This window comes from Carassius gibelio, chromosome A14 (assembly GCF_023724105.1).
Source record: "Carassius gibelio isolate Cgi1373 ecotype wild population from Czech Republic chromosome A14, carGib1.2-hapl.c, whole genome shotgun sequence".
Taxonomy (NCBI): Eukaryota; Metazoa; Chordata; class Actinopteri; order Cypriniformes; family Cyprinidae; genus Carassius; species Carassius gibelio.
This window is the reverse complement of record NC_068384.1, coordinates 6,267,084-6,512,243: the sequence shown is the minus strand read 5'-3', so window position 1 is coordinate 6,512,243 and position 245,160 is coordinate 6,267,084. Positions and strand designations below refer to the sequence as shown.

Below are 245,160 nucleotides of genomic sequence, written 5' to 3'. Positions count from 1 at the left end.
AAGAGAAAAGAAAACTAAAAGTAAAAAAAAAAAAAAAAAAAAAAATACAGACATAAAGTTGGCTTGAGGTTGGACGTTGGACCAGTATCAAATTTAGGGACCGTCTCTAAAGTTACATGCGATATTGGTATAAACTTTTCTAACGTCAGTAGCATTTGAGGAGAATGACTTATAGTCATAAAAACAACTGTAATTGTTCATGTAGACGTCAGCTATAATGCACAATTGAATTAAATGTTTGATATTTATTAAAATAATCTGTAAATCATATGTAAATTATGCTACTCTTTCACATTCATCTATAATTTCATGGCACATTTCATTTAGTTTTTTATTTGATTAAAGTTCTTTTTTCACCCCTATAGTAGGTGTTTTTTTTCATCATCATATTTGCTTATGGGCACCCTTAAGGTGTTGTTATACACGTCTCTGGGAGTATGTGCTCTACTACACACACACACACACACACACACACTGAAGCACGCGTGGTGTTTTCAGCTCTTCACTATATTGATGCATGATGTAGTCTACACATGTGCACTCCAGCGCGCTATTTCACCATTTCATTTAATAAAACTATCCTCATTTATTCGTTTCGTATACACAGACAGAAACGGCAACGTCTATACGACAACCTGTCAAAATAAAATTTTGGTATAAATTTGAAGAAATTCAAAAAGAAATATATACTATTGCACAGTAGAGTATGCTATACTTCAAGTAGGCCTATTAGCTAATAATAATAGTTAATTAAAAAACACAGAAACTCTGGTTACAACCCACCAAAATAAAAGTTTGGTCTAACTCAAAGAAATTATGTAAGAAATTGCTTAGTAAAATATACTTAAAAGAAATACTAAAACATTATTTTAAAGGAATATCACACAAGGTTTCATAGAAGTTTTAATTTAAGCTTGCCAAAACAATAACACCATATTTTTCAAAAACAATTTCTAAAAGTACATTTGTATTTGTACCTATAATGCTTATTTATTTATTATTATTGTCAGCTAATAAAACCTATGCTTCAGGAACCATATTCATATAACATCTAAGGCTAAATGTAGCTCTTGACTGGTTGAGTTAGATGATGATTAACACTAAACTGTAGAAAATCAGTTGAGTCTCCCCATCTGGAAATGTCATTGGCTGTTAAAATCTTGTGTTTCTTTTGATAAATTGAGATATTGATAACACTGAACCTTTTATAATGCTCTTAATTACATGTCGATGCACACTGTATGCATTAGTGAGTGTGGTGGTGCTTATGATGTGTGATCACTTATTCCTTATATGAACTGTTTCAAATGCAAGACATTGATTACATGAGATTAAGTTTGTAAATGGCAGCCTGTGTCCTTTTGTAGTGTGCACATATATTTATCATCAAACTGTGATAACTGTGACTAAATTCAGTATATACAGTATACGTCTGCCATATGTTGCCACCCCTCAAAAATTCCTGCTCCCTTCTCGCCACCCCATCAATATTTTTCTAGATCCGCCCCTGCATGTATCATTTATTGTCTTTATCCTTTAAATATTAATCAAATATAATTTAAGAAAATTAAATGTATTTCTTTTGTTTACATAATTTTTAAATTAAAATAGTTATTAGTTGTTTTATTAACTTCAAGTTTTATTAATTTGTAGTTTCAAGTAATTTGTAGTTTTATTCAAGCTGTAGTGTGTGGGATCCTTTTTCTTATTTTTTCTACTAAATTAAAATAGTTATAAATTAAATAATGCATAAGTGGGTTTTCATATCATTTTAAAATTATGAAAACACACACACACACACACACACATATACATATAGATACATATATATCGTGAAAATATCTGCATGTTGTGACCTCAGTATCTGTGTTTTCCAGACAAATATATACATACACATACACACATATACACATTAATGTCTGGAAAACAAAGAAACTGATATTTTAACGAGCTGTAAGCTGTAAATAGAATATGGGTCACTCTGACATTTAGTTTTAAAGCCATTATAAGACAACAAAAGAGTAACGTGACTAAAGTGCTAAATAGTTAAAATGTCATGTAAATGGATATCTAACACATTCTGAAGATCACCTATGTAAGGTATACAACCCAAAGAGAATGTGCTGCCATCCAAATAAATTGCTTTTGGCTGTGCACCAATTCATTTCTATGAGGTATCGACGTGTACGGTAAATATTTAAAATCTTCCACTCGTCTCGGTCCTCCCTCAAGAAGTTTCTGAGAACACAGTGCTCTGTTCAGAAAGACAATAATATTTATTGGTTTTCCAATGTGTCTCAATGTGTTTAATCTGTTCTGTAGATGAGCACTCCATAGTCATAGTCATAGGACAGAAAAAGAAAAAAATCTCCAAGTATGAGGACCCAGAGCAGAGCATTTTGCTCGGGCAGAAGAAGCAGGCACCTTCCTTTAAGCTCAGGGCTCAACCTTGGCTGGAAGTTGAACTGGTAATAGACAGCCAACCCAGCATCTTAGCAACTGCCATTGACCTGCTGCGGAAACTATTTGTGAATGAGGCACAAGTCCTGAGACAGGTTTGCACCCTGGGTATAGGGCCATTTTTTCATGGGCCATAATAGTGGCTTTGTGAACACATTATCTGGAGGCTTGGAGGACCCTACTTGGGATGAGAAGCACGAGAGACAAAGCAGATGCCCGCTGGTGTAATTGGCATACCGTAGTGCACCAGAACTGTTGTGTAATGGAGGAAGAGAGCCATATTCCTCTGCATAAAAACAAAGCAAAACAAAAGGACAGTTTAAAAGTTAACCCTACTTTGCACTGGTTATGAATGGCACCCATCATAGACATCTAACTGACAAACTGACCCTCTCCTTGGTGCGATTATGAGTGAAAAGTTGATAAAAGCAAGACAATGGTCTTATTGTTGTGTTGGGGAAGGAGGCGGAGGCATACTGTGAGTCACAATAAATCCTCATTATTACGTACAGTGGCGCATGACATGCTTACAATATGAATAATAATAATAACACATTTGAAAAGTGACGTTGGAGACTCAAACTCCTGAAAGAGCTCACTGTGGCTTCAAAACCAAGCATTTATTATTTATTTTTCAACAAATCATGAGTTCTGCTAAATACAGCATGCTCCAAAAGCTGTCAAATAAGCAGCTAATTATTGAAACCTAAAAAAAATCATCTTAGTGATTTCATCAGGACCCGTGTGCTGAGAATTATGGGAAATGTGCAGAGGTTGTTATGCTTTGGATCAAGAATGACAAATAAGCAAATAGGACTCAACACAGCTGGGAGACTGAAATGCAAAACTGTGAGGGGGAGAGATCACAGACAAGCCGCACAATAGATAGACTGTAGAGATTTCTTCTGGTTTGGAAGATCTGGTGCTAATCTCTATGTCTCCAGGGAGAACAATGTGAAACAGAGATATTTCATGAGTCACTTTAAACTTTATTGTTCTACAGAGAAATGCGTCATCGCCGGAAACATTTAACCACGCCAACCCACATATTTTATATATACTGATTGCAATTTGAATGCAAAAATATCCTTTATTCTGTCATGAGTCACTGAAAGTCTACTGATTTCGGTTTCAAGTAAAGTAGTTAAGAAAAAGTCCAAAGAAAGAGCATAAATTAGGCAAAAGTGAAAAATGCTACTCAATGTGCACTTGTAGTGAACATTAAACCTTAAAAGTGTATGTAAAAATTGTATGTGCATATATTAATAAACTATAAAAAGACTTCCATTAATGTTAATGCACATAAGTCCACTTTAAAAGCATATTTTAAATCATGTTTTAAATCAAATCCTGTTTTAAAGCATTTATGATGCTTTAAAGAATTACTCCTATTTTGATGCGTTGACTATCAAATTAAAACACATGTAAAGTACTTGATTAACTCTAGCAATTGACATTTTAAATGTACTAAATTTCACAAATATATTTAAATACACGACTCAAATTTCAACAGAAATGCTGTTTCTGAACACTGGAGTATGTTTTAGTTTTAATCATATTTCAAAGACAGCAAACATTCAACTAACTGCATTTTTAAAACTATTGTAAATTTTAGTTCAGTTGCAATTACTATGCAATTAAGTGTCCGAAAACATTGCATTCAGTTCACACTTATGTGTATTCTTGTAAATCATAATATATTGTTTTTACATGAGTACTCTCTTTGAAAGTTTGCTAAAGTGTGCATTCATACTAAAAATGCTAAAACCCCACCACACCTGTAATGCACAGGAAAGGCTCATTCAAAGCCACACAAATCATGCTTTCTTTCCAAAACAAGCCACGTTTCCACACACCATCAAAATGCAAACAGAGCAGACCACATCTCTCCCTCATGGAGAATATATTACAGTAGCAGGGAAGGGCATTGTTCCCTGTTTCTTTGGCATATAACGCCAACATTTCCATCAGCAGGTACGAAAAGAACAGGTGGAAGAGTCACAGATGACAAGGCAAGTTTTTAAACGCTAAAAGCTTCCCCATCCCTCTGCCAGAGAGAGGCCTTGTGCATCGGTGTCCTTTTACTGATGAATCATACATGATAATGCTCAAAAGAGACTCCCAGAACAATAAGTGTCGTCAGGAATCCTCTGGAATGTTATGTAACCGAGCCCTTTGGATTAGCAACGCTATTACACGCTGGAACAATGTAACGCTTTTGCCTCTCGAAACAGGATGTTTTGTTTCCTCTTCAATGGAATTACTACTGTAAATGCAGAGTAATGTGGTCCCATGGTGCAGTTTATTTATCTGACCACGTGTGTCGGGTGAGGGTGTCTATACCCTCTCGCACACAGCAGGAGGGTCCCGCTTAAATCTGCCAAACTCAGCAGGAAGCTAATTACTGTCTCTTTGCCCTGCGTGGCAGGGGGTGTGAAAACATGGGGCGAGACTCCAAAGACGCTGTGCAAAGTTAAGCGGCAGTGACGGAGCAGCTGCCCTCTCATGCACGGGGACATACATGGGTCTCGCTTCAATCTGGAGGTCCTGTGGAGGTCTGTTGTTCACAACCACACACAGCCTCCTACACCTCTTCATATCACTCCTCTCACTGCACCCTTGTGCAACATCTCAGCTGGTGGTAGGGGGAGATGATGATTCTTATAAGCTTTTCCTCTGTATTCTGGATGCGGTCTGCTAGCCTGGAATTTTAAAAGCAAGTATGATACGTCAAATCAATGCAATAATCACTTGGGTCTTCTGACATTCTTCTAAACCTTTTTTTCCCACCAGTGTTGACATTTTTTTTTTACCATGCACCGCCAGCATTTTTGATTGTAATTATATTTTCTTGGCTCCCATTATATTTTGTTGTATGAATATTTAAACATGCAATATGTCAAAAGAAAGAACAGAGTCTCTGCTTTTAAAGAAACAAACAAAAACCTCTTTACTCTTTTTTTTTCTTAACACTTGAATGTGGCTAAGTTTCAAAGAAGCAAAAAATTATTAATAATAATTATAATAATAATAATATATACATGACTATATATATTATTACTATTAAGTCTATGTTCGGATGGAAATTAGATCAAAATCCATCAAAATCCCCAAAGCTTCATGGTCCTAAACTACTTCGTAACTTAATCTCTTATTAGTCAGTTTTGATTTATTTGTTGTTTAATTTTTGATGATCACATTATAGTACATGCACAATCACTTGTTTCTGCTTCTTCCTCGCCATTTTTTGGATTCAGGAGTTCAGTACTCTTTTGTTCAGTACTATCCCATCCTCGTCGCTCCTTGTTGTTAGCTGTGGTTGTTAATCTTCTCTGCTCATTTTGGTGCACTTTCCTGGGGCAGCTGTGGCCTAATGGTTAGAGGCTTGGACTAGTTACCCGAAAGTCGCCGGTTCGAGTCTTGGTGCTGGAGGGAGGGAGTGAATGAACAGCACTCTCTTCCACCCTCAATGCCCATTTTTGAGGTGCCCTTGAGCAAGGCACTGAACCCCCAGTTGCTCCCCGGGTGCTGGATATATACTGTAGCTGCCCACTGCTCCGGGTGTGTGTTCACTTCTCACTGCTGTGTGTGTGTGTGTGTGCACTTGGATGGGTTAAATGCAAAGTACCAATTCTGAGTATGCGTTACTATACTTGGCAAATGTCATGACTTTCACTTTCTACCATTTAACAGTGAAAACACAGAAAGACAGAAATCTCTGTCAATGGTAGTAGAAGAGCTAAAGTGAGCATCTCTTCTTTTGTACAGTAGGTGAACATGAACGGGTGAGTAAATCTGTATACAGTCAGGTTTTCATAACACACCTGAAATATGATTCATAGTAAGTTGCAGCGCACATAGGGTTTTCTTGATGGTTGTTACATCATTGCTTGCTATGTGGTTGCTAGGTAGATGCTTTTCTAGCCAATATACATGTGAAAAAAAAACTTTTTTGTCTTCAGTTAAGGACAGTTCTCTCCAAAATCCAGTCAAAGTTTTCCCAATGCAAATTCCACAAAGTGTTCAAGTTGAACAGTTGAATTCATCGTGCTGGCCAACAGAAAGCCGTTCGGTTCTGTAAGAGCCGTGCTTCCTCGCTACACTATAATACACTATATATGAACTATAATACACAATAAATCATTTTGACCATCAAATTTGTGACCGCACCATAAAGATTCATTAAGCGATTTCTGAGACATGCTGCTGATATCTGAAATCATCAAAACAAACATGCCCTTAACCAAAAGGATCACACCACTATCTTGATATCCCAGCCCCCAAATGAACATGCTATGCAACACAGGCCACTCCCCCTATCATGTGTGGACACGCCCCTTACTGGTGATTGGCTACAAGTGTGTTTTGTTGTTCGGTTCAATCCACTTTCAACATTCTCTCTCAGAACTCTCTGCACCTTTAATGGATAAACATTTATGCAAATGAGTTTACCATAGTGTTTACTTTCAAGATTAAAGTACTAACTTTCTATAAGTGCATGAAAAATACCTGAATATGAGACCTATGTCTCAATGTTTGGCTATTTACTGTAAGTCAGGTGAAGTCCAATCACTTAGAAAACGAACACAGCCCACTCTCTTCAGCATCATTCATGTCTGTATCTCATAGGTCGAGCCACATATAACAAAAAGTTGGTGTCACTGCTGTTGCCATGTGATTTGAAAGTGTTTTGCAGCGAAACTGACCTTGCACAATATATCTTGCAAAAGAGACTGAGTCAGAATGGTGTTCCAGAGAGTGTTTGCGCCAGCTGTCAATGAGAACGGTGTTCTGGGAATGGTGTTTTTAATGCTGTATGATAAAAACTGGTTAGGGCTGTTGTGTACCCTGAGACAACGCCCCCACCAACTGTAGCTCATCAACACAGCATCCAGCGAGTCACTCCACGTCTGCTTTCAGCGGCTGTAAATGCAGGTATTCGTTAACAGGAGACAATATTTAGCAACCACTATAACTATTGCTCAGGGTTAGCAATCTGAACAAACCTCTAATCCTAGGTTTAAACTTAGAAACTCGTCCCACACCATTTGCTCTGTAGACATAAATGATAGCTCAACCCATGCAGCTCATTCAGGAGAGGCGTGCTATTACTGTTGCTATAAGCATTTAGACTAATGACGTTTAAATGGCAAATGAGCTAAAAAAAAAAAAATTGCACTCAAAACAGGACCTTACTCATATCTAGGGACCAGATTTTGGATTGGGCTCAGTGTCACTTACAGTCAGGTAACCACATAGCAATTTCCTAACAACTGCCCAAAACATGTAAGCAACTGCATAACAACACTGTAATACAGTGTCAGCAGCTTCTGACTGGAAGCAATAACAAATAACGTTTTGAAAATGTACTAAAATAGAAAATAGTTACTTACAAGGATAAAAATATTTCAAAATGTTATTGTTGCATTTTTAATCAAATAAATGCAGCCTTGGTGAGCATAAATAGCAATTCACACAGCACATTCTTTCATTCCAATGCTCTTATTTTCCATTGGTTTTCTATATAAATATGCACTAGATGGACATGAGCGTGGTTAGTTTAAGTTGTTGTGTCAAGTTAAAAAAATTACATCTTTTACATGCAGTGAGTGGACCAATCAGAAGATCCCGGAGGCGGGGCAAACTATGTGAGCTTTTGTTTACAGTAGCAAGTTGACGGAGTGCTGGGCCCCTAAAAGAAACTTGTTTGAATATAAATAAAAACATATCACATCTTGATCACTTTAAAGGTAAATAGTGATAAATTTCAATAATATGATAGGTCAACTATATGTGGTGGGTGGAGTTAGAGAAAAAGAAATTGCCAGGAAGGTTGGTTATTTTCCAATTATTGTCAAAAGACGCTGCCCTGATTTTCTCTTTATAAAATGCAAATCTGCCTTTTCTTCCTTTTGGTGCAGAATTGGGAAATGACATAATATGTGTTTGAACCTAAATGATCTGCATGAGCATCACTGCACAGCATGTTAGAGCATGTGCACTAACCAACAGGTCACGTCTCCAACATGTCAACCATTCCATCTAAATGTGTCATTTAACTCCATTTCTCTCTTAATTAAACCCTTGATATGTTATTGTTTACTGTAGGAGTTTAGCGAAGCCTCACATTCGAGAGGAAATCCTAAATAGAACAAATGCAATGGTGTAGGTTAAAATAATACCTCAGGATTATAAAACCGCTTGAGTGTGACTGGATAATTACTGCTTTGCTCTCATAACCTCTGCTTGCGTCTCTCGGGTGGGTGTAATGAGAAAACGGTTAGCATGTCTGCCCTACCCATGAACTGAGATTTGTTCCGCATTATTAGCGTCGGAGGCCAGTCTCTCACAGGAAAGAGTGACATTTACTGCAGCACCTTGTCATGGCTGCAATACTCCCTCAACATACAGTACATGTGGGTTAGGGATTGTCCATTTAAATGGATCAAGGACAAGGTTTCAAGCATCCATACAAACCGGTTTCATTGAAAAGTGTAGGCAAGCATGAGAGTGCTATCTGATGAAAGCTTGGATGGGAGTGGAACGTTCCGCAGGTGATCTACTGACTGAAAAAGAAGCAGATAAACTGTTTCCATAATGACCAACACAATCACAGCCAAAATGGGTTAGGACTTGCTTTTTGGGCGTTAAATAAACACACAAATACCAGAGACGAGCATGAGTGAATCAGGTTGTGCCACTGATGATTTATTTAAATACTCTCCTCACATAAATAAAGCATTTTAGAAGGGGAACCCCTACAAATGCATATGCAATAAAGCCAGCCACAAAAATAATTGTGTCCATGCCTTTTCATGCATGCTTTACACTCTTAAAAATAGGTTGTTCATTGGTTCAATGAAGAACCTTTAAGATCCATGGAACCTTTCAATTGCACAAAAGCAGGTAGTGCAGTGGAAAAAGTTCTTCTGATTTTTTAAATGAATGTTCTTCACATATAAAAAAAGGTATTGGTTAATTTAAGAACTGTTCACTGAAAGGTTTTTCTTTTCTGAGGGAAACCCCCAACCACCCCCCCAAAAAAAGCATTGGCTTCGCTGCAAAAAACCCGTTTTGGAAGATTAAATTTAAGACTTTAGAATAACCATTTTTGCAAAAGAGACTTTGATGATGTAAGCTGTTAGTAAACTAGATTTTAACGGAAGTAGCAACAGATCTTTTCATCCGTATTGTGATGTTCATCTGAAGGTATCAGATTATTGAAAATTGAATCAAAATGTTGGGTGGACTTGGTTCTTTGTCACTCTTCCTGGAGGAAGACCAGCAGCACACATTTCGGATATCTCCCTTATCTGACCCATCCATTTTAGGCCTTGGAGTTTCTACTAACAAGCTGATGAGTGAAATCAGGTGTGTTTGATTGGGAAACATTAGATAAATATGCAGTGCTGGTGTGCCTCAAGGAACAGGGTTGGGAAACATGCATCAGCTGCTGATTTGATTTTGAGATGTGGGTGTTTTCCTCAGAAGTGGAGACTGATGTACTTGAGATTGCAGAGGCGGGTTTAAGAGGACCAAACAAGTGGACAAATCCAGAGAAGTCCGAATTTACACCAGAAGGTCGTGTTATGACATTATGATTAAAGATTAAAGAAAACAAAAAAACAAGCATGGATGAACTGTTCGCAATAAGATGCATTTACAGAACAGACAGGGTGAACTTGTGAGAAACATCTCTGCATGCAAGCATCGGTCATTCTTCAGGTTTCTGGTGTACTATCAAATCTTTCTCACTTGAAAACATGCAGTGCCTTATTTTAGCAATGTAAAACATTGATACTGAAGCGCATAGGAGAGCATGAATGTGGCAGTGCGTTCCAAGACAAACATGTCAGCCATTAAAGAGTTATCATGTCTTATTTTATCTGGAATATCCAGTATCAAAGACCACCCAGAAGCAAACACAGCCCAATGTTGGCTACATTTCCCAGGAATGTTTTGATCCCGTCTCCCGTCTCCTCTCCTTCATTCGTTCTCCTCAGACTGCACACGGCTGTCACTGCAGATTCACCCGGGACTATGATCCGCATCCGCTTCTCCTCGAGGCTGTTGTGGAGAAATGCTTTGGTGCTGTATGCTAATGAAATTAGCAGTAGTCTGTCACACCACCTGACTATTTTCAGTGCTTTAGCATCAAATGTCTGGCAGGTTCGCTGGACAAGGATTATACAAAATAACATGATTTGTAGTCTTAAAAAATAAATAATAAAAGATCTGGGGGAATGTAGGGCAAACGAGGAGATCAGAGAGTTATGCAATCTGACTCTGTGATGATAAAAGCATGGAAAATATCCAAACCAGCTGTTATACTCGCCCAAAGTGTCCTCAAGCCCAGCAGCACAAACATAACTGACAGCTTCATGGTGTCACATCCACACAAGGAGAGGAGAAGACGGGTAAGTATTTTCGTGAAGCTTTATTAACATAGGACTTTAACAGAGCAGATAAGTGAGGTCACAGACGGTGAATCTTCAAGCACTGATCAACTGGTGAGTTCAAGCACAAAGCTAGGCCAGACAACAAAGAGTCACTTCCCTTAATCGCTGTGTCTGAATCTCCACAGAGTCACAATTACGGTCCACAAGGAGCAGGCAGAAGATCCACAAAGAGTGTCCACGCAATCTTGATTCCAGCCGGTGAGTGAGTGAGTGAGGTGAGTATTTAAAGGTGTGGTGATTGCTGGTGCAGGTGCAGGTAATTAGTATTCAGGTGATGGTTCACGTGGGCGGTGCATGGGAGATTGAGTGGATGGTAACTGGCAATGGTGACTGGGGCTGAGGGAACGAGCTGAGGGTGTGACACTACCCCCCCCCCCACGGGTGACTCCAGGCACCCTAGAGCGGTGACGGGGACGACCACGACCTCTGGGAGCCGGGCGGTCCGGGTGTTGTCGGTGGAACTCTTCGAGGAGAGCCGGATCCAGGATGTCATTGCGTGGTACCCACGACCTCTCTTCGGGACCGAACCCCTCCCAATCTATGAGGTATTCCAGGTGGCCGTTCCGCCGCCGGGAGTCGAGGATCTCTTGGACCTGGTAGATGTTGTCTCCGAGGATCTCGGGTTGGTTTGGAGGGGGAGGCGGTTCTGGTTCTGTGGAGGAAGGAGAAACTGGATCAGTGTGACGTTTTAGCAGTGAGACGTGAAATGTGGGTGAAATCCGGTAGCGTGGTGGTAGGTCCAGGCGGTAGGTGACGGGATTTATCTGGGAGTGGATGGTGAACGGCCCTATGTAGCGGGGACTCAGTTTTTTGCAGGGCAGTCGGAGGCGGATATCCCGAGTGGAGAGCCAAACCTTGTCTCCAGGCAGATAGACGGGATTAGGCGATCTGCGTTGGTTAGCGGTCTCTGTATGCCTCCGAACTGCCCGTTGGAGATGGATGTGAGCTGAGTCCCACACCCTCTCGCTCTCCTGGAACCAGTGATCTACCGCGGGCACCTCAGAGACTTCTCCTGACCAGGGAAACAGCGGTGGTTGATAGCCTAAAACACATTGAAAAGGGGTTAAGCCTGTAGTGGTTTGGCGAAGGGAGTTTTGGGCATACTCAGCCCACGGCAGATACTGGCTCCAGGTATCCTGGTGTTGGGAGCAGTAAGTACGGAGGTACCGTGAGATTTCTTGAATCTTCCGCTCGGTCTGGCCGTTGGTCTGAGGATGATATCCAGAAGACAAACTGACGGATGTTCCGAGGAGTTGGAAAAACGCTCGCCAGACCCTGGAGATAAACTGAGGACCTCTGTCCGATACAATGTCCTCTGGAGTGCCATAATTCCGGAACACGTTGGTGAAGAGGGCTTCGGCGGTCTCGAACGCTGTGGGAAGACCTTTTAAAGGGATTAGTTTGCAGAATTTAGAAAAACGATCTACAACAACCAGAATGGTAGTGTACCCCCGTGAGGGGGGAAGGTCAGTGGCGAAATCCACCCCTAGATGGGTCCAGGGTCGGCGAGGAATGGGCAGTGGTTGTAATTTACCCACGGGAAGTTGACGAGGTGTGGTGGTAACGGCGCAGACCGAGCATCCGAGGATGTACCGGGTGACGTCACGAACCATGTTTGGCCACCAGTACTTCTGCTGGATGAGCGAGAGGGTTCGCCTGCTGCCAGGGTGTCCTGAGCCAGGTGACGTGTGTGCACTTTCCAGTAGAGGGAGTCGCTGGTTTGTGGGCACGTACATAAGACCCGTGGGAACCTCCGGAGGTGCAGGCTCCTCGAGGGTGGCGGCTCGAATTTCCTCGTCGATCTGCCAGAGGATGGGCGCGAGGAAAACGGAGGGTGGTAGAATCGAATCAGGCTTGTTGGTGTCTGGTTCTGGTGAGTACATACGGGACAGGGCATCTGCTTTAGTGTTCTTGTGACCGGGCTGATACGTGATCTGGAAATTAAAGCGAGCAAAGAAGAGTGACCAACGAGCCTGACGAGCATTGAGTCTTTTGGCGTTCTGTAGATATTGGAGATTTTTGTGGTCGGTGACAACAGTGAATGGAAACTGGGCTCCCTCTAGCCAGTGCCGCCACTCCTCAAGGGCGAGTTTAATGGCCAACAACTCACGGTCTCCGATTCCATAATTGCATTCGGCAGGAGAGAGTTTCCTAGAGAAGTACGCACACGGATGGAGTGAGCAAGGTTCACCAGACCTTTGGGATAACACGGCTCCAATGCCGTGATTGGCCGCATCAACCTCTACGACGAAAGGCTTGGACGGGTCAGGATGTCGAAGAATGGGTGCTGAGGTGAAGAGGTGTTTAAGATGGCTGAAGGCCTCTCGAGCTTGGGGTGTCCAGCGCAGCTGGCGCTGACCTCCTTTTAGGAGGGATGTTAGAGGAGCCGAGTGCAGGCTGTAGTTCTTGATAAAGCGCCGGTAGAAATTGGCAAAGCCAAGGAAACGCTGGAGTTCTTTCACCGTTGTGGGCTCCGCCCAGTTGGCCACAGCATCTACCTTGGCAGACTCCATCTGAACTCCCTCCGCAGAGATCACGTATCCGAGGAAGGAGACGGTAGTGCAGTGAAACTCGCACTTCTCAGCTTTTAGGTAGAGGTGATGGTCTCGGAGTCGTTGTAAAACGTGGCAGACATGGGTTTGGTGTTCTTCTATGTTCCGGGAGTAGATCAGGATATCGTCTATGTAGACAATGACGAATTGGTGGAGATAATCACGGAATATTTCGTTCATGAAACTCTGGAAGATGGATGGACTGTTAGCAAGCCCATAGGGCATAACCTGATATTCGTAGTGCCCGGCAGGGGTGATGAAGGCAGTCTTCCACTCGTCTCCCTCTCGGATACGGATCAGGTTGTAGGCACTGCGGAGGTCGAGTTTGGTGAACACCTTGGCTTCGCGCAGTTCCTCCAGAGCCGCCGGAACGAGTGGTAACGGGTAGGCGAACTTGACGGTGGCGTCATTTAGCACCCGATAGTCGATGCATGGTCGAAGTCCTCCATCCTTTTTGGGGACGAAGAAGAAACTGGATGCAGCTGGAGATGTGGATGGTCTGATGAACCCCTGATCGAGAGCCTCCTGGATGTATTCCTCCATCGCCACCTGCTCAGGACGGGAGAGTGGATATATTTTCCCATGTGGTAGCTTGGCACCTGGCAGCAGGTCGATACAACAGTCCCAGGGCCGATGTGGCGGTAAACGGGTGGCTTGTTCCTTGCTGAACACATCGGAGTAGGAGGAGTAAAGGGCAGGTCTTCCTATGGAGGTGGAGTGCAATTGAAGGTGCGGTGGCGCAGGCTGTGAACTCTGGACTGGTGAACGGTGAATGTGACTCTGGCATTCCGGGTCCCATGCCTGGATTTCCCCTGTGCTCCAGTTGATTTGTGGGTTATGTTGGGCCAGCCACGGCCTACCCAGGACGACGTCAACGGTAGCGCGAGGAAGTACGAGGAGGGCCAGTTGTTCCCGGTGTCCGTGGGGCAGGACGAGTTGTAGCTCGTGTGTCCTTCTAGTTATTTTGCCACCGCCTAATGGTGATCCCTGGATGGTAGTGATACGCTAAGTGGTCTCATTCTGGATGATGGGAATACGGTGCTTGGTTACGAAGTGAGATGAGATGAAGTTGCTTGCGGCTCCGGAATCCACCAGGACATGGATGGAAAGATTACGTGAGTTAATTGTTATCTGGGCTTTGATATGAGGTATGTGAGATACAGATGGGGTAATTGAGACTGTACTCACCATTGGGCGAGGCGGACGGACCGGGCAGGCGTGGATCAGGTGAGTGGCCTCGCCACAGTATAAACACAGCCGCTCCTGGATGCGGCGTCTCTGTTCAGAGGCATCTAGGCGGTAGGAGTCGGTGATCATGGGTTCCTCCTGGTTTCGTTGGGGCGAGGGCGTTCTGGCCGATGGAGAGATGGCATATGAAGCCGGGGAGGCACAAGCCGAGAGGTGCTGAGCAACATTTATAGTCTTTCTAATGAATGTCTCTAGACTGACATTATCGTCGTAAATGACCATTTGCTTTCTGATCTGGGGTTTTAAACCTTTACTGTATGCAGCTAGTAGGCCAGTTTGGTTCCAACCACTGGTGGCGGCTAATGTCCGGAAACGGAGAGTGTAGTCGTGTATTTCAGCGGCTCCCTGCCGGAGATTTAAGAGTTCATCATGGGTTGAGAGAGGAGTTAGAGCCACCCCGAACACTTCCTGGAGGTGGGTGACGAAGGCGTCGAATGAGGATAGAACTGGACTTTGGGAGCTCCAAAGAGCCTCTGCCCATTGTAGCGCTCGTCCGGTGAGAAGAGAGATCACAAAGGCGACTTTGGTGGCCTCATTGGGGAATTTACAGGTATTTGCGTTGACGAACAGTGAGCACTGCAGAATAAACCCACTGCAGCCACTCGGTTCACCCGTATAGCACGTGGGACGTGCAAGGGGCGTGCTGTTGGTGGCGGAAGCACCAGTTTCGGTGGGTGGTGAAACTGACTGTAGTACTTGGCGGAGGGCAGTCACCATTTCGGTGAACGGGTCCGGAGCCGCTCCCTGAGCTGCAGCGTTAACATCCATGGGAGATATGAAGTTCTGTTTTTAGGGGCTGGAATCCTGTCACATCCACACAAGGAGAGGAGAAGACGGGTAAGTATTTTCGTGAAGCTTTATTAACATAGGACTTTAACAGAGCAGATAAGTGAGGTCACAGACGGTGAATCTTCAAGCACTGATCAACTGGTGAGTTCAAGCACAAAGCTAGGCCAGACAACAAAGAGTCACTTCCCTTAATCGCTGTGTCTGAATCTCCACAGAGTCACAATTACGGTCCACAAGGAGCAGGCAGAAGATCCACAAAGAGTATCCATGCAATCTTGATTCCAGCTGGTGAGTGAGTGAGTGAGGTGAGTATTTAAAGGTGTGGTGATTGCTGGTGCAGGTGCAGGTAATTAGTATTCAGGTGACGGTTCACGTGGGCGGTGCATGGGAGATTGAGTGGATGGTAACTGGCAATGGTTACTGGGGCTGAGGGAACGAGCTGAGGGTGTGACACATGGTGATAAAAATGACCAGGGAATCTGAACCACGATCATTTGCAAGTAAATTAGTACTTGTGTAAGGTCACAATTCACATTCAATATACAATAAAAATACTGCCTAGAGCATACGGAGCAGAGAAATGCTTTTAAGCAGTTCACATTCTTGTGCTGGGCTTTTGTTGGCTGCATTAACTTCACCTTTCACTCTTATTTATTTAACTCATTTACTTCAAAATAATGCAGTGTTTTTCTAAAGAATTTCATGATGACAATTTATAGTCCTTTCAGACATTTAAGCATTAGCATTCAGTTCAAATTTAAATAGAAATTCATGCAAAATTCCCACAGTACAAAGTATTACAGTTTCTAAGAGATGTATCAAAAGTTCGTTTTTTTTTTTTTCTTAAAACAAGAAATAAATGTCCGAAAATGGAGGAAAAATTTACAGCATCATATTATCTTTTGGATATTTTGCTTCTCAAACACAGGCATGTATTGCTGGAAAACAACACAATGGTGATTTATTTCTCCAATGTAAATGGAATGCACTTTACATTTTCTGTCGAGCTAGACGTTGCTCAGATGTTGAAGTTACATGAAACCCAGCTTCTTTTATTTCCTGAATTTGTCATTTGTTGCATGCATGTCATTTTGATTTCATGTTGCTCACAGGTTATTTTTGCCTTCTTTGAATCAGTTTAGATTTCAAAGAGTAAGTATGGACAGCTGATGTTAATCTTAAAAAGCCACTTTTATCAGCGATCCCTCATAAAATGAATCTCCAAACCACACCATAACTTTCCAGAGGATAGAAAGAGACCACAAGAGCCACGGTGTCAATAAAGATACAAGTGACCCTTGTTGGAAAAAAAATGGGAATGTGCACAGAATAATTTTGAGTTTATAGGCGAAAATGATTTTAGTCGATTTTGAGGTTTTCACAAGGATTAGTTCATTTAGCCCTCGTCTAGTGATCCCAATAATCCAAATAATAATTTTAGATATTTTATGACCTTTATTTGTACATTTTCTGAGAGGAGTACCTTTTCTCAGTTTGCTTCTCATGCTGACTGTCATCCGAAGATCCCGATAAATATTAAGTATTTATGGATTCACTCAAACATAATCTGGAAATCACTTGCTGCTCTTGATTGAACTGCTTTTGTAGTTTTAATAAGCAATTTATTTTATAAAGACTAAAGGGATTTTTACATTTGATTATTTGTTTTTCTTACATGAATGCTTTTGTATAAGGGTAAAATTAATAAGGTTATGCACTATTTGTTCTGTTGTTTTTTTTTCCTCTAACATCTGTTCTTATTTATAATGACAAAGATAAAATAAAAAATTGCTATATTGTGATGAATAATTTAGTAATTATTATTAAGAAATGCAATGTTGCAGGTGATTTTGCTTCGCAACCTTCAGAAAACTTTAACTCGATTTTTCTCAAAACTGACTTTGCTGACTCAATCAAACGTAATTTTTTCTTCAGATTTCAACAAATCATACATCATTCTGAGGTATTTTATTGGAACATGTGAGTGTAGAAATAACATTTGCACATTGTGAACTCATTTTGCCAGCACAGGTCACATGAAATAATGTGTCGCAAGACCAAAGCATGGCTCTCTTTTGTAAGGATAAGGCAACTCATCAATGCCTGAAGCGAAGGACATGGAAAACTCATTAATACATTTACCCCCTAAATAAATGCCATCTGCTGGGAGAGAAAGAGGTCAGGGTGAAGAACGGATGGAGGGAAAAAGATAGTTTTGTACTCCTTGAGTTTCAATGGAGTAAACAAGGATGATTCTGATGGAAATCCATGCAGATATGACAATAAAGAAGAAGACAGATGGCATCTATCACAGACAGCACTCAGAATACGTCTGGACCTGTATGCTGATGTAAAAACGTATATACATCAAAACTAACAAACCCCTGCCTGCTATAGCCTCCACATGCTCTGCCTTCCTCCATTGCAGCAGCATTGTCTCTACCACCAATGGAAGTTCATTCACATTCATCTGCTCTCGTTTAGAGTTCTTGCTTGGCTAATTATCCCACAGTATAGGGTTTATTAGGTGCTTTGTGCTTCCCTGGTTTCAGTGGCAGGGCCAGATGGCTGTGCCTAGAAGGCAATGTGGGATCACGGTGCCCCTCTAAATCCAGCAAACACATGCACATAACCTCGTTCCTTTCAACACCTGTTGTGAAACCAGGACTCTCTTTCTTTCAAGCCTATCATTGTGAGGATTTTAATGAATGCTTGGAACGCTGCTGCAGATTTATTGGCATGTGATACGCGTGAGAGCATCGGAGGATATTGAGCATGTCTGGAAATGTTTCATATCAAAACAGATGCAAAAAGAGTGGAAAAAGACCCGAAAAATGGACCGGTGGTCTGTAAAAACAACACTTTTATACATCCATATTCAAAATATGAATACAATATAAATAATACAAATATATTTACAATTAAAGATGCACTGTCCGATAATGATAATGAAACAGAAAGTGAATGGTCGGCGTGTATTTATATGTTACTCTGTTCAGGTGTGAACTTGGTGCCAAGTTAAATACATGCTTTTACATCTTATAATTAACATTTGTGGTTGCTTAGTTGTTATTAGACCAAATCTACTTGGCATAAATAATTAAATTCCTTGAACCAACAATGATACTCCACCCAAACGCCTACTAACATCAAGAAAATTATTCATGAGGAAAAACACTCAGGTGTGAAAAGAGGTCATAAACAACTTGGAACCAGAAATCCAGTGAACATAACGAGAAATTAAAGGAGAGTTCACTCAGACATAAATACATCATTTACTGTACTCCCTATCATGTTACACGTTGTTTGACTCTCGCTGTATGGATATAAATAATTAAAGAAATTCTTCAAAATATGTTCTACAGAAGAAAGAAAGTCATACCGGTTTGGAGTAAATGATGACTGATTATGCATTTTTGTTTGAACTATCCCTTTAAAGGACTTTAAAGGTGGGGCAGTAAATCACATTTCATGTTTGCATCATGTAAAGGTTACATAAATCAGGGTGGGATTTTCCATTGACACCTCCAAAAGAAACAATCTCGGAAAGCTGGTTTGATGCAGGGATCCTGAGGGCAGAACGACAAGCCTTGTTTTGTCAGTTATATATGTCAGATCTGCTTTAGAAGTCTTTTGAGGTTTTGAGGTTAACATGTTTCATATATAACTTTTCCACACAAGTGCATGACATTTAAAACTGTATTGTAGCTCTGACTGGAAACCAGGCAACCATCCTGTTAGATATGACAGCTTAGTCCTTATAATGTGAGGTTATATGTCATTTAGGAGACACTATTCACTATGACTTATACTGTAATCCAACGGCCGTGTGTCAGGGCCATTAGAAGTAAATGCATGTAAAACAATATCACTTGTATGTTCACCTGCTCGAATCTGAACAGGTACAGAGTGCAAATTATGTTCCTGTTAATCTATTCTTTATACTTCATAATTTTAATGGAGTTTTAAAACAGGTATCCTCACTGTGCCAAGTCCCTGGGAGAAAAAGTCATTCATAACTAGCACGAAATGCACAGTGAAGAACATGACTGTACATGTAGCAGTGTTTGAATAATATCCTCTACATTTATCCATTTGCAAATAAACAATATTATCATTGAAATAGTTATTTTTAATTCTTAATTTAATCTTTATTGAATATTTGGGGTGTACTAGAATAGTTTTTCATGCTTGATAGATCCAAAAGCTCATTATTTTTCACATATGTTACATTATTGCAGCACCTCTCTTCCCAGTCTGTTTGTTTCCTAAAAGCATCGTTAGCTAACTAAGGTCATTAATTCCACTGGACTCTATTGTTAATGGTGGAAACGCACGTCTGATTTGTTGTGCTCTGATTGGTTAGCTTTCCCAGTGCATTGTGATTGGCTAACTGCTTAGAGCATGTTCCGGAAATGACACGCCCCTTAACGCCAGTTTCATCTGCTCGTATTAATGATGGCGTCAATTTTGCCATACCAAATTTAGCCTGATTATGACCCTGAAAATATTTAAGAACAACAGCATCGTGCTGTTGCGAGCACAGATTTTATAGTTTCAGAGTGGAGAAGAAGTGTTTATTTCCCAACAATGAGCCGTGAAAGCCTCTTTCCTCGCCCTGTGAGAGCAGCTGGACGGAAGGCAGACGGCCAGCTGAAGGATTAGAGGATCAATCATCGAGATGAACAGGTGATCAGTGAAGGGCATGTACCTAGAGGTCATGCACAAGGAGAGGGCATTGTGTCCTTGAGGAAGGGTCGTACCTGTTGCCCGACTCTCACACAATGCATCTGACAGCTAGCACCCCTCAGCTCAGTTGAGATGAATATGTCAGTAAAAGGTCACAAAGGGTTGAAGAACTTTCCTTAGAGGAAACGAGACAAAAAAAGGGTTCTCACAATGTTCTGCACAGCATGTCCAAGACTAAAGACCGAGGCGAAATCCTTTAGACGAGCCAGTTGGAAAAAACAATGCGTGATGAATGAAAAGAGACAGAGAAGAGGGTGATGACAGAGAGAGGTATGACGGGGAGGGACCGTGGGAGAAATATTAGAACTTCAATTAAAGTCAAAATGCTCTAGAATCGCCTGCTGATGCCCATGAGTGGTGAACTGTGGAGTTATTGATGGGAATGGGACGGATCTCCACCGTGCAGTTGTCATTAAGACATATAATCGAGAACCTGAACTCCTGTAATTACGCCTGCACGCTTTATGTCATAAGTCATGTGACACCACGTCACCACGTCTCCATGGCAGAGATGCTCACAAGTCTCTGAGCTAGAGTCCAAGTCAAGTCTCAAGTCTCTGAGCTCGAGTCCAAGTCAAGTCTCAAGTCTCTGAGCTAGAGTCCAAGTCAAGTCTCAAGTCTCTGAGCTAGAGTCCAAGTCAAGTCTCAAGTCTCTTTATTATATTAAGTCTCTGGTTATAATAAATGTTGCATCACGTACAGCGACCCATCCAAGCTGCTTAGAACACTGAATAGCTATATATAAGGAATTCAAAGCATGTAATATGTTATTATGACAACTCTATCTATTAGCATACAATATCAACTTTGATTTTGGTATATAATCAGTGTAAACAGGCTATTGCAACATGACAAAAACACCAAGAATGCTTTACTTTTAAGTTAATATCTGTATTTTGCATGTATGGATTCAGTAATGGCCTTCTGTCTGTCCTGGCTGTATAGCTGCACACCTCTTGTCTGGCTTAAGAATGAACAAAGCTACGCTGACTTATGTTATTCATACAATACCTACTCACAAATAAACATCAAAAACAAAGCTGGCTGCAATGAATTTCTGTGCAAAACAGCTTTTACTACAAACACTTCCACACAAGAACATTGGGTAACACTTTAGAATAAGGTTCCATTAGTTAATGTTAGTTAACTACTTTCGTTAACATGAACTAAGCAAGAACAATCCTTCTACAGCATTTATAAGTCTTAGTTCATGTTAATTTCAACATTTACTAAATGCATTATTTAACTCAAAAGTTGTTCTTGTTAACATTAGTTAATGCACTGTGAATTACCATGAACTAACAATGAATAACTGTATTTTCATTAACTAACATTAACGAAGATGAATAAATACAGTAATAAATGTATTATTCATTGTTTGTTCATGTTAATTAATACATTAACTAACATTAACTAATGGTACCTTATTCTAAAGTGTTACCGAACATTGTTATCACACAAGAACATTTTGATAGAGAACCAAAAATATTTAAAGTAGATAAAATTAGAATAAATAAAATGGAAATGTCTACATACTATTACTACTGTAAACTTTGCAAATAGGACATCAGCCCCTTCAAGTCAATGAACAATAACAAAGTGGGCTGCAATGAATATCTGTGCAAAACGTCATGGCTCGGCTCCTACCCAATGACAGAGGCACGCAGGTTTTTTTCCACTGGAGTACTCACGTGAAGGATGCGTGCACAACTAATAACTAATATCATCACGCTATAAAGGGTTGGCCTGCGCTGGGTGCGCCCCTCCCCCTATAACTGTTCTATCTCGCGGAGGAGCTCATTTGTGTGCATCTGTGTGAAACACGCGCTCTGAAACACGCATATGAAAAAAGAGCGACAGAAAGAACGGCTCCCCTCCAGCCGTGACTCGGCTCCCATCGTTCATGTTTATGAGCCGTTCAAAAGAATCGGTTCGTTCGCGAACGTCACAACTCTAACAGCGAGCTCATCTGACGTTTACTAAATATAAACATTGTTCACGAGTCCCGGAGCTCGAGTCCGAGTCGAGTCTGAAGTCTTTCGAGGACGAGTCTCAAGTCGAGTCTGAAGTCACTGTTTGTGCGACTTAAGTCGCACTCGAGTCCGAGTCTCAAACTCGAGTCCCCATCTCTGCTCCATGGTGTTAAAATCATCACCTGTGTGGCATATAAAGAATATTAATATTTACAATTAAAGGTGCAGTATATGATATTGACCGCTAGTGGCTGAAATGGGTACTGCAGTCCAAATTCAAAATATTGGAAAGAGTTGTTTCTCCCGCCCCTTCTCCTCCAGACTCACACGGGTTGCCAGATTAAGGACAGAATGAGCGCAATTAAAAGGAAAGCGATGAAGCTGATGACATGGTTTACTGGTATTTTAATATTCAGCAGGTCATACAGCTTTTTATATGGATTCGGTAGAAGAACTGAACTGTGGCATTGTTTTTCAGAGAAACAAATATTAGCTTCCTAAATATCTGCAAACCTATGGTTTGGTACAGTCAAAAAAGTACAGCCCTTTTAAGCATGTAATTTCTGCCTGTCTTTTTACTCAGAACTAGACAATTAATAGATCTAATGAAAGACAAGGGAGACGTTTTTCTATCCGCAAGGTGTAGTATGAGGATCTGATGTTGATAGATGGGTTTGCTTGGCATTGTTTGAATGAGTTTCTACATTTGGACATAGATTTTAAAGTCTCACAGGTACACGCTGCCTTTAAATATGTCTGTTTTGAGTTGTGCTGTGACCACACAGAAAAGTATGTAGGTCAAGCGACAAACAAATTAGAAAAAGGAGTACAAGGTGGCAGCTCTTGCTTTGGAAAGTAGTCTCTAACTCTAAGCTTAACCCTATAGCACCACATTATTTAATAATTTCATGTTACGTCTGGTAGTCAATAAATAGCTGATTAATTAATTAATCATATTTTGTATAAATAAATTCAATATAAAACATTAGAAACTAAAATCAGACATTTTAAATGCTACACTGTGAGATTAAGGCAAAACATTATAATGTACAGTATTAATATTCAAATTAAAAGATTACAATATTGTTATTAAAGTATCAATGTTTTAAATAAGGTCATTTAAATATAAAATGTAAAAAAATATTTATTCGTGCACAATAAAATATCATTAAATATTGGCATTTTATCGTGCATCAATGTAAATTTGGAAATGCATTTGATTTGATTTCAGTTTGACTAAATAATGTAACAGTCGAATCTCATAAAATGTCATTAAGTTTATGTGTCCCTTGAGTAAAAAACACATAAAATAAAATTCACAAAAATATTAATAACTCATGACATTTCTGTTTCAAGGCATGCTTTGGGCTAATTTATTAGATTAAGTATGTTTCAGAAGTGATTTTTTTAAGGGCTTTGTATATGCAAAAACTTCTAGCAGCTAGAAAAGCATTGCACAAACAGAGTCAGTTTTCTTAGGCTTAGTTTTTTGTAAAACTAAAGGATCACTAGGATTTTACCTCATAACAGTTTATCTACTGAGCTTTAGAATAGAAATACATAGGCAAGTGATAAAGACTGTTATTTGTTAGAACTGCATTATGCACTAAACAGGTTTAAATCTAAACAGTGACTAATTTCATCATCCCAGTAATTATATAATCAGTTACTTAAATCATGAGCAACACACATTGTTAACAATTGAATACGTTTCCTGAGAATAATGCATCCATCTGTGAATTATCAAGCTCTTTGGACAAATATATAAACAACAACAACAACAACAACGAAATTGCCCAGACAGTTCATTACAGGTTGTGAGAAGGATTGGCTGTTAGCAGTAGCATAAAAAAAGACCCCATAGACCACATGCTCAAATTATATCACTGTGGGATTTCCTCCTTTAACAAAGCATTCTCCCCATGACCTCTCAGGGCCTTTGAACACCAACTCAAGTGTTTCATCTCTGACAGGGAGCTGTGAATGAATGATGAATTGAACTAGTGACAAAGTGCTGTCGTCCAACACAATCAGACTGTTGAAAGTACTTCCTGCCGACATGTTTACTTTACAGTCAAGGACGTCGCCTCTTCCCAGACCCAAATCTGCAGATAAATGAAGCTTGCATGGCACGAGATGCCCAGGCGTTGTGTGCTGGACTGTGAGATTGACGGGCAGCGGGTGGGTGGGTGACTGAAGAGCAGAAATGGGCAGATGGTGGTCTGCTGGGACGTGATTAGGTGGCTTCACAGCAAACTGTCTGCAGGCAGGTGAGGTTAACCCCGCTGGGAAGACTCAGTCTCACTCGGCTGTTACAATTAGAAAACTTTGAGGCCACTTTATATCCATGTTCATCAGAGCCACTCCGTCACTTCAGTGCAAAACTCCTAAAGCCGTTTTAAGGTTGTCTATAACAGAGGTCTTCAAACTTTTTTGAGGCAAAGGACCCCCTTGATGGATAGAAAGAGCAATAAATAAAAAATTATATATATGTATATATGTATATATATATATATATATATATATATATATATATATATATATATATATATATATATACATATATATATATATATATATATATATACACACACACACACACACACACACACACACACACACATATGTACATACAAACATATCGACTTTATAATGTGAGTAATATAGTTAAGCCATTAAGTGCATATATGTTCTTCCAGCATTTTTGATTATTTTCAGAAAGCATTTAATGCTTCAAGAATATTTTATTGCATGAATATCTAAACATGCAATGTCTCAAAAGAAAGAGCCTCTGCTTAAAAAATATATTTGTTATAGCTTCATGCATTCTTTTTTTTTTAATAAACACTTATGTAAGTAAGCTTCACAACCCCCCCCCCCCCCCCAACACACACACATTTGAACAAAAAGCTGAGAAAATCAAGTTTTTGTCAAAGTCTACATCTGTATCAGTTTCAAAACGATGATCAAAACAAAGATGGAATAGATCGAGTCCAAACCCCAAAGCTTCACAGTCCCAAACTACTTCCTGATTCAACATTTCGTTCAATAACTTTATGCAGTTTTGATCTGATTTGAGTACACTGTTTTACAATGCTTCTGCTTATCTGCGATCACTCTTTTGTTCTTCTTCTTGGCCTGTGTTTGATCTGGACATTCAGTTCTCTTGCAGAAGATGTATAATAGCGCCTCCTACCATGAAAACATAGGAAGTCGGAAAATTCCTTCAATTTTAGGGAAGCGTTGTCTCATAAATAATTGACTCGTTTTTCTCTGTGATAGTCCAACTAAACTTGCAGACAGCATGTTTTAGATGCTGATGGGGAAAGAGGGTAGCTTGGCCCACATTAGCCACTCAAATACCTACCAAACATCTCAGATGACCACTGAAAAACCAGATGTGTCTGATCCAAAGAGTCTTCTGTCCTGGTTTTGTTGTTCTGCATTAACCAGTTCAGCATTTTCCAACATCCTCAAAATATTTTCCATTTAATTTTTCAGGTCAAAAAGACCCAGGAAAGTGTGTTTATCAAAACAGACTACACTTGTTCTGAGGCTTTGCGGCTTGCTTTATAGTTTGCTCATTAACCCAGTAATGTCCTTAGCGGTGGTCTTAAATAAAACCACAAACAACCTGAAAAAATGCAAGTCATGCAGTCAAGCCGTTGCAGGACCTTGAGGTGTGGACATTTTTTCCACAACAACATTCTTCTTAGAAACAGACATTCGTAAACACTACATTTGCTGTTCAATTGATTAAACTGATTTTAAATGAGGTCTTCAACAACATGTTTTACCAAAAGAAACAAATAGTAAAATAGAAACCAGACTTAGACTTTTTCTAAAGAAATAATATGAGTGCGTACCTGGAAAACTCTGGATCTGGGCTGCATTTCCCAAAAGCATCGTAAGCCTCGAGACCGTAGCGAGTCAAAACATCCTCCTTAACAAAAATCCCCGACCCTAAATTTGTGCAATAGTAGTAACACAATTCTGTGTCAACTAAACCAAATTTCAGAAACTTCAAATTTCATAAATGTTCTATATTTTTTTGTAAAGAAACATAAACATGTGTATTGTTGAAAGGCAAAATATTAGTGGCCAAGGCCAAAAATAAAATGCAATAAATAACAATTCCTTGTATATTATTAGAAATAGAAAGGCAAAAATTATAATATATTCTCGTTTACCATCAGCATTCAAAACATACGCATTTATACCATTTAAACTAAATTTTGAACGTCCAATAAACATTTAATTTCACTTACTCAGTCGAATTCAGCTGTGAGATTCTGTGAAGAGTGCATTTGTATCCTGCATTATCACGTGTACTCTGTGTGACGGTTACAGTCTTAACTTCCTTTTGATTTATTTTTTTATCTTTATTTGTGAAAAGTACTGTAACAGGATTACATAATCAAGTTATCATCTAAAGTATAAGCATACGGCTATTTTACACATTTATTTTCTTATTCATTTTCAAATTATTTCACATTTCTTTAATATTATAAAACATATATATATATATATATATATATTCATGCATTTTACTAACAGACTGACCAATCCTTGCGCAAAAATAACAATGATTCTGCATCTTTCTGAAGTCATTTTCCCTCCCTGAAATTTTCCTCTGAATCTCAGGTGAAAATTGTCATTTTGATCCCCCTCTACAAAATAGTGGATTATTCAGTATATACAGTACATCAATGACATTTAATATTTGGCTTTCTTCTTAATTTAGGTATTTTCTTTCACTAGAAGAAGCTATTATAACAAAATATAAATTTTGAGCCAGGGACCTCTGCTTGAGTTGACACGGAAGGATCCAATATTGCTGGACAAGAATGACATATTCAAGATGCACAAAGTTCCTGTCAAAATAAAGCAATAGAAACAAAACTAATTGTGTCCCAAATATGTTCTTTTTGACATGTTACACAAGGTTCTGGTGAGTGCCATCTGTTTGCTATCTCAGTCTGATTATAACCAGCTGTGTGGTGGGAACTTTCTCTCATACCAGTGTCACGCTTTCCGTTCAAATCACATCCAATACTGTCAAGATACCATCTCCTTATGAATCATAATCCTCATGAATGACATCTCGGAAAACTGCTGGAGACGTCATTGATTTGAAATGTATCTCAAATATCCAACTTGTGAATGGAGTACATAAAATAAAAAAATATAAATAACAAAAACTCTCACTCTCATGCCACTGTAAACCTTTATGGCCCACTTTATCCAGTGGAAAATACAAAAGGAGAAAGTAATGAATATACCGATCACTCTTAAGATTTTAAAAGGTCAAAAAAACATATCACTGCAAAAAAAAAAAAAAAAAAAAAAAAAAAAAAAAAAAATTGTATTGTTTTCTAGTACAAATATCTAAACATTCCCAAATCAAGATACATTTACTTTAGTGGAAAAAATATTGTACTTAAGTTTTTTAAAAAAAACAAGAGATATATAAAAAATGCTTAGTTTTTGTTTAAAAAAAAAGAAGAATATTTGCCGATGTATCAAGAAAAATTATCTTAATTCAAAGGGAAAAAATGAAGATATTTTTGTATTTTAAGAAAAGAAATACCCTCTTACTTTTGACATATTATTTCCTCTTCATTCATTCATTTTTCTTCTCAAGTAAATATGTCTTGATTTAAGACTGTTTAGATGTTTATAATGCAAAACAAGTCAAAAATACTGAGTAAGAAAAACATTTTTTTTTTTTTTTTTGCAGTGCAGAAGTATCAGAAATGTAGTCCATTTGATTGTGCACTATATTTCAAGGCTATACAACAGTTTTATGTGAAACACAAACCCAAATGTAATAATTTTTTGACATCATTCCTAGCTATATTATGCAAGGTCATAGAGTTAAACAATAAACTGCTATCTGATTCATGAGTGACTCATTCATGCAAGTGGGATCTTTTCAATGAACGTATACCACAGAAAAGAGAAAGTCATACAGGTTTGAAAAGATATGAGAGTGAATAAATGATGACAGGATTGTCATTTTTGGCTGAACTATTCCTTTAACTATTTCAATTAATTTCCAGCATCTGTTTTTGAACTGTGGTAATTTCCTCCCATCTTCTTCCTTTCTCTCATGACGATGTGTGGCTAATACTGAGGAATCGCAAGTATTACTGCCTCAGTAACTTGACATGCCCCAGCAGTTTTACCTCTCCATCTTCTCTTGTAAGAGGAAGAGACACATGTTAGGGAACCGTGGTTAAGAGGCAAGCTACTGAACATCAGTGGTGGACAGTAACGGAGTAGTTTTACTTTGTTACTGTACTTAAGTACATTTTTCAAGTATCTGTACTTTACTGAAGTAGTTTTATTTTGAGTAACTTTTACTTTTACTTCACTACATTCCAAAGCATAAGATCGTACTTTTAACTTCACTACACTACAGAAGCGGTGTCTGATTCATGAACGAACTGTGAACGCAATGATCCGATTGCAGCTGTTCTGGAGTCGACCACTCACTGATTCAAATGAACCGTTTAGTTTGAGTCTACAGAAGTAAGAACCATGAGATCTTATGAGTGCGTGCGTCTGATGTTGCTAAAAGTAAGTTATTAATGTCGGAATTTAGGATTAATTATTGTACTAACTGAAAATCATATTTTTATTATTTATTTTATATATTTTATTTTGATAATTTAGAATTATTACTGAAATACAACCTTTTTTGTTTCAAACAGTTCATTGAACAATAATAAATGAAGTACCTGAAGCTGACAATCAAGTAAATGTATAATAATTAGCAAAGATGAATCATTTTAGCTCTGTAAACGGGCGTGTGAGGGGCGGAGACGCGCCGCGAAGCATCAGACGCGCCTGAGGACCAAACACAGCAGAGCGGTAGGAAACTTCACTCCTCTTATTATTTCTCTTTTACTATAGCGATTTATTTTTTAGATACCTGATCTGAGTCTTTCATAGAGTTGTAGAGTTAGAGTTATTAGAGAAATATAATTATTTTTTATATTCTTTGGTCGAAGTTTTCAGATCGGCAATTCGGAGCCTGTTCGCGACTCGGTTGATTCAGATCGGGACTTCGGAGCCTGTTCGCGACTCGGTTGATTCAGATCGGGACTTTGGAGCCTGTTCGCGACTCGGTTGATTCAGATCGTCACTTCGGAGCATGTTCGCGACTCGGTTGATTCAGATCGGGACTTTGGAGCCTGTTCGCGACTCGGTTGACTCAGATCGGGACTTCGGAGCCTGTTCGCGACTCGGTTGATTCAGATCGGGACTTCGGAGCCTGTTCGCGACTCGGTTGATTCAGATCGGGACTTCGGAGCCTGTTCGCGACTCGGTTGATTCAGATCGGCACTTCGGAGCCTGTTCGCGACTCGGTTGACTCAGATCGGGACTTCGGAGCCTGTTCGCGACTCGGTTGATTCAGATCGGCACTTCGGTGCCTGTTCGCGACTCGGTTGATTCAGATCGGGACTTCGGAGCCTGTTCGCGACTCGGTTGATTCAGATCGGCACTTCGGTGCCTGTTCGCGACTCGGTTGATTCAGATCGGGACTTCGGAGCCTGTTCGCGACTCGGTTGACTCAGATCGGGACTTCGGAGCCTGTTCGCGACTCGGTTGATTAAGATTGGGACTACGGAGCATGTTTGAGATTTTTTTTAAATTCAGATCTCGAAGCAGGAAGTGTTTGTCAAACAGTTAATTGGTGATAAATGAATATTTGGACTTGAGGCTTTTTTTTTTTTTTAGATGAGTAACGTTAGACAGACATGAATGTTTATTCAGAATGGCACTGAAAATAAGTAAATATTGTAGCTGATGCTAAACTTGAGGTAATTTTTATAAATAATGTCCAAATATTTTTATTCAACCACCTATATATATATATATATATATATATATATATATATATATATATATATATATATATAGATTACATATATAGATTATATATATATATATATATATATATAGATTACATATATAGATTACATCTGGGGAGAAAAGAAAGGATGTGATGTTCAGAACATGGTAACTACAGTAATTATCAAAGAATTATCGTTTGGCCAGGGGTGTTTTTACACCACAGACAAGGTTTGAGAAGGAAAAAAATCATTAAGAAAATATAATTATATTTTCCTTAAGATGTTCTTCCTAACTTCAGGCCTTATTATCATGTCATATATAACTGTGGTGTTCTGTAAAACCACAAACTTTAAAACACTTTGTTCTTACTGGTGAAGATCAGATGGTCATCTCTGTTTTCTCTCAGGTACATCACAGTGTAAGCTTCACAGTTAATTACTCTCATCAGCGTAGTCCATATCAACAACAAAAATATATCTTTACTCCATATAGTGGTTATTTTGGAAAAAATCCCAGGTATTTTGAGCAGTATGATTATAAAAAAATGTGTTAATATAAAATTAAATTAGCCTATATAAAATTGCAAACATCTATGTTTCAGTACTTTTTTACTTAAGTACATACAAAATTTAGTACTTTTGTACTTTCACTTGAGTAAAATTGAAAAAGGAGTACTTTTACTTTTACTGGAGTAATATTTTATTATTCGTATCTGTACTTTTACTCAAGTACTTGATTTGTGTACTTCGTCCACCACTGCTGAACATAATGACTGAGCACTTGAGAGGATTTGAATGGGATGAAAGAGGCACAGATCCGTCCTTTTGTAAACAGATTCTCACGGGGACTAGACTTATGGAGAGATTAGCCCCTTCAATAAACAAGTGGATGTATCACGCTGCAAACCCGGTGCAGCTGGGCATTACTGCACCATTGTCCCGAGTAATCTGGGATGCTTGCCATTTAATCTGAATGCTATTAAAATCTCTCTTTTCCTTTGGATTACTAAAAGAGATAAGAGAGTTAGCAGGTCGTCCTGACCTTCACATTAACTGTGAATCCCCCAGCGCTGCACCAAAGGCGTTTCTCAATGTCAAGGATACTTCCTTGGCCGGACTGATCCTTCCAAGTCACTTCCTTCAGAGGCTAGGCGAGACTCCTCTTTCGCATTTGGAGAACACGTAAATGGAACAGGCTAGCAAGTGCACGTAATTGCGTCATTACGTCAGTGAAAAGGTCCGTTTGAATAACGCTGTGAATTGTATCGTTAAATTACTTTGGACAACTTAACTAGTTATTTATAAAATAAATGCAGATGATGCAACCAAGTTAACAATTGTAAAATGACAGGTCCGGTTCAGTTAACCATTCGTATTTGTATAATTTACAATATCACGTAGTAGTAATATGTACTGGAATTTAAACGTTAGACTTTACTTATATTTACTACAGTTATAACAAATGTTTGTCAACATATATCAGAGATGCTCACAAGTCTCTGAGCTAGAGTCCAAGTCAAGTCTCAAGTCTCTGAGCTAGAGTCCAAGTCAAGTCTCAAGTCTCTGAGCTAGAGTCCAAGTCAAGTCTCAAGTCTCTGAGCTAGAGTCCAAGTCAAGTCTCAAGTCTCTGAGCTAGAGTCCAAGTCAAGTCTCAAGTCTCTGAGCTAGAGTCCAAGTCAAGTCTCAAGTCTCTTTATTATATTAAGTCTCTGGTTATAATAAATGTTGCATCACGTACAGCGACCCATCCAAGCTGCTTAGAACACTGCTATATATAAGGAATTCAAAGCATGTAATATGTTATTATGACAACTCTATTTATTAGCATACAATATCAACTTTGATTTTGGTATATAATCAGTGTAAACAGGCTATTGCAACATGACAAAAACACCAAGAATGCTTTACTTTTAAGTTAATATCTGTATTTTGCATTTATGGATTCAGTAATGGCCTTCTGTCTGTCCTGGCTGTATAGCTGCACACCTCTTGTCTGGCTTAAGAATGAACAAAGCTACGCTGACTTATGTTATTCATACAATACCTACTCACAAATAAACATCAAAAACAAAGCCGGCTGCAATGAATCATTTTGATACATTTTGATAGAGAACCAAAAATATTTAAAGTAGATAAAATTAGAATAAATAAAATGGAAATGTCTACATACTATTACTACTGTAAACTTTGCAAATAGGACATCAGCCCCTTCAAGTCAATGAACAATAACAAAGTGGGCTGCAATGAATATCTGTGCAAAACGTCATGGCTCCGCTCCTACCCAATGACAGAGGCATGCAGGTTTTTTTCCACTGGAGTACTCATGTGAAGGATGCGTGCACAACTAATTACTAATATCATCACGCTATAAAGGGTTGGCCTGCGCTGGGTGCGCCCCTCCCCCTATAACTGTTCTGTCTCGCGGAGGAGCTCATTTGTGTGCATCTGTGTGAAACACGCGCTCTGAAACACGCATAGGAAAAAAGAGCGACAGAAAGAACGGCTCCCCTCCAGCCGTGACTCGGCTCCCATCGTTCATGTTTATGAGCCGTTCAAAAGAATCGGTTCGTTCGCGAACGTCACAACTCTAACAGCGAGCTCATCTGACGTTTACTAAAAATTAACATTGTTCACGAGTCCCGGAGCTCGAGTCCGAGTCGAGTCTGAAGTCTTTCGAGGACGAGTCTGAAGTCGAGTCTGAAGTCACTGTTTGTGCGACTTAAGTCGCACTCGAGTCCGAGTCTCAAACTCGAGTCCCCATCTCTGACATATATACATAAAAAATCGTTAACGCTCCGACTCTCCGACTGAATTTTTGAACAAGATAGCAAAGCTGCGCGCATAGCATTGTGGGTAATTTGAGAGCGCGAAGAGCGCGAAGGATACATGCATTCTTTCCTGTGTATGGCATATTTTTTCCGAACGAAGGATTAAGTCCTTGGTTGAAATTCCGAGGATCCTCAACATTGGAACAATCTTTTGACGGATGTCGATGACGTAGCATCCTCGAAATACTGGCTTTCGAGGATCCTTCCTTGACATTGAGAAACACCTCGAGTGTCTTCAAGTCTTCACACTTTCAGAAGTCTGCGCAAGTCCGGAAAGCGGAAAGCGGAAGTGATCTCTCGCGCGTGTACATCACTCATTGTTTACTCTGTGTGGTTTTATTAACAAAGTTCGGGAGGAGCACGATCAGATAATCATCCAATTTGGCACAGGTGCATCTCATTTAGCTAATCATCTTAACTAGCACACAAGCGTATATATATCCAGTCTTCCTACCTCCTCTCCCACGGGGGTGTTTTTCGGCATCCCTCCTAATCTATTCTAATCTATTTATCCCAAACTAGGGATAGGGGGAGTTATTTGGGTTCGGGCTATGCTCCGGGCCCGGACCCATCCCCCAGGACAGCACGCCAAAATATGCCTACTATTCACCTTCAGATTAGATGTAAGGGTGAACTTGTGAATTACCACACGATACACCACCAATCTGCACTGTCTGAAATATAATGCAGTAATTGTAATTAATTCATTGATTTATAATGCACCCTATAATCATTGCAATAATAATAAAAATACAACACATTACTCACTCTATTGACAGCGTGCCATTGGGTCCCTCTGGCATTGGACGTCGCTTCCAGTTTATACGTGGCAAACTAAACACAACGGGCAAAGCGCTGCGGCTCAGCAGCGGAGAAAACTCAGGATCTTGAGTCAGGCAGGTGTGCGATGCGATACTGTCAATGTCCTCATCGTCGTCTTGTAGTTGTGGCATTGCTATGTTCCATTCGTGACAACACATGCTTTCCCCTTCTGTTGGCATCTCACAACACTTGCTACTAAAACACCACCAATTTTGAAGAGATCTCCATCAGCGGATGCTTCGTCCATCGCTCTGAATACTTGATCTGTGTATTCTGTGTATTTAAAATAAATATGTTTAGATCTCCACAGTGAAAGGTAACACTTCCGAAATCTGTGTAAACAATGAGTGACGTACACGTGCGAGAGATCACTTCTGGCGCTTGCGCAGATTAAGCCAGAGCGCGCGCACACGTCACACACCAGGAAGCACACGCGCGCCCTCAGATCAGTTGGATGTGGTTGTGTACAAGAGGTAAAAACTATATAAATACTGTTTGTTTTCTGACACAAACCGCTCGTTTCGTATCTTAGGTCATCAATGTGTACTTACGATTGGGAATTGTTTCAGTTGGACTTCTCTGTGCATGCTCTTTGAGGTGCTGACCATGGACCTGCATTATATGAGTCACAGACAAGAACGTTTTTACCTAAAAATATCAAAATTGAAACTACTGTGGAAAAAAAAAGACACATACATCTTTAATGCCCTTGAGGTAAGCTAAAACATACTAAAATTTAATTTCAAAGTGAACTATCTCTTTAATTGCAGAAATAATAGTATTATGGCTGATTCAAGAAATGGTAGGCTACTAACTCTTGCATAATAATGTAGTATGGGATCTGAAACTTAATGTATCCATATAATCATTATAATATAAAGTGCAAGACTACTGGGGGAAAGAAGAGTTTGCAAAAACAAACAAACAAACAAAAAAAAACCCACTGAGTGCACCCTTGAGGCAAAAGGGATCAGCATCAAGTTATTCAAAGACAACAGGTCACACGGGTTTTGTGATCAACACACTATAGGAAAAACATATCAAAAAAAATAAATCAGAGTTCACTACGGAACAAGATGCCTATTGTGGGTGAAGAACAAGGCTGTAGTAAGAGTTTTCATCAGTGTCCTAATTAGGGAAGGAGAAATCAACCAAAATGATCAACTCTATCCAGACACTGGCTCTCTCGATGCCAGACATTCAGACTGGTGTTTACCTCCATCTAGTGGACAAAACCACCTTAATACACCTCTTCACACTGGATATAGGAACAAATATACAGTATACACATAATTATTGTTCATAATTAGTGATCTGAAATATATAATTGAATGACATATTTTGAAAGAGCCACAGCATTACATTACATTATAATGCGATACATTACATACATTATAAATAAGCATTACGTCTGATACAGAACAGGAAAAAAAGTCATTTTAACAGAAAAAAGTTCGAGTTGCATATTATATGTTTGGCAAATTTACAAAAACCAAATGGCCTTATAAAATAAGCTTACACACACACACACACACACACACACATAAACACACACACACAAAAGAATCACACAAAAATCCAACTGTTTTTCATTACAAGTTTAATTCACCATTCACTGTAAGTTAATCATCACTCTCTAATTCATATTTAACAAAACATTAGAAAATGCACCGTATAACAGCCAGTCTTCTGAATAAAGGTGCACACATGACACTTCCTGCACATGCTCAGTTACATCGCTCACTGACGATTCCTACATCTGCAACAGTCTGTGATGAACAGGGGAGAGACAGAACCAGGAGGAATGTTCATTAACACTGATTAGCTTTTCCTTGGGGATATCTATAGTCCTCGTGATTTCTTTGAGTAAGACACTGTGTGTTACAGCTGAAAAAAGGAAACAATAAGGGTACACATGAAACAATACAGTAGTAATGGGTGTAATATATTTGCATTTAATATTTTAGTAAAGGACGGTTATGACGGAATACTACGTCAGTATGAAGTGCTTTGCTCCTGTATCACCTGCGACGATTGCATTTGGATTTCAACAGCACAAGGTAAAACAGGTAGAGAGCATTTAACTATCATAGTTACTACAACAGCTTTACCTCCTGACCACAGCATGTTACAAGTTCACATTAACTCTTCCATGCAGTCATGCAAAAAATTCACTCCGATGAGTTGCAGCTTGTAAACCAGAGCCTCTCTGAAAAAAAAACAACTACATCCAGAGTACAAAACACCAGCCCATCCCTCTCGAAGCTCTGCAGGTGAGCTCTCTGAGGTCCGTTAGGAAGCAGTTCACCAGAGCACAGGAAGTTGGCTCACCACTTCCTGTGTTAGAGAGTCTAGAGAGTCCTTGCCTGATCGGCTTCACTGGCACATTTCAGCTCCTCCGTTAAAATGTCTCTCCGCTCTCACTCTTCACAACAGCCATGCAATGCACAGACCAAATAAATTCGTATGTTAGGTTGCACACTTATATAGATTTAAACATAATTCATATATTTTTAGGAATGTTAATCTGCGTGTGTGTTTTTGTTCGACGATACAAAATTACTTTTCGTATGACACATATAAGCAACATCATAAAAACAGTCTCTTTCTTTAAAAAACAACAACAACAACAACAACATCCCTTAATAAAAATAAGTTCTATTTGTGTTTTGTTTATTTTACAATATATTTTCTTTTCCGCTCCATCATCTTTCTCCAGGTTTGGGACGAGGGGGGAAGGTTGGCTAATATTACAAAGGGCACTTTGTGCAGCCGCACTCCACGGCGGTCTCCATCTCCTCGGAAAAGGAGGATCCGTCGGAGCACTTGAAGCTGAGCTTCCGTCTCCGGCTCTTGGTGGCGGCGCAGCACAGACCCGAGCGGCAGGCGCTTGGACACCGAGCGATTTTACTGGTGGAGGTGCAGTTTTTATGACCCATATTACGCTTGAGCAGCTCACGGACCATCTCTCCTTGGCACGTCAGCTCTGTGTGGAGGAAGAGACCGAGGACAGATAATCAGATATAGCACTTATATAACAGAGTAATAAATAGATATGTACGGCAAGTTATAGACTACATGAAGCAGCATATGTAATGCATTTAACTGCTGTAATGCAACATATTTTTGAGTGGAACCAGAAAATGCTGTATGAGGAGATTTTATTCAATCATCAAATAACGTTAAGCAGTCCCGTTCGTTTTCGACATGAAGAAATTGATTTTTATTAACAGATCTGCTATGAGATCTGAGGTTATTAAGCAAAGGTATACTACTGACAAAATTATGTTTTACAAAGAAGTCTCTTATGCTTACAGAGATTGAATTTATTTGATCAGAATACAGTAAATATTCATAATATAGTGATAATGTTTTTTTTAAATAACTGTTTTGTTTGAATATATTTTAAAATGTAATTTATTCCTGTGATCAAAGCTGTATTTTCAGCATCATTATTCTGTCTTCAGTGTCACATGATCCTTCAGAAATCATTTTTATATTCTAATATGCAATATATTTTCTGCTCTAGAAACTTTTCTTCTTGTTGTCATTAACTGTGTTTTTTATTGTGAAACTTTTAAGGATTGTTTAATGAATATAACTTTTTTAAGAATAAAAATGCATGCTAATGCATTCTTGCTGAATAAAAGTATTAATTTATTTTTTACAAATAAATACATTATGAATAGTATTGTACATGCAATGCATATTTATTTATTTTGGAATAAAATACACGACAGTGTTAGTATTTTTTGAAATCTTAGATTTTATGGTGAAAATTAAAGACAGTTGAAAAAGTGATTGGGAATAATTGTTGCACACTTTTGAAACAAGATATTATTATTAGTATCAAAATATTATGGCGATACTATTAAAATATTGTTTTTCCCCACCCACTAAAGTCTGGTTACATAAGCAGAAGAAAAAAGTCATTTAAAAAGCAAATTAATTACATTTTGATTAAAGATTATTAAACAATAATAAAATATTTGAATGCGGATCATCCTTTAATTCAGCAAGGGGTAAAAGCAACCTCGCTAGCAAATATCAGTTTTTTTTTAATATGTGTTTAATTACATATAGAACATAAAAACCAGATCTATGTTATGCTATATGTAATGAAACACCATGAATAATGCATGTCTTCTGCAGGGCTGTGTCGCACCTGTTTCACAGGACGGCCCGCTGTATCCAGACACGCAGTGACAAAACGGCTCTCCGCTCTCCGTCACCCTGCAGTCTCCGTGCATGCAGTGCAGCCGCTTGCAGACGGAGGACTCTTCCCGTCTGTCACAGAACGGTCCAGAGTATCCTTCTGCACACGAGCAGCTGTACGAGGAGCCCTTCGGCACACACACACCATGCACACACCTGCACAGGAAGAGAGGGAGGAGATTACCACCGGATACCAGCTCAACTGTGAGTGTCTGAGTACGTGCAGGTTTATGTACCTGTTGTTCTGACAGGGGTTCTGGGAGGTGGTCTCTTCACACAGTGGGCCGCTGTGGCCGGTGGGACACTCGCAGGTCACGCCTGCTTCTCCTCTCTGTCTGCAGGACCCGTGCGCACAAACACCGCAGGAGTGACAGCCCGGTAGGATGCCTTCGACCCCTGACACTCCACCGCCGAGGTCCTGGAGCTCCCCGTTGAGCCGTACGTCATGGATGCAGCCGTTAAAGGACTGGAATGGACGGTCGGGACCCGGTCGCAGGCCTGCTGTGTCAATCAGAGAGGGCACACCTGAAATACGAACAACAAATATTAGCACACGTCGACTGCTAAGGCTAAGGCTAAGGCACTTTGAAAGCATGTCAAAACCAGCCATATTTAATACTTTGAAACCTTTGAAATATGGTTGTGGTGAACAATTAGGTGTTTTTGACTCTTACCGCCAACGTAGAGCTGTGTGTTGTGGTCCACAGCAGGAGGACGGGGGAGTTTTCCCAGGCTTTTCGGTGCACCCTTATCTACGACCAAACTTAGGGTCTGATTCTGGATCAGGACCTCCACCGTGTGGAAAAGACCATCATTCACGGACTCCACACTGAAAGAAAGCAGAAGAAGATAGCTAAATATATACATTTGCTTTTTAAAAAAAAATATTATTATCTGAACTGAGTTTGAAATAAATCATTTCAGTATGTATTATGTGAAATTTATTTATTTATTTATTTTCCCCCATGGAGGCTGTGTCAGTCAAGAGCACACTTGAGATTAAATATGAGACGAATGAATGAATGAAAGAATGAATAAATAAAATAAAAAAGACAAATCAAGCTTGGGGGGAGAAGTGCCTTTAATGAAAAAAGTCTCTTGTGCTCATTTATCTGATCTAAATACAGTATATTTACTTAAATATTATTACAATTTAAAATAAGTGAAGTGACATTCAACCAAGTATGGTGACCCATACTCAGAATTTGTGCTCTGCATTTAACCCATCCGAAATGCACACACACAGAGCAGTGAACACACACACACACACACACACACACACTGTGAACACACACCCGGAGCAGTGGGCAGCCATTTATGCTGCGGCACCCGGGGAGCAGTTGGGAGTTCGATGCCTTGCTCAAGGGCACCTAAGTCGTGGTATTGAAGGTGGAGAGAGAGCTGTTCATGCACTCCCCCCACCCACAATTCCGTCCGGCCCGAGACTAGAACTCACAACCCTTTGATTGGGAGTCCAACCCTCTAACCATTAGGCCACAACTTCCCCCAGTTTTCTGTTTGAATAGATTTTAAAGTGTAATTTATTCCTGTGAAACAAAGCTGAATTTTCAGTGTCACGAAAAACCCTTTAACAAACATTTCTTATAATGTTTCTTACAATAACTTACTGACTCTAAACTTTGAATGGTAGTGTAAATATGACTTGTGAACTAAATGCTCTTTTTTTTTTTGTCATTTCCAATCAAGCTTTTATTTAGTCAAATTTCGCAGTGTGAAAATATTATTTAAATGTGTGTATTTTGGAGACACAAAATGCTTGCTATGAAATGGCCTAAACTGTTTTAGGTTTAATGACAGTAATATCATGACCACTGAATGATCAATCACCACTGAAGTAATTTAACTTTGAAAGTAACATTTTAAGTCCAGATGAAAAGCCTGAATGTGCAATTCAGAATATCTCCCCACTGTCTGAAAATGCCATGATTTCCTCGTTAGGCTCCGTCAGGTGTATTTCCAGTGAATTTGGCACTGACACGGCCAGAGCTTATGTTGTGGGAAAAGGAGAGCTTGTGTTGGCCATGAGTTCACTCTTTCTTTGAGTTAGCACGCTCGAATCACATCCTGCTGAGTTTGGCACTGTGACTGCGTGAACTCCTGAGAGTGATTTTGTTTCACACGGTCATTTTTTAACCATTGAAGAGTGCCGTTTGTTCCCCGGTTCCACTAAACCTCCATGAATCTTCACATAGACTATGAGAGCGTGCTCTGACCAGCACAGCTGGATTCTCACCTGTTTCCTCCTTAGTTTCTTACAATGCAGTGCATGTAGCAAGCTGTTTGGCCCAGATTCTGCTGACTTCTAGGACTGTATAATTTGTTTAAAGGTGAGATTTAGGGTTATTAACTTATCAGTAGCCTCTGAACCATGAGAAAACAGTCTGCTCAGGCTACAGAAACCTAAGTTTTGCATTGTAGTAGTTATTGCTGGATGGAGCACAAGCAGTTACAGACAGCTAGAGACAGTGGTTTGGCAAAGAAGCCCAGAGACCAACAGAGAGAGGAGAAGGGGTGCGAGAAATGATCAGTTAAAAACAAGGTTTTCCTATTTTTGTGTGTTTGGCAAAAAAAAATTATATATATATATATATATATATATATATATATATATATATATATATATATATATATATATATATATATATATATATATATATAAATTTTTTTTTAAATACATATATATAAAAAAAATTAATCACATGTACTGTAAAATAAAAACAACAACAACAAAAGAGCATTATCAGCAAATACATGTTGTTGCAAACAAACAGGCTCGCACCGCAATGAACTCGTTTTTGCGGGCGGGCTGCTAGTATTTGTGCTGGCTCGCAATGCTATTTTCCATTGCTGAAATGCTGAGGCCATAGGTGTGGATAGAGATCAGTGTCCCCAGATATAGGGGGGGTACGGTTCATGGAGGTCTTGGCTGAACAAAGACCCAACACAGGCGCACGTGTGGTTTGCATTACAGGCCCATAATTCAATTCCTGTTTCAAAATAGGCTTTTGCAACAAACATAACAGTCCGCGGGCTGAGACCCCCCAAACATCTCAAGCCCTTCCATTTGATACATCAGTACCACCATAGATTAACTTTATTATAACATAAGGACATTTTCTTCCACTGTCTCTGGTTTTGACAGCCGTCTTTCATTAAGTCGGTCTGAGGGCCTACATGCCGGCTGGGAAGGAAATGGGAAGAGTATTTAGTGGAAAAGGTGGTGAGAGTGGGAATGTGATGGAACAAAGAGGAAGATTCTATTATGAGAACGAAAACATACTTAATCAGAACATAAATCTCACCATGGGGGACAGAAAACATCATTTGGGACTGACAATTATGTTCTTGATCGTATGCAGAGAAGGTCTACCACCACTAGGGGGCACCAGAGATCAACTCCTCAAGATGTAGCCTAGCGCTTGCAACTATTGGCCTTTTGTTCATATTCTGACAGACAGAAAATATCCTGAGGCTGTAATATTTTTAGAACGGGGGGTTGAGAAGGTGGAGTGTCTTTGATGTGCGGCTAGCCTGCATATTAGCTTCAAGCAGCCCATTATGAAGCTCAATAAAAACAAACAGAAACCCGTGGAAGATTTCAGCAACCTCATGTCACCCCTCGCGCACGAGGGGAAGTCAATTTCCTGTCAGCTGAAAATAAAATACTCTGTTTTTCTTCAAGCGAAACCGCATTATAAATGACACATACACAAAGTTAGGAACTATTACCGGCGCCTTCATCTTGGAGAGTTATCTAGATCAGCAAACCTGTAGACATATTTACATTTTCCAGATTCAATTACGCGGCACTATCATTTCCTTGCACTGGCTAAGAGTAACGGACCGCAGCTGTGAAGTCAATTATGCCCTTCTGGAACATGAATTGCTAAAGAGGTTCGAGATATCATGGTGTGTAACCAAGTAGCTGTGCTCCACAGATGGACTAGAGTTAAGAGCTAGCATCAAAACACTTGTAAGTAGCAAAGGACAAGGTCTCATCCTTGGGATGTGAATATGTTGCCTTCCTGAAGCACAAACATTAAAGCACAGTCGTAGCAAAGTTAAGGTTATGGGTTTGATTCTTGAGGAAAGCAAGTACATGATTTGGGTAAAAGTGTAAATGTCAAATGTGTAAATGTAAATAATGGTGTATGCTAATGCTATAGCTAACAGGTAAATATAAGAAGAACACAAAATCTTTGTTAGTGGACAGTTAGCATTAGCACCCCTTAGCCCTGACCATTCTTTCTGCTGTTGTAGCATTAGCGCCGTCCCACTTATCCAAGCCGTTCTTAGAACACCACAACCATTCGGTCGTCTCCAACCCAAGGAACTTCAGGTCCAGTCACGGTTCAGGCTGAATTACCACTACTTTCCCCCATTCAGATATTTTGCTTACTCTGGAACTTAGTGCTAATCTCGGGCGAAATGAAAACAGGCCGTAAAAACCTGACCCTTCCTTGTTCACCCCAGCGCTGCTCAGTGTTAAACCCAGTTGACATGCCAAACATTAGCTGCATTTGGAGAGCTGTGGTTAGGCGTGGTGCAGGATGGCGAGCCCACGCTGAGCAGCTGGGGGCAGGGAACACTGTAATTCTAACATTCTCATTCAATTTCCTGCAATGGTTTCCACAAACCGCCGCTTCTGCTGACGAACTGGCCACACCGCTGCTTAAACTAATACTCAGATTAGCGTGACATTTAATAAAGGGCAGCGCATTAGCACGCTGCATGGGCCCAAGCATTCATCTCATGGTAATGAGGCATAGTTAACAGCCTTCGTCGCTCTCGTCCCCAGTGCATATATCAGTCTCTCTATCCCTCGCCCACACCTTCTGTCAAGGCAGGATCACATTACAGAGATAAGTGTCCTTCACTCTTCGTCGGCTTCATCTCTCTGGGGTCCGATCTGTCTTCTTTCCCAGCCTCCCATTTCCTCTCACCATTTAAATTTTCTTCATCATCATTCCTTGTTTTTTCCTGTCAGGGATCTCGTCTCTTGCTGAAGTTCAGCAGGGACGAGGTGTAAGAAGAGCTGAGTGGAATCTGTAGATGGTGTGGGAATCTTGCAAGTATCCTCCTCTGATCTTCGCCCCACAGAGTCTTTATGACCCAGTTCCACATTTGAAGTCAAGCACCCGCAGAGAGCCACTGAACCAGACTCGGCTCAGGAATGCTCCAACCACAGCCTCAAACCTCTTGCTTCCATGGTGGGAAAACCAAAGCAAGGGAGCTGCCCGAACGCTGCACCCATGTCCAAGCATTGCGGCGTAGGATGGGTTGGAAATTGAGCAGCTGGATCTCTTGGCTCTGGTTACACATTGTTAGGACTATGACATGAAGAACTTGAGAGCACGTTCGCCAGACAGGGGTGTGTTCCATGCAGTACCATGTCAAAAATAAGCTAAATTGAGACGGAAGGACCTTGCAGTTCCTCTCTTCACATGTGACTCTCATTCTTTACCTCATGACAATGGGCTGCAGATATGCCAAAGCCAAACGGCACATTGTCGATTGGGAAAAAACAAGATAATTAGAGCCTGAGCATGGATCTATGATTAATTGTGGGAGCCATGATGCATCTTGGACTTGGCAGTAGGGACCTGCCAACAAATTTACTTCAACACCACTGCATATTAATTTAACTGTTCAAGTACACAACCAATTCCTCTCTCTCTCTCTCTCTCTCTCTCTCTCTCTATATATATATATATATATATATATATATGCATGTATTGCATCACAGTAAGCTCTTAGCAGGGTTTAGCTAAATTAATGATACCATTGGAGATTTTAGTCTTTCCCCATTTATGTAGATAGAAGCAGTACTTATATCTCTTTCCCTACTTAAAAAGACCCTGCCTGGGATATTTTAAGGCCCTGTCCACACGGAGACGGAGCTTACCCCAATCCGATCTTTTTTTTCTCGTCTCAAGAAATATCCGCGTCTACACGAAACCGCAAAATGATGTAGTATACATGCCAGACCAGTATGTGGCGCTGTAATTCTGCCACAGACATACACTAAAAACGGAGAAGAAGACTTGGACTATGCGCATAAACCTTGCGCGTGGTACACAAACGAACATGGAACAATACATTTTTTTAATCAGTGTTAATGTTAGTTAATAAAAAGACAATTGTTCAGTGTTTGTTCATGTTTTTGTTACTGTTACGGGACGTAGAGGTGTCTGACTAAGGGGGAGACGTGGGCTGATGACTTCATTGTTTCAGAAAATATACGGATTAGCCGTCCAGACGAAAACGCAAAGACAGCGTTTTCAAATTTATCCACTCTGGGACCCGGTTTAAAAAAATTGCGGTTTCACCTTGTGAAAACGCCGGATCCGTGTGGACGAAACGCCTATCGGATAAAAAATTTGTGCATATTCACAGAAACGCGTCTCCGTGTGGACGGGGCCTAAGATGACTGCCAAGTAAACCATCTTTCCTTGAAACAACAGTCTATTCCTTCTCTTATCTTCTCCTTGCACGCTCTTAATGCATGTTTGCAACTAATACTAGAAGCACCTGAATTAAGTGCATGTATTCTCTGACCGCAAAGACAAGGGATCTGGTTGAAATGTTATTTTTCATGCTGAGGCTCAATCGATTCAGCCCTTGCTGTGGGCGGAAGGGAAGAGTAGCCCTCTGCAGCAACAAAGGGAGGCACTGGATCAATACAAAGTCATCAAGCAGGCAGGCAAGGCCTGAGCACCCAGATCACTACGGTTCACGTCTACTGCCTGCTAAAACAGCTGCCGGTCACAAACGTTCATGCCCTACTCCTGCAGACGTAGATGAAAAAGATTCCAGCGACACTGATTGACGCCGCATACCCATTCTTAACAGACACAGCCAGACAAGGACACAGATTTCTATCTCGAAATGCTTTGAAACTATACGCTTGTCATTAGGTTTGTGTGCAGACTGGATTTAAAAGCTTGAATCTTGGCTCTTGGAACGCAATACAGAGCCTGTGCTAGCTTAATGACATCCACAATGACCCACCAGACCGGAGTCAGGCACCATCTGCGCCAGACTCAACAAGTCTGTTGTCTGCTGAAAGGGCAGGAGGTGAGGGCTGAGAGCTCTGTGTTTACGGGGGTTCAAGTGAGCATAGAAACCATGGCGCTGTAGCACAGAAGCTTTCACATGGGAACCGAGCGAGAGGAGCAAGCTCTCGCCTGAGGCAGATTCAAACAGGTCATGTAAATCCGGGCTCCTATATGGTTTTATGATGTGCCACAAGCTTATAGGGATTGAACCTCCCTGAGAACGGAGAGAATTCGTACCCGCAAACATGCCTTTTTCACCCCAAACTATTCTGGATGAGAGCAGGGGGCCTCCTTTGAAACACAGTCCCTTTTTTATGGAAGATGATGAATGAGTGTTTTAAATAATTTAGGGCGGTATATGTCTATTTATATTATGGTGCAGCAGAAACGTCTGGCTGTATGGGTTTGTTTACTGTGTAGAACAGAAGTGTGATTGTGTTTGTGGGTCTGCTACAAAACCTAGTGAGCTGAAGAGGCAGCTGGCTTCTAAGAGCATCATGACTAAAATTGAACCTCTTAAGTGACTAATTTGTAGGGTTCTACATAAGCAGCAACAAATAACATTCCTCATGTGAGATGCACTGGAGACCTGTGGCTGATTCTGGTGTTAACATGTTACTAAGATAACAATGCAATCCTCTATTAAACATAAATATCCATAGCATGCACAAATAAAAGTGAAATGCCAATTTTAAAAGTATGCTAAACTATTTTTATCCATACATTTCAGCATTTTTACTGTTTTGGTATATGTAAATTAACAATGTGTACTCTTAATCCATGTTATCTGCATTGAGATATACTGTTTACATTTATTTGTAAACAAAAAGCAACTGGCTGGCGTTAAATATGAAATCTGACAGCTCCAGAGTTTCTGTGAAAACAGATTCAACAGCTTCATTTTTTAATTCTCACTAATGGACAGTCAGATCGAGCACGTCCTGATTTTGCCAAGTCCGATGTGTTCCTAGGTCAACATATTTTGTTGACCCTGGAACAACATTTTACTCCAAAAATATATTCTTAACCATATCCCTACACCTAAACCTAACCTTAACCATGAGTAATCCCTAAAATCAGAGGAAATGATAGATGAATGACACTGATGTACAAGCACCAAACACTGATTTTAAGCATAAACTTCAAAAAATCTATAAACTGGTTCTTCAAATCTGATTGGTTAATCACAATGTTGTCCCAGGGTCAACAACGATGTTGTCCCAGGAACATGTCTCACTTGGTAAAATCAGGTTAGGCTCAGATCGAGCCCAGTGCATTATGGGCATTTTCCTACCTTTTTGGCAAAAGGGAACACCACAGCCCCTTTTCTCTGTTTGCTCATGTGGCATCGATTTAAATAAAAATGACTTTCTACTGGTAGACAGCCAAGTTTTATTAAAAGCCCATCTTTTAATTACCATATACAACAACTTGTCACTGGGGCAGTGACCTTAAAGGGACAACTCTCGACTACCCCTAAAAGGTGCATATTACCTAAATCACTACTATGAACCTTTTAGGGGTACGTAAGGCACAAAGTAGGGTTGTGCAATATTTATCATCTGTGACAATATCGTAACTGTTGTTTAAAAAGCTGACATTATAGAGTATGTATGAGTACATGCAAAAAAAGCCAAAAAGCATTCACTGTGTGTATTAAAATTGCAGTTATAATGCCTCTATAATTCATGTTATGAATGCAAAAAATATCCCAGTATGGGTTTTTTTTCCCTTAAAATACAACATGCAGAGTATGTGTGTGTATGCGGTCTATCCTCACCTGTACACTGTGGTCGGGGGGTACTTGGCAACATCGTAGATCAAACGTATGTGTCCCTGGTACAGCTCTAGGGCGAGTGGGTCATGGTCCTCCTTATACAACAGGATGCCATTGTCTTTATCTGTGGCTACCTACAAAGATAGAGAGGGGGGTAATGGGAAAGAGACAGAAAAAGATCAGTGAAGGAGGATGAAATACAACATGCACACCGAGACCATAGGACTGACGCTTAACTCCATGTTTAGTCGAGGGCATCAAACTGAACGCCTGCGAGCAAGCTGTGATGGAAAACAGCTCACGTTTATATATAAGCACTAGGACGAGAGAAAAGAAACTGCTTACATTCATATCCTGGAGGCATGTGAGCCGTTAATGTGTCCCTGTATTCAGTTTATGTCAGTGGATGTGTCACAGGAGGACCAAGTCATTAACGCTGTTTAGCACAGTTTTACTAACACTGGAAATAAAAAAAGCAACCTATTTTAATTGCTTTTCTATATTTGCAGTTCCCAAGCGTGTTGCCTTTTAGGGCCTGTTAACACCAACAGCAAAAAAAGTGAAATATTCAGAAATATTAGTGCAAGGATGAAATGTCATTCTCTAATATTTGACTTAATGTTAAAAGTAAATATCTAAAATATTTAACAATTACATTTTACTGGACAAAAACGGATATCTGTACTAATTTAACATTTTTACAATTATTTTTAATGCTAAAAAGAGTAGACTTTTTTGGATTTTGGTATTTGGATTCCTTCACACATTTTGCATCCTTAATGTAAATGTATTTATTTATTCATTTTTAAACATTCCTGAAATTTAACATCACTTATCTTAAAGGCCTGTGGATTTTAGACATCTAATGAATGAAAAAAAAAAAAAAAAAATCCAGTTTTTGAATAAACAAACATGCAACATTGCAGTTTTAAACTTCACTGATCATGCACGGTTTAAAAACCTAAATGTCCATGTTTTCTTCTTGCCAAAATTTCTGACTTGGATTAGTAAGCACCATTACTTAACTCACAAAGCCCTCTCGATCTGCAGATCTAACAGAACCTGAAACGTAGAGATGCTGACGTCTGCAAGGAGATAAACTGCTACGGAGCTCTTTTTCATTTCTCCTACTTTAATTAACATCAGTGTGCCCTCTCAACGGTGAGAAGATAGGATCATTTGTAGCAGATCTAGCAAGGTCCCTGATTGCAACGGATAACAGCCGGCTCAACCTCTATTACCATAATATATGTCCTCAGGAGAAGAATTATTCACGCAGGTGGACAAGAGGTGACATTATCATAATGTCAGAGAGGCTAAAACTGGCTTAGACCATGCACTACAGATGAAAAACACCTAGACAGAGAGACAGATGGCTTCTCATGGCTGCAGATGTGAGTTCAGCTGATACGCAGACTGTCCTGAGGCCAGTGATATGTGAAGTCTATATTACAGAAACTGTTCTGGGACTCTCTGTTAAGCATTACAGGAAGTGGTTAGAGGCATACCTGGAGGGATATGTGCATGGGTGGTCGGATCTTGGCGCCTGAGAGCTCCAGATAGGTATCTTTGCCGAGGAAGTGCACTGTGACCAGCTTATGACACTTGGAGCCAGGTGGACACCGGCACACAGGCTCTCCCTCCACGATCAGACACTGCGCTCCATTCTGACAGTAAGATTGATCACATGGACTCGTCTTCTGGAGTAATATCATTGGTGGAGGAGTCTCACAGAACAGCCCACTAAGGAAAGAGAGTATAAGGCATTTACTCTACTGGTCAAAAGTTTGGAAGAATTAGGATTTTATTTTTTTTATGTTTTGAAAGATGTATTTTATGCACACTCTGGCTGCATTTATTTGATCAATAACACTGTAAAATAATATTATGAAATATTAAAATTGTCTATTTGAATACATTTTTAAATGTAATTTATTCCTGTGATCAAAGCTGAATTTTCAGCATCATTACTCCAGTCTTCAGTGTCACATGATCCTTCAGAAATCATTCTTGAATATTAAGCATTTTATAGACATGTACAGGTATACAGTAATATGATATATCACAATAATTAACATGCATGATATTATTATCGTGGGAACTTGAAACACTGTAAATAATCATTAATTATTCCGATTTTTTGAATGCATTTTAAGAATACTAAGAATGTTTTCTTATTATTAATGCTAGTCAATGCATTAGACCATATAGTAAACCTATTGCACTTTATAATTCTTTTGCACTTTGAAATATTTGTTTACTTTGAAAATGTCTATACAATAAATCAATGCACAACAATTAAAACTTATTTTTATTAAAATAAAAAAAAGTTATTATACCTGTAATAGTATTTTTGCAACTTATTTCAATACCGTGATAATATACCACGATAAAAGCTTCAGCAATTATCACAACATGCACATTTTAAACCATCACATGCGTAGTATATTATTTCAAGCGCTTTTAACTTTCTTTCTTAAATCTAATTCACACAAGAGATGAAGACAGTGTTTGAATATTGATAGAGTGTCAGGATGGGTGGTAAGCCAGATTAATGCAGGGCTCAAGACACCATCAGGTTCTTAATTAGCAGCCGTAGTGGAGTGAGGGATGCTGAGGAGAGAGCTATTGTTCTTCTGTACAATGCCACACACGCACACACACACCCTAATGTTATAATTAGCCATATGGATATTCATCGTCTGTGCATGTCAGATTGAACTAGACACTATCATATAACAAAGGTGTGTAAGCGTGTATATGTTTGCATCATAATCATACTGAACACAGGTGTGCAATTATCCCAGTTTTAAGAAAAGTATGTGCATGCTTTTTGAGTGGTTTCTAACCTCTCTTTACTCTTGCAGACATAATCGTGGAGGTAAAAGTCTCACCTGAACCCCTCCTTGCACACACACGTGTATCCGTTGATGGCGTCATTACACTCTGCTCCGTGCTGGCATTTGTTCTCCAGACAGTCGTTGTAATCCTGCTCACAGTGCTGGCCAACATAACCCGGCAAACATTCACACCTGAAAACACAACGCTTAAGATGCTAAAAAATGACTAGCAAAATGGGATCTTTACAAATTCTGCTATTAAACAATTCATTTAAAAGTAAGTTGAATTAATGAAAACAGTTGGGTTGAAGTAAATCATACATCATCAGAGCTCACATCAGATCTGTCTTGACTGTTTTATCAGCTTTTGTTAAAAATCACTTTACTTATTGAGAAAATGAATGTTTTTAGTTTTTACTTCTGGAAGGCTATAACAGGCAGGTCACGCAGTCTTTCCTGTGAAGTTCTGGGCTGAGATGCTCACACACTCACCTGTAGCCCTTACTGAGGGGAACACACTTAGAGTCGTGTTGGCAGAGGTCAAACCCGGGCAGACATGGGTCAATCACCTCCTCACACAGATCACCTAAGAGACACACAAAGAAAAGGAACAGATGACTCTAACAGTTGCCCTCTCCCAGCGTCCAGAGGTTCATCACATGCTGAAACACTCAGGACCTCAGCTGTCTACGGGTGAAGCTCACAGTTATGTGGCTAAAGGAACTCTTTGACTGAACATACGGCATGTGTGTCTCGACCCTCCTCGAGGTGTTTTCACCCCTCACACCATCTGCCAGCATTTAGACTATGTGAGGCCTTTCTCCTCCAGGCTCAACTGAAAACATCTTTGTGTGATGGCAAAGTCTTTCTAGAGCACACAGCTCAGTAGGGTCCACTCGGAGGCACTAAATCACTGCCAAACAGGACCTTCAATACATTCTCTGTTCCCGTCCACCTGCTGTAGGATGTCCGGCCCTGCAACAGGCCATAGTGGGTCTAATCCGACCTCCACATCCCTGCACTCATTCACCCAGATTCCTAGCACTTCCTGTCCAGCACACTTGCGCTGGTGTTGCTAGTTGCATGGCACAGCAGCAGGCCCTTGAGACGGGTTTAGGTGGTCTGCTGCCAGGCCAATTTCCTCTAGACCCTTTCTGCAGCAACTGTGTGTGTTCTTGAGGGAATCAGTGCAGTCGGTGTCTACAGATGATGTTTCCTGCATGCACCTCACAGGCTGGAGTAGGCTCAGAGAGATCAAGATGGGGGTTTTAAATCAAATCTGGATGTTGGTGGTAAGATTTGTACTGACTGATGTTAATACAGAACAATCCTCAGTTGTTAAAATACAAACTGAGATACAGAAATATAATGACAATGGAGAAGGAATGAATCTTATTAAGAGTTGACCTTTGGCAAAGTGTTATTCACGAGGATTCAACGTGAAACAAGGAGTGAAACACATTGCCTTCCTTGTTTGGGGCATAATGGCATTCTGGAACATCTCTATCGATATGCTAACTAGCACTACCAAGTTTGGGGTTTTATATAATTTTTTTAATGCTTTCAAATGAAGACTGCATGTATTTGTAAATATGTAAATAATGCAGTAAAACGGCAAAATATGGATATTTGGATGTATATTAAAATGTCATTTATTTCTGTGATGGCAAAGCTGAAATTTTCAGCAGCCATGTCTTCAGTTTTCAGTGTCAAATGATCCTTCAGAAATCTTTCTAATATGCTGAAAAGGAACAGTATTTATTGGAAACATAAATGTTTTGTAACATAAAAAATTTCCTCAGTCACTTTTTATCAATTTCCTGCGGAATGAAAGTATCAATTTCTATTACAAAAAAAAAAAAAAAAAAAAAATATATATATATATATATATATATATATATATACTGTATATATAAAATAAAAAAATAACAAATAATAAACTTTTGAATGGTAGTGTATTAATTTATTTCAAAAAGAAAAAGAAAAAAGAAGGAAAAACTTATCAACCCCAAATTTTTGAATGGTAGTACAAGTCCCACTGTAAATGTAAAATATAAAAAGTCCCACAGTGACCATGGGCACAATGTTAAAACAGGAGAGAAAACATCATCAGTATATTACATCTTCAACCATCCTTCTCTCCCCTTTCATTTCACCCGCATAATTACATACTTTTATTTGAACTAATGAAAAAATATATTCTCTGTAGAGAGTCTGATCTTTAGCCAGTCTGGTACAGATGACAGTGAAATGGAGAGAATAAGATCCTGTATGCAAGACAAATCACAAACAAGATATTTGTGAAATATCAGAGCAAACAGAGACTCTATCTTTGAAAGACTTCAGTCAGAAAGCATCTCCCCTAACTCCTATTCCTATTTTAATTCCTCGTTTAGGGGAAACCCCTGAGCCAAAGTTGATACTTTCATGAAACCTAATAGAGAAATCTATTAACCTCTCAGCAACAACATTTCTCTCTTGCTTGGTTTAAAACTCAGTTTTTAAGACTGCGCTCTTTAACCTGGCAGCTGTGTGAGCCCTACGAGCTTAAGGATGTGGCCAGGCTTATACCGCAGCATGTACACACTCTCTGCACCAGCTGCACCCGCTCCAAGGGAGGTGGCAAAGAGGAACGCCGTTATAATGACAGGGCCCGCTAGAAGCAGCTGCACTTCCTATTTTGAGAAGAAGAAGAGAGAACAAGGGCATTGGTGCCACTGGACGGCATTTGGCAGATCTGAAGTGGAAATGAACAGACACCACTTGAACTTTTAAATCTGCTTAGTCAGGACTTCTGTCAAAAGCTGGTTTGTTTAGTAAAAGTGCCCACTACCAGTCTTAACATGTATATTATTTTGGTTTCTTCATGTTTTCTTAGCCACCTCAGTTATGGCTGGAGGATATAAATGCGATTGGCACTGTCTTGCGAGTGAAATGGCCTCATTGTGGTAAGACTGAGACAGACAAATAGGACAATATGACTAAGACAATGGCAACAGAGAGTCTGAAATGGCTGGTTTAATGAGGTTTAACTGGTACCTCTGTAGTTCGGAGGGCAGACACAGGTGTAGTTGTTGATGCCGTCCACACAGGTGGAGTTATTCTCACAGTCGTTGTCTTCACAGTCATCAGGATTCAGCTCACACTGCTGGCCCTCGTACCCAGGCGGACACACACAGCTAGAGGAATGGGAAGGTAAAGGACAATGATCGATACTACAAATGTTACAACAAAAGGAAATGCATGGGTTTCAGTGATTTAGCTCTGTTGGGTGACACCCTGATACTGCCAGACTGATCTGTTTCAGGTCTGGAGCCAGAACTGTGTCGTTTGTTGCCATTCATGTCTCATTGTTTGGTCTTTAAATGTCAACCCAGCATCCTTCATTAGTGCACTGCTCACAGCCAACAGGAACACTGACTTCAGGATTTAACATGTACTCAACACATTACAGGGATAGTTCAGCCACAAATGATAATGGTGGAATGACACAAAACAAGATATTTATTTATAACATTATAAGTCCTTGATTATTAAGAATATAAAGATCTTGGAAGATCTTCAATGAGTAAATGAACTCACTTTTCCACTTTTCCAAATTTACTTTCTTTTTGAGGAAAATAACTGACTGAACATTATGTTAAACATCTAATTTTGCTCCACCAAAAACAAGCAATATGATTGTGAGTAGATGATGAGAGTCAAAAAATTCCCAATGAGTCAATGACTGTCTTGGTTCTTTAGTCAAAGCCCATATTGTCAAGGTCTTGGTCCCCGAGTATGAGTCTAAGATCATATCTTGATAGTCCAAAAAAAAATATTTAATTAGCATTGGTCCTCGAGTCTGAGTTCAAAACCATATTTTCACTGCAATGGTCTTCTCTTTTCGGGAGCATGAAGACTCTGTCTTGACTCAGATGCAACCCTTTTCTGGTCTCGATCTTAAATTTTCTCAACCCTCTTCTGGTCTCTGTTTTGATTCAGACTCGACTCTCTTCTTATCTCAGGTCTTACTTGAACTTTTGTTCTTGACTCAGACTCTGTTTACTTCTCGTCTCTCTCTTGACTCAGACTTGACTCTTTTCTGGTCGCTGAATTAAATAAGACTCTTCTAAGTCTTACCTTGAACTTCTAGTCTCAGTCTTGACTCAGACTCTATGTCTTCTGGTCTTGGTCTTGACTCAGACTTGTCTTTCTTCCTATCTCAGTCTTGACTTGAACCTCTTCTGGTCTCGGACTTGACTCAGACTCAACCGACTTTGGATCTCAGTCTTAACTCAAACTTGAACCTCTTCTGGTCTCAGTCTTGACTCAGACTTGGCCGTCTTCTGGTTTTACTCTCTGGCTCAGACTCAACCCTTTTTTATCTCTATTTTGATTCAGACTCAACCCTGTTCTGGTCTCATTATTAACTCAGACTCGACTCTTTTCTGGTCGCTGAATTAAATCAGACTCTTTTAAGTCTTAACTTGAACTTCTAGTCTCAGTCTTGACTCAGACTCTATATCTTCTGGTCTTGACTCAGACTTGTCTTTTTTCCTATCTCAGTCTTGACTTGAACCTCTTCTGGTCTCGAACTTGACTCAGACTCAACCCTCTTTTGATCTCAGTCTTGACTCAAACTTGAACCTCTTCTGGTCTCGGACTTGACTCAGACTCAACTCTCTTTAGATCTCAGTCTTTTGAACCTCTTCTGGTCTCAGTCTTGACTCAAACTTGGCCGTCTTCTGGTTTTGCTCTCTGGCTCAGACTCGACCCTCTTTTGATCTCAGTCTTGACCCAGACTTGGCCCTCTTCTTGTTTCGCTCTCTGACTCAGACTCAACTCTCTTTTGATCTCAGTCTTTTGAACCTCTTCTGGTCTCAGTCTTGACTCAAACTTGGCCGTCTTCTTGTTTCGCTCTCTGACTCAGACTCAACCCTCTTTTGACCTATGTCTTGCCCCTTTTCTGGTCTTGGTTTTAAATCAGACTCGAACCTTTTTTCTGATCTCAGTCTTGACTCAAACTCAATGTCTTCTGGTCTTGGTCTTGATTTAGACTCAATCTCTTCTGGTTTCTCTCTTGACCCAAACTCGACTCTGTTCTGGTCTCAGTCTTCACTGGGACTCAAATAAGCATGTCTCAATTGTATCACTGCAAATTACCTTCTGAAATTCCAAGCAGACCCCAATATCTGTGGGTTTTTTTCTGTTGTTTTGCCTTTCTGGCTTTTCTGTTGCTATCTGTAAGACTTAAAGGTCAGATCCATCAGTGGCTGAGGCTCAGTGTTTAATAAACCTCCATGTCCATGGTGACTTGTTGAGCAATAGCAGTAAAACTTATCTGACTGTTTAGCAGAGCCCACACCCATCTGTACCCTTCCACCCAGTCCCTGCCCTCTGGCTGCCAACTCTCAGGAGCTATGCAAGCAACCAATATATTCCACCCTCAGACACATAAAAACACACACATCTCTGGGCTCATTTGCTGGTTTTTGTAAAGTCATTGTGCAACTCTGTTCCTGCTGGATGTGAAGCGGCTGCCCTGCAAAAATTGAATAGAGGCCTAACGTGACATTACCAAAGTTGTTGGGAGATTTATACGACAAAGGAGATTTATTGTGCCATTACAACAATCTGCCTGTCTTATGTTAGTTTTAAATGTCCAGGGGTGTTACAAGCTTTACATATTTAATACACAGATTTTGTCCAGATGTGCATTGTAACACAGGACTTTCAAATTAATGTTATTTATTGATATCCTTTGTGACACGTTTATTGATAGCGATAGTGGAAACACGGTGCAGGCTACATTCAGATTTATGTTGCTAGCATTAGTGCAAAACAAATTAATAAAAATAAATTCCACATTTCAAGACATAGGTGCAACAATTTCACAGCTATTTGATGGCTGACAGAATATCATTTGTACAGGTCTAGATGTACCTGTAGTACCCGTCCAGTCCAGGTGTGAGGTGGCATGTGCCTCCATTAACACACGGCAGGCTGATGCAGGCGTTAATGGGGATCTCGCAGTTATGACCCTGAGGAAAGAAAAAGCCTGTGAGCATGGATGAAGAAAGAGCGAGCTCAGGTTTTAACATGTCTGACCCTACATCCTGGGACAAAGGTCACAATCAGATGGACACTTTTAAAGGTGAAGAGGTTAAAGGAATAAAAAGCCATCATCTACAGTATTACATAATGAGTTCTGAGTAAAATGTCAAGTTAAATGTTAACCACAATTTACCTTTCAAACTGGGTTAAGGAGTGGACATTAAAGCCAATGATTAGCGGTGCTTTCTATGGTTATTATTGTTGCTCATACTTATAATTAGGAATCTGTTTTAATCCCTTAACTTTTAACTACCATCCAGAACATTGTAGCAACCACATAGCAACATAATAAAAACACAAAGAAAACATACCATCCTGCAGAATTGTGTTGGCTAGTTTTGGCACAGACAAGCACCACTTACATGTTCTTCAGCAAAGATTCATAAAAATCTTGTTTGTTTGTTTACTACTTCTATATCCAGGCCCAAAGCCGAGTTTAGTTTAATATCATGGTTTATGGATGATGTATGTCTTGTCCTGATCCTTTTACTCCGGGGCTGTAACTCCATGACTAACACTCTCCGTTTCAATTTCAGACAAAGCTCTCCTCAAAGGGCCCATATGCCTGCTTTCTTTCTCTCCGTCTCTCTGTTTTTTCTCTTTCTCTCTTTCCATGTTTGACTTAATTCAGTACTCTAGAACATTCTAATTAATCTTCACTTATTTCGATGATGGGAGAGCACCTGCAACTGACCTTGAGAGCTGTGGTTTTAATTAAAAGACAGCTCGCTGGTTCTGTCTTGTAGAGGGCGAAGGGTTAAGCTCTTATCTGTTCTTCAACAGAGCAACACTGACAGGAATCCCATAACCAGACAAAAGGGTAATGATTGCACGCTGCATCCAGGACATGCACACACATTCACAAACCACTCTTTGCGTGAAACCAAGTCTGTTTGATGTCAAACTTTGTTTTTGTTTTTCAAGTGTTTTTCAATGTGCATCAGCAATCTGCAACCCAGTCTGCATGGAATGATGGTCTAACGTTTGGTTTATGTTTATAAAAGCAATCTGTTCGAACTCACTGAAGTGAATTTACATTTTTTTACGGTCCCACCCGGTCACACTTTTCATTTCTCATAGCTGCTTGTCTTTGAATAAATTGCCTTTGAAGAGCAGCTCACATTCTTCACATCCCTTGCAATACATTTGCCATCAGCCCAAGACCTCACTGCCAAGGTCGCACCACTGAGTATGTATCCACTACACAAACAACGCCTGCCTGAGTACAATAGGAAATAATCAAGAAACTTCAGATCCAGCGAGTTCAGCTCGGGAAGACGGATGATGAGGTTCTCGTGCATGTAATGATGCACATAACTCATTGGAGTATTCTGTGCAGACTACACGTGTGCAGGAGGACAGGGAAGATGTATGAGGGGCGGTGGATGTTCACTCACCTTGTAGCCAGAAGGGCAGGTGCAGCGGTAGGAGCCTGTGACATCACTCACACATGTGCCGTTGTTCTGACAGGGACTCGCCAGACACGGGGCACACTTGGACATCAGACTCAAATCTACTGGACCTGAAAGACACACACAATGATGAGCTAAAATGTTGACTTTAAGGTCGAACCTTAAACAAACCTGACCATATTTACTTGCAAAATTTTATCTGTGCATGTTATTACTAGAAAAATAAATAAATACATAGAATATAGAAAAAGCAGAAATACCTTTACTTGTCTCCAGCTGTGAAAGAGTGTTATTTTTTTGTATCATTTATGTTCTATTAAGTGTGTATTTATTATTTAGCATTAGCTTTTATTTTCCAGCTCTCAAGTTATTTTTAGTTTAAGTTGTTATGTGCTTCGGTCATTTTATTAGATTTTCTTAAATATTTCTATTTAGCTTTATATTTATTTCAGTTTTAGGTATTTAGTACGTTTTTAAGATAGTTGAGAAGGCAGCATTTCATCTGATATTTATATGTTATTTAATTCAGCTTTATTTCAGTTACTGAAAACTATTTTTTAAAATTTTTAGTTAACATTTTTCAACCCTTATCCATCAACTGGACTCCATTCTGTTATGTAATGTCCACTTTTTATGACCCAATAAATTCTGATCAAATCAAATAAAATACCCTACAGTTTTTTTTTTCTCTCCTCAAATATCTTATATCATTCTGAAACAATGCCACTGTAAACTCAAACATTCTCATAAAAAAGCTAGAAAACTGGGGTGGTATCCTTTCAAAAGGTACAAATACATGCATTTTATGTACTAGTATGTACCATTTATTGGCAAAGAAGGTACAACGATGTACCTTATTAGCTTTGGTACCTTAGGCTACACCCCCCCCCCCCCTCACCCCCCCTTTTAAGAGTAATTTCTCTCATGATTAGATTTTGGAAGTTTCCTTATGGAGACTTATTACTGAGAGAAACAACAGAAGTATGACAGGTATAATAAGTGTGACATTATTTAGGGAGCGAAATAGAGAAGATATTGAATCAGGACATGGCGCATACCAGATTTAAATCTGCATTTGCCATACGAGCACCATGGCTCAATGTGTCTGAAGCAGATGTGTTAATTATGAAGAGAGAAGACAGAAAATAGCCTCACCCTTGCACTGGAATTGACTGAGAGGGGTGGTCAGCAGCAGGCGGTCTGCCATGTCGGGTGGTCCTGAGCAGCGGGCGATGCCAGGCTCTTTAAACCCAGCCTTCACCCACTGAGACAACCAGCGCAGCTCGCAGTCACAGTACAGGGGGTTCGCACCCAGAGCCCTGGATCACAGGAAACAGGTGTTAAACTTAGTTTGAAACGATAAATGCATTATAATATCGGTATGATCCATTTTCCTTGTGAACACAACTCTTCCTTACAAAGCAAACTTCTTTGGTTACTACAAACATCCCAATTGCACTTCCATCAGATCAACAGGCCCTTAATTCCTCAATGGGGATTTTTCTCTGATAGTTCTTTTCAATGAGGAAACAAGGAGCTACAGTAACCCCGCTCCAAACCGGCATAGGAACTACAGCCGGAGAGGAAAACAACAACTCCACCATAAGCCTCCATAAAAGATGCCTTTTAGCTGTAATAAAATGTAGAAAGATTTCCTGTGGGGCTCGGTCTACGAGCGTGGAGCACAAGGCTGCTCTCTCTCTTTAGGTTGCACCAGGTAATGAGGTAAAACTAACACTGAGTCTAAAGACCTGAGCTGGTCTCTAAGCTTGAGACTGGGAGTCCATCATTAATAGAGGCAGAGAGAGCACGCTTTTACACACACACACACACACACACACACACACTTACAGATGAGACAGAGATGTCAAGTGGCTGAAGGCTCCCTCCGGAATAGTTGAAAGGTCATTTCCGTGGAGGGTTCTGAAAGAGAAGAATAGAAAGGAAATGAAAAAAGCATGGAGCTCTGGGAGTTGGTTCCATTGTTTTCCACACTATAAACGGAGATAGAGAAAGAAAGGGTCGGACATTCAAAGCATTTAGTGTGGATTATAGAAAACCTCTGCGTTCTGTGAGACACCGTTGGGTTTGCATTGAGAGGCCGGAATAAGGTGGGCGTCCTTTGGTCTGTTTAAGGAATCTGTGCACACTGGGTGATGATAACCTATGCTTAACGCAGACAGACATCTAAGGGTGTCTCTTCAACTACAGTCACACATTTCAAACTTCATTTTTATTAAACAAACAAACATTGTTATTAAATTGGGCAAATCTGACAAAAGACATCTGTTTCAAATAGTAATAAATGCTGTTCTTTTTTTTAATTCTCTGTTCTTAGAAACACACTTTCCAAAAACAAACAAACTTTTGAACGGTACTGAACGGTAATAATAAATAGTCACATGATTTATGTATATTTTACACTTTGTTTTAGAGTATCATGCTTTTAAATTTTCATAGCAAAATGTATATTTTAATGGATTTTCATAAAATGAAAAAATAGGTGTAGGAACAATTACAAAGAAAAAGCAAATAATGAATTAAAATTTTGAAGCAGGAAAACTGAAATAGCACTTTTCCAATAATTTCCAACAGTTACAATAATCTTGGTTATAATTTAAAACTTCAAAAAATATTTTTTGCAGCTTTGAGACTGAGTATATGGAAGCAGATATACACCACTGAATAAAAAAAATAGTTTTATCTCACAATTCGGACTACTTTTCACAGAATGTGTGAGGTTTAAAGTCTATGAAAAAGCCACAATTTCTGAAAAAAAAAAAGGGTTTATTTTTTAATTCAGTGGCGGAAACGGGCTTCCATATGAGTCTGTAAGTAGTCTGGCAAGAAAAATAAATGATGAAGGCCTGGTCAAAAGTTTCCAAGACCATTTGAATGTGACTTTCATATAACCAAAAGAAAAAGTCCACCCACAGGACTTTAAGTGCTCTTAAAATCTATTGCTTTGTTTCTTCAGAACCTGCTTATGCTGTGAATGTGCTGTTCTAAAGCAGCTTTGTTCAGGCACTAATCTCCTGAAGTTAAGTTCATGAGGCAGGTGTTGTGGTGCAAGGGGAGTCTGTGTGTGTGTGTGTGTGTGTGTGTGTGTGTGAGAGAGAGAGAGAGAGAGATTGATGTGATTATGCACCAGATCGCTGGTTCATCAGGTAAAAAACAAAAGGGAGTCTTACAGCAGGCGGAGAGAACGCAAGCCATCAAACGCATGAACCGGGACACAGCGGATTTGATTATAGCTCAGGATACTGCAGAGAAAGAATATGAGTGAGACACAGAGACAACGACAACGATGTCATTTAATGTCAACATTTCTGCCCAAAGTTTTGACAGAAGTGATCAAGTTCACAACACACATTGACACAGAAACTGTGTCTGATCGTTAGATGATGGCGTTAACTTACAGGGTGGCGAGCTGCGTCATGTTGCTGAAGGTAAGAGGGGCAAGAAGACTGATGCTGTTATTACTGAGGTCTCTGCAGAGGAAACACACGGCAGATTCAATTACACACCCTCAGAAGAATATTTACCACGTGCCTTCACAATCCACAGCCAGGTTTACACTTAGAAAAGAGATTTCATTGCAGTTACTTTCATACTGGTTAAATAAAGGTTATTAACTAATGACTTCAAACATGGATAAACACTTACACAGCAACACCGTACACAGCAAAAAAAATAAAAAAAATAAGCAGTTGTGGTTGCCAGAAACTCACTCAGTTATAATGTTTGAGGGATTATGGGATTGCATGTTGGCATATTTTACAATTTATCATATATAGCACCGAAATCTGCTTTGTATAACTTAAAAAATGTGCTGATAATTAACATCTAAGTACACATGTCAATACAAAGTCACAAGATGAGTTCATTATAAGTGGCCTGTCACGCAAATATAGCTGATTTTCATATATTAATGGTACATATGATCTCTCTCTCTCTCTCTCTCTCTCTCACACACACACACACACACACACACACACAAACACAGCATAAGGGTAATGCACATGAAAGTGAATAAGACTAAGAAAACACTGAACAAAACACTCATAGGTACATTATGGATAACAAAAATGAGAAGAAATCAAATTATTCAATAAAACACAACTGGTATGTGATGCGTCACACCGAGACTTCTGGGAATGTTATTTTTCATTTTTTCACCGTAAATTATACAATAATTCACTCCTTCTACAGTAATTTGACTGCTTCATTTTATAGTATTTCAGTTGTTTTAAGTTAAACTGAACAATATTTTTACAGTAAAATTCCATAACATGCTATTTTAAACCATTTACTATTCTACACAGTATATTCTTCACAGTATATGCTAATGTACCTTACAGTTAAACAGTTTACAGGTTTTTACTGTTTACTGTTTAATTTCAAACTTATTATTATTATTTATTTTTACAATGTGAGATTTGTGTTGAATAGAGGTACAGTACCACATATTTCCTGCAGCTTTGGAAATATAAATAATTCAAGGCATTAAATGCATAGTAGGTCTTTTTGGATAATAGTGTGTGACAAGTGAATAAATTACATACAGCAGTGTCAGGTGTTTCAGATTAGCAAGCTCTTTGGTCACGGAGGTGAGGAGGTTTCCTTCCAGGTATCTGAAACGGTGAGAAAAATCCTGTTAACAGTCAAGTTTACAATCCTCACACAAGCTACAAAGTAAAACCAGATTCATTTAACATTTTATTTCATGCTTAAAAATCCATTTTACATTGGAAGATACAGACTTATTTCCACAAAGCCACAAAAAAAGCCAAAGACTGGTCCTGAAGCGTAGCTGCTGCGATCGTTTATCTACAAAATCTACTCTTGGGTGAGTTTCATCCTAGTTTTGCCATTTTGTGACTTGCTAAAAGCCCTCTCTCCTGGACACTGCGAGATGACTGGACACAGATAGATGGGGCTCTGACGGGGAACTGACGGTCTGCTATCAAAGCGATTTGATAATGGGGATGGTCACCGAGCAAGAGTATTGCCTTCAAAACTACGACACAGGAGAAGAGATCAATCCTGCTGGAGTTTCCCTGTACAACCCAAAAACAATTACTGAAAAACCCACAGTGTCAAGACAGGATATTTCTGTTCACCTCACTCGCTAATAAACCCGCTTGTTACCTCAGTCTCTCCCTGTGATATATTTTCTTCTCTTAGTCACTGACGTCTTGTTCTATTGCTTCTCTGTTCTCTCCTTCTATCCCTTTTCTCTAAGTATGAATATGAGCCGGTCTTATAGTTTAAATGTCTTGTGTGTGGCACTGTGCTCACTCTTCATCTGATTGGTCCAGAAGATAATAACTGACACCTTAACTGTGCAACAACTCACTGACCCTCACACAATCAGAGTGACCCGTCTAAGAACCAATACAGAAAAAAGGTATAAAGCCCCACTAGGGCAGTACCCTAAGACACAAGAGCTAAAAGGTACATCTTTGTACCTTATTTACCCCTATATGGTGCATATTAGTATCTTAAAGATACATACAGTATTAGTAACTTTTAAAAGGGTACTGCCCCAGGAGGAGTTTTGTACCATTTTTAGTGTGTAATGAGGATCATTGTCATCATGTGACATAGGCATTGTTATTCTCTGAATATTTCAGAAACTGTATTTCTTATGGCATGCTGGTTTACATTATAACTCTTGAGTGATGAATATCAATCCCTGAGCCTGTCCTCCAACAAAAAACAACCATATAGGTTATTTGTGCAAGCAACGATTTACGACCTATGTTTACGTTTTAAAGTAAAGCGCCCTCTAGCGGGCGTAAAAATAATGACAGTATGGCATTGCGTCTTTCGTCATGAAATGACGTATAACGTCATTACCAATCAAAACGCACGTTTATTTAAATGCAATGTGTGGGCTTTTTACACCGATCTCACAGTATTTCCTACATATTTTAATAGGTTGGTCTATTCGTTCGAATGACCACACCTAACCCCACCCCTAAACCTAACCATTACAGAAATCATGCTAAATTATGATTTATTGAGTATATACATTCCCAATCAATCAATCAGTCTGTCCGACACTGGATCAAATCTACATCTGCATCCTGAAGGTCACGTGGATCTTTTAAATAAACTAAACTGACCAAGTAAAGAAAACTGGACGTACCATTGCACAAACCGTGGCAGAAACAAAATCAAAATTTTTGGTGAAAATAAACGATCTGTCCTAAACTGAAAAATATGACAGGAAGGAGACGGAAGAAGAAACTCACAGTTCAGTTGTATCTTTAGGGATACCCTTAGGAAGGGAACGCAGCCCGCGGTTACTACAGCGCACCACTGTGTCCGAGCATGAACAGGAATCGGGACAGCGAGGAACCGACGGCAGACAGATGTTCTCTTCCATACCTGAGAGAGAAAGACATGCATATTTAATGCCCCTTTACATCATGCAAGAGAAAAATGCTAACAGATCCAATATAGAAACTCATCAATTCTTTAAAAGGAAGTAATGGAGGATGGAGAAAATAGCCCTTCCTCCAGTATGTGGGTCTCCAAACATGAGTATCATTATTACAGCGCACACTTGCTCATAATAAGTGATACAGTACACAGGAGTTTAAAATCAGCAGCTAAATATTGCTTTTGGCCTCGCTTGCTCCACATTTCCTGCAAGCGATACTTGTAGCCTCCTCCCGAGCTGCTTTCATCCGAGCTCTGTAAGATGCTATCTGTAAAAGGCTGAATTGCCCTGCAGATTAAAAAGAAACAGCGAATTAAGCCATTGATGGGAGGTAATGGAGACTCCAACAATAACACGCAGACCGAGCAACACAGAAGAGCCAAAGCGGCTGTGGGCTAGCTTTACAATGACTGGACTCCTTCAAACAACCAAAAATATCTTCCCGTAAATCAATTTAGCTGGACTTTGTTACTCTAACTGTGATTGCAGAGCACTGAAACAGCTGGATGTTGTGGTAGGGTGAGTTTTTTTGGAGCTGAATTGATGGCGCCCCGCTCAAAGAGGAAGAAACGAACGGAATAACAACACATGAGCCCTGACAGACAGCTTCTTCTAACTAATGGACCTCGAGCCAAGGCGATTTCTCTCACTTTGAACCTCTTTGTTTCAAAGTGCTACGCCCGTCTACAGTCGAGCAGGCTCTCTTAACACGATATTCCCCCGAAGCAGCAAAATAACAGTTTCTACCCTAGCTTTCACAGGGAGGCCTTCTGAAACACAGGACCCCGGGCCAGACAGAAGCCAAACCGCAGTATCTTTTTCTCTGTTAAACTTCATGTCAGTCTCGAGAGGTTCTGCTTTCCCCCTCTTTATGGACACAAGTTCTTCTCTATAAAAACCAGAGTTGGAGAAGATCATGTTTAGGCCTCCACGCTCAGTGTTTAATTTGTCCTCATGCTGCCCTCTCGGTACGGCCTTGTGGGGAGCTGGACGGGTGTGTGATTTACCCTGACGCTGGGAAGCAGGGAGAGGGGGATGAAGGTGTGGGAAATCTCGAAAAGAGAGCCTCGGTCTGGAAGGAGGCGATGCAGCGGCCTGATCTAAGCAGAGTTATTTCATGGGAACTGGAGATGGATGTGGTGTGGATGTTACAGAGCAAATACTAGCAGAAGTCTGCAAACCCTTGTTCAGCGTCCTGACAGTGCGCCTCTGGTTCATGAGGAGCTGCTTAAAAGGATGTATATCAACAGGCCAGTGTGCACATAAAGGAGTAGAAGAGTATGAAAGAGAATCAACATTGTATAAATAGAGACATGGAGTATAGATTGCATGAACCACATTCAAAGCTGTTTCCGAAACAGGTGATGAACCTGTTTATACTGTTTGTAAAATATAACAGTTACATGGTAACTAACTCCATATATGCATATTGGTCTTGCATAAAAAATACTTTTTATTATTATTTATAGATATAAATCATTTTTCTAAAAATACATTAATATTTTTTATTTTTTATTTTATATAATTAATAAATAAAATATCTTATTTATATAATTTAATTAATTTTTATTGATATTGTTATTTTACATGAATATACAGTTGAATGCACAGTAAGCAATATTCATGATAATTATACCATAAAACATAAAATTGTATTATATATAAATCATATTATTGTAATAAGAGTATATAATATAAACTATGAATGATAATAAATCTTTCGCAATAGGCAGTTCATTTTGGACCCTAGTTACAGTGATTGCACCAAAGTTAATGAGCTCAGGCTATGCTTGTTACATTACTCAGGTAAAATCAATGTGATGCACGGCTTTTAATGCTCAATATATATTCTTTGAAGATACTTATCCATCAACAGGACATGCAACAGAGGAAGTGGCCCAAAATAGAGGTATACCATCGCAGGAGAAATCAGGCATGGCTACGTCCTGAATGGGGATCTCCTTCAGGAAGGCAGGTTTCTGGCAGCGTGGGTTGCCACTAACCACCCTGGTCTTCTTTAGCCACAGTCCCAGCCAGGCTAAGTGACAGTCACACACGTAGGGATTCGACAGCAGGTTACTGTAAAGAAAACACAAACCCCATTACTATATAATCACAACAGAAAGCAATCAGCAGGGTTAAATTACCACATAACCGATTAAACTCCAGCCCATTTAACCCAGCAGGAGAACTGAATTTGCATTTAAATGGCGATGCAATTACATATCATGACTGTGGTGTTGTCTGCAATGCTGCAACTTTTGCTATGTTATTACATTGTTATAAAACTGTTATAACAGCTACTTCAAGTAAACTACTTTTAGCACTAATACGAGGGCTTGTGAATAAGACACAGACACATTTTCATCAAGTTTGGGTACAGAACGATCCATCAACCAATGGCTACAGGGACCACTGGACTACAGGCTTCAGAATCAACTTATTGGCCCATTTTTCATGCGTCCTCACTGAGTTCTGAAAGTTCAGGTGGTGGCACAAAGATCTAAATCATAAAATTGTAGCCTTGAGTTGAAAGCGTCACTAGCAATGACTCTAGAAGGCCCACCAGGGAGCCGGCTGACGGCCCACTCAGACGCCCGTCTAACTGATGCATTGCCGAAATACACGGGCAGGCGCTAGTACAGGCACAGAGGAACTCTTTCATACAGTGGGAACTAAAGAAGCTGTTATACACTACAGCCTGCGGGATAAATTAATCGAGTGTGCTGACCTTCCGCTGCTTTGCCAATAGATGCTTCGCAGCTTAAGGGGATGGGCTCATGTTAACACATCCTATATATTTGTTTGCCTTTAATCATTTTTACATCACTTTCTGTACTCGCTTCAAAGGAACACAAGACAGCTGAGAGAGAACAAGTGAGGCAGACGTTTGCTTTGGGAATGATATCGCAAACTAGACATGAGAGAATATTTATGCAGCTAAATTTAATTAATGGAACACAGCCGACAAAAAAAAAGAAAAACATGGTTATTTTTACTGTGATAATCACAAGTGTGAGCACTCATAAGTAACCTCTGTCCTGACTGCTCACTCCAAACCTTCCTACCGGAAACACACTCCCGCTCTGCTCTAATTTCGGCCGAGGTGGAGGGATGAATGATGGAGTGAGAGAGAAACAGGAGGGAAGTGTGCCCAAAACGCCTGCTACATTACTGTGGGAAGAGAATAGCTAAGGAGGCCTTGCACTCTCTCTCTCTCTCTCTCTCTCTCTCTCTCTCTGGATATTTTTAGCTGCCCTGTGCTGAAATGGACATGGCTGTGTCAGCCGCTGGGTAATTAGAGAGCTGGCAAAAAAAGAAAAGAAAAAGAAAAAGCACAACAGATTGATTGGAAAAGTTGGCTTATGGCATAAGGAAGAAAGATTCAACATTTTTTGCAGTTTCTATGCATAATACATGTAATACATGTGTAATAATGTTCATTTAGTTGAAAAGAAGTATACGCTGCATTCTACATGGAGGTCTCTTTCTCAAAAAAAAAAAAAAAAATCGTTCAATCCATGACTCAGTGGCAAGCTAAATAAATAGCTTTTATTTATGCACAAATTAAATATAATATTTAGAATAAAAATAATATAATATTTAAAAATAATTACATATTTGTTAATAAAAATTGAATTAATTATTTGTATTAATTAAATCATATAATATAGAAGATAATATTTAAGAACATTATATTCTATTTTAAAATACAATATTAAAAAAACATAAAACATAAAAAAAGCTCAGCAAAGCAAAGCAAAATATAAAACAAAACAAAGTAAAAACAACAACAAAAAACATGACAACATAAAAAAACAAAAAAAACAAAAGCAAAGCAAAATATAAAACAAAACAAAAAACAACACAAAACAAAACATAAACCATGCTAAAGTGCTAAGCTAGAAAAAGGTTGTCGAGGAAGTTTACGCCGTGTTTAAGCTTTGATAAAAAGAATATGTTACTGATTAGATGACTTCATTGTGTAAATTCTTCCCGTTGTTTATGTACACTAAACTTGATTAAATGGTCAGAAAGGATTGAACGACACATCTGATCTGCTTACACATTTGGGTTAGTAGAGAGGGTTCACAATGAAAAAGAGAAGCATGTGTATTGCTGCACATTGTGATGTGTGCCAGGAATACAGCCTGAAATGATAATTCAAATGGTTACGGATGCTCTCTGTGTTGGCAGTCATCATTTCCATTTTTTTTTTCTAAATTATGATTCCACCAGAAGTTATTTTGAATGCTTAGCAGCATCTGTTTATCGACGAACATCTGTGAGATCTCTTTCAGCTTTCTCTGTTGATCTTTCTCTTTCTTGTCTTTCCCTCAGGGCTGTGACACACTAGAGTTCATTTTTTTTTATTTACCTCCCCCACAGAAAAGCTACGCAGATATTAATCTGTATTAAAAAAATGCACCACTCTCCTTTCTCTCCAGCTGTTCCCAATTTCTTTACATCATACAATCAAAAACAAAAATGAAATGGCTTAAAAAGAATGTATTCAGTACATTTGCCTTTGTATGGACATCATCATCATCATCGCACAAAACTTTTTGTCCATTTTTAGACAGCAGAGCATTTTTCCTTTTTCGCCATTTTTGAATAATTCACCCTGCCCCACAGGGCAAGCAAAAATGTTCTCATCTGAGCTTCAAAAACAACCGAGACAAGAAAACATAACCTCATAATTTTGAAAACCATCTGCAAACAATAAGAATTCTTTGCTCGAACCACATCCTCATGCGCTTTGCATATGAAGATATAATAGGCGCTTGATTGGTGGTGGTGCGTGACCTGATAGACTGTGTTTGACTTCCTGCATCTTTGTGAATTTTTGGAACCCAATGGCACAGAGGGGGATGTGTGTGTGTGTGTGTGTGTTTGTGTGTGTGTTTGTGTGTGTGTGTGAGGGTGGAGCACTCACATGGTGGAGAGGGAATGCAGGGTGTTGAAAGCTCCCGGGGCGATAGTGGAGATCCTGTTATCGTAGAGGGAAAGCAGGCGAACGGAGCTCAGGCCGGTGAAAGTGGTGTTATCCACGCAGCTGATCTGATTGCTCCTCAGCATCCTGACGGGAACACAGAGGCAGAAGGATCACATTGAGTCTGACAGACAGCACACAGCTCAAGGGGATGGAGGAACGGAGAGCTGCTGTAATGTGTTCTGCTAACACATCACTTCAGAAACATTATTTTGTGAAAATGTGGCATGCACGCAGTGAATGGGTACACACACACACACAGGTATAAGGGAGGAAAGTAGGTGCATATGAGACAGAAGTCTAGTACAAGTCTGCATGATGGACTGCATGATGGAAATTACAGGAAAGAAATCTGACGGGGTTTCAGCAGACGGCACGAACTGTGCATAACATCATTCAAATGAATCACTGCTAAACTGGCAGTGTTATTAACCCTAATTTGAACTATAAACAAGACAGTTTAATTTATATTTCGTTTTGCATAGTGTGTGTTTGGGTCAAGTGTTGTCTACACTGTCTAGAAAAGAACAGGAAATAGTGCCCCACTAATGTAGCTCCATTCACTATAACAACATATGTAATGGATCAATAATTAATTTTTTCAATGCAGACTCAATAAATGCTGAGTGAAAATGAGCTATCAATCTATAGCCCTCTTCAGAAACCTTTTTGAAAAGCATCACATATATTGTAAGCAATTTTATTTTATGTATCATATTTTTCGGACTATAAGTCGCACCTGAGTATAAGTCGCACCAGTCCAAAAATACGTCATGATGAGGAAAAAAAAACACATATAAGTCACATTTATTTAGAACAAAGAACCAAGAGAAAACATTACCGTCTAAAGCCGCGAAAGGGCGCTCTATGTTTTCAGTGTAGACCACAGGAGCATGAAGCAGCATAGAGCACCCTCTGGCGGCTGTAGACGGTAATGTTTTCTCTTGGTTCATGTCAAATTAATTTTTATAAATAAGTCGCACTTGACTATAAGTCGCAGGACCAGCCAAATTATGAACAAAATTTTTTTACTTATAGTCCGGAAAATACGGTATATATATATATATATATATATATATATATATATATATATATATATATAACCTTATTTATTTATTTATTCTGAAAATTTGAATAATTTTTTGTTTTTGGTGTCGAGTTTGGCTTATTGCGTGCTAATTATAACAAGCTTTATTTAAACAACAGCAGTCTCTGTTTCAGTCTCTGGCTTGTTGGTCTTTGAGATTGGCAGGTAAATCTCGATGATCTTGGATCGCGGCCTGTTCTGTAACCATGTGCGTATGCTCTCTGAGATCCTGTCTGTGCAGCAGACGCGGGCCGCTTGACACGGGACAAGATGGGTTTGTGTGCCTGTGGTTGGGGAGGGCTGAGCTGCCCAAAACAATCAGGTTCTCCTAAAGGCCCTCAGCAGCACAAACGGGCTAAATGCAAACCAGAGTCTGCCGTGATGAAAACCTGAAAGCAGCAAATTCGGCATTAAACTCTGACAAACAGGGATCTGAGACGAGCAAACTCAATTTGGACAAATACTCCTGGGATTTGAAAGCCACTAAATTCAATATCGCAGGACCATGATTCCATTCATTTGCTCCTATGCACTCCTCTCTCTCTCCAATTAAGCCAATTAGAGTGACAGCAGACCTTAGGAAGGCTTTTTGTAACCACCAGGCTTCATATGCATTGTATTAGCATCTCTGTTTCCGACAGCACTCCGTCATAGAGGACGTCTAACTTTCTTAGAACAGCTTCTTGCGGTCAACATCTTAATTTCTCACAGTCTGCTGAGAACGGCCTGTAAAGACATCCTATATGAGCAGTCTGCCGTAACTCTAGTGTTTGAGCATTTGTATTCAGAACCGTGTGAATATATGAATGTTAACGTGGCTCAGAGGCATGTCTTCAGTGTAACGAGCAGGATCACCGTAGAATACTGAACAATGAGCTTAAACGTGAAACTGGCAATACTTACAGCGTTTTGAGGCCGCTCAAACCCTTGAACATCCGTCCGCTGACTGACTGCAGCTTGTTTCCGGTCAACAGCAGCTCCAAAACACCTCCGGCCCCATCAAACGCCCCCTCACGGATGTCCCGGAGTTTATTATTACTTAAGTTTCTGCAAACAGGATTGAGGAAAACATTAACTCCCGTTGCGCTCTGATGCAAGCTTTTCTTTTAATGTGTCTCAGTGGTGCTATTTATTACTCTGACAAACGGCAGAAAGCACAGGTTGTCATGGTACACTGCAAAAGTCTTTGTTTCATCATACAAATAGGTTGTGGTTTAAGAAGATTCACAGCTTAATTTTAAAGCGTGCTTCAGTTCGGGCTTTTAGATCTGCCCAATTTATAACTGTGCTAGATAGTAAGCAATTTCATGCATGATAAATAAATCACCAGTCCTCTTTCTGAGCGAACACCGCTCTTTCTAATTTTGGAGTTGCTTGCAAATATTGCCTGACAGTACACCACTGCATGCGTTTTCACATTAGGTTAGAATATTCCAGAAGCTTTTCTTGCCCTGTTGTCTATAGCATTGATGGCATACAAAAATTAATTATCCAGATATGACAAAGTCGTTCGAACCCTTCAAACGCAAAGGAGAATTAAACCAGTTCGTACATCTTGCGCAGGTTTGGCAGCTTCTGGAAAGCCCCTGTCGCCTCTAGGACCGAGATTTCATTGTCGTTCAGCCGTCTGGTGGAGAGAAACAGAGGTTTACAGTTTAACAGTAAGTAGAGTACTCACAAGCTATATTAATAAGATAAAGTCTTACACCAAAAAGCACTAGGAAACCTCACTGGAGCATGAGTAAGATGGAGATGAGAGCTAAGGGTAATGGGAAGTGATTATCATTCAGGCACTGTCTCTGTTTCAGTCTTCAAGTCTCTTATGTGGTACACGCTGTATGTATAATCAGGACTGTGATGTCATTGTAATGAAAAATCAGTATAAATAAATAAATATATTACACTATGCACAAGTTTATAAAATAAAATAAAATAAACGTTCATTCTGCTTTTGCACTGGTTGAAAATCCTGAGATTTATCACAAATTGAAAAAAAAAAATTCATTCAGTCATTTCAGTAAAAAGTTACGCAATTTTGCATGAAGGTGAAAGTGCTTCATATTTTGTTACACTACCGAAAAAACACTTTCAAAGACAATGAATTTACTGATATGACTGCATCTCAAAGGAAAAAAATATAATGTAATATTTTGCACATATGTAAAATATGTGGTAGTCTGTTATCACATTTTTGTATTTTTGAATAAAAAATGTCTTCAATCTGCTATGCTAAAAAATCTGACAAATTTACAAAGAAAACAGCAAATATAGCATTGTTACATTAATTACATGTTAAATTTTTAAGTTGAAATAACATAATAGTAATTTTGTATAATAGTTTGTATAATAGTGATTTTTTCTTCTTCTATTAAATATCCTCCAGTAACCTGTTTTATTTAAAACTTTATTTTTCACTTCGAATCTTGCCCCAATCATATTGATCCGAACGCACCTGAAATCATTAATTACGACTTACAAACTTGCAAAAATACAAAATTCCCAGGAGGACTTGAATGCATCAAAAATGTGTCAATTATAACCAGGTAATAACAAGAAACTATAACCAGGAAATGATATGTACACACTGCACAGCAGTTAGCAGTACGCTAGCATTCCACTGAAAACACAAAGTGAGCCAGGCTGGTGCAGAGAAGGTCTAGACAAGGTTCAGAGAGACTTTCCAAACATTAGTAAAAGTAGAGTCTAGTAAATAAACCATGGCTGTCTTTCTGCTTCCTCCAGGAGCTGCTTTCCCCAGCGGGGCCTGCCATGGGAAAGCACATCAGACATAAAGTGCTGGTTCCTGGTTGCTAGCATTCCCGCAAGAGCGCTATAAATAAGCAGCTGTGCTAGCGGGTGCAAGCTGTAGTCACTGAGCCGCAGAAAGACAGAGAAAGAGAAAGAGAAAGAGGGAGTGACAGATGACTGGACTGCAGAGGGAAAACCCTGATGTGTCCTCTACACATCAACACAAGGGCAAACGCATTGTCACCCTGTCTAGCACTGGCCAGGGAAAACACGGCTGAGTGGCTAATGGACATTCATTCACCACAACTCAGCTGGGGACGAGACCCCGTGAACAGAGGACGGGAGAGAGGAACGAGGCCTCGGAGGCAGAGGGAAACTGAAAGAATTAGTGAGGTGAGATTGTAAATGATGGTGTGAATGACTGCTCAAATGTGTGGCTCTTACAGGTCGGTGGTGTGCTCCGGCAGGTGAGGGGGGATTTTGGTGAGTTTGAGGTTGGAGCAGTCCACCACTGTCCCCTCACACCGACAGCGCTCAGGACAAACCAGGTCCTGGAAACATTCGCCGCTGAGACGACTTCGGTAGTCCTCCGCACCTAACACACACAACAGACACAAACAGAGAGAGACAGACATTCAACTCAGCATGTGCATGGTTAAACCTCACAAAATCTGGCAAGCATACTGTATGTCCAGGTCATACAATAAAGAAAGAGATATATTTAATGTATCATAATAGCCTATACTATATAAATGCATGTATTAATATATTATAAGAAATATATTTGCATTAAAATTAAGCTTATTATTATTTTTAGGACAGTTCTGGACCATCTGGACCGGCTGCTCCACTGAATCACAACCTGTAAGTATGATAAATAATAGATGTTTATATATTCCTATAGAGTGTTCAAAATACATAACTATGGCAATAGGCATATCATTTCTGACACGCGCTGTACATGGTCGACCAATCAGAACAGACTGAGCCATCTGACCAATCAGAGCAGAGTAGGCTCAGGGAAGGAGGGGCTTAGAGAGACTGAACCTCATGAATGAATCTTGTGAGAATCGTTGGAAAATGAGGAGACATTAAATGCATATTTAGAGAAAACGAAAGCATGTTTTGACCTTACATGCATACAGTATAAACCTATTGTAGGAGAACCCTAAAAATCGCATAATAGGGGCTCTTTCATGACTTTATAATCATTATAAAAATATGTAAAATCTACTTATTTTTCTATATAAAATGTAAATTTGTACTTGTCATGCAAATGTTGTAATATTTACTGTATATAAAAAATAATTAAAATAATTTAAAATAATGGGAAGGAAATTAATCTCAAAGTAAAATGCCTAAAATGTATCACAGTAATGAGAAATTGAGGGAAGTCTTAATGGCTTTGCAATGTTTATTTTAAAAAACACTATGTTAAATATATGAACACAACTTTACTTATTGTTCTATATAAGATCTGTAAATTTTTACATATCATGCAAATTTTTACATAAAAAAAAAAAAATTCTTATTTTTCTTTTGATTGTAGGGGAAAACATGACCTGGACATATTTTTCAGATTCATCCACATAATACATTTTTTTTAAACAGTTTATTTTACACCTTTGTTCTTTATACCAACAAACACGTCCACGAACAGACACAGGCACTTGTTTTGCGCACACAACCTCATCGTCTGCATTCTTTTTTAAAGATAGCAGCGTCACTGAGCGAGGGGTCATGTATCGGAGGTCTGGCACTATGAAGTGTTTTGACAGGAAAACACAGGCAGTTTCTGTGTAACACAAGGCTCTGGCCGCCTGCGATAAGTCTGCTTCCCATCAGCCATCACTCGCCTGCCACTGTTTATCTTATTCCCACCATCTCCGTTCGGCTGCCCTGATGCTTCCAGCCAAACGGCCTGATGTCTACGAGAGCGACCTTAAAAAAAACACGCCCTTTGAAATGCAGACGGAGGACACAGCTAGAGCTCCTCACAAGCGATCCGCTCTTCCCAGGTTAAAGAACGGCACCTTCACTCCTCACGGTGGCAAAGACAGCTGCCACTGCACATATCCCAGAATGCCATGCGGTGTGCGAGTGTGTCCAGCGGTCCCTGGTGCTTGACGGAACCATGTGAGGCTTGTGTAGACGGCGGCACATGGTTAGATCAAGCACAAGAGACAGCTGCACCAGAGGCCAGAGTGGAGGAGCGCAGCGGGACGGAGAGGCGGGGAGGAGGAGGAGGAGGAGGAGGAGGAGGAAGGACACAGCAGCCAGGAAGCCGCCCAGAACTGGGCCACCATGCACACAGCCGGGCCGGCCGCTTTCCCTCATCTCAGCATGGACATTACAAGGCCCGAAAGGACAGACAGACAGACAGACAGGGACTAGAAAGACACACACATAAAGACATCACAGAGGAGAAAGGAGCGGAGCAAAGCCCTCTGCCACCACACATACACACAGACATAAAACACAGATTTTCATGTGCAAACACTGTGGAAACACACGCTAGGGGCCAGTAGTGGGTTTGTGTGCTCTGGCGTTGCACTTGTTGTCGTGCTAATATACTGACAGAAGTTTAATGAGAAAAACCTGTGGCTTAATATCAAAGCAAACAGTGGCTGCACTTCTCCTACCAAATCAGTTCCCTCAGGGGCCCGTGCTTTTGGCTGCGGGTGGGGGACCATTTCCGACTCGTGAAAACATCCTCTAAAAATGCATCGTCATTCTGCTTCAGAACAGCCAGCATTGTCCTATTAGCGCTCTGAAACCTGGCAGTGTGTGAGAAGAACTGCTCCAGGCCAGAGTATGCCACACACACAAACACACACACACACACACACACTCATAGGAAAAGGAGAGGGACGTTACTGAATGTGAGCAGCCTCAGTGTGAAGAAACATGTGAGCAGCAATTGCTGGGCCAGAACTTCAATCCATCCACTGTGCAAGACACTGTGCACATCCTATAGAGGACTCATTGTGGGTGGGACAGGTGGAACCATGTAAACTATAATAAAAAGTAGCCCTGGGTCTTTCATAAGGTGTAAATCCCTTTGTTAAGTTGGACCAAAAATCCATAATTTAGTTGTACACTACCATTTTCCATTTAAAGAGGATTTTTTTGGCTACTGGTTTGCTCGTATTATACTATTTTCATTCAGCAAGGATTGCATTCAATTAAATTGCATGCATTAAATTGATCAAAAGTGACAGTAAAGGCTTTTACAATGTAAAAAAAAAAAAAAAAAAAAAAGCTTTTCTGTATAGCTGTCAACTCTTCAAAGAATCCTAAAAAAGTACAATGGTTTTCATAAAAATATTAAGCAGCACAAATGTTTTCACATGTTTCTTGAGCATCAAATCGGCATATCAGAATGATTTCTGAAGGATCATGCCACGCTGAAGAGTAATGATGCTGAAATATTCAACTTAAAATTGAAACTATATTAAAATAGAAAACTATTTATTTAAAATTATAATAATATTTCACATTATTACTGTTGTTAATGTATTTTTGATCAAATAGTTGCAGCCTTGGAGCTCATAAGAGACTTTTTTCAATACTAATGCTTTGATGCATTTTGATAGTCCACTTCAGACATTGTAATAACCGTAAGTAACTTTGTAAATATGTCAACTAGCAGTCATTAGAGTATTAGTAGACTGTCTGCTTAACGTCTAATAACACTTTATTTTGATGGTCCATCCACAGATATTCAAAGTAACTTTGCAAGTGCATGCCAACTTACTCTACTGACCCTAACTCAACAGTCTACTAATGCTTTAATGAGAGTTGTTTCATGCAGTTGCAAATTAATGAGAGATAGCCAACATCTATGTAGTTTCTTATAGTAAAAAAAAAAAATGCAACCCTTTTAAAAACAAACACATAAAATATCTTAAGAACCCCAAACGTTTAAATGGTAGTGTATTTTGACAACTTTTTCACGAAGCTGCTGAATACTCAATGTGAAGTGAGCGATCATGTTACAATGTCATAACATTTTGATTTCTAAATGACCCATTTCACTCAAAGTTAGGGTGACCACCCATCCCGCGTAGCGCGTGTGTGCACAGAGTTTGAAGCCCAATTCATGCGTCCCACAAATTGAGACTGTGTCACGCATAATTCAATGCTTGCTCAAAAAAAGTTGGTCGCCCATCTATATCGCGGTCGACAAGTCGATCTTGGAAGCATTTTAAGTCGATCGCGAAGATTTTTCAAAATCTGAGAAAAAAAGGTGCGAGCCGCCGGTGCGAGTTGGGAGGTGCGAGCCTCCGCTGACTGCGCGCGCACCTCCCGAAACAGACGAGACATTTATACTTAACGCAACTGTTTTAGACTGAAAACCAGACCATACAACTGATTTAGACGCGGGTGCCGGTGTGATGAGATGTACTAATATCCGTCTGCTCGGGCATGATTCTTTTAGGCTGTAATTGATTGATTATTGAGGTAATAGGGATGGCACGGTTCGCTGAAAAAAAAACCCAAACCGTTTCTGTTGATGCATGCGCATTCTGGCTTCCCAAACATTACGAAAACATGAGAAAAAAAAAAAAAAAACCTGGACAAATCATTCACTCTTGTTCAACGCGAATGCTGTATATGAGCAGTAATTTATTCTTAAAGTGAATAAATTGTAATGAAAAATAAATAAAATTAAATAGCTAAAGTAAATCGTAAGTGGAAGTGCATTTGTCGATTCTGCCATAAGCATACAGTACATCAGCAATTACAGATGTTTAGGCGAATAGGGCATTATTAATATCCCATGTAAGGTGGTATATGCTAGAAATGGGTTAACCACTATCAGTGAGTCTGCCCATGGGGTGTCCCACATTGTCCCTCAGAAACATACCCCTTGTCCCCCCTTGGGCTTATTAGCAGGTGGTCACCCTACTCAAAGTACTGAGTAATGACCTGTTTTACATAAAACACAGGTGTGCATGTGTGTAGCTCTACCTGTGCAGCGGAACTTCTTGCCCTTGACCTGACTGATGCGTTTGTTTGCGAGACGACGCGGATGACTGCATCGAGCTCCGCTGGTCTCAATTGGATTGTCGAACAGGTAGTCGGCCAGCCACTTCAGATGACAGTCACACATGAAGGGATTCTGAGCGAGGTGTCTACGGAGGGCAGGCATAATGATAAATCAAAACACTTGATTAGAGTCAAGGGAGTTTGTATAATCAAACAGTAATATCCTGTGATAACAAAATGGTTCACTCACTGCTTTTATTTGTTTAGTCCACATTTATCTCACTGCTGTTAATGTTGTTGTTTTGCTGTCTACTTGGAGCTAATTAATTGCGAGGTGAAGGCAGTCCCGCTCAACAGTTGCTTAGAGACTGGAGTCTCCTGGACTGAGTGTGGGTGTGAAGGATAGGGTGTGTGTGTGTGTGTGTGTGTGTGTAACTCACAGTGTTTTGATGGCGCGCAGAGGGGTGAACAGGCCTTTGCTGATGGTCTGAAGCTTGTTGTCATAGAGGGACAGCAGGTTGAGGTTCTGCAGGTCTTTGAAAGTGTTCACTCGGAGACAGTTGATCTTGTTGGCGTTCAACAGTCTGAAAGAGGAAACAAGGTTCATTTGATGCTTTTTTTCTCATCAGTGCAAATACATAATAAAAAAGCCAAAAAAAAAAAATGCTTTAAGCTCTGCTATAATATTTGTGTTTAATTTAAACTTATAATAATTGCTTTCTTACCAGTTTAATTGTGATACAGAGCACATAACATAAGTTGCATACCCCCCCCAAAAAAAAAACTGTGAAATGAATACAGAAATTTTCGAAATTATGTATTCCCAAAAAAAAAAAAAAAAAAAAGATAAAAAAAAACAACAAAAAACAAATCAAAGCCAATAAGAAAACAAATAAAAAGCTAAAAAAAAAAAAAAAACTAACAAGCAAAACAAAGTGAACTGAAACAAAACAAGCAAATAAAAAAAAAATTAAAAAAAATAAACTGGCAAATGGATGCAAAGCAAAAAAAAAAAAAAAAAAAAAAACGAGCACAGTAAAGTAAAGCAAAGCAAACCAAAAAGCAAAGTACATAAAAGCAAAACAAATCAAGCAAAGTTAACCAAAACAAAGCAAGCAAACCAAACCAAAGCGAGAAAAAAACTAATAGAGAAATGTGAACTAAACCAAACAAACCAAAAAGCAAAACCAAATGTAAATAGTTTAATAGCTGTAATTTTTGCCATAGTGTCATATATGCTGTTCTTGATGACTGATGATTATTTACTGTTCAACAGCAGGCTATAATGTATAATAGTCTCCCTATAAAAGCCTCTTTCAGTGCAGTCCCTGAGGAGCTGCCCATTGTCCAAGTGCCTGGTTCCCAAGGGTACTTTGTAGAAGACTTAAGAGACAATAAGGCCTTTTATTTTCAATTTGCCTGACTGAGCGGAAAGTGCTGCTCTCTCTGAATGATTTTATGTTTTGCTTTAAAACCTCTAGTGGAGAACATGATGGTTGCAGTAAATTTGGAAATCCGCCCTGTATCAGTAAGGATGAGCAGTGTGCAGATTTCAATGGTGATGAACTTCACAGTGTGGAATCCACAAGGTGCTCAAAGCTGTACGACTTGATGTAAGTATCAGAAACATATTCAGATGTAATTTACTCGGTTCACACATCACAAATTTAAATAAACCCGGAGTGAATGTGTTGTCGATGAACTGCTGGAGTTGCACCCATCCCTCCTGTCATGACACACACTCCTCCCTGACTCCTTCACGTCTCTCCCGTTAAGACGGCCTGACAATTGACTAACGCAGTCATGTGCTTAATTACTGAAAGCCATTGTAATGAGGTTTTGTCTTGCAGAAAATGCATGCATCGTTAGTCTACTCACAGGGTGAACTAATTAGGTTCGAGTATCTCAAAAAAATAATAAAAACAAAAGTGAAGAAAAGCATACACTAAAGAAAGAAATACAAAAACACTAAACTAGCTTTGCAAAATTGGTGGAATGCCCTGAGGTGTACCTTTGAAAGGGTCTTATTAAGAAAATCCATTAAGGATGAAGAACTTAATTGCTGAAAACACAGATAATTGAGTCATTATGGCAGTTCACAGTGAAAACATGGGCCGGGCCGCTCCAGTAAATCTTGATGCATAATAACAGGTGATGTGAGCTTATTTTTGTGCCTGAGGCAGCAGTGTGTGTGTGTTAAGAAAAGCGGAAGCCATCAGAATTTCCTCAAATCATTAGAATAAGCTGAAGCAGGCCGATTAGAGCCGACAGATTCACCTTAATTTGGACCATTACATGCAGAAATGATGTCTGAGCAACGTTTCCATGTCTACACAAACATAAGTGGGTGTGAGGGACATGTTTAGCAATAAAGTCCAATTTGCATGCTAATGATGTCGAGAGTGTTCCCCCAGAGGAAACGAGAATAAAACCTGATGCTCCTTTCAGTCTAAACACTACATGCTCTCCTCAGTTCTTTAAGGGCTTTTCTTCCTTACATGAGGGAAAAGGGAGAGATGTTTTACCTCCAATAATCCAACAAAAGTCTTTTTTTTTCACTAAACACATTTTTTCTCGTTGTGAACTGTGAAGCTATACATATAAACACTGGGGTTCTGTTACAAATAAAATAAAATAAAATAAAATAAAATGTTTTCAGGTAACAAAATAAAAAAAAAATTCTAGGTCACTAATCAAAAAAATTCTGTAAATCATGCACAATCAGGCTTTGCAAAAAAATTTTGTGATCAAGTGCTACATATATTAAAGCAAATTATTAATTTAATTATTAATTAAATATCAAGTAAATAAATAGAGGAATTCAGAACATTTCATTTTTTTTAATTGTTAAGATACTAAGATAAAATATTATAAAATAATCTTACATTTATTATAATGTTTTTCTTTTTCTCTCATGCTGACCAAGGCTGCATTTATATGATCAATAATACAATAAAAACAGTAATGTTATGACATTATTACAATTTCAATTAATGCATTTTCTATTTTAATTTAATTTAATTTTAAAATTTAATTTCTGTGTCACATGATCCTTAAGATATCATTCTAATATGCTGATTTGATGCTCAAGAAACATTTCAAATTAGTTTTGAAAACGCAAATATATGCAATTATATTTTTGCAATATAAATCCTTTGTAACATTATAAATGTCTTTACTGTCACTTTTGATCGATTAAATGCATCCTTGCTAATTTCATTAAGTGGAAGTGTAAAAAAAATTAAAATGAAAACAATCACTAATGGTGAAAGTTGGACCCCACTGCATATTCCCACACACAGCAGTCATTATCTTCTTGACATTGAAGGTTATTGAGTCATAAATGCAGCACTCACAGCAGCTGCAGGGAGACCAGGCCATCAAACAGTCCCTTTGGGATCTCAGCGATTTTATTTCCATACAGGACCCTGGAGATACACACAGATACAGTGTAAATTAAGAACAATGTCTCAGTCTAACCCATGTGCAACACATCAAGCGAGTATGCATCTTTCTTAAAAGGGCTTACATGTTTATAAAAAGGCAGCCAAAATCATGACAGTGGCACATAAAACTAATCCTCTGAAGTCATATGATACGATCTAGCTGTTGATGATCATGTTAGGTGTGTTAAATGCAGGGTAGGCGATTTAGGGCAGAGTTTCCAGTGAATAATGATTTATGTTTCAGTCACAAAGCTATCATATGGCTTCAGAACAATGCATGACTATTTTTATGAAAATGTTTTGTGTCCTTTCTGAAGTTCTCCATTCATAGCAATTGTGTTCTGTGTCCACGGAAGAAAGAATGAGTTCATACTGAGCTCTAAACAATGCTCACTTCTGGCTGAACTATTCCTGCGACACACAAACGTGTGGTTGTGTGTTTGTCATCTTGCGCATCCTCTCGGCTTTATTCCTATTCCCTGAGAGACGGCAGCCCATCTTCCACCCCTCAGCGTCTCTTTAATCACACGGCGTGTGTAAATGAGCTCTGTCTCGTGTACAGCTGTGTGGGCCGGACGCAGAGAGAGAGAGATCTGACCAAATTAATATGAGTCTTCTGGCTCGCTCTGACTTGTTGAGGTGATTTAAATGAAAGTTCTCCCTTGTGTTCACGCTGCTGCAGATGTCAGCAAACAAACACACACACACACACACACACACTCAGCTCCATTCTCTCAGCCTCCTGTCAGCTGATTTATCCGACACCTGTCCTTTCACCTGACTGCTGAATGAATATTCATATGTTTGTGTCATTCACATAATGTTTGCATGTGTATGAGAAAAACACTTACAGTGAAGTGAGCGAGCGCAGGCCACTAAACGCATCTTCTGCTATCTCAGATATCTGATTCTTGCTCAGGTCTCTGTAATGACATAAACAGAGATAATACAGCCGACTGTTAGACCAACAGAGGGATGCTTTGCACATTTGTCTGAAAGGACATTGATACTCCATAAATACCCAACAAAGTCGATACTGAGGAGAAAGAACATAAGAAACTGCCTTGTGATCATCATCAGCATAATCTTTAAAGAGGAAGTTCACCTAAAACTGAAAAGGATTTACTTTTTCTCACATCATACGTCTTCGATTACAGCGAATTGGACCAGTTTTAATATTGCACTTTCATGAGAGAGAATAAAGAATGACTAGTTCCTTAAAAGTCTTCCGTCATGTAAATAGATGTTCTCCGTTTTGGGTTGGAAATAAATTCTAAAACGATTTCGTGAGAAGTGTTTATGAAAAATGAACACATATTCATTTTTTTTTTTTCTTAGATTGTCTGTTTGAGCATATTGTTCAAAATACAGAGCTCTTCACGTCAAGGCATCACAGCCAAAGCAGAGGTGAGAAGATCTGAATTTGTGTCTAAAATATCGATTTTCTTGTGCAAGGTGAATCTGCTGTGCGTGTTATGAACCCTTCTACTATTTTTTTTCAATGTGGTTGACAGGAGATCACTTGCAGCAAGTACAGAGTTCATACATATGCTGAAAAAGTATAAAAAGAAAGTGTGTATATTTCTAGATGTGTCAAAACAGAGGAGTGTTTTTTGGATGTACTCTATTGTTCAAAAGTTTAAGGTCAGAAAGACTTTTGAAAGAAGTCTCTTATGCTCACCCAAGGCTGCACTTATAAAAAAAAAACATTAATATTATTAAATATTATTGCAATTTAAAATAACTTATCTATTTAAATGTATTGTATTTATTCCTGTGATCAAAGCTGAATTTTGAGCAACATTCCTCCAGTCCTCAGTGTCACATGATCCTTCAGAAATCATTCTTATACGCTGATTTGCAGTTTTAGAAATTTCTTATTGATTCATATTTTTGCATAAACTTTGCATGATTTTTTGATAGGGAAAAAAATCAAATCGGATTAGTCTAAATGGTAAAATCATCCGTTTGTGTTGTTGTGTGAGGAGCTTCTTACATTCTCTTCAGTTTCTTGTATGTGGAGAATGCTTCTGCTGGGATGCTCTTGATCATGTTCTGCTCCAGACGGCTATATGGGAACAGATGGATATGTTTTGTTACACAACGCTGACTTTTCCATTACACTAGTAATTGCATATAATAAAATTACGAAACAAATATGGCACAGCAGAGAAAAGAAAACGATGTAATATTCCTGTAGGTGTTTCGCAAATGCACACGCACCATATCACATTTATTCCCCTCACAACACAGATCGGCTGCTGATTTCATTTCTCGGCGTCTGAAAGCACGCAGAGGTGTGCTTTACAGGCCCACTCTTAAAAAATAAATGTTTCGATTAAAACCGAAAGGCCAGATTTTCAATTCCAATTTTTAGCTCTTTATGTAACCATCTACACTATATACCTGTGCTTAAAAAAAGAAAAAAAACATTATTCAGATCTGAATAATGTAAATCCACTTTTTAAAAAATGCATTTAGAATTATTATTATTATTATTATTTTTTACTATTTTTTTAATTTATTATCGGAAACAGAACTATAGAGCAAGAGTGAATAAAATGTTCTTTGCTTTCTCAAATCTAAAGAGCTCAAAATGCGCTTTCGTTGAAGAACGTTTTGTTTTTGAGAGTCTGGCTGGTATTTAAGGCTCCTTCAGGAGGTCTACAGAGAAAGCCATCTAATGCTTCACCGCAGCCTGTACATTGAGTGTTCAATTTGTGTTTTGGCTCACTGGGATAGGAGGGCACAGAAAACAAGCATCTGAGAAACAAGCACAGCTCTCTGCATGCTCCAGGTTATACATCATTTCATTAGCCCAATTTGTTTTTGGCTATGGGCTCGTTTGAGCTAATGTGTCCAAGCCTGCATATCCATTCATTATGCAAAGGTCATACACTATTGACATAACAACAACGGCGAGGGACAGCACATATCAGGGCAATTACCTACCTGTCCTTTAGTGCAAACAAGGATCTCTGAATCAATAGGGATACCAAATACCCTGACCAAGATGAAATGGGCGTTCTCCAAAGCACGAGAACATTCAATCAGCCTGAGGCAAGACGGCCAAAACACATTGGAGAACTCAAGTGTTTTCTTTGTAACAGTACTCTGCTCTGCTTTATGATCATTAAACACGATGCACACAATGGAAACGTTGGCCTTGCAAATTTCCTATGTGCAACCCGAAACGTCCTTGTTTATTGGAGGATATCCTGCAAAACCTCTTTTTGGACGTTATCTTGTATTTGAAGGACACCGAATACAGAAGTGGCTGGAACAACAACAAGGTCATATGTTTTAAACGGCGATGCTGTATGAATTACAATAATTTGATTGCTTTTTAATAGGGATCTGCTAACATTAGCATTACGCAAGCTAACATACCCAGCACAATGAAGCAAAGGTCATATAAAAACGTTAATAGGCAGAAACATTGACAATAACATTAATCTAACAGTTGCATTAAAAAAATGAGGCTTTCTCATAAAAAAATATCGACAACTAAGAGATCAGAGGATAGGTTTTAGTGGATATCCTCCAAAATGAGTTTAAAATGGACTTTTACAAATGTAACGTTTCCACGTTCGGGATTTCAAAAGTTTTGGTACTAAAATAAAATAAACGGAAATGATAACTTGTCTTCTACTACTGAGAACAGGCTCAGTTCAGGGTCTTGGTTAAATATGCGTCTTTGTGAAGCGTTAATATAAATGTAATGTAAGACAGTGGGTTATTTCTGAAGTCAATGAGTATTACAGGGTGCTGTCAATCGACAAATTAATCAAACATTAGAAAAAACATAAAGGTGGTACATTTTAGATATGTGTAAATGGCATCTTTTTACTAAGTAGTCTATTATTAATGAAGGCCAGTATCACATAGCTTGCTGCTACCGATGTCTCTATTAAAGGGGTCATATGATGCTGTAAAAAATAACTTTATTTGGTGTATTTGGTGTAATGCAATGTGTTTATGCAGTTTAAGGTTAAAAAACACATTACTTTCCATGTTACCAAATACATCCGTATTTTTGTATTTGGTAACATACTTACAAAAAAAAAATCTTTGTATGGAATATTTGTATGAGAACACTCTGGTTCACCCAAAAAGGGACGATACTCCACATAATGAGACTTGCGATGATTAGACTATATCCAGAGACAAACAGTCTTCAGTGACTGCAACCGTAACACTGTGGTTGAATGTGATCGAAAATCTCGGGTTTCATGGACATTAGATTGGGTTTAGTATAACCCAGCTCAATTTGATCCTTGACTGCACTGTAAAAAGTAATTCAGTGGCTTAGTAAATTTCACAAAAATAAAGAGCTATATTTACTTAATAAAATCTTTTGAAATCATTTAAGTGATATTTTGAGTGGGTCAGGTTAAAAATAATAATTAAAAATCCAACAAATAATTTCTCTAAAATTTACATATATTATTTAAGTTTATGTAATGAAAATAAATAAGTATTTAACTAACTAATTATATTTTTAATATACCCTCAATATTTCTGGTGAATTCTAATATAAATATTTGATAATTATTTACTTGTACTGATCTGTTTTAGAAACTAAAATTATTAAGTATTTCCTACCAATTTTCCTAAATAAAGCTCCAGCTTAATAAATGACGGTTTAAATAAATTGAGTAAATTTCGCGGCTAAAGTGATCACGTGTGCAGCTCCGCAGGAAAAAAAAAAATCTGCTTTCCTCAGCAGAGACGTCGACTAGCCATACTCCTCACAACTCCTGGTAAGTAACGTTAGTCAGCTAATCCTACTTACGTTTGTAACACTTTATTATAAAGTTAATAATTATTAAGCATTTCCTAACAATTGTCTTTGTATTTTACGTCATCTTCAACAAGTTTCGTAGCTTAATCGAAGTCACCTGAAGGACGGCTTTCCTGAATTTCCTCAGCAACGGCAAGACCCGCACTCCTCTCATATCTTGGTACGTTATGTAATTTAGCCAGCTAAAACTAAATATGTTTGTGATGTTTAATTCAGAAGTTAATTATTAAGGATTTCCTAACAATTGTGTTTGTATTTTGCGTCATCTTAAGAAGTTTAACGAGTTTCGCGGCTCAAGCAAGAGGCACCTGTCACTGAAGGACTGCTTTTCTCAGCAACGACGTGAACAGCATCACTCGAATTTCCTGTAAGTAACTTAGTCATTTTATAACGATGTATATTTGCGATACTTTATTCAAAAGTTGATTAAACATTGACCGTGTGTACGTGTACATAACAGTGTAGTTTTCTAAGTTAGTTAGTGGGGCAGCTATATGTATGTTAGGGTTTTTTTTCCTTTTTTTTTTGGAGTGGATTAACTTTCGTACTATTTGGATCACCGTTAATTTCAACCGCCATTTGAAAGTCTAACGATAAGTGAGTGTACCGTGGTCCAGCAACTATAACTATACATGCCCAATGGAAAACAATTTTGTACAGGTTCCCCTTTGGGGTCAGTGGCTTGTCAAAAGGGAACAGATCATTTATGAACTTTCAAATTACATTCTGTCTTGTAAAAAGCTGTCACGTTGTTGTAAAACATCATAATTACTACATGAACTCAATTATGAGCTCTTAAATAACCACTACAAATACGCCATGCAAAAGTATTTAAAATGGTGTGGACATAACATAGACTGGTGCGTTTTAATCAGCTCCCACTATAGGGAGTCAGCCAGTTTAAGGCATGCTCCGTTGTAAAATCATTCTAGTGCACTGAAACCTAGTTCACATACAATATCGGTCAAAAGTTTGAAAACAGTAAGCTTTTTAATGTTTCTAAAATAAGTTTCTTAAGCTCATTAAGCTTGCATTTATTTAAAAAATAAAAAAAAAAAATGCAGAAAAAACAACCTTCTATCCCCCCCTACCCTCTATCGCTATTTGGCTGGTAATTTTTTTAGGGTTACTCGCCAGACTGATATAATATTTATATACACACACACACACACACACACACACACACACACATATATATATATATATATATATATATATATATATATATATATATATATATATATATATAAATATATTAAAGCCGAATTTTCATTCCATTACTCCAGTCACCGCAGCTGTTTCACAACAAATCCAGACCTGGTGGGTATTGAAGGACAGCGGAGGCTGGGGGAGGGGTACATTGCATTTCAAGGTACACATTTACAATCTTATAATATTCAGAAATTTTATTAAGTTCATAAAGTTAAATATTATTGTAATATTTACTAAGCCACAGAATTATTTAGAGGGTTAAGGGTTGAGTGTGAGGGTTAATGCAATGCATATTTTTTTTCAAGTAGTGCAATTAAACAAGCTTTTTTGTTTCAAAACCGTTAGTCATTTTACTTAAATATTACACATGTTTATAAAGAAATTGGTTTAAACAATGCGGACCTCAATAAAAGCCTATAGCATTGATTTAAAGCATGGAAGCTCGCAGTTGGTCTCTTTTCATTTTTCTTTTAGGTTTATTGTTAAAAATAAATGTCCCTATGTAAAAAATTAACCTGTCCTCTTGTTAAGAAGAATGCTGTTAATTTTTGCAACTCCTCCCTCTAGTAAACTTTGTTTGAGATTTTACCTATAATATGGTCCAACAGAATGTTTGCTTCTTCAGGTGCTATTTGTTTTGTGTATTTGTAGCTTTCTTGTAACATTCAGTTTTGAATGTTAGCTCTAACCAGTTATCTTTAAAATTTGCCTGTAGGGTTCAGCTGATCTACCGGTCTTCGTACAAGCAGAGTTGGCAGAGGAGGTCATAAAAATCTACATCCTTCGGGACAATGATGGGGCAGTCAGCGATGTAGGAGTTGTGATTGAGGGCATCACTGTCCTCCGCAGTCTTGGGAATCTCAGCAGAGTCTGCTGCTATCTTTTGGGAGTCACGTATGCATTGGATTTGAGATATTCCAAGACCCACAAATACAGGTCCTCCTCAAAAAATTAGCTTATTGTGATAAAGTTCATTATTTTCCATAATGTAATGATAAAAATTTAACTTTCATATTTTAGATTCATTGCACACCAACTGAAATATTTCAGGTCTTTTATTGTTTTAATACTGATGATTTTGGCATACAGCTCATGAAAACCCCAAATTCTCAAAAAATTAGCATATTTCATCCGACCAATAAAAGAAAAGTGTTTTTAATACAAAAAAGCTCATCCAGAGTGTTGGGTCTTGCGTCTCTCAACTTTCTCTTCACAATATCCCACAGATTCTCCATGGGGTTCAGGTCAGGAGAGTTGGCAGGCCAATTGAGCACAGTAATACCATGGTCAGTAAACCATTTACTAGTGGTTTTGGCACTGTGGGCAGGTGCCAGGTCATGCTGAAAAACAAAATCTTCATCTCCATAAAGCTTTTCAGCAGATTGAAGCATGAAGTGCTCCAAAATCTCCTGATAGCTAGCTGCATTGACCCTGCCCTTGATAAAACCAGTGGACCAACACCAGCAGCTGACATGGCACCCCAGACCATCACTGACTGTGGGTACTTGACACTGGACTTCAGGCATTTTGGCATTTCCTTCTCCCCAGTCTTCCTCCAGACTCTGGCACCTTGATTTCCGAATGACATCCAAAATTTGCTTCCATCCGAAAAAAGTACTTTGGACCACTGAGCAACAGTCCAGTGCTGCTTCTCTGTAGCCCATTTCCTGCACACGCCTGTGCACGGTGGCTCTGGATGTTTCTACTCCAGACTCAGTCCACTGCTTCCGCAGGTCCCCCAAGGTCTGGAATCGGTCCTTCTCCACAATCTTCCTCAGGGTCCGGTCACCTCTTCTCGTTGTGCAGCGTTTTTTGCCACACTTTTTCCTTCCCACAGACTTCCCTCTGAGGTGCCTTGATACAGCACTCTGGGAACAGCCCAGAATTTCTTTCTGTGTCTTACCCTCTCGCTTGAGGGTGTCAATGATGGCCTTCTCAGGTTGGCAGTCTTACCCATGATTGGGATTTTGAGTAATGAACCAGGCTGGGAGTTTTTAAAAGCCTCAGGAATCTTTTGCAGGTGTTTAGAGTTAATTAGTTGATTCAGATGATTAGGTTAATAGCTCGTTTAGATAACCTTTTCATGATATGCTAATTTTTTGAGATAGGAATTTTGGGTTTTAATGAGCTATATGCCAAAATAATCACTATTAAAACAATAAAAGACCTGAAATATTTCAGTTGTTGTGTAATGAATCAAAAATATATGAAAGTTTAATTTATCAATACATTATGGAAAATAATGAACTTTTATCATAATATACAAATTTTTTGAGAAAGACCTGTACTCACTTGAGTTGTTCCAAAAACTGTTTCTTGAGCTGGATCCTCCAAAACTCTCTGTTAATGTTCAGAGGTTAAAAAAGTATCTTCTTGTATAGTAGTGGTTCATGATCATCCCACAGAATGGGTATTCCTGATGGAAGTGTTTCTGTTATCGGATTAATTCTGTTGAAGGGATAGTTCACTCAAAAAGATGATGTTGTCATAATTTACTCTCCCTCAATTTGTCCCAAACCTGTACGAGTTTCTTTCTTCTGTTGAACACAAAATATATTTTAAGTGAAGTGACGTGACATTCAGCCAAGTATCAAAGAGTGTTGGTTAACGCATTTAAAGGTTGCCATTGACTTTGCATAGTAGCCTTTTTTTTTTTTTTTTTCCTACCATGGAAGTCAATGGCAACTTTCAACTGTCTGTTAACCAACATTCATTAAAATATCTTTTGTGTTCAACAGAAGAAAGAAACTCGTACAGGTTTGGGACAACTTGAGGGCGAGTACATTATGACAACATCATCTTTTTGGGTGAACTATCCCTTTAATATTTTTTGATGTAAGTGTTGCTTTTTTTATGGTTTAATGAGTGGTAATGAGTGTGACTGCAAATGGCTGGTATGCACCAGGAACAAAGTAAGATGTCATTTCTCTTACGGCTATCATATTTTACATGTAATCTACTTGAATACTAAGATGGATGAAATGTTTCATAAGGTTTAATCATTTCCCTTATGGCTGCTTTACACTTTTTAATTTTTGCAATCTACTGGAATATTAAAATGGATAAAATGTTTCAAAGGTTGATTTTAGACTTTGTCTGATGTTTAATTGATAAATAAATGTTTAATAAAAAATGTGTTTCTTTCTTTATTTGGTTTTATTATATTAATTGTAAAGGGTAAATAGTGTAAAAAAAAGTGAATGCAACATTTTGATCATTTATAGTCCAATATTAAGTTAAATTCACTTTTACATGTAGTAAATATAGCACATTTGTTTGGTTAAATTTCATCCAATATTTCAATTATATCTACTCAATATTTTTTGTTTATTTTACATAGAATTTCAGTTGTGGTATTTTATAATTTTGATTATATCTAATTAATTTTATTTCTCATATAAAGTTATTCAGTTATTCAGATTTACTTAATTTTTTTACTTACAATTACTCAATTTAAACAGTATATTTCATTGATTTCACAGCTTTAAAATTTACTCAATTTTTTTGAGTGTAAAAATGTTTCACCAAAAAAATTGAGTAAATAATAGTTAAACTTTTTACAGTGTGGCGGTCTTATAACCTAAACCATGCAGAGGGGATGGTAGACCTCTGGTAGCACTGAGCAACATCTATTGTGCTACGACGTTAACGCACTCGCTAATGAGGCTGCTACACACCACTGCTAATGGCCTCTGGTACATGACAAGCTGAAGAAGGCAGATCACCGGATGAGACAATATCAGTGGAAATTAATTATCATACATGCACCAAAAGTGAAGGGAATGATCTTGAGGAGAGAAATCCATACATTTCTACAATTCCTTCAGGCAAGTTATCAGGAATCTCAGTCAGGCCTTTTTTACGGCAGTCTACGATGTTGCTGTTGCAGGTGCAGGCGGCAGGGCAGATGGACACCTGGGGAACACATGACTTTGGCTCCGTCTGAGCCGGACCTGGAGAGGAGGAAAAGATGGAGAAATAACAGATCAGGAGGAAAACTGACTAAAGACAACATAGTTTAATGACACGAGAGCAAATGGAGAACACAGGAAACATTAAAACCATTCTGAGTCAAATATGAATAGAATTACATTCTGATAGTAAGTATAACTGTCATAGCTTCTGTTCAGGAGTGTGAAAATTAATATTAGTTCCAATAACAGCACAAATGAAGACGGGTGAAAATAGCTTTTAATACAGCACATAATCAGCATAAATAGACTCCCTGTTGTTTTATTGTCTAGCTTTGCAGCTTAATTAAGAAACACTGTTCTTGCAGTGTGTTTTGTGTTGGAGTATATTCATCAGTTGATTAATCAGAGGGGGAGGAAAAGGGGGCTTAATTAACGAGAGCTGAACGTGAACTTTTTCACCAATGAAACCCTAAGGTCCAGTAGGAAATAGGATGAATGAAGTGGCTCTATAAAACAACACAATTAAAAAGCTCTCAGTGCTTACTTGTGATAGCCAACATTTGCTTATTAATTAATTACAATTTTGAGAAAAGACAGGCAGGGCATAGATGGGTAAAGAAAAGAAGAATATATATAAACAAACATTTTTTATAAAGAAAATGATGTACAGACATGATGTAAGATTTTTCAACTGTGAAATTGTTCTAATTTCAAATATATTTAAACACTCCTCCTATTATTTTCAATACCATAAAGTGAATGAATGAATGAATGCATGGATGAATGAAAAAATGTTTAGTTATTAACATGAGTGTAAACAAATAAATAAGGTTCTAAAAGCAAGCTTAATTTTCTTGCAAAATATGCTAAACGTACTTTTTAATAAATTTTTTAGTTAATAGGCAGAAGGACATTCTGACGGAGAAAGTAAGCACTGTCATACCTGCACAGACAAATTCTCTCTTTTGAACATCAGGAACATTGAGACCTCTCATATGGGCGGGGGCCATGCACTGTGTGAAAGGGGCCAGCCCTCTCCTCTGCCGCAGCCAATCAGAGAGCCAGGACAGGTGGCAGTCGCAGTGCAGGTTGTTGGAGTGCAGGCGACTGGAGAGAGAGAGAGAGAGAGAGAGAGAGAATAATGAGGGACAGATAGTGAGACAGTATCGTATAAAGGTCAGAGGAGGTTTGTATGTCTAGCATGAATGCTGGCGTGGAAACAGAGCTCTCTGAAGACAGAATCAGGAGAGCAATGCTAACCACATACTCAATGTCATATTCCATCTGTGATATGGCATTTAAATGCAAAGGAGGAAGGAAATTGCAGCCAAGATCAAGTAAATATTCATAGGGAGAATCTCTATAAAGCTTCAGTAATACAGATTTGGAATAACACATCTGAATTAGTGACAACACGGGTGTGACTGGGTCATTCTTTTGTACGGATGATAGTAACATCTCCTCCGAGACCACAGTAAACCGCTCGCAAATCCCCGGAGCATGCACACTCATTTCATCAAGGTCTTCAACAAACGACACAATTCCCAATAACACCTTTCACATATTAACATAAATCTCTCAAGGGCCATTACACGAAGGGTACGAGAGACACCGTTCAAAGAAAAAGTGATGTCAGCGAATCAAAAGACGCACCGCTGTCTGTAAATGAAAAAAAAAACAAAAAAACAAGCCAAATCCAGTAAGGTGGACAAAAACCCACCACTGATAATTTCAGCAGGGGTGGCGGTTTTAATAGAGCTTTTCCCATTACAAATCCAGTATCTGGCCCCCTGTGTTTGCGGATTAATTACAGATGAGTGGGATTACAGAGATGGATGACATGGGGAGAAGAAGGTGAGCATGGGATGAGCCGAGGACGCGCACAATGGGGCAGCTCCACGTGCACACACACCCTATCGACCGTAGTACATGGAAAATGACTACTTGTCTATTGGTGGGAGTGCTTTTCATTTGTCTGAGTTATTGAATGGCAAGCATCATGGGGAGATATCATTTGATCTAATTGAATGCACAAAGATAGTACGTCTGTAGAAGGGCAGGGGAGGCTGGGGAAAGGTGAGGTGAACTGGACTATTTCATCAGAAACCTGGAGCCAAACCACTATCCTACTAAATGGATTACCAGCATCTCTAAACATCTGATTTAATACGTTTTTTTTATGAGCAACAAATTCAATACAGACATATCAGGGATATTAGAGACAGAAAATTCAATCCAAAGGAACTGGGTAGCAACCAAAGCCTCGCTGTTGATAATTCAATACTGCCCAGGGAGCAACGCGCACGGCCATCCGAGCATCAGCAAATTCAATCCCGCATGAGGGGGCTGGCCTGTCTGATGGGCTGACTGATGAGAGGATGGCCAGACCGCTCGGCTGTGGAGATCGAGCTATGTATGTCTCTAAGCACAGGCTCTAGGGAGAACGCCATGATGGAAAGAGGAGGAGAGATAGATGGAAAAAGAAATGACGGATTGAAGGAGGAAGCTCTGAACATGTGCACAATAACCCTTAAGCCTCGCGTTTCATACAGAGATTCAAATTCCCAGAAGCCTCAAAATCAAACTAGCGTTTGCTCCTGACATATTTCTTTATTTAAACCTCTATTAGAGCCAAAGCTCTGAGAAGAACGACCGCACTTGAATAATAACAAAATCATCTCTGAGTCCTGTTAATATCGCAGGTCAGCCGCAGACTGGAACGATTCGGGCGAGGTTTGGGTACTGTGCTATTATTTATATCAATTGTGGTTTGGGTCTGACGGTGCAAACGCAGAGGAGCGACACAGGCATCTGTGTAAGAAAACCATCTCAACATCTTCGGCTAAGACAATGTCTGCTGCACAAACAGACCACAGCTCTGAAAACTGGCACGGCGTCACCACAGAGCCTCAAATCCTCTCAAAAAGAGTGAATTTAGCATTAACGTCTCTAAATGTACAATAGATATATGAATGTCTGACAAGAAGCAAGAAGCTCATCGGTACTTACAGTGTCCGCAGCTTGGGCATGTGGTTGAAGCTTGACAGCGGGATGAGGGTGATGTTGTTGTTGTTGAGAGTGCTAGAAGGAAAAGAAGAGAGATCAAATATTAGAAAAAGGCATTTACTTAGTTAACAGACTCCAGATAACATTTGACAATAGAGACCAGACCATGCACAACAGTGTTTTGCTGAATTCATTGAACCATACATGTATGCATGCCTGTTTCCTTAGAGTAAAAAAATAAAAACGTAATTGTTAGATAAGTTTTTAAATAAGAAAAAGTCACTGGGAGTGGTGTGTGTTCACCTAAGCGTATAATGGTCTGAATGATGTCATCGATGATGTGCACACTTATAATTATGGATGGCGGAGCCCTCTGCTTCCTGTCATACCAGCCACAGTTCTGATTAGTGCTACTTAGCTGACCTAATCTTGTAATCAATCCATCCAACCACATAGCTCCCTAACCTATCGCACACATGCAGAACACACAGCCTCCTGTACCTCCACCTCTTGGAAAAAAGGTCTGGAATTTCTCAATTTAGGATTTTAATGGTTCCTGCTTGGTGAGGAAAAACTGCTGAATCTCTCAGCCTATGCCAATTCAGTTTACAGCTTTGGTTTGGGGTCTGAGTGTTCCTTCTAATTAATTCTCCAATAGACCCTCTAGTGTACAGCACATCCATGATTTACATTTACATGCATGCATTCGGAAGAAGCATTTAATCCAAAGTGAACTAGATTGCTTTCAAGTTATACTTTTTAAAAAATATCATTCTTCGGGAACTGAACCCATAACCTTGCTCTACTGTTTGAGCTACAGGAAGACAAAAAGTCTTATAGATTTTGGAATTAATATCTGAGCCTACGTATTGATCAGGCCAGCTGCTTGTCTTGCTTTTTATTTAAGGCTGGTTAGTAGAGTCTAAACACAAACAAGCTATTTACACTATTTACCACTGGAGTGATAAGATTTACAATTATGACCAATTTCCCAGCCCAAGTCCATTTCTTGATACTATAAAATTACACAAATCAGAGGAAAACTAATCTCTCTAAAATATAACATTCTTGTGGAACTTTAAATGATATCTGAATATTGATTTTGGCTCGGATTTGTGGTGGAACACTTTAATATGAGTGAGGGAAAAAAGACAACTAACTAAATGGAATGGAAAATTATTGTTATTCTACACATAGACACAGACAATTCCACACAGGGTGAAAGAATCACCCTTGCTCGAGTTGACCAAATCCGCACCAGAAAGTGATCCTCTTGTCAAGGCCGCTGTGGCTCAGAGGTTTCATTGCTGTTCTCTGCTGCTCTATAGAGATGTAAATAGAAGAAGCTTTTGGCAAGCCGAAGGGAGGAACGCCCTGGTAAAAGCCTTTAATACCAAACCAACACCGAGGGAAAATGCAGTTTGAAAGTACTGTAAAGGACTAAACCTTGGGAGCATCCTCCAAAGTTAGGTGATGTAAGCAAAGAACATAGAGAACAGAAATGAATACAAGTCTGGGAACTGAAGAAGGAGTGTTAAAGAGAGAACCGGATCAGAGAGAGCGGCGAACAGCTTGTGCTTGCTGTGGTTGTGCTCTCTCGCTCAGTCATATTTCAGCCATCCGGTTTCCAGGATTAGAAGCTCTGAGTAAAAATAAATCTCATATAGATTTCTTTTATGCAATCATAATTGGAAAAAGCTGGAGCTGGACGGGGCATCACAGTTAAGTCGGCTTAAACCTGACATGCTCATGTCAAGAGCGATGACCTTTGGTGTCTCAGCAGATCGACTGCACCTGTTATTACAGACTTCTCTGGCGTGAGTTAAAGGGTTAGTTCACCCAATAATCAAAATTATGTCATTAATGACTCACCCTCATGTTGTTCCAAACCCGTGAGACTTCCATTTATCTTCGGAACACAGTTTAAGATATTTTAGATTTAGTCCGAGAGCTCTCAGTCCCTCCGTTGAAGCTGTGTGTACGGTCTACTGTCCATATCCAGAAAGGTAAGAAAAACATCATCAAAGTAGTCCATGTGACATCAGAGGGTCAGTTAGAATTTTTTTGAAGAATTTAAAATATATTTTGGTCCAAAGATAGCAAAAACTATGACTTTATTCATTATTGTCTTCTCTTCCATGTCTGTTGTGAGAGAGAGTTCAAAACACAACAGTTTAGTGATATCCGGTCGCGAACGATTCATTCGATGTAACCGGATCTTCTTGAACCAGTTCACCAAATCGAACCGAATCGAACTTACTCCAGGATATTGGTTTGTTTGAACTCAGAGGGAGTGTCAGCCACTTTAAAAAAGTTAACAGCTCAAGTCATTTGTGGATTAATGCTTATTGGAGACATGAACCGTTTTAAATGATTCAGTTTGATTTGGTGAACTGGTTCAAGAAGATCCGGTTACACAGAATGATTCGTTCGCAAACCGGATATCAGAAACTGCTTTGTTTTGAACTCTCTCACAACAGACACGGAAGAGAAGACAATGCTGAATAAAGTCATAGTTTTTGCTATCTTTGGACCAAAATGTATTTTCGATGCTTCAACAAATTCTAACTGACCCTCTGATGTCACATGGACTACTTTGATGATGTTTTTCTTACCTTTCTGGACATGGACAGTAGACCGTTCACACAGCTTCAATGGAGGGACTGAGAGCTCTCGGACTAAATCTAAAATATCTTAAACTGTGTTCCGAAGATAAACAGAGGTCTCACAGGTTTGGAACGACATGAGGGTGAGTTATTAATGACATAATTTTGATTATTGGGTGAACTAACCCTTTAAGCTTTAAGAATTTAGGGGAATTATTGGCCTAATGGTAAGAGAGTTTGACTCCTAACCCTAAGGTTGTGGGTTTGAGTCTCGGGTCAACAATACCACTGCTGAGGTGCCCTTGAGCAAGACACCGAACCCCCAACTGCTCCCTGACCTGCAGCATAAATGGCTGCACACTGCTCCGAGTGTGTGTTCACTGCTGTGTGTGTGCACTATGGATGGGTTAAATGCAGAGCACAAATTCTGATTATGGGTAACCAAACTTGGTTGTATGTCACTTCACTTTCACTTTGCTACAAGAAACACTGACCACTGGACCAGGGGTCTTACAGAAGATCCCACCGGAGAGATGCTGTCTTCTGCAAGACTGTCAGTCTTCCCTTTATCCAGCCCTCCGCACTGCAGAGGGCCACCCACTGCTGCAGCGTGGGATCTGAGCAAATAAAATCGCAGCATGAGCAGCTCTTGCTAAAGCTACTTGTGATAATTGAAGATCACCTTGAGTCTTAAAATTCCTTTCTCTTAATCACCGGAAATATTAAGTCATTCCACCTGTGTCGTCTTGTAGTTGACCATAAATCAAAAATGTGTTAAGCAAAATCAACTGCTGCAGGGGGAAGGTCCGCATCCACAGTGTCTTCTGAGAAAGTGCATCCAAGCTGAAACGATGAAATCAATGCTGGATCCTGACAAATACTGCACCGTACAGCTTTACTGTGTAACTTTATGATTTAATTTAAAGCTCTATTGATGCAGGCATCAATAAAACCGAGCATCTATTAATTGCTCACAATGCTTAGTCTTCAGACCATCTCATAGGGGCACGTTTTCTTGTTACTTCCCTTTTCATTTTTTGGCTGTGTCAAAAAAGCTTTCCCACAGTTGCAAAAAGCTCGACAGTGGGGTCTTGAGTGCTGTGAGGCTTTCTTCAGGCCCTCATTAGAGAGCGTCTCTGGATACTTCACTGGCGTTTTCAGAGCCAGGACGTTTCGAAATAAGAGTGAGGTGGATGCAGGGTGCTGAAAAGAAACAACTGAAGTGCTCCCGGCATCTGACTTAGTGCCATTCACTTGCACAACTGAGAAATCAGAAGGCAAAGACAAGTGTTATTTGACATGGCAGACCTGAGGAAAATCAATACTCTTTCTGTGAGTGTGTAACTGGCCATTTTTATAAATCAATCTGGTTAGAAATCTTGCATTAGTATACATAAATGTAAAGGATGATGGTATTCAGCTCAACTTTTTGTCTCCTTCATTTGGTGTACAGTCGAGTAGGCAAAGTTTATAGAGTAGGGAATATGGACAACCTTCACTTACTCTCTTGGAAACTTGAGTGAGCCAAAATGTCTGTGATGTTGTCATGGCTCTATCGGAAACTATTATCGCTACTACAGCACAATAGTGAGTTTGCAATACAAGCTTCGATCCGAGCAACCATTTACATGCCATCCCTATGTTGGGCCCTCGAGTCAAAACAAATGAATAAAGTGCCTCCAGATGGAAAGCAATTTCATACTTAGCGCTCAAACTCCACTTGTTGCAGTGTGATGGAATTCATGTGAGCAGGATGGATATCTTTGCCATTATTTTGCTTAGCATCACAAGTTCAGCTACAGCACAAAGCCGCAATCAGATGTTATTCCGCTAATTCAAATAAACCGAGTGAGGATAAACACAGAAATAACATGATCTGCCATGCATAATAATCCCATCCATGTGGTTTGCGTCCAAGTGTAGGCTTATTAAAAAAAAAGAAACACTAGTGATTAGCATTTGTAACTTAAAAATTGGAAGCTTTTTGGCTGCATAAACCTACCCTTTGCCTCCTCTGAAAAGAGAAAAAGAGCTCTCTATCCCTCGATGGTGCAGAGGATGGGAGGAGAGGTGAAAAGAACATGTACTACACCGAAAAGAGACATGCTTCCACCGCCATTGACGAGGCCATTATTGCGCAAATGAGAAAAGATTGAATCTAGGCTCTTCCGTTGGCCTGCCTCTTTTCTCTGGCCATCCGTGAGCGAATGATTAATTGAGCACAAGGGTCCGACTGCTGAAACACACGATTTCCCCATCTCCCAGAGCTTTGGCGTGGACCGCACGAAGATAACGCAATGGGGCCATGTCTGGTGGCAAGGCAATTTCCTGAGGTTGAAAGTGCTGTTTGTGAGCTAATGACAGCTCTCTACCCCTCCACTCCCCTAATCCATCCTCTCATTTAGCCATCAGCTTGCCCTTTCTCCCTCCGCCTGCCTGTTGTCTGTCACATAAAAACTCATTTATTGACTAAAGATTTGTCCAGTGGGAGGCCAAGCCCATGTTAGAAATTAAAGATGCATGGAATATCTGATTCAAGGGAATCTGTGCTCTTGAGTTCCCAAAGCGCGACCGCCAACACCTAGCAATCAGTCTAGAGGACAATTGTTAAATCTAAAAAGAGCTAATGTTTTTAAGGGAGCTCAGGGTATAGAAATGATTAGGATAAGAGGCAACAGGGGCCGAGAAGGAGCCAAGCTCGGTGGTATCATTGCCAAGAGGAACATTCAAAAGGTTTTGCTTTGAGGAAATGACATTATGATGGTAGAAAACTGCCAAACCATAAGCCAGAGAAGAAGAAAATTATGTTTCTCGAACCTTCCATATGGAATACACAATATTTCATTTTGTAATATATTTCGGTTTTGATCAAACGTCCCCCAAAACAATCCCTGGACATCACCTTAACCACAGAAATGTAATGTTTTCTTGAGTCTTAAATTCCTGAGTCTGACGGCATGGCATTTTGTATCCAGGATTATTAATCCACCTCCTCACGCTTCCATACACAGTCGCGTTTAATCCGACTGCAAATACTCAGAAGGTTTAACCTGTTTGGTATTTCGTAGCATGCTATTGTGCTTTAAGTGAGTCTCTTTAAAAAAAAAAATGTGAAAACCTTATTAAGCGAGTACATCTGAGGATTCAAACGTAGAAGATGCCTTTGGTGAGGCAGTATAGTATATTAATAAGGACTGTTGAACCACAAAGATGTCCCTTTGGGGCTCGTTGCCCATGCCATCATGCTAAACTCACTATAGTTCGACCAGCGAGGTCTGTGCCAAGCTGTCAAGAAAAATGTACCGTGCACACATTGACAAATGATAGCATTTGGCATGAGGAGAGGACGGTGGTAATGTGAAAATTTGGGCCTTCTTATCAATGCATGGTGGGAGAGAAAGTCACCTTCAGGAGATGGCACGGAAATGTCTTGGCACTTTCCTGCTCATAAAAAATGACACGGCGGGGCAAAAAATTTCACATGATTTGACATTTGATTCAGAGCCAGAATTTTCTGTACAAAAGTGGTTATAAAATATGCAGAGGCTCCAGCGCTTGCGAGAGTGCTGTGTATAGACAAAGCTGAGTGGGGTATATGGGGAATTTCCCAATACTATAAATTCCCTTCTCATATTTAATCAACCTTTTATAAAATAGCCCTGAAGGACTTTTATAACATATTGTGAGCGATTCCACAAAAGAGCAAAAGTGTTTAAAGACAGCAACAAACATAAAGTATGTATATATTGTGCTAAGCATAATTTGAAACAGATTACATGAGACTTTCTCAACGCCTCTTCATTGTATTCTTAACACAATAAGAACATATATCAGAAAAAAATATGCTTAATATAATCCTGCCAAAAAATAAATCTGCTTTAATACTCGACTAGTTGGACATTCTTCATGCATTGTCTAGTTTATTAATGTTTTCAATGAATAACTGGCCAAACTCATGCAGAATGTATATATATATATATATATGTATGTATATATATATATATATATATATATATATATATATATATATATATATATATATATATATATATATATATATATATATATATATTTTTTTTTTTTTTTTGAAGTACAGTTTTAGTTTTTATTTTTGTTCTCCTTATTATAAGAAAGGTTTAATATTATAATTGTTTTAACGCTCAGACAATGCCTTTCAAACCTAAACTTTATTTATTATTTTTAAACAGCAATTTTTCATTGTACCTTAATTACATAGCTTATTATGTTATTAACATCACTTAAAAAAAAAAAAAAAATGTTTTGTACATTTGACCATGGTGTATGCATGAAAACTGAGTTTGAGACATATACCCATGACAAATATTCAGTTATTCTTACACCACATGAAATCTCATTTATATTATATTTGAAATTTGATTTGATTTGTCTTTGGAAATTAGAAATGAGATGCGCTGCCCACGTTTACAGTTATTAAAAACACCAACTTGAATTTCATGAATATAATAAAGATAAAGTGGACTGCTTATAATGCACAGTTACACATTGTCCATCTACATTTGAGTAGAATGAGCGAAAATGGAAAGATAAACGTGCCTGATTAGGTGTATATTTAAAAGAGTGATCAGAATTAAAAATGAAAGCAAGTGCAGGCAGTACCTAAGTATTCAATAAAAAATAATCAAGGGAGTGCTCCTTATTAGACAGGTTTAGGTGCTCTGCAGATGGGGAACACATCGATGTGCTGCTTACTCATTGGGATGCAAGTCACGTCCTATGTGAGAAAATGTCCGAGATAGCTTTGAAGTCATTAGTTCAGTCATTAGCGCAGTTATGTTAAATATAAATTACAATTCATCAGCAGAAAGGGACGATCATTAATTCTGTGTAGTTTGGCAGGCGTTAAATCACTAGCAGTCATTTAGTTGTGGAGGAGGGTTAGCCACGAACCGCTCGGTCTAATCTTCACTCTGATCGCCATCTCTAAACCTGATGGAAGTGTTTAAATAGCTCCTCTCTTCTGTATTTTTGTTAGTCGTTGTTTATGGTGGTGACCAAAATTTTGCAGTGATCACAAAACCCAACAGTGCATGATGGGAAAGGGTGGTCATATCTCTCAATTATGTCGCAGTGCACCCTCTATTTTAACAGGCCTTTAATGATCGCTGAAATGAAAAGATTAAATTGGCCTCTGGAGTTATGCTTCACACACCGCGCTCAAACAATGCATTTAATATGACCCTTAAATTACACCTCAAGTGTGCTCTGAATTGCAAAAACACACTTTAACATCACATTTTTACAATGTTTATAATTCATTCTTTCAAATTAAACTGATCTGCACACGCTAGCCCTGAATTACTACAATCCAACGCTGTTTTAGACGTGAAAACTAATGTGGTTGAATGTGTAAATGATTACTGTAAATTTCTAAAAGCAAAAACAAACTCTTAAAACTCTGAATAAACAAGATGCTTTACCAGTAAAATCCCTTTCACCATTATGACAAGACACAGAGACATCATACTCTTTGGCGATACAAGTGATGGATCTCCATTCAGAAAGATCAGTTTTAAAACAAAGGTTAGTCTGGGCTATAATATAACTCATCATTATCCTCAAAGCAGTAACACCTGCGGCGAAATTGCTACACCTAAACTTTAATTTTGCCATCAATTACCTAGAGGTGTCATATTCTCACAAGCTAGCTCTATAGCACAGCCATAATGTTCAGCCATATGTTGAATCTGCTGTATACTGAAGATTTAAGGTTGGCTATTGCGCATTGGGTTATTTAGCTATGATACAGTGTCATTTGCAAACCTATGTGTTACAGCCTCTCCAGAGGGGTGGAGAGATGGCTCAATCAGCAGGAAAATGATGTGTATTCATGTACTGCTGCTCTCCTTGGTTCGCCTGGGGTCACTAAGGTCTTTGGTAGAATCTAGGGAGGTTCTGTATTATTAATGAAAATTGATTCACGACTTACTCACACTTTCTTGCTCCCAAGCTCCTGTTTTATAAGGTCGTTTATGGTCTGGTCTGGACGGAGGACAGGAAAATGAAATATATCCTATTTTTCCTTCTTTGATTCTACTTTCACCGCTAGCTAACACTGCTGGAGAACCTGCCTAACAATGATGTAACACCGTGCTGCTGTGTCCAATGGAGCCAGGAATTAATAGAAGGAGTGGCTTGGCTCTGGGTCCCCAGTGAGCGCCGCTCTTTTGGAGGATGAGTTTGGCACTAAGTGCCCTGCCAATTGGCTTGATGGAGATGTGGCTGTTAGCCCGCCCTCCGTATAACCTGCTTCCAGCCTCTCATCCTCTCCGGGGCAATCCAGGGGATACCCAAGCGAAAGAAAAATAAACTCACCTACAAACACATCAAATCTCTTCTCTGCTATCAAAGGATATACTATAAACTCAGACTATATGTGCGACTACACCAAAAAAGAAGACTTCCCAGCAGGCAACAGAACTGATTCTAAAGCTAAACCGCTTTAAATAAGAAGTGTGATTCTTCAGATAACAGTAAGGTGCACCTGGAAAAGTCAGGACACTTTTTCAAGCAGCAACAATGCAGCACAGGATGACAAACGAGTAACTTTAGCTGTTGCACAGACGATCGCATGCTAAACGACACGGTGTCGGACCGGACAGGGTGACACCGGACTATGCGCCACAGGTCCATAACGCCATACAGTTTGTCCTTCGAGAGCAATCGAGAAACACACAGACAGAGTTAGAGGAAGGGACAGCAGAGGTGAAGAGAGAGGAGAGAACCCCGCAGAGGAGGCGGGAGGGGGACTCACAGTATCTCCAAATCGCGCAGGGCTCGGAAGGCTCCATCTTCGATGCAGCTGATGTGGTTGCTGTCCAGTTGCCTGCAGATGAGAGACAGAAGTCAGCGGCAGGTCTGCAGACGAGCGGGTGGGGGATGAGGGGAGAGAGGGAGGAGGAGGAGGAGGAGAGGTGGGGGCTGCGGGAGGGAGGTAGACAAACTAACACACACACACACACACACTCATATCTACTCTCCTCTCCTCACCGCAGTCGGGATAAAGGACCAGCTGGCTAAAAGTGGCCTTTCTGGCTATAACCTCCTCCTATCTCGTCCTCTCTCTCTTTCTAGCCACACTGCTGAGTGTTGGGATAAAGAGAGGTAAAAGAGAGAGAGAGAGAGAGAGAGAGAACAGGAGGCTGGCTATAGTGCACAGCCCACCCCGTCTGTCAGTTCCCTGTAAATATTAATTGCATTTTCTCCCCCCAGTCCACTCATCCACCTCTTCTTCTTCTTCTTTTTTTTTTTGAAGTCAGAAAGGGAGTAATTTCATTACATTAGAGCAGCCAATCCATTACAAGCTTTTACCGGCTCTGTCACAGAAACAATTTCATTAAAAGAAAGGGGTTCGTAAATCAGCTGGGGTCACGATGCTGGACGAGCAGACGTGAGGGGCACTTCTTCCTTTTTGCTTCTTTTTCTTTTTACTTTAATTTGCAGACTTTGCCATCCGCCATTCCTTCTCTCTATTTACCCCTCCCTCTTTGAGTTCTTAAAAGAGATGGATCTGAAAGAGGCTTGGATAAAGAAGAAGGAATCAAAGTCATTTGTTTGGCAAACAGAGCTGCAGTGACATCTGACCCGTGACAGACACTGAACATCTCTGGCATTTCTTTCACTCCATCCCTCCTTTCTAAAAGTCATGCATCTGTCTCTGTAATTGCTGATGGGGCAGACAGTATGGCAGCCACCCACCGCAGATGCATTAACCATCACTGTGAAAATTAAATAACCTTTATTAGCAAAAGTAAAATGTTTGTCTTTTACATCTCTTTTTCTATCCAAAATTGATTAAGACTGGCTTCTGTTAAAAATAAAACAATAACTTAAGCCAGCGCTTTGACTCCTGAATTGCAGTGAAATCTCTTTTATAAAATAGAAACAACAGCTTAGTTTATAAATTGGCAGTCAACAATTATAAACTGTAAATGATATGTACAAATTAATTTGTTACAAAAACAAAAAGTCTGTTGCTTCATTTTGATATATGGTCATCACTGAAAATTACAGTTCAGCAAGAGTCAGACGTTGATTCATTAAACACTTTAATCAATTCAAATCAGTAAAGGATTTCTTAAACTGAATAAAAAGAGTTACTAGTCCTTATGAACAATTAATTAATAGTATTGAATCATTTTTTCAAGATTTAGTCTAGACTAAAAATAACTTGTTCATAATACATATAATAATTCATGGTATGCAGTCTTTTTATTTAAAATATTTGTGTATAAATGCTTTAAAATAATGTTTTTTTAGCATTCATATCACCAGAAGCGTTGTGTTCCTGTAGCTCAATTGGTAGAGCATCTGTTTAAGCATTTGTCAGATGCATTTATCCAAAGCAACCAACACTGCATTCAACCAATTCATGCATTCTTTGGAAACGAACCCATTACCTTGGTTTTGCTCGTACCATGCTACAGGAACAGACGTTTCTATACTCAAAGGTGATTGAATCCTTTTAGACTTTTAACAATGACAATACCGAGCATAGTCAAGGGGTGAATACTGTAGCTGTCTTGAATGTACATATGTGAGCGTGTGGTGTGTGGGAATATCTGCGTGTTTGGTGATGGTTTGGAGAGATGGGACATGGTAGTGGTGGGTAATGAAAGTCCCAGTTTTAATTTTCCTGCTCTAATTACATTGGCCTTTAATCATCTGAGTCATGAGCCGTATTGGCACTTTAGAGCTCCCGTCCTGCCAGTGTCCCATCTGGAGTGAACGAGAGACAGAAACAGATATGGTTCTTCCTTCCCTTCACTAGACTATTAATCTGTCAGAGTCGGTGATGCTAACCAGCAGCCGCATGGCCGTATTTCATTCACGCTCGATAGCTAACACAGCAAATGACTCAGAACTGACCGTCAGTGGAGCCAGGATGATGCTTGATCAGAGCTGCTATATATGAATCTTATAGTCAGTCTATAATCCTAACAGATATACAGATTGTGACCTTTAATGGCAGTCAAATGAAGTGTGGTTTGAGGATTTTGAGGATCACACCACTGATGGCTCGCATCATCTCGTCTCTTCTGGTTTCGTTACACTCTGATTCTTCTCATCTCATTCAGTCTTGTCTCTTTTCCTCACTTCTCTTTCTTACAGTCTCATATCACTTTATGTCTTGTCTCACTTCTGCTCATCTCATTTTATCTCTGGTAGTCTTTGTCATCTCTTCTTTCATCTCACTATGTATCTTCTCCTCTAGTATTGACTCCATCTAATTTTTGTCTCTTCTCTTCGCACCTCTGCTGATTTTATCACTCCGTCTCGTCTCGAGTCATCTCTTCTAGTTTTATCTCTTATCTCTTTCTCCACATCTCATATAATTTAGTCTCTTCTCTTCCTCTCTTCATTTTTTTTTTACTTTTCCTCACCTCATCTTATTTGAAGAAGTGAGACAAGGTGAGATGAATTGAGAACATTATTCTTTTCTCAATTCATCTCACCTTGTCTCACTTCTTTTCATGTCTCATGTTCTCTTCTTTTCATCTTGTCTTATTGTCACTTCTTTTATTTTATGTATTTTCATCTGATCTTGTCGTTTTTCTTCCTCTCTTCTAGGTGCTATTGTCTGTTCGTTTCCAGTCTTGTCTTATTGCCTCAATTAATCTGGTCTCATATTGTCTCATTACATCTGGTCTCGTATAATTTTGAGTCGTATTTTTTTTCTGGCATTATATTGATTTATTTCTTCTTGTCTCATATTTGTCTCAATTAATCTGGCCTCCTTCATTTAGCCCAGTTTCAAATTGTCTATCAAAATGCATCTGGCCTCATTATTTCACTTTGTCTTGTCTTGTCTCATTTAATCCAGTCTCATTTTTTATCTAATTTATGCTTCTCGAGGTTAACATGGCTGGCGTAGCATGTCTGGTGAACAGTAAGAGGACATGGCTAAAGCCATAAACACAGAGGGAGATATTGTGTCTGGTTTATTAGGGTGCAACATAGACTCTTGTTAGCTGGAGGAACCATCTTGAACATTTTATCCAGATGGCATCTCTATAAAGGGTGGAGGATGCTGGCTGAAGGCGGATGCTGACTCCAGCATGCTGTAGACTGTAAAACTGTGGAGATGTGAGGACAATATAAGAGACAGAGATTCAACCAGCCCTCAAAGCGTGCACAGCCATTTTTAAACAGAGGACATTAAGGTAGAAAAGCATATGAGAAAATCAATTCATTCCTGGAACGCTGCCTGTCCATTTTTTTCTACTCATTCCCGTAAAAAAAAAAAAAAAAAAAAAAAAAAAAAAAAAAAAAAAAAAAAGAGGGCTGGATGATTTCAGCAATTAAATCAAGAGTCACCTTGCCACGCATTGCAGAGGCAGGTCAGTGGGAGAGAAACAGGCAGCACTGCTGACGTACAAATCCATCCTTCTCCCTCAATCCTCATTAGCCCTTTTTTTTCTCTAAAAATCCCTACCTGAAGAAATGAGTGTTGCCTACCTGTACCTATCATTCATCCATCAGAGTGTGACGGTGCACATGACAGTGATGTGATGAGCACTCAAACACTGTTTAACATCACAGACATCACTGGAAGAACGTCAGGGGAAAACATGCTGCACAAAAATGCTGTATGCGTGTAAAGGAAGTGAAAGCTCATAACTGTACGGAATGTTACATTTTAAAGTAATGAATTACAATATTGTCTGTAAAATACAACTAATAACACTGCTACTAAATAATTTTTGACATTTAATGAGTGCTGTTTTCTGATGCATTCTGATTTATTTTTAAGTAAACTACAAATAAAATACAATTCTAAAAAAAAAAAAAGTTAAAGTTTTTGGAAAAAGCAAGTATTAAATAAAACAAATCAACCTGTCCAACCAATACGCTTGTATAGGTCGTTTGTCCAAATCCCTGAAATACGACCTATCACAGTGTATACGACAATTGCGCCCCTATCGGTAAAAGGTCGTTTTCATATTAATGTTTTGTACTCTTTTATTTGCACTCTGTTTTGCGTTTCGTGTAGCTCAGTTAGTAGATTATTGCGTTATACCTTGATATGTAATCATGCTATCATGGGTTTGATCCCAGGGAACAGACATGCGCAAAAAAGTATATGCTCAATAAATCATAATTTAGCATGATTTCTGTGAGGGTTAGGTTTAGGGGTGGGGTTAGGTGTGGTCATTCGAACGAATAAACCACCTAGTAAAATATGTAGGAAATACTGTAAGATCGGTGTAAAATGCCCACACATTGCATTTAAATAAACGTGCTAATAACTTAACTTTAAAACGTAAATATAGGTTGTAATATATGCTTGCACAAACGACCTATATGGTCGTTTTTTTGTTGGAGGACAGGCTCAAACAAATACATGATACTACATAAATATTACAGTGTAAATCTTACAAGCAAAGTATTACCATCAAGTCACTGTTTGTACATGTCTGTTACGTGTTTGTAGAAATCCATTGACCTGTGTAGATGATTGGCAGCGCTCCTGCAGCCTGGGGGTCGTTTGACAGGGGTCAGTGAGGTCAGATTTAGTATTGACACTCAGTTAACTCAATCTGAGCAGGGCGGGTGGTAGTCAACATTCGAGTGTCACTCTGAAATACAGTGAACTAAAAAGACCACCCTGATCACACTGAAAATGATACTGAAGAGATGTGGCACAGCTGTTGAATATATATGGAGAACAAAACCAGTCTCAAGTCGCTGGGGTATATTTGTAGCAATAGGCAAAAATACATTGTATCAGTAAAATATATATATTTTTTATTTTATGCCAAAAATCATTAGGATATTAAGTTAAGATCACATTCCATAAAGATATTTTATAAATTTCGTACTGTAAATATATCAAAACATAATTTTTGATTAATAATATGCATTGCTATGAACTTCATTTGGACAACTTTAAAGGCGATTTAGATTTTGTTTGCGCCCTCAGATTCCAGAAATTCAAACAGTTGTATCTTGGCAAAATATTGCCCTATCCTAAAAAAACAATACAACAATGGAAAGATTTATTTATTCAGCTTTCAGACTATGCATAAATCTTAATTTTGAAAAATTGACCCTTATGACTGGTCTTGTGGTCCAATGTCATATACAGTACAGACCAAAAGTTTGGACACACCTTCTCATTCAAAGAGTTTTCTTTATTTTCATGACTATGAAAATTGTAGAGTCACACTGAAGCCATCAAAACTATAAATTAACACATGTGGAATTATATACATAAGAAAGTGAGAAACAACTGAAAATATGTCATATTCTATGTTCTTCAAAGTAGCCACCTTTTGCTTTGATTACTGCTTTGCACACTCTTGGCATTCTCTTGATGAGCTTCAAGAGGTAGTCACCTGAAATGGTCTTCCAACACTCTTGAAGGAGTTCCCTGAGAGATGCTTAGCACTTGTTGGCCCTTTTGCCTTCTGTCTGAGGTCCAGCTCACCCCTAAACCATCTGGATTGGGTTCAGGTCCGGTGACTGTGGAGGCCAGGTCATCTGGCGCAGCACCCCATCACTCTCCTTCTTGCTCAAATAGCCATTGATGCCTTCAGTGTGACTCTACAATTTTCATAGTCATGACAATAAAGAAAACTCTTTGAATGAGAAGGTGTGTCCAAACTTTTGGTCGCTACTGTATATATATATATATATATATATATATATATATATATATATATATATATATATATATATATATATATATATATATATATATATATATATATATATATACAGCAGGCTAATGGTTGAGGGTTCAATCTCCATTGTGCTGTTAAATCCTGTTGTAAATCTTCTTTAAGCTGCTTTGGATTTAAATGTCTGTTAATGACTACTCACTTAGCGCTCACTACAGCTATATATAGCTGGGCTTCTCAAAGTCTCCCAACTCTTCACACTTTTCTCTTTCTTCTTCTTTCTCTAAAGCTGAAATGCATGTCTATGTCTTCAAACGAAAGCCAACTATATTTCCATACCTCTCAGAGATAGCATGAAGTGACCCGCGGTTCTCAGCCCACGGTGGGAAAGACTTTGTAACAAAGCCTTTATCAGATACTGCGACGAAACTTGCTAGAACTTCACACACACTCAAGCCTGGGAATGCACATGAATGCCACAGCCACATACCACAACCGATCTCTGTCTACAAACAAAGCGCTCCATTAATGATGACCTCAACTTTGCGTCCTTCATTCATTAGAGGGCAGACTTAATTGCTGAAATCTTCCAGCGCTCTTTGAATGCAGTGTTTATTGTTGCAGGCGTGTAAGCTCCCTGCATGGTTCTGTTCTTAAAGGAAACCAGGAAGATGGGTGATTCTTTAGATATTAACAGTATTAACAAGCCCTTCTACCGTAGTCCACAGTAGCGAGATCGGCTTCTGAAACTGTTACAGAGATTTATCAGAAACCATTACTGTAATTGCATATGGCTGTGGAACATTACTCACTTGCAATATCCTGAAGATATCCATCTTATTGAACCATACTGATTAATTGAATTTTCATCAGCGCTAAGCTTATTAACTGTTATGACAAATGATTCAAGGGGCATACATGTACAGTAGGCCACCTAGCACATTGCTTTTGAATATATTCAATGTTCAATGACATGAATATCTTTCATTCCAGTTTTCTGTCTTTGAATCGCAAGACTCTGTAAATGCAGTGGACGACAGTCTTGTTTGCAGTATGACGGAGTAACACACCATGTCTCGCTACTTCTGGGGAAAGTACAGTTTCCGAAGGCTTGTTTGGCCTCATAAAATCATGCAAACGAATGCCTGGCAGATGCCAGTGGAAATGAGTAAGGAACACTTACAGGTTCTTGACGGCGGTGATCCCTCGGAAAGCCTTACGAGGAACAGCCTGAATCTGATTCTCGCTTAGGTCCCTGGAGAGAGAGAGATGAGAAAGACAAAGAGAGAGATATTAGGATTTGTTTGAAGCCACTTCACATTTCGGTCGAAAGCGTTTTGAGGAAGATGAACGATGCGCCTCAGTTTTGAAGTCTGAGACCAAACTGTTCTACTGACCATAAATGTCACATCCTCTTTTATTTGTCTGGCCTTTTATCACTCGGTCTGTGTGTGCGTCTAATGAAAAACATTTCTTAAGTTTTGTAATGGAAGGTCTCATAGCTGTACGTCCCACAATCCTGCAGAAAATTAAGCAATCATATGCACTTTGAGTAACCCCAGAAAAAAAATGGAAAAAAGTGACTCTACATCAAAATTAATGCATGCCATTTTTAATGCTTGCTTATGAGCCAAATGGTTTTTGACATGTCAAAATGGTTGTGCTTAACTTTATTAAGCTTGTTTGTTTGTAGACTCATGCTGGCAAAACATAATTTGAAATCCAATTACTGGCCAAGAAGGAAACAAATGAGATGTGGAATATCAGCCCAGCTAATCAAAGCGTCTGCTTTGGAGTCATGCCTGCTACACATAACACGAACAGACCACCACGTGGGTTCACCCACCTGACCTTGCTACAACCAATTTCACTGATAAACAATCAGATGTGGATCCAAACGCGGCGAGGAATTCTGCCAGAATTTGTACTTGGGGACATAATGATGTATCAAGTACAGGACTGCCAGCAAAAAAACAGTTATTGAGCTCACCCCTCCTTCAGCGCCCCGCCAGAACTGGATATGTGTGGCTTTTTTTTTTTCATCAAACCAATCAAGTTTTATTATGGCAGAAATCTTAATAACTATGTTATGCTTTGCTATAAGAGGCTATTTCATCGAAATGTTCCTGATGGTTTTTGACATGTTCCACAATACTGAATTTCTTTTTTCTTCTCTTTACAGCACTCTTGGCTGGCTTGATGTGAACATCATGTTCCTTTGTGTATCCTTCAAGTCGAACTATGCAGTGCATGCACAGAGGAGGGCAAACATTTGCAGAGTAAAATCTCATAACATCCCATGTTCGTATGCCACAGAGTGGGAAAATATGAGCGCTGTTTATACCAGCATCACGCTGGGGATGAGCGAATGTATATCAGCACTACCTCCCCGTCGCCTTTGATGATCTAAATGCGAAACAGATAAAGTGCAGAGATGGTGAGGAGCACAGAGTCGACTTCTCTTTGCTTTGGCTTTTTAATTCTTCATGAATGGGGAAGCACCGGCCTTGTGCATCCTTGGCGAGCCGCGAGCGCAGCATAGTACTTTACAGCACTTCCACTGCTAATAAATGTTTTATTGCTTTGTTTACTCAGTCGAACCTTTTTCATTATTTCTACAAAAAGGCAAATTGTCCCAGCCGAATAACGGCACTTATGAAACACAATCTGTCTCAGCAAACTCCATGTCAGAGGAAGAAAAAAAAATGGACCTGGAGGCTTTGAGTTAAATTAGATGATTTCTAATGAAGAATTACATGAAACTATTAAGAGACAATAGAAGTTTATGAGATATGAGAATTATACTTGCAGGAGAATATAGCAATGTATGTATTTATATATATATATATTATATGTGTTTAAAAATTATTTTTAGAAAAGTTTGTCTCTTTTTGAAAAATGGGTATTTAAACATATATACCTAATAAGCACATATGCTGTGTAAATTAATTTTGTTTTGTCATTTGAAGAATAAACTGAATTTTACAGCAAAAATAAACTGAGCTCAATCCTTATTTACACTGCTATCATTTGTGTCAAATTGGGCGTCTTAACAGATGCTGGAACAAATGCTTTAGGATAAACATACAAATTCAAAGCAGACATACACCAAATAGTGTTTGTTAAAAAACAGAGCTGCATCGGTCCCCCTCCTCTAGCAATCTGCTTGCAAATTTCATTAATTTCATTTGGCTTTGGCCCTGTTCTCTCTGACTGTCAGGATGCATGCCATAAATCTCCCTTTGATTCCATTACGGCTCCCATGTCCAGACAACCTGGCAACGCCAAAACATATTACAGATAAACGCTCAGCAACACGCAAGGATACAAGAGCCGAGATGCAAGGAGGATCTATCCTCTCTCTCTCACACACACACACACACACACACACTCATACATACACAAAGGTCAGACAAAGCGGAATGCTACATACTTCATTAACGCTGTTGTTATGCCACTCAACAAATCTTGTTTTCAGTCGAATGCACACGTTAAATGTTTAAACATATGCAAGGAATAGAAGACCACTAATAATTCAATACATACACCGGTCACATTTCAAAATCTCAATATTTTGTCAATGGGAGATTCTCAGACTTTAATCTTTAACAAATGCATAGTAAATTTTTTTCAAAGTGGTTTTGACTGAATTAATTGCAGACATTTTCTTCTTAGGGGTGAGTGCTTTAGAATAAATCTTAAGCAGAGTCTGTGCATTAATTTTCCAAATAGCGTAAGTAAGTTTCTAGAGCAGAATATCAATACACCGCTACCTTGAAAACAGTAAAAAGCATTGAAGGGATGTCGCTCAATTCTCTTTCTTATTGCGCTTTATGAATGTCACTCTTATCTCTCCACTGAAAAATGGATTGCTGCGTGTTTACAAGAAGGTTATTTGCTTCACTTTTGTTGTTTTCTCACTCTATTTAAATCACAAAGCAAAAGACTTATTGTTGTAGGAAGTAGCAGAAACTTGAACATCGCTTTACAGTAACTCAGATATGCTTACTAAGACTATATGTTTGTTCATAAATACAATCAAAACAGTTATATGAAAACCCTTCTGAAATCATTATAATATGCTAATTTAAAGGAACCATTTCCTATTTCTTAATATTATCAATGTTGAAAACTGCTTTTTGTGCTGCTTGATAAATTTTTTTTCTCTGATGAATAGAAAGTTCACAAGGACATCAATCATTTGAAATACAAATATTTAGTGACATTCAACAACAACAACAAAATCTTATTAACCCCCAACATTTGAACAGGATTGCATGCAAAAAATAAAAATAATAAAAAAATAAAAATAAAAAGTACATAAATAAGTAAAAAAAAATAATAAAAAAATTTGTGAATTCTGCATGAAAGAATTTGCACACAGATTTTGTGCACAAATGTAAGTGTACACTCTCACACATGAGGACTGGTTTTCTCTGAGGACGTCAAGTAATTTTGTGTTTCACAGTACTTTGTGATGTTAATCTCTTCTAAAATCAAACATTGCAATTTTCCCCCCTAATAAAGCCTCTGTGTAAATTACAGAGTAAACTACTTACTATGTTTGGGCTAACTCAGCCCTATGAGAAAACAAATCCCGTCTGGATTGGACTGCTTGTTAATACAGTATATCACACAAGTCTAATTTCAATGGTTCTCGTGATGCATGGATCCGGAGCACATGGGCTTTTCTTTCCTTCTTTCTTTCTTTCTTTCTTTCTTATATTTAAAACCAAAGTCAAAACAGACATCTGTCTCCTTCCATCTAGCTCATCGAGCACAAACCGCAGCCCAGCTGGGTGACTGGACCGTCGATACGTCTCCCGCCATGCCCATGCCTCTCTCAGTATCTATCAAGCACTGTCTCTGCTTTGCTCTGGCAGGGCTGTTATCTGCATGCCAAATTGAATCTAGAGTCCGAAATTCTCGCAGAGGCCCTGATGCCTGTCAGTGGGTTCCAGTACGCTTCTGTTAAGTCCTGCCAGCGCCGACAGATCGACCCGTACTCGCTGGCGGATCACACACAGATGGGTCGAACATGTCTAAGCATACACACATGATCAGGTGAAAGGTTATTAGATCCCTCCACATACTCTCGCCAGATTAATTTAGTAAGATCTGATATCTGGGGCATTGTTTTCATATCACATCTGACCCGACTGCTTCGGGGATGACCAGTTTAAATGTGTGTATTAGGAGCCAAATGGCTGTTAAGCATGGCAGGCGACTATTCTGAAGTAAAACCAGCCCTATAAACAAAAAGAGGGTATTACAACATACTCTTTGGCTTGAGGATTCAGTGTCTGGAGGAATATTTGTTTTTCATCTGGGTGTCATGTGGAATCGGGAGGTTAAGACAGCAAGCCGGCCGGGTCGGATGCCGTTCGCATTGGTTATGAGATGCACATTTCTGATTTCTTTTATTAAAGACACAGCAAGAACAAGAAGAAAGCAGCCGACCCCCTGGGGCGCTCCATAAGCATTTTGTTTTATGAAACCCGAGACATCTTCAAGTCCGTATCCATTCAAGCGGCGGTTTCACATGACGAGCTGCATCTACTGTAAAGCATGCACTCTTCCCCCTTCCTCCGCTTCTTCCCACCGGAACAGCAATTCATGTAACACTTATTCGATAAAGATATATAGAAATGTGCATAATAAATAGCGACCCCGTTGCAGCCTCGTATTTCACTCTTTTACAGTCATGATGGGCGGCCCTCTCTATCTCTCTCTCGCTGATGGTTGGAGTCTCCGCTCTGCTTTATGGCCACTTTTAAAAATGGAGGCAGATTAAAACACTATGGATTTCTGGCCCTGAAAGACTGTATAGTGTAATTGGCCTTAAGGATGACAGTAGCTCTTAATTACACTGAGTATAGGAGCTTTTTCATTGGACCCAGGCCGCTCGCTCTATCTCTCTCCCGTCTCATTCTGTGTGAATCACCAGCCTGTAGATCCCCTGCTTCCCTTTGGTTATTAAAAGTTATGATTGTGGTTTCTCCACTGAAATCTATCTCTTAAATGGAGAAAAGTGGATGTAAATATTATGTTCTGGCTGGTGGCAGGGAACCAGCAACAAATCACACTCTGGCTTCAAATGTGAAGCGTAACTGTACTGATGGAGGTTTCACCTGCAGTACTGCTTTTAGGATGATAACGGCAAACTATTTTAAAGGTTAATACACGTCTGCCAGTTAAATCAAATAATGCATTCTTCTCTGAAACAGGACATCATAATGCATCTGAAAAATAATAATTATGATTAAAGCTTTTTACTGTTAGCAAACCACAAAATATGCTGATCATAGGTCTGCTCCTGCTTTTTAAATTATTATTATTATTATTATTATTATTATTATTATTATTATTATTATTATTATTATTATTATTATTATTGTTATTTTGACAGTGGTTTTCTTAATGCAAAAAAATTAAAAATAAATGTAAAAAATTCTGTCTTAGAAATCTACAATATGATATCATGAATTACTAAGCTCACCCTTCATCTTTACTTTAAAACCATCAAAATATCATTGATGTAGATTTAAGATATAAATATAGTTGTTAATCCGCTGATTTGCTGCTCTTATTATCAATGTTGAAAATTATTGTGCCGCTTGATATTTTTGTTATTTTCAGGATTCTTTAATGCATAGAAAGTTCATTTATTTGAAACAGAAATCTTATAAATGTCATCAATTTAACTTTTTAAAATTCAATCTCATGCATCCTTGATGAATAAAATAATTAGTAAGCAATGCAATAAGTAGGCAATGCAATAAAAACATAATTAAAATAATATGGGATCATCATAATAATTATTTTAATGTATATTGCATTAGATGGAATAAATAGCAGCTACAATGTTAAGGTAAATAACTAAACTATTATGAATTTTTTTTTTTTTTTTACTAAACTAAATGTTCAGCTCTACCAACACGTGTCCAACAAGATGATTAAACACAGAGTAAGACTGACTGATCTGAAACCCATCACCATATTTTTAATCTCTTTTGTGACAGCAATAAGTCAGACTTGTTGGAAGTAAGTGTGTATGGAAATGAAACGAAAGGGAAAGACAGAAGGACGTACAGGTCCTTGTTCACTGATCAGCGTCTGTCAGCATCAGCTTGGTATTCGTCTGCAGTCATTTAACTGCCCTTGCTAGTGTCTTACATGTAGCCCAAAGACTCCTTGATTTAATTAACTAATAAAAATATTCCTCTATTGATCATCCCAAGAGCTGACACAGGCTAAACCGGTTCAGCGCTCGCTTCATTACGCCGACCTTACTTGCTTTTTTTTTTTTTTTGATGGCAAGAGAGGAGGTGAGAGTCAAAGTCACTATGAAGGGAGGTGAAGGCAGCTTCTAAATCAAAGTAAATGAGCTCAAACGCTCCCTTGGGTGTCTAAAGCTTTCTGCTAAGGCTTCTACATTCCTCTGCTTCCTCCAAGAAAGAGTCTGTGCATAGATATTACAAATAGAGAAGCCCCCCACCACCCTGCGTTAGTATCTATTATGTTTTGTCAATGCTTTAATTAAATTAGATAGCTTAATGTGATTTATCCTGATCCATACACTTTATGGCTCTAAAAGCCTTTTTGGCCCCCGGCCCAAAAGATGTCGAACTAATTTAGATGAGTTAGTGAAGAAAAAAGGAGAGAGGCTGGGCGCAGAGGGTGATTTGTTATTAGTTAATTCACTTTTATTCTTCTTGTGCCATTTGGTATAATTTTCTTTCTTCTGCACAGTCTCTGAAATGGGATTGAGACGTACAACAAGCTTTTAGGATCATTTATAGTCGCAGTAAAACATCAGTTATAAGAGATGAGAAGAGTGCATGTGTGATTTCAAGACGGGACCGTTTTTGGACGGAGAATGACACCGCAATGCCCTTTTCCCAGTCCTCACAGACTTGAGAGCAAAGCCGTCTGAAACAAGGGGAGATGTTGGAGAAAGGATGAGGCTGCTAATCAGACAATAGGATTTAAGAGCTTTTAAAGTGAGTGGGTTGGAGGCAACAGCTGAGTCGTGCTCGGTGCACGGCGAGGGGCCTCCTGGCACTCATAAATAATACTAGGAGATTAGGAGATTGGCTTGGGGTGGGTGAGATCCTGGGGGCTTGGTGGCAGAAGTTTCCATCTATCTTGTGGCAGGTCACAGTTGCCACAGAGACCAGGAGCCATGCTGTCCAATTAACTTCAGAGCCAGCGGTGCAGGTGGTTTGGAGGTGGTGGTAAGGGGCATAGAGAGCAAGGCTTTGTGTGTTTGTGTCTTCATAAACACAGGAGAGCACAGAACCACACACTTCACACTCAAGCAGCACCTTTAGTGGAGAAATGTAAGTCACTCTGGGGGTGGAAGGATGAAGAGATACAGTCTAATTACCAAACAGCAATACACCACTGTCTACATTTTCATCCATCCATCTTGCCATCTATCGATCCATTTGTTTATCCTTTAATTCATCATCCATCCATCTATTTATTCACTTGTCTATTTCTCCATCTACTGTATGCATCATCCATCCATCCTGCTAACTATCTGTCTTTTTTTAATTCTGTTTATCTGTCTATTCTCTTCATCTAAGTATTCATCCATCTCCATGTTTCCATTCATTTATCCATCCATGTATCTACCTGTCTACCTCTTTATCCATCCATCCATCCATCCAACTATACGTCTATCTCTTCGTCTATCTGTTCATCCATCTATCTATCTACCTGTTCATCCATCTCTCTATCCATTCATCCATTCATCCATTCATCCTGCCAACTATTTGTCTATTTCTCTATTCTGTTCATCTTGGTATTCACCCATCTCCATGTTTTCATCTATCCATCCATCCATCCATCCAACTATACATCTATCTCTTCATCTATCTGTTCATCCATCTATCTATCTACCTGTTCATCCATCTCTCTATCCATTCATCCATTCACCCTGCCAACTATTTGTCTATTTCTCTATTCTGTTCATCTTGGCATTCACAAATCTCCATGTTTCCATCCATCCATCCATCCATCCATCCATCCATCCATCCATCCATCCATCCATCCATCCATCCATCCAACTATACGTCTATCTCTTCATCTATCTGTTCATCCATCTATCTATCTACCTGTTCATCCATCTCTCTATCCATTCATCCATTCATCCTGCCAACTATTTGTCGATTTCTCTATTCTGTTCATCTTGGTATTCACCCATCTCCATGTTTTCATCCATCCATCCATTCATTTGTCCATATTTGTCCTGAACCACACAGCAAAACAAACAAAAATCCAAACCCTAACCCAAAGCCCAAACCCCGCTCATGCAAACTCAAAACAAAGGAATCAGATTTGCTAGTCAGGTTTGGAGAATGTGTTTGGTAGGAAGCAGAACAGATAGCAGGGCTGGCTGCTGTCTTTCGGCAAGCTAATAAGCCTAAACTCTTTAAAATGAGAGTAATCCAGTTAGAGTGGGTAAAGGGCTAATGTCCAGCTAACTGAATTGGAGGCAAAACTGGTTTAGTCGGCCATATCTGGCCAAGCTCAACCTGCCATCCTCCACATTTTCTGCAAATATGATGAACACAGGAGCTCGTTGCGGCGTAATTCCTACAGCCGTGACCACACACCTGTGACATACGGAGGGCTGAGTCCGTGTATACAGAGGGATGACATTCAGCAGTATTCAAATGCACAGGATACGCATACGCAGTAACACGACATCAAAATCATATGCCCTGCCAACTGTAGCTGCACTACACTGGACTGAATGATTATGTGGTATAAATGGGGGCTGTTAAGTCTATTAGGCCCAGGAGAATTTATTCTAAATCTAATAATGGGAAACGTGAAAGTGGAAAAGGGTGGAATATTTCTGAGAGGTTACGAGGGCAAGCATGAGACCGTGGGCGCCATGCAAAAACCTCCATGTTTCACAGAAATCTGGACACAGATATTTGAGGGAATAAAGCGGAGAGCCACTGTCAAAATAGGTTTTCATGCTCTGTAATTACTCAACATACGAGTCTGAGAAGGTCAACATAGCACACTAATTAACATGTAACCCAACCTGAGAAAAGTGTAATTGCATCCATAGAGAGGAAGGGAGGTAGAGAGAACAACTTGGAGGTTAGTACATGAGGCCGGGCCCCACGGGGCCCCAATCAGCACGTGTTTCTTTTAACATGTTAAAAAATACGGTGCGGCTTTCAACAATGGCCACCCAGCAGATACGGATAAACATTGAATAATCACCAAAGCGGGAGAAAAGAGACAGACCATGACTTAATTAGTGCTTAATTAACATGCTACATGCTAAATGTTACAGAAGAAATTCATTTCCAGTTTTCTTTTTTCTCAAAGGATTGGTTTTATACGAGCACATCAGAATTACATATGTCATGATCTCTGAGTATCTCTGAACGTATCTGTCTAATATTTCTCTCTGGCTCATTTATGGTAACACGAAAATGTGTGTAAGAACAATTAAAAATGGAGGAGGTCTAATGAGACAGAGAGAGAGAGAGAGAGAAAGAGAGAGAAAACAAAAGATGCAGATGCATCCCTGACCACAAGATGGAGCTCCCAGGCTTCTCTCCACCATTGAACAAGCCAATCAATAAATTAATCTCTGATGGAGAGATGTTGGAGGGCCATACAGGCTTGGTGTCTTGGAAGCCTCCACCTTTACCCACAAGCCACATTAACACACTGGAGGTTCAGCCAGACAGTGGCAATTGGTATCTGCAGGGAGAGACTCTGGGACTGTTTTCTTAACCACAGAAGCTGGGAAAAAGCTGGATATGAAGCACTGGCTGCTGCAGACACACACACACACACACACACACACAAACACACACAAAAAAACTAGTATAAAAATTCTCTCTCAATAGGTTTCATGTTACGGTCAATAACCTATAATTAACTAAAGTAACACTTTAGTTTAGGGACCAATTCCAAATTATATCTAGATGCTTATTAGCATGCATATTTATAGCATATTGGCTGTTTATAAGAACTTATAAAGCACATAGTAATGCCTCATTCTGCATGACCATATTTTAGATCCTTAGTCCTACACTTTTATTACAACTATTATTAAGCACCAAATTAGGACTTTACTGAGGCAAAAGTCATAGTTAATACTATATACTCTATTGCACAATACTGTATACTCTATTGCATTTAACAGTGTTATTAAAATTATTAGTCTTTGTAAATACTGACTTAAAGTGAGAAGAGGATGGCAAAGGTCAACGGAGGAAATAAGCATGAATGATTAAATAGCCAATAATGATCAACACCAATGAATAAGTAAAAAAAGAACAATGATAAAAATAAAATATGCTGTATGTCAATAACCAATATTGTAGTGGTATATTATGCATCCCTAGCAAAATGTGTTAACATTGAACAAACAAAGAAAAAACTTTATAAACAGAAATATCCACATGCGAAATGACCAAACTGACATGAAATCAACTAAAGAGATGGATGAGCATGTAGATGCTGCAGTTCACAGGGAGCTGTAGTTTTATACAGTATTTACATTCTGTTGCTCAACTGTCTGTGCTTCATTTGCCCTGGCAGTGGAGGATGAGTATAAAGCCTTCCCTGTCATTTTCCCACCAATTTGCCGATAAACAAAGTCCCAGTGCTCTGTTCACTATCTGGCCACTAAAAACAAGAAACCAGCAGGGGTGAGCAGATTGCTGCCCACCTACACAGTGGTGTCTTTAGCACGGGCTGCCCATGTGAGACGCCGCGAGCCATTATAAGACACAGGCATTTCATAAAAGAACCAACCCGAGATGGCCGTGCGCCATTGGAGAAACTCTCATTTGATTCACAGCAGGACAAATGCACATTGGGGGAATGGGTAACAGAAATGGGTTTTGTCAATAGCGTTTCCATTATGCAGACAGTGAGCTGCCTCAGACGCCAGCCACTGTGTGTAAACTGCTTCCTGAGATTAGTTTGGAAACTCTTGTTTATCTGACTTCCTAATCAAATCAGACACGCTGCCACATGCCGGCCGACCTTTTCATAGCTGGCCACCATGTGACAGCAAACATGTCTACCACGACCCGATGCCACCTCGCTCACCTCCATGTAAAACAATCAAATCCAATTCACCTTTAGCCATGGTTTTATCTGGCTATTCAATCTCTTCTATTTAGGCTTCAAATATGACTCTATTGTGCCCATATACAAAAGGTATATATGGCACCCCCTCCCCAAAAGAAAAGTGTATATGTGTGTGAATGTGTATACACTATATATTACCATATTACACAAAAAAAAAAAAAAAAAATCAAAGAGATTAATAAAAATAAGACATAAATAATAACAACTAAACTTAAATATAAACGTGCACTAAAATATGGATAAAACCAAAATTATGGAGAATAATGCATGGTTTCATTGTTTTTTTTTTTTTCTCCAAAGCCTGGTTTTTAACCTATTGGTATATTCTGTCAAAAATAACCACAAACAGCAGTTTGATTAAAGGGGGGGTGAAATGCTCGTTTTCACTCAATATCCTGTTAATCTTGAGTACCTATAGAGTAGTACTGCATCCTTCATAACTCCAAAAAGTCTTTAGTTTTATTATATTCATAAGAGAAAGTTAGTCTGTACCGATTTTTCCCGGAAAAACACGAGCGTCTGGAGGCGTGATGTGTGGGCGGAGCTAAAGAATCACGAGCGCGAGTAAGCTTTTGCGTTGAGAGCGTTTGGAAGCTGTGACATTACCGTGAGGACAAAACCAACCAAAACAAACCATGGCTAACAGTCAGATTCAGTGTATATTTATGATCCAGAATCAGATCCAGAGGCTGAAATTGAACAAGAGCAGTATCAGCAATCAGTCTCTATGTGGTATGTACTGAAACTGTATATATTTGCTTAGCGGTTTTGGAAAATGACTAAGTTCCACTTTGTCGTCTTTTTTTTTTTTTTTTTTTTTTAAGCTGTACATGTGGAAAGTGCAGTTTGATGTCAACATCGCATGTTGTTTACTTGATGTGCTTACAAGCCAATAGCTAAGTTAACAACACAGAGATATTTGAAGCAGTTTTACTCACCGCCTGCGGTTCCAACACACGATCGTGACCCTTTTTCGTTGGGACTGCATTATCCTTAAGAAATAAACGATACACAAATCCTGCATCAAACTGGGCCTTGTTTGTAAAACAAGCATCTTCGAAATGCAGGGGAACAAACACAAACACTTGCACAACTCCGTTGATGCTCTGTAAAAATAAACTCCATCCACTGGTCCCTTAATGCTGTTTCTCTTTTGGTAATCTGTGCAGGGTTGTCTTGCCCTGGCAACCAAAAACACACTCCTTTTGTGACATTTCGCGACGCTCTCGCTCTGATCAGTGAAGTCTGTTGTGCTCTCAGTGCTCTGCTATACGGGAGCGCGCGCTCTTCCGGCAGAAGTGCCTCAGGACCCATATAAGGAAATTCCGCTCCATCTAACGTCACACAGAGCCATACTCGAAAAAAACTTTCAGAAACTTGTGACAAACTGGAAGGAGTATTTTTGGAACAGAAATACTCCTTCAAACGTACAACTTAATTTTTCGAAACTTTGTCCATGTTTAGCATGGGAATCCAACTCTTTAACAGTGTAAAAAACTCAGTATGCATGAAATAGCATTTCACCCCCCCTTTAACATATGAAACAAAGGTAAAACAGAGCCCTTGCTGGGTCTTTACTCTCATAGGGACAATTTGCTACCTCTAAATGGTGCATATTAGTACCTAACATGTACTAAAATACACCTTTTAGGGGTAGGTAACATACAAAAGTATATCTTTGGTACTATATTAGAAACAATTACTGTGCTGCCTATATTTCATGTGCTGTAACTGCTATCCTGAAGAGTCTGCTGTATAACTACCCCCTAATTTAACTAAAACACCTTCTGCATAAACACAGTATTTCCTGTGCTGCCAGCCTGGCTTCCTCTTTTACCGGCTGTTAGCCCTTGTCTTTCCAGTTTTGGAGATACGCTATCCTCCGTCGCTCATTGGTAATTGTTTGTTTTCCAAGCGCCACTCAAGGGCCAACACTATCGCTTTTCAATGCTACACATTCCAACAATAACCGGTCGGCTTTGGTTTCTGTCTCTCTGCGAGCCAAGAATGTGAAGTCTAAAAGGATGGTTAGATCCTACCCATGAGCCTTCCAGCTGCTAAATGTATAAAACATAAGAAATTACACATGAAACCTTGGGCCCTTTAGCGTTGATCAAATATAAGGCTGTGCGATGATTATTTCCCTTGTGAATCTTGAGCTTCAGCCAGAGCCCCAGACGTTGAGGCCCAGTTCCTCTCGTCCTCTTTCCATTACAGTCCTGATGAGCAAGAAATTGAGCTCTAATTATTCAGAGAAAAATAAATGGTCATTTAGAGTTGAAAAACAACAGATGAAAACTCTTTGTTTCATGCTTTGGAAAGTGGAAATCGACTATAAACTAATCACGAAGTTAAGAATGCTTTGTTATGCCAACTGGGAATACGTTGGCACAATGAGGTCATGTGCAGCCAAAAATGGCCTTGCCACACAGCGTGTGCCCTTCCATCCACAACGGCTGGTTAGTATGACATCTGACTGCGGTGGTTTATTTTCCCCATTATCCGGTTTGATCAGTGTGTGTGGTTGTGTGTGTTGCTCCCAAGGGCCGTAAGTCAAGCCCCCCTGTGCTTCGGCCTGTGGAATATTCCATAGATGGTGAATTTCACCTCTATAGAGGATGATCTCACTGATTATGACATCATGAAGGCAGGTTGATTTATTAAGGCGCACTGATGAGGCCGTATTTAAATAAACATCAGCATCCTTTCCAGAGTCAAAGATATGGTTCCCATGAGGTCCTACACATGGGTTTGCTGGGGGGGTGGGTGGTTTAGGGTTAAGAAGGAAGTCGAGTCAACTCGTCTGAGCGTGGAATGAGTCAATGACTTTAACCATTTGCCCCCATTCGAACTTACGCGCCCCTTGACAATCTCGACCAGGTGCGTGGGGATACTCTAAAATGGCCTATGCAGATCACTGTAAGAACAACAGCCTGTGGTGGTGTTAAACCTCTGCTAAATAGCTTGTCTACCCTTGTTAACACCCGAGCCCGGGCTGAAATTGAGTTCAGCTGTGGCGTGGCATTGCTGAGCATTTTATGTGCCGGATCATAAATCAGGGCCCCGCACGCCGGCTGCAGCCCCTTAGGCCACATTTCCACCTTCCTTAGACCCCATTAGCTCCTACATATTGTGCTTTCCGGAACGGGCCTTAGGAACGCTACAACAAGTGTACCTAATGCTGACAGCATTCACGAAAGCGCGGGCCACCTCGGTATAGCGACTGCATTTTATAGTACTTCCATTTTTCTGAAGGACATCTGGTCACACTGTGGGTGCTTCTCGTTGATGGGGGCTGCCGTGCTTTGACCGGTTAGAGCGTGAGCTTTTATATAAGCTTTCTCACTGTGAGCGAATATAGGAATTAAGTTAATCATAGCTACGGGGCCAGACATATACAAAAGGGTGGGAGCAAGGTCCAGTGATTACACCACTCGGGGAATTGAGCTGCAAGCGCTGAGGGAATGGGCTTGCTCACCTGCAATCGAGCTGCAGAAGGCCGCTATTGTGTTTGAATAATGAACCTGAGGGGAATATGGCATGTTTGTGAAGGTGTGTGTGTGGATAAATAATGACAGAGGTGGGAGGAGTGTTTGTGTGTGTGTGTGTGTGTGTGTGTGTGTGCATAATGAAAGGGCAGAGGGAATATGTGAGCATGTGTGTGTGTGTGTGCATTAGGGTGAATGGCACATGCTTGTGTTTTTATTAAGGTGAGACACAAGCTCGAGATCAAAGACCACGATTACTGAGAATTGTTTGTGCAACACCTGTTAAATTTAAAAGGGAAATTTTTTTTATATAAAATGAAAAAAAAAGTTTTTAATATATATATATATATATATATATATATATATATATATATATATATATATATATATATATATATATATATATATATATATATATATTTTTTTTTTTTTACATATATTCATATTTTATTAATTTTTCCCCCTGACAATGCTGGGTCATATTAAATTAATATCCAAGCCTGACTTTGAAGTATTGGTATATTCTTACTAAAACAAACAAAAAAGACTAACCCTAACTTTGATCACATCATATGAAAAGAAATAATAAGCAACAAATAGGGAAAACTACAAAAAATAAAAATGAAACCAAAATGTGTAATTTTCAAAATATAAAAACATAATGATATTTTTCAATATAAACAAAATAATGTTCAAATTCATATTATATATATATATATATATATATATATATATATATATATATATATATATATATATATATATATATATATATATATATATTAGGGGTGTAACGGTTCACAAAATTCACGGTTCGGTTCGGTACGATTCACTGATGTCACGGTACGGTTCGGTACGTTTTAGATACAGCAAAAAGAACAAATTGGCAACAAAGTATGTTTTTTGTTTTTTTTTACATTGAACAATGATCTATTCTTTACCCATCTTCTATGGTGTTTTCTTAGCAGCATACTGTATAAAACAAAAACAGCTCCTTATTAAAAAAAATTGAAAATGTTATATTGTTGTAGTAGTTATGAACAAATACAAAGATGTAACTTTTCATATGGAACTCTATAACTCTTTATATAGAGTGTGTTTTTACTCAATTGGTTCTCTATAGGGCTTATGTTTTTTGGAACAAAGCAGGAATTACGGTCTGGCTGAAATGGGCTCGTGAAGGAATATAGTAACGGGGCTAAATTACATTAAGAATGTTCTTAAAACATGCGTTTTCCACTATAGGCGCTCGCTCACTCAGCACACGCTGAAGGCTCGTTGCAAAATGACTAAAGGGTCTTTCACACAGGACGCGATACGCGCGGCGCTGGATCCTGGGCTCAGCGTTGCCCTTCAGATACAACGCGATTTGCGCTGCACTATGCCAAGAGCAAAGTAGGTGGAGTTTTCAAAACTGCCCGTGCATACGTTCTATTTATAACAGTTCTTCTATCTAATAACGTGCAGGCCTGTTAATTGAATCGTACTGCTCAGGAAATTCCGACACAGTACAGTACTAGTCCATTTTGATTACCGTGCTTGTTTGGATGCCCCGATCGATTGGTAAAGTGCACCCAAACACCAGACCTGTTGGTTATTGGAGGATCTTCTATTTGTGGTCTGTTAAACGCATTGGCCATTTTGCAACGAGCCTTCAGCGCGTACTGAGTGAGCGAACGCCTGACCTGAGTAGCCTAACATAAACATATAAGCTGGTGTTTTTTTTTCTTGTTCGGGGGTGTCAGGGGCGTTGCCTGTTACGTCGTTTGGGTTATTGGGCTACCTTGTTGAACGCATATCATTATATTTCACAATTTTTTCTTTATTTTCCAAATATAATTAATTAGTCCAACGAACCGTTCGGTACATAATGCGTACCGCGTACCGAACCGAAAGCCTCGTACCGAACGGTTCAATACGAATACGCGTATCGTTACACCCCTAATATATATATATATATATATTCCCAGCTATTGATATTGATGGAACAGACAAAGCTAAACCCAACAGGTTCAGTTTTGAGCACTTTGGTCAGACCTCTCACTTGAAATATGTAGCAGCTGGAAAAATTAGACTTGCTCTCAACACTCTTGGGGGCTAAAGTCAAAAGTCAAGGTTATCGATGCTCATAACACCAGCATCCACCCTCCTGCTGATTCCACAGGACACAGGCTTTATCTTCCAGCTGAAGACCTCCAGGGACCCACCTGGCCATCCATGAACTTCCCTGCTACACCAGACCAGTAACCCATATTGACTGGTGGTATGCATGGTTTATTTCACCTCATCTAACGTTAGTGTACAGATTTATAACAGGATATCAATTAGAGGCTAACTAAACATCAAAACATCAACAGACCCGGGTTCGAACCCCACTCGGAGCATCAGATAGGACCCGGGAGAGAGGGGTTACATTGGTGCCGTGACCCGGATGGGAGTGAGGTTTAGGGGGGTGAATGTAACGGAGGCCATCGAGTATTGCTGTGCAGGTAAACCTCACTCCTTGATCTCGAGAGACTAACTAGCGACAGATGCTAGTGGCTGTAGCCATTTAGCCTCCTTGTTAGTGCGTCCGCCTCACATGCCGAAGACCCGGGTTCGAGTGCGAGGAGCGTCAGAGAGGACCCGGGAGAGAGGGGTTACACAAACATGAACGCTTATACAGTAGTCTGAAATGTTTTGACTGCATTTTAGTCTTGTCTTTTTTCATCAACAATATTGCATGTTGATACACTCTCAGTTATCAATTAATGACATTATTATCATCTCATCATCGTCTCGTATTTATCAGGGGAAAAAACCTTGTCGACATACATTTTTCGTCATATTTTTCGTTAAATAAATTAACACTACTTCCCTGACACAACTACTATAACCATTCATTTCAACATGCATCTGAATTTAAATGTACCAATTATATGTGTCACCAGATTATATGTTTCACATGCTCCGACACACTAAATTGTTCATGCAGGCAATGTGAGGTCGCATTCTTATCATTTCTCATCATCGCTTCCTGTCTTTTCTCTACCACTACAGTAAATGAAAATAATGAAGGAGCCAAAAAAGTTTGGCTAGCGTGAAAACAAATATGCTCTCTCTCCAACATTTACAAGGCATTAATTTACATATAGTACAGTATGTGCCAGGTTGAGTATGATCATAAGCCAGTTCCTGAGACTTTACAAGTTTTCTGTAGCGCACGGGTACAGAGATTTTAGTGTGTCTAGACATTTCTCTAAATCTCCATTGAGGCTGTGGGACAAGCCTACTCAATACTGCTTCCAGGGCCCAGTGCCCTTTGCCAGATGGCTTTGCAGAGTTTTGCTAACAAAGTCATTAAAATGCCTCATTTAATTTAAATTTCATCCAAGACAAATCTCCCAGCAGTCCAAACCTCACACACATACAACTGCCCACATACCCCCATTCAATTTGAGACAACTACTCGTTGAAGAGAAGACCCTTGCAGAGTCCCTGGAATCAGTATTGCTGTCTTGGTCCTTTTTGGAAGCCAAACAGGGATCTGTTTGCACTTAGAGAGATGACAGACATGCAGAAACCAGAGCGTACCCATGTCTGATGATCGAAGTGATAAAAATGGGCTTTCTCCATTCGTCCCCACTTAACCACATCCCTGCAAGCTCATGTCAAGCCAAGAGGATTTCTCGCTGCTTGACCAATTTCCCCAAACCCTGCCGCTCAATCGCTACTGTGCTTGTGCAAATTAAGATGAGGACCGATTTACTTGTGACGAAACATGACCATCCCATCCCTTGATCAGACTGATGAATATAATTAAACCGATCCACTGTACTTAAATTGCAAGCCTAAAAAACAACACTATATTCTCACACTTTCATCAAGACCACCAAATAAACAATAAATTGTTAATGTTGGGCAATTTATTTTATCATACTGACACATCATTGAAGTTATGCAATTAAAAACAAGCATTTGTATGAAACCCCATTGTCTGGTTTGCACTTACACAACTCTTTGCTAAGAGTTTTATTTAAAAAAAGATATATTTTTTGTTTATTAGTGTTATTATTTAATACATAGTTAAGGCCAATTATTGGATTGTATTTATGCCACCTCTGAAAAGACAAATGTACGTCATCATTTGGCATGGAAAATGAATTTCTTTTTCCAAAAATGTTTTCCTTAAAATTGCTAAAAGATTCATTAAGGAACCAGAATCATTAAGAGGAATAGTCTCTTTATTAAATTTTAAAATCTTAAGTGCATTCTTTATGATTCCTATCCCTATATATTTCAGACTATTCTGTAAACAACAGTATTATTTAGCAGAAAAATATGCCCAGCAAAGTGATAATGCAAAGCAAGGTGTACCAATGTCCAATTCAAGAACAACATCTCTGGATGTGACACTCTCAAAACCAGAAACATAATCAGGACCTTTGCTTTAGTCAGGCAATAGCGTTGGATTTGTCTTTGCAGTGCTCTCACACCACAAAATTTGTTAAGAACACTTTCCAGCAAGTTAACTGTGGCAGATTCAAAACAGACACAGAAACCTTGAGATCCTCTTTTCGATTGTCTCCTTAAAGATCCCAGTGCTCCACCCAGAGAAATATGAGTCTGTTTTTAATTTCAAATACTCATGTGTTCAAGCCATTCAATTTAGGAAATGTTAGACAGCTGATGCTTATAAATAAAAAATAAAAAAACTTGGAGATAGATAACATTTTTATTAGGGATACACAATATTGGATTTTTGCCGATTTCCAATATGCCGATATTTTTCAACTCATTTTGGCCGATACTGATACCAATATATTTTCTTTTGTTTGGAAACAACACCAAGTCTCTCCTGTGCAGAAATCATAAGCAAAATATTTTAATATTGTTTAGTTTTTAACAGGAACTTATTTGTTAGAATTAAATAAACAATAATGAAGTCAGTACATTGAATCTTTGAAAATAACTATAAATAAACTATATGTCAGTCGCTGCATTTTTTTCAAGATTTAACATTTGTATATTGTCTAAAGCAAAAGAGTTGTAAAAATTCTGAAAATATTTTAAAGCTTATCATCTGTTTTAAAAATAAACCCACTCCTTAATGAATAAATCAGTATATATACAATTACTTAATTTACAAGAGTTTTTAAATGTTCATGATTTTTTAAATGTAAGCTATAGCTTCTGACCTTTAAATCAAAATATACTCATTATTTTATGGCATCAATTACTGCTTTATTTAATCAGAAACACAGTCTAAATGCTATTTGTGCAGGTTTATTTTAATTTAATTAGAAGTAGGCCAACAGTGCCCCCTACAGATTAAAACTTCTAACCGAATAGGCGTTAGGACCCGGGGGTGGCTGCCACTTTTATCGTTACACGTTATTACTGTTTACTCAATCATACACCGAACGCATCATTCAATACGTGCTTTCACATTTACATTTACATTTAAAACCATAATCGGCCAATTCCGATATCAGTACGATAATAACGTGCATCCCAAATTATTATAGAGCATCTTAATATAGAGTCCTTTTCGGTCCTCATTTTTAATTAACATGCATTAATACATATATATTTGCTTTTATGACTGTGCTAACCGTTAGCTAGAGGCTCTGATTCAGCAGCAGTAATTGAACTGATGATATAAATAAACTCCAGGTCTGCTCTCTGCCCTCCCGGTGGGTGCCTTATTGCTGCCGAGCCAAGCAGCGCATGAGTGCATGTGGGATTTTGTTTGGCAGCCAATAATTACAATATCAGCTGCTTAACTCTGAGGTAATTGAGGTCGCTGGATCATTTAACTCCACTCCCACTTGGCGGCAGGATTTGGCTGTAGGCGTAATTTTTCAAACACCTTTGAAATGATAATGAAAACGCGCAAGATGCATGGAAGGATTATGTGCTGCGGTGGTTTATTGATGTGGTCAATGAGAGAGATCATTTTCTTGATGCTGGAGACAAACAGTAATGCATAAGCCTGCCGAAACATCAATGCTAACCATTAGGACTTACAAGAATCATTATTGTCCAAAATGACTCTTGTTTTTCCCTCAGAAGACTGGACATATTTATAGGAAATTACAGGCTAGCTGGCTAATAAATCTGTGAGGTAAGTATAGGAAAAGACACATTCTCTTGTTTGAGCAAAAGCTGCATGGCTGGTATAACGAAGCATGATCCATGTTGTGCCATGTTGCCTCTATGCCATGTGTTCCTCATCACAAAAGGATAAAACTCTTATGGGAACAATAGATGCTATTTAAACTGCAATCTATTGGACTACTAACCCTCAGTTTCGCTAGCTCTTTTATCCTAGTCTGATGTACAAGGGCATACATGATAACAGAGACCGGGGGCACACATAAAAGTGCAGATCGCTGCAAGATGTGGAGACTCCATGGGAGCGGTGAAATCTCCCTGCCTCAAATGTTTTTGACACCCTTAATCGGTTAAAGATAGCTCCGTAAGGGAATCGCACCCATAATGGCCCCCCAAACCAAAGCTCTGCCCAATGCACTTAGCCTCCAACTTTTTTATCACAACAGCACAGGATCCTTTAATCCAGCCGTGCTCTGTTAACCACGGTCGGAGATGCTTTAAGAGTAATATAATGGTTTCCACCACCTTACTTTCCATCAGAAGTGTGCTGTCACGTTGAAGACCTGATCACAGTGCTCTTTATCATGTTGGATCTCCTTGAGGCACCCATTATGCCAGCTCAACCCTCTAACACTTATAATAACGCTACTTTGAAATGACCCTTCATGCTTCCCCTTGTCTCTCATCCTCATCACATGGTTGTACTTTTCCAAGATATGGATTTCGGGCATCTGCTTAGTGTTAAGGAACTCCCTCCCTTATGCAAACCCAGCAGGGTGCACCTCTTCCGGCCTTCTGATGAGCTCCATATCCTAACAATATCCATAAACCCTCAACTTAATTTAAGTAATATCTTATGGCTATCTTGGATATCCGAGAGGACAAAACTGGGAATTCTTCTCCAATCTGAGGATGAAGGCAAATCTCAAACGTCCTCACAAGATTTAAGGAACCGGAATGAAACATTTTCTACATACAGTATGTTTAGGGTTAGGGTTAGGGATAGGGTTAGGGTTAAATGAGCTGCCTACATGTCTTTTCTTTTGACAAGTGTCATAACTCTTCAGCATGATAAGCTTTCATCAGCTGTTGTAATAGGGATGCTGTGATTATTTAATTGGTTTTCCATCAAGGGGTGCTGATATCCAAAGTAAGTCTACGTAAGTGTGTGTAAGTGTTACAGTGGGGCAAAAGACTGAGAACACATGAACTTAAAGTTTTAGGACAATAAAACCTTTTGAAATTCATGTACATTTTTACAGTTTCCACTTACATTGCTATAGCATTAGCAATATTATAATATGATATGTAATTCCAATTTAGCATTAACAAAATACAAAAAAGGAGCATTTTCATAAGTAAACCCATTGTACATGAGCTTGCAAAGGTCTGAGCGAGTCTGTTTGGATCAGTGGGGTTAATGCACTGAGAGTGGACTAAGAGGCTCTGTCTGCACTGTAAATAATATCCACCTTTAAATCACAATGTGATGAAACTAGATGGAGGAGACTTTCTCATAGCTCACAGCCATCTGACAGACAGATGTACAAAACGGCTTCTCAAAACTCCACTATCACTGCTCTTTTTCTTCTGTTCTGTGAAAACCATGAAGCAGTTTGGTTCTGGTCAGATGCATAAAGATAAAAATAAAAGTTATAACAATTCCACATTAGCCAAGAGTTGGTCTGAAACCCAAGAACCAACCAAGAAGAAAAAAGAAAAGAAAAGAAAGTGGTTGTACCCAGGCTGAAGGGTGATACCATAGTATTTCAAGCAACTGACTGATTACCAAATTCATTTACAATGGTATTTATCATGTTGCAACCCTCATAACCATAGTGCTACCATTGTACATGCATTTAGACGACATTAGGGCTGCCAATTTACTTTTTTAAAAGTGAGAATGAGTATTAGTGGATGTGAATCATGACGCTTGATCAGTTCACAGAACTAAGCTCCGGCTAGAAGGCGGGAAATGATGTATAATGACTCCTAGCGGTGCCACAGAGACTACAGATTTAGCCAGACCAAAGGATTAACACTGCTAATTCCTCAAAAGAGTGAATCGCCTCCCAAGAAGCTTCTGTCTTGGCTGGAGCCATCTCAGTCATTTTCATTCATGCCGCATCTCAGATGCCTCCACACGATCGTTCTGGATTTGAATTTGCAGAATTTGACGGCGATTAGAGCTTAATGCTAAATGAATCTATACTTATTTAAACAGGATAATTCAATATCAGTGTACATACTGAATGGGTATTTATTATGTATCATTCTTATGGAGGTCTGATTGGGCATTGTATAACATGACCTATAGCAAGTGGTGGCATAAAGCAAAGTTTTCCTTTTGTGGCTAACGCGCAACAGTCCTGCAGAAACTCAGCAGCATGAGGTTGAAGTTTATTAAACAACCTCCAGACCATTAAATCAACTTGTGCTCCTTGCAAACCTTTTCCCAAACACATGATGATGCATTTTCAAATGTTTAGAAGTCACTAGCACTGGGCTTAAAACTGAAATCTGAAATAAACAAACAGTATTAGACACCACTACCCAAATCTGCGCTCCTTCCGTTAGGAAGCAACTTCTGGATATTTGACAGCTTGTTTAGGCCAGTTATGATGAAAATACTTTCCTCTGGCCTTATGTTTCTCTGTAGCCACAGACTGCACTAATAAGGCCATGTCTAAATACGGCTGAAGTGGACAATGTGCTGATTATAGCCGCCTTATGCTGACGGCCGTATCAATTATGAAAGTGTGTCTGTTTTTTGTTGGGGACATTATATTGAAGGAGAAATGAAGCATGACAGGATGTGATCAAAATACCAGCATGCTAACAGGCTCGCTGTTAGGCTGTCCCTGGAAGGCAGCGCGGCTCTTTCACATTACTGTCCTCTCTCTCTCTCTCTCTCTCTCTCTCTCTCCTCCTTCAGAGCAGACATAATGAGACCCTGTGCCAAGGAAACACTCGGCTCATTTTCGAAAGCTTTCCAGGCCATTGGAAAATTGAGCCATTCTACGATGTCTCATTAGGAGTGAGATTAGAGTCAGTGGGTCTCCAATGATTGGGATGATTTGTGTTCTAAGGTGCCTTCTGTTTGACACATTCGTGTGTGTGTGTGTGTGTGTGTGTGTGTGTGTGCATGTGCATGCAGAGTATCCAGCATTTCTGGTGAACTCTTTGACGCACTACAATTTCTACTGTTTGTACAACAATTTCCCTACCGATAGACATGCTTTTGCACCCAAACTGATTTAACCTCCTGGTTGCGAGGTCACCTCTGCCCTTGAGCTACACATTAGTCAAATTACAGACCCTGACAGTGGACCGATTATTTTATGGAGCAGAACAAGCTTAGAAAAATATGGGTTAGCTGTGGGCGTGGGGGGTCAGCAGCCGCCCGTGGCACTGCCATTATCCTGTTGTGCAGACTGCCGAGTCTCTCAACACCTCCCGGCCACAGATGAAACCTCAAGCTTACCACTGCCTGCATTGTCCAGTTCTCTCCACCCCATCAATCATACCCCCATCAGTCTGTCCACACTCTTCTCCTAGAATAGACATCCACAGGTCGGTTCCTTCTCCAGATGATGAGTAATCAGGCCTGGACACAAACCTGAGAGATGGGCTTGCCAACCAAAACATCACAAAAGGCTTTTACTGGAAATCAAAATAAATAAATCTGTGCCCCGTTAGATGAACTCCAGCACTGCAGCTGTGCACGGCTGCCTCGTGGCACTGGGCAACGGGTTTCCAGCGGTGGGTGGTGCAGTTTGGTGGAGTGTGCAGGTGCCTGTGTCTGTGTAGGGGTTTTCCATTACTGGAACGGGACTTTTAGCATCTTCTAAAAGCAGCATATGAGAGACTCTGATCATGTGCAGTGATAATCTCAACTATAGTATACTGACAAAAACTTTTTTTTTTTTTACAACAATAATGAAGACAAACAAAATGTGCATCATGAAGTCAGTTAATTGATTTTAATTGTCACATTCTGTTGATGAAAATATAATGTGTAAAAAATACTTTTAATGTTTTCTGGAAATAATATTATTGTTTAAAAAAAATTGTATAACTTGAATTTAACAATAACAAGGGAACACTTTAACCAAATTTGGTTGCAAATTAATAAGTCATGGTCATAAATTCTTAATTTTTGTATTTTTTCCTTCTATGTCATGTGTAGTATTCTGTAGGTACGTTTAAATTAATATCTAAATTATTTAAATAACAGTGCAAAAAAAGGGTTCTTCTGCAATTCTGTGGTGCTTATTATTATTATTATCACGTAGCATCAATATTTTGGTAAACATTAATGTCAGGTTAATTTGATAACTTCTATCATTAATTATTTAAAAACAATGACTTAGTACAGATAAGGTTTATGTACTAATCTTGCGTGATTTTTAAGAAGACATTTTGCGTTTGCAAGGATGGGAACATTCTAGAAGTTTCTGAAACATTCTGGAATGTTCTCGTACTTTCTGGAACATTCCGGAACATTGTGTAAATAGTCATAAAAGACAAAAACCATCTAACATACAATGTGGTTTTGGACGACCCAGATTTGGTACACAAAAAATATACACAAAAAAGTAATGTGATTTTCGTATTCAGTTTTCAAACTTCATAAAGAAAACTGACTTTTACAAAAATAAAAATAAAAATTATAGCGTAATTGATTCTCATCAAAAAAAATGAAAAAAGGTACTTTTTTTAACCAATTTGAAGTAATTTTTTTATCGAAAGACGAAAACTTTGCCTGAAGCAAAAAGCTGGATAAAGAACTCCAGACTGTGGAGTCTGGCGGCTGTGTGTACCGGTGACCTCAGCCAGGTCAACACTACAGCGCAGGACCTCTTTAATGGAAAAGCAGGAGGTTTTTGTGGTTGCGGCACCATTGGCCAGAGGAAAGCACCACTGCTAGGAGCTCTGGACAAACTTGCTCTGGCGTGTTTGAGTAAAACACAGACCTCAAGTGAACATGTTAACTGGTGCCCTCTCTCAAGTACTGGAATGTGGCGACACTTCCACTTAACCTGTTCATCAAAAGTCTTTCAGTCCTCTGCGAAGTGCTTCTTAAGCCATTAAAGCCCCCCATTCCAAGGGCTTCCCCATGAGCACTGAGACCTGAAGCCCCAGTCAGAGCTTCTGATCCTGTCATTTAGCCTTCCCAGCAGTCCCAGAGTAATGTGGAGAGCAATAAGCCAAAGCTGCCAAACCGTTTGATGGATGGCACCGGTAAGAATAGCACAGCATTCCACGAGGCAGTATCCCTGGTGGATATGACTTTGGTAAATGATGGCGATTGTACATAAAGGCCCGGTCATTTATCTTTCTCTGGTTGAGGAAAGAGAAGTGGCAGAATGAGAGGGCTCACCCGCAACATTTTCAAGATATGCAAAGGGTTGAGACAAGGAAGGCGGTATTCAAGCTGGAACGGCTCCAAATGATGCTATCAGTGCCTGGGACTGAAACAAAACACCTGACACAACAAAATCAGTGGCTGCATTTCGAAGACAAAGGGACACTTCAGCAAAATCCAGTCAAGGTGCTTACATTCCAGACAGCTGGAAGCTTCTTCTGTGGTTGCATCTGTTGGAGATGGTGGCGCCCTGGTGTCCTGCCTATAGGCATGTAGTCTGGAGCCCACTGCAGTCCCAAATATTATCCTAACTTCTTCAATCTCTTTAAACGGAGAGTAAAAGCTGGTTCAACTTAACAGCGGTGGAAGGTGGGGTTATTGTGGCATGAAGCTATCTGTAATCCTGACCCGCAGGGACTGCAGGCATCCGGGAATCAATAGCTGGGGTTAGTGAGCCGTGTGAGGGTGTGAAATCAGGGTAACCTCCGGCCCCTGACAACTCAAGAGCTGATCGAGACCTGTAGTTATTTGCTAACCCAGGCCCTGGGTCTAGACGCAGGGGCACTGACATAATGAAACAGATTAACGGCGCACAGACACATTCAATGATTACGAGCCTCTCAGGACAATGGCAAAAACACAGAGCACTCTGCTTAATTCCTTGATTCACTGAACAAAAGCAGCTTACAATGAGCAACAAGCTTCCCTCGGGCAGTAAGACACCCACAAAGAAGCGCGTGAGAGCTCTGAGCCTATTGTTACGCACGGAGTCAGATCCGGGCAGAGGGGCCGCTTCTCCATAGATCAGACCCTGCAGGTAAGGATGCCATGACACAACTGTAATGGAATCCAGAGATCTTGATTTATCTGCTGCATCAAACGGGCTAGAATACTTAGGAACTGTGTCTGGAACAAAACTTTATTAAATCCAATCTTAAATCCTTTGAAAATGTAATATAAAAAAGATATTGTGAGGGAACGAGCCAATCACATGGTTCCACATTGTGAAAGCAAAATTAACAATATACACACACACACACACTGGTACACCATTCCAGTCTAAATAGCAGAGGTTCTCTATCCAAATGAGCTGCTGTGTCTCCTTTATTTCCATAGGTGATATTTGTGTAAAGCACAGCTGCTCGGTGTAACACACATAAACACATCCTTTGACTATTTTCCTACGGTCTTGTTTGAAGTGTACAGGAAAGCTCCCAGCCACTATGTTTAGACTGACGCACAAGACAGACTCTGAACTCTGTTATCCTTCATCGACCTTTACACACAACAAGCATTAACATTTTTTTTATGATAAATTATAATATTATATATTCTGTAACACTTTATAATAAGGTTCCATTTGTTCATGTATTAACTAGCATGATTGTATTTACTAATGTTTACAAGCACAAGATTTGATTTTTAATAATGCATTAGTAATCTTTATATATATACACAGTCGCTGTGATTTTGTTCCTGGAACAACATCTTCTGATGATGGTCCAAAAATAGACTTAACCCAACCCCTACCCCTAAACCCAACCCTGCCCATAATTTATTCTTAATATCAGTGGGAAATGATAGCTGATTAACAAGGGTGTAGAAGCACCTAGCCCTGATTGTAATCCTAAAACAGATATTTCCTGAAAAGATATATCTCAATTCTGATTGGTGGATTGGAATGTTGTTCCAGGATCAAGAAGGATATTGATCCAGGAACATGTCATACTTGTTGAAATCAATCTCACTGTATACACACACACACACACACACACACACACACACACATACACAAAGGATCAAAACCACAAATAAATAAATCACTGCCTTCTAACTCTAAGTCATTTGCCTAATTAGTTATTAAAGTATATATTTACTGTATTTACTGAAACATCACATATAAGAATACATTTTAACTAAAGTTAGATTAGATGGTTTAATACTAATCAGAACTAAAAAAATGTCCACACTATTTACACACAGGAGAAATGTATTTGATGACCATGTACTGTAACAAACTCAGCAGCTGTTGTAACATATGACTTCAAATACACATTATACAGTGTCTGTCAGTAAGATTCAGCGTTCATGGGTATTAAACCTAATTACTACCTAACACCTGATTGAAATCCAGCCGAACGTCCTATGCATCTATGTTTCAACATGACACTGTGTGTGATGGGACCGCTGTGAAAGCTACCACTGCTGATTGTGGCTCAGAGCAGATGATAATAATGATTGACAGGATGCCATAGTCTGAGCTCAGAGGGGCTCCAAAGGCCAGAAAAGGCTCAGACGCCTAAAGAAGTGAAGTGACATTCAGCCAAGTATGGTGACCCATACTCAGAATTTGTGCTCTGCATTTAACCCATCCGAAATGCACGCACACAGAGCAGTGAACACACACACACACACTGTGAGCACACACCCGGAGCAGTGGGCAGCCATTTATGCTGCGGCGCCTGGGGAGCAGTTGGGGGTTCGATGCCTTGCTCAAGGGCACCTAAGTCGTGGTATTGAAGGTGGAGAGAGAGCTGTTCATGCACTACCCCCACCCACAATTCCGTCCGGCCCGAGACTAGAACTCATAACCCTTCGATTGGGAGTCCAACCCTCTAACCATTAGGCCACGACTTCCCCTAAAATGGTGATACATTTGTGTACACAGATGTGATTTGAGACTGTGTGTTCAGCTCAGGCTGGCTGGAAAGAGCTTTTTCGAACACTTCTGGCAACGCTGCATCTAAACTCACACTCTCAGACTTGATGCTCACATGGGTTGCCAGATTGAGGACATGCAACAGGAATGAACACAAGTGATAATGGTAGGCGACAAGCCTTTCACCGTAAGTTGATTTCTTTGCATTTTAATATTCATCTGATCACAGAACTTTTTAGGCCGCGTAGAACATGCAATCTCTGACTCTGATGGGCTTCCATGGCTCTAATACACTTTCCACCATCTGGCAACCCAGGGTGTCAAAATACTATTGGATAAACTGGCAGTGGGCAGAAACACAGACCAAAACCAAAACAGACATTCTGACACTGAACGCACATTTCAAAGTAAGATAACCCTTTTTTTTTTTAGAGAAACAAGTACGTATGTGAAAGCAGCATGCTTCCTAAACATCTGCTAATTTATTATTGCATTTTTATGTTATAAGTACAGTGAAAAATATTTGTATTGAAAAATTACACAGAGCAACGTTTTTGGGGAAAAAAAAAAGCCATTTTGAGTCATAATTAGGAAAATAAAGCCACAATTGTGAGACAAATTCACAAGTGCCATTTCAAAAATAGTTGCTATTATATGCTATTATGGTATATAATAACTTTGCGAAATATATATTAGACTTACATGAGCTTCCATATTCTAATATGGTTTCTCAAACAAAATAATGGAAAACCAACACAACACAAAACTAAATCTAAAATGTTTGATCTGGTTTTGGCATTACAGTTTGGTTTTTTGTCTCTGTAGAAACTGATAGTGTGCAAACAGTATTCTTAGAGCAATTTATTCAGATTAACCACTCTTAAATGTGCATCTGCAACAAAATATGAAATTCATGAGAGACAGTTTTCAATGTCAAGCGGGATGTAATTTGTCATGCATTTTGAAAAAAAGTGGCTTAAAAAAGTGGACAGAGGGAGGGGGGAAAAGGAATGAGAAGGAGAAAGAAGACAGCTTGAGAGCCACAAATATGTTGCAAAGATGTATTCAACAATTACCAAACCAAATAAGCCCTTTCTAAAACATGCTTTGTGAGGCACGCTGGGTCTGTATAAAATTAAAATGTAGCTTCAGCAGGCCTTTGGCTGCATTGCACAAGCACATTTGCTTAATTAACTGCAGAGGTATTAGTCTACAGCATTATTTTCCATCTTTACTGCTGCTCTAGGGGTCCATATTACCCAGATTTAGAGGCACATTCATTTTTTTGGCTCCAGAAAGAGAAAGCAAAAACAATGTGAGCTTCCATGCAGATATTTCAGTATTATTTCATGCCAAGAGATCTGTAACAACTGCATATGGCAAGAATCCCTGCACCCCATATGATTAACTCAGAATTAGACATTGAGCAGACATTAAAGTTTCATGCAGCTCACGTGAAATGAGATCTGTTGACAATAGGGATATCCTGAAAAGCACATTCACTTAAGATGTAGGACAAGACATCTTATTTCTTAATGCAGAAGCAAGACACATTTCAAATGCCCCGTCCTGCTCTAGTTTATTTCCCAGATGTGCACCCTTGCGCCCTGTGTGTGAGTGCCCCGGTGGCCTTGACATGCAGGATGAAAATGTTTGCCTGAAGCCACATGGTTCTCATCAGCACTGGTGTCCCAACAGAGCTTCTCTTCTTGACCTATCCAACACCTTCCCACAGGACCCCGTCCCGCACGTAGAGACGAAGAAAGACCAGCGTGAAGGAATGAGGTCAACCGACATGAATTAATGAATAACATGAAAGCTCCGCACATCCTCCCTTTTAACATATTTTAGTTTACCTTTAATTAAAATCATGGATCAATGATGCAACCTATTATTTATTTATTTGCTTGTTTGTTTGTTTAAGTCCGTATCTATACATACTTTAAAAATAATTTAAAATCCAATATATATGGTTTAATTTATATGTTTTTCCTAATTTTAGATTTTTTTATTTCAGAAATAAATTTCAATTTTTAGATTATTTTTATATTCAATTTTTTTATTCTGTTATTATATTTTATAGTAAAAAATAATACAACTAATAAAGAATTAGTACATACACAAATAATATCTTAATAATTAATAATAATTAATTAATAATATCTCTTATCCATCAAATCAAAGACAAAATGGCAAAAAAGAGACACTTTTTTGATTATTGGACCTTGTAACAACAGAAACAAATGTTACAATATTACATGTGCATACCTATTTCCAAGTCACTCACTGCCGTACACTGAGATGGTTTTTGGGGAAACGTTTAACAAATGTCTTTCACTTTTCAAACATTGTGTTCTTTTGTTTAGCTATCGTTTATAAAATTCCACTTTAGCTCGACTAAGTGGCTGGGGGTTATGTTCAGCTTTCTGTCCGAAATAACATTTCATCAACAAGTATCCTCACTAACTTGTCACTGCCAAATTAGGATCAAAGATAAGTGATTACAATAAGATGAAGGGTTTGCAGTTGTGCACGCTATGTATATCCCGTGTAATGGGATGCTTTGGTATTTTCCAATTAGACACCAGGGCTAGGGCTGACTTCCATTACTGCTCTTTATGAAAGGAAACAAGTCTTGCCACACTAGATCAGCAGTTTGCCAATCATCTCCATTTTTTCAGACTCTTCTCAACCCCCAGACTACAAAACTCACAAGTAATCCCACACTGATAAACTAACAAAATGTACTAACATAACAATACAGTTTGTCCATTTTTCCAGATCATATTGCTCCATTATATTTGGGAGAACCCCATTATATGCAATTGAGCTTTGCCAGAGACACACTCATTTGTAGACTGCTGCGCAAAAGCTGAACAAAAGACTAATCTGAGAGCAGGATGACTGGAAAATCTGAAAAACTTGATATGAGAATAGCAGTAGGCTACTACAGCTGCCCTGGCTTCTTCCTTGAATTAGAGACTGACGAGCTTCAAAAATGGTAAAGAAATGCAGATATAGTTCTGCTAATTCGCTTTGACTTTCTAAAAGTACAACCCCCTTGATATCCGGACGGGACCACTGTAATTGGGCAGATTTCTCTGAGGTTTAGCATAAGGACTTCTCTAAAGCTCTGGACCATGACCAGTGGTCTTTTCTAACAGGCTCTCTGAGGAGCTCCTACTGCTTTTCATACGTGTGTGATCTTAAAAAAATTGGCTGAGACAAGTGAAGCTTCTTCCTCCTTATGGGAAATAAACACCTGATGGATTATTGGAAAACCTGGAGGATGATGGGAAAGCCATGCCAAAAAGTAAAATATGTTTTATAACAGTCTCTTTTGGTAGCTTTGAACTGGACAGGGTGCAAGGTGAAATAAATCATCGCACTATGGCTCATCCTTTGTAATTTGGCACCAGAGCATATTAAAAAGCATCCCAAACGGAGGACTCATACGCTGGACTCATCAAAATGTCCTGCATGAGTTATAGCTCCCAAACACCAAGAAACACAGGAAAGCTTTTCTGCTTTTACTCAGACTGCATGTTTCAGTCAAGTTTGTTTTCAATAACATCAACAACATGGCTGCTTTGTGGCACTGACAACACCACCTCCATGGCCTCTGATGTGTCAGAGCTGACTTTTGGCTTGCCAGAACATCAAAAGCCTTGAAACAGGATCATGCCAGAATAATTACGTCTTTTTATAGCCTTGAAATGAGTCCCTGCTCCACTGCTGATCGTCAATAGGGGGCTTGGACCGGCAAAGTATATCTTCATATAATTCAAGCTCTTCACCATATGTTTGTTCTCTTTTCAAGGAAGGGACAGTCTTTGGTGTCAACTGGGGCTCATGCAACATCTGTGAACAATTACAATTGCCCAATCCAGCAGGCAGGTTAATTAAGATGCGACAGGTAATCAAGCTGCCGGAAACCAATTAAAGTTGCCTGATCTGGGCAGCTGTCTATGCTCACACTACTAGGCCTCCATCTTTCAAAGAGATCAATTGTTTGATCAAGATCAGCCAATCAGCCATGTGTGCACATCAGCAGATTGGCTTCCCACCAAATGTAAAGGGTGATATTATGGGATGAAATGTTGCAAGTGCTAAAATGGCAGAACAGTGGCAGGGTGAAAAGCATGCATGCATCTGCAAGTCATCCCCCGAGGCCATTGGCTCATTCACAATCAAAAGTCTGAATAGATATCCAATGAGATGTCTGCTCATGCTCCCGTAAGAGTTATGCTGACAGCACATTTGAATATGCAGTGACCCACAGGCATGCATGTGACTGAAAGCGGACCGATTAGCAGGTGAAGAGGGGGTGAATGGGAAGTAGGGAGATAATGTTGATATTACATGCAGGAATTCTCAATGCCATTCAAAACTCTGTGGGTAAATATGAAACAGGAGAAAGAGTAGACCATTAAATTACAGGAGCATCTATTTGACCCCCACCATAAGAATTTATGAATACTATTCTCCAGCACAGATATTTGGTGCCAAGACACTAACAGATCTGAAACCAAAAGGATATTTACCTTTTTCTTAGTATTAATAATTGATAATTCATACAGTAGCAAAAAAAAAAAAAAAAAAAAAAAAAAAGGTACTTTTATAATAGTCAATAATAAAGCAATAGCAGTAAATGTCTTTTTTTAGTACTAGTAGTATCTATAATATAATATAATATAATAAAGAAGACTTAATATTTTTAATTTTATGTATTATATTTTATATTAACTCTTTCCCCACCATTGACAGAATTTTCTGTCGTTTACGAGACAACGCTTCTCCATCATCGATGGAATTTTCCAGCTTTCCATGTGTTCACTGTTATGGTAGGATGTGCTAATACACATCTTCTGAAAAAGTACTGAACGTCTGGATAAAAACATGGCAAAGAAGCAGAAACAAGCACGTATCACGTATGTAAGCAGATGCATCATCAAACATTAAACAGCATATAAATCAAAACTAAACCTAAACCTAAAGTTAGTGAATGAAATGTCAACCCAGAAAGTAGTTTAGGACTGTAAAGCTTTAGGGGTGTTGAGTTATCGACTCTATTTTCATTTTGATCATCGATCTGAATCTGATCTAGACATAGTATTTTACAAAAACACGATTTTCTCACCTTTTTGTTAAACATTTGTAATTTTGAATGAATCTTGCAAACATTCATGTGTTGATAAAATCTGAATTCATGAAGCTAGAATAAAACGGCTTTCGTGTTCAAAAGCAGAGGGTCTGTTCTTTTTTTTCTTTTTTTTTTTTTTTACATATTTTTTTACATATTTTTTAATATTTGCTCAGATATTCATCTGAATAAAATATATGCTCAACAAAAAATCTGTACTGTACTGAATATTGTGAAAAATCACTGGTATTGGTACTGGCTACTGAAACACTAGTTCAAACACATGCTATAACCACCAAGTCACAGCTCTAATAATATATATCAATCAATCAATCAAATCAATCAATCCATAAAGAATTATTTTACAGAAGAGGGAGCGGATTGGGAAAATAGCTTAAATTGGGAGATTGCGGAATGTTGTCCTTAAGCGCTTTGATCCAAAAGAATTGGATGAGGCTATAGGGATTTGTGTAAGAGTACAGGATTACAAGAAGCTATCTGCAGGAGTCCTTGACATGATAGTGGGTGCCCAACAGAGCAACAGCCTGCGGTGTAGTATGTACCTTGCCATCTTGTCCTGGTCTCCAACTAAAGGCACAGAGGTCCTGGATTAGATCTACTCAAGTAATCTTTATAAATTTGACCGAAGTGAAGAGATTATGCCAGCCTACCCCAACCCCTGTTTATAAGAAAGGCTCAGTTGCCCAGTCTCAATCTCTTCTCTCCGAGGAATACCTGGCGGAGGTCTGGCACCGTTCCTCGGCTCGTGGCAGTCACCCCAGGGGGCAGAAAACTGAGTAGCAAAACAAGCTGTCCAATCCAAGCGAAGTGCTCTATAAGCATGCTAGTCAAGGTTCATTAAAGGAATACATTAGTCCTCTTAGAGCAGAACATTGCAAGGCAAAGCCTGTCAATCTGAAGGAGTCTGATTATAAAACAAGCTTGGGTCTGAGTTCAGTGTGAGAGAGTGCAGAAGTGTTTCTTAGAAAATTGGAGTCTGGAGAGGCAGGCAGACACGGAGGTCTAATGCATGAATCACATCATTTGATTACTTCTCCTTTCTGGATATTTTCCTACGCACGTACGTTTGGTGGAACCTCCAATGCCATGCTTTTTTAATGCCGGAAGGATGTGATGAGCTGGCAGGAAAGGCCTGCCCCTTTGGCATACAGCACAGAGAGCGGTCTGGCAATAAAGACTGCACACTGAGACCACTAACTCAAAGAACAAGGTGGTTAGGATCAGTAACCACATTGAGGATATTGTATTTACATGCTCGCAGATGCATCACACTCATTAAGCTTGCAAGGAGCAAGATGCACGCAACTGTGAACTAACCAATATGGTGACTACAACCATCTGCCAGGAAAACAAGTGTGTGAAACGTGATAATTTAAAATCTCCACTCCAAACAAGCAAAGTGGCAAGACTTTATCAAGATACTAACATCAAAGAGCCACATTTGGTGCACAACCTGATGCACATAGTGCAGTTTTAATGACCTGTAAATTATGCAAACATAGTAGCAAACAAACGGAGAGCCTCATTAGCACAGCTAATTGTTCCAAATGGAAATTCCCATGCCTGTACTCCATAGAAGTCTTAATTGTCTTTGAGTAAGGGGTAGTTTTTTCTTTAAAAATCATTCTTTTAATGGCACAACTGGGGATTTTTCTGAAGATGCACAATTGATGTAAAAGTTTTAGTAAAATCTGAGTGGTGGAGTGTGCAAATCAGCTTCGTAGCTTGCTCAAGTTTGCTGCTCCACACGCTAAACTGACCTCCTGTTGAGACTTTCACTGAACTCCCTTCAGGAAAGTGTGGCTGCTTTCCCTACCTTCCATGCTGTTTGAATTAGAACTGACGTCAGCACATCTCTGGGCTCTCCTCCTGCTCATTAGGCCAGTGCTAAAGGTAAATACATCCATTTATATGAGAAAGGTGCCTTCAGTTCATCAGCTAAAGTCCAAATACACCCTACGATTATGTAGAGCCAACACCTCAAGTCGTGCCACCCAATTAAACAAAAAGTATTCAGCGACTACCCAAACAAGCATAATTATGCTGCCTCAATGATAATTAATGAGCACAAGCTCATGGAATCATTATTTATCAACCCGACCTCATGTTTTTTTTTTCATTTGATTAAAGCTCTTGCATCGGGGTTTAGCGCCTGCTTTGCTCTGAAGTTTAGGAATGTTCTACCACTGGGGAACTCATCAGAAGTAGCAAATCACTGATCGACTGTCTGGTTGTCTTACAGACCAGAACGGGAGGTTTTCATAAAGCTGGAAGTGACAGAGAAAGAATTGGAAAAGCCCCTGTGACAGCTGCCGGAAACATTGCCAGAGGATGGAGACTGGTTTTGATGAGTGGCCCTCTGGGCTTCAAAACCACAGCTAGGCATTGGGCGAACAGGAAGCGACAGGCAAATTCAAGAGATCGCCATGTGAATGACACGATCTAGTGCTTTAATCAATGTAATCGGTGAACATTTCCTTTTGTTGACATTTTTGCATGATGTGAATATTATTGCTTGTTGCGCAACCAGTAGAAATGCTCACATTCAATGCATGTGTACCACTCAAAGGCAGCTGTAAACATAGCAGAATATGGGCAATTTCATCAGGACGGTAAATCAGTCCTGACAGATTTTTGCAGTGGCAATCGAGTGAATCATTCAAGAAGAAGCTGAAATGCAACAAGAGGTGAGGGGCTTATAATAACAGGGCTTGAATAAACATAGTCCATTATTAATTTAAAGCTGTTTACACAGAACCACTAAATGTTTAAGGCCTATCTAGCAATTGATAAATCCGATTCAGGGCTTTCAGAAGGGAGGGGTGGGCAGTAGAGAGGTTGGCAGAGAGTAGTTAGTTCACTGATGAAATGTAATGAGTCCCAGCTTTTAAAGTCCACCGGTAATCACCTCTCAGAAAAACTCCTAAACCCCAAGCCTGTTAGTTGCCATGTTTCTGTTTCCAGTCTGCCTAAGCAGTCTAGCGTTATCAAGGCTTTGCTTTGTAGTCTTGCAAAGTTAAACTCACCCAGATTCTAATCAAGACTACGTGAACTAGTTGTATGTTAAATAGCAGGCCCTGTTATTCTGATACACTCATGCCCTTGTCATGTCTTTGGCTCCATTCAGCTTGTAAGACTGCTTTGATATAGATTATCCAGTAAAGAAAGTGTGCATTGTGCAAACATAGGGGTCTCCAGACCATAAATCACTTTAACAGGCTTCCATCATGTACTCAGAGCTACAGTGTTGGGATCTCTGTTTTGTCAAGCTGGTCCCCGACACCTGCTACCAATCACCATCAAAAGAATAACTCAGACGTGGCGACGTGTTAATATTTAGTATTACAGCACTCCGTCTCACAGCAGACGTATTGCTAGGGTTGGAAAAATAGGGTATTTGATGGATGTTGGTGAATTCATTAGTTACACTTTACCAAATGAAATCAGATTACCAGTCTCACTCTTAAACCTTCATCTTTGATCCTTCTTACAGTGAGATGAACAAGCCAATCAGGAATGCCTGTGAATGAGAATGCCAGTGGCGTGATTCAAAATGAATAACAACAAGGAAAGAAATTAAGATTGGTGAACGGTGAGGTTTGCATCAAAACCATCAAAAGAATTCCAAGAAGGGATAAAGTAAGCATTTGGGGGAATATGCAAATCTATAAACCCACCGCTAAGTGCAGCCCTTTGAACTATAGCGACCCTAAACTGAAAGAAATGCAATAAGAGTTTTTCCTCCTTCGGATTTCTAGCAAAAATCTATGGATGTAGCCGGATGTAGCCGGTCAGACGGCCAGAGCAGGATTTAATTCTTTGCAACACATTGAAAAGCTCCATTAAAATGCGAGAGGGCACTGCAAAATAACAAATCCTCCAAAAGGAAACAGATCTGGGCCTCCACCCTATCATATCAAAGTCTTTTAGCACTTTTCCACTGAGAGGTACATAATGAGCGGCGTCATTGTTTCTAAACTGCTCAGTGTTTCCACAAGACTTCAGCATGTCCAAAATCTGTTATCTTTTTTTAATTCCATGCATCACATGCCATTGTGTAATCATGATGATGTTCAAGAGGCAAAACAGAGATTAAACAAAAGGGTGGTGGTCTTGGCGGGAGGGAAGGAGGGCTCGTGGAGGATTAGTATCGGCGGTGTTTGAATGTGCTTCAACCTAACCCACAGATGTTCTGTATTGTACAAGAAATGAGAACCACCTGCTCAATCAAAATGCATGAGTGCTTTGCTTTTCAATCCCCCCTTGAAATATTTGGATAATTTCTTTTATGTCTGAAATAAAGCAGCGAGAACTTTCTGATGGTTTTTGAAGTATGTCTCTTTTAGTCAAGAAATGGATTGCTGTTCAACCTGGTCTGCATTAGTTCCAGTCATTTTGAAACGATTGCAGTGCATTATCCACGCCAGGATACCTCTGATGACCACTGCAGAATCAGAAAGGGAGGATCTGGGTAGGACGCGACAGTCAACATGCCAGAGCAGTCCAATTCAACGAGACCTGTTTACCTACAATGTAATTTGGCGCAATTCAGCGTGAAGGTGGATAAATTGGGGCTTGATTACTTTTTAAGTGCGACAAACGGAGATAGAATTAATTTGCTCTGAATCAAGGTACCATAGGAAAGGTTAAAGGGGTACGGAGAGATGCACGATGCTGCCCTCCATCAAAAGCAGGACTGATGTGACCTGTCATATGCATTTATCTAGGGAACATCTGGACCCCAGCTGTCGAAGACCATATATTGGTCCTATTGAGTGTGCCTACACCAAAGAACACCCCCTGAGGTGGAGAAAGAGAGATGGGCAGGGCTGCAGAGTTTGGGATTGGCCAGCTTGAGTTATCAGAAGTGACAGGGCCAGAAAACCGCCAAACTATCTCAATTAAGCACAAGGCGGGATCAGAGCTCTCAGTTTCTCACTCTGGGCACTGGATCAGGGAGATAAGAGTGTACAGTAGCCAGTGTAGCAGACTACGGAAAAGAGACAGAGACAGTTTGTTCAGAATCAACTGAACAACAGACATTTTCCGCATCAATTAACTTGGAAGTCTTGGGTATAAACTAATTACATTTTGTCAAGTGAAGTCAACATCAACAGCTATTGCCTGTTGAGTGAGTTGGGCCCCTGTGAATTGGAGCACAGCATCTTAAAACCCTCTTCCTGAGAGTTAGGATGACAAATGATAAAGTTAGTGGAAGGCACTGTAACTGCTCATAGAAATGAGAGTACTACAGGGTGAAAAGGAACAAATGTGTGAAAGAAGGCGTTAGTTTACAACAGTTCATAACAGTTACTTTAATGTGACCCTTGGGGCAACGCATAGTTTGGGAACATGTTGTTTTAGGCAGAGTTCCCAAACACATGTTACTCTCCATACATGTTAAGCATCTTAAAGTTTTCTATTAAGGGGTAACAAAGAACTTTTTGTGCTCTAAAGCTATCCACACTCATAATATACTCATGACAATCCATGGGCTCATGGGAAACACAACATCTGAGTGTTCAAGATGAGGAAAGAACAACTGACACATAGGGTCTGATGAATGTTTAAGTATAATACTTAAGGGAGTGAAGATCCTGTAGGTCAAATATTTCAACTGCAATTCACTTCAAATATACATCTAGTAGAATTTCACCACCAAATAAATAGTGTATGGCTCTTTCAGCACAAACTGTACAATGCAGCTGTTTCCAATCAAATCAACACCTAAGCGTTTGGTTTAGCATCGAGACTTTTCCTTTGGATTAACTTTTTCAGTGATGGGATTCAGAAACTCAAAATGAATTAAATTAGAAAAAACAACAGACAATATTGAATCTGAGTTGGCTTCTTTATCGGTAATCAAGTTACTTGGAATAATAGCTCTTTTATTGCAATTCCAAACTCGTAAAATTAAAGTAATACTCATTCTTCTGATAACCGGCTCACATATGCAGACTGTAACCACCATGTAACACCACCATATGCATCAACTGCAAAAAAAAGGGCCATTAACATCACTCATACATACATATATTTTTGCGCCTTCTTTGATATGTCGTCAACCAGACTCAGTGGCAACATTGAAACAAGCGCTTGTAAAAAGCAAATAAGATTCAAAGAGACCAAAGCTCCCCAGTGTCCCTTCCCTTCCTACTGTTGTGTGTAAAAGTGAGGAGCCTGGACATGGCCCTGCTTTTAACACAACACATTAAGATCAAAGGCCTCAGAAGAGCAGTTGTGAGTTTCCTTAACCCTGAGCGCTCAGGCCTGACCCATCTACACTGACAGGGGACTCATCTATCAGATCTGGGAATGAGACGCCTCCTGGAAGAGCATCTAAAACCTCCACCATCGAGGTCAATGGTCAAAAGCACTTTCAAGCAATCAATGCCAGTCTCCGTTTGCGGGAGTTTCACTTTGGCATGTTCAATCAAGCCTGTCTGGATCGAATTATGTGGCATGGGATTGCAGGAAACACGGTGGGGTTTGTGTCCGGATTGATTAAACCGGGGTCAAAGGAGGTGTTTGACAAAATAAAGTGGCTCCGATCTGTACACTACTTAATCTGGCAAGCGCATGTACCTTCATTCAGGTGGGGAGCTACCTCTGGGTGGTCCCCTACTTCAACTAAATTCCATCGCTGTTGCCTCAGGTGCTATAGTGAGTTATTTTAGTAAGAAATGCCAGATATTAGCACCCAGCTCCCATTATTTTGTAAATTATTACCCCATAAAAGTAGGTACCCAGTCACAGCTGAAAGCGAACATTTGTTTTCGACTACATTTTAGGGGCCATATGTTTCTCATTCGTTGATACACACTCAAGAGCATTTCAACATTAAAAAAGGGAAAAAAAATCCCAACACAAATATTTCATCACGAACCTGGCATGTTTTGCAACAGACCTGGAACAGTGACTAATGTCAGCATACCAGAGAAAACCTCACACAACACACAGAGCCCAAAGGAGTGAAAAAAAAATGAAAGAAAGAAAAATGGAACCATCCGCTGAAAATTTTGAATTACATATCCATTTTACAGAGAGTGGTCCCACTAGGCTTACTGGAGGGCCATTCAGGCAAGCGCCATTTCTGGCCAGTCTTGCTTTGAGAATGGGGCTCTGTATCGCTCGCGGAAATAGACTGTCTCTGTCTTTACTCTCACACCTAACAAATCAGCCGCTCCTGGAGGTTTATCCCAGTTCTCTTCTGACCGCTGTTCAGATGTGGCGTCGTGAGCAGGATTAAGGGAGGTCAGACACTCAGCCACAGCGCGGTGTGAACAAGCGGCAGCTGCTGCGACGTGAGTGATGCTGGGAGCTTCTGGACAAGGTGTTTAGGACTCAACGTCACCTGCTCTCACATACAACGTCTGTGAAAAAAAACATTAAGTTATGTGCTTGCTGTGCTGAAAGGGGATTTCAGAACTGTGAGTAAGGTAGACACTGTCTCCATCTGATACATACAACACAGATAAACTTCACAGACTGACGTACAAAAATGTTCAATCTGGTTTGTGAGTAAGATCCAACTGACCCCCCCCCCCCCCCCATGTTTACAGGAATGAAAATAAACACCACATTATTGAGCAACCATAGTTTATGTGTCAAAATAGGTCACAGATTTTGTTCATTTTACAGTATCATTTCCATGGTATGAGTAGCATGGAGAAAGTGGAAAAGAAATTTGGACCGTTCTTGCTTTTTCATATGACCTCTTGAAAGATCAATATGTTTAATTACTGCTTGCTTTTTTTCTTATGCAAAAACCTGGCAATTAAATTTGCTAGTATCTTTTCTTAAATTACTCTCGGGATTCGTCTAAGTCTCATTAAGCCTGGCCTGGGTAAAAAGCGGGTACTGACTATTAACAACCCACTCACCATGCAGAATAAAAGTGGCAATTGACACAGCCAAGTAATTATCACAACAATAAAAATCTGCTTAATACTCCACACAGTGAAAGGAGACAAATCAATTTCCATGTCTTATCTCCTTATTAAGAGATAAAAGATGCAGGAAGCATTAGCCATGTACAGGCTGGGCCGGAGTGATTAGCAGGGATTTAATAGGAGCCGGGGAAGGTAAGGGAACCACATACTTCCAAGAACAACTGATTAAGGTTATTAAAATTCTAATTAAGAGGGGGATGCTCTCCTAAGCCACACAGGATGATTCCGGTTGATTCTCTTCAGACTGTGTTTTGATGGGTTCACCAAGCTTCCTGTTCCCTTGCATCTGGAAAGCGAATTATTTAAACCAAGCTGTCATTAAAAGCGTGTTTGCTTGTCCAAAACAGGTGATCAGCAGGTCTCTGTGGTGCACTGACACACAGAGACAGACGGCACCTCTACTGCTGTAATCCAGTTGGCTCATAAAACATCTAAGAGGTAGTCACCTGGAGAAGCAAGCAGAAGAAACAGGGGACATGGGAAAAAATTGCTGTTCCAGAGGCAAAATAGTTAACGTGGTCGCTGATAGGATGTGGCTGTTGACTGTCAGCCAGTCGGCAGCTACTATGTGGAGGAATCCACAAACTATCTAAGCTGTGTGTGTCACCGCAGTGTCAAACAACTTCAACACATCTCATAATCGGTCTGACTGCACATGAGCGGCAGAGGCAGATGACAGAGCGTGCTCCCTTTATCAGCCTGTAATGCTGTACAGCATATAAGCAGTTCACTACAGAGCTCCAGATACTATTTATTTAAGCTGTATCTGTCACACTGAACAAGCTATAGCAAGAATAGACCTCTTTCACTGATCTATTATGTAGTTTAATACAAAATATTTGACAAATCAGAACAAATATTCTAGAGAAGCACCAAGAACAGACCATTAGCAGCGTCCAGCTATGCTTGTTCTCATGGGTGCAAATACCAGAAGGGGTCACTAGTAACAGGTCGCCCGGTGATGCTCAGCTATGCCTGCGTTTGGGCTGAGAGGTCAAAGGTCACCCAAAAGTAAGTCAAGTGTCCATTACAAACGTTCTCATTAAGCCAAAAGGCTGATTTACTCATGGTATAAAAACAAGGAAACCTGCTGGAGAAACATAAACAATAACAATAAATGTCAGATCATCATCATAGTGAACTGATTCAAGTCTTATAATAAAAATGTGTGTGGATAAAATAAAATAAAATAAAATAAAATAAAATAAATAAATATAGTATTTTATATTTGAATAATAATAACAATAATAATAACAACAACAACAGTAATTTAAAATAAAGTTATATTTTTGTTTGTGTAAAGGAGGGCAAAATGTGATTATCATAAAACCAAATATCATAATACATAAAAATCATAATGGTATTAAAATATTGGAAACGAAATGGGAAAATGGCTGCACATTTCCTTTTTTTTTAGAAATATAAGAATACAATTTCCAATTTCTCTCTTTTATGTGAGACTGACCCACTTACAGTTTGCATAATTAATTCAATGAAATTCATACTCAATTCTCATATACTGTATACTGTATTATATCTTTAGACTGTGTTACAGGAACCTAAGCTTTTGAATGCATTAAATGTATTCAGCTTCAACTATTTGCAGGAGGCATTCAGTATATTAAAAGTGGTCGTCATTCCAGATCCTGCATCAAGGCCAACACATGCATCTGTCAATGTAATGAGTTTGAGACAGAAATCATCAGGCAGGTGTCAGTGAGAAAGTATCTAGCGTATGCATGCTGGCACCTAAACAAAGCTCAATCCCGCCAATCCTCCACACACACACACAAAGCCTCCAGAGATCACAGCAAAACTTGATTACCAGATTACACAAAACCATGCAGCATGAGCCTGGAAGAAATAATACCATCAAAAAGCTTCACTAAATGTTTAAAGACATGTATTGTCTGGAAAACACAGCCTGTTGTCAAACAACACAACCTCTGGCATTTTATTTTAAGTGAATGAGCTGTCTTTTACTGGTAATAAAGCAAGCTACGAGAAAAGTCCCTTCATCAGCCAAGTTTTACACTCAAGGCTTTTACAGCATCCCTATGAGAAATGTTGATCTCATCTCTAAGATATCAGTCGATTCATACAGATCTGTGGAACATCTGCACTCTATTGTGAAGTTCAAAAGACTGACACTCACATACATGCTTTATGTCCTTAATAAAGCTGAAGATATTACAGCTGGCTAATGATTGACTGCCATCCCTGGTCAACAGAAGAATAACAAGAGGAAGTTCTTTACTATTTGTCTGGTCGCTTTGGCTGCCTTTAAAGGTTATCCCGGAAAAATCAAACATTTATCACATGCATTTATAACTTCTTTATTCCAGATGGAGATATAATCACATCTCTCTGATTTAGAGCTCTCATGTAATTAAGTGATGTATTTGTAGCGTGTCTCTCCAAGACTAAAGTGCCGTGGAAACACGCCGAGCCGGTGAAAAAGACAATCTGTTGAGACAACGCGAAAGAGACCTTGAAACTCAGTTCAGTTTCCTGAAATAGGGAAAGGCATTTGGAATAGATGTTTATGCCAGGGTTCAGATGCGACTCACTCTGGCTCTCTGCAGATTGGGAGTAAATATGACCACTTGACTAAGGCCCATCTAGTCCATACTTCTGTGAAGGAGCTCCATCTGTGCATCTAGTCCAACAAGAGAGTAGAAAACATTTCCTGCACAGACACTCGACTGCTATCTCACCACAGAAGAAAATAAATGTGTTGAATCTGAGAATAGCCAGGAAAATAAATATAATAGTCACTGCTAGACAATGAGACTCAATAATAACAAATGCTGACCATATTCTGGCATACGTAGTGCCACCTGATGTTTGCTGAAATTTAAAGGGACAGTTCAAACAGAAATTAAAAAAGATGCTGTTATTTATTCACTCATTCTAAACCCATGTGCTGTTAAAGTCTGTATATAATCTGAGCATAAACAGGATTTTAACAGAGGGAAAGATTATCACTAATTTACAATATGCATTTTAGCTGGTTCCCCGTACAAATCGTTTGCATAACTTCAAAAGACTTGGAATACAGTGCACAAGTTAAAGGACAATAATAATAATAATTGAACAAGGTGAAATCCCAGTTTAAAAAAAATGCATTAATTCGTTCGTAAGGTTACAGGTTCAAACGTAAAGGTCCTCAATTGTGCCTTGAGGATGAAATTTAAATGTAAAAAATAAAATAAATGTATTTACTGTTATTATTATTATTATTATTAGAGGAAAAACCAGGCAAGAGGCTACAGGTTTAAAACTGCATCACTACTGTGACCTTGAGCAGGATTAAATCCCTGTGTATGAGTGAATGAGTGGATTTATTATTATTTATTATTATTATTAATATTATTATAGGAAACCCCTGGACATACATGTTAAAAACATTTGACTATTATACCCTTGCAAGGTCCCAGTGACACCAATGTCATATAAATTTAATATAAATAAGGAATAAGGGGTGGTGTTGGCGCAATGGATAAGACACATGCCTTTGGTGTGAGTAAATGTAATGAATAAAAAGCAACAAAAAAAAAAAAAAAAAAAAAAATCCAAATAGATACACAATTCTACAACACATTTATGGGTTTCTGTTGCTTATCGGCAATAAAAAAAAGCTCACGCAGTGATATGTTCAAGCCAGAGTCTCATGCTCGTCCTCCTGCCCCAGATGTAATGAAAGTCCCTCGTAGTGTTTTTGTTCCAATCCCTTCGACTGCCAGCGCTCTTTACTCACGACCATTCACCATAGCAACATCGGCGAAAATATTTGTGTCTTTGCAGAGCCGCCCATCTCCGCAGTCTACAGGGGGCCTATCTCTGCACGATCCTGTTTGTTTTTGCCCAGAGCTAATATTTAAATGAATTCCTTTTAGAGAAATAAGCAGGGATGTACATCATGCGCTTATCATGTTATCAAATACATCCTCACAGTTAAATGCTTAGATTTGCACCAAAACATGACGATTTGACGATGAGTGGCTGTCAGCCTCCCTCGCTGGAGGAAAAAATGTTTTTTACACAGTCCGACTGTCAGATTTAAGATGCCACATCTGCTTTGAGAGACAGAGTGAGGTTTATTTATTATTTATTGATCGTCTTCATGATCAGGAAAGTGTTTCACAGACATGTGATGGTTTATTCATTAACTTAATGAATGTGTGGCTGTTTTCGTTCCTTTCAACTACTACATCACTGCTTTTTCCACAACAATGGGGAATTGAGGCAGAAAGGCTGTAAAGCGCGGCATAACCCACATTGCCGGCATTCCTTTGCTCTCATTTTTGTTGTTCGAAGTGAGGTGTTTTTGCTGTCACAGCAGGTAATCGAACTGCTCGGGGCTAATTTTAACAAGCCTTCCTTCAATACATCAGCGCTTAAGTACAAAACAAAGAGATGTGGGACAGTGCAGTACAGCTATTCACAATCAAAACTGTCAAGCACAGACGTGACCTGCATTCTGAAAGCATGAACCAGTCATTAGCAGCACATTGGTTTGATAGAAGAAAATGAAAGTAAATTATGTGGTTTTACGATGTCATCACTCACGGACAAGCAAAACCCTGGGCTGAAGACTTCTGACCTCTGAGAGAACTGGGCAGAGGAAGTGAATAATGGCTGTGGGAGATTAGGTCACAGGCTAATCCAATGCCAGAGCTATTGTGGCAGTTAATCTAATATGTCTCAAATAGTTGAAGAAAAGTGGATATTCTTGAGGGAAAATGTTCTCTTTGGACACATTGCAGTCTATAATTCACAAAAGGACACCTGGACAGACCGATACATAAATCAAGCAATCAACTGGGTTCCCTTCTTGACCTGTTGACCTTATTATTATCAGAGGTCAGATTCCCCAAACATTCTTTAAATTAAAAATCTTCTTTACTACAATTTTTCCCACTTATTTTCAAAGTTAAAGGTAAAAATATCTATTCAAGAATATATTTAAAAAAATATATACTATAAAACACTCAAAAATGCAGATATTTTATACTGACAAAAAAACTGAGATTTACAAGAACATATTTGTGAATTGAGTTGAATTTGGCATTCTTATAAACTCATAATTCTTATAAACTTATGATTTTACATTTACATTTATTCATTTAGCAGATGCTTTTATCCAAAGCAATCAAAAACAACAATAAAAAAGAATGGAGCAAGCTAATGTTAGAGGTCATATACACACACACACACACACACACACACACACACACACACACAATTGATTAATAAATCAAAATAAAATAGAATACAAAAAGATTAGAAGGTAGTTCGGTTTTTTTTAAAGAATAGAATTAGAATAGTGAGTGTTAAAGTTAGAGGGTCATATAAAGATGGAAGAGATGTGTTTTAAGCCGATTCTTGAAGATGGCTAAGGACTCAGCTGCTCGGATTGAGTTGGGGAGTTCATTCCACCAGAAGGGAACATTTAATTTAAAAGTCCATAAAAGTGACTTTGGGATGGGACAATCAAGCGACGTTCAGAACGCAAGCTTCTAGAGGGCACATAAGTCTGAAGTAATATATTTAGGTAAATGTGTGCAGAGCCAGTGGTAGTTTTGTAGGCAGACACCAATGCCTTGAAATTTATGCGAGCAGCTATTGGAAGCCAGTGCAAATTGATAAACAGAGGTGTGACGTGTATTCTTTTTGGCTCATTAAAAATTAATCTTGCTGTCGCATTCTGAATTAATTGTAAAGGTTTGATAGAATTGGCTGGAAGACCTGCCAAGAGGGCATTGCAATAGTCCAGCCTGGATAGAACAAGAGCTTGAACAAGGAGTTCTGCAGCATGTTCACAATCTGCAGGATCGGACAGTTTTAGCAATGTGGTCTGAGAAAGTCAGTCAAGATTTTACTTCCCTAAATTGTTTCTTGTTAATCTGGAGTATCTATAAAACAGTAATGCATCCTTCATATCTCTAAAAAGTCTTTAGTTCTATTATATTTATTAAAGAAAGATACAGCTATAGGATTTTCTCGGAAAACAGCCATGCGCTTATAGATGCTGTAGGCGGAGCTATAGAGTGACGAGCACTTGAGCGCTGATTGCCGAAAACAGACATTTGATGACATTTCACTTACCATCTGCAATTCTGAATTAAAACTGGGATCTTTTATAGCTGGGACTACTCCATCAAATGATGTGTAAATCCAGTGTCGAACTGGGCCTTGTTTATAAAACGTTCATCAACAAACACGCTTGCGAAACTCTGCCCCAGAAAACAAACGGTTTCCGCTGTTTACGTAACACTGGAGTCCTCCCAAGCGAGTCCCGTGCATCACTGCTGAATGAAGCACGTTGATGGTGCACTCTTGCTCTCGTTCTGCTCGATGTGTGAAATCCGGCAGAAATGCCCATATAAGGAGTTCCATCCTTTCATTACATAATGAAGAGCCATGATCATGAAAAAAAACCTTTCCGAAACTTGTAAGAAACCCGGAAGTGTGTATTTGGCACAAAAGTACTCTGTTACATTTTTTGGAAACTTTGGTTATGCTTAGCATGAAAATCCAACTTTTTAACAGAGCAAATAACTCTGAATGCATGAAACAGCATTAGACTTCAGATGCTTTGGAAGACCTGAGGTTTCTTCTCCACTTAAATATAATAATTTTCTCTTGCACTGTAACTTCCGTCTCTGACAAAAACAGCAAACTATTTGGACAGAACACCTAAAGAAAGCCACACTCATTCAGGTGACAACTGACACCTGTTTCCACTTGATCTGTTTTGGACACATTTGGAAACTCATCTTCCTGCAAGCAGACCAATAATCTACAGTCAGTCATGGTGAGCTGGGGGCTTTGTCGAGCTCCGCCAACACAGATGAGCCCCTTTGTCTCCTCCCAAACTGAGGAATGCAGGGCTGATGGGAATCTCTCAGCGTGAGGCCACATTCCAGTCAACTCGTCCCCGGCACACCTGCAGGGCACCTGGGGTCAGCTGCCTTCACCATGCATCACTGGACACAGGAACTGGAAATGACACGAGCTTTACCTCAAAACCCTTCTTAGATCCCAGAGTCTACAATGCCATGAAAAGCCTTTCGACTGACTTTGGAACTTCTTGGTGACTTGACTGCAGATACATTCATTTAATAATATTATATTTAAACATCCATAATTGAATCAATTCACAAAGGCCATTCACGTTTTAATTCTTAGATATGGATTTAAAATTCAACTACCGTTTGTCATGTAGAAATGCTGGTCAGATGAATATTTAACTGCATTTCGCAAACCCTTTTACGTGACCACTGTTAGCCTTTGTAGGGTGGAGTGCACCAGCTAGTTAACCTGTCTCATTACTCATGACCCCGTTAATATTTTTCAGTCATTTTCCACAGCGGTGCATCTGCTCAATATGATCTAATGTGCTTCAGGACAGAGAAACCACACTGTCAGGTTTTCTCATCACATCCTAGTGTTTGAAGATTTACTATACTTACTCGTAACTTTAACCAGGGGTCAGCAACCTTTGTGATATGAAGTGTCATTTTTAATTTGGGAAATGTCTGTACCATACTATATAAAAATATCATGCTATCCTTTACAAAGTGCTGTTTTGATAGCAAAAAGCAGACTGAAGTGCGTCACCGCTCCAGCAATGCCGTGTGTGTGAGCGAGACTGTGCTTCCCAACCGAACCACTCAGTGCAACCAACAGGATCCATCTGATACATGCATACATAACCGTTCAAAAGTTTGCAGATATTTTAATGTTTTTAAAAGAAGTCTCACTGAGGCTGCAGATATATATATATACAACAATACAGTAAAAACAGTAATATTGTGAAATATTAGGTAACACTTTAATTTAGGTACCAACTCTCACTATTAATTAGCATATTGGCTTTTTTTGAACTTATAAAGCACATATTAATGCCTCATTCTGCATGACCATATTTTAGATCCCTTAATCCTTTCCTACACATACCTAAACTTAACAAATAATTTACTATTAGTAAGCAGCAAATTAGTTTTATTGAGGCTGAAGTTGTAGTTAATAGTTAATTAATAGTGATAATCGGTCCTTAAATGGGATCAGCCAAATAGGATACAGTTTAAAATAACTGTTTTCTATTGTAATATATTTAAAAATATATATTTATGCGATGCAAAGGTGAATTTTTAGTATCATTATTCCAGTCTGTCACATGATTCTTCAGAAACCATTCTAATGGATCATGCTTATTTGCTGATCAAGACACATTTACTATTATCAATATATATATATATATATATATATAAAAAAAAATGTGTGTATTCTTTGATGAATAGAAAGTTCAACAGCATTAATTTGAGAAAGGATATGCTAAATTATATGCTATAAATTAATTTGTAAAATTATAAATATCTTTGCTGTTTACTGTTTAACACATTAATCTAATGCATCTTTGCTAATAAAAGCATTAGTAATATTTTAATTTATTTCGTGAAAAAAAAAATATATATATAAAATAATTGCACTAACCCCAGATTTTTGAACAGCAGTACTGTATATACAAAATGCATCATCAAACTTTGTGTAAGCAATGTGCATTTTTACTTTTGCATTTGCTGCTTGGCAAGTGCTAATTGTGATACTAATATTGATACTAAATTTCTAATCTTGTCTAAATCTACCAGGCTCTACTTTCAATGGATGATGTGAAGACCCTTGTATACCTTGATAAAGACCTCCATGGGATATGACTGCCTAAGTGAAAGTAAATGACTACTGAAACATGAAGATGGCTGCCCTTATTTTCCTTCCCACATTAGGACGTATTAAAATGAGGGTGTTGTGCACAGAAATGCATGACACGCTGAACAGATCATGTGTCAGATGAGCACTTTGCGCTGTCATCTCTCACCGAAACAGCTCCTTTTTTTCTGATCTAAATGCACCAAGCAATGCGCTTTTGTGGGAAGCAAAACGGTACTAGCACAGATCAACAGGCTCTTACCGCAAAGGCTTATGGCACAATGAATGCACCTGGGCTGTCTTGGTCCAAAACAATCAGTATTTATGAGCCCAGGGACAGCCACTGTTGAAACATGCCCACCCAAATGAAGCTTAACAGTTCGGTGGGCCGGCAAACAAGGGTGTGATGTCTCTCTGTCTCTCTTTCCAGCCCCTGGAAAACCATTTTCTGGAGGAAGTTTGCTCTCATATTGAAAACCGGCTGCCATTGAGAGCTCCGTGCTTTCAGAGCAAACAGGAACAATGGAGATGTTTGCAGGGGTTGAGCAACAAGGTGAACAGATCTCCCTCCTCTACACAGAAACAGCCTCCTTTCCTGCTGATTAGAGTTGGGAAAACTCAAACAGCGACCTGCCAAGGCCTCCACAGCCCCAGAGCCCAAAAACAAACAAGCAGCTAGAAAAGAACAAGAAAAAATGCTAAAAAGCCACTCAGTCAGACAAGTAGTTTGTTTTCCCTCTGTAAAAGAGACAGACGTCCCAATCAGCTCTTATTGCGGACACAGCTGCAAAGATGTGCGGGCCGTCCTCTCGTGTGTGGATTTGTTCTCTAGCTGTGTAACTAGCACCCTACTGTCATGGGAGGGGTTCAGACAAAAGGGCTTTAAGGGCAAAGTTAAATTGAACGCCTTTGTAAGGATCCAATAACTCTGCTTCTCAGCATGAAAGGTGGTGTTATTGGCCGCTCACATGCTGATCTCTCATGCTCTGCTCTTTAGCACTGCACATGATCTGCAGGACGCAGGTAAAACCCAAACGGGTATTAACATTCCTGGGTCTGGTAATAAGAACCGCTGGTTTTTATAACCCTCATCACCTCCCAAGACAAAACCATCTCACTTTCCATTCTCTGGAGCGGAGTTTTCATTTCAGAATTTTTTTTTTTTGATGTAGGATGAGTGCATCTATTTAAATCACACGGTCATGCGGCATCTAAAACATCGGCTGACCACTCACTTAATAGTTTCCACTGATTAGGACCAGGTGGAGATGCAGTCATACTGACCGATTTAAAACCCAGCTGGTGAATCACAAGAAGACCTGTCCAAGTTAGCATGGCAGCTCACGGTGCACACGTGTCAGTCCGACAGTGCCGCTTCGCCTCGTCCAAATGCACACATAAAAAGAGACGGAATTAGATCGCTGGTGCTTAAGTAAAATCAAGAGACCTCGTTCTCCACAGAAATGCATTCTGACACACTACACTATTCAGTTAATGTGCATTAGCGATCATTTAGCGTAATGCACTGTAATGCACTCATTTATACCAATTTCTGCCCTCACAAAGTGCCTTTATATAAACTCTCTGCAGTGTTTTCTGGTAATCATTAATGTCTGGAAGGATCGATTGCAAGTTAAGACCCACTCAGCAATCACCCGGTGACTCTGTTTTTCCTCTTGTTGTCTGTTTTCTCTCTCTGTCAGAGATAGTATACCAAAGGAAAGATACAGAATGGCAGCACAAGAACACACACAGGCCCAAACCCTTCACTAGCAACTATCCTGAGCAGAGATGTCAAAAGTAGCAGATGAGGGAAAATAAGAATAAAGGGACATATGCATATTTGCATGTGCAAAATGTGGGGTCAGCAACATTTTTTAAAAGAAGCTAATAGTGTAATTAAGAAAGTTTTCAACATGAATAATAATCAGAAAAGTTTCTTGAGCAGCAAGCTTTTGGTCACAGCAATAAATTACATTTGAAAATATATTCAGCTACTCTGACTCTGTCTGACTCTGAAAAAGAAAATAGTAATTTAAAATTGTAATAATATTTCACAATACAACTGTTCTACTGTTTTTTAACCAAATAAATACATCCTTGGTGACTTAAAAATCATATTTTTTACTTGTACTTTATATATATATATATATATATATATATATATATATATATATATATATATATATATATATATATAAACACACACAATCAAGATGACTACCACAGGAACTGACTTTTGTCATACGGTACAGTATGTATGAATATTATACATGTACGTGTTTATTCATCTAAATGAGCTGTGTGTGTGTGTGTCCGGTTGACAGTGTCTCTCTGCCAGGGCTCGTGTTTGTGTTTAGATGCATATGGAGCTTGCAGGACTAAGTGAGCATTACGAGGCCAGCCGAGGAGTCCAGCGATGGACCACAGGCTTGCGTGCCCTCTCCAAACCCTTCCATTTAGCCCTGCAAAGAGCTGTGATTACTGCAAGAGAGGGGGAGCAGAAATGAGCCAAAGGAGGATGTGCTGGCAAACACAGACAGTTGTTTAAAGCCTGAGAGGGAAGCCCAGACTGCAGCGGGTTAACTAACCCTCTCTATGTGGGCCAGTGGAGCAGCCGGCACATGTACACACACTCGCATACATGTTCTCTGAGATTAAATGAATGAAGGCCATGTCGTTTTTGTAATACAGTACCAAAACCTACTCCAGTTCTGGCAATGAATTGCGATTCAATCCATTTCACATGCAAAAGTTCACACAAGCAGAGCCAAACAAGGACAGACAGTGGTGTCTCAGTGGTAAACATGCAGCGTTTTCGTCTGGAGCTTCCAGACAGAGGACTTTGTCTCTCTTCAAAGCCACAAGGCTCCATATATCAGCGGCTAGAGCTTGCTGGGCTGTCAGCCACCCTGAAGCCCACATGCTGATTGTGAAATGGGGAGGAGAGAGGCAGGCCTCCTACCAAGCCTTGTTTAGCGCCTCAGGTCTTTGTCCTTCTCTGGACCGCCGCCACCTCATGCCCTCGGAGGCCAAAAAACAAAACAAGACTCTGTTCTTCTTGCTTAATAACAAAACAAAGACACAATCAATATAGGATTCGGCTCTTTAAAAGGCAGACTGGCTATTCTGGCGGACATGCATTTGTGAAAACAAGTTGCGGCACTTAAAGTGAGCAATGAAGTCAGCTTTTGGCGACAATGGAGCATCAGATTAATCGTTGTACTCCACAAGGAAATCTGCCAGGAGGAATCAAATAGGTTTGCTTTTCATTTGGCTAAACGTCTTTTCATACAAAGTCACACACTTGGCCCACAAGTTCTGTTTTTGGAAAACATTGAGATATCATTTTATACAAGTTGTTCAATATGTCAAAGTGGCATCAGGTAAGAGGAATTTCCAAATCTGTCTACATGAATCCTCCCAGATTGCGTTTGTGATTTGAAAGGTGTAATTGGAGGACAATAATGTCACTTGTTAAAGAAAGGTACAAAGCTGGCGAGAGGACCGGAGGAATGCCCTTCAACGGCAATAACTCACGGCTTAGAGTCGAGTAAATTGGTTACCAGACGCTGGTGTTGGGTACGGTTCAGCTTTAAGCCACTGCCTCAGAGCGAGGGGAGTACGGCTCAAAGGTTAACTCTATTATTGCAGGTTTCTGAACTGGAAAAAAATGGGAATTGGAGTTTTGATTGGAAACAAATGTCAAGGGAGATGGGCTTGGCGAGGAATAGGTTGGGTTCTCTTGCAACCAGAGACTGAAAGAAATGTGATCGTGTCTTTGTTAGACACACCTCTGTGAGGTGTTTTTTGGGAAATTAACTTATTAAATCAATAAGCATATACAATATTAACAGTCATCCTCTGAAATGCACTGAGCCTTAGAATACAGCAGTGGTTCCTTGCACAAACACCCACAGGTAGCCTCTTTTTCTACTTAACGCTTACAGACAAATGTCTCCACAGGTCACGTCAGGCAGAGAGCTTGATGGGCTCCTATTTTACTTCCTGTCAAATCCCCCTCTGCCCATGCTTGACCTTGCTCCTAAAACAGCACTCAAGCCTTTCCGCATTGCTGACCCGCAGGACCCTCACTCTTCTAAAAATCCACCTCCTCGGACTGTTCAAAAACTCTTGTTGTTACTAGTAAAAGATCTTTGAGAGGTAAAGGAGACTCAGAGCTTGTCACTTGGTTCTCAATTTCCCGGGACCCCCTTGGCTTTCAGCGCTGCCAGCTTGTCGGCCAGTGTGGTGGAACGGTCACGCTTCCAGCAAGAGAGGAAGAGAGGTTTTGTCATCCCTGTGTTGAGTAACATACCCAGAGCAGGGTTCAGTATCTCTCCGGCGCTTAACACACCACATACTGTACATTATTGTGTGGTGTGTATTCTCTGAGGCAGAACCACTGTGATTTGCAGTGTCTAACCGAGTAGTCTAATTCATTAGTGGATGACTTAAGGTGCTGTACCATTTACTCTTGTTTGGCAAATTTTCGTAGACAAAATCCTATTTTTAAGTTGGAATGAATGCGATTGGGATTTTGCACAAGCAAAGATTTCCTAACGCAGATTTTGCAAAGTTAGCTATGTGGATTTGCTGTGCTGACCAATAGAAATCTGCACGGTTTGAAATTGATCTTTGTGTGAGCTGTGCTTCACACATTTCTGCACTATTGAGAATTGACAATGACCTTTTTTTGCCTACAAAAACTCATAATTTGACTATACCTTTATGGAATGAGTTGGATCTTTTTAGTGAAGTTAGAAACCAGTGTGATGTGATTACTGAATATGTTTTTTTATTGAATAAATATAAGCATTATAACAATTTCTGATTTGCTTACCAACAACTGATCTCAACATTTGGCAACAGACTGCTGAAGGATTTGTCATTGCTTTTACCAAATATTTCTTCCTAAAGTACTAAAAGAATTGTTAATGGAATAATTAAAGAGCTGAAATGGATTCTGAATCAGAATCATTCAATTATTTATGATTTCCATGCCTTTAGAAATCCAGAAACATACGCAGCTCCTATCAGGATGTGTGCTGTAGTAGTAATTGAATTTTGAGGTGCAAGGTGCTAACTGTGATGTGATCATAGCTAATCGTTATTCACACGTAGTGCTCCAGAGCAGCTTAAGAGTGAGGGACTCATATTGCTAAAGTCTGGAGCGAGTTTCCTTCCTGGCAGTCTCTTTGGAGTGTGTATTATTACTCTCACATTTGTGTGACATTAAACACTGCTGGTCTGCTGAGAATAAACCACAGTACCTGCCAAGCGGCACGAGGACACACTAAGAGTGCATTGATCTTTGCGGTAAAATTCTCACATTAGAGAGTTTTGGTGTAAAAAGGCGTTCACGAATCAAGCATGGCATGAAGAACGAGCTGTCAGTAAGTTTCAAAACAGATCAGTGTATTTTGTGTCTCTCATTAAATGAATAAATAATAAATAAACAAAATTAGCATTGCAGCAGCTGGGGCCGCACGATGCTTATAGTCTGTAGCAACTGTCTCGACAACAAACTGCAAGTTGTGATTTGGATAATTAGGTTTCCAGGGTAATCGGCCTTTCTGATTATAGGATTTATTTATAACCAAATGCAATTCCTTCCTTTACAACCTCACTCTGCTAGTGTGGAGTGTATTTTTTGCTCTCCAAAGTCTCATTTGCATTTTTTTTTCATTTAAAAAAATGCTTATGATATATATATAACCATATATGTACATTTAATGCATAATGTATAACCCTAATAACATAATGTATAACCCTTTGTGATAATGCTTATGCTTATTATGATCTTGCTTATTACACAGAAAAAAAAGAAGGAAAAAAAAATATATATATATATATATATATAAACTGTGGAACAACTTAGGCTGGATTGCTTGTTTTAGCTGTTTTTCCAGTCTAAGGCTCGTTCTACAGTGGTCTTGTACATTTTTCAGCTGTTTTTTTAGCCAAACCAGCTAAACACCAACTTTCCCAGACTGGGAGACCATCTTAAAACAGCGGAGTCTGGATTAAGAAGGTCTTTTTAGCCAGGAAAATAGACTGTGAATGGGGACACTAAACCAGAATGACTATTTACAATAGGAACAACAGTACATTGGTTAATTATAATTTAGCAGGCGTTATGAAAAATACTTGACCAGAGAATGTTGTGATTGACCAGTTAAAATCAAGTATTCCGGAGAGACGTTTAACAGTTAAGCAGATCACCGAAAATATAATTTTAAGCCATTTTTCAGTGTAACAAAAGAAGCAGATGTACTTTTTCTAGTCTGTCTGGAAGACAGGAATTGGATTACCCTTTCATGAATGTATGTGCGCTGTGAGGAAGGGTGGAAGTGTTGTCAGGGCTCCAGTTCAGTGACCTTGGGCCAGGAGCGAGTGTAACCAGGTGAGGGCCTGGCGGGGCCCAGCCAGGCGGCTCAGTTTTCACTCAGCAAATTTCATTAATACGGGCTCCCCAAAGAGCCTTTCATCTCCACAGTCAAAAGCTCTTCCGGACTGAGTGGACTCATTTATTGAGAAACGGGGCTGTGCTACTTAAGGATGTTTTCGGTTATTACTGGAACCCAGAGCATTTTTCGAGTGATTAATGTGTGTGTGTTAATGTGGGAGTGAGTGACTACATCAGAGAGTATAATTCTCGGAAATAAGTACTTATAACTGAAGTCGGTCTATCTAAGCTAATGCGCTCTGAAAGGGAGAAATTGTTCCCGCTCTGATGGGATTGTGTTTAAGTGCTATGATGTGCAATGTGTCTTGTGCAAGGGGACAATGTGGGTCAGGAAACTCTCAAGGCTAATTGAAGGCAATGAGGCCTTGTGGCCTGAAACGAGGGCTGCCAATTTAAAAACACTACGTTACAGAGCTAACGCTAACATGCAGAAAGCATGCACGCCAATCAAACAGCCAAGCACTTTATCTCATTATCAGGAGACCTTCTGGGACAAATATGTAAAGTAGTCCCTTCAAAGCTGTGAAAACATTGAATGTAACAATAACATGGCCTGAGTATTAAATAATTCAAACATATGTCAGAATAACAGATAAATAAATAAATATTTGGTCTAGATGTCAAAGTCACTTAAATATAAAAACGTACTGTAACAAACCTGTATGACTTTTTTCTTCCATCGAATAATTTTTGAGGAATATCTTTGATTTTTAATAAAAATGAAAGTGTATGATGATTCGGACTGTCAAGAAGTACTGCACATAACTTGCTTACACTTCAGGTTTATTGTAAGATACCAGAAGCTAGATTTGGTTGAGAAATAGAACAAATTATAGTAATTATTTTGAGACAAACCTTTGGTTCGCAACTGACTCAACAGTCCAGTCGTAGCAGTTTTAGTCTGTTCTTCACATAAATGTTATCAGAAGGATTCAGAAGATTTGTATGAACCACACTGAAGACCCTTTTATAGTGTCTTGTCCTTTTTGAAGCATGAAAGCTTCAGTCCCTATTCATTGTAATTTAATCAACAAGACTGACCAATAAGATTTTTCTAAATTTCCCCTTTTGTATTCCACTTAGGATTTAAAGTCATATAAGGTCAAAAACATCATTTTGGGTGAAATAATCTTCTAAAGCAGAGCTTGTTCCCAAGTTATTTTATAGATGTTAAAGATGGTAAAGAATGCCACTCAATGAACCTTCTTGGAGTCGCCAATGGAATGTTACAGCAAATCAACACACACGTGAATCGTCATAAAACAAGGCGACAGTTTTGCCACCAGAGCCAATGTCAAGCATTCTGCAATGTTTTCTTAGCAACCGTGTTTGGGCATCCTAGAGCCAAGGGAGGTTCTTAAGGGACAGAGTTCGGTGTGACTGATTTATAGTGATGAAATATCCTCTTGAGATTTATGAAACTGTTTTTGTTTTTGTTCTAGCCAATGGTTTTGTCAGAGTGCGCTGGGGGTAATTACACGAGGGTTGTTAAAGAACATAATGTCTGTGCAAATTAACACAATTTACCAGAAATAGACTTGGGAACTAAAAATGATTGATTTGAATATATGTTCCAAATTATCTGAATGAAAAATCTAAACCCTGTCTCTAAATGTCATTTAATCACCAAAGACACTGACAGAGTAATGATTCTGTATGAACCACAATAGTCTTCCAAGACCGGGCTCCCCATTCCAGACCTGCCCACAGAATTAAAGCAGCTTTGGGGGGTTGGCGTGTTAGGATTAAAGTCCTCATTCCAGGAATTTTGGTGTTAATGAATTTCACAATTAAAATCAGAGAGCCTTTGCTCAGTGAGGGTCACAGTCCCAGGCTTTGCACCATGTAATTTGACTTGTTTATCCCGAGGACGCCTGGCAGCTGCCCATAGTGGCTTCCACTGCAGTGAGTCAACGGAGAGGGATGCCTTCTTCCTTTGTGACATCACAACGCCACATTCCACTCTCCCCCTCCTCATTTTGGCCTCTATTATTCCCGTATGCAGCTCCACAGTGGAGGTGGCTGGCAATGGGATATATACAAGTGTGGCTTTGGCAACCCTAAACCAGTCCTGTATGTGACGTCCCCTAAAGAATCCAGCCCAAAAGTAAACAGGAATTAAATAATCCAGCATCTGCCACTTTGCCTGGCTGCCATAACTCTCTCCCATCACATGAAAAAGTGGGTCGGTCTGGAAGCGAATCAGACGCACGTGCATTAGCGGCCTCTCAGGCGCCTTGATTAGACTTCGTTTAAAGAGCGTTATAGGTGGAACTTGGGGGAATCTTGGGGGTTAATTGTCGGGGGTCAAAAGAAATGGCGAAGACTTTACCAGCCATGCATCACGATAAGAGTCTCGGAGTACAGTACATCCCCAAATGGCTCACGGCGTGCACTAATCACCCGCAATTATGAAGCCTTACAGAAACAAATGCATGAAGCCTAATGAGACATTGAGATTTGTTTCTGTACAGATAGAAGAGGTCGGCTCAACCACATGAAGAAAAACACTTTGCCGGTCAGGGTCAGTGGTGATTAGTGAGCCTGCGGCCTAGACATGCACCCTCTCCATGGACCATTAAAGCCACATGGACTGTGCTCTCCAGACTCCTTACATTTCTGAGAGGTCTTCACACATGCACACACACATTCACCAACATGACAGTGCCCAGACACCTTTCATAAAACAGTATGACCATATGAGGGAGTGACGCGTTAGCACCTTGTGCACGGCAGCTTTCAGGCCTACAAAATGACCTTTAATCAATCTCACATGTTTTTAAATGTGAAGCGCTGATGCATCGCTTGGAAAAAATGGGAGAAATGCTAAGTATGCTATCTGAGGTCATCATGTATGCATCAGATGACTGCAAATCCCTCACGTCAAGTCCATCCCTGGCTAATGCTCTTGGATAGAGAAGTCATGACACAAATGATAGGAAGGACAACCTTTCAACAGAGCAGGCCGTGTAAACTTCCCCAATGTCTTCTCAGCCAACAGCTAATTAACATGAGGACACCCCTAATAAAAGCCTGACAGATGTACTCCTGAGGGAGGGGAGGGAGATAAGATCGCCGTGGCTGTAATGTGTGACATATACTACATATACACTTTTGTTTTGATTGCCCACATTCTTCCATGTGCATTTAATGAGAAATTCAATTATATTATTAAAATTGATTACAGATATAGACTATTGATGACAGATATAGACTATAATTAAAAAAATTGGGGTCAGTAAATTTGTTAAAAAAAGTATTTTATGATAAACAAGGCTGCAATTATTTGATCCAAAATTCAGTAAAACATTAATACTGTGAAATTTTAAAAAGCAATTTATTCCTGTGATCAAAACTGTATTTTCAGCATCATTACTCCAGTCTTCAGTGTCACGTGATCCTTCAGAAATCATTCTAATATGCTGATTTCCTGCTCAAGAAACATCTCTTATTATTATCATTTATTTTTTATCAATGTTAAAAACTGTTGTTCTGCTTAATATTTTTTAGGAAAACCGTGTTTAAAAAATTTCAGTGTTATTTGTGAATATAAAGGTCAAAAGAACAGCACTTATTTTAAATAGAAATCTTATGTTAAAATGTTAAAGTCTTTACATTTTTTTTTTACCAATTTAATCCATAATTTAAAAAGTATTAAAAATACCTTAATGAACTTAAAAGTGATTTCCTGATTTATTTCAGATCTTTTAAGAATTTGCTGCTGAATTTCTCATTACCATAACATTTCAAGCTTAAAATTTGGACTATAAAATATATAATAATAATAATAATAATAATAATAATAATAATAAAAATGGGTGGGTGGGCGAGGGAGGGAAACAGAATTTTCAATTCTTATATATATTTTTTTTATACAATGCATAAATTATTTAAATATTAAATCCCTCTCTCAGTTGACCTTCAGTATAAGTCACATGATGACAGCTCATCTAATCACCCAGACTCCTCAAAACACACACACACACACACACATGCACACACGCACACACGCACACACACACACACACACACACACACACAAGTGTCAAATCTGTGGCAGAGTGATCACAGCCAGATTCTTTTCAGCAGAACGAAAAATACTTCTTTGGTTTATAACATTGAAACACTGTCATTAAGATTCTGGGAATTAGGGATCTCAGTTTTCACTTCGCATTACCCCTTCTTACCCCTCCAAGATTAATAGGTGCAAGTAAATATTTATTTATTTTTTTTTTTCTGAAATTGAGAAAACAGATAGAGGGGAATTAATATGGTGGTGTGTGACCAAGTCAAACAAGACATATGTTGTTCTGGAATCATTTCCCTTTGGTTACCCCATAATACCCCTCGCCCCAGCACACCCTTTGGGTGCAAAAGAATCGTCCACAACTTCCATTTTAACGTGTGTTTGTGTTTTTCCCATTTAAGATGAAGCCAGTTTTTGCTCTTTGTAAATAAGACATATAGTTTATTGGACGTGGCGCTGGCGCTGATCACATTGTGTCATGTTTCACATTCATCTCTTCCTCCAGCTCCTTGAGGAAACCACTGTCATGTTTTCACAATGCTGCACACTTTCACAAACGTCTTTGTAAGAAACACAATCCTTTTTTCCCTTTCAAGCGTCTGCAGTGGGAAAAGGCTACTTCAGCGCAGCCTCTATTTATTTTCATTTAGTTTGTGTGTTTCTTGTTCAGGTTGTTTGTATATCACTCCGAGCCACTGTTGATAAAGATTCCCAAAGCTAATAGTGACCCAGGCTTTTCCGACTCTGTTATTTTCATCGCCGTTTCTGTGACACATGGCATAATGATCTACGTCTGATTACAGACCCTCTTGGGGCACGTGGCTGTCACCCCATAATGCGTCTTGCATTGTTTGTGCGCCAAAGTGTGTAGGAAGGCAGTGAATCACATTCAACCCTCCAGAGTCTTGATCATAGGAAGAAAAACACTTGTTTTGTTTTTGTAGGCAACATCTGCAGTGTGCTGAAGGTCACTAGAGAAGGCTGGGCGGACCGCTCATTCTCCCACATGCCTTTGGTGTTACTTCATAGTAATAATTTGATTATTCAAATGATATAGTTGTGGAAAAAGTGCTATCCACCACCAGAGTTTTTGTCTTTTGACAAAAGCATCCTTTAAATTTAGACATTTCATCACAATATATTCGATTTTACTTTGATTAAGATGGCAATAAAACTTTAGACAACATTTTATTTGAAAATGAAATCAAATATTCAGTCATTCTATATATTTATTGTAAGCATACAAATACCAAAAAGCGTTTAATCATAAATGGCTAATGGGAAAAACATAAATACACAAGAGAAAGGGACAGTGCACCCAAAAATACTGTTGACAGTAGCCATTAACTTCAATAGTATGGAAAAAACTGTCAACTGTTTTGTTCTCTAAACATTCTCCAAAAAATACAATATTTTGTGTTCAAAAGCAGAAAGAAACGTATGTAGGTTTGGGACAACTTGAGGGTGAGTATATAATGACAATGTTCATTTTTGTGGGAACTATCTCTTTAAAGAAGAGGTTCAGGTGATTTCTTTTTAAGAAATCACCCTTCCTCAACCTTATCGTCATAAATCATGTTTTTGTTTAGGATCAGAAATAAAAAAAAACACTCTCTTAATTAACATTTTTGTGAGTAAACATGTCGTCAGATCTTTAGGATTTTCGCGACAGATGTCCCCACAAAAATTTTGCAACTGGCCTTGCCAATTTACAACAATTTCTTGGTTTAATAGTGAATGAATTTCCACATTTTATCAATGGTTAGTTAGTAGGTAATGTTTTAATTTTCCACCCTCCTCACTTTATAATCTATTCTCATGATACAGTCTAAGATCATAAGTGGTGACACGATTCAACACAGATGCACCCTGGACTTCCCCTCCATGCTGCTTTTTTTTCATAAACAAGTACCTGTCCAGAAAAGAGTAAACATTACAGCTCATCTCATACGCACACATTGAAAAGCATCATCCGAACCCATTCCAGAAACAAGATAATGCAAACCGCACTTACAAACACATACACACGCCAATCTAAGATAAACTCTATCTGGGGCCCAGTTAATGTTGGCGTGCCGAGTTAAACGGAGCCAACAGAGAAAAAGAACGGGGAACGAAATTACAGTGTAACAATTTATCTGAGCATATTTCCCAGATTTGATGTCCAAAGACTGTATTGCAGAGTTCCCATGCATGTTGTATAGATAGCAATGAGGCATGCATACTCAGCTAGCGGCTTGTCTAAGTGTGCGTTTTTTTGGTGTGTAATGACCAAGCGCCCTGTGTTTGAGTTCAGCCAAACACCTCCTTGCAATGCGGTGGCCAGAATGACTAACGGAGGTTTGAATATCTGAACTCGCTTTGTGGAGTCGCACAGGAAGATAAAAGAGAAAAACAACAACGAGGAAACTGAGGGGAAGCGTCTGTTTTCACTTAGGTCCTCCGCGTGCCACAAACCTTCCCATTGTTGCCTGAAGGAGGCTGGCTGCGAGCATGGCCTCGGATCATAAAAAGAAACCGTAATTAGCTAAGTGACAATTGAGTCCATAATAAATAAAGGGCAGCCTGGAAGTGAACCCGAGCTGTTAGCTTTCTTTCGCTCTCATAAACTGACCAGAGCTTTTTGTTTAGTGTGCCGTTCTCACTGTAAACTGGCCCTGGAGCATGTGTGTGTGTGTGCCCACGTGTGTTTGTGGGCTGGCAAGCCAGACGTTCATTTCTGGATGGCCGGGTCAATGACTAACTTGCCCTAAATTGCCTATTCTCCCATCTCAGTTGCTACTGGCACATGCTGACTCTGCCGCTTTGTGCCATCTCAGGCATGTCAAAAAAAAGCCTGACATTTGACCAGAGCTTTTTCGTTGGGATTTCAAACATCTTGACATCAACAAGACAAGTGCTTCTATGCGAGAGCCAAGCACAGAAGCTAGACTTGACTTGCTGTTGATTCAGATGTTGTAAACACAGCAACGCGGCACAAAAGTGCTGGCCTGTCAGAATGCTTTCCTGGTCTTTTGTGAAGGGCAAACAGCACTGCTGCCAGTGGGAGGAATCCAGGCAGGATGAGCTCCGCTGCTCTAATGGGGCTTTGTTTGTTGTTTTACTCACCCTGGTTTTTCCAAGATGCACGCTTCTGTACGAAAACATTCCTCGGATTCGTTTTGTACTTTGTTCGCACTTGCAAAAACAAACGGCACGGTTAATACTTCCAGTAACAAGGGTATCAAGATGGGTTCAACAGTTTAACAACCCAGAGGAAACTCTAAACCTAAATAAAACCGTGAAATCTAATGTATACAATTACTCTAATGCCTCGAAATGCACTGAGATGCACAATATCTAGCAAAAAAATGAGTGATTTCAAAGTTAGGTTTAATCCCGTTCAATCTTGTCTTTACTCAAGAACACGATCACCATGATATAAAATGAATATGAAACTTTTATCTTTTATCAGCAAGGATGCATTAAAGTGGTCCACAGAGATATTTAAATTCATTTGCATTGTTACAACATAATTCTATTTCAAATAAATGCTTCTCTTTGAACTTTTATTCATCAAAGCATCCTGAAACAAATGGATCTGTTTACACAAAAGCATGAAGCAGAACAACTGTGCTCAACATTAATAATAATAATCAGAAACCAACTGCTCCCCGGACACAAACCCGATTCAAATATATATATATTGTTTGTTTACTTTGTTCAATTTTTTTTTTTTTTTTACAAGTATACACACATGCTGACCCAATCACACAAATCATGTTGCTCTTTGACCCTGGGCTTTTAACATTAGTGATCTTTACCAAACAGATATAATCTACATAGTGAAAATGTGCTGGTTTGTGTCTGGGAATGGGACTCTAGTGATGATAGGGCGGCAGCTCTCTAATTTTTCAAACTCAGGAAGAGGCTGAAGGTTCATTTGGAGGCTGTGCTGCTAAAGAAGGAAACTCAGAGTGCGTGGTCACTGCAGTGCATTCGTTCTTGCTCTTTCAAACATGTGCAAGCAGTTCTGCCCATTTAAATCCAATTACCGTCTCACCCGGTCGTCATGGGAACCACCTGTGATAAACACCCCAGTACATAATGGCCCCAAACTATTTCCCAAATTATAGGCGCCCTCAATCAACGCAACGAATTAGGCCTTTTTCCCTCTCTCTGCTTCTGTAATGAAGGATAGAATCCAGAGTCCAGATCATTGTAAAGACTTGAATGACGTACCAATGCACGTTTTGCTAAATTGTTAGCAATGTTAGCAATTACAGGTGATGTAAACTAAAATGCAGTTCGAGTATTTGAACAGAATTTCTTCCTTTGCCATAAAAAACCTTTAAAGCAGCATGCAATAGAACTATGGCTGGCAACTATTAGCTTTTAAAGTCGACATGATAAAATTTAAATTAAACAAGATGAGATGGCTTAACCTATGAAACATTAAAAGATCAGGAACAGGAAAATGTATTAAAAACTAAACAGTGATTTCATGTTGACTTTAATTAATCTCCAAGCATTTCAGATGTTAGCGCTTTAAATCAATCATCACACAAATTTCCCTGCTGGTTTCAACAGCCTTGTAAGACATTTTATGAACATCATTTCCACAGGAAATCATGTCATCAATAACGAAATAATAATAATTAATCCTGCCTCTAGCTAAACTGATTAATAGACTCATGATGATTCCAAGTCAGATGAACTTAGATTAGCAAATGCGAAGAAGTCAGAAAATCTTTAAACATTAATGCAGTGCAAAACCACTTTCTCTGACGCCGAATAGATTTATCTTATCATGCTTAATATTGAAAACATCTGGTACTGCTATTACGACACAGCACAGACTGTTAGGTTCATTTTTAACAATCAGGCTTTACTAAAACAAAATAAATCAATAGTTTATTCTTCATTACAGATTGACCCAAGATTCTCTCTGGTGGGTCCGTGGATGCGTGCATGAGAGACATCATAGCAGAATCATTGCAGTCCAACAGTCACAGCAGTGCAGCTTTAGGAACACTGGGTGGCTCTGTGGGCCCCACAGCATGCAGGAGATTTATTAACACTACAGACCTACCCCATCTCCCCATAAATACAGCAAACAGTGTTCCCACAGGCCACCATTTCTCAGAGTCAACCTGTCATCCAGATCCACCTGATCTGTGTCTGAATGAGGCACAAACAGTGTCAAGGGAGTGGATATGATTCCATAACATGCTGTGAAAAAGGAAATTGCATAACGAGGCAATAAGTCAACAGCCTTCAGTGAAAATCCAATGAATTTTTCACCTCTCGGATTCAGAAACCTGACCATACGGTAAACCATGAATGCACAATTGCAGACATACTGCACTGCACCATCACAGGTTTGACTTTTACAAACTGCAGAGGAAACTAAAAAAAATTATTTCAGCATAACCTCATGCCAATGATGTGTAAAGCAGGCCTTAAGCGTATCTAAATTTACTAACTTAACGTTCCACCTATCGTGCATATTTTCCTTTATTTGGGTGCTAAATTGCTTACATGTGTAATGGGATATTTCGGTCCACACAACATACATAAAAACCTCTTGTCCAGTAAAATATATAGCCAGCATTTAGATTGTGCCTACAGCTGCAAACTACACATTGTGGTGTAGGAGAGAATTTGGCTGCTGACTGAACTGGAACATCTGCATGCAGAAGAAATTCATTCTCACATATTTCAATAGTTCAAAAAACGTTTACTCACTGGTAGCAATTTATACGCAGTTATGTATGTGATCTAAAATTGTGTGCTTCCATTGAACAGTTGCATGTCAGCAAAGGGGAAGAACATTTTGAGCTGAACTTAAATGCAAACATATTTACAACAATCCTGATGAAAATAAACAACTTAAACCAGCCTAAACTAGTTGCCTGGTCTGGGAGAACTGCTTAAATCTCTCTCTCTCTCTCTCTCTCTCTCTCTCTCTCTCTCTCTGAATTGTATATTCAAAGATCTTTACCGACCCTCTAACTGTTTATTTCACACTTTCCATACTTGGCATTCTCTCTGCTCTGTAGCAGCTTGACAAAACAGTGCTACTGTATGCAACTCTTTCAATTCCTTCACCAAAATGGTATAAACAGGTTTATTTATTCATTCCTTCGGTCAGCAGAAACAGAAAGTGCTGTGTGGGCAGTGACTCGGGCAAATGTCCGTTTTGGTTCCTGTCTGACCCACATGTACTTGGTTTCCTCGAGTCTGACAGGGTTACGAAGCTACCGGCAAATGCCAATGCCTCCATCTAAGAACAGCACAGCAGGTCATTAACATTTCTCTGGTAGGAGAATATTAGCTTCCTCTGACTGATCTGTCTTTGGGGGTAAAAGCGCACCCATTTCCCACTACCAGATCCAAAACTGTGAATTTCAAAGTCCCTTAGTGTAAATCAGTCAGCTCACAACCCTGCGAAGCCAGTATACAATTCAAGAAAAAAATATATATTACGTCGTTGAGCTGTATATAGTTGGCTTTCTGTCAGGACTCCAACATCTTTGTAGCTTGTATTTATCTAAATATGCCTTTGGAGTAAATCACAAAGCTGTCTAAGCTTTTTGAAACCGGCTGAGCGCAGCCCTATTTTGGAAGACATTTGGCTGGATTCAAAGAGGGTTCATTTCTCTGAAAACAATCAGTAGGCCACTTGAGCCAGAGCTCTATGGTTTATGTGCTTGGGGCATGTTGAATTATTAGCCAGTTATTGTGGGTAGACAAACACTGCATCACTTTACACAGCCATATAATGAGAGAGTTACAAGTATTATCCCTTATGACTTGATAATCACCATTTATACGGCAACAGAGCAACAACTGCTTGTTTTTATTATAGCTTTACAGGACCCAAATATTTCAAGGAGTAGTTCGCCCAAAAATGAAAATTCTGTCAGCATTTACACACCCTCATGTCAGTCCCAGACAGTGATTATAATGAAAGAAAATTAGGACTGGGACTGTCAAGTTCCAAAATAATAAAAAAAGCACTGTAAAACTCTTCATATGAATCATGCACTATATTCCCAGTCTTCTGAAGACATACAACAGTTATGTGAAGGAATAGACTAGAAATCCACCCTAGCTCTCTACGAGAGAGGTAATGATTTGCGAACATTTAATGAAGATCTTTTAAAATAATCAGTTCCAGTTCACAAACCCGAATCATTTGGTCAGTGAGTTTGAATTGAATTTGTCAACAGGTTAGTTCTGGGTCTCAGCAATTAACAACCCACTGGATTGAAAGACTTTTTAGTGAATATCCATTTAACTTTCAATTGTTTTTTTCATACAAAGCTGACTTTAGCAGAGTTTGAACAATTGGGACTTTTATGTTATGAATGCTCTTGTCCACCTTCTTTATTAAAGCATGACCAGCATATTCTTCTTAATTATTCCTTTTGTGATCAACAAAACAAAGAAAATTGCACAGGTTTGGAATGACATTCCAAGGAGAAGCTGGGTTAATAAGCCATTAACCAATCTCTTAACTGCGGCATATGAAGTTATTACAAGACTTTAAATGCAAAGTACACTCGGTAAAAACAGCAATCGATTTGAAACACGCTATGGAGAGCACATTAAGGGAACCAATGAGCTAAATGGCTTCAGAGAGTCTGCAGATTACTGGAGTCATGTTTGAGATCCAGGCTGGAGCTGAGAGATGGTTTGTGTTTGCAAGGTTGTGAGGGCCAGACCCCCCCTCCCATCTGTTGAGCTGAACTCCACCGCTTCGGGCCAACAGGAGCGGGGCAGAGCATGAGGGGAGGAAACTTAATGTGTGGGAGAGCGATTTGTTTCTGTTAAATAAAAGAAAACAACCATTTAGAAGGAAAATAAACTTGTCATGGAAAGAACGAGAGAAACAAAAGACGTCCTTTGTGACGCAAAAACTATGGCAAACAAACACGTGCACCCAGAGGGAAGGAAAAACTCCAACCTCCGCACCCAAATCAGGCAAACTCGAGATTCAATCAATCGCCGCTGTTTGGTGGTCATTTCATGCCGACTAACTGCTCGCCTCTGCTGGAATAATTGCACCCGGAAGATTAAAGAGGGAAAGTTTCAAATTGGCTGAGGGGAAGGGGACATAAGACAGGATGATGCGTTCTGCTTTCCTATTCCCTTTAATGCACCAATCACATGCAACCTGAGCTTGGGGTAATGGCAGGGAGTGGCTGGGTCTCATGAGTATCACTGACCGAAATATCCTACATTACCAGTGCAGGGGCCCATCTCCGAACAGGAACTGAATTTAATATAGGGGCTCATTTAGCTGCACCGTTAATAAATAGGAGCAGGCATGTTCAAGACTGCTTTCCAATTCGACATTCGCTTTTCATTATTCGGTTTCACCGGCTAGACAGAAATATCTAGACTTCTAAGAACAGGGCAAGGGTGGAAGAACTTCTAGAAGCCTGACCAATCCCTCGGATAAATCTTTCGCATTGAGTATGAGGCGCATTTCTGAGCCCACACAGTGAAATCTGTAACTGTAACCACAGTCTTTCCAGGCTGCAGAGAGTGCTGACCACAAATGGACTCCGGCAGTCGTTACCGCACACGTCTCTGCAGGGCTTTTCCCCTATGACCCACAGACCTGTCTTTCTCAGTCTCCATCGCCCAAAGGCCACCATCCTCTCTCTTTCCTTCATTATTCATCTGCTCGCATTTCATCCTCGGTCTTACTTAGCATTAAAACATGCTATTTACCTTTCCCTGACCCCTGTCAGCATTTCCAGTTCTGCTGGCCATGGATGGCCCCAGCCTAACTCCGCCTAACCCTTTGCTTTCCCCAGCTGGCCGGGCTTGAGGTTTTTAATGGGAAGGTTATGGGTGAGGCAGTTCATATCGCACTAACGTCAACGAGCGTTACAAACCCTGACAAGGCAAGGTTACAAACCCTGCCATAAACTGCTCCCACCCTGGACAGTCTTCATTAGGCGTACACCAGTTTACATTTAGAAAATGTTCAAATGAAATGGAACAAATAAACTCTACTTTAAATTTGCTGTTGGAAAATACATAAATATCAGTGTTTTTGTGAAATGGAGTATAAGTGCAAATAGCCCACCTTTACACTATCTCCACCCTCCAATATCTGGTTGGCATAGACAACATTACAAAAGACAACAATTGTACAAAAGGCTCAATAGCATATCTTTTGACGCGATCAACCCGAGTTCGAATCCGCCTTTATAAGTCCCAATATAAAGTAGCATCCATTTAAAATATGATACATACAATTATGAGGTGCAAATATCAGCCATTTTTTGCAGTAAATATAAACAGCATCTACTATTTACATTAACTGCAAAACAATGCTGCTATATTTACATATAAGAGTAAATAGAATCTATCACTAATTGGACTATTTTTTCTATTGATAATAAAATATGCTATTATCGGTTAGTGTAAATAGCATCTAAAGTGGGTAGTGCGTTCATGAAATTAGGGATGCAAAATCACAGTCTACATTATAACAGCCAGTTATTGAACAGTTTCACTTTTAGCATTTGTTAATTAAGAGTTTTTAGCATTAATTTTTTTTTTTTTTAGACAATTTGTTATTTTAGTATCATAATACTAAAACAGGGCCAGCTGTGGCCTAATGGTTAGAGAGTAGTTACCAAAATGTTGCCGGTTCGAGTTTCGGTGCTGTGTTCACTTCTCACTGCTGTATGTGTGCACTTGGATGAGTTAAATGCAGAGCACCAATTCCGAGTATGGGTTACCATACTTGGCAAATGTCATGACTTTCACTTTTATTATCAAACTATTTTAGAAAATAATGATCACTTTATCAGTATCGGTTATCGGTATTGGCTTAGAAATTAAACTGTCAATTCTAGTCCATATAATGCCATTAATATAAAGCTAAAAATACATGTTCTATGAGTTTCTGGCTGTAAAATCAATTTGCAGTCCTGTGTCATACTGTACTGTACATTAGTGCAAAGCAATAGTAGTAACTTGTGAGTGATGTGCAAAGACACTCTAGACATGTCTAGTTATCTTTCAAACCAGGGAAACTCTTATATACAAATCTTCAAATGCCAGTATCTGGGCTAGTCAATCCAATCTCTGTTGCTTCATGGAAACGTTTCAAAAACACTTAATGGTGAACTTAATGGTGCTCTAGGGTGACTCCTGTTTCACAATCGGCTTCAAATAAACACTTGTAAAGCTTAACCTTTGCTCTGGCACAGGCCTGACCTGATCACGCTAGTTATACTGACTATTGTAAATCCATAAATGAAGTATCCCGCAACTGCTAAGCCCAAAAATGTCCCTGATTCAAAGCAGAGTAGGAAAATATTCAGAATAAGAATGTCGTTTATCCAAGGAAAATATTCCCTCCAGCACACCTTCTCCTCTCCATCAATAGAGGTCATGTCACATTAAGTTTGGACCGGATTCCCAGTCCTTCTAAAAGAATCACATCTGGATAGGCTAAAGGAATAACACAGAGAACATCTCTGCATTGACAACATCCTTTAAACAGCCTTTGGGAAAGTCAAATATTTTAGCAAGATCCTTTCCAGTAGAATGATCAAAATTAAAACAATGTGATTTTTGTGCCGCAAGCTTTTCCAGGCACCGATTTCAAAGGGAAGCGATGACTTACAGGCGGCCCAACTTGGGTGTGGATTGGAACAGCAGCTCTGGCAGGACCTGCAGCCGGTTCCGGTTCAGGCGGCTGTGAGGAAGAGAGGACAAGAAAAGGGCAAGAGTTAGTGTGGTCCAGACATCTAGAGTCAGGAGTGAAGAAACACAATATATGCAGAGTATAGATCAGTGGGTATGCAATTGGGTAGTTAGAATATCCGAGGCAGAAAGAGTGAGTGAAAACAAGGGAAACAAAGATGGAAAGGTTGTTTGGCCTGCACGGCGACATGCAAGCATCTGAATACCTAGATAGAAGAGACAAGAAGTCAAACACAAATGACATATGGACAGACAAATCCATCTTTCTGATTAAAAAAACAACTCGAGTCAATGTTGTTATCAGGATCAGCAGGAGCATGACTGGCCAATAGCTACATCCTGAGGTCAGGAGTCACAGATGTGCAGGGGATGATGGGAAATAAATGTACTTCCTCTGAAGATGGCCTAGGTTATCTCCAGCATTGCTCTTTTAAGGCTATTATCACTCACATGAGCCTGGCCAGACTGACTGTGAGCTTTGGTAGGATGACCCTTATCACGGGAGTATGGGTTTTTGATGCAGGGTCACAGAGCAAACCAAAGGTATGTGGAGGAGGAACATCACTAGCGTTTTGTTTTGAGGATCTACAATAGATGCTTTTCCACTGTCGGGCCAGTGTGAGCCAGGGCTTCAAACAGGCCGGGCAGGGCTAATAGCCTCGGACTTGAAGCACCAAGGCCAAAATAGCGCCGATGACAGATAAAATATGTTACTAAATGAATACACGATTGTGATAGAAAATAAGAAGCTGACGTCCGATTTATTCAAGCGGTCACATTTACCATGTTTACTATAGTAATGTTAATGCCTAGCGTGCAGTCTTTTGCATCGCTTATAAATATTTCTGCCCTGTATGGTGATTATAATCCACATCGGATCAAGTTATCTCAAACACTCGCCGCTGACTGAAAGTGAGTTTTGAGCTCGACTTAATTTAAAAAGTTTTTAATGCTGGTGTTATAGCTGTTAGCTTTCTGAAATCCGCGGCGCCAATGCTCTCCAGACGTGAAGAAACTCCGCCTCTTTGCATAACCACTCCTCTAGCCCCAGCTGGCCCGCTTTGACCCAAGGTTTTCGTTGGGACAAAAAAAAAGGGCCATTGGCCCCGAGGCAAGCCCCAGAAGTGACAGTGGAAACGCGAGTAGCCCTGCATGCACTTGCATGCCCGCTTTTGGCCCGACAGTGGAAACGCGGCTACTTTTTGTAACTCTTGAAGTAAAGAGTTGCTTTTCTCTTGCTACAGCCTCAACTTCATACCTGAGCCTGCTTAGCAACTTCTTGTAATATCAATAACAACATAAATGAATCCTGTATAAGACCTTAGTCAGACAGTGCCATATTTAATTTTTGACAAGAATTAAAACAAAGCTAAAGTGTGATGGATATAAATGACGTGCGTTCAATGGAATGTACTTCTGTTTAATAACATACAGACTGCTCAACGGATGAATCTTCCTTCTGAAAAAGACCTTTAGTAGACAAAAACTGCATGAAACATTGGTGAATTAAAATTACATGATCTATCCCTCATGGCCTTGTAAATTTAAATCATCCTATTTAAATTCAACGACATCTAACCAGGTCTACTGTGCTATATGAATATGTGGGTCAGTGCCTAGAATTGTATAAATTATTTTAAAATACATTAGAACCACCCGAAAAAAAATTATAAACAAAAGGACTTTAACACCAGTTCTAAAAGGTTTTTCTTTTTCTTTGTTTACACTGAAAACTGTGATGGCTGCTGAAAGCACATCTATCATGTATGCTGTAAAAATAATTTTATGTAATTTAAGAAAATGTAAATTAATATTTATATATATATATATATATATATATATATATATATATATATATATATATATATATATATATATATATATATTATATATATATATTCAATGTATATATAGTTCTAAAAAACTCAACACATGTTTTAAATTTGATTTTTAAAATATTTATTTCTTTATCGTAGACACCCTTATTTGTCACTGACCTTGAGTTCAGATGCTTTGATGTCAGGGTTTAAAGGATCAAGAGAAGGACTTGCCTCAAATTTGACTCTTGTAGAACCTCTTGTTTATAATCTATTTTTAACCACCATGTAAATCACAATGTGTAGCATGAAAACATCTTCTTTCTGTTTCCATATCATTAATTCCAGAGCACTTGCTGTCATAATGGGGTCAAGCTATTTATATGTCTGCTGGGTTACAACAACAACAAAAAGTCACACTTGGGTGTCAGATGGAGGGAATGCAAGTAGTCATCTATCTGTCGAGAACAGGTCATTGCATTAAATGCTGTGAAATACGAGTGATACAAACAGGAATGTAGATCTTCCGATCCAGATAAACCAGAAACACAAAACCACCACAGAGATGGATTCTTTAGAGGAGGTAAACAAACTGACAAACTTCGGTTCTCTGCACAATGTCTGCTGATTTTGATGCACGTCCGTCACTAACATGTGGCGGCAGCTGGCAACAGTTTCAGTTAAACACCAACAGAAGAACCGTGCAAACATTTACAAGGAATGAAACGCACTGAGACATTGACACATAAACAAACCCAAAGATGCTAACACAGGCAAACCACAGTCCAGACATTCTTTAACCTTGCCCAATGGCTAATAGCTAGCATGTTTGGTCTGACCCTATGGTCAATTTCACTGGGAAGTGTTAAGATTCTCACCAGAAAAGAGCAAATGGCAGCGCTCCAGATGTCAGGGGGCAAACGAGCACGTAAACCCGCTGGATTTGAAACTGAAGTTCAGTTAAAGTTACTTGAAATTTTTGTGAAGATGTTTTAGATTAAAACTGACAAGGTCAATGTGTTGCTCATAAACAGCTACACATTCTTTTTTCCAAAGCACACATAGAGAAACATGTGAAATATGTATCACAATAGCATGCAAGTTCAATCCTTTCTAAATTTGATACTTACATTCTTTCAAGCTGTTTGAGATCTTGAAATGCTCCTCTTTCGATCACGCTTATTTGATTGTTCTCCAGATGTCTGTGGGGGGAAATAAGAACTTCATTATCCAATCAACTCCAGCGATTCAACTTCAACTGACATTGATTAGATCTCTTGAATGATTGAAATGACAGTTGAAAGAGAACTAGAGGACTTTTTGACTTCGCTTTGTCAAAACAGCAAATGATAAGCTTGCAGCCTTTCCTCATGAAAGCCAGAGCAGATTTCTCTCTGATTTTATGAAGTGTGCGGTTGCCTCAGCAGACCCTCGTTCGTGTCCAGCATGCTTGTGACGATCTACCGGAGGGTATTTTCAGAGCTCTCCTCTATTCTGAAGACTTTGTCATATTTCAGGGCGCTTAAAATTTTCAAGATGCATTACAAAGACAGCACATCTCCATGCCTATATCTTGTTTATATTGCAGTGTCTTTGAATCAGGGCAAATGCGCAGAGACACGCATAGGTCCCATTAAATTACATTCAGCACTGGATAATACAAGCAATCCTCCAAAAATAGAGACTGTCCTGAAGCAAAGTGCCTCTAAAGTGGACTTCCGCTTTCTGGGGCTATGAATTATGTTTTTAAAGCAAATGTTTAGACATGCAACTGTTTTTACAGTCATAATCCATGCTTTGTCATATCATTCTTTCAGGAAGAGAGGAGACACTTGGTTAAGCCAAAGGATTTTTACGAATGCCTCAACTTTAAGGCACAATCCAGCATGGCGAGGTTAAAAACACAAGCGACCCCACAGGACAAGCCTAAATTGATTTGTTTGTAATAATTGCATTCTTCTCTGATAACAAACATATCATATAGTCTGCATCTATCATGTGCCTGATAAACTATCTGGCTCATTCTTACGAATGGGGGATCAACCCCTCCGTGGTTTATGTATTCGCATTAAACATAATCCCTTTCGATCCCGACCAGATGGGTTTTGGTGTGTGCTGTCTGAAGAATAATAATCAGCATCTCTCTCTCGTTCTGTTCTTTGTCTTTCACATCTTAATAGAAATGTTTTGATGTTTTGCATAGAAACATATGGGACACAGGCAAACACCTATGCTTTCACAGGAGCTGACAAGAAGAGCAGAAGACCTCTCAACTGAAAGGGTGAGGCAACACACATGGTATTGCTGGAACAGTCTTTGTTATTCTTGCCTTAAGCGTTAACCAAGTGCTGGTTTATAGGAAAGTCCCAGGTCAGTGCAGACGGTGCGTCCCTGAGGACTTTTAAATGGGAAATATCTATGTCCTAAAGTAAAGTCAATCTTTAATTGTGATATTTAATTATTGTTTATTTATTAGGAAACAAAAAGCAAAAGTTATCAGTGCTTACGAATGTTTAAAAAAACATTTGTTAATCAAAAGTCACATGGTGCAACCAAAATTCAGACACATGCAGGAGAAAAAATAAATAGCAGACCCTCATAACTGTGCTTCAAAGTCATTAATTAAGGCCATGTTATGAAAAGGCAAGGTTAGTTCCAGTTGTAAACTGATTAAAAAAAGTTTTTTTTATATATATATTTATGATTTAATCATTCTGATTTGTTTATTTATTTATTTATTTTATGGAATAAATTACATTGCAGATGGCACTTCTCTGAGGACGTTTGGATAAAAAGGTCTTTGTACCAACATTATCCCAAATGTTTGTCCCAGTTAATGTATTATTATTCATGAATTATTATTAATCATAATTAATTTATTTACTAGCAAACATACAGGTATTTCCATAAAATAGCAATAATAATATTTGTTTAAAAAAACTGGCTGCCAGTCGAAGTCATGTGTTGCAACAAACATGCAGAAAAGAAATAAAACAGGAAGTGACTTCATAGAGAGAACTGTATCTTAAAGTCATTACAAGTTCAGGTTAAAATCTTTTTTTAAACAAATAAATTACAGTGCAGCTTACACTTCTTTTTAGCGTGGGAAAAGTCTATGTCTCGGAGTGTAGTGCATGCGAGGGAGAATGTATAGGTGTGATTGGATGCTTGTCCTGAGCTATCAGACGGAGGAGATCCTGGCACAAGACTTCCAGAGAGATAAGGGATGCCGAAGCTGTTTGCAGGGCCAAGTGAGAGGCTGCTTTTGGTGCACGCCATGACCTTTAATCATAAACCACCTTATACTGCCTCGGTGCAGCCGCCAGCCACTGCCTCTGCTTACGACTGCTCTCTTGGGCGTTTATTTTACTCCTCTTTTTCACTTGTTTATTTTTATCCACTCTCTTTACTGGTTCTTATTCAGGAAGAAAACAGCACGGATAAATACATGATTACAGTCATTAAGCTGAAAGAACACTTTCTCCAGAAGAGATCACCACTGCCCTGCACCTCTCCGAGCAATCGTCTGTCATTTACAGTATTTATTCTAAAGGTTCCAGTTTCTGGAATGGAATATATTGTTACATATAATTCGAACTTAAGAACAAGTTTGAAGATTGACTGCATCTTAGGCAATGACTTCATTAGATGTTCAGTCACAGGGTCATGTTAAATGTGTCGGATTTACTCAGTTTAAATGTCAGTTTGTTTTATTATGACTTGTGCCGTAATCCTCCCGGCTTTCAGCCTCGAACCCTTTGATGGCTTTGACTGTAAAGACAACATGGTAAAGGAGGGGAACTTGGGAGTTAAAGGAAGGATTAACTGTAAGAGCGAGAGATACAGAGTGACATCTTACAGCACGCGCAGGTTCTTGAGGCCAGAGAAGTCCACTTTGGTGATCCGCGTGATGTTATTCCGGTCCAGATCCCTGGAGAGAAAAAAAAAAAGGGAGAGGGATTGAGAAAAAAGTTAAAAGCTTTTCCTTTCACTTATGCTTTCAAACATGATTTTTCAAGTCTCAGTTCAGAGCAGAGTCAGTAAACAGAGAAATTTAAATTCAGAGGCTCCCTGGCAGTGCCTCGACGGCCCCGACTCGCACCAGATGCCCGCGGGGCAATGCTTTTCAAAGCTGGCGTCTGCCAGGGAGCATTAGTGCCATGCTGTGGAATACTGAGTCTGAGAGGCCGACTTTGTCTCGCATTCACTTTCAGCGTGCTGCTATTGAGTTGCCTCGACTCTAAACGTTCCCATACACACTCTCATGCACAGCTCAGGATCACGTCAGCGTACACCTGCCCTTTTCTGTTCTACATGTACAATGACTCTATACAATGCTATTCTTTTCTTAATATGTTTAACTGGGTGAAAGTTCCTTTCAAGTAAAATGTGTTTACTGAACGGCCATAACTTGCAATGCCTCCGGGCAGTTATTCCATGCATGCAACTCCAAGTCTGATCCACTTGAATGGGGAAATCCTGAAATCCCCAAAACTGCTTGCCATACTCACATTGAAATACCATGTTTCAAATCAGCATCACAATTTGATGTGATTTACGCCATACATTTTGACTACTATGTTAAAATAGTGTTTTAAAAAAAGCTGATATTTCAGGCTGGTCTAGCCAATGCGTATGTGCAGTCCTAAGCTCGCATCTCTGGACACTAACTGTTTCTATCATGGGCTGTAAATAAAGATGGACGACGCACCTCCACTTTCCTCCAGTTTAGAAAAGTGAAGCCAAAACATCACAACATGGCCACTGTGCCAATAATGTCATTTGGAGCCAGAGTCTGCATGGTAGAGATTAATTTGGAGTCAGAGTCTGTGCAGTACTGATTCATTTGGAGCCCGAGTCTGCACAGTAGTGATTAATTTGGAGCCCAAGTCTGTGCAGTACTGATTCATTTGGAGCTTGAGTCTGCACAGTAGTGATTAATTTGGAGCCCAAGTCTGTGCAGTAGTGATTCATTTGGAGCCCGAGTCTGCGCAGTAGTGATTCATTTGGAGCCCGAGTCTGCGCAGTAGTGATTCATTTGGAGCCCGAGTCTGCGCAGTAGTGATTCATTTGGAGCCCGAGTCTGCGCAGTAGAGATTCATTTGGAGCTTGAGTCTGCACAGTAGTGATTCATTTGTAACTTGATTCTGCACAGCAGTGATTCATTTGCAGCCCGAGTCTGCGCAGTAGTGATTCATTTGGAGCCTGAATCTGCGCAGTTGTGATTCATTTGGAGCCTGAATCTGCACAGTAGTGATTCATTTGGAACTTGATTCTGCACAGTAGTGATTCATTTGGAGCCTGAATCTGCGCAGTAGTGATTCATTTGGAGCTCGAGTCTGCGCAGTAGTGATCATGAGCTGGAGCCACAGTATAAAAGTCCCACGCAAACTCCCTCAGACCCAATCACAAGCTCACAACCATGATCCCACACCCCATTTTTATAGCATCAAATAACTAACTAAAAACTAACTTTATAGAAAACATTAACACTTGAACATACATCAGAGCAATAAGAGACCACCTTTGGGAAAAAATTTATTTGAAGTGTACTTTTTTTTATTTTGGCTTACGTCCCATGTGTTTAAATGAAGAGGGCAGGGTTTATGACCTATACTGAAGCCAGCCACCAGATGGCGATCTAAATGTTTTGGCTTCGCTTTTCATGAAGTGTACGACACACTTGGTTCGACTGTAAAAAATGATTGCAGCTATTGGTTATCACAACTTTAAACTCAACAACAAAATAAGTAATAATGTGTTCTTTAATGCTTGACTTAAATTATAAGTTTAGTTAACTTGAGTGTAGTTAAGTTGGATACATAGGTCATCTCAACACATTATATGTTGTTATAACTAACTGCAGCAACATTTTTTACACAGTTAAGTCAGAGCTAAAATGACACCATTGCTTTTAGACTATTCTGCCTTAAGTCTAATGTCTGGCTCGGTTTTTCCGTTGTTTTTTTTTTTTTTTTTGTACAAAAATAAGCCAGCTAAAGGCTCAAAAAATGTCTGGGAATTGATAGTTTGTTCTGCAGGCAAGCAAAGCGAATAAGGAGATGGGAATAAACTGCTTGAGAAAGACAGACTACATGGAAACATTTTTGTTTGGAAAACATCTCCTCTTGCATCTAAATGAATTATATATTACCAAACTAAGTATTTTTCCGCTCTAGTCAACATATTTTATCAGTTGTTTCAAGCATGTCTCAAATTGTATACATTCACCGAAATGAGTATACATGCCAATCGACTTCCTCTATGGGTGCTGTTTACTTGGGCCCCGCCACACTGAAAAGATTAACGTGGAGAAATATACAGTGACATATAATGACACACACATACATACACATACGCACTAACATCGGGCCGTCTCAGTGTGTTTCTCATAATATACATAAACATTTATAAATCTGATTTAAAGGCATATTGGATTTCAAAAGACTTCCCCAGAACCACAAAACGCACATCAAGCAGACTAATATGAGCCATATATGAAACATATTACAGGGGACAGGCGATTTACAGACTCTGCATTCCATTACATGATGCTCTCCCAGACGTCGAGTGTAGCATTACTATGTAAAAAGATGACGCTGTTTTTGTAAGTAGCGCTCTTACTTTTGAGAAACAGCCATTATCTGCTATGAAAGCCAACAATGACAGCATCTTTCACACCCACCTTTTGACATACAGCTGAAGAAAAATGTGAATTGACAAAAATGTTAAAAAATATTCCCAAAAATGTTGTCCCAACTGGCTTAGGTTTGTCTGAACAACTGTTGATTAAGCAGGATAAGAGCTTGAGAGCTCCTACCATGCATTGCAGAATGAATAAATTAAGTATCTTATTATTGTTAATTACTGTTATTATTGCTTTACTTTTTGCTGACTTCTTTATGGTGTTGTTTTTGTTTTTATCATCACTTATTGGTTGTGTGGTAACATAAAGACTAGGGATGGGTGTTTTCCGCAAATATCACATTCGAATATTTGAGCTCACAAAAAAACGAATATTCGAATATTTGTTTATTTAAATTAAGTTTAATGAGACAGAAGTTATTTTTCAGCAACATTTGTTGTTTCCGTCATTTTTGATCAAGCTTACATACAATAAGCTTGAACATTACACATCGTGTTTTGTAGCTGAAAACCTTTAACAATGCGTGCAAACAAACAAAAGTACAGATTATAGCAAAAAAAAAGCATATAGCCTGCAGCAATTAGGCTATTGTACAGAATGTTTATTTGTTGCTTGAGAGATGCCGCAACAATTTTCTTGAATTTGGTCACTTTCTGTGATTCTCCATGGCATATTTGAAGTACTGTAGAAGACCGCAGTTCTTATTCATTCATTAATTATTTTTTGCTTGCATACATCTTCAAATATGCCGCGGAGAATCACAGAAAGTGACCGAATTATGTTTTATTGCGGACTTTTTTTTTCTTTCTTTTTTTTATGGCAAGCAAAAATATAGCGAAATTCGAATGTCATTTTTATTTATCGAATAATTAGAGCAGAACGAATAATCGAATGTTCGACTATTCGTGCACACCCCTAATAAAGACCTTATTTTGCTTAAAAGTGTTTGCTGATTGTCTGTGTTATTGAGGAACACTATTGTTCAAAAGGTCTTTTTTTTATTAGCAAGGATGCATTAAATTGATAAAAAGTCAAACACAATTTTAATGTAATTAAAATATTTTTATTTTAAATAGAAGCTGTTCGTTTGAACTTTTTTTTTTTTTTTTTATCCTGGTGTATGGTTTCCACAAAAAAAATATTAAGTAGCACAACTGTTTTCATCATTGATAGTAATAAAAATAGTGTCTCGATCAGCAAATCAGCATATTAGAAACATTTCTGAAGGATTACGTGGCACTGAAGAATGCAGTAAGGATGCTGAAAATTCAGCTTTGATCACAGGAATAATTCGATTTTAAAATATAATATTGCAGAAATTAGTTATTTTTAATATAATAATAATAATTTTAAAATATTACAGTTTTTACTGTATTTTGATTAAATAAATGCAGCATTGGTTAGCATAAGAGACTTCAGCAGTGTTAAAATATTTTGCAAATGTGGCTTTTGAATAAAATGACTGCATCTTTTATTTATAAATAGTAGTTAGGACTGATCAGTTCTGATGAGGTCTCACTGACTCACTGGTCTAGTTAAAGCAGTCAACAGCCTTGATGAAGCTTGAAAGTTTCAGTTCCAATTACTTGCAACTGCATTAAAAGAAAATAACCGGTACATAGTTTCTCCTGCATTGGACTGAAAAATCTTAATGCATCATCATGTTCCCCTTGATCTTTTAACTTCTCCACAATTCTACATAAACACAGTGCTCCCACAAATACTCCCACTCTGTCTCTCCACGTCACTCTCTTTCCGTTTTCAACATGTCCTAATCTCCCAGTAGTTCTCTCTTCTGTAGTTTTCTAATCTTGTATCCTCTCACCTGCTTGCAATGTAATCCCACTAATAACACTGCACATTTCCTCTCTCTCTCTCTCTATCCGTCACTTCAATCCTCACCGTGTCAGTTTTTTACAGGATGTGTTAACAGCCCGGGGAGCTTACTAAGTCCTGCTTCCTCTAGAAACTCAATCAAACCTCCGGTCACACTGACAAGGTGGAGTTCACAGATATGGCAGCCCCCTACTGGCTATTGTTTGTTTTAATTTGTTGAGGGGATAAGGTGCCCATTCAAACGGCAGGTGTTCCATACTAACAATGCACCCCCTCTGGGGCCCACCACACCGTTAGACCCCTCAACCCGACTCATCCAGGTCATAAGCAAGCAGAATACTCTAGTAAAATGTGCTTCTCAGGACGGCACCGGACAAAGAGAAGAATCTTTGCGATTTTGGCTGGAGGATATTTTGACTGCGTCGTGCCACGATTGCAACACGACAGGCGACCGAGGTGCCCTAAGACCTCAAAGTGGTGCGAGAAAAATGTGCATGAAAACAAGAGTTGCTTTTTCTGTTCCCATACGAAACCTCTCAATGTGTTTCCTGTCGTAATCTTCTGTTATTATCCTCAAAGCCACGCTAGTATAGTCCTCAAAAGCTGATAGGTATGCTCCATTTCCTCTTGAAAGCTTCTCATCGCTGTTTGGAATCTTAAATGAGTTCTTCCTTTGGTTTGGACGCTTTAGATGGCTGTTTTTTATTACTTGTGTCCAACCCATTAATATTCTCCTCATAAGATGCACAAGATATTATCAGGACATATAGACACATCAATAAGAATACATTTTGTTCTCATATCTATTGATTAATTACACCTTTGATATAAGCACAGATAAAGCACAACATGAGTTTATGCTTGTCTTGTGTATTTAAATTAACAGGTTCACTGTCATAACTGTCAATGTGATTTCTGCCTCCTATTATCTCTTCATTAAATGACTGTATTAATTATCCTTTCTCCTTCACTGAGGTAATTCACTGAGGCATCCGTATGCCGCTGAAAATTATAAGGCAGATGCTAAATGCAAGACACAGATAGGGATATTTTAATAACTTTAATGCGAACAGGGTGCAATTATTTTGTGCATTACAAATGGGTAGATGCCTCATTGCATCCTCCTCACTCTCCCATAACAGAGCTCTTTCCTTTCCCCAGTTTACTGGAAGTTCGTCACCGAAATGGTTGTTCGTTTGCACTTGTGCGAGATCAGATTTGGGAGGAGGGGGGGGGGTTATTACCACTCTTTCATCTCCCGTGAGCCATGCAGCCAGCAGCCATGTGGTTACCACACATCTCTGGACACATGCAGAATTCCCGAGGTGTACCTCCCAACATATTACTACCACTTCAAAAACTCTTAACAATCCCATATTCCCTGAAATCGTCACAGGGCTCCATACACATTCATTTCTACCGCCAAAACTCTGCACGTTAGTAGCCAAAACCACAAAAATGCTATCTTTTATTTTTTATTACCTGGCATGACTGGTGATGACTGTTTATTATCTTTGGTAAATGCTTTTTTGTGATTAAAACAGAATATCATCTGGTTTAACTGTTAGAAGAGATTGGAGTTGGATAAGGATTGGCTCTGCATGAGGATAAAGGCCAACTCATCACAGGAGTTTCGGGATGAAGGCAGTGAAAATGAAGCAGCCAGTGCGTCGCTGAGTTCCTCTTCATTGTTTATCAGCAATGTTGGCAGTTTCCATCTCAGGGAGAATTTCATTTAGTAAATATTTTCATAACAACACGTCTGGATGCGAAGGACGCCCACTTCACACTAAGCAGAGCGGACAAAAATGAATTATTTTTTATTTCTTTTACCCCCCGGATGGTTTATTTTCAAACCCTGACAGCTAATAGAGCAGACGGCCTGGTGTTCTTGCACAGTATATGACTTCTTAAATTACTAGAGTAACGCATGGCTGCGAGGTGACAAGGGCATCTTCAACACGTCTATGTGAAAGTCAATATGACAGCCAGGCTACAAAAGACTCATCAATAACACAAGTCTCATCTTGGACTCCGGGGTAAACAACGATACCCTCCCACCAACTTTCAATAGATGTCATTCCCAGGAAGAACAGTCAAAAAAATGAGTGTCCCGGCTGACCATATCGATCACCAGCCTCTGTACCAGGCCACCATGGGTTTATTTATTTGGCTTTGTGACGCTCTGTTTCCACTGAGTTTCCTGTATAAAAAAAAAGATTGTTTTTTTTTTTTCTTGTATTGTAACTCACGTTTGACAGGGGAGTCTTTACTTTGAAGTCATTACTTCCTAGGCTAAAATTTTAGCCATTAATTAAATGGGGGTAAAAAGTTGTGTAAGGACTCAAATGAATCAGCGAATCATTTTTAAACATTTACAAGAACCATCTGAACAAAATAATTCACTAAATGAATCAAACACCCCAAAACATAAAACATGTTCGCATTACTGCAAAATAAAGTGTAACAAAAACACAGATGAACATCACTATTTGACTGACTTCTGAAAAAATTTACTTCATAGCATGACTACTTTAACTACCCGAAACATCATTAGAGTCTTCTTTCTTTCTGCCTACCGAAAACCTAGCAAAACCCTCATCAAATCATTCAGAAACTCTGCTTTGAATCTTTTGTTTACTGGTTGTTAGCTGCAACCAAGTGTTTGAGATTTTTACATCAAAGTAACAAAATCATAAAACCACACATGGTTTTATTCATATTTGTTAGCTTAGGATAAACACGGTCACTTCTAGCCACTACTAACAAGATGTACAGATGAGAATAACGAAGCCCTTGATGTGTTGCGTTGGTGACAAAGCCTGCAAAACAAGAGCCCTCGTAAATGTGAAACGGCCTGGAGGCGTGCACATTATCGAATCCTGCCTTCCATTAAAGTATGACACAAGCTTGGAAGATTCACAGACTTCTGGGTCCCTGACATTCGGAGTGACCTCTTCGAGACTTTTGTGACGAGAGGTCTGCTGGCTCCCAGACTCACCAAAGACAGCGCTAGGCTTTGATGTACTGCCTGAAATGATGCATATTAAATGTTTTCCGTACATGAAAACTATATTTTTTTCTAAAGTTGGGTGGCGAATATTTCCCTGAAATCTTTGCCCACAAGCAGTGCCAGCAGCTGTCTGGCAGACTGCAGTGTGTGAACGCTCACCGAGCGAGAGACTTCACATATGCTCCTCACATGCCCACTGAGGTCAGCAGGGCACCGGAGACCACAAACCCACCTCCTGATTCGCTCCAACACCAACACAACAAACACACACACTATCCCGCTGACTGACTCTTTGCAATAATAAAAAAACTGACATGCAGCATAAGCAAACGCTGACAAACGGATATGCAACTGAGGGCGGAGCTTCCAGATGGGAAAGCAGGAGTTGGTAGTTTCACACCGAAACTTCATTAAGACACCCAGAGTGTAATGAGAGGAAGGGAATGCTGCCTTTCTCTCCTGATCCAGCAGACCAAACACACTACGCCAGCCACAAAGTGCCACATTGTTCCTGAAGTGTTAACTGCGAAAGGGCCTAAGACTCCACTGGAGACAATTTGCTATTAAATGCTACAAAATGTGTGCATAACTGGTGCAAATTAGAGCGAGAGAGATGAAAGAGCGAGAGAGAGCGTGTGTGAGTGACTGAAAGGGGATATTACAGTTGCGACAGGAGCTACTAATGAGCACAAAATCATACGAGCTGTCAAAGAAAGAAAAGCATTTCAAATAAATGCACATTTATTAGAGGGAAATGTGCCTGAACTATGGAATTGTGGGTAACTAGGCCTTGCTTAGGGCAGAGGTGCAGTCATTACAGTTAAATCAACACTCCAGGGTGCTCTGGGAAACCTGGTGGCGTGTTAATCGTACCCAGGAGACGTGGAGACGGGACTTCTGGACTTTGAGCAGTCTTGAAAACGGCTAATTTACAGATGCGGTAGCTTGATGCAAAACATTGGATGAATTGCTTGGTTTTCAATGAATAAAATCGGTTATAAGAATATGCAAAGTTAACCAAATGCTTTGCACACCATGAAAGACTCGCATCTGTCTCTAGTTTAAGCAAGACTAAACCTAACATGGTATATTTTAAAACTAATTTTATTTATAAATACTTGACACGTATTTATTTTTCTCTCCACATGAAAAATTCCACTGAAAAGCCCTTCAGGGGTTAAAGGTTGGAAGGTTTAACCAGACCTCTGGCCACTGAACAGACTGGAAGCCTTTCCTATCAGACCCGAAAATTATATTATACCAGATGGTTGTGATACTTAATGAACTGTCATGGCTTTTCACGACAGAAGCGCCGCAGGTGGAAACAAGGAAATTAAGGATATTTTTACACTGAAATTCACCAGTGGTTAGAAGTAATCTAAACACGTAAGAGAGTCGGTCTTCAGCTGCAGTGCGCCCCTTAACGGACTTGTGGTTCCCCAGATAATACAGCCAAGGTACATACACACACGCACACCATGCGTCCATTAATCAAGTTAATGTTTGTGTAAACTCATTATACTGGATGAAAAAATCAGATGCAATGCTGTTCAACATTCAGATGTGGACACAATATCTCAAGCCTCATTTAGAACATTCTGCATATAATCAAAGAAATGTGATGTTTCTCGACTCCAAACTCTTCAAACTTTCAATACAAAACTCTGAACAAAAACTCTTCATGCATTAGACAGTTTATAACATACATGGAAATCCGTGTAAGTTTAAAGAAAACTTAAAATGTGAAGTACTTAAATTGATTTATATCCACTACAGAATAACATGACACTGAGCATATCCCATACTGGTTTTAAAATAAATGTTTTTATTTAATTTATTTATTCATTTTTTTATTGAACCTCTGCTTTGAATCTATATTTCACTCTAAGAACTAAACTGACCTGCTCTAAAAACTCCAGAAATAAGAGGAAACTTGATCAACTGAGCAAAGGTAACAAAAGGTATCATGCAATTTTGTTCTATCAACTTAACACATCTTATTAAGAAAAATAATGGTAATGGTTTACAATAGTGCACATATTACACAAAATACTATTATTCAATCAAAACCCATTTAATCCCACTGGTAACATTTGTGACCTGCATTCACTTAATGATCTGTTGAGTTACTGATGTGAAGTGAGTTGTGCAACTATAAATGGGATTCAGACTTGATTTCATGTGAACATTTTTTACATAGCTGGTGTAAAATGCCACATGATCGGAGCTGATTAATTCCAGTTTGTCCATTTGAGAGATGATGTCTTTTAAAAAGCTTATTACTGATGCATTATTAAATCTGCTCTCTCTCTCTCTCTCAGTTTATTTGAACATATCATTGACAAGAGGGACACCCAGAAAATAAATTTGATGTCTTAATTCAAAATTATAAAATTCTAGATTTCAAAGTATAATTGCAAGTAAAATAAATGCATTGCTCTTCAGCAGAGCTGCTTCGATAAATAAATAATCCTTTATATATATATATATATATATATATATATATATATATATATATATATATATATATATATATATATATATATATATAGTTACATCTTTTAGATTTATATTATTTTTATTAAAAGTCATCCAGCTTGACTGGTATCCAAGAAGTAAAATAAGTGTACTTAGCATTTTATTTTTTATTTTTAAATAAATTAATACTACATTGTATAACAGTACCATTCAATACGTGTAACATGGACACTATGTTACAAGTCAACAGCAGCTATAAAAAATAAATAAACAAAATAAATAAATAAATAATTCTTCCACTTCCTCTCCTGCTCACACAGGTTTAATCGCTGCGCTGTCACTGTGTGTCTTATATTATTGGTGTACAAATAACGCGATATTATGCGTACTCACAGTCTCTCGGCATTCCTCGGGATTCCCCTGGGCACCGTCCTGAAGCCTTGACCCTGACAATCCACATGAGAGCCCGAACAACTGCACTTATGCGGGCATCCATTCACAGCACAGCACAGCAGCCCGCACAGCACAGCCACTGTCCCGCAATACTTCACCCACCGCATCATAAATCCTCTGAGACTGACAGCAGCCCAATAACAATAGAAACAAATATTCAAAAACAACAAAAACTAATTTGAAGACTATATATATATATATAAAAAAAATCCGCGTCGTTACATCCAACCAATTAAATCCCGCACGCGCAAAAACAAAAAAACTACAGGTAGAACGAGGGGGGAAACTTAACGATGAGCTACAACACCATCTTAAAATAGTTCCAACTTTGAAAACTTGTCCAAATGCATCAGGAAAAAGCTTTGCTCATTCAAACGCGCAGTTGCATCTGTCTCTCCACATCACTGAAACATACAGATGCGCATTAAAAGTTAGAAACGCACGCCGCCAACTAGAGAAAAAACGCCCTCTGCAAAATCATTCAAAACGTCCAAAACGATTCCTTCTCATTCTTCACCAATTCCGCTTTTTTTAAGGTCCAGCATGCAAATCCTCATTGATAGTGTTTGAGAAACTTCAGCGGAGCTCGTACCTATTGGATTTCCAGCCCCCAAACTCTGCGCTCCACACTCCTACTGGCCAATCTGCGTGATGTCATTCTGGGACATTTGGGGTCTCGACTCGAGAAGTTGTTGGGACAGCTTCAAATAACTCAGCACGCACCAAATGCTCGTTAACATTGAGGGACAAACACGAAGTTATGAATTAGAAACCGCAGCGTGAAACGAAGACACGTGCCATCTAGGTTTTTTTGAAACGCCAAATTAGAATTAGTAATTAAACAAGATTTTATATTGTGAAAGCCTATATTCACCACCAAGAAAGGCTTGTGGGGAGCACGGTGATGTATAAAAAACCTATTTTTTAAAATAAATACATAATTAATAAATAGCTGTTTTAACTGAGAAAGCATAATTCTTTACTAAAGTTTAGTCATGTTATCCACTATTAATAGATAATTTAACAAAGGCAGCACCCAACTATTGCAAAATATAGTGATTCATGAATGCAATAGGTTTAATAATCAGATACTGCAGAAATATCTTAAGAAATGTATCTATTTTTGCAGATACTTTGAGTCATGTCTTTCTTGAAATAGTTTCACAGGATTGTTTTTCTTTTTTCATGATTTTTGTGTCCAGATTTTGCAGTCTTAGTGCCCCCGTCTGGTGAGAAACTTGATCTGACTAAATCCAAATTCCTTCCTCGCTATGAGAAACCACTGGTTTTCCTTAGGTAATAAGTTTAGAATGGTTATGGAAGTTTAATTATTTTATGCTATGGGTTTGTCATTAAGTCCAGATACGTTTCTTTGCATATTCACATGAAATATTCAGCTTGTAGTCCTTATATGCAAGATAATAATAATAATAAAAGCACTGGAAGTCAAGATAAAGGCATTAAATACTCTGACAGAGCAAGTTAATGTACTTTTAACAACAGATTAAAGAGTAGTGCTACACAGAAACTATATGCACTACAGTCAGTAAAACATAACAGATGTCTAGATAGGTTAAAGCTTCACTCAATAATTAGAACATTTAAATGCTGAGTCCAGATCCTTAAAGAGCAGCATTGAATCCTTGTTTAACACACTGAATAAACTGAATCAACTCCCATATGCCAGGTTCATTTACTTACATTATAACTCCTGAAAGCAAAGCGAGGCGCATTACGCTTCTGCTGAAGGCTGCAGGTACATGCGTGAAGTTAAGCTTCAAAACATGTGCTTTACACTTCCTTCAGTGCACACACACATGGCCATGAGGCCATAAATCTGTGATTCGTGTCAATAAGGGTGATGTGCCAGATTTACAGACTGCTTTATTCTATTCACTTGTTCACATCAGGAGTGAGGAATGTCCGGAGAGCTTCCACCTGTGGAGAATGAGCGTGATGGGGGAGCAATGCTCAACATGTGCCTGAGCTGTCTATCAGCTTCTAAGGTCAGACTTTTATGTTAAAAACTCTTACACATGGAGTGACCCTCAAACAGCCATGTTGTACACTTAAGCACGATCAGACTATACGGCAGCAGAAGTGTTTCTGTCTTACGCACTCAAATGTATGTCTTTATTAAGGAAGAGTGTCATTTTCTTTATAATTCTCTGCGGTCGTTAGCAAGGAACTGGAGTGAAGGCAGGATGCTTGTGTGCTTTCAGAGGTTGAGAAAAATAACAGCTGCCCTTGTTTTAAAAAAAAACATACACAGTCATAATTTGTTTAAAAGGAGAGTACGCAACATTACAAATAAGACAAATTGAACTAGAAAATAAATTGTGACTTATCTTTTAATCATAACTTGGCTGTTCTGAAAAAAAAGCTGAAATAAGTTTAAAGGGTAATCATCAAATTGCACTATGAATGTCAAAAAAAGAAACTTATTTGTAAACTGATACAAGTTTTGTGAGTTAAGGCTGGACAGTTGACATTAAACTGACCTTTCCATTTTATGTATTGCACCCAATGGAAAAGTGAGTGGCCAGATTATGGAAAATATTGGCATGGATGGTCTAGACCAGCACTTCTGGCTGGGAAGGGAAAGGGCTAGCCAAAGACCTGTCTAAGGAAAAAGGCCATTAGCATACGATGAGACATGAGACTGCTTTTAAATGGAACACTTGAACATAAAAAGAAATCCAAACTTTTCAGCAATTACGTAAATCTCTCAGCCTATCCGTTTGCCGTTAGGGGGAAGGTATGTCGTATATAGATTTTCCCTCACTCCATATATTCCCTTGTCGTTCTGCTCTGTAGCTTTGTAACTGAGAAGAGCAGGGAAGGATTTCTCATCTTCCTGGGTGGAAATTTCCTTCCTTTAGCTAACACAGAACTGAGAAAAAAGTCAAACATTTAATTACACAGCGAAATTTACTTTATGGCTCATAGATTTCCACTTTTGTCCTGTTTGTATCCCAGCCAACCGCTGTTAAACCACATTATGGATCTTCATTCTTTCCCACAAGCAAACGGAACATGAATGGGAAGTTGATTATTTCTCTCAGGCATCAGTTTGCATTGTTGTCTGGCACCTCTGTGAACTGCTGCTAGGTGATAATTGGAAAGACAGCCTCCCTCTGTAGCATCCTGCTGTCTGCACAGTGGCCACTTCAACCAGAGGCCCAGGCTTCCTGTGTGCGAGTCTCCAGAGCCAACTCCGCGTGTGCCCATGAGGCAGCAAGACCTCAGATGCCACTGCCACACAGAACTGCTAATTACATGCACATTGTCCTAGCTTGTGCGAACAGGGGCGGGCAGGAGGCGGAGAGGGGGGAGTATCGGGAGGTGGAAAGTAGTGACAGGAACAACAGCCTGGGGTCCCTCGGACACACACGCTGTCAGGGCTTGGGTAGGGTGACCAAATGAGCCATTTTCCTAGGACGCGTCCTTGCCAGTATTTAGATATCGCCTAGTAGTTTGACCAATAACATGCAGTAATGTACATAATCAACCAATCATGGCGTGTGAGAAGGTGAGATCTACAGAGAACGATCAAAGCCATGCAAATACACATACATTTTAGGTGTTTGTTCGTTCATTCAACTTGACACCAAAGTACAAAGAGAGTGATTTTAATGCATAAGGAGCCATCTGCTCTGCTCTCTATAGCTCTTATGAATGTCATACAATGATCCATCTGCACAGCACAAACAGCCAAAATCTGGATATTTTAGGCAATATAAAAATCCTGGCAAGGATGTCTCCTGGGAAAATGGCTCATATGGTCACCCTAGTCTTGGGCCATGTGAGTTCCAGACAGCCAGAAATGCTCAGCTCAAGTTGTTTGCTAATCCACTGAACGGTAAAAGAGCTTTAGCAGTGTATACACTCTTTTTGATTCTTGTCCTTCAGTTTTAGCAAACAAACACATGGGGTAAAACTATGGCCAAATGTTGCCACAGTCTTGCAGAATGATTTGTTTGTAATTCTACAAGCTCACATTCCATGGGAACTGCTAAAGCCCTGCAGACATCATTGCTTATGCCAAATCCATGCTTTTTTTTTTTTTTTTACTGAGTTGATCTTTGACCTGGCTATGATGTCAGAATTTGCAACATTTCATGTTAAACCCTGGGACGCAAGCATTCCTACAAAATTTCTCACTCACTCTTTTTCAATTACTCACGGCTGGCAGGCAAAATAATGTTTAAAATGATGTGCGTCCTACGTAATGCTGCTCAGTGTGGACAGGAACAATGGGAATGAAAATGAATGGAGAAACTCCAACAAAAACAACAACATCCAAGCCTTTTCTTTCCAGTTGTAGGAAGTGCACAATTAGATTGTCTCAGTGCTACAATCAGAAAGGTTTTGTAATGTGGAAGTGGTTAATATGGTTGATCTTTTTTTAGAGAATGTGATGGGGACTGGATGGGTGGGAGGTGGGATCTATCTGGTGCCCTTCCGCTCCTCGTGCCTCTATCAGGATTAGCCTATAAATAGTTCCATATGTGGGGCTAACCCTGACGCTAAAATGTAAGACTTTTTCCACCGGTATGACTGGAAGATTGATGATCCAATTTACTAGGGAGTTATCATGGACCCAAATACTCAAAAGAACTAAGAAGAGCAGCCAGCTGTTGGCTCTTCTGCCTCAATTTTTCCTTCGACCGGAATTTCATCTGCATACAGGGAGATGGAGAAGTAATGTTTGTGTGGTCAGATGCAAGTCTCTCAGTGCAGATGATAAACTTCACACTCCTCCCGTGACTGTTCCCAGAGATTCACTCAGGGGCTAGACCAATATCCATCCAAGGGAATAAGGGTTTTGTGAAGGGATGATTATAGGTTACTTGCGTAGAGGTCTTAGCAAGAGTCTAATGTTCTCGCTCATCTCAGCATCCTTTAATCTAATCAAACGAGAAACCAAAACAACACCCCACAAAAACACAAATCAAATTTGCGCATTGACATCTCCAACTGTGACCTCATAGGCAGTCTCAAACATACAGCAAAGCCTTCACTCATTATTAAGATTCTCCCTAACCAAATGGTCCTGCCCGGACTACATTTGTGGTTCAGTAATAAACTGTAATTAACACCAACGTCTGAGATCAGCATCCTGATTGAGTCCAGCATATGCAGGCCACATGCACTTACCTCTGCCTCTTTCAGTCTGCTGCTCACATAGAGCTGTTTACATAGTGACGTTCTACTAGCATTCATCAGACTCTCTGTAGGGAGGATTTAAGAAATTTTGGACTGAACTTGTACTTTTTAGCCAGGAGCAACCGTTAGTGATTGGCCATTGGAGAGCTATTTGTAGACATCACAGCCAGGTCCGTAGACACTGCAGCCTTCGGTCTTCATGGGACTGCGGTTGACAGAGTTGACCTTATGCTGGCCAGCATCCATCTCTCACAGCACAGTGATTGCCTGGCGGTCTGTTTTTTATTCTCTTCTGAAATTCTGTCGGACCAGAAATTGTTATTAATTATAAAATCTTTGCAAAGTCTATCACTTTACTGCTTGGCTGACCACATGGTTTCCCCCCATTGGATTTTGTTTTGTTTTTCAGGGAACCGAAATAAAGCCAAATGCAACACAAGTAGACCTTTTGAGGGTTTCACGGATTTAAATCTAAGAAACAATGTTTTAGGGAGTGGAACGGCGGTGTGTAGGACAAGCTATTGAAAAACAGCAAGGCATTTTAATTAACCTGACTTGAAAAAGTTAATTTTGTCCATAAGAGAGTTGTAACAGGGGTCTCTGTTGGTAACATCGAGAGGTTGGTTAAGAAAGCCTCGCGGTTCAAAGAGGCTGAAGTCACACAAAGACTCGACAAAGCTAAACAATGACCTTTTCTTACTCAGACTTTTGTCAACATGAGAAAATTAGAAATGCTACATATTATTAGGAGAACATTGGAAGGTGGAGGTTGAAAGCTAACCCCTTTTTCAATGACAAAAGAGTTTAGCAGCGGTGTTGCTGTTTACTTTGAATGGGCTGGAAATGCCTTGAGTGGCCTGGGTTCAAAGAAAACAATGTTCAGTGCTGAACTAGAAGTGGGAACTCAATTGATATCAATTGATAGCGTAGTCTGACATGGGCACCGGGGCTCTGGCTATATCAGCCTGATATTATGTTTACAGCGGCTCCACTGTAAAAAGGAGGAGAAAAGACATGAGAGAAAAAGGCTGAGCTGAGCAAACGTAATACTGTGTGGTGACTAAAATGACTAGGGAAGGACTCCAGTCCATAAAACCGCAATTGTGTGCCATTAAAGTAATAGTCTTAAGGCTGATTGAACCAGATCAGTTGGTCTACTTCGAGACAGAGTGTAGGGATCACAGTCCTTTTGCAACTTTCTTTAGAATCTTGGCAGCGATTACCACCAAATGCAGCGCTTTAACAATAGCACTAGTGTTACAAGGCATATGTGGAAACAGGAATTTGACAGGATTCCATAGGAAGTTAAATGTGCCAGTTCACGGTGGGTGCTTTAAGTGTGGCTTATAAAAGGAGCCCCATTGGTCTGAATGAGCTATATGCTTTTGATTATTGTTGGTGTGATCTACAGGACTGATTTCATTAATTTATTCCACCTGACTAAATATATGCATATGTGGCGGTGAGGTGAAGGAAGTGATTATTAATGGCCGACTCAACTTGTCAGAATGTGTTATAGCTGGATTTAAACTATATCACCACTTTGGATCATCACTTTGAGAGGGGGCACACTCCCTGCCTTGCATGCCCATCCAAGACTTCAACTAATCTGAAGAGAGTATAAATAACTGCTGTCAACCAAAAGGATGAGTCATAGTAAAAATAAGTAATCTTAAAATTCTTGGACTGGTTTTGTTTAACTTGGATTGGCAAGTGGTGCTAGGAAAAAGACTCTGGTTTGAAGGGCTAATCTTAAACATGACAACTATGAACTGCATGTCCTACACTGGGTCCATCTATCTAGCTTTATGCCATTTCTATTTAGCATTGAGTAAAGTGATGACAAGGAATGCTAGGGAAAGAGGAGAAATGGGATCAGCAAAAGTTGCAGGCCAGTTCTGAACATGAACAATAGGCACCACACTTCAATTTGTCAGAGCATGGGCACTAACTTCCAGCTCCTAACGACCTTTGATCCCTTTTTCAATGTAGAGAGGAAAATAGTCACAGTAAAAACAGAGGCCTTGCAAACACATTTCCACATATCACTTTGTCTAAGTCAAAAGAGAGGCCAGCACAAAGTTTCTCTTTCCTTGTTTGAACTGCCAGTTCCACTCAGGTTCACTGTAGACTGATGGCAGAACCACAGAGGAATATGGAGCGTCCAGAGAGGAGAGTCCCTTGTGTAAAACCCAGCTGTCATTTACTAGTTCTTGAAATAGGAATATCCTAATAACTGTGATATCTCCAAATGCATTGCTTTGAGTGATGGATGTGACTGGCTGGAAGAAGAAATCCTTTCAATCCCATGTAAACTCATGAGAACAGTCATGCACAAAAACAATTATAAACATTTATCAGAACTTACATAAAAGCTCCAACAACAACGAAAAAAACAGTGAAAACCATGACAGACCAGAGGTGATGCAGTTCATTGTCCCGGTCAAAGTGTTGACTGGACGAGTACAGTGTATCAAGTCCATGGTCATTTAATTCTATAGACTCACAGCTGTATCTTGACCCTAAGTGCAGGATGGAAAACAATTCCAGGAGTTTCTATTGCGTGGCTCTATGTCATCAAACACTCTCCTCTAAAACTGAAATGCTAGCCAGTGTAGTGGGGCAATGATGAAGTGTAGGACTATCGCTATAACACATACCAAGGAGTGAAAATAGCCCACCTACTCTCAAATCAACTAATTGGTGAAAAACCACAGCAATTAGCCTCCTACACTTACCAGGGAGGTCACGGAAACCAACTGGTCAGGTGACAAGAAGGAGGTAGTAGTGGTGATTAACAGAACTTGGCCCCTTGTCTAAGTCAAATTTGGATGGTTTATTAGTAATTGGCGAGATAAGCATGCTGAAAAGTCAAGTATAGCTGGTAACATATTTTGAATTTGAATACTAATGACCTTGCCAGGCTTCTTAAGCAAAACTGGCTAATCAAATCTGCTGAACTTTACTGCTGTACTGGTACTCCAGCGAGCCTAGCATAACAATCCCAAACCAGCATGGAAATGGAATTCAATTATGCAATGTCTTATATCAAGTTATTAGTAGTCAGATGTCTAGTGGTCGAATGTCTAGCAATACAATCATATGGCACATAGTTGTTCATCATATCTAGCAGTACAAAATACACATATGAAAGCTGTCTTTTAATGTCCTCCATTCATCCATTCATTTAATTGCCTTTCTTTCACATGGCTGCAACATGCTTTATCACCCTCCACCATCCTCAGCTCCACCTATTTTCGGCAACTCTTAGCTTCTAGCTCTGTTCCCTGTGGTTAACTTGTACTCAGTGATCGCAAGTCTGGACATCTGTTCAATCTATTTTTTTTTTCAATACTGCACCTTGTTCATTGTTTTTCAACACAATAAATTCTTAAAGTATACTGGACGTAGTCTGTTACCTTTAGAGTTTTGATTCACTGCACTCTGCATGAATGATTGGCAGGATGTTTGCTCAGAAGATAATTTTAAGACTAACATTACCATAATTGCTTCAGTTAATAAAGAGATGTTTATTTCAAAACAGTGGTCTGACTGAATTCATGCAAAAGCCTCCAGTAACATGTACAGTCAAACTTGATATACCTCAGGGAATCGTCAAACATATTTAAGTGGAATTTGCACTTTACGTTGTATTCCACTGAATAATACCCAAAATCCACAATTCAAATGTTAGTGATATGTGACTCAACCTAAACTGTACAAAAACAAATATTTCAGGAATTACAAGAATGGTATATCAAGCAATCATATTTTACAACTTATAAACATATACTAAATTAAGTATTATAAGAGTATTTTAAAGTTTAATTATAAATTTTTAACCATTCTCTGTTTTTCAAACATAATGGTAAGATGACTTTCAGTTAACAGGATTTTAACTTCAGCATTACTTTCTCTAAAATTATGACTCTTTAACAGCTCAGGAGCTATTGGCCATCACAGCTCAGATTTTTAATAGATACTGGATCTCCCACATGATGACATCAGTGGTTTAAAGTTGCAGTCTGGTCAAGGTTACAGTCATGTTAATTGCACTTGGCCCAACCACTGCAAGTGTGGCCTATAAATGGGATACCATCCATAAAATCTTAAAACAGAATCAGAGGCATTGATGGTTTCTGGGGTCCACAATCACTCCAAATCCTGTAAATAATAAATCCGAAGACAACTGCACAGCATGACGGTGTGCTTACAAATTTGAAAGAACCCCACCAAGAGGCTGGAGTTCTGTCTTCCAGAACAGTAGCATGCTTGACTCAAGTAATAAATGTAAACCCCTGTATAGATGTCACACCACTTACAATACAGAAACCTTTGTTAATTTTAATGAAATTGTTGTTTTGTTGCATCATATATGTGTGCTGTGTTATACAGGGCAACCTACTCCCAAACAAACAGCTTTAAAATGCAATTTTGAATGATTAGAAATACTATTATTAGCAGTATCAAAATTCAAAACATCCAGCATAATTAGGAAAAAGAAAAAAAGCAGAGATGTGAATTTTACAACTCAGTACATCAGAGCAGTGGTTTCCAAACCTGATCCTGGAGTACACATTTTGGATGTTTCTCTCACACAACCATTTCAGTTCTTGAAGTCCCTACTAATCACAGCTGATAAGTTGAATCATTCATGTTTTATACAAATTGTCATACAAATGGTACAGAACTGGATGTATTCCAGGACTGTGAACCACTGCATCAGAGTGACAAATAATGATTATAAAGTTAGCCCCAACACAGGACATGCACTAAATCATTCTCTTTATTTTTCACATAGGCCTACTCATTATATTCCTCTAGAATGTCAAATAATAACTGGAAGTCCATTTAGTCTTCATATGTAAATCCCCAACCCCATCATTTTAGGTGTGTATTGACATTTTGAATTGAGGCCAGGAATGTCTATGACGTTTATCCTCATTAATGATATTCAATTATTATCCACCTCTTAAAACTTGTCTGAAGAAATAATATGCCAGGATTGCGAGGCTGAGTTGGTTTTGATTAGTATGGCAGATCTAAAGACTGAATGGATGGAGGTAAGTGGCTAATAGCAAACAACTCTCTATGGGGGCTGAGCAGGGGGTTGACAAGAGGGGCTCGGTGGGTGTCTGAACAAAGCTAATCTAATGTAAGGAAAGAGCTTTGTGCAAGGTCTTTTCCTGACCTCCACTGAGCCTCTCCCAAGCCAATACATCTTCCCAGTCTTCCTGCTTTCACTGTGCATCTCCTGAGCTTCTTGATCACAACCAAAGCTAATTTAAAGCTCCTGCTTCTATGCATTTCCTCTTCTTTATCCAAATCTGTAATTCTTACTAAAGACTTCCCTGGCTGGCTGGCACAGGTGACTCCATTATGTGGCTTTGAAGTGGGAGTGGCACAGGAGGGGAGATTGTGGATCAATGATAAGCCTCCGTTCTCCTGCCATGGACCAATTCCGAATGATCCCCATTACTGCTGTGGCCCAGTGGTGAGTGGGGTGGATAACAGCCCAGCATGGGCCTGCTTCTTAGCATTAAGACCTCTCCATGCTGATGGATATAACTTTGTATCCAGGAAAATAAAAAAATGGTCTGCACAGAATGAAAACGCATTTGTTGAATAATGACAAATTGGATCCTTATCAATTCTGAATAGAGCAGCAGTCATGGAGACTATGTGAAAGATCTCCAAAACTGCTCTAGATCCTGGTCTGGTCCTGTAAAGCATGCTAACATTAACGGTTTCTTTGCCAGTCATTTAGTTGTAAGGTACTCCCTTGTCTTCTCATTTACATCCGGGGTTTGGAAACAGCACAGGGTCAATCTAGGGAGCGGAGACAAAGACACGAGAAAACAGAGTCAGTGAAGCTGAAATGGCCCTATTCAAGGGTATTACAGGCATTTAGCGATGCCAGGGAAAGTATTTGTTTGAAGCTTTTACGTTTTGGTTAGCTGCTCTTTATATCCGGCACGATTTATCGCTGTTTTGATTGCCCTTTCTGTTATCGCACCGGCAGTGTTTTCAATGGCCATGAGGAATGTGAGCAGGAATGTGTTGATGTTACTGTAAAGACCGCATGCATCTCATACTCAGCACCTCCATCTGAGACCGATAAGATCCTCTATCAGATTGGAAAGAACGTAACTGGCACAACCTGCAGGATGGCTCGCTGTAGTCCCACTACCCGGAGTAATGGGCCCCTAATACACACATTCAAGGAGCTGATTCAAACATTGGAGACAAACTTTTTAAGTGATACAGAAACCCAAGTAAATCAATCCATCCAATGGGTCATTGTACCAAATTCTAGGGCTGTAGAGAATAATTGGAAATACATGTGGACTGTTCAGCTAACTCTAATGCACCATGTCAAGTGGGCATTAAGATGACTGATATTGAACATGTGATGTTGGGTGGGATTGAGTATAGTGCACCTGCAATAGGCTTTGCTTTAACACCCTTGCAAATCCACACATGCATGCACACAGGTTCCTTGTTAATGAAGCTCAGAACACGAGTCGAATAGGTCAACATTACAGCAATGGTGTCCGACAGACCTCGTCACTGCAGTCCTACATCTGAGAGCATAGCATCTTATTTCGAATGCATCCAAATTTGAGGAGAGAAATGACATTCCAATTCTTCCGCAGGTTATTTGTCATGCTGCCACCACTGCCTGCTAGCATCATAAATCAAGGCCTGCCTTTAGAGGACCTCCAATCAGGTCGTTTTAATCTCCAACCCCTTTTATCAAATGAAACCATCCCTTTACGTGACAGTGAAGAGTCCCAGCACTGGGCTACTGCATCTCACCACTGCTTCAAGTTACAGCAGACGTCTGCCGACTGAGAGAACTTCTTACTTGCCGACGGGGGAAATAGAGGCTAGTGTCAGGTGTCTCAGCTCCAGGTGTGACGTTTTCTTAATGGGGCTTCCTTCTTTTCTTTTCTCTCAAATGTTTTCTCCCTCCCTCTCTCTAAAGAGGGTGTGTCTCTGGAGTGGTGTTCGTCTTGAGGTCACAGTACAAGCTGTTGTCTCCAAATGATGCTGTAAAAGACATGATGTAAAACATTCATCCTGCGTATCGCTCTGTCTCTACTTCTGCCAAGGCTGGGTGAGCTGTACCAAAAAACAACAATGATGATGTCTGACTAATAGCCGCATAAGGCCATGGAGGAAACGCACACACGATCACAGCCGTGTGTCTGTCTGTGTGTTACCTGAAAACACATCCGACAATCATACACATGCCATCTTAAAGAGCCACACAGATGGCAAATTAAAAATTACCTGTATTACAGTTTATGATGTAGCTGTCCATCAGTGTAAACAATGTGCAAAGTAATTAAACCAAAAAGTACACTATTTATAAAGTTATTGGCTTCTAAATTAGGGAGTCGACTCTGAATCGCTGAAACGAGTCATTATAGATTTCAAATCTTTTGCCCATCTCTATGTACGTCACTAGGAACACTTTGCATAATAATCTCCGCCTACCGTCATGGGAGAAACGGAACTCTGACCCGCGACCCCCCCCCCCCCCACACACACAGACGCTCTGGTTGGTGTGATAGCATCATGTCGAGGAGACAGTGTGTTTTTAATTGTAAAGGCATGTTTGTTTTATTTTCACTGCCAAAGAATGAAGATCAGAAGAACCAATGGCTAAAATTCATTTTTACCACAATACCAGAGCAGTACAACAAATCCCTTTTGTTGTGTTCACAACATTTCTCTGATGACTGAGTACAAGGCGGGATTTTCAAAGCGTTTGGCCATAAAAGAGGGTTCATTACCAACTTTATTTGGACCAACAAGCATCTCCGAATCACAACCTGTAAGTATATGATTATGAAGTTATGTGTTTGTTTTCTCCCGAGCGTCTTATCAGTATGTGTGCTGTCTGCAGCCTGTCTGCGCTGATCTTCATTTACAAACACGTCATTAAAATGAACTGTAACTCTGTGAATACTCAACGAAGAGACATGAGAGAGATATCTATAGAAAGCTTGACATGTCTACTTTAAAACTAAACAAGTGCTGCCAAAAATATCACAGATATTCTGTGATAAAGTAATCCATATCAAAACAACGCAATGTCCGTTTTTCACGGCTCCGTGACCACGCCCCCGCGCTGAACGCGCTATTCAGATTCAAAATGAAGCACGCGGCTTGAATACACCCACACAGAAGAAAAAGCAGAGAGACTGTTCAAGTTTTTTATTTTACTGTTGGCTTCGCAATGAAAGGAATAAGACATAATTCACCCCAAAAAGATGCTAACGCATTGTTTACCGTGAAGTTGTGTGCGGAACAACCAATCAAAACTGACTATGTCAGTTGACCAATCAGAACACAGTATGCTACCGAAAGGTGGGGTTTAAGGAAACTGAATCTTTTGAACAGCTTCGCGGGAACCGTTTGGGGATCTCTGAGAATTGAGGTCATTTTAAAATTATATTTTGACAAAATGACAATGTTTTTTAACCTTGGATGGATTTAAACCTGTTGTACAGGACTTATAAACAGTGATAGGAAGCTTATAATTTTCATCTTACTGGCTCTTTAAAGGGTTGATAAAGTATGCTGCATTTGAAAAGCAGGAAACTTTGACTAAGTTTATAAGATTACACTAAAGTTACATTAGGAAATTGTTACTTAGGAAACTGTTACAGTTAGCAGAATTTGTGTGACATGGATAGAGAAAATGCATTTATCTTGATTTTACAAAAAGAGAGTAGTCATTTTGAATATATATCCATGTAATTATCCAGTTGCTTGGGTAGAATTTAAACTAAATTGCTGCTTGTAATACAATGCTTGATATGAGCTGATAACTGGGAAGGATAAGCTTCAAGCTTTCCTGTTGTGGTTCTTAATACTAGATGTTTTCCTGAATTTCATTTTAAGATTTTAATTAAGTTGCTTTGCACAGTAATTTCAGGTCAGTTTATTGAATCATAATCCTAGTGGTATGCCTTCAGGTTTAACACATGGGGATGTTAAAAACCCATTTATACCTTCTTAATGTTTTAGTTTTCATGACCTGTCATAGATTTCCTTTCCCAGGATAATAATAATGAGGAAATTACACAAGCTTGTAAAAAAGATATGCGGTGGGATAACCATATCAGCCCCGTGTTTAATCCTGCTTTGACTAACTCCGCTGGGAATTCCATCAAAAGGCCAGCTATTGTTTAATTGCCATCCCTGTTTTTCCCAACACTTTACCTCCCTCCTTTCTGCCGGTGAGGGGGTCCTACTGGAATCCGGCAGCTCCCACACACAGACCTGGAATTGCTTTCAGATGTGAATATCAGGTTCAGGAAGGAGGGATGCCAGTGGTTTAAGACTGGGCTAGTGCTTTTCGGTGCATCTGGGTTAAAGAGCAATGCCAGGGACTAGAGAAAGTGGACATAATGGTCCTGCAGAGAAGACCCTTGCATTCATCCCCATGTCCCGCTGCTCCATCAGTCTGATCAAAGAGGCAATGAAAACTGTATCTAAGACGTACGGATTTGATTTGAGCTTTTCTTCAAAGAGCAGGCTTTATCAGGAGTCCCAAAGCCATCAGACTGAACCACTCGCAGCACTTTACCTCATTCATCTGGTCTGCATTAAAGATAAAGCCAATTTTAGGGCCATTCTACCCACTTTATTATTGATGGATCCAATGGGGGGTGGGAAGCTGGATAACATCTTGTTTGTTGATGCTTGTAAACAGCCTTTCAGTGGAAATACATCTGACGTGCATAGGAGTCTGAAACACTAGGACATCAAACTACAGCAAGCTCACTGCATGCCCATAGAGGCATGATGAGATAATTATCTTGCTCTACCCTCTTCCAGATTTCAAAGTGAGGAAACTACATTGATTGTGGATAAAATGCTTCTACCATGTTGCCATAGGTTGGGTGTTACTGCACAATCTTATCCAAAGATTGGCAACAGGGAGATCATCAACAGCTGGTGCATCGGGGAAGGTTAATCACGGTTAGCCAGATAAATCCCCCCCCGTCCCCTCTTTTCTTTTTTCACTTTTGATCAAGATTATTACACTCACAAATGGGTCACACTACATTCTGGCAAAAACAAAAAACGTAAACTAAGATCCAGTTATCTGTGATTAAAATCATGTTAAATGCCTTCATACAGTACCATCTGTTGAGGACAACTGCAGAAAGTAAATGTAAAATATGGAAAGTAAAGGAGTACTAACAGCATGCTGAAACAGCTATAGTGGTGCATGGTATTCTTGTTATCCACAAAACTGGGGTGTCAGATCATAATCAGCACCACACCTGCTGAGTTTTCCCAGAAGCCCCTCTGCATGGGGCCAGCATTAAATCCATCTAACAACAAATTTTCAAGTGAGACTGCATGCAATTTCAGCTTCTGATAAATCCAAGTGTTCCTATTGGATGCATTTTTGGCTTCTTATTTAACAAGCATGCATTTAGTAACAGGCTTTTAATCTGCCTTACTTGAATTTTTCAAGAAATTGTTCACAATTAAAGAGAGCTAAGAATAGAAGCTGCTTCGGGTGCTGGTTTATTTGTTTACTGTTGTTTAGCAGGACTTCAATCTGTCAATAATCTCTTCTCTACAACTCCTGCCTATAGCACAAAAGCCCAACGATGATTCTTTTACACATTATACTGCCAAACAGTGTTGCAGCAACACAGTTTGCCAAAACACATTTGGCAGGGCAAAATACACACTCTTAAATGAAAATATATATTTTTTAAAGATTCTCCTGAGGACCATTTTAGACTTCCTTTCCTCTAGTATCCAAAGGGCAATAACCAGCCCCACAATAAAGATTCTTGGCAACAGATATGGACTGGTTTGAGTTAGTGAAAAAGTAGCATGATAAACAAAAAATGCATGCTGCTTCCTCACGCAATTAAACAGTAGAGGATGCCACAATGCTTATGGCCTGTAAGGCAGAATAGAGCAATGGTTCTCTTCCTCCGTGGCCTTGGCTAATGTTGCATGCATCAAGCAAAATTTTACACTGAGATTTTCTACAATTTGGTAGATTTTATAAATAAGATGAAACAAGATAATTCAACACAATTAGCCAACTCCAACAAAGTACAAACCTATAGGCTACTAAGGATTGTTATTTTTTTGTTGTTGTTGGTGTTGTTTAGGGCTGCAACTAACGATTATTTTGATAATCGATTAATCTGTCGATTATTTTTACGATTAATCGATTAATCGGTTTATGTACTTATATTTTAGTTTTTTCCATTTTTTCCCCAAGTAAATTATTAATAAAGGGTCTTTATCATTCAGCATAGATTTTTAAGAGATTTTAACCATTTTGCATTGTCATATCCTCATCAAAAATATACCTGGAGTTGTTTTATGTTAGTAATCCTTTGTCGAACTCTTCTGCAATCAAAACACTGACCCATACTCTAGCAAAATTCACAAGGAGATTTCAAATATTGTTTTCACCATGGCAGTCCTTAGAGCTCCTAAAGTAGTTTAACATCCCAAACAAAGCTTAAGGAATCTTTGAGAACATATGTTCACGAAGTATAAGGATAAAACAGAATAAAATTGCAGTGCATTGTATTTTATTATTTACTGGGAAAAAGCTTTATAGCTTATGCTGTGAAATTGTAAACAATCCTTCGGAAAAAAAAGTGCCAATGGCATGAAACCTGAATGGAACTCACAATTTAAAGTAAAATCCATCAGAAGGTTGTCCAGAAAAAAAAAAATGGGACACACACAAAAAACCTGCTGTGTGAAAAAGAGCAGTGAATACTTAGAAAAGAAGTGCATTTTACCTCTCTCATTCAGTCATAATTAGGCTGCAAGTCTGAATTATGAACTGGTAAACGACAAACTGATCACATAACATTTTGTAAAGCTTTAAATGTTAACTGTTAAAAAGCAATGTTATCAGCTTTTACGACTAAACATTTGCAAACAACCTTGTACTGGAGGATCTGCACAAATAAAATTCTTAGGGGCCGTTCACATATCGCACCTAAAAACGCGTGGAAAACGCTAGTCGCGCCGCTTTCTCCTTCTTTCCAAAGCGCTCGGGCAGAAGCGCCCCTGAGGCGTCTGCCTTTGCTAAGCAACCATGACGTGCTCTCTCCATGACGTGCCCTCTCCATGAAGACCCGGAAATTTCAGCAAAGGATAAATGGATGCGGTGTGGACGCGCCTGGAAAAACGGGCGCATCGCACCGCGTGCGTGTCGCGAACGCGTCGCTTCCATTATGAGAGTGCATACTGCGCGCCTACATAGGAAATAACGAACTTGAGCACGCAAAAGACACGATATATGAACGGCCCCTTAAACAGTTCAGTAGTGCAGAGTTTACAGGTTACTCTTCATTTTAAAGGCTCAAAGTAAAGTACTCCCACTTCCCGCTGAATGCTGCAGAGACGCTGTTCGGGAAGCACGTGACATAAAACGAGGCCAGCTATTGGCTATTCGCTACTTCACCTGCTGTACTGGCTGAGTAAAACCTCCGGTGGCTCATTACTGCCACACTTTGGTCACCGCAGATTTGAAATATGCACGAAATGAGCCGCTTATGGCAAATAAAATTTATTTAGCGACGAATCGATTACTAAATTAGTTGACAACTATTTTAATAATCGATTTTAATCGATTAAATCGATTCGTTGTTTCAGCTCTAGTGTTGTTTTTTTTGCTTCTTTGACTTTAAATTTGGTTTACAAATTACAAAATTTATTGAAATAAAAAAACATGCAATGCAAAACATACCGACACGTCATGAAAATGATCACAAGCCATGCCTGCAAAACCTCACCAACATTAACCACGTATTTTTCCATGGAAACAAATCTGCACAACTGGCAACAAAAACACAGAAAACATAACAGAAAAATAAACGCTTAAGTTGCGAGCTATAATGGAAATAATGGACGAATGAATGTAAATTATTAACCACTGGCCCAAAAGGGCAAGTGTCAGTTCAACCAGCTTTGAGAGTAAAAAAATAACTTAATAAATAATAATAATAATAATAATAATAATAATAATAATACAATTATGTTTATTTGTTTGTTTGACTGTAGTGTGTTGCGCGTGGGTACATGACATGAAACTGTCCGTTTCTGCACTACAAGCATGCAAAGTGTTGCAACAAAACCACATCGCTGCGATTCAGGAAGAAAGGATTGGAAAGCGCGCCTAACATAAACGACGGCGGCTCTTAAGGGACGCGCGTGCTCTAAAACAGTCCCAGAACCGCAATCACACTAATTAATTAAGCTAATTCATTCATGATTTAAATGTATTTCACGTAAAACAATAATCTTAGAACTTTAAATATGCACATTACTGAAGCTACAAAATTCGGCATTTATTTATTTTTTATTTTTATTTTTATTTTTTTCATTTTTGTAATCATTATTTATTAATGATGAGGTAGGAATAAATTAAAGCTTAAATGACGATAGTGTTTGGTTTCTCATCTCCTCTTACTAGCTGAAAGTTTTGAGAATTATCCCATTCTGGTACAGACTGAGACAGCTGTTGTCTCTTTAAAATAACAGGTCAGATAACAAAACTGAGTGATGGATCGCACAACTGACTTTGGAGGGAAGAAATACAGGTCAGCAGTGAAAATTAGAAGAAAGATTTCACCCTTTTCTCTCTATTCAAACAGTTGTGAATATATATATATTCTCTAAAATAGAACACACAGTGCTCCTGCATTGCTACTTTTCTTTCAACGTGGTGTAGAAACCTTTAGAAATAAATGATCAATGGAGACCTGCTGACCTGGTCAACCGATATCAGACATTTTATTAGGCAGAGAAAGAGTGAATCTTACTCTATCACTTCTAAAAGCAACATCTGGACCTTGTCAAATATGAGATATTAGTGTTGGGGGGGAAAATTAGGAGAATAAAAGTAGCCAGAGAGAGAGAGAAAAAGGTTTCAATAGATAATATGAAAAAGATGTCATTCAGGTTTACCCTAAGGCTATTGTTTTGTACAGCTTTGCCAAGATCCTCATCCCAAAATCAGGAGGTGCTGAACTGGCCATAGTGGAGATGAATGGATAAAGAAATGTGGCTTATGTTAAGGACACAATTTCATTGTTCAGACTTTTCTCCCCTGAACTGCGGCCTCTCCTGTTGCTCATCTCAGGGAAACAGCAGGTCTAGAGCTGCAGATTCTGAGAAAATTAGGCTTTTGTTTAAACAAAATGGGATTGGCGCAGTTGTTTGGAGGCATAAATGTAACCACAAACCACATAATGACTTGCAATGAAAGCCATCGCTATAAATTCACTTAAAGAGTAGCTGACATGATTTTGTCATTTTTGGATCCTCCAAATATCTCTGGATCGAATTGCAATTTTGTAAACAGCGTTTATTTGTCTTAGTGTGTGATCCTCTGGCCGTGATTTGTTTGCCCATGTTCGTGATTCAAGGCTTGAATTTCAGAAGAATGCTTAGACTGTAGAAATCCAATCTAACTCTGTGATTAAAGCATACTTGAACTCCCCTATACTACTTGGAATTTTGTTCATCCCAGTCTGGTAATATGGACATAATATGTAAATGGATTTTGTTGTAAACAAAAGTCATGTTGTTGGGAGATTTATTTCAAAGGCAAATCTATCTATCTATCTATCTATCTATCTATCTATCTATCTATCTATCTATCTATCTATCTATCTATCTATCTATCTATATGTGTCCATCCGTCCATACATCCAAATATATGGTCACCTTTTCTAGCAATTTTTTTTATTATTATTACATTTGAATCAGTGATTTAAGTGGCTCAAAAGAGGTGCCGGTACTCTATTATAGGCCAAAAAAAAATATTTTCAGTTTTTTTTTTTTTTTTTTTTTTTTGATGATGATTCCCTTCATCCCCTGAGGTAACAGCTATATTGAAGGGGTTTTATATACAACAGCCAACAGGCGACCTTAATAATAATTCCTTTTATTAGTTTGTGGATTTGCTTGAGCTAGAAAGAACTACTGAACATAAATAAAATGTGCAAACTCCAATGATTCGTGATCACCAAACTTATTCAAATGATTCGCATACCCGCTACGAACTCTCGAATTGATTCAAATGATCCGCGAAGCCGCTCCGAACTCCCGAACTGATTCAAATGATTTGCGATCCCCAAACTGACTCAAATGATTCATGAACCCACTACGAACTCCCGAACTGATTCAAATGATTCGTGATCACCAAACTGACTCAAATGATTCACGAACCCGCTTTGAACTCCCGAACTGATTCAAATGATTCGCAATCCCGCTCCTAACTCCCAAACTGACTCAAATGATTCGCGGACCCGCTCCGAAATCTCGAATTGATTCAAATGATCCGCGAAGCCGCTCCGAACTCCCGAACTGATTCAAATGATTTGCGATCCCCAAACTGACAAATGATTCGCGATCCCGCTCCGAACTCCCAAACTGACTCAAATTATTCGAAAACCCGCTCCGAACTCTCGAATTTATTCAAATGATCCGCGAAGCCGCTCCGAACTCCCGAACTGATTAAAATGATTCGCGAACCCGCTCCGAACTCTCGAATTGATTCAAATGATCCGCGAAGCCGCTCCGAACTCCCGAACTGATTCAAATGATTTGCGATCCCCAAACTGACTCAAATGATTCGCGATCTGAACTCCCAAACTGGTTCAAATGATTCACGCTCCATACTCCGAACTAGGAAGAATTAGGAAGCGTGCATTGTGAAGGGCGCTCTGAAAAGCGGCAGCGCAGGCAAAGGATTAAAACCTCAATTAAAACAGATGTCCAAATGAACGTACCGGTACGCTAAAAGCACGTTCTGGGCGCACAGAGAGGTGGCGGTATGCTCAAGAGCTGTATTTGGAAGTGGCGGTACTGAGTAGCCTACCGGTGCTTACCGGCTCACTTAAAGCACTGATCTGAATTTAAATCCTGTTTGCTACCTTAATTAAAATTCAGGAACTGATTTAGAATTTAAAATGAATGGTCAAAACAGTACCAAAACTCTTCAGTGCTCTGTTGGGTGATTTTCCTTTTTAAATGCAATTATAAAGGGAATTATTAAGGCTTTTTCTTTTTACATTACCCCATTTGAGCCAAAGCATGACCAAAAAAAAAAAAAAAAAAAAAAAATCCCCATGTGGCATCAGTGGTGCCTATTTTTGAGCATACTGCCCCCTTGTGGATTCTAATAATGATCTTCACCTCCTAGGTCATGGCATCAAATTTGGCAACCAAGCAGATCTTTTTGAGGCATGCAGACAGACGTTAACATTGTTTGCTCAGGGATAAATCACGACCTCATGGGGCGCCAGAGTCTAGAACGCTTTCGCTGTCATGCCCAGACACTTGCTGTTTACCACATAGTTGTTTTCTTAAGGCAGCTCAGTTCTGCTGAAAGTGCTTTCCTTAAATCACAATGGGCAGAAGTGAAATGACGATAAAGACCGTGGAAACAGTAATCTAAACTGCAGGAGGGACACATGAGGACCAGGATGTCAACTCTCCCGTCCCCCTACTCTTCCTCACACCATGGAAAAAAAGTGACATGTCAGCCCTTTTATAGGCCATGGACTCTTGGAGTTTGCCATTAGGCCACAATCTGTTTCCTCAGCACCTTCCCAGCAGCCCAATAATTCTGAGCATTTCTGAAGATCCCCCACTATACACCCCCCCCCCCCCCCCCCCCATGCGAAGCTTGGTCATCAATCTCTCACACCACTCTGGAGTGGAGCCTCGGTTTGTTAAGGAGCTCGACAAAGCTATTTTGGTTTTGCGTAATTCCACCACTCATGTATAAATTTCGGTTTTGATTTATTGCACGTGTTATTGCTTGTCACACACATATATAAATCAATCGGAATTAATTAAGCAATAAAGCTCATCAGGAATTCCCGTAAGAGCATGGTTTGAGAGATTTTTGTTGGATCTTTATAAAAGAGAATTACATTCTATGATATCATTACGTCTGTCAGAATAAATGAGGACACAGACTGAATATAATTAACCACTTGAAACATAAAGCATAATTAATTGGCGTAGCTCAAAGAATGCAAGCTATTTTGCTGGATGCAGTAGTCTTGGCTATTAAGGAATTGCTTATTACCAGAAACATTTCTCAGCTAGAAAACCCGGAAAGCTGTTATGGCTATAATCGTTTCTCAATGGTTTTTCAAAGAACTTTTATGGAATGCGGCCTCTCTAAACATTTAGTCTTTTCCTGAGATTGATCAAATTAAAATCTAACATGTTTCTGAAGTTTATATGACGTGAAACATTTCTTCCTGTGTGGCTACATTTCTCAGAGATTCCGATTCCAGGGCTGGAATAACTACCGAGATTCCTGAGTGGGAAAAATAATTGGTGTATTATTTCTGCGGATGCCAGAGAGAAATGTACATATGGCACGTCATCAAACATGAAACTCAAACCAATTTTTATCTCTCTGCAAAAGCTGATTACTGAATATTTTAGGAATTTAAAAGTGGAACATTACGCGCTTGTCATAATATTTGCAAACTGTGTCAACTGCAAAGGAAACCAGGTTGAGAAATTACACTTATATGGACTGTTGATTAAAGAGGCTTAGAACAAGATTATACTCTGCCAGTGGTTATATAGGCTAAATAAGATAGATTAAAAATCATTCTGATAATCATTTTAAAGGGCCAAATCAGGTAACAAAAAAAAAAAAAAAAACTTCTTGAAGTAATAACTTTACATAGTGACTTATCATATTTGTGCTATTGAAACTGGAAATATCTTAAATGAATGTTATAATTGGCAGAGGTGATGGTATGTAACATCAAAAGCAGATATACAGTAGATTCTGTTTTACACTCATTATTTTATTTTTTTTTATTTAATTTTGCACAGGTTCGATTTGTGTGAAGGTCCTGTAATTTACCAGAAACACTGTATACAGACACATGAAAAACTCACAAACTGGTGAATGGGATCGATACATTTATTGGGGTGTCTGGTTAACACATTATTTTTCATTATCTCATGGTTTAAATCATATTGAACAGCTTGATTGCACTGGTCTGTCACCGGCTGGTCTAAATAAATCGAGGTCTGGGGCGAGGTAGAGGCATTTAGTGCTACAGCATTACAAGGTTGTCTGGAAAACATCTAAATTAGGGAGAGAAGGAGTTGTGTTTTTCTTGAGAGGACTGATGGTGGTTCAGACTGATAAGAAATCAGACCAAACAGAGGGCTGCAACATATAATGGGCTACATCTGCTGAACATTATGATCCTCAGAAGCACATCTGAAAGAACAGCCTAATGAAGATACTAGGCTCTTTTTATTAAAGATGAAGATACTTTTCCTTGCAATTTAATATGCTGAGAAAACTGCAAATAAGCCATTTGTACACTGATATCCCCAAAAACTGTTATCAAAACATTGTTTATTCAACCAGTAGTGGAAAGAAAGAGGCTGTTTTCAAGTCTACATGCTATCCTATGTATTAGGCGAAAAATGGTATATCAATTAAAGTGAATAGAATAGAAAAGAATATAGATCCGTTATTGCCTGTAATGATTTTAAAAGCACGTTGTGATGGGTGAAACAGAGCTTTTCGAAACTCTTAATCAGTTAAACAACTGTGTCACAAAATGATTCATGATGTACATCATTTCTTTTACTATTAAAAATGATTTGGAGTCATAGACTGGCCCAGGACCCTGTTGCTTTAGTAACAAACACAACCTTTATCTGATTGATAAACCACACACGCTTTTATTTCAGTGTTGTTTTTAACTTTGAGGTTATTTCACCTTCCTTTCTACATTTAGTTTAAGAAATATTAAAGAGGGTGATCATTTAACTGAACCATGCACGTGACGTATGTTTAAACACTTCGCCTCCCTTATATGTTCTTTCTCCACCCTTGTATTAAATGTGCGCCCAGGAAAGCCAGTGGTTTTATAGTGTATTTACTTGAACTTCTCAGGTAATATCAATGGTTTGAGCTGTTTCAGATGCAACAGTGGTTACATATGCATATTATTTAATTGTTCGTTGTTTCAAACCTGTATGACTTTATTTCTTTTGTAAAACAGGAAAGAAGATGTTTTGAAGGATGTCTTAGCTGTTGTTGTTTTCGTAAGACTCACACAGACTGCACATAACTTAGTTAGCATCAAAGCTATCATTAGCATTTTCATTCATCTACATAACAGTTTCTCGGCTGATGAATTGTTAAGAAATATTTGTGATATGTTGCTTGCAAAAAAGTGAAAAAAAAGCTAACAATGACCAGATGATATCTACAAGCATATCTACTGGACTACACTAACTAGCCAAACCTTGTCCCTGATTTAGCATTGTGCTCCCTTATTAGTGTCATCCCCATATTAGAAATCAAAGACATCACACCCCTCACAATAGGGCCTGGATTCTGTGAGTTAGTGTGAAATGCTGCATTGATTCATGCCAGGACTAGTAATCTTTGAAAAATCTCCCTCCTTCTCATTACAGAGCTCTTAAAATGCAGGGCCACAACAACAACATTGGCAGCGACAACAACAGGGTAAACAACAGAGACTGTGTGACAACATCGATGAATGACAGAGAGACAGACCAGAGCGGATCAAAGACAGAGAACATACAGTCGAGTGTGTTATCAGCTTCCCCTCTCCCGAATCTCTTCCATCCATCAGCAGGTAGATTATACTCATCACCTGCCAGCACTTCAAAGGTGTGTTTTCTCTGCTTGTGCTTTAGCAACAGTCGTCATTGAGGAAAAGCGATAATTGTTAGAAGTGTTGTGCAAAGAAATGCCCTTTTGTTGACTCCAGAGATCTGACCACAAGCGAGCGTGTTATCCAGCGGCGGGATCGACATCGGGCTCCGTCACGCCGAGTCCTGTGTAGTTCAGCCAGGGGGAACTGGGAAAGGAAGAGGAAAGAGCCGGAACGCTGGCGATGATAGTCACCTTCCCTCCCTGATTATCTTTGGTGATTGAGGAAACATGCCTCGCTGCAGTCCACACACCCATACACTGTCAACGGAGGGAAAAAAGTCTTTAGTGCTCCCTAACAAAAAGCATTTTTGTCTCCTATCTGGAAAAAGGGTGTTGTAAAAACCAGGGTGTTGGAGAAATGGGAAAACAAACACAAACCACGCACTCCATCCAAGTTTATGTGCAACAACACTGGCTGAGGTAACCAGGTTTAATCTTTTGTAATTCCAGGTGAGAGAGTGGATATTAGGCATTGAGGGCCAGAGCTCTTTGCAGAAATGAGCCCATAAAAGATTAAAACAGGAGAAAAGTAACCTCACATAAAGGGGCATATCGGAAAATAAAACACTTTAAATTGGTATGCTTTATAATTCATAGAAACGACATCGGTGTGGAATGCTTTTGCTGTGTGCAAACCTAATAGTTTTTTCATGCTGGAAAACACTGTTGAAAGGAAGGATCATGACAGATGATTTACAGGTACGCAAACCTAATGCAACATGGAACGCAAATGGAGCAAAAAGCCATGTTTTTTTCTCTCTCTCTCTCTTTATCTGATTTTAAATTAAGTTCCTCTCCTCTGAGACGGACCATCAGGTTGGAATTTTTTTTTCAAATAGTAGTTATAGTAATTCTGGAAATGCTGCAGTGTTTGTCACCTTGTAGCAGGAATAGTGTTTGTGTTAAGCTTTCTTTTCCTCCATAAATGCGTCAGCATGCATTGTACCAGTTCAATGGGTGTAACTGAGGAACAGAGCGGCTGTAAATCTTCAATCCGACCTCTTACGACCGCTGCTCTCAAAACACTGCCAACCCTTTGCAGTTCGACTCGAAATATTTCAATAGTTTGTTATTTTTGTATTTTCCATTTTTACTGCGAATGCTTAAGCGGCGGGCATGTGTGTGCGTATAATTAATGAACTGTACGCTCACTTGTGTGGAGTGTTGCGGTAAACATGATCTTTACGAGTGTGGTGGCAGTATTGTTTTGACATCCTGACAGGACTAGTGAAGAAGGATTCAACTGGAAAAGTGTAGAGTATGAAGACATAACCTTGACGTTAGAGGATCTTTCAGCATTCATAAAACAGGCCGCTCAGTCTGAATGACCTCAGCGTTTGGTGTAAGCTGGCATAATGGTTTTGTTTGGAGACATCAATAGAGGGAATCTTTCAAATCTAGTTAATGAAGCGTCTCATGGCCTATGATACATGTTTGTGAGTATTATTCTTGTAGGAAACATATCAAAGTAACAAATATGATGTATTTCATGTAAGATCATTAGTCTAAATTAGCAGAGTTTTGAAATGTAGCACAAAATCTGCTCCACATATATACATGACATATAAAGTTACTTTTTGTGGTATCTAAAATAGTCGATACTGGAGGCCAACTAGGTTTAAATAATCACTCAAATAATTGCACAGCAGTGTCAAGTCAGCAGGCGGCTAAGCAGAATGCACCAATTACAATACTATAAATAGATTATAGTATAAATAGGCTTTCTGGCAATCCATAGGTACATTTCAGAGACTAAATAAAAACAGTTTTCTATCTGTTTATTTGCTACTATCATTAACACATCTCCAGATATGTTTCCAAGTCTGATGCCACTAACCTCAAAAAGTTTTGGTAAATACAGTGATTTGATTCTCAAAATTGCTAAAATTTTCATAAATACACTGTCACTGGTTTTAAAGCGTACTATGTACACTTAAGGCTCTAATAAAAATAAAAGTACTAATATGTATGTACCTTTAACCTGTCAGTTCCATACTTAAAAATGACATTTCCAACTTAAATTGTAAAAATTTCAATGCAAAACAGTTTAAATTTATAAAAACATAAAAATAAAACTTACATTTTTTAATCTTATAAAAATATATGTATTTATTTTACTAAACATGTTGGTCTCAAAAAATATATATATATATATATATAAAAAATTAAAAAAATGCTTTCATTATGATTTTGTTTGGGCGCAGTACCAAACTTTTCCACTAAATGGCTCTAACCTCCATTATTGACCATATAAGTCACCTCTATTTCCATGTATGGTTTGAGTGGTCTGAAACTGATTTTTTCCATACTTTTCACAGTATTTATGAAGTAGACATCACATTCAGAAGTATTATTGACAGTATGGCAGTATTTGATTTGAAATCAACTTCTAATCAACATGTGGCGAGAACCCTGGACTGCATCACAAATAAAGAATCGATCAGATTTTTATTTTTATTCAAAAACCTTAGGGTTCCTTTGTTAGAGGGTGTACAGTGGGTGTTGTTTCTCAAAAACAAATTATTTTAACATTTTCTTATTTCCTTTGATATTTTTTATCCATGGCTTCTCAACAATGAAATCATTATCTTTTTACCCATTTTGTTTTTACACACAGCAGAAGGAAAAAAAAAACGAACTCAAGGAAGCGGAATTAAAATCGCAATGCCCAATGAATGAAGTGCAATGCTGTCTGAGGCTGAAACTATAAAATCAGTAGATAAACATGGGCAACATTCATCAAGGGGGGAGACAACATGTCATAATCTGGAAAATCGGACTGCAAGCCTTTTCTAAGTGAGTTTTCAATCACACCTACAAATGGAGACACACACAAATGCACAAATGAGCTAAACAATGACACGTGGATATGTGGAGTGTCCAACAGTTGCCCATTGAGTAAAACTGGAACATGGTCAAAGTGAGAGATGCATGTGGCACGGTGTTTGAGCGGTGACTAAGAAACCCACGCGGTTGTGATTACGGTGTGTATGAATGCTCATTGAGTTTGTTAACTCGGAGTAGCTGCATGTAGTCATTTCTGTGTTGGCCAAGGTACCCTCTGGCTATGCTGAGCAAAACTGAATGCTTTTACAACCTGGCACATTACATTTTGATACAGGTTTATTTCCCCAGCTCATGGTAAATCTCTCCCCTTTCTTTAACAAGCCCCACTTACCTGGTTCTCTAGGTACCTGGTTTTATCCAGCTCAGATCCAGATGTGCAAGAAGAAGAGCACTATGGCTGACCGAGAATGAGTCGTCTTTATCTATTCTCGTTCTGCATTCTCACAACTGTTTCTCTGAGGGGGCTGAGGTCAAATGTACTCGCTAAGAAACTCCTTAAAAGGGACCCTGGTCATTTTATTGTCAGCCACTTTCGGTTATTTGTGTCCTAAAAATCCTGTAAAAGGAAAAAGCTCAAACCACAGCAGAAATGACTGAATTCTTTCATAAATGCCTACATTACGCAATGGTGGCTTGGCTAGTGCATGCCTTGTTTCTTACACTGCAGGACATCCATTTCCACCTTTAAATGAATATATTGCATAGCAACTGACCACCGTGTCTTTAAACACAATTAGAATCGCTCACAGTTGCATTCACATGCAAAACTGAAGCTCATTAGCAGGATTGGTTTAAACATTTTTGACTATGTTTAACTATGTTTCTGAAAAATCGTTTTATTATGCAGTTGGATTAAAAAATCAGAGACAACATTAAAGAGCTGGGATATGTATGTAAGTCTAACCTTTAAAGTAATAATAATATTAAATAAAACAGAAACTTAATGATATAATATGCATATACTTCATTCTGATTGGTCAATCCTGGCATTCAGCGGTCAGGCATTATATAGTTGCTATGTTCGCCTTGTTACTAGGATCATTGTTTTGTACAGTGAAATGGAATATTATTTCTAAGTGGAAGCTACAGTAAATATTGTTAAATATATTGCAATATAAAATAACTGTTTTCTACATGAATGTATATTCAAATATAATGGAGTCCTGTGATCAAATCTGTTTTTTCAGCATCATTCCTCCAGTCTTCAGTGTCACATGATCTTTCAGAAATCATTCTAATATGCTCAATTGAACATTAATTGGGTCCTGATCACTTAGAGTTTATTTTGTTAGCATTACTGACTATCCTTTACATATTTAAGTTGTATAATCTTGATAAATATCAGCATTTTCACCAGTACTCGGACTGTTGAACTCCACTTTATTTATTTGTTCATTCTTTTCTCCCCTCTATCATGCCTTCCCTGATTTTATTAGAGAGAACATGTTTGTTAACGCTGCCAAACCAATGTGAGGCACGATATGCACGGCCGCGTTTCCCAACAAACCTAAATTTGGACTCAGAGACAGAATGTTGTGCTGAATCTCAATCATACAATTAGACAAGGCAATAAACGTGTGACTTATATAAGCAAAATCCATGGGCAGCACACCAGCAATACTTCATTTGACATGGATACCCCTAAGCTGCAAACAAACCACAATTGCCTCACATCAACCCAGAATGACTGTTCTCATCATTCAGCCGTGATTGCTGGCGAACTATGAATTAGCAGCTTATGGGACGCAGTTACAAGTATGCAAATGTGGCCTGACTGTGCAATCAATGGCAGGCTGAACTAAAATCAATGACACAGTTGACATGTTTTAATGGGCTCTGGGTGAAGCCCTGCACATCTCTGCCAGCCACGAGATTATTTTGCTGGTGGTAATATGAAATGGAGCCTTACTCTCAAACCCAACAACCCCTAACTTATGACCTGTTTCCAATCTGACCAAGTCTTACTCACAGAGAAATCACTCAGGTAAGGAAATTGTGAGCCAGGGACGTTCTACCAATCTTCAAGCACATCTGCACAGGACTCGAGCAGCCAGGAGGAGGTTGTGGACCGTGTTTCTGTCTGGAAGGCGAATAAAAGGCTGCTGTGATGTATGTTCTGATACTGCAGTGCTAATCAATCTAAACCAGCCTGTTTACCTGCTTAGCGCACTACAATTTATGTGTTTGGGCATTAATATGAAAAAAACTGACAGAAGTGATCTGTCCATCTTTAACTAAAGCACAGAATTGTTTACAAGATCAAAAGCTGCTTTATCATTGACAAGCAATAGGAAACCTTTGTAAGGGTTGTTTCAATTGTTTGGCCAATATCAAATGAGCAGACACACTTCAGCCATCACGGAATGACTCTCAGCCAATCAGATTTCAGGACCGAATGTAGCCCCGCCCTTTTGTCTTCTGTCTTCCGTTTTGTATTTCCATAAGATCGAATAAATTTATGAATGAACTGCTTGTTTTAAAATCTTCCAGGTCTGCTGACATCTGTCATGACATCCGCTTCAAAACATTACAATGCTCATGACAACTTTCATTAACTCTACAAGAAGTAAGTCCACTTCAAAACGCAAAAGACAGAATCCGAAAGCATAAGGTCTATTCTCAGGTCTTACTAGTAAGAATGCAATTGTAGAGCTCTCTGATTAAATTATCTAATCTAATTAAATTATAGAGCTCTCTTATTATAATTATAACTAGTAAAAATAAATTAAGAGAGCTCTCTATTTGGCATTGTTACTAGTAAGAATTAAATTGTATAACCCCTTTTAAAGGAATTGTTAGTAAAAATGCAACTATGACAAGGAACCCTTGGAATATTTTAAGCTAAACCCGCGTGCCATAGACAAGCCTTGCTGTTATTTCCCAGTGCATGTACTTGCTCATACTGCCCCCTCCTGGAGAATACAGGAACACAGACTGTTTACTGTCATTCATTGGCTGTCAGTGAGTCAGACTTCATACATAAATTGACCCCCTGATGAGAAACTAATTTCCTAGTCGTCAAAGGACATAATGGCCAGCACTTAACATACAGTAAATGACAAAGGTGACTCACGCTGTTGGCTATCACACTACAAATGATTCGGAGATAAAGGCCTAAATTAGCCCTTTCTGGTCTCCTAGTGAGTGATTCATCTGTACTCATTTAAAATGAATGATTCTAAATTAAAGGAAATATCCACTCTTAAGGGATTTTTTTCTCAGCTCTGTCCAAAGACAGATGTTTCTTCTAAGTGCACACAATATGTAGGTGGAGAGTAGTGATATCATTACTGAAAGGCCTGTTGTTTGGGACTGGAACATATTAATTATTATAATTATATCCTATAAGCCTTCTGATTACTGTTTTTCTGTCAGGGTGTTCATTATAAAAAGGAATTTCTTGACACCCTTCTCTTGTTTAGAGCAATTGTGTTTAGAGGATAGAATAACAGGTTGTTGTTTCTGTGTGCTGTACTTTGTTTTATTAGGTTGTGCTTTTATCTGTTGCCATAGCAATGTAAAGATGATCTATAACGAGTGTGCAGCCTCCATTCTCTCGTGTCGAATTTTTTATTTATTTTTTTTCTGAAGGAGCTGTAATTTACCAACATCAATAACCAGGAAGTCACGGCAGGGAAGGTTAGAATCAAGCATGCATTCATGGAAGATTAATATAAATATACTAAATGTGTGTTGTACTAAGAAAGAGCAACTAGTTACAGTTACTAGTTACTTAATTCAAAAAGTAACTCAATTACTTTGTTGAATACTTACACCTAAAAGTAATGCATTAGGCTACTGTTAAAAGTAAATTTTTAGTTATTTTTTAAAGAACTTTCTTTAATGTTCCCATTAAAGCGCTTTTATGAGTTATGGTCTATACAAACACAAAGTAAAACAGAAAGTAATTTTTAAACACTATTTTGATTAAGTCAGACCAGCACAAACTGAATATTGTATATCACAAGGATTTCTGAAATAAATAACAAAACACCTGAATAATATATTCAGAATCAAAAACTAAAGTGGCTTCTGCATCATAATTCACATAGTTGTGTTGAGCCCTTAAAAATTTTCCTTTCACAGCTTAAGTATGAAAACAATGGACAACATAACACAAAACATTTTGAAATAAATAAATGAAATCAATCTGAATTATTGTGTTTACAGTGGTTGGCATCCACCAATCCTACAATGCGTCTCTGCTGCAAACAGGTAAGGCTGCACTTCAGTCAAAATTAATTAAGTAAAAACCATATGGATGCACCATATGGTAATGGTAACAATAGTTAATTTATTTAAAAAGTAATGCGTTACAGTATTAGTTACTGTCAAATGGAACTACTAATAACGCGTTACTGCCCAACACTGGTAATAACACCACATGTTTAACTAATTAGAAGTTGTAAGACTTAAAGGAATAAAAAAAAACTTTTAGGTTAAGAACAAATAGTATCTAATTTATAATTTGATTTGTGATCATGTTAATGGATCCACACAAGCCTTTCCTTTACATAGTAATTTTTTTTAATTTTTTTATATATTGTAAGCTACTAGAAAATGACTAACAATGTCACAATTAGTTATGTTTTTTTAATTGTTAGCCTTCATGTATTTTTACTAGTGCTGTCAAAGTTTTTGTTAATATAATATATGTGTGTTTACTGTGTATATGTAGGCCTATTATGTATACATAAATACACAAATACACAATACACAAATACACAAATACACACACACACACACACACACACACACACACACACACACACACACACACACATATATATATATATATATATATATATATATATATATATATATATATATATATATATATAGCCTATATTTCTTAAACAAAAACTTTTACTTTGTCTGCGATGAATTGATTGACAGCAATATAGAGAAAAAAATATGCTTTTTAAGATTCAGATTCACAATATTTTAACATGTGCCCTAACTTTTTACTGGTATGCATGCATGGTTTAATACACAAACAGTAGGCTATATAAAATGTGGGTTCAATAAAATTAGGAAAACATTATTTATAGTCTAAATTGGGATGCCATCTACATAGATTTCATAAGCATCCCCTTGCGACCACGCGATGTCTCTGTTTCCCGAGTAACAGCTGGAGTGTAGCATGCGCTTTTACCTTGACAACGCTTTGTCATCTGCATACCCATAATGCACGCGCTTAATCGATATCGACGATAACCTTTCTAAGTAATCAACGCGTTATCTCTCAGATGCCACCCCTCAGCATTCCACCGGGTTATTATGCGCATGAGAAAGCAGTTGTCTCACTTCTCATGACTAAACTCACCTCGCTCGCGCGGCATGATCGGAATCCGTGACGCGGTCCTGTACCTGCGCTCGCGCGAGGACCGTGACAACAGGTGATCCTGGAGAGTCTGAGAGCAGCGTCAGTCAGTGGCGCTTTTGATTTCAGCTGTTTAACTCAACGGAGAGTTGGCATGTTTGTGATTGCGCTGTTTCACGAGGAATCAACCCTGTAAACACGGACAGGTAAGAACTCAGGTCAGATCCTACCTGTAGCTGATACGTTTAGCTCTAAAATCGAGTCTGTACAAGGTGTCAGCCAAAACATTAATGTTTGACTTTATTTTTTTTACGCGGAAAACAAATGGGGATGTTAACCAGTCATCATTTACTTTTATTGTCTGTAAAAACAAAACAAAAAAAAACAAAAAAAAAACAAGAATCATTCTTTTATTTATGATTCTATGCCTTTAGCCATACAGTAACCTATGCTGCTCCAATCAGGGTTTGTGACATTATAGTGATTGTGATCGTAGATAATCATTATAAATGCTCTTTTTGACAATATACCTTTTTTTCACGCAACATTTTCTTGTGTGATCATACTTTTAATATTTGGTTAATATGTGAGTTTTAAAGTGTTTGAAAGCCTAACAAAGACAATGAGTTTTTAGGAATATTATGTAATCACAGAATCAATAAAACAGCAACTGTAGTCTGATTACAAGTGTTTTATAATCTAGTTACAGGTACTTGATTGATGGAATCTGATGAACTGTAATCAGTTACTACGTAGCACTGGTCTCAAACTTATGTAGTTTGTCACAATTGGTATCAATTTTAATTTATAATCTCTATATTAAAAACATGTCCATTTGAATCATAGAGCTGTATCTGAAACAGTTGGTTTAATGGCTTTTGCTCCTGACCATGGAGTTGGTGAGTTACTGTATGTCCTGGCCACATGGGGCTTTTGTTTACTGCTGTTGACTGTGTTTGTGAGTGTGTGTGTTGAACTCCTGCCATCCAATCGGCTTCACCCTGCTCAGGCGTCACTTCCTTCCCAATGGCTGCTACAGTCAATCTGTGTGTTCATCAAAAGTATGTGTATCCGCAGTGGTCCTATCCGGATTCCCACTGCTAAAACCCCACCTCCCCCCGGCACAGTCGTCCTAGCTGACCCAACCATCCCCATTTCCCTCACACACCCGTGCCACATGAGGCCATGCAGTGTGACTCAGTGGACAAACTCACATCAGTCTGAGAGTCTGTGCAAGAGACAGCCGTGGTTAGTCTTTCCTATTCTGTAAAGGTAATGATGCATTTGGTTTTTTTCTTGGGATTGTTGTTGCAGTAAACCTGTCATTTCTTGACTCCTTCTTAAGTAGGGCTTCGTCATACTGCAGTGCACCACTATTAGATCTCAGTGCGCCAGCATACGCACTGCACTACATGCTGAGTTTGTGGTTTTTGCTTTGAGCCTGCTGGCCTTGAGCACTTGTTACAAATATGTTGTTTCTTATTAATGGCTAAGGATGTGGTGAAGTTTGTGTAGAGGTGCTTGCAGTTTTATGTGCAGCTGGAATAGTAGCAGAGGTGTTGATGATACACGAACCTTTCACTATCAATGGCTGCACAAATATCGTCATGTTTGCTTTGGCAGACTTTGACCTCAGTTGTATTGAGTTTATTTCTCTGGGTGTCTATGTACGTTTTAGTGATTTTGTTCTGAAGAAGTGAACTGCAATTATAAGCTGTCTCTGGAAGCATCGTTTTGAAAGTGTAAGAGATAGACGCATGGTCTTTCACACGATTGGAAGGCAACAATACAGAGTACACAGCACTTTACGGGTGGTCCTTATAATGTCTGGTTTATGTGTGTAAAAGGCTTGATCGATGGTCAATTTAACCTTCTTTGTGTTGAATGAGCTTAAAAGTGAGTCCATGTAATCCAAGATCAGCATTCTTAAGGGGCTTTTATATTGACATCTAATTGGAGCTACTAAATCAAATGAAAGTCATTTATTTTCAATGAGACTTGCCTATTTGGGTTTTTGTGTATTTTTTTATTTTTATTTTTTTACTTAAGGAACACATAAACATTATACCAGAATCGTCTGTTACATTATTAGTCAAATTGAAATAAAATCAAATGCATTTCCAAATTTCCTTTGATACCTATTAATGATATTTTATTGTGCACGAATAACCATTTTTTTCAAATGCTCAGTGAATATCAGTGGAAAGCTGCCTGTACGTATGTTTGCATCCATCATTATGGAGCTTCCACGGGCTTTCACCTACTCAAGCTAGTATTGTTATTGTCAATGAAAACTATTAATGTCTTTAAAAGTGTTTAATAATTGAGATAAAGCTGAAACTATAATATTGTATACTATAATAGTGTACAACAAATATTAAAGTAACACCGAATCAAGCTACAGTATTTGGTCCAAGTGCATATCACAGAAATCATAATTGCATGTTTTAAGGGTTAAATTTATGAGTGCATCCCCATCCCCAACACACGTTCATATATTTTTCTTTTAGACATCGCTGCTATGGCAAATTCCCTGAAGCCAAATGTAACACTCAAGACAGAGAAGGAGATCAGAGAGGAGAAAGATGGAGCTAAAGAAATGGATGAGCCTGCAGAGGATGAAGAGGATGAAGAGGAGAGGAAGGCACGGGCCGCAGCCAGAGAGAGAGACGCTCAGAGGCAGCTCATGACGATAGAGGAGCTGGTGCAGACTGAGAGGAACTACCTGAAACATCTGCAGCTCTGTACAGTCACCATCCACAGCAACCTGCAGAAACTACAGGTAGACAATGTCTCTAGCAGCCATTTTCAAACATTGCAGTCCTGATTTATCTGGAATGGTGATATGTGTTATTCTTAAGCCCAACAGCTTTCTGTGTTTTATACGTATTGCTTTCATCACCACTGAAATACCATTAAAGCACTCTGAAATCATTCTTACAATAACATACACATTAACATTCTTCTCCGATATTAAACCGTTAAAGCTGTATTTAACACATGGCCTCTAAACTTAGAAATGCAATTAATTTCCAGCAAACCTGCCATGTGTATTTTATTTTATTTTCAAATTAATTGTTCTTTTCTTTTTATAAACATGAACATCAAATAAATGGGTTCTTACAGTACATCATGTACAGGTCACAACTGTTAACACAAATCATCAAAAACCAACCAAATATGTACTGTATATTAACAATATACAAAAAAGTAAAAGAAAATGACAAATAAAAAATGATGGCAAAAACGTATAAGAAGAACAATCAAAAAATTGCTTAATATCATTATTTGAATTATTTGAGAAATGAAACGGAAATAATGTATTTATTATTATTATATTATTATTACTGAGTGTATACTTCATAAATGGGACTAAATGATGATATAATATATTTTTGGGGTCTCTTGCAGCCTCCTCCCCCAAACCTGGAGATCATGTTCCAGCACATAGATGAAGTGATGGATGTTTCCAGCAGACTCCTGAGCCTCCTCGACCAGACACAGATTCATCACAGCGATCCGAAGTACCTGGAAACTCTCTGTGAGTACAACCCGACCGGCTGGAATTTCTGCCTCACTTTCGGTTTACTTCTCACATGTCTATGTGTCATGCTCACCCACATTTCAGATTATTTTTACCCGTGACATCATGAGTGAAGAATCCAGAACTTGAATTTCAAGATGGGAATGATTATGATCTTTCAAATTATGTCCTTCTGGCAGCTTGACTGTCTGAATAACCATACACTTACACTACTGTTCAGAAGTTAAGGGCTGGTAAGATAAAAAAAAAAAGATTTTGAAACATTATTTGTATAATTATGCTCACTAAGGATGCATTTATTTGATCAAAAATACATTCATATTTTTTTAATATTATAAAAAGAAGTTTAAATAGCTTTTTTCTATTTGAATATAGTTTAAAATATAATTTATTCCTGTGATGCACAGCTGAATTTTCACATGGTCACATTATCCTTTAAAAATCATTATAATATGCAGATTTGCTACTCAACAAAAAAATAAAAAATTCCCAAGATTTTTTTTAAAAGAATGGCAACTTTAAAAGTTCAAAAGAACATTTACTTGAAATAAATTGTTTATAACATTATAATGGTCTTTACTGTTACTTGTGTTCAATTTAATGTGTCCTTGCTGAATAATTTATTATTATTTTTTTTTCAAAACTGACCTCAAACTTTTGAACAGCAGTGTTTGTTGTATAGAAAAGATGTACTGTACGTCTTGTTGTATATTATAAATGATCTTATTCTTTCTCAGGTGACTCTTTTCTGAGTCTGTCTCAAGATATAGAGATGGCTTATAAAGAGTATCTTGCCAACTACAACAACATCACGGCTTTAGAGAACAGCTACAAACAGAAAGAGGCGCTGTGGGCGGAAATGGTCCGAATCGTCAAGTCATCTGCGTAAGTTCATAAACAACAGCCTACCGAGGTTGTGTAGAAATCAAACACTGTTGAGATCAAAATGAGTCCTAGATACATAAACCACTGTGTTAACCAGCAATCCTGTCGTTTTTGACCCCCGGATCTGATCTGTCTTCAGTCCTGATGTGAATGCATCCACTCTGAGCTTCTTCCTAGTGATGCCGGTTCAGAGAATCACCCGTTACCCGCTGCTGCTCCAAACCATCCAGAAACACACAGACCCCGGGCACCCCGCGTACCCCTTACTGGAGCACACCGCTCACACTGCAGTCCAGATCAACTGCAGGATCAATGAATACAAACGCTTCCGTGAAGTCGGTGAGAACATGCCAATCCATGGATGACTTCAGCACAGAAATATTAGTTGAGGTTTTGAGTTACGTCACTATTCTAATTCTCTGACTGTCACAGCTGACAAATACAAGAAGACAGAAAACCTGACCATCAAGGACAAGATCAATCGGCTGAGTGGCCACAGCATTGCCAAGAAGACGGCCCGGTTCAGCCAGTACATAAAGCACGAGACAGGAATGGTGCCAAAGGTAACTGCCTAAGAACAATGCTTCATGTAAACAAAGGCACAGAAATGTTTGGCATGTTGAAAGAACCACATTGTTTCCACTAAACCTCAGATACTATTGTTACATGAAATGTTTTTACAATTATTTCTTAAAGCGGTCATATAATGTTGCTAAAAATAATATTATTTTGTGTAATGCAATGCGTTTATGTGGTTTAAGGTCAAAAAAAGACATTATTTTCCACATAATGTATTTTATAATAATGTAGTTTCTCCTCTAAGCCCCGCCTTTCTGTAATTATCGATTTTTAAAATCTCATCATTCTGAAAAGCGAGGTGTGCTCTGATTGGCCAGCTATCCAGTACATTGTGATTGGCTGAATTCCTCAAGCATGTGACGGAACTGTTACGCCCCTTACCATACTGTGATGCCGATATCTTGGAAAGCAGGGGGCCGATATAAAGCAGAAATAATAACAAATAAAAAAAATTCTCATTCATATTCAAAAAATTTGAAATCATTTGACAATGGATTAAAAAGTAAATGTGTAAAATAAACATACATATACTTTAGATGACAAAGTATTTTTCCGTTTTATCAACCGTTCTATCTTTTTATTATACAGACTTCTATCTGTATTAGACAGAACTGTTAATAACAACAGTAAACAAGGGGGAGAATACGAGCACTGTGTTCTCAGGAGATGCCGTTCTCAGGGCCGTCAAAATAAAAGTCCTGCCTTGAAGCAGTGAACTTATCAGCCGATGCCGATATTTGGAAAAAATATCAGCCGATATATCGGCCATGGCGATTTATCGTTCGACCACTAGACAAACAATAAAAATAGACCACTTAAAAACAATAAAAACCATTACAAACAAGGTTTTGATTTTAATGACTTGTACTGTCTTTTCACGCATTGCTTATAGTGCTGCTTAAACAAAATCATGTCTGCATTTGTGATTGGAGAAACAACAAACAACAAGTGCTTATCTAAACTGCTTAAAACTCGCGTTTGAATCATCAGAGGCAAATTCTTTTAATAAGAAAACATTGTCAGAAGCGCTAGACTGTCCTTGCAAAGTTGGAATTTCCCAATTTATAGAAAGACACCAGCATTGTAGGGTACTCTTCTGGGAAACAGTCCTCGTCCTCTGTAAAATGTGCTGCTTACATATGAATATTTGGGTTGAACTGTTCCAGAACAGTGTTGTAACTACAACCTAACCACTGATTTCTATCTGTGTCCTCTTTTGGAAATCCAAACACAGTAGTTTCGCTTTCACAACGAAACACACAGTGTCTCCACAACATGGCAGAGAAAAATAGTTACACCTTTTTTCTTAGCATGAAACTTTCGGCGGCGTTATGCAAATATTCCCACATCGTGATGTAAAGATGTGGGGGCATGTTAGAATGAGACGTTTTAGGAGGGCGTGGTTGACTCTTAACCAACTTTACAGGTCTTCGTGCACAAATTGAAGTCGCATCATATGACCTCTTTAATTTATACTTTGTAATCCTATCCCATTATAGTTAAAGGATGAAGAATTTGAAGCCCTTGCTGGCTTCTTCTTTGTCCTGGAGAGCGGCGTCTCAGAGCTTCACGATAACCTGGAGGCCTATCTCCACCATCTGCAGGTTTGGATTTAACATTCTTACTCTTAATGAGTATAGTAAAAATTGTAAAAAGTGCTGATCCTCTCAGTTGTTTTGGAGTTCCCTCAATGTGAAGCCAGTACGCCTGTGGATCAACCTCTTAAAAATTTTCCATTGTTATTCCAGCTGCTGAATAAAAGGAAAATCTGTAGGAGGGTTGATCCCAGTGCAGATGGGTGGGGTGACTGAAGATTGTGAGGTTCAGAGGATGGTTGTGCACTTGTAAAGATTTATTTAAACGTCTGAGCTCTGTCTCTGTGTACAGAGGTTCCTCCGCTGCAGACCAGAGGAAGCAGATCTTGATCTGGAAGGAGATAAAACCGCCTTGTTTTCCAAAGAAATCTCAGTGGCACTCAGACAGTGGATCTACCCTTCATATGTAAGACCTTAAACAGAATGCATTTCCCATCCTTTAGAGATATTCACTATTGTTAGTGATAAAGATGCAGCTCCTTTGGCCAATTAAAGGTGCAGTAAGTGATTTCTGAGAGAGTGGATATGACTGAGCACCAAAACACACTCGTAGTCAATCACCATTAAGGGGCATGCCACTTGTGAGGGGGGAGGTCCCTGTTTTTGTGAACGTTTGTACATTTGGGGTGGATCTATTAAGGTAGGGTTGTGACCCTTTTGGGTAGAGGTGTGTTTGTTTTGGTGATTTTCAGAAATCGCTTACTGCGCCTTTAAGTTTTCTTGGGAGAAACTTAAAATCTTATGCTCCAGTCTTCACAGCTTTGCAGTAAAAATTGGTATTAGACTTTAGTCTTTTATTTTGGTGTGAATGAAGCAAGCCTGTGAGTGATAGATTTACAGTTGATACTTCGCACAGACCCGCCCACCCTAGTTACTGTTGCTACGTCCGACAAGCCATTAATTATCACCACTACTCATTTGCACCAATAAAATGTGCAACGTGTAATATCTTTTATAAATTGTTAACATACAATGGAAAGGTTACCGTGACCTCTTACAAGATCTCAGCAAAAAGTCTCACGATTTATTTACAAAACATTAGGATGAACCTTGTTTCCTAAACAAAAAAGCAATAGGATATTCCCAGTGGTTTTTGGCTTATAGCAGAACATTTGTGATGCATTCATGTTTTATCAAAATAATCTTTACAAATGCACAGCTTTTTTTTAAGTCGAAGTACTATTCTGAAATCTAGCTACAACTGGTAGAAGCAAAAAGCTGAAGTTTTGCTGTAGACCAAAATTGGAGAGTTTTGGATAGAATAGTTTGAGTCAGATTTTGCAGTGATGGCGTATAATGTCCCCTGCAGCCTCTTTTGTCCCATTTAGCCACTTGTTAGCAGCCACCTTTTCAACACAGAAAACCTCAAAAAGTCAGGGTAATTGTTGGTTTATACTGATTTAATTTATGTTGTAATATTAGTTGTGTGTGAAATAATTTAGAGCTAATGTTACAGACCGTATTTCAGACATTTAACCAAAACTTTTAATAAAGATAACATGTAGACAAAAACTTTAATCAAAAATCCCATTGAATTCAACTGAAAGTGCAAAACCGGTAACTCATTTCCAGGCTTTAGTACTCATATAACACACTGTACCTCTATCCCTCACTGCCTCATTTTTGTAGGTCAAATTAAATATGACACATCTCTGACTAAAGTCTGAACACCAGTATTTGTCACAGCTTTTGTCATGAGTCAGTATTTCTTCACTGTGGTCCGCCACTTTAGTATTTGTCCATACATCAGTGTCTAATTCTGCTGGAACCAATGCTGCTGCAAAAACACCATGTTTCATGTAAAGGTACAAATGTTGCCAAGATCTTTTAACTGTTTACCAGCCATTGACATTAAGGTTGAAATAGTTTCACAACACCCATGTTAGTGATATATCCATCATATTTGAGAAGACCACAGTGGTTTATGCATTATAGCGCCATATGTATCTTGTTTGTTTTTTTGTAATAGTAATTGATTAACCTGTCAACCTGGGGGTAATAGACATAGTCTCAGAAAAATATTTGCTGGAATCTCATTTTTCATGGTATCTTCTTCAGATTTGAAATAGAAACTCATGAGACATGTGGCTTTCAACCCATTATTTTTCTAGATTGCTTCAGGACTGATTTCATGTATTTTTATATCAAATAATAAAAAAAAATCAGTGTGGTTAAAAACATTCCAAGGCACTTTAGTGTCTATAACTTAATATAATATTTTTGAGTATAAAATCTGGTTGATAAAAAGTAAAGCCCAATGGGTCTTCTTTCCAAAGACACCAAAATTATGTTTGTAACACACTGAAGTAAGGAACTGTTACAATTTTAAGTTCGGTAGAGTACTTACACCTGTGAGTCCCATGATGGGGGGTCAGGTTAACAGGTTAAACATCTCTGGTATCTTGCCTTCTGAACCTGCTTTGAACATCTCTCTTGCTGCCGCTTACAGGAGGAGCGTTTGAAGACTTTAGTCTTTAAGCCCTTGAGCTCACTGCGGGAACTGATGGCAGGACCACGTAACCTCATCTGCAAACGTCAGGACAAACTTCTGGACTATGAGCTTATCGAGGAGAAGAGTAGCCTGAGCTTTGAGGAGCAAGCCATAGCGAACACCTACAAGACCATGAACACTCTCCTGCTGACCGAGCTGCCGCAGTTCAACGGCAAAGCCCTGCAGATCCTGTGGGCATCACTAGAGGCCTTCAGCGCCCTTCAGAGAGACCTGGCGGCTGATATGGAGCAGCTGGCCACCAGCTTCACCGATCAGGTACTTTTACAGAAGAAGCTGAAATGCCGAGGTTCTAGAGAGAATCAAAATGTCTACTACCCGGTATTAAGATTTTAGAATTTAGAATCATTATTACAGTGATTGATATGTTTCTGGCATGTTGTATTCCCAACAAACATGTCGGAAGATGTACTCATGTCCATATTTCAGAATGACAGTGTCAAGATTCATTGGACCCAAATTGTGAGAGACTGGCCACCACAGATTCCTGACCTAAACCCCACTTAAAGTTTTTGAGATGTGATGGAATTGACTTTACTCTTTCGTACATTTCCTTGGAGTGCCTTTGGCTTTGATAACATTGTGCATTCTTTGTAGCATTGTTTGCAACATCACAACATTTATTGCATTAATTTTTGGCTGAGATCTTGTATTGACAGCGAGAGATTTGAACACTCTGTAAAGTCGACTCCGGCAAATCCTAGAAAATTGAAAATGATTCCTCATGCTTACTGAACCACTATTTCACATTTTGAGCCTGATGAATCTTGACATTGTCATCCTGAAAAATGGACGACATAAGGTCTTCCAACATGTTTTTTTAAGAAATGAAAAGAGTTAGAGTTAAAAGATTTGTTAATTATTGCAAACATGTTGCATGCCAGAAACATCATATTAATCACTCCCATACCCTTTCTAGTATTTGCTTATTTAAATCCAAATGGGCAGGTAACATATTAATAATTATACTACTTTAAATTTTTAATCATATTATATTTTTATTTATATATAAACAGCTATGGAAGAAAATGAAGAGACCAGTTTCTCTGGATTGACAAATTATAATTACAGTATGTGTTTGAGTAAAATGTAATTTTAGTTTTATACTGTAAACTACTGATGACATTTCTTCCAAATGTAAAAAAATTTTTTAATTTAGAGCATGAAATGACAATTTGTCCAAATAACAAAAGAATGTGCCAAGTTTGTATTCATGTTTAGACAACACAATACCAATGTTTTAACTTCAGCTAAGAAATAAATATTATGTGGAATAACCCTGATTGTCAGTCACAACAAATGAAAACATTTGATATTTTGACCAATTCTCATTTTCTGCAAAAAAAAAAAAAAAAAAAGCTCTAAATGACATTTTTTATTTGAATTTTCAAAGAAACATTATCAGAATTCTTTAGAATAAAACAAATATTAATATGTTACTTAAATAAATGTGTTTTTTTTTGTATATATATATATATATATATATATATATATATATATATATATATATATATAATTCTAATTAATTAATTAAATGCAATACAAATACTGGCAGATGAATTTGCAATTGAATAAATATTTACAAAAAAATCTTAATAGTACAAAAAAATGTTCATTGATTTTCTTTTTCATGAAAAATATGTAGCTTTTTTTTTTACTTATTCTTCACAGTCTTGTAGTTCTCACCTTCTTGATTTTAGTTACACTTGAACACCGCTCAGTTTCAGAAAGTGTTGGACATCTTTGCAGTAATCCCACCATTGAACACTACTGCAAGCGTGTGGTTGGGAGTGTGTTATTAGATGTGGCTGTGTGCAGGCTGCCAGTGTTCATGAATTGCTCTCTGTCTCCGGGCAGCTCACACACAGTCTTCTGGAGGACGGGGAGTTCTGGAAGTGGGCAGAGACTTCGGTGCTGGAGGGTTCGAGGAGGATGGAGAGCCTGTGTCATAGTGTTCAGTGTGTACTCGATGCTCCCATTGTGCAGGTCAGTTCCAACACAGAGAAAGACACACTGTTTTCGGGTGGAGACGTCTTCCTACGGGACAGTTTGGTTCACCTTACTGCAGTGTACAGTGTACAGAGCTGGAATAAAACCACAGCCATTCACTCATCCTGATATAGTTTAGCCCTCACGTGTTCTGCATCAGTCTGTACATTAATTATAAACATACCTCAGTGAAATATGTTATGTCCTAGGTGGCCCAGAACAGCTGCCTTTCATTTAGTGAAATTCAAATGCAATTTACAGTGTAAATATACAGTACAACCGGTCTGAAAGACATCTACTGATTCTTTAATATTAATATTGGACACATTTTAGAATAATAGCAAAGTAATTAAACTAGCATTTATTATAAATGAAACTGAGAAATGTACTGCCATTCAAATGATAGTGGTCTGTAAGATTTTGTTTTTTCTTTCTAATTATGTTCACTAAGGCTGCATTTATTATTATTATTTTTCAATCAAAAATAAAACTGTATTTATTAGTATCATCCCTACATTCTTCAGTGTCACATGATCTTCAAAAATCATTCTAATATACTGACTTGATGCTTAAAACCCCAAACTTTTCAATGGTAGTGTATTGTATGTGACCAGAAAAATGTTTAGGATTAGGCTTGATTTCATGCATCAGGAATCAATTGGTTTGTTCTATTTATTTATTTAATGCAGGCAACTGGCAAAGGTGAAAATATTCGCCTATTCTAAGATTTTAAGGATTTTTTTCTTTTATTTATATCATTGGACAAATGAAATGGGTCAAGATTAAATATCAGAAAATAAAAGAGAACAGATTGTTTATTAAAGCAATCTTAGAGCAATTTGCACTGATGAATAAGTATGCTGACAGGGATCAGAATGCAAATCCTTGTTCACTTCCCGTCTCGGTTTCTCAGTTCAAAGTGATCCAGCGCTATAATTACTGCCCTTCTACTCATTTCATGTACACTTGCATTTTAAATGTAATTTATTCTACTCTATGTAGTTTCACCTTAAGTGTGAGTCTGTAGGAAATCAGTGTTTTCAGATTCTTGTCTGTGTCGTCTCAGGCGCTCAATCCCGAGTGTGAGAGCCGTCTCAAGGCTCTGACCACCAAACACGGCTCGGAGAAGATCTACCAGCTGACAGGTCCTGTGGTGGGCACCCGTGACCTTGACCTGACCCTCAGCAAGGGAGAGCTGGTAGCTGTGGTCAGTGAGATGGACACGCGAGGAGACCGTCGCCGCTGGCTGGTGGATGCAGGAGGTAAAACTGTGGAGAAACAACAAGTTCGCTCCATAAAAATTATCTTTTATAATGCATAAGAATGTACCTTAATTCCTGTTTGCATTAAGAACGTACTGTAACATATTTAAATGAAATTCAAACAAAATATATGTTCTTCTAGTATAAGCCCTTACGAACATAAAGGAGTCATTCACACTCTGTATAGCAAATTCAAACTATCTGATAATAGTTTACACACATCTGAAAATATCTCAAGATAATACTTGCTCTAATACAATACAAATCCATCTGATCAAACTGATTTAATTTGCATTAATGTAACATATAAACCATCTTATAATACACATTACGCTTACTTTATTGCAGTGATATTTTGATAGCATGTGGGATCTATCTGTGAAATGGGAAAATGAGGTCTAATGACCGTGATGGAGTTGAGCTGTAATAATAATAGTGCAGCTGTTGGAAATAAAGCAGTGCTAGAGCACATGTAGTGAAAGTTTATTTTAATTGCTTATTACAGCTCTTCACACAGCCAGTTCAGACACATTTTTATTTTCTTTTTAATAATATTTTTTTAAATTTTTATTATTATTATTATTAATATATATTATTGCAGCTGAATGAAGGTATTATGTCCTATGCTAAGATATAAGGAATAAAAAAATATGTGTATATATATGTTTGTACATATATGCGTACATATATATAATTATTATTTTTTTTAGATTTATTTCTTTTTTTTTGTTTGTTTATCTTAGCATAGGACATAATACCTTTCATTCAGCTGCAATAAAATAATAATAAAAAAAATATAATATATATATTGGTCAGTGGACATAATGTAATTTAAATCAATCAAGCAAACATTTAAAGTCTAAATTGACAAACCTTTATAGTTTATTTTTTATGTTTATTCATTAGGTTATATGTGTGTGTGTGTGTGTGTGTGTGTGTATGTGTGTGTGTGCAAAATTCTGTTAATTGACCACAATTCTTGCATTAGTACAATAAATGCTGTTGCAAGCCTTTGATAAAGCTGTGAGTGACATCTGCTGGTCAAACACAGTTAAAGCACATCTGAGCTGGTCTTATCAGTGTGCAGAATAGAAACACTGCAATGTGCAGATTTGAATATCCTCACGAGATTTATATTTTTATTTTCTCTAGGCCCAAGAGGTTATGTGCCTGCCTTAAAACTGGTACGCTACCACCAGATAACCACTGACCGGCCGCAGTCTTCTCATCTGAGGGTCACACCCACCGCTCCAGGACCCCGGAGGCACTCCTACACTCCCGGAGCCCAGCCGCTCACACACACAATAACCACGCCCTGCTTCCAGGTGACTGACACACAGCAGCACAGACATGTGTTTGACTGACGGGTCATGAGGTGTCCCAGTTACTCGCTCTGATTCGTGTGTCAAACAGAACGAGGCCTCTGGAGATTGATGGCAGGTCTGCAGTATCATGATCGTCAATCACACACACTCCAGCATTTGTAAAATCAGTTTTGGGAGATCATGAACAAATGAACTGACTCTCCATGTCAGCAGAAGTGACATACTCTATCATGTCCACCTGC

The 245,160-nt window shown here is 39.1% G+C and overlaps 2 protein-coding genes and 1 long non-coding RNA gene across 5 annotated transcripts in view; 2 read left to right on the top strand and 1 right to left on the bottom strand.

The window, feature by feature from the left end:
- Positions 1 to 35,325: 35,325 nt before the first annotated feature.
- On the bottom strand, positions 35,326 to 198,730 carry LOC128027348 (slit homolog 3 protein). The gene is made up of 36 exons (XM_052614891.1): positions 198,064 to 198,730; positions 187,557 to 187,628; positions 184,828 to 184,899; positions 181,801 to 181,872; positions 110,266 to 110,337; positions 103,214 to 103,285; positions 93,818 to 93,889; positions 91,752 to 91,915; positions 90,703 to 90,847; positions 82,875 to 82,946; positions 81,730 to 81,801; positions 80,789 to 80,860; positions 77,873 to 78,016; positions 77,415 to 77,578; positions 72,885 to 73,035; positions 71,245 to 71,319; positions 70,596 to 70,739; positions 68,549 to 68,692; positions 65,528 to 65,691; positions 63,422 to 63,557; positions 61,727 to 61,795; positions 60,581 to 60,652; positions 60,353 to 60,424; positions 59,013 to 59,084; positions 58,317 to 58,480; positions 57,147 to 57,271; positions 55,579 to 55,676; positions 52,693 to 52,832; positions 50,146 to 50,239; positions 49,708 to 49,845; positions 48,322 to 48,556; positions 46,817 to 46,947; positions 38,632 to 38,786; positions 38,194 to 38,482; positions 37,908 to 38,113; positions 35,326 to 36,728 (listed from the first exon to the last, which is right to left on the bottom strand). The coding sequence occupies exons 1-36, from the start codon at positions 198,231 to 198,233 to the stop codon at positions 36,493 to 36,495; spliced, it is 4,545 nt and encodes a 1,514-aa protein (XP_052470851.1). The 5' UTR covers positions 198,234 to 198,730; the 3' UTR covers positions 35,326 to 36,492.
- Positions 85,167 to 89,040, top strand: LOC128027349 (uncharacterized). 2 transcript variants are annotated; one of them, XR_008186675.1, is made up of 5 exons: positions 85,167 to 85,641; positions 85,757 to 85,842; positions 85,955 to 86,049; positions 86,969 to 87,054; positions 87,610 to 89,040. It is a non-coding gene; the product is annotated as an uncharacterized LOC128027349 (long non-coding RNA). The 2 variants fall into 2 exon arrangements; XR_008186674.1 differs by having other exon boundaries at positions 85,167 to 85,842.
- A 32,286-nt stretch (positions 198,731 to 231,016) lies between the features above and the next one.
- The window catches only part of arhgef37 (Rho guanine nucleotide exchange factor (GEF) 37), a 16,986-nt gene continuing 2,842 nt past the window's right edge, over positions 231,017 to 245,160 (top strand). Inside the window, exons 1-12 of one of the 2 annotated variants that reach the window (XM_052614358.1) lie at positions 231,017 to 231,436; positions 233,741 to 234,012; positions 234,642 to 234,771; positions 235,512 to 235,659; positions 235,799 to 235,998; positions 236,092 to 236,222; positions 237,738 to 237,842; positions 238,126 to 238,239; positions 240,283 to 240,600; positions 242,200 to 242,328; positions 243,398 to 243,593; positions 244,746 to 244,918. In XM_052614358.1, the coding sequence (XP_052470318.1) occupies positions 233,752 to 234,012; positions 234,642 to 234,771; positions 235,512 to 235,659; positions 235,799 to 235,998; positions 236,092 to 236,222; positions 237,738 to 237,842; positions 238,126 to 238,239; positions 240,283 to 240,600; positions 242,200 to 242,328; positions 243,398 to 243,593; positions 244,746 to 244,918 (1,905 nt within the window). In that variant the 5' untranslated portion in view covers positions 231,017 to 231,436; positions 233,741 to 233,751. Of the gene's footprint in view, positions 231,437 to 232,259; positions 232,503 to 233,740; positions 234,013 to 234,641; positions 234,772 to 235,511; positions 235,660 to 235,798; positions 235,999 to 236,091; positions 236,223 to 237,737; positions 237,843 to 238,125; positions 238,240 to 240,282; positions 240,601 to 242,199; positions 242,329 to 243,397; positions 243,594 to 244,745; positions 244,919 to 245,160 lie in introns of those variants that run through there. The other variant, XM_052614357.1, reaches the window with a different exon arrangement.

Bases quoted from the DNA above. Each gene is read 5' to 3' on its own strand.
- LOC128027348 (XM_052614891.1), bottom strand. From the start codon at position 198,233: ATGATGCGGTGGGTGAAGTATTGCGGGACAGTGGCTGTGCTGTGCGGG. The intron at 70,740-71,244 runs GTACGAACTGGT...TCCTGTTTGCAG, and splicing joins CTGCCAAACCTGCGCAAGAT to AAACTTAAGTAATAATAAAC. The intron at 61,796-63,421 runs GTGAGTTTCTTC...TCACCGTTTCAG, and splicing joins CCTAAAGATACAACTGAACT to ATACCTGGAAGGAAACCTCC.